Raw genomic sequence first — 262184 nt, 5'->3', positions numbered from 1 at the left:
AGAGGTGAATCAGACAGTACCATAGCTTTTGGAAGGACCATTCAGAATCCTGATAACAGAGGGGACGATGGATTGATAGAGTAGTTTAGCAAGCTTACACAAGACCAAACTAAAAGCGAGAAAAAGTTTAAGGCACAGAAGAAATTATAGTGGAAAATAAGGAAACTACATTGACAGAATCATTTGTATCTGCATCAATTAAAGGAAATGACATTTGAGAAATAATGTTTTTAAGAAAGAACTGCAGATTCTGGAAAAATCAAAGGTAGACAAAAATGCTGGAGAAACTCAGCGGATGAGGCAGCGTCTCTGGAGCGAAGGAATAGGTGATGTTTCGGGTCGAGACCCTCCTTCAGGCTGATGTGGAGGTGGCGGGAAGAAAGAGGCGGAGACAGTAGGCTGTGGGAGAGCTGGGAAGGGGAGGGGAAGGAGGGAGAAAGCAAGGACTACTTGAAATTGGAGGTCAATGTTCATACCGCTGGGGTGTAAACTGCCCAAGCGAAATACGAGATGCTGCTCCTTAAATTTGCAGTGGGACTCACTCTGGCCATGGAGGAGGCCCAGGACAGAAAGGTCAGATTCGGAATGGGAGGGGGAGTTGAAGTGCTGGGCCACCGGGAGATCAGGTTGGTTAATGCGAACATCAGGGCATAAAAGCTAAAACAAAATCCACAATTCAGTCCAGATGCTTTTACATTGCTGCACTACAAATGCTTTTCCAGATATAATTTTAAAATGAAGGTTTCTGCATCCTTTCTGTTTAGTTTATTGTTTTTCTTCCCTCAAATGTCTTTTCATCTCATAACCACCCCTCCCTGCCACCAAATTATTTGATTGATTGATTGATTGATCAAGACCGTATTATGTGACATGCCAGTGAAATTCTGTTTTGCATACCATATACAAAGTATGCAGTCATCACGTGTCGGGCGCCAATAAAGTGACAAAAGTATTCAATACAGTCCCCAGCGCATCCCCCTCGCAGGATCCACCTTTGTTCCATCAGTCCCCTTCCCACCTCCAATGCCTGGTCCCCCGCCATGCGACGTCCCTCTGTTCTCTTGACAACCCCCTACGCTGGGTCCAACGCACGTAGTTATTGACCCTTTGGTTAAGTTAATTATCTTTTTCCAATTGACTTGATTCATACAAGTCTATCAGCGAAGAACATCAGTGTCCAGCCCGGGATGAATCCAGAATGTGGTTGGTTCAGAGCTGCCGTCTAATGCATGCCCTGCCAGTGGTTGCATATCACATGAACGCAAGTGAAAAGAATCACAAATCAGCTCTCAATTACCCATCTCTACTCTGACAAATCTATCCTCCAAATTAAACATTTCCACTCTTGTATGTCTTATCCACTTTGATGCTCTAAGTGGTGTTGTACACAGAAGTAGATCACCTCCTTGTATCTAGGACAGTAAACTAACCCAAATGCTGCACCTTCCTAACCATCGTGCTTAACTACCCAGCTACCTCTAGGGATCTCACAGCATAAAACTTCCCACGTTAACCTTATCCAGATTAATGGTGACTGTTATATTCAGAACTGGTTTACTGATGGAAGGACGATATTCAGGTAGAGGTCTTCGACCAGTGGAATTCCACAGGGATCTGGTATTTGTGATATGTGACTTGAACAATAGCTGCAGACGAGTATAAGTGATAATGGAAAGTTTAAAGTCAGGAAGTGATAATGCTAGTTTATAGGACTGGTTAGGTTGCATTTGGGGTATTGCATGTAGTTATGACTTCCCCCGTACAAGGAGAATGTAGAAGCTTTGGAAGGATACAGAGGTGATTAACCGGGATTTTGCCTGGATTACGGGGTCCACACAGCGATACGGGCTTTAAACATAACGCTATGGGCTTTAAGCAACGCTATAGGTCAGACTGTTCGGACAAAACTCTCGTATAACTGGCACAGGTAGACAGTTAGAACCTTTTTTGCAGTATGGAGATATCAAATACAAGGTGGCCTGACAATAAGGTGATAGGGGCAAAATTTAAAGAGATGTACAGGGTAAGTTTTGTTTAACAAAAGGTTGGCAAATGCCTTTTGTTTTTACAACAGGGTGGTCGAAATGGATATGAAAGTGGCATGAGACTCTTGGATGTCCACGCAGATAAGAATTGGTATTAGCATCATTTTCAGCACAAAGGGCCTGATCCAGGGTCTATGTTTTATGTTCTATCCCATGAAACATCTATGTTTTATGTACTATCCCATTCAATCATTTCCTGTTTGCCTCCAAAGACATCAGCTTTCTCTGGATTGAATTCCATTTGCCTCCTCTTTCAACCTGACGAACAGTCAGGGACAGAACTTCAGTGGACTGATCAGTTTTTAAATTATTGTAAGTTTTCCCAATTAATATCCCAAGTGCATTTAATTCCTAATCTTCACTGGTGCAAAGTTCAATGGATTGTTGATTCTTGGATTATACCTATTGCCCTTTTAGAATATGGCCCTTTGCTCCCGTCTTATGGTGCCTAAATTGAAATGAATGTAAATGTTTTGGTCACAGTGCATATGGCAATTTAACACTCTCATTCTTGGCCTGTGGCTAAAGGAGATGCAGACATTTTCAGAGCTCCAACCATCCTGGCTTCCTGTAGCATCTTGGGATAGATCAAGTCAGGCCCAGTAGATTTATCCACCATAATGTGCTTGAATACTTTTAACATTCCCTTCTTGATACATACATGTTCCAATATATGAAAGTACCCCTCCCTTAAGTCTCCAGCTTCGATATCCTCTCTGGTTAATATTCACAGCCTTTTATAGCTATTATTTTTATTTCTATAAACTTCAAAGGAATCATTCTATACCAATTTCTTCTAGCTAGCGCGCACTTCTTTTTCCTTGGTCAAAGCTCAGTTAGTCAAGGATCCTTAATCTACCATTTTTTGCTTTTTGCCCTTCTGGGACTGAACTCCAACCTCTTTCTGTAGCCGAAACCCTCTGATCCAGGCAGCTTTCTGCACGTTCTCCAAAGCCTGCACATCTTTCCTGTAATGACCAGAACTGCTAACAATACTCCAAATATGACTTAACCAAAGTTTAATAAAATGGCATCATGACTAATAGCAGGAGTTAAAATTGGCATGTAACAACGGTAATGCCACAGTGGTTATGTGAGATTTCAATACTTCAAATTCCTGGGCGTGCACATCTCTGAAGATCTTTCCTGGTCTGAGAACACGAACGCAATTATCAAAAAAAAGCTCATCAGCGCCTCTACTTCCTGAGAAGATTACGGAGAGTCGGTTTGTCAAGGAAGACTCTCTCTAACTTCTACAGGTGCACAGTCGAGAGCATACTGACCGGTTGCATCGTGGCTTGGTTCGGCAATTTGAGCGCCCTGGAGAGGAAAAGACTACAAAAAGTAGTAAACACTGCCCAGTCCATCATCGGTTCTGACCTTCCTTCCATCGAGGGGATTTATCGCAGTCACTGCCTCAAAAAGGCTGGCAGTATCATCAAAGACCCACACCATCCTGGCCACACACTCATCTCCCTGCTACCTTCAGGTAGAAGGTACAGGAGCCTGAAGACTGCAACAACCAGGTTCAGGAATAGCTACTTCCCCACAGCCATCAGGCTATTAAACCTGGTTCGGAAAAAACTCTGATTAATAATAACCACTTTCTGTTATTTGCATTTTACCAGTTTATTTATTCATGTGTGTATATATTTATATCATGGTATATGGACACATTTATCTGTTTTGTAGTAAATGCCTACTATTTTCTGTGTGCTTAAGCAAAGCAAGAATTTCATTGTCCTATAGTGCAGTATAATGTGGACAATGTGAGGTTATCCATTTTGGTGGCAAAAACAGGAAAGCAGACTATTATCTAAATGGTGGCCGATTGGGAAAGGGGGAGATGCAGCGAGACCTGGGTGTCATGGTACACCAGTCATTGAAGGTAGGCATGCAGGTGCAGCAGGCAGTAAAGAAAGCAAATGGTATGTTAGCTTTCATTGAAAAAGGATTTGAGTATAGGAGCAGAGGTTCTACTGCAGTTGTACAGGGCCTTGGTGAGACCACACCTGGAGTATTGCGTACAGTTTTGGTCTCCAAATCTGAGGAAGGACATTATTGCCATAGAGGGAGTGCAGAGACGGTTCACCAGACTGATTCCTGGGATGTCAGGACTGTCTTATGAAAAAGACTGGATAGACTTGGTTTATACGCTCTAGAATTTAGAAGATTGAGAGGGGATCTTATAGAAACTTACAAAATTCTTAAGGGGTTGGACAGGCTAGATGCAGGAAGATTGTTCCCGATGTTAGGGAAGTCCAGGACAAGGGGTCACAGCTCAAGGATAAAGGGGAAATCTTTTAAAACCGAGATGAGAAGAACTTTTTTCACGCAGAGTGGTGAGTCTCTGGAACTCTCTGCCAGAGGGTAGTTGAGGCCAGTTCATTGGCTATATTTAAGAGGGAGTTAGATGTGGCCCTTGTGGCTAAGGGGATCAGGGGGTATGGAGAGAAGGCAGGTACGGGATACTGAGTTGGATGATCAGCCATGATCATATTGAATGGCGGTGCAGGCTCGAAGGGCCGAATGGCCTACTCCTGCACCTAATTTCTATGTTTCTATACAGGGACACATGACAATAAACTCACTTGAACTTGATATGCAGGTAGTCTGGGAAAACCAGGTTGCTTCTGTACCCCAAGAAAGGGAGTTTGTAGAGTGCCTCCAAGATGAATTCTTAGAGCAGCTTACACTAGAGCCTACCAGAGAGAAGGCAATTCTGGATTTAGTGTTGTCTAATGAACCAGATTTAATGATGGAACTCAAGGTAAAGGAACCGCTAGGAGGTAGTGACCTTAATACAATAAGTTTTAATCTGCAATTTGAGAGGGAGGTTAAATAAGAACAAAGGAGACTATGAAGGCATGAGAGAGTAGGCCAAGGTTGACTGGAAAAGGATCACAGCAGGAATGACAGTGGAACAGCAGTGGCAGGAATTTCTGGGCATAATCCAGAACATGCAGGATCATTTCCTTCCAAAGAGGAATAAAGATTCTTAGAGGCAACCATGGCTGACATGGGAAGTTAGGGATGGAATAAAACTAAAAGAAAAAGTGTATAATATAGCAAAGAGTAGCAAGAAGCAAGAGGATTGGGAAACTTTCAAAGGACAACAGAATGTAACAAAAAGGGCAATACAGGGTGAAAAGTTGATGTACAAGGGTAAGCTGGCCAAGAATATAAGGACAGTAAAAGCTTCTTCAGGTATGTTAAGAGAAAAAGATTAAAAACAAATGTGGGTCCCTCGAAGGCAAAAACAGGTGAAATCATTATTAGGAACAAGGAAATGGCAGAGGAGTTGAACAGGTACTTTGGTTCTGTCTTCACTAAGGAAGACAATCTCCCAGATGTACTAGAGGACAGAGGATCTATGGAGACAGAGTAACTGAAATAAATTTGCATTAGGCAAGAAATAGTATTGGGTAGACTGATGGGACTGAAGGTTGATAAATCCCCAGGGCCTGACGGTCTGTATCAATATCTCCAAAGGCCATGGAAGATTTCCCCATTCTCAGAGCACAAGCTTTAAACATCGGAACTTCTTGTAGAAACCAAATTTATCAGGACATACAAACCATCTGTCCCGGGGTTTCTGAAAAAACTCCATGCTAATTCGATCATAAAAACCCTCCCCCCTCCCAACTGCTGGATATGCAGGAAACTCCCATCCACCCAGCCATGATGCAAAATCACATGACCAACCTTCCCCTTGACAGTTGCTTAACCCATTGATTTCTTCTTGTTTACTTCATTCTCCAGATTTCACCATTTGCAGTCCCTCACCTAGTTGCTACATTTACATACCATTCAACAACTTGGCCCTTTTATTTTCCAGCCCACTTTCAATATTCTAATGTAACCCCACCCCCCCATGTTTTGGCTGAGAACCCAACTAAATATAGGTAATTTAAACAAAACTGCACCGGCTATTTTCAGCTACTCGTTATATTTTATAAGGCTATAACAAATGTACAAATTGGCTACAACAAATATTCGACAAAATCTTTATTATCTACAATGCTTCATATACTCAAGGAGAGTTTGCTCATTAAAGCATATAGAATGCATTAAAAATTACAGTGCAGTCCAAAATGATTAGGACCAGATCAAACTTAAAGCCCACCACGCAGTCTCAGGACCAAGTGCAGGGTAGATTCTTTTTGAATGTTGTAGTCAGATAGAGTACGGCCTTCCTCCAGCTGTTTCCCAGCAAAGATCAGACGTTGTTGGTCTGGAGGAATACCTTCTTTGTCCTGAATCTTGGCTTTGACATTCTCTATGGTGTCACTTGGCTCCACCTCAAGGGTTATGGTCTTCCCAGTGAGCGTCTTCACAAAGATCTGCATTCCACCACGGAGTCTCAGGACAAGGTGAAGAGTAGATTCTTTTTGAATGTTGTAGTCAGACAGGGTTCGTCCATCTTCCAGCTGTTTTCCTGCAAAGATCAGACGTTGTTGGTCTGGAGGTATACCTTCTTTGTCCTGAATCTTGGCCTTGACATTCTCTATGGTGTCACTTGGCTCCACCTCAAGGGTTATGGTCTTCCCAGTAAGAGTTTTCACAAAGATCTGCATACCACCACGGAGTCGCAGAACAAGATGCAGGGTAGATTCCTTCTGAATGTTGTAGTCAGACAGGGTTCGTCCATCTTCCAGCTGCTTCCCAGCAAAGATCAGACGCTGCTGGTCTGGAGGAATACCTTCTTTGTCCTGAATCTTGGCCTTAACATTCTCTATGGTGTCACTTGGCTCCACCTCAAGGGTTATGGTCTTCCCAGTAAGAGTCTTCACAAAGATCTGCATTCCACCACGGAGTCTCAAGACAAGATGCAGGGTGGATTCCTTCTGAATGTTGTAGTCAGACAGGGTCCGACCATCTTCCAGCTGTTTTCCTGCAAAGATCAGACGTTGTTGATCAGGAGGTATACCTTCCTTGTCCTGAATCTTGGCTTTGACATTCTCTATGGTGTCACTTGGCTCCACCTCAAGAGTTATGGTCTTCCCCGTAAGGGTCTTCACAAAGATCTGCATCCCACCACGGAGTCTCAGAACAAGATGCAGGGTAGATTCCTTCTGAATGTTGTAGTCAGATAGAGTACGGCCTTCCTCCAGTTGCTTCCCAGCAAAGATCAAGCGCTGTTGGTCTGGAGGAATACCTTCCTTGTCCTGAATTTTGGCCTTAACATTCTCTATGGTGTCACTTGGCTCCACCTCAAGGGTTATGGTCTTCCCAGTAAGAGTTTTCACAAAGATCTGCATTCCACCACGGAGTCTCAAGACGAGATGCAGGGTAGATTCCTTTTGAATGTTGTAGTCAGACAGGGTCCGACCATCTTCCAGCTGTTTCCCAGCAAAGATCAGACGCTGCTGGTCTGGAGGAATACCTTCCTTGTCCTGAATCTTGGCTTTGACATTCTCTATAGTGTCACTTGGCTCCACCTCAAGGGTTATAGTCTTACCAGTGAGCGTCTTCACAAAGATCTGCATCCCACCACGGAGTCTCAAGACAAGGTGAAGAGTGGATTCCTTCTGAATGTTGTAGTCAGATAGAGTACGGCCTTCCTCCAGCTGTTTCCCAGCAAAGATCAGACGTTGTTGGTCTGGAGGTATACCTTCTTTGTCCTGAATCTTGGCTTTGACATTCTCTATGGTGTCACTTGGCTCCACTTCCAGGGTTATGGTCTTCCCCGTAAGGGTCTTCACAAAGATCTGCATCCCACCACGGAGTCTCAGGACAAGGTGAAGGGTAGATTCTTTCTGAATGTTGTAGTCAGACAGGGTTCGTCCATCTTCCAGCTGTTTCCCAGCAAAGATCAGACGCTGCTGGTCAGGAGGAATACCTTCTTTATCTTGAATCTTGGCTTTCACATTCTCTATGGTGTCACTTGGCTCCACCTCAAGGGTTATGGTCTTCCCCGTAAGGGTCTTCACAAAGATCTGCATTCCACCACGGAGTCTCAAGACGAGATGCAGGGTAGATTCTTTCTGAATGTTGTAGTCAGATAGAGTACGGCCTTCCTCCAGCTGCTTCCCAGCAAAGATCAGACGCTGCTGGTCAGGAGGTATACCTTCTTTATCTTGAATCTTGGCCTTGACATTCTCAATGGTGTCACTTGGCTCCACCTCAAGGGTTATGGTCTTCCCAGTAAGGGTCTTCACAAAGATCTGCATTTTGAACTGGCAAATAACAAAGACAATTTTAGTGCAACCAACCCATCAGTCATAAAAAACGGCCTTTGAAGATACACCAACAATTCCCATCCCAAAACATCTGTTAACCTATGCAGTAGAATATATAATTGGAGAGTACTGGAACAATCCCTCCAGCCCACCCTGCCTGTGCCAACCACAGGCTCATTCGATTCACCGCCTCTGCTATTTTTTTTTACCTCAACATGACTAGCGAATCTGTGCTGCTGGTTGTTTGTTCATCAATGCCGCCAGCCCCGCCCGTCCTCCTCCTCCTGTCGACACTGAGAACCGCTCCTCCCCCTTGGACGCTATCCTGTCGCTCAGCCGCGCCTTCTCTTCGCCCCCTCCCCCTCCCCGTCCCGGCTGGTCCGCCAACCGTCATAGCGCCACCCGTCATCACCTCACCAGTCCCCCGCCCGCACTCCCTCCAGCCCCGCCCGCCAACCATCACTGCGTCATCTCGCCTGAAAATCCGCTGTGCTGCCGCCGCCGCCCCAGCCGCTTACACCCGCAGCCGTGCGCTTCGCCCCACCAACTCGCCCCGTTTTCCCGGCCCCTCACACCGCTAATCTCTCGCCCGCTGTGTCCCTGCCGGCTCGCCCGCCGGCCAACCGTCACGGCGCCATTTGGCCCTCTCGCCTCAAAACCCGAATCGTCAACCCTCCCTGCCTCCCCCCGGGAACATTACTACACTAACAATCGCTCGTTTCGCCCCACCACCGCTTCGCTTCACCCAGCTTCCCCGGGACCCTCGCAGCTCCGGCCGCCGCTCACCTCGTTCGTTCCTTCGTTCGTTCGCTCGACAACTTCGGTACGATATGCTCACTTCCGGCTGCGATTCTGGTTTCCGGCAGCCGCTGCGCTCCCTTTTATAACGAGCGCCGCCTCACCCCCTCGTCCGCTCCCTCCGCGCGGGAAGTAGTGCCAGAAACTATCGTCGTAACGGTCGCTGTCGATTTGGGATGTACAAGCCTGTGCGGTAGGGTGCGAGTATTGCGAGTGATGTTTGCTGTGCGTGAGCGAGTGTGCGGGCTGGTGCTGCCAAAGCTGCTCTCTGCCAACTGGCGGCTCCGCGCAGCGGTTTATTTTCTGCGAGCTGTGCGGTGGCACGAGCGGCCTCGACGCTGATTGGCGGGCGGCCGCTGACGTCGACAATGGTCGTTGTCCCTGGCGACGGGCGGCCAGTCGGCGGCCGCCACGTGATGGGCGCGTCACCCCGCGTGATGGCCGCGTGTCCAGAGCGTGAGTCAGCAGCTGCGGGGAATGATCAGGGGGGGGATGATCCAGAACACAGGGGGGGGGGGGGGGGGAGAATGATCCAGAACACTGAGGAATGATCCAGAGCACTGGGGGGGGGGATGATCCAGAGCACTGGGGGGGGGGGGGGGGGGGGGGTAGAATGATCCAGAACACTGAGGAATGATCCAGAGCACTGGGGGGGGGGGGGGGAGGGGGGAGAATGATCCAGAACACTGAGGAATGATCCAGACTGGGGGGTGGGGGGGGGGGGGAATGATCCAGAGCACGGGGGGGGGGGGGGGGGGTGGGGATGATCCAGAACACGGAGTAATGATCGAGAACACGGGGGGGGGGGGGGGGTGTAGAATGATCCGGAACACTGGAGGAGGGGGGGGGAGAATTATCCATAACACGGGAGAATGATTTAGAGCACCAGGGAATGATCCGGGGTGGGGGGTGGGTCTAGAACACATGGGGTGGGGCTCCAGAACAGGGGGGAATGACACAGAATACTAGAGAATGATCCAGAACGGGGGAGGGGTAGCATCATCCAGAACATGGGGGCAGGAATGATGGGGAGAATGATCGAGAACACAGGGGAGAATAGTCAAGATGACGGGGTGGGGGGGGGGGGGACGGGGTCAAGAACAGCGAGGGCATGATTGAGAACGGGGTGGAGGGGAGAAAGATCGATGTCATGAGGAATCGGTGTTGAGAAAGATCCAGAAAGGGGGTAAGGGAATGAGAGCAGATAAAGATGGAGAATGTGGGGACAGGAGTTGCAGAGAAAGATCTAGAACATTGGGTGAGTGCAGAGGAAAATCCCAGAACGTGGTGAGGGGTAGAGTAAGATGTAGAATGTAGGGCGAGGGGAAGGAGCAGGCGATGACCAGGGTGCCGAGAGGGTCTCTGGCAGTCGCTGCTGTGCTTTGGGCAACTCCCTCCTCTCCCTTTTTTATTTAAAAATAGACTTTATTCAGGTAATAAATATATACAATGCACGAGCCTTGCAACAAATTCATCCGACATTTTCGGAGGCTATACAAATTATTTAATACAGTCTACATACATTGCTCAAATTTCACAAGTTGATCCTCCACCCTTGCCACTCATGTGGCCTACTGGCCTGGGATCCCTTCCCTTATTTTGAGGGGCGTCTCCACCACACCCTCCCCCCCATGTGCAGCAGCGGAAGGACCCTAGACTGTGGTGCTCCCCCACGAGCCTTGGCATTAGCTGCACCGAGCTTCAGTGCGTCCCTCAGCACATACTCCTGCAGTCTGCAGTGGGCCAGTCAGCCACATTCCCTGACGGACATCTCACTGCGCTGGGTGGTGAACAGCGCTCAGTCAGACCAAAGGGTATCTTTCACCGAGTTGATGACCTTCCAGCAGCACTCGATGTCAGTCTATGAATGCGTCCCTGGGAACAGTCCGTAAATCAGAGTCCTCTGTGATGGAGCTGTTCGGAATAAAACGTGACAGGGACCCTTGCAGACCTCTCCAGACTCTCTTTGCAAATCCACACTCTGCAAAGAGGTGGGCAATCGTCTCCTCTCCATAACAGCCGTCCCTAGGGCAGTGTGCGCTGGTAGTGAGGTTCCGACCGTGCAGGAAGGATCTGACTGGGAGGGCTCCCCTCACCGCCAGCCAAGCCAGGTCTTTGTGCTTGTTGGTGAGTTCTGGCGATGAGACATTTTGCCAGACAAGCTGGGCAGTCTGGGAACCACGCCACCGGATCCATCGAGTCCTTTCCCTGCAGTGCCTGCAGGACGCTCATTGCTGACCACTGCCCGATGGACTTGTGGTCAAAGGTGTTTGTCCAGAAGAACCTTTCCACAAACGACAGATGGCACGGCAATGTCCAGCTGACTGGCACATTGCGTGGCATCTGCGCCAGGCCCATCCTTCGCAACACCAGGGACAGGTAGAACCTCAGCAGGTAGTGACACTTGGTGCCAACGTGCCTTGGTTTTACACTCCGCCTGATGCAGCCACACACGAAAGTGGCCACCAGGATGAGGGCAACGTTGGGCACGCTTTTACCCCCTTTGTCTGCCGACTTGTGCATTGTGGCCCGTCGCACCTGGTCTATCCTCGACCCCCAGATGAACTAGAAGATGGCCCGGGTGATCCCTGTGGTGTAGGAGGGAGGGACTTGCGCCAAGTACAGCAGCCCCGAGAGCACTTCACACCTGATGACGTCTCTCACTTGCAACCAAACAATGACTTCCTTGTTTGTACTCAGTTTCTATAAACAAATCCTTAGTCTCTGTTCGTCTACAGTATGTGTCTCCTATTGGCTTTAATTTTATTTAATACTCAGAATGGCATTCAGATAATCCAAGTGCACCACATCTCTCAATTATTTTTTATGATAAATTCTGGTATATCTTGCTAGTTGCAATCTCACATTAAAATAAATGGCTGTGTGGTGAACAGGATTGTCTGGTCTGTTTGGGGGGTGGCAATTGGAATTTAATTGAGCATGATAATGTGTTAGGTAAGGTACACAAAATATACAATAAATAGAAAACTATTGAGTGATGTTAAGGAGAAAGGTCCGATCCGGAAGTGGCTCTTTTTTGTCTCTTCCTTCGGGGGAATGCGACTTTTTCTTGTCGTATTCCCCCTTCTCTGCCTCCGTCTGCGCTGAGGCCTAATGGCGGAGTTGGCGGCCTCCAACTGGGACCGACCTCGAGACTCCGGAGGCAGAGCTATCCAGTACTTACCAACGCGAGGTTGGCCGAATTCGGAGCTGTGGCGGTGGCCCAGTTTCGGGGCTGAGGCGGCGTTGACCTGAATTCAGGGCTCGGCCGCGGGCCCAGTGGACGACATCGTCAGGAGCTCGCAGGTCACAGGTTGGTGACCTGTTTTTCCAGAGCTCCCGCAACTACAGCTGCGTCCGCAGGACTGGAACGTGGCAGGTTCAGCAGCTTCTACCACCCCGGGGCCACGGAGCTCGAACCGGCCTGTTCGCGGAGCTCGGTTGAGCCGTGGGACTTACCATCATCCGGCGGGGTCACAACAATGGATGCCTGGATCACCTCAGCGCAGAGGGAGAACAAGGAGGGAAGAGACAGAGACTTTAAGACTTTTGCCTCCATCACAGTGAGGAGGTGCCTGGTGAACTCACTGTGGTGGATTTGTGTTTATTGTATGTTTTGTTATTTATTATTATATGTATGACTGCAGGCAATAACATTTCATTCAGACCGAAAGGTCTGAATGACAATAAAGGAATCTAATCTAATCCATTCACAGCATCTTAGAGGTAACGAGATGGATGAGTAAGGTGGTCAAGTACCTGTTTAATTTTTTATTATTTATCTGCTGAGGCAATAAAAATAAGAATGGTGACATTGAAAATGTTCATAATGTTAAAATGATCAGTGTGAAGACTGCATCACATTGTGGCAAAGATGTGAGTGACAGAGTGAGGATGCAGTGGACTTTTGCAAGGATGTTGCCATAACTAGAAAATTGTATATATGAGAAAAGGTTGGGAAAAGTAATACAGGTCCACCACTGATTTTTTGGCAACTGTTGGCTATTATTAGTAAAGGCCCCTCCTTTAGACTTACTTTAGACTTTAGAGATACAACGTGTTAACAGGTTTTTAGACCCACAGTCCACGGCAACGTGATCACCCTGTGTACCAGCACTATCCTACACACTAGAGACAATTTACGGAAGCCAATTAACCTGCAATCCTGCACGTCCTTTAATTCGGACAAAATAGACATTAGGTGCAGGAGTAGGCCATTCGGCCCTTCGAGCTAGCACCGTCATTCACCATGATCATGGCTGATCTTCCACAATCAGTACCCCATCCTGCCTTCTCCCATATCCCTTGACACCGCTATCTTTAAGAGCTCTCTCTTGAAAGCATCTAGAGAATTGACCTCCACTGCTTTCTGAGGCACAGAATTCCACAGATTCACAACTCTTGGTGAAAATGTTTTCCTCATTTCCGTTCTAAATGGCCTTCTCTTATTCTTAAACTGTGGCCCCTGGTTCTGGACTCCACCAACATCGGGAACATGTTTCCTGCCTCTCCCTTAATAATCATATGTTTCAATAAGATACCCTCTCATCCTCCTAAATTCCAGTGTATACAAGCATCAGTCGCTCAATTTTTTCAATATATGACAGTCCCGCCACCCCGGGAATTAACCTCGTGAACCTACGCTGCACTCCCTCAATAGCGAGAATGTCTTTCCTCAAATTAGGAGACCAAAACTGCACACAATACTCCAGGTGTGGTCTCACTAGGGCCTTGTACAACTACAGAAGGCCTCTTTGCTCCTATACTCAACTCCTCTTGTTAGGAAGGCCAACATGCTTTCTTCACTACCTGCTGTACCTACTTGCTTACTTTCAGTAACTGATGAACAAGGACACCCAGATCTTGTTGTACTTCCCCTTTTCCTAACTTGACACCATTCAGACAATACCCTCCAGTCAATAACCTGACTGATTAAGGCATGTGTGCCAACTGTCAGCTTCACCATCTTCTCTACATGTGTCACCATTTCAAGAAACTATATGCCTGCACCTCAGGTCTCTGTTCTACGCACTTGTCAGTTCCTGCACACTTGAGGAACTGTGGTTGGAATGGCTCCTTATCTGATGCTGGAAAGTGTGATTAGATTTTGCAGCTCTTTATATCTAGCATAGAGAATGGGCAGAATGGTCTTGTCCCATGCCATCATTCCTAGGTGTTGTGCCCAGTCTGTGCACAATTCTCTAGTATTTGTTAATCAGAGACTTGCAAAGATAGAACAATACTTTGCTTTTATACTTCATATAGTCTCAAGGATTTAATATGATTTAACAGTATTAAAACCTTGTCTTGCTACGATCAAGATTTTATCGGTGTGATTGTCCGAATGTCTCTCGTGTACTCCATTAAATATTATAGACAATAGGTGCAGAGTAGGCCATTCGGCCCTTCGAGCCAGCCTTCTCCCCTGACTCCGCTATTTTTAAGAGCCCTACCTAGCTCTCTCTTGAAAGCATCCAGAGAACTGGCCTCCACCGCCCTCTGAGGCAGAGAATTCCACAGACTCACCACTCTCTATAGCATTCAGTCTTTATGCCTCTTGCTCTGTGCTGTTGAGGAGAGAATGCTACAGCGTGGAACTTTGGCAATTAGCAGCATACCCACCCACGAACTGTGAAGTAGTTCAATTAAAAACAATCACCAGGCCAAAATTGTGGGGCCACAGGACAGGACCACAAGAAATTGGAAAGTAAGAATAGTTCGGGTGAATTGGGTGAATGTCTTTTGATGCGAGTTAAGACAACATTATATTGTATAAACATGTGATCATGGTACTTGAGCTTTTCAACTTGATCCAGGCATAATTTAGCATGGATTACAATATCATTCACTGTCTTGGTCAGTGAAAACTGACTAAAGCTTAAACTTAATATAGGAACATCATAAAGTTGGTTCACAACAAAGGGTGGTTTTTCCAAGGCCTTACTTTATTCTAGAATCCAAGGGCCAACAGCAAACATTTATAACTAATCTGACTTCCTTGACTTTGTGGCAAACTCTCCGGTGCTTTTTCCTTAAGGAATTTAGGATAGCATGGAGCCAGTGTGTAGATGATTGATTGAGACAGCAAAAGTTTGATTAGCTGTGTGGAACACACAGTGTAAAATGTAGAGTTGTTCAACAAATTATGAACAACTACTAAATGATAAGGCCAGGTTTTCATTCAGTATCTTGCGGCAGGATTTCTCAGAAGGTTTGGAAAATTATTGAGTTAAAATATAATGCAGCTATGACACAACGGAAAAGCAGTTACTCTTGTTTTATTTGCATACTTTGTCTTCGTGAATAAGCATATTATTTTAAGATTGCTTTGATAGATTATAGTGAAAATGGCATAGAGACTAACTAATGTTTCAGCAATGAAGAGAGAGCGGATAGGCCAGGTTTGCTTTGCCCTAAGAGCAGATAGGACTGTTCAGGGGGTTGGGGAAACCTGATAGAGTTGCAACAAAAACATCAGAGGCATTGGTAGGGTAGATTGTAGGAAAGATGTGTAGGAAGGAACTGCAGATGCTGGTTTAAACCAAAGATAGACACAAAAAGCTGGAGTAACTCAACGGGTCAGACAGCATTTCTGATGAGATACGGCGGTGGGGCCTCGCGATCGACCCACAATCTGCACACACTGGCAGCCAGCTATTCCCTGGCGATTCTTAACTCGAACGAACAAACCCTCCCCATTATTCCGGCGGGCAACGGATCCCCATGATTCCCCTCCCCCCCCCTCACCTCAACACACCGTCCTAGGGCCCCATGCCAATGAGGCTCAGTTGCCACCGAAACTAGGCTCCTGTTGCTGCCGAGACAAATATCCCTCCAAACCTGTCCTATCCATAAATGAGGCTCAGTTTAAACTAAGGAGCATCTCATCTAGCATGAGAATACTTTGTCAACTACTTGTTTGAATCTTGAATTTCCAGCTAGGTAAACTGCTTTCCCATTGTATCCCATAATTATGCTAATGTCCCTTTCTCATCACATTTGTATAAAATACCTCCACATGATCAGTACTCATTCTCCCTATTATTTGATCAGATTCCTCACTCGTCCACTTCAGCTCTTCCACTCTTACCCATAGTTCAGAGGAACAATCCCTGATCTGATGCATTAATTACACAAAAATCAAGCTGCTGGAGGAACTCAGTGGGCCAGGCAGCATCTGTCGAGGGGAATGAACAGACGTTTCGGGTCGTGACACTACTTTGGACCCAAACTGAAATGACGCTGTGCGTTTCCCCCCACGGATGCTGCCTGGCCTGCTTACTTCCTCCAGCACTTTGTTTTTTCCCTCAAGTTTCCAGCATCTACGGTCTCTTGTGACTCTTGTGAATTAATTGGTTTCATTTCTACAGAAACTGCTTGACTGCCTAAGATCTGTTTCGGTGAGTCAATTAGCCTGGAGGGAATGCTTCCAATGTTTCTGCTTGTTACACAAGAGTAAGGGAGGTACCAAAGAAATGGAGGACGTGATTCTTTTGTTCAAAAAGTAGTGCAAGGAAAATGCCAGAAACCGACAACAGTCGGAGTTGGAGAAAAATCTAATTGGGAAAAAGTAAAAGCCAGTTAATTAAGCAAAGCAAGAATAAATTTTGTTAAAGTCTGGTCATATCCGACCAACCTGTTTGAATAGACAATAAGTGCAGGAGTAGGCCATTCGGCCCTTCGAGCCAGCACCACCACCATTCAATGTGACCATGGCTGATCATCCACATTCAGTACCCCATTCCTGCCTTCTCCCCATATCCCCTGACTCCGCTATCATTAAGAGCCCTATCTAGCTCTCTCTTGAAAGTATCCAGAGAACCGGTCTCCACCGCCCTCTGAGGCAGAGAATTCCACAGACTCACAACTCTGTGTGAAAAAGTGTTTCCTCATCTCCATTCTAAATGGGTTACCCCTTATTCTTAAACTGTGGCTCCTGGTTCTGGACTCCCCCAATATCTTGACGTGATCACAGCACTGTATTTTTACAAGAAATCCAGTAGTTGTAATCCGCTGGGATTTTTGCAGATGCCTGTTGAAAATAGCAAGTAAAGATCTGGTTGGCAAAACTGAAGCCTATGATATGAAAGGGTCAACAGCAGCATAGATAGGAAATGGGCTCAAAAGTTAGAAAGCAGGAAACAACAGTGCGATGTGATTATTTTCAGACTTGGTCTGGTGGACAGTGTCAGAGTTGAGACCACTGAGCTTTTGATATTTAGGCATGACGTAGACTTGGGTGACTGGCACAACGTTTTGGAAGTGTGGCAAACTTTGAGGACAGTCACAGATTTGAAGTGATACACATAGTTTGGCAGAATGAAACAAATGGCAAAAGAAATCTTAATACGGAGATATATGAAATTATACATTTAAACAGAACAAGCCTGTGCAGATTAAATGGTGCCATCTAAAGGATATTATACTTGTGCACAAATCAACACAAAGATTTTTCAAAGATTTACAGGCACAGCATGGAAACAGGCTATCCGGTCTACCAAGTCCACGCTGACCCATACACACTATTTCAGTATTATCCCATTTTCTCATCCACTCCCCACACAATCGAAGCAATTTACAGAGTTCAATTAACTTATAAACCTGCACATCTCTGGAGAAAGCCCACATGGTCACAGGGAGAGTGGTGCAGAGCAATTATAAACTGGAACTCACCATTTGAGGAGCTGATGAAAATGGTCATTAGGGTTTTGAAAAATAAATTGGATATGAACTTGAGATGGAGCCATTTGCTCAACTATAGGGAAAGTTGATGGAATGGAATTAATTACATTGTTTTACAGGGACCTGGCATAGAAATAGTAACATAGAAAAAAACATAGAAAAATAGGTGCAGGAGTGGGCCATTCAGCCCTTCGAGCCAGCACCGCCAATCGATATGATCATGGCTGATCATCTAAAATCAGTACCCCGTTACTGCTTGTTCCCCATATCCCTTGATTCCTTTAACCCTAAGAGCTAAATCTAACTCTCTTGAAACCCAGTGAATTGGCCTACAATGCCTTCTGCGGCAGAGAATTCCACAGATTCACAACTCACTGAAGATTTTCCTCATCTCAGTCCTAAATGGCATACCCCTTATTCTTAAACTGTAACCCCTGGTTCTGGACTCCCCCAACATGGTGAACATTTTTCCTGCATCTAGCCTGTCCAATCCCTTAAGAAATGTATATGTTTCTATAAGAACCCCTCTCATCTAAATTCCAGTGAATACAAGCCCCTTCATAACACTTTCATCATATTGCAGCCCCACCATTCCGGGAATTAACCTGGTGAACATTTGCTGCACTCCATCAATAGCAATAATGTCCTTCCTCAAATTAGGAGATCAAATTTGCACACAATACTCCAGGTGCGGTCTCACCAAGGTAGGACCTCCTTGCTCCTAAACTCAAATCCACTCGCAATGAAGGCCAACATGTCATTAGCTTTCTTCACTGCCTGCTGTACCTGCATGCTTACTTTCAGTGACTGACGTACAAAGACACCCAGGTCTTATTGCGCCTTCCCTTTTCCTAATCTGACACCATTCAAAAATTGCCTTCCTGTTCCTGCCACCAAAGTGGACAACCTCACATTTATCCACATTATCCTGCATCTGCCATGCATCTGCCCACTCACCCAACCTATCCAAGTCACCCTACAGCCTCATAGCATCCTCCTCGCAGCTCACACTGCCACCCAGCTTCATGTCATCCGCAAACTTGGAGATTTAATTCCCTCATCTAAATCATTTATATATATTGTAAATAACTGGGGTCTCAGCACCAAACCTTGAGGCACCCCACTCGTGACTGCCTGCCATTTCTGAAAAGGACCCGTTAATTCCTACTCTTTGCTTTCTGTCTGCCAACCAGTTCTCTATCCATGTCAATACCCTACCTTCAAAACTATGTCCTCTAATTTTGCCTACTAATCTCTTCTGTGGGACCTTGTCAAAGGCTTTATGAATTTCCAGATACACCACATTCAATTCAATTCAACTTTATTGTCATTGCACAAATACAAGTATAGGTACAACAAAATGCAGTTTAGCGTCTGGTCGTAGTCATAGTGCAAGATAGTAGAAGTAATAATAAAAATACAAAATAAGCATACAATAAAAAAAAAAATACTGGTTAACAATGTGTGGATTGTAGATGAATTAAAACTGGTACATAGGCAAATAACTGTATACAAATGGGAGAGTCTAAAGATAGCTAGCGACAGGACTCTGAGTTCAGCAGTGTAATGGTGTTGTTGAAAAAGCTGATGGGAGGAGGGCAAACAGTCCATGGTTAGGGTGAGAGGGGTCCTTGATGATTTTCCCGGCCCGTCTCAGACACCGTTTTCGGTGGAGGGCATCCATGGCAGGGAGCGGGGCACCGATGATGTGCTGAGCGGTTTTCACCACCCGTTGCAGTGCCTTCCTGTCAGCTGCGGTGCAGCTGCTGTACCATACCGTGAAGCAGGTGGTCAGGATGCTTTTGATGGTACAGCAGTAGAAATTGCACAGGATCTGGGGGGGACAGGTGAGCTTTCTTGAGCTGCGCCTTTTTGATCAGTTTGGTGGTATTGAGGGACCAGGACAAACCCTCTGAGATGTGTACCCCGAGGAATTTGTAGTTGGAGACGTGCTCCACCTCAGTCCCCAACTGGCTCTCTCTTATCCATTCTACTTGTTACATCCTTAATTTATTCCGGGAGATTAGCCAAGCATGATTTCTCTTTCATAAATCCATGCTAACTTTGATCGATCCTGTCACTGCTTTCCAAATGCGCTGCTATAACACCTTTAACAATCGATTCAAGCATCTTCACGACTACCAATATAAGGCTAACTGGTCTATAATTCCCCGTTTTCTCTCTCCCACCTTTCTTAAAAAGTGGGGTTACATTAGCTACCCTCCAGTCCACAGGAATTGATCCAGAGTCGAGAGAACATTGGGAAATGGTCACCAATGCATCCACGATTTCTAGGGCCACCTCCTTTGAACTCTGGAATGCAGACCATCAGGCCCTGGGGTTCAGTCTCTGCATTCAGTCTCAACAGTTTACCTAGCACCATTTCCTGACTAATGTGGATTCCCTTCAGTTCCTACCTCCCACTAAATCCTCATTCCCCTTGTATTTCTGGGAGATTGTTTGTGTCTTCTTTAGTGAAGATTAACCAAAGTACTCGTTTATTTGTTCTGCCATTTCTTTGTTCCCCATTATAAATTCACCTTCCTCTGATTGTAAGGACCTACATTTGTCTTCATTAATCTTTTCCTTTTTACATATCTAAAGAAACCTTTAGAGTCATGTTTGTATATTTCCTGCAAGTTTTCTTTCATGCTTTTTCCACCACTCCTTTGTTCTCTGTTGAGTTCTAAATTTCTCCGTCCTCCAGTTTGCTGCTTCCTCTTTATATGCCTTTTCCTTGGGTTTAACACTATTCTTGATTTCCCTTGTTCTTCACGGTTGAGCCGCCTTCCCTGTTTTATTTTTGCGCCAGACAGGGATGAACAATATGCAAAAACAAAAGAAAATTCCGGAAATACTCGGGTCAGATTGGATCTGTGGAAAGAAAAACAAAATTAATGAGACAGGGCTCAATTATTTGGCTTTTTAATTTTCTCGCATAAAACTGAACATAAGGCTTGCATAATTTGTCTGAATTTCTGCAACAAATGGGCAATTTTAATATTAGGTAGTACACTGAAAATAAATTCCATGCACATCCAGTACTTTTATAGAACTGCTAGTGTTATTGTGAGAAGGTACACATTCCTGGATCTGCTACACAGTGTTTAAACTGCACTGTTCCCTTTGTATCTGTGGCTCCCTTCACTCTCTTGTATGAGTCCATTTAATGGAAGGGCCTATTCTCATGCTGTATCTCTAAACTAAACGACAGATCCTTTTTAAAATCTTTCACCTCTCCCTTTAAACTTATGCCCTCTAGTTTTTCACTTCATACCTTGGGGAAAAGTGTGTACAGTGCCCCTCGTGATTTTATATATCTCAATAAGGCCCAGCTTATACAGCCTCTTGTTGTAGCTCAAATCCTCCAATGCCCTGCGTGCTGAGGGGAAGCCTGGTACAAGTATATACAATTATGAGAAACACCATCATAAATCTTTCCAGTTTAATGACATCCTTCCTGGAACAGGGAGACGCGAGCAGTACACAGTTCTCCACGTGGCCTTATCAACATCTTGTACAGCTGTAGCATTACATTCCAACACCTGTAAATACCCTGACATGAAAGCAGGGATGCTGACATCACTTTCTTCATCCTGTCCATCAGTGTCATCATCTTTGTGGATCTATGTACCTGCTCCCCTCGGTCTCTACAACACGCCAGGCCCCTACCATTTGTGCGTTTATAGTCTGCTATCAATTAGCCCGGTAAATTAAGTTTCCACTGTGATGGTAGAGAACCTGTCTACTTCAATAAGGCCCATAACCAATTCTAGTGTCATCCGCAAACTTACTAACCATGCCACCGACTTTCCCGTCTAAATTGTTGATATAAATAAAACCAGTGGACCCAGACCCAGAAACCTCACGCGATCACGGGGAGAACATACAAACTCCATACAGACAGCATCCGTGGTCAGGATCAAACCGAGGTCTCCGGAGCTGCAAGCGCTGTAAGGCAGCAACTCTGCCGCTGCGCCACTGTGCCGCACAATCCTCTTGCATAACATAACATTTCCTTAATAGACACAAAGTGTTAGAGTAAGTCAGAGGGTCAGGCAGCATCGCTGAAGAAAAACGATGGATGACGTTTGGGGTCAAAACCCTTCTTCAGATTGAAAGTAGGGGGTGGGGGAGTGGAGCTGGAGGTGAGAAGAGATTAGGACCATTGAGGGACAGACACAAGTGACTTCAGGCAGGCCAGTGCCTGGTAGGTCCATCGTTGGCCAGGGGAGGTGTGATCTCAAGAGAAACAACATGGAGAACTGTGGAACTGGTAAAATTACTATGTAGATAGGGGAGGGACGTGCAAGATGAAGTTACTTAAAATTAGAGAATTCAATGTTCTTACCGTTTGGTTGAAAGCTGCCCAGGCGAAATATGAGGTGTTGTTCCTCCAATTTGCATTTGGCCTCATGCTGACAGTGGAGGAGGTCCAGGACAAAAAGGGCAGTGCGGGAATGGGAAGGAGAGTTGAAAAAGTTGGCAGCTGGGAGATCCCATAGGCCTAGGTGGATCGAGGAAAAGTGTTCAGCGAAACGGTCGCTGAGACTACATTTGGATTCACCAAGCATTTCCTTTCCTAATTGTCTGTTACATCTGCTGGTTAGTTTCAAGTGACTTGTATACAAACACACTCAGGCCCCTTTAAACATCAATACTTATAGACCGATTGCCAGATACAGCTTGGACGCAGGTCCCTAGTCCATGCTGACCATCAATCACCATTCCCACTAGTTCTATGTATCCCACTTTCACATCCACTTCCTACATATTAGGGGCATTTTAACAGAGGGAAATTAATCTGCAATTCTGAATGTCATTGGGATGTGGGAGGAAAGAGGAAATCTGAGCACCCAGAGGAAACCAACGTGTTCACATGGAGAACATGCAAACACCACACAGACAGCACCCGAGGTCAGGATCGAATCCAGGCCTCTGGCGCTGTGAGGCAGAAGCTCTGCTAGCTGTACCACTGTGCCGTCCTTCATAGAGTCATAGAGTGATACAGTGTGGAAACAGGCCCTTCAGCCCAACTTGCCCACACCGGCCAACATGTCTCAGCTACACTAGTCCCACCTGCCTGCGTTTGGTCCATATCCCTCTAAACCTGTCCTATCCATGTACCTGTCTAATTGCTTCTTTAACTTTGGGATAGTCCCAGCCTCAACTACCTCCTCTGGGAACTTGTTCCATACACCCATCACTTTTTGTGTGCAAATATTACCCCTCAGATTCCTATTAAATCTTTCCCGCTTCACCTTAAACCTATGTCCTCTGGTCCTCGATTCACCTACTCTGGGCAAGAGACTCTGTGCATCTACCTGATCCATTCCTCTCCTGATTTTATACACCTCTACACGATCACCCCTCAGCCTACTCAACCTGTGCTCCAGGGAATAGAGTCCCAGCCTACTCATCCTTCTTAATTTCTTACCATTTAAAACAAAAAAAAGGTATTTTGTTTTGAGAGGGGAACCTCATTTTTCAATACAAATCTCACTTGCATCGTTTCAAATGGTTAAAATTCCGAAGTCTGATGGCCAGCACTTTTCTCGGTACTTCTGTTGATTTAGTGTTCTAGAGAATGTTGTTTGCCTTGTATGAAGCTATAAAAGCAAGGATCATATGACGCAAATCCCTGTGAGTCATTCCTATCAATACATTCCAAATGCTGCCACAGATCTGTGTTATGCTTCAGACTTTCTATCGAAATTCTGTCTGTCGGTCACTGCTTAATTCAATGTTCCATATGATTGTAGATTTACTGGTTAATCTTTGTGTCCTTACTTCACTCGTTGGAGGCAAAAAAAACAAGGCCTGATTTCTGAATCCAGTAACAATGTTTGTTACAGACCTCAGTGTACTGTACAACTCAGTGTCCACTAATCCTTCACAGCTGACATTTCCGTACAGGACATCCAAGTTTGCATCACTATAATTACTTTTCAGGGTTATATTTTTAGTGCCTGTTTTTCCGCAGTAGTCGTTCATAACAGAAACAGATTTTACTTCTGCAAACTATGAGTGCCATAAATATATTTTGTAGAAAACAATCTCAGCAATGGAAGTCATTTGGCTCATCAGGTCATTTGCAGCTCATTGTGGAGCATTGACATCAGCCCACACTCTTACTTTTCCCATATAGTCGTGTAAATTAATTTCCTATTAGGCTCAATACCCTTTGAAAGATCCCGATTGATGAATTCACTACCAGTACAGGTAATAATCCACATCATAAATGCTCTCTGAAACAAAAATGGTGTTCTTCACTTCTCCCTGAATTTTGTTACTTTTGTTTTAAACTATCCTGCCTTATTCCGAGTGATTCATTGTCGTCAATAGTGATACTGCTTTCTTTGAGGCTACAAAAACAAGCATATGACCCAAGTCCTCGTGAGTGATTCTAATCAACACATTGCGACTGTTGCACCAGACTTGTGGACGCTTCAGACTCCCTATCGAATGTTGTGCTGTAAACATGGACTCATTGCTTAATTCAATGTTTTGTCTCATTTCAGATTTGCTGATTAAGCCTCGACTCTCCTCTTTACTCCTTGGTGGAGAAAAACAAGAGTTAATTCTGAATTTGGCAACAGTGTCACAGACCCCAGTGCACGATAGGACACACAGTGTTGTCCTGATGTAATTGGCAAACTTCAATCTGAACATATGGGGGGTGGAGTTCTTTAACACAGGAACACAGGCGCTTGGGCCCACCGTGCCTGCATTGACCATAATGCCAATCTAGATAATTACTTCAAGTAACCCTTGCATCACCTCTCTGTCCCTCCCCCTCGATTGTACTAGTTTACATGTCGTCCTGGTGAGTTCCATTGTCTGTGACTCATTTTAACCTAGCCCACAGCTAACAGTGGCCTGTTTCCTTTATCATCGTTACTTTTTTCTATATCTTTCATTCATTTATTCTATATCTTTCCATATCACCATCTATATATCTTCTTCCCCCTTTCCCCTGACCCTCGGTCTGAAGAAGGGTTTCGACCTGAAATGTCATGTATTTCTTTTCTCCAGAGATGCTGCCTGACCCATTGAGTTACTCCAGCTTTTTGTGTCTATCTTCATTTTAGATAATCCCTCTATTCCCTACCTGTACATGTGTCTGCCTAAACATATCTAAAATATTGCTATTGTATTTTTATGACCTTCTCCGGCAGAGTGTTTCAAACAGAATACTACAGGCTACTGAGTCTGACATCAATGGTGGGAAAGTTGTTGGAGACTATTTTTAAAGGACAGGATGTACCAGCATTTGATAGATACAGAGTGATTCGGGATAGTCAGTATGGCTTTGTGCTTGAGAAATAGTGTCTGACAAACATGAAAAGGATACCGAGAGGACTGAGGAAGGCAGGACAGTGGATGCTGTCTATATGGTCTTTAGCAAGGCCTTTGATAACATCCCGCATGGTAGGCTAGTTTGGAAGGATAGATTGCATAGATATGGATGTAAAGAAAGGAGTCAATGGGTAGTTATGGAGTGTTGTCTTTCGATGGGAGACCTTTGACCAGTGGAGTGCTGCTGCGGTCAGTGCTGGGCCCATTGTTGTTTGTTATCCACATTAACGATTTGGATGACAATGTAATCAACACTGTTGGTGAAGAAGGATATCAAAGTCTACAAAAGGATCTTGATCAGTTGGGAAAGTGGGCCGAAGAATGGTAAGTCAAATTTAACGTGCAAGGTGTTTACACTTTGGTAGGTCAAACCAGAACAAGGTTTGGAGGGATATGGACCTAACGCAGGCAGGTGGGACTAGTGTAGCTGGGACATGTTGGCTGGTGTGGGCAAGTTGGGCCGAAGGGCCTGTTTCCACACTGTATCACTCTACGACTTACACAGTACCTGTATGTGATAGAGCTCTGAAGGATGTTGCAGAATAGAGAGATCAGGGAGTACAGATGCATAGTAGCGAGTCAGGTGGCCAGTGCCATGAGGAAATGTGTTTGGCATGCTTGCCACTAGCAAAGGATATTGATTGCAAAAGTTGCGACATCATGTTACAATTCCACAAGTTGTTGGTAAGATCACACTTGAAATACTACATGCAGTTCCCGTCACCGAGCAACAGGAAGCATTTATTTTGTGTTTGCCTTCTTTATTACTGTGTTGCATTGGTAACGCAAAACTGGTTGGTTGGGCTAAGGGGCTGTTGCAGAACAGAGACTGGGAGGTGCAATGAAGATGGAGACACAGGTGTACTGGACGATGAATGCAGCATTACCTTCATCCTGTGTAGGAAAGAACTGCAGATGCTGGTTTAAATCAAAGGTAGACACAAAATGCTGGAGTAACTCAGCGGGACAGGCAGCATCTCTGGAGAGAAGGAATGGGTGATGTTTCGGGTCGAGACCCTTCTTCAGACTGGTTTTCTGCATTTTATTAAAATTAGTTGGAAAGAGATTCAGCAGGATGTTACCTGTACCTGCGGACGTGTAAGAGGGAGAGGCTGGAAAGGCTGCGACTGTTTTCTTTGGGACTCTATGAGGCGTGGCATGATTGAAGTGTATAAAAACTGTACGCTCACTGTATTTTTTCCAGGGTAGAGGATTCTAGAACTGGAGGGCATAGTTTAAAGTGAGAGAGGAGAAATTTAAGAGGGAGCTCAGCTGCAACTTTTTCACTCCGAGTGAAAAAGGAGCTGCCAGAGGAAGCAAAAGAAGCAGATACAATTATGACTTTTAAAATACATTTGGACAGATATATAGATGGGAAGGATGAAGAAGTCCATGGACCAAATGCAGACAAATGGGTCCAGTCCAGAATCCAGCACGGATAAGGTTGTCTAAAGGCCTTGTTTCCATGCTCACTAGCTCTATGAATCTATGCCTCCTAGTGTTAGTGACCCCTGCCATGGAAAACAGACACTGTATTATTTTATCTCTGCCTCACATGACTTTCTATACCTTCATCATTCCAGGGAAAATAGCCTCAGGCCGGCCAAAGGTTTATGAGTTGCACCATGGTGAAGAAGGTATTTGTCATTCTTGCTTTAATTGGTCAGGGCATTGAATACAATAGTTAGCATGTCATGTTATAGCTGATGAAGACATCAGTGACACAGTACTTGGGTTCAGTGTGCAGCTCCAGTTGCCTGCTTAAAAGAAGGGTGTCATTAAACTAGGAAAAAGAGCAGAAAAGATTCACAAGGGCGTTGCTGGTCGTGGAGGGCTTGAGTTATTTGGAAGACTGCTTAGGCTGGTCATCACCTCCCCGATCTTTGTCTCCGATGCTGCCAACCCTCACCATCATCACGGCAGCTCCCAGGCCCGGCCCACCAACATTAACATCACCAAGAAGCCATTACCTGCGCCCTCACCTTACCACGGGCTAGGTTCATTCACTCCGCGGGTCCTCAAATCTCCCCTTGGCCACCGGTTGTGGCTTCCAGGCCCAGCACTAGGATGGCAATCTCCATGCTGCCTGCTCCAACACCACCACTTGGTCAGACTCTCCTGGGTCCTACTGCTCCCTCCCTTCCGATAGGAAACCGCTATAATGGTACCACTGGGAACTGCTGCCCTTCCCCCTCCTCAAACCATGCTACTTCACCCCTCCCCCACCCGTACAATGCCCCTCACACCCCCTCCTCTCTGAACCTCCATCATCCCCCAACACCTTGCAACAGCCTTCCTCCGCCAGCCTCATCCCTGATCTATTCTCCACCCCACTGATACCCAGCCCTCCCCACCCCTGTTGTGCAAGGATCTATTTTCCATTGACCATGCAATTTTCAAAAGTGATAAAGACATTCCTCCCATTTGCCAGTGATGAGGACCCGATTAAGGCCATTCATCCCCATCAAGTAACCTCCCCCACCTCCCTCCACATCATTCATTGAATTCTAGGCCGTGGTAGATCTATCACCTCTGGGCCTCTATTCCCCCATACTCCTGCCTTCTCACCAACGTTCCCATAACCCCTGAAACCTGCACTAATCAAGGATCTATCAATCTCCACCTTAAAAATATCCATTGACTTGGCCTCCACAGCCATCTGTGGCAATGAATTCCACATTCACCACCCTCTGACTAAAGAAATTCCTCCTCATCTCCTTCCTAAAGAACGTCCTTTAATTCTGAGGCTGATGCGCTTGTGGAAACATCCTCTCCACATCCACTCTATCAAGGCTAACCTCCCCCTTGACCTCCCTCTTTCCAACAGAGGCCATCATCTCATTGAATTCTAGGCCTATCATGACGTAGAGCTTTTCTTCCATCACCTCTGGGCCTTTATCTATTCCAAGCAGTCCTCACCACCCAGCGATGACCTCTTCTCTCATCACCAACGTTCCTCCTCCTCTTGCCAGCCATCTGTTTCCAACTGTTGGCACAACATCAACCGTCTTGACTTCCCCACTCCTCTTTTCCCACTCCAATCTCACCCCGTCTGAACGCACAGCCCTCTGCTCACATAGCAACAATCCCAACATTGTTGTTAAACCCGCCGACAGGAGGTTGTAGTCTGGCAAGCTGACCTCTACCATACGGAGACCAGTCACCAGCTCTCGGACATCTCCACATACCTACCCCTTGACCATGACCTCACAGGCGAACACCAGGCATCATCTCCCAGACTATTTTTCATCTCATCACCTCTGCCAATCTACTCTCCACAGAATCCAACCTTTTCATTCCCCAGCCCCACGCTGCCACCTCCTCCCTCAAATCCACAAACAGGACTGCTCTGGCAGACCCATTGTTGCTGCCTACCCCGCCCCACTTAACCCTCTCTCCACATTCCTGGATTCTATCCTAACCCCCCCCCCTCAAGGAAGGTTGGTTAAGAAGGTCCAATTGTTCCCACCTACATCCAAGACAACTCTATGCCCCCATTCACTCATCTTTACCATGGACGTCCAGTCCCTCTACCCCTCCAGCCTCCACAGGAAAGTCTCAAGGTCCTCCATTTCTTCGTTGAACAGAGGCCCAACCAATTCCCCTCTCCTCTGCCTGGCGGAACTCGTCCTCACTCTCAAAAACTTCTCTTTTCACTAATTCTCACTTTCTCCAATGGTTACAAGGTGTAGCCCAATTATAGGGGCACTCACAGACGAGATTTACTAGAATGTTCCCTGGGCTCAACAACTGCCTGATACGTTGAATTTGTTGGTTCCTGGAGGCGAAGGTTAGGGGGGCCCCAGGTCCCCCAATGATTTTCAGTTGATTGGACAAGCTTCACCACTAACTTCAAACAAGAGGACATTTCTGAATTAAGGGACAGAAGTTTGAAATTCACCTAGAGTGGTAGCGGTGTGGAATGAGCTCCAAAACCTCTATCATTCAAAATAAATTGGATAGGCATATTCTGAGTGCAGGCTCTCTGTCTCCGGACTTGTAACAGATGGCCTGTTTCCGTGCTGTAATTGTTATATGGGACAGACTATCAACTGACTCCCACAGTGGGGTGGGCTACACTTCTTCCCACCCTGCCTCTTGCAAAGATGCTATCCCCTACTCTCACTCCCTCTGTATCTGCTCTCAAGATAAGGCTTTCCATTTGAGGACACCCAAGTTGTTCTCATTCTTTAGTGAACGTGGATGCCCCCCTTCTTCAAAGGTGAATCCCTCTCACGTCTCCTGTGTCTCATAGTTCTGCACTTGCTCCCCCTCACCCCAGACACAACAGGGACAGAGATCCTTGATCCTCCTCTTTCCCCCCACTGAGCTCTGCATCCAACACATCACCCTCTGACATTTCCATCACCTCTATCTGCCCACCACTGGTCACATGTCCCATCCACTTTCCACCTTCTGCAGAGATCGCTCTCTCCCCAATTCCTTGGTTCCCTCACCCCTTCCCACCCAAAGCATCCCTTCCCCAGGTACTTTTCCCAGCAACTGCAGGAGATGTAACACCTGGCCCTTTACCTCCTCCCTCTCGTTCATCCAGGGACCCCAGCAATCCGGGTGAGTAGAGATTCACGTGCACCTCCTCCAACTTCATCTTCATCTGATGTTTCCAATGTGACCTCCTGTACACCTGTGAGACCAAGCGTAGACTCGACAACTACTTTGCTGAACACTTACACTCGGTCCACCAGGGACTGCTGGAAGTCCCGGTTGCTAACCACTTGAACTGCTCGGCCCATTCCCATATTGAAATCTCTATCCTAGGCCTCCCCATTGCCAGAGTAAGTCCACATGCAAACTGGAGGAACAACACCTTATATACCACTTGGGTAGCTTACAATGCAATAGCATCAACTTTGATTTCTCTAATTTTGATAACTAACCCACACACTGACCCCCCTTTCCCGGGAAGGCGGGACTGACATATGATGAAAGAATGGATTGACTGGCCTTATATTCACTGGAATTTAGGATGAGAGGGGATCTACAGGCTAGATGCAGGAAAAATGTTCCTCATGTTAGGAGAGTCTAGAACCAAAGGTCACAGTTTATGAATAAGGCAGTAGGCCATTTAGGACTGAGATGAGGACATTTATTTACAGCCAGAGTTGTGAATCTGTGGAATTCTCTGCCACAGAAGGCGGTGGAGGCTAATTCACTGGATGTATTCATGAGAGAGTTAGATATATGTCTTGGGGCTAACGGAATCAAGGGATGTGGAGAAAAATCAGGAACGGGGTACTGATTCTGGATGATCAGCCATGATCATATTGAATGGCAGTGCAGGCTCGAAGGGCTGAATGCCTGCACCTATTTTCTATGTTTCTACGTTTCCGCCGTTTCCCAAAAGACCCCCACCTCCCCTTTTCTTCTCCCCTGAACCCCGGCTGAGTTTGCATCGGTTTCTCCCCCTCCATCTGTATTGTTTCCGATGGCTACATAATTTCAACACCTTTCTATCCCAAGCTTACAATTCACAACCCTTCATCCTTTTCAAGCTCACATCTGTCTTCTCATCCCTGGCCTTTGTTCAACAATTTGCCGATCAAAAGAAAACCCTTGCCTGTGTTCACCTATTATCAGGTTTCTTTCCTGCCTATCTATGTTCTCCAGAGATGCTGCCTGACTTGCTGAGTTACTCCAGCATTTTGTGTCTAACGTTAGAAGGCACTGGTTAGGCCACACTTGGAGTATTGTATGTCATTCTGGGTACAGTCAAATGGAGGATATGGTGTAGAAAGTGTAGAACTGATTCATAGAATCATACGGTATTGAAGCATGCATTGCCCAGCATCTCCAAACTGACCAGTGGACACCCTTTCATATTAATCCGATCCAGTACTTGGTCCATAGCCCTGTTTGTCAAAGTAATTTAAGTGCTTGTTTAGGCATTTCTTAAACGTTGTCGGTTACCCAGATCAACCATTCTCTTGGGCATTACAGGGACCCACCACTCAACCCCTCATATCCTCTCTGAATCTCTCCTCCTGGCATGGGGAAGTGTTTCAGAGAGTCTATGAGGGGTAGACTCTGGGAAACCTTTCCCTATAGCAGTGGAGTTTTAACCTCAATCATGTCTCCTCATAACTTCATTCATTCCAGCAAGAGCAGCCGCTTCAGTCTTTCCTCATAATTAAACTGCTCCACCCTATGCATCCTTTCCAGCACCATCATATCCTTCCCACAGAGTGGTGACCACAACCACACTGCACTCCAGTTAAGGTCTGAATGATTTTATCAACTGGAGCATGACCTCCCTGCTTCTGTCTTCAGTACCCTGACCAGTGAAGGCCAGTATCGAATATGCTTTCCTGACCACATTATCTACCTGCGTTGCCACCCTCAAGGAGGTATAAAGTTGTAATCCAAGGTTCCTCTATTAATCAATATCCCTAAGATCCGTTCTTTCATGCTGAATATCTTAGTTTAGTTTATTGTCACGTGTACCGAGGTACAGTGAAAATCCTTTGCTACATGCTATCCAGTCAGTCTGGCGAAGGGTCTCAACCTGAAACATCACCCATTCCTTCTCTCCAGAGGTGTTGCCTGTCCAGCTGAGTAGCTCTAGCTTTTTGTGTCTATCTTCAGCGGAACTACCTAGCCTCATTAGTGCTGACAAAATGCATGGCAAGACTTTTGTCTGGATTAAACCATCGTACAGCTAAATCCACCACAGCATCAATATCCCTCTGCATTATAAGATTAACTTCCACTATCAACAACTCCACCAATCTCCATGTCATCCACAAACGTACTGATCTTGCCTCCCATATTCACATCCAAGTCACACAGACAGCAAGGGTCCCAGCACCGATCCCTGTGGGCACAGGGGTGGGAGATTGCAACTTTCACGTGGTCCACCCTGTTTCGACGAATACAATCACCCTGCCGTGCACAAACAGAAGATCAAACAGATCAAGTTGTCTTACCACTTTAGGCTGTACACACCACATGCAAGAAGACCACTAGTCACAGACTTCCAATTGCATAACAAACCTCCAATCTCACCCACATTTTACATTGCCAATTATGGTCCAGTTTGTCAACTTGCCCCATGGGCCCTTTTGAACCAGTCTCCCAAGTGAGACCTTATCAAAGGCCTTCCTGAAGTCCATTAAACCTCATCTATTCACCAACATCATCAATACACTGTGTTACCACTTCAAACATTTTCATTAGATTAGTCAAAGAAGATTGCCCTTGAAAAAGTCCCTGGCTTTCCAAGTATATATTATTTATGTTGCATGAAATATTTTCCAATAACTCCCTATGATCAATGTTAGACTCAATGGGAGATAGTTATCAGGCTGCTCCCTGCTGCCCTTGGTCAGTGGAAATTAAAATATCTCAGCCAAATTCCCAGCAATCATTTCCCTTACCTCCCATAACAACTGGAATAAATCTCAATTGACCCTGTGGATTTATCTATCTTTAAGCCCACTGAGGCATTGAGTATATCAGAGTGTGGGGAATCTGTGGAATTCTTTGCCACAGAAGGCTGTGGAGGCCAAGGCAGTGGATATATTTAAGGCAGATATAGATAGATTCTTAATTGGGACGGGTGTCAGATGTTATGGGGAGAAGGCAGGAGAATGGGGTTAGGAGGGAAAGATAGATCAGCTATGATTGAATGGCGGAGTAGACTTGATGGGCCGAATGCCCTAATTCCGCTCCTATCGCGTGATCTAATAATCTATATCCTCTTTATTTGTAGAGACCTGCATTAAACTTTGACCTTCCCCTTTCCCCAACCAAAGAGTTTCCTTTGAGATTAGAGATGAAAAATATTCATTTATGACGTATTAGCTCCATGAACACATTGCCAGTTGTCTCTATTAGACCTGACTCTTTCTTGTTGTGCTCTCAATATACATTGTAAAGAACACCTTCAGATTTACCTTAATCCTGCCTGGTGGAGTGGCGATCCATTTCATAGGCACATAAGGAATAGGAGTAGAATTAGGCCATTTGACCCATCAATCATGGCTGATCTATCTCTCCCTCCTAACCCCATTCTCCTGCCTTCTCCCCATTACCTCTGACACCTGTACAATCAAGAATCTATCTATCTCTGCCTTAAAAGTATCCACTGACATCCTCCACAGCTTTCTGTGGCAAATAATTCCACAGATTCACCACACTCTGACTAAAGAAAACGCTCAACTCCTTCCTAAAAGAACGTCCTTCAATTCTGAGGCTATGACTTCTAGTCCTAGACTCTCCCACAAGTGGAAACATCCTCTCCACATCCACTCTATCCAAGCCTTTCCTATTCTGCATGTTTCAATTAGGTCCCCCCTCATTCTTCTAAACTCAAGCGAGTACAGGCCCAGTGCCGACAAACGCTCATCATAGGTTAACCCACTCATTCCTGGGATCATTCTTGGAAACCTCCTCTGGACCCTCTCCAGAGCCAGCACATACTTCCTCAGATATGGTGCCCAAAATTGCTCACAATATTCCAAATGCGGCCTGACCAGCGCCTTATAGAGCCTCAGCATAACATCCCTGTTTTTGTATACAAGCCCTCTTGAAATAAATGCTAGCATTGAGTTTTATTTCTTTACTTACCGATTTCGTAAGAAAAAGAAAAAGGCCAAATGGTTTTCTCCAAAGGGTGTGCAGGAACCAAAATACCCGGTGAACTTGCGTATAAATATTTGAAAGGGGTACCGCATGTGGAGAGGGTTATTAGTAAAAAATACGATTCGTAGAATGTATTTTAACATAAAAGCATCGCTTGCCAAAGCAAAAACAAACTGCTGGAGGAACTCAGCCAGTCAGGCGGCATCGGTAGAGTGAATGGACAGATTGGGACCACTGCGGAAAACACTCAAAAATAATCTCCATTAGAACATAGAACTGTACAGAAACAGGCCCTTCAGCCCACAATGTCTGCCAAACATGATGCCAAGGCCAACTCTAAACTGCCTATAATCAATTTCCTTCGATTTCCACAGTCCTACATGCCTATCCAAAAGTCTCTTAAATGCCGCAATTGTATCTGCCTCCACCACCACCCCTGGCAGCGCATTCTAGGAAATCACCATCCTCTTTGTAAAACAAAAAGTTGCTTCGCAGATCTCCCCTGAACTTAGCCCCTCTCACCTTAAAGCTTAACCCTCTTGTATTTAACATTTCCACCTTGCATAAAAGTTCTAACTGTCGATCCTATCCGTGCCTCTCATCATTTGATATACTTCTGTCAGATGTCCTCTCAACCTCTAGCATGTGTTGGACATCATATTTTAGAAATGATGTGAAGATCCTAAAAAAATTGCAAAACGAGAATGTAAGGTAGACAAGCTGAAAGCTGAAGTGGAACGCATCTCTGGCTTGGTATCAAAATTAACAGAAAAATGCCTAGATCTGGAGGTGTGGAGGTGAAGCGTCAGAAGTTGATAGTCAGAGTGAAAGACGGTAAAGAACACGGTCAAAATGTCTGCGACTTTACAGCTCAATTACTTAAAGACTCTGGATGGAAAAACCCGTGCTCGAGCGGGCGCACAGAGCTCTGAGAACCAGGCCGGCCGACAATGCCCCACCGCAACATCTGATCCTGCGGGTGCATCACTGCCATGTCCTGGAGGTAATACTTCGTAAAGTGGCCAAGGACAGGAATTTAACATACCAAGGACAACAGATACAAATTTTCAGACAAAGAGCACTCTTTTCCAAGTCAAGAGACATTCTGAGGGACTTATCAGTAGTTCGATTCGGATTATTACACCCTGCCAAGCTCCGTGTCACACATAAAGGTGTCTAATCCTTTTTCGCCGGCCCGAACAAGGCATTATTGTTTGCCCTGAAGATTGCCGGAGCCAACAGGGGATAAGTACTAGTCCGTAGAGTCTATAAATCACAGGCTGTTACGGACTTGGACTTTGTAATATGGCAGAAACAGTATCGATTGAAAGATAACTATTACGTGACGCATGTCGGTTAAACCTATATTCAACTACTTACTCATACCTTAGAGGGGAATGCTGAGCCTCTCAAAGATCTTCATGTTTTGTTCTGTTTAGTTCCTTAACGTGTTAAAGGTGCGGGACTGTCGTATAATAATGATAGTATTTAAAGTGTATTGTAAGGAAGGTTACTTGAATTCAACCACAGTGGTGCTTGTTAGCAACGTTTTCATATGTTGTTTCTGTTTCCTCTTCTCTTTTCTTTGTAATAAGTATCTTAATATCTTGCACTAAGGTACACTCTTCTTGGAGATATCTCTGGGGGGCAGGGGAAAAATGGCAAGGGGTTTCTCACTCAGCCTACATTTGAAAGAAAATACTTTTAATTACTGTGTCGGACCATTTAATTCAGCAGTGATCGCATAACCTTAGATATGCAAGATGATGTAGCAAGCAAAACTGGTGGAGAAAGGAATCACATTTTGTAGTTGGAACGTCAGGGGCGCAAATGAACCAATAAAAAGGGGTAAAATACTAGCCCACTTAAAATCTCAACACTGACATAATATTCCTTCATGAGACTCACCTCAAGAACGAATCACATAACAGGCTGAGGGGCAGGTGGATTGGACAGTTGTATCACTACACCTTTTCCTCTAAAGCCAGGGGAACTGCAATTCTAATCTGTAATGGTATCCCGTTCAAACATAAATCCACAATAGCTGATAAGGAGGGTAGGTATATTATAGTATCCAGAGAAATGTACTCAACCTCATTGACTTTGGTGAACATATACGCTCCAAATTTTGATAACCCCCAATTCTTCAATAAAATATTTTATTTAATCCCAGATGTCCCAGTCCAATTTGATAATGGGGGGGGGGGGAATCTAAACTGCGTTTTAGACCAATACCTAGATAGATCTTCATTTCAAAGAATAATCACATATAAGTCCAGTGAACTTCTAACATATAAACAACACATATATAAAGGAAGTATGGAGGATCGCCATTCCTTCAGGAAGAGAATATTCCTTCTACTCAGGTGTCCATAAAGTGTATACAAGAATAGATTATTTCCTGGTTGACTCCAAACTTCTGCCATACACCTACAACCCAAAATATCATAATATCATTATTTCAGATCATTGCCCTCTTGCATTTTCTGAGAAACAGGAAGGAATGGCAAATAGACAGCCGTGCTGGAGATTTAACCCACAAATACTCGCAGAGGCTGGGTTTTGTGATTACCTGAAGTCACAGATGGAAATCTTCTTTGAGACAAATGACACTCCTGGTATCTCTCCATCTTTGCTTTGGGAAACCTTTAAAGCCGACCTTAGAGGCTGCATCATTTCATACCAAGCATCACAGAATAAGAGAAATAGGGCAGAACAATTGGAGTTAGAAAAACAAATAAAACAATTAGACTTAGAAAATGCGGCTGACCCGGCCACAAGAAAACACAACCAGATAGCTGCACTCCAATTCAAACTAAACCTGATACTCTCGGCAAGAATCAGTAGGGCATTTCAATACACCAAACAAAAACATTTTGAATTCAGCGATAAACCCCATAAACTTTTAGCATGACAACTTTGTAAATTAGGGAATGACTGTTCCATACATAAAATCAGATCAGAAAAAGGTGAACTGCTCTCACTGCCCAAAGATATCAACGAAAGATTTCTACAATTTTATCAAACCCTATGCTCGTCACAAACATCAGCCGATTCAGTGATGATGAAGACCTTTCTGGATAAGTGCAACCTCCCATCTCTCAGTGAGACTGAACGTGAGGAGTTAGGTGCAGAGATAACAATAAAGGACATTTCAGAGACCATTAAATCACTGAAAAATTGAAAAACTCCTGGCCCAGATGGGCTCAATAATAAATTGTACAAAAAATTTAACGACATAATGTCCCCATGTCTACAAAGCCTCTATACCAAAGCGTTCAAGGAGCAGACCTTACCGCAGACTCTAGCGGAATCAATTATCACGTTACTTCCTAAAAAAGATAAGAACCTGGAAGAGCCGGGAATTTATAGAGCAATTGCCCTTTTAAATACTGACCAGAAGATTCTAGCCAAGACTCTGCCTCGTAGACTCAGCCGTCATTGGCAAACATGTACACGCAGATCATGAGTGTTGTTTACTCATTTTTTAATCTGAGAAGCCTGTTTAATATAATTTATTCGCATAGAATACCAAACAAAGACCTTGCAATCATCTCGTTGGATGCGGAAAAATCTTTCGATCAAGTTAAATAGTCTTATCTTTTCACAGCTTTGGAAAAATTCCAATTGGGCGAAAACTTCATCTCATGGGTGAAGCTTCTATATACTAATCCGACTGCCAGAATACTAACCAATCAAGTATTTATCTAAATTTTACCTATTTAGGGGCAATAGACAAGGATGCGTTCTCTCCCCGATTTGCATTAGTCATAGAACCTCTTGCCGAGAGTATTAGGTCCCACCCAGGCATATATGGATACAATACTAAACACACTATGAACAAAATTTCCCTGGATGCAGACGATGTACTTTTATACATTACTAACCCCCGAACCAGTATCCCAAATTTACTAGCCACTATAGATCAATTCGGCTCCTTCTCTGGCTACAGAATTAATTGGAATAAAAGCAAAATTATGCCAATAAACTGGATGAGTGTTTGAATAGACATGCAGATAAAGAGAAGTTGATATCCTACATTTACAATGCCCTCCAAAATATCGACACCCCATCATCTGAGGTTTATAGGCGTGCATGGGAGGATGAGATGGGTCAACAAATCTCCAATGATATATGGGACGAAAGCTTACAATACATCCACTATTGCTCCTTAAATGCCAGACACTGCCTGATACAGTTCAAAGTGCTGCACAGGTTATACTACTCAAAGACCAAATTGAGCAAGATTTTCCCCAGTGTTTCCCCTCTTTGCGATAAATGTCAGTCTCAAGAAGCCACCTGAACCCACAGTTTTGTACTGTGTACAAAAATATAAGTTTTTGGATGGAAGTATTCAGCGTCACCTCCAAAACACTGAAAGCTCCATTAGAGCCAGACCCAAAACTGATAATACTGGGAATATCAGAGGCATGTAGCAATCTAACAGTCTCTCAACAACACTTTCTCGATTATGGTCTAATATCAGCAAAAAAACTTATACTTAAATTCTGGAAAAAGACATCAGTCCCTTCAGTGAAGATGTGGATTACAGAAATTACGGATACACTACATGTAGAGAGAATTAGGTTTGTCTTGAATGATAAACCAGAACAATTAAAAAAATATGGTCTCCTTTTATTGAATTTCTTGAGCAACACAATGGTTGAACACAAATTCGAAACTGATTGTAGGTCTGGGTGAGTGGGCGCATGGGTGGGTCGACAGATATATCTCCTCTTTTTTCTTCTTTCTTTCCTTTTTCTCTTTCTTCTCTTTTTAATTTAATGTTCTGTGTGAAAAATGTTAAAAATGGAGCTGTGCCAGAGCTGTAAAATTGTCACACCTTTTGTACAATTGCTTCCAATAATATATATTAAAAAAAAGTCAATTTACCTACAAACATGTATACCTTTCGAGTGTGGGAACACTCGGAGAAAACCCACGCGGTCACGGGGAGAACATACAAACTCCGTACAGACAGCACCCGTAGTCAGTATTGAACCCGGGTCTCTGGCGCCACAAGGCAGCAACTTTACCGCTGCGCCACCGTGCAGAATGAAGAACACAACTGCAGATGATGCTGCTCAATTCTCTGTTGTCATCTTCTATTTTTTACGTAATTCCATCAAAAGGTTATTTGTATATTTTGACAATTCCTTTAACCAGATTTTGAGAAAATGTTATCCTTGAAAATGCGATGTCTGCAGTTGGAAGAATGAATGGATCCTCAGTCAGACAGTAGGTGGAAAGTGTTTATAACCATGTAGCGAGAGAGGTACAGGTAGAGGTGCCGGAACCACAGCAGCTGGCTCTGATGACAGTACATTGCTGCCTGCAGAAAGTGGAAACAAAAACAATAGTCATGCAACTTGATATCAGCATTAAAATGCTGCTACCTGTATTCAAAACCAACAAGCTGACTACCGCTTTCTTATGGAAACTGAGGCAAGGCAATGTTGTTGGCAGGTTGAGAGTCCAGCTCCCTTTGCACTAGCCCATCACACACTCCCAGGACAGGGCAGGAAGGTTTGCTGCATGGGAAATTACATCATTGTATCAACTGTGCCATCTACAGCAGAGTGGGGTATAACCATTGCTGAGAAACCAGGAACACCTCGTGTCCTGGTGTCGAGACAACAACCACTCTCTCAATGTCAGCAAGACAAAGGAGATAGTGATGGACTTCAGGAAGTGAAGCGGTCCACATACCCCAGTTTGCATTGACGGTGCTGAAGTGGAGATGGTTGAAAACTTCAAATTCCTAGGAGTCAATATCACCAACGACTTCTCCTGGACCACCCGTATCGAAGCAACGACCAAGAAAGTACACCAACGCCTCTACCTCCTTAGAAGGCTGAGGAAGTTCGGCATGTCCCCGACAATTCTCACCAACTTCTACAGATGCACCATAGGAAGCATTTTAACAGGATGCATCACAGCTTGGTTTGGGAACAGCTCCATCCAAGACGGCAAGAAATTGCAGCGAATTGTGGATGCAGCCCAGACCATCACACAAACCGACTTCCTCCCTTCTATTGACTCCATTTATACCTCTCGCTGCCTCGGCAAGGCCAGCAGCATAATCAAGGACAAGTCACACCCTGGCCACTCCCTCTTCTCCCCTCTCCCATCAGGCAAAAGTGTAAAAAGGCACACCTCTAGTTTCAGCGTCAGTTTCTTCCCAGCTGCCATCAGGCAACTGAATCATCCTGCCACAACCAGAGAGCAGTGCTGAACTATTATCTACCTCATTGGCGACCTTCGGACTATCCTTGATCAAACTTTGCTGGCTTTACATTGCACTAAACGCAATTCCCTTCTCATGTACCTACATACTGTAAATGACTCGAATGACTCGATGATGTGGGGGGCGCTGCTCTGGCAGCAGCCATGTCTGCAGCGCGTTAGTTTTTTTCAACTGTTTTAATTTTTTTATTATGTTTTAAAGTGTGTTTTTGGTGTTTCTCGGTGTGTTTGTGGGGGAGGGGGGGTGGGGGGGGGTGGTGGTGGGTGTGTGTGGGGGGGAAAGGGCAAGGGGGAAACCGCTTTTAAATCTCGACCGCTGGCCTGCGGCCTACACCAACTTAAAGCCGCGGTCTCCGGTGAGGAAGAGCCGATCCTGGACTGACTCTGGACTCTGGTCCTGTCCACGGGGGGGAAATGGAGGAGGACTGGCCAAATTTTGTGCCTTCCACCACAGTGATGAATGCTGTGGTGGATGTTTGTGTTACAGTTTTATTGTGGTTGTGTGTTCTTTATTATTGTATCGCTGCTGACAACCCAAATTCCACCGACCCTGGTTGTGTGGCAAATAAATTCTATCAATCAATTATAATCATAATAATAATAATAATAATAATAACTTTATTTGTTAAGCACCTTAAAAACAACCAAAGCTGACCAAAGTGCTGTACAGAAAAAGAAAACAAGCAAGACATCATAAAACAGGCAGAACAACAGAACATACAACTAACACAAGGCGCATAAACTACATACGAAAATCCAAACAATAAATTAAAAAAAAACAAAAAACATAAAACACGAGTACGAACAACGCAGCAAAACCAATCAAATAAAAAAAACAATCATGTATTGTCTTACTGACTGGATAGCACACAACAAAAGCTTTTTCACTGTACCTCGGTACATGTGACAATAAACTAAACTGAACAGCTGGCTCTGTGCACCAGTCTGGTGCTAACACCTCATGCACACCTTCTCCCAATGAGGGCAAATAGTAGCACAACCTCTCATGTGGTTTGAAATCATAAACATATTAGACTTCTGGAGCAAAAAACTTGCAAGGCACAGTTGAAAGCTTCCTCCAAATTCTCAGGTCACACACTCCCAGCGGACGAGTAGGCTACAGACTAAAACTCCACTCTATACTGCCCCAACTTGCACTCCCAGCTCAGGGACACCACTAGGCTGATCGGAAGGCTGGGGGCACCTATTACAATCAGTGTGCAGAGCTGCTCTCGGCTGGAGCTGAGAGGCATTGGATGAAGGGAAGACTGACTTCTAACAACATCTGATGGGGAAGAAGTGGAACAGTTTTTTAGAGTCATACTGCACATAAACAGGCGTTTTGGTCCAACATGCCCATGTGTGACCAAGATGCCCCATCTTCACTAATCCCACCTGCCTGTGTTTGACCCACATCCCTCTAAACTTCCCTGTAGCTCTCCTTCCTCTCCACATTATGTGTGGTCTCTGGATTTGCATGGTTTGCGGAGAAAATTCTACTGTGCTGGAAACCTTGGGTGTCCTGCAGAATGGAATATCAGAGCATGGGCTTCAGTTGGCAAGTGTAGTGTAAAGGAACACAACAGCAAGTCAAGAATTTCTGTGCACCTTCCTTTGGCATTCAGTTCTGCAATATCTCATCAATATTTCCCAGACTAGCAATCACATTGTAGAATTGCAGGAGGTGATTAACATAGCAATGTTCTTCCCCACTGTGCTAACTAAAACACATCTTTTTCAGAAAATCTGAGGGGTTTTAGTCTATTTTAGTCCATTCAGTGCAAAAGTCTGATTGTGAATGAGGCTTCCTGAGGGAATCCAATGTCAGAATATGTATGGAACCTCCCCTGGACATCCTCCATTACCCACCACATGCGATATTGTGAGTAAAAAATGTTGGTGCTTTTAACACCTAGTCTAACAACAGAACCCGTTTGTGAGCTGAAGAAGGGTGCTGACCCAAAACGTTACCTATCCGTGTCCTCCAGAGATGCTGCCTCCAGCACCTTGTGTTCTACACCTGTTAGTAAGCGTTGTAGATTTGAATATGTTCCCCTTTGTAAATACTCAACAAGAAGTAGTTAGTAAAGCAAGGTATGCCCTTGTTTCTATTTACCTTGGCCTGTTGATACTCGTGATTTTGCAATATATACATTACGTGGTGGGGCCTCAGCCAGCTAATAGGAAGATCCAAGATGGAGATATACTTCCGGAGAACGTTTGTAGATTCAAGTACAAGAGCCTGGCAGTCTGGAAAAGAACAGAAATATCGTCAATGAATGCATGCCTCGATGATTATACTACTTCGTTAGAGACTGCTAACTGGACATTCTCCGCTAAAGCCCAGAACATCTTTGGTGGAATAGTAACTTTTCAGGATATTATAGAGAGGTGTAAAATCAAACCAGTTTAAATAATGGGTGATCATAGCAATCCAAAAATAGAGTGACATTATGGGAAAACCAGGAAGAATTCAGAGGTCGGACAATGTTTTTCCATCAGTGTCCATGCCAAGATGGAGGCATTGCTGGACCCAGCTTATGCAAATCAGTTTAATTGGGGGAGCATTTAAGACACAGTAATCATACAATATTGATTGACCATTAAGTGGTCAAAGAGTAAATAGAACTTAATTGAAATGCTACACTTGTCACCTCCCCCCTCGACTCCATTCAAGGACCCAAGCCGTCTTTCCAGGTGCGGCAGAGGTTCACCTGCACCTCCTCCAACCTCATCTATTACATCCGCTGCTCTAGGTGTCAGCTGCTCTACATCGGTGAGACCAAGTGTAGGCTTGATGATCGCTTCGCCCAACACCTCTGCGTGATTCGCAATAATCAACCTGATCTCCCGGTGGCTCAGCACTTCAACTCCCCCTCCCATTCCGAATCTGACCTTTCTGTCCTGGGCCTCCTCCATGGCCAGAGTGAGGCCCACTGTAAATTGGAGGAGCAGCACCTCATATTTCACTTGGGCAGTTTACACCCCAGCGGTATGAACATTGACCTCCAATTTCAGGTAGTCCCTTCATTCTCCTCCCCTTACCAGCTCTCCCTCGCCCACTGTCTCCGCATCTTCCTTTCTTCTTCCCGCCCCCCCACCCTCTCATCAGTCTGAAGAAGGGTCTCGACCCAAAACGTCACCTATTTCCTTCGCTCCATAGATGCTGCCTCACCCGCTGAGTTTCTCCAGCATTTTTGTTGACCTAAAACTTAACTGACAGTCATTTTAAAGCAGCAATCAGCATGAGCAGTGTCAGAGCAGCCATTTTGAGAAGAGTTGCTTTGGGGTGTAAGTACTGCTGGTGGTCAAAGTATGGGCTTCGGTGATCCTGAGCTTTGGTGAACCTGAGCTTTGGTGAACCTGGGGTATGGTGAGGAGACTGAGCAGCAATCAGACAAGGACAAGACAGGACCCTCACCTATATCCCCCCCCTCTTCCCCAACCCCATTATTTTCCTCGCTCTGATTTCTCAATCTGCAACTTTTCACATCTATCTCCATCTACTATTCTTATCATAGAGTCATAGAGTGATACAGTGTGCATACAGGCACTTGGGCCCAACTTGCCCACACCAGCCAACATGTTCCAGCCACATTAGTCCCACTTGCCTGCGTTTGGTCCATATCCCCCCAAACCTGTCCTATCCATGTACCCAACTAACTGTTTCTTAAACGTTGGGATAATCCCAGCCTCAACTACCTCCTCTTGCAGCTTGTTCCATACACCCATCACCCTTTGTGTGAAAAAGTTACCCTTCAGATTCTTATTAAATCTTTTCCCCTTCACTTTGAACCTATGTCCTCTGGTCCTCAATTCCCCTTCTCTGAGCAGGAGACTCTGTGCATCTACCCAATCTATTCCTCTCAAGTTCTTATACACCTCTATGAGGTCACCCCTCATGCTCCTGCGCTCCAAGGAATAGAGACCCAGCCTACTCAACCTCTCCCTATAGCTCAGACCCTCTAGTCCTGGCAACATCCTTGTAAATCTTCTCTGAACCCTTTCAAGCTTTACAATATCTTTTCTATAACATGGTGCCCAGAACTAAACACAATACTCTAAATGAGGTCTCACCAACGTCCTATACAACTGCAACATGACCTCCTAACTTCTATGCTTAATACTCTGACTGACGAAGGAAGGCAAGTTTCCATCCTGGGAAAAGGGTTCTGACACTCTACCCTATCCATACCTCTCATTATTTTATATATTTGTCAGCTTTCCCTGCAACTTCCAGCATTCCAGATAAAACAATCCAAGTCTGTTCAACTTCTCATTGTAACTAATACCTCAGTAATCCAGCATCTTTCTGGTAAACCTTTTCTGTACCCTTTCCAGATCCTCCACATCCTTCCTGTAATGGGGTGACCAGAGCATCATTCAATTCTGCAAATGCAGCCTAACCAAAGTCCTGTAAAGATGCATCATGACTTTGATTCTTATACTTAATTCCCCCGACCAATGAAAGCAAGCACACTCTATGCCTTCTTTACCACCTATCTACTTGTGTTGCCATTTTCAGAGATATATGGATATGGACTCCAAGATCCCTATGCTCATCAAAGCTGCTGAGGGCCTTGTCATTAATTCCCCTTACATTCGACCTCCCGAAGTGTAACAACTACACTTGCTCGGATTATTGGCGACACGACTCCCTGTTGCAGCGGCCCCTACAGCCGGTCTGTCTTTTTTTAAATGTTTTGGCTAGTTAATGTAGCTGTTTTGGGTTTTTTTTAATAGTGTTGTTAACTGTGTATGGGTGGGGGGGGGGGGGGGGGGGGGGGGGGGGGAAGGGGGAAACATTTTTAAAATCTCTTCCCTGTACGGGAGACCCGACCTTTTTCCTGTCGGGTCTCCGTTGTCGTTGGGGCCTAGCGCCGTGGAGCGGTCTCCAGCCTGAACGACCTGGAGGCTCCAGTCACGGAGCTTTTGGAGCTGCGGACTTACCATCGTGGGGCTGGCCGGTATCGGAGCGTGGGGAGCAGTGTTGACTCGCTGCTGCGGCTCGACCACGTAGCCCAGAGGTTCCAGCTGCAGCCGCAGGTCCTGTGGACTGACGGGACATCGGGAGCGCGTGGGTCCGGGTGGAGAGACCGCTTTCCGGAGCTCCCGCAACGCGTCTTCTCTAGCCCGAGTCACGGGGTTTGAACGACCTGGAGCGGGGCCCTACATCGCCCTGCGTGGCCTAAAGTGGCCGTGGGACTTATCATCGCCCGCCTGGGGCTTGGACATCGGGAGAGAAATGGAAAACAGGGAGAGAAAAGACTTTGCCTTCCATCACAGTGGGTTCACTGTGATGGATGTTTTTGTAAATTGAATTGTGTGCATGTCTGTAGGAAATTGTCTTTGTATGGCTGTGGAAACGGAGTTTCGTTTGAGCCTCACTGAGGTTCAAATGACATGTAATAAATATTGATTGATATTGATTGATTAAACTTCATCTGCCATTTCCCCATATTTCTTTAGCTGATCTATATCCCGATGTCTACGTTGACAGCCTTTCTCACAGTCTGTGCACTCAGCAATCTTGGTGTCCTCTGCAAATTCACAACCCATCTACGTTTAGGCTCAAGTAATTTGTATATATCACGAACGCAAACAGCAGTGGTCCCAGCACAAATTCCTGCGGAACTCCACTGGTCACAGACGTCCAGCCTGAACATTTTCCTTCCACTACAACCCCAGAGGGTTTTCAATCAGTAAACCATTTCTAAATCCATACGACCAAGTCGCTGTTAATCCCATGCATCTTCCGGATCAGCCTACCTTGGTGGGATTTATCAAATGCCTTACTAAAATCCATGTAGACAACATCCACTGCCCTCTACTCATTGATCACCTTTGTCACCTCCTCAAAAAACTTGATCAAATTAGTTGGATACAACCGGCCACTTACCAACACATGCTGACTGTCCCCAATTAACCCATTCTCTTCCAAATGGGAGTATATCCTATCCCGAAGAATCCTCTCCAATAGTTTCCCTACCACTTACGGAGGGTCAGTTGCCTAGAATTCCCTGGATTCTTACTTCCCTTCATAAACAAATCTTTGTATACTCAAATATACAGTAGAATATAGATCAGCTACCAAAATGGGTGGAGAAATGGCAGATGGAGTTTAATCCAATCAAGTGTATGGTGTTGAATTTTGGGAGGTCTAATGTACCGGGAAAATATGCAATTAATGGCATTACGTTTAACAGCATTGATGCAGAGCGGGATCTTGGGGCCCAAAGTCCATAACTCCATGAAAGTGGCAATGTAAGTTGAATGTTTAAAGGAGATGGCCATAGCATGGTGGTCCAGTGGTTCTTAACCTGGGGGTCGTTTAGGGCTTTGCCGTGGGTCATGAAGGGGACACAAATAACATATCAATTTGTTGAGCCCATGTTTAGGAACCTAACAAAGGTACATACCACACACAGTGTTTTGTTCCAGTATGCGTGTACTGGTGCCAAAAAGGTTAAGAACCACTGAGGATGGTGCATACCTGGAACACATTGTCAATGATGGTGGTGGAGGCAGATACAATGATGGCGTTTTTAAGAGGCTTTTGGATAGGCACATGAATATGGAGGGATATGGATGTGTAAGCAAATTTGGTTAGTTTAACTTGGCATGTTTGCTACATAAATTTGGGTTGAAGGGCCTGTTTGTGTGCTGAACTTTTCTATGTTCTAACACTCAGTTTTTATTTCCTAGGATAAAAGATTCTAAGATTAGTAGGCTCAAGATGAGGTCCAGGTGGCTCAACAAAGCTGCAAGTATAAATGAACACTAAATAAACGACCCCAATCCAATGCCCTGTATTAGAGTGACTGCACCAATGCAGTGCTGATGCAGGGATTTTTGCAGTTGGGCTGAGGTTATAAAGTCAAGTGCATCGTGGATTGGCTCGGATATGTTATATTTGACCTCAGAATCCTGTTATGTTGAACAAACTATTTAGAATTTAAATCAATCTGATTTGGTATTAAGTCCTCAGGAAAAAATAGATCGCTGATTACTAACTGAATTACAGCTTCAATGGCAAATGTCCAAGAATGACGAGGTTACCCAGGGTTATCAGCAGAGGTTTACTAATGTGCCACATTTTTAGATGTACAAGCCAAAAATTCTTACCATTGGGCAGTTTCCTTTCTGACCAAAGTTTCCTGTGAACATGTAGACACAATGCAATTAGAATTTTACAGCCCAGAAATAGAATAGTTGGTCGTTCATTTGCGTACGAGTTCCATGAAACAAATGCTCCCTTCCTTGTACTGCTTATCCATCAGACCACACCACAACAAAACTTGAGGGACATACCTATCTGCATTTGGAATGGTAAGGACCGATTTAAGGATAGTCAGCGTGACTTTGTGCATACGAAAACGTGACCAACAAATTTCTGAAGAGTTGGCCAAGAAGATTGCTGAAGGTGTTGTGGTTGACAATGTCCACATGGACTTTGACAAGTCCGGTCTGTTTGTCTAGTCTGGGCGGTTATATCACATGTGACCCAGTGAGAGGTAGCTAGTTTGTATCATGGACTGAGCAGCGTTCACAACTCTCTATATTTTCTTATGTTCTTGGGCAGAGCAGTTTCCATACCAAGCTAAGATGCATTTGTGAAAGATGTTTTCTGTGGTGCATCTGTAATGGGGCAACCAGATTGGCGAAGTACATGACAGAAGGTGGTGTAGGGAGTTGTTTTTCAGATTTCTGACCTATGATGAGTGGGTGTCACAGGGTAGGTCCACCGTTGATCATAAATAATTTGTATTACGTTGTATGAGGCACGGTTTAGTAAATTTGCGATGATATTAAAATCAGTGGCAGAGTGACAGTGAAGAAGGTAATAACAGATTACAAAAGGACTTTAATCAGCTGAGCTAATGGGCCGAGGAATGCAAATGAAATTTAAACATAAAACAGTACAGCAAAGGAACAGGCCCATTGGTATACAATCCCGAACATCATGCCTAATCGTTTGTGCTCCATATCCCTCCATTTTATGTATATCCATGTGCCTATCCAAAAGCCTCTTCAATGCCCCCATCGTATGTGCCTCCACCACCAGCCCCCGACATCGAGTTCCAAGCACTCACACTCGCTGTGTAAAAACCTTGCCCCTCCTTTAACTTTGCCCCTCTCACCTCAAAGCTATGCCCCCAAGTATTTCACATTCCACCCAGGGAAAAGTTCTGCCTACACAATTTATGTCTCATAATTTTATATATTTCTATCAGGTCTCCCCCTCAACCTTCGAAGCTTCAGAGAAAACAATCTAAACTTTTCCAAAAAAACCCAAAGTGCTTGAAGAACTCAGTAGCAGGATATCCACAAAGTAAACAATGTCTGTCCATTCCTTCCATAGACGCTGCCTGACCCGCTGAGTTCCTCCAGGACATTATGTCTTGCTCAAGCTTCCAGCATCTGCACTCTCTTGTGTCTCCTAGCTTGTCTAACCTTTCCTTACAGCTACTACCACTCCAATTCAGTCAGAATTATAGTAAACATTGTCTGCACCCTCTCCAAACCCTCCACATCTTTCCTACATTGGTATTGGTTTATTGTTGTCATGTGTACTGAGATACAGTGAAAACCCCCTTTGTGCTGTCTAGGCAAATCTTTAGACTTTAGAGAGATACAGCGCAGAAACAGGCCCTTTAGCCCATCGAGTCTACATCGACTGACAATAAAGTCAAGTCAAGTCAAGTTTATTTGTCACATACACATACGAGATGTGCAGTGAAATGAAAGTGGCAATGCTCGCGGACTTTTGTGCAAAAGAGAAACAACAAAACAACCAAACAAATTATAAACACAATCATAACACACATATTCTTTTACATAATAAATAATGGAAGGAAAAACGTTCAGTAGAGTTAGTCCCTGGTCTACACCGCCTTACATTAGCACTATCCTACACACTAGGGACAATTTACAATTGTACCAAAGGCAATTAGCCTACAAAGCTGCACACCTTTGGTGTGTGGGAGCATACAAACTCCGTACAGACAGCACCCGTAGTCAGAATCGAACCTGGGTCTGAGGTGACAATTCTACCGCTGCACCACTGTGCTGCCCCTGACTTTGTCCACAAATCATACCATAAAAGATCAGGTTGTGCAAAAAAACAAAAAAAAAAACAAGAGTGTGCACTAAAATGTTACATCTATAGAAAAGGTGCAGATTTTAAAAAGTGCGAGGGCCTGAAATGAGGTCGAATCGGAATTGAAAGGTACGAAGCTGTTCTTGAATCTAGTGGTACATGCTGTCAAGCTTTTGTATCATCTACCCAACAGGAGAGGGAAGAAGAGAGAATAACCAATATTTGAGTGGTCCTTCATTATGTTTTCCTAAGGCAGTGGAAGTATAGATGGAGTAATGGGGGAGGGGGTGGGGGGCGCTCGTTTCTGTCATGGAATGAGCAGCGTTCACAACTCTCTACATTTTCTTATGTTCTTGGGCAGAGCACTTTCCATACCAAGCTAAGATGCATTTGTGAAAGATGTTTTCTGTGGTGCATCTGTAATGGGGCAACCAGACTACATTGAAACTTACAGAGTAATGAAAGGCATAGATAGAGTGGATGTGGTGAGGATGTTTCCACTGGTAGGAGAGTCTAGGACCAGAGGTCATTGCCTCAGAATTAAAGGGCGCTCTTTTAGAAAGGAGGTGAGGAGGAACTTGTTTAGTCAGAGGATAGTTAATCTGTGGAACTCATTGCCACAGAAGGCTCTGGAGGCTGTCAGTGGATATTTATAAGGCAGAGATAGGCAAATTCTTGGTTAGAACGGGTGTCAAGGGTTATGTGGAGAAGGCAGGAAAATGGGATTAGGAGGCAGAGATCAGCCATGATAGAATGGCTGAGTAGACTCCATGGGCCGAATGGCCTCATTCTACATCCTATAAGTTGTAAACTTGTGCCTCATCAATTAGATAGAACTTTTTGAAGAAGAAGATTAAGGGGAGTGCAGCAAACATGGTCTACAGCAGTTGTCTGTCTTTTCACCGTTTTATTTTTATTTTTAGTTAGTTAAAGTGTTTTGTTTGGAGGTCTAGACTTTTTTTTATGTGGGGAATGGGGGGGGGGGGGGGGGGGGGGGGGGGAGGGGGAAACTGCCTTTCAGGGTCCCTACCTGGTCGGAGAGGCAGCTTTTCTCCGGGCTGCAGCTTCGACCTGTCCTCGAGGCCTTCCAGTGGGCCTGGAGCGGCGTTTCCTGTCGGGGACCGCCCAGAACCACGGCTTCGGCGGCGGCACAGCGCTAGAGCGCTATCGCGGAGCGGGCGATGCCTTGCCTGGGTCGCCGCGCTGGAGCTCCAGTGAGGTGAAGAAAGCCAGGAACAACATCGCGGAGCTGCGGGACTATGGAGCGACCAGCTGCGGGCGGATGAGATCGCCAGTTGTGGAGCTCCAACCGGTGCGGCCTTGTCGGCTTCGGAAGCCGCGGCCTCCAGTAAGGAGGCGGCCGTTCCAGGGTTCCTATGCTGCTGTGAGGACTCTCCCGACGCCGGAGCAACATCACCCGGCGAGAACGGCCTGGAACATCGGGCCTCCGTAGAGGCAACTGTGGAGGCCTCAATAGGCCCGACTATAGGTGAACTGGGGTTGGGGACTGGACTTTGTGCCTTCCCTCATGGTGGGAGCCATTGTGGGGGGATGTTCTATATGTTTAAGACTCTCATTGGTGTTATGTCTGTATTCTTTCTTTGTGTGCTGCAAAATGGCAAAAAGCATTTCACTTCATTGCACCTCGGTGTATGTGAATGTGACCAATAAAATACCTTTGACCTTTGATACCTTTGATACTTTGATACATGGATTTTAGAAAGACTTTTGACAAGGCACCACGCAATAGGCTGGTCTGGAAGGTTAAATTGAATGCCGGAGTAGACTCGATGGGCCGAATGGCCTAATACTATTCATATAACTTGTGAACTTGTAATTAATCTATACTCTTCCAAATGGGAGTATATCCTATCCCGAAGAATCCTCTCCAATCGTTTCCCTACCACTGACATGAGGCTAACTAGCCTAAAATTCCCTGAATTCTCTCTACCTCCCTCAAAGTATTTTACCTCAAAAATCTCCCCTTAAATCAATCATGATTTATGTCAGATGAAGGTGAGATGTTCATGAAGTCATTAATAGGAAGAGAATTAGGCCATTAGGTCCATCAACTCTGACATTCAATCATGGCTGATCTATCTCTCCCTCCTCACCCCCATTCTCCTGCCTTCTCCCCATAACCCCTGACACCCGTACTAATCAAGAATCTATCTATCTCTGCTTTAAAAATATCCATTGACTTGGCTTCCACAGCCTTTCGTGCAAAGAATTCCACAGATTCACCTCTGACTAAATCTATTCCTGCTCATCTACTTCCTAAAGGAGCGTCCTTTAATTCTGAGGCTGTGACCTCTAGTCCTAAACTCCCCCACTAGTGGAAACATCCTCTCCACATCCACTCCATCCAAACCTTTCACTATTCGGTACGTTTCAATGAGGTCCCCTGTCATTCTTCAAAACTCCAGCGACTACAGGCCCAGTGCCGTCAAATGCTCATCATAAGATAACCCACTCAATCCTGGGATCATTTCTTGTAAACCTCCTCTGGACCTTCTCCAGGGCCAGCACATCCTTCCTCAGATATGCTGCCCAAAAATATTCTCACAATAATCAAAATGCGGCCTGACCAGCGCCTTATAGAGCCTCAGCATTACATCCCTGTTTTTGTACTCCAGTACCCCTTGAAATAAATGCTAGCATCACGTTTGCCTTCTTTATTACTGTGTTGCATTGGTAACGCAAAACTGGACGTGCACAGCAATTGGTTGGGCTAAGGGGCGTGTTGCAGAACAGAGACCGAGAGGTGCAATGAAGATGGAGACACAGGTGGACTGGATGATGAATGCAGCATTACCTTCATCCTGTGTAGGAAAGAACTGCAGATGCTGGTTTAAATCGAAGGTAGACACAAAATGCTGGAGTAACTCAGTGGGCCAGGCAGCATCTCTGGAAAGAAGGAATGGGTGACGTTTCTGGTCGAGACCCTTCTTCAGACCCGCAACGTCACCCATTCCTTCTCTCCGGAGATGCTGCCTGTCCCGCTTACAGGAACGATTTTGCAATCTTTTCCTTTTCACTTTCCTGTAGTATGTAAGTGTAACTTAAACATAATTGATGTTTTTGTGCATTGTCTATGTGCCTGAGGTGCTGCTGCAAGCAAGATTTTCATTGTACCTGTACCACACCATACTTGCCCAGGCGACAACAAACCCGACTTGAAAATGGTGACACAGATAGACGGGGTGGTCAGGACAGCCTATGGCACAGCTGACTACAGTGACCAAGGCAATGAGTATAAGAGTTAGGACATCATGTTATAACATGTTGGTTGGCAACAAGGTATACTAAATAATGAGAGGCATTGATAGGGTAGATAGTTAGTGTTTGTTTTCAATGGTAGAGGTGTTTAAAATTAGAGGGCATAGGTTTAAGGTGAGAGAGCGGAGATTTACAAGGGGATCTGAGGGGTAAATGTTTCACACAGAATAGCTAATATCTGGAATGGGCTATATTCCACTTGCACATGATGTACATGAATAATTTAAACTTTAGAATCAAGAATTGACAATCAGAATCTTTCTCACAGGATGAAAAAATCAAACATTCGAGGGCATAGCTTTAAGGCGAGAGGGGCAAGTTTTTATAGATGTGCGGGACATGATTTCTTTTATACAGAGTGGTAAGTGCCTGGAATACGTTGCCGGGAGTGGTGGTTATAGCAAATATATTGGTGACATTTAAGAGACTTTTGAATAGACATATGGATGTGCATGGAATGGAGGGATTTGGGTTTTGTGCAGGTACATAAGTGATGGTCTTCGCATCATGTTCGGCACATAAATTGTGGGCTGAAGGGCCTATTCACGTGCTGCACTATTCTATGTTCTACAAGAACACACTTTTTAAATTGACAAATGAATGCTGAGGAAATGGCAACAGATTACAAGAGGAGTACAATTGAGTTAAGATGTTTGGGAAGAATGGTGTCGAGGCCAAGACTGTATCAGCACCATCTCATTGAATGGCAGAGCAGGGGTAACACGCTCATTGTTCCACTCCTACCTTTGTTTCTTATGTTCTAGGTTATTCAACAAATTGTAGAATAGACAGATAATTGTCACGAGATTCAACATAAGTAAAGGTGAGGAAGTCCACTTTGTTCAGGAGAATAGGGAGGTGGCTATTTCTTGGAGTTTAGTTGGCTCTGTCGGAATGAAGGAACCTTGCACTGCATCACTGAAAATTTCACTACAGTTTGGCAAGGGACACAAAGATCAAAAATCAAGCATTAGGATTTATCTCTAGAGTATATAATTGAAACGTTGGAAACCGTTTCTAAATCTGATTTCATACGTACTAAATCTGGGGCTAGTGGAATCAAGGGATATGGGGAGAAGGTAGGCACGGGTTATTGATTGGGGACGATTGGCCATGATCACAATGAATGGCGGTGCTGGCTCGAAGGGCCGAATAGCCTCCTCCTGCACGTATTTTCTATGTTTCTATGTAGGCCTTGGTTAAACCACACTTGGGAGTATTGTGTACAGTTCTGGTAACCATAATGCATCATGGGTAAGCAATTGAGAGGATGCAGAGAACATTTTATGATGTTCCAACCAACCAACCAACATGTTATAACATGATGTCATAACTCTTATACTCATTGCCTTAGCCACTATATAAATGAGACTATACTTGTCAGGAAAGGATTATTTTTAAGAAAGAACTGCAGATGCTGGAAAAATCGAAGGTAAACAAAAATGCTGGAGAAACTCAGTGGGTGAGGCAGCATCTATGGAGCGAAGGAATAGGTGACGTTTCAGGTCGAGACCCTTTGTCAGACTGTCAGGAAAGGATGAACATATTCAGTTTAAAAAGAATGACAGATTACCTCAAGGTCAACTAAAATAGAAAGGTTTTGATGAAATGTATGTAGAGAAATTGTTTCCACCAGTGGCTAAAAACATAACTAGGGTTAAGAATATATTGTACTGTGTTATTTATTTTGTCACATATACCAAGGTACAGTGAAACATTTTGTTTGCATGCTATCCAGTCAAATCATAAAATACTATACACAAGTGCAACCAAGCCACACATAGGTACACAGATAGTGCAGAGAGAAAAATACCAGAGTGTGAAATTTAGTGTTACAGCATTATATGTGCTAGTCACAGAGAAAGTGCAGATTTTTTAAACGTGCAAGTTCCACAATAAGGTAGGTTGGAAAATTGGGGCTACAGCCTTTGTTTATGGGAGTATTATTCAGTTGTCTGATAAACAGTTGGTGAAGAAGCTGTTCCTGAAACTGATGGTACTTGCTTTCAAGCTTTTGTATATTCTGCCCGACAGGACAGGTTGCAAGAGTGAATGACTGGTGTAAAAATGGACCTCGATTATGTTGATTATATGACATTGCAACCAAGAAATACTGGAATCACTATCAAATATCTTTAGCTTGATCTTTAAGAGTGGCAAGAATGTGGAAAGGGGATGGGTGAAGCAAATGGTGTAGATGCCATTGAGAGGAGGCGCTGACACATACAAGGGAGGGGCGAGTCACTGTTTTCTCTGAAGATAGACACAAAAAGCTGGAGTAACTCATCGGGAAACGCAGCATCTCAGGAGAGAAGGAATGGGCGATGTTTTGGGTCGAGACCCTTCTTCAGACTGTTTTATTTGTTCCTTACGTGGATAGATTGAGGTAAGGAAGGGTAGTAGGTGGCTTGAATGGAGCATAGACATCTGCATAGACTGATGGGCTGAATGGCCTTCTGTGTCACACAGCCTCTATAAGATTCATAACTCTCAATATGACACCAAAATCCATAGGGGTTCAAAGGGAAATGCTGTTTGCTTCAGAATTTAGGCAAAAATTCAAAGTTACTGGTTGTTTTTAGCAGGTGGAGGGGCAAAATGCAGAGTGACTCCTCTCAACTATTATGGCACATTCCCTTTACTTTCCAACTAAAAGTAATTTAATTCCAGCATCTGCAGTTCCTTGTGCCTCTAATTAAAGTAACACTTGGACAGAATAATACAACATAGCGTTGAGCAGTTTTACCATGGACAAGTCTGACATGCTGGCACTGACCTGTTGGCCTTCTTCCTGCTATAGATTGACGGGACTGTTTGGTTACACAGTTATTGCTACTCTGTCTTTCTCAGCTGCTGAATATTATTGTTGACTGTTGCAGTCACACAGGTGATAACTGGAATTGGTCCTTCATCTTTCAAATGTATTTGACTGTCAGTATTATCATTTCTCTCTTATTATCTCACAGTTAAGAGTTTTAAGGCTGTTTATGAAACAAATGCGTGATCTGAGAGGGGAGGAACGGCTAAGGAAGAATGACTTACCTGACAGCATAGTAAACAGCAGCATGGTTGGCATGACCACTCACTCCATTTTTATCAAACGTCATTACCTGCAAGAGGATAAAGCATAACACACATCACAGTCTGACACCAAGTTTGTTGAAGATAGACACAAAGTGCTGGAGTAACTCAGCATCTTCCGTCAGAAGAAGGGTCGCAACCCAAAACATCACCATCCTTTTTCTCCAGAAAGGCTGCCTTGCCCGATGAGTTACTCAAACACTTTGTGTCTATCTTTGATATAAACCAAGATCACCAATTCCTTTCTATCCACTTTATTGATTAAGATTGAGACCTCTTAAAATTCCAAAGATCCACACAAAATGTTGGAGTAACTCAGCAGTTCAGGCAACATCTTTGAAGAACATGGATAGGTGACGGTTTGGGTCAGGACCCTTCTTCAGACGGATTGTAGTGGGGGTAGGGAGGAGGGGGAAATGGAAGTAAGAAAATGAAACAGGACAAATCGGGGCTGGCAACAGATGACCTCAGGCAAGGTGCTTTTCTGATAGGTCGATTATTGGCTGGGGGTGGTATCCCGTGAGGGATACATCATGTGAACTGTGGAACTAGCTAACCAACTTTTAATGGAGGAAGGGGGAGCGTGGGAGTGGATGAAGATGAAGAGGAGGGTGAGAGAGGTATATGTAAAAGTTACCTGAAATTGGAGAATTCAATGCTCATACCGCTGGGTTTTAAGGTACCCAAGCAAAATATGAGCTTCTGTTCTTCCAGTTTGTGTGTGGCCTCACTCCGACAGTGGAAGAGGCCCAGGACAGGAAGGTCAGTATGGGAGATGACACAAAAAGCTGGAGTAACTCAGCAGAACAGGCAGCATCTCTGGAGAGAAGGAATGGGTGGCGTTTCGGTTTGAGACCCATCTCTGACGAAGGGTCTCGACGTGTAACGTCACCCATTCCTTCTCGCCAGAGATGCTGCCTGTCCCGCTGAGTAACTACAGCTTTTTGTGTCTATCTTTGGTTGAAACCAGCATAGCAGTTCCTTCCTACACACAAGGTCAGTATGAGAATGGGAGTTAAAGGGGGCACCGTCCAGTTGGGTATGGCTGCCCTGCCCTGCCCTGCCCTGCCCTGCCCTGCCCTGCCTGCAGCTCTCCGTCCTTTCACGCTGTTTTTATTTTTAGTATGTTAAAAAATGTTTTGTTTGGAGGTGTATTCTTTTTTTTGTTGGGGGTGAGGGGGAAACTGTATTTCTCGGTCCCTACCTGGTCGGAGAGGCGGCTTTCCTCAGAGCCGCATTTTTGCCCCGTCCATCGGGACTGGAGCAGCGTTTCCTGTCGGGACCGGCCAGAACCGCGGCTTTGGCGGCGGCACAGCGCTGGAGCACTATCGCGGAGCGGGCGATGCCTTGCCCGGGTTGCTGTGCTGGAGCTCCGGTGTGCTGAGTCCACCGATGGAACATCGCGGAGCTGCGGGTCTGTGGAGCGGCCAGCTGCAGCGCTGACTTTAACACCGCAGAGCCTGGGATCTCTGACCAGCTTCGGGAGCCGCGGTGTAAGGAAGCGGCCGTTCCATATATTCCAAGCCGCTGTGAGGGTTCTGCCGACGCCGGAGAACCATCATCTAGCGAGAGGGCTTGAAACATCGGGCCGCCGTAGCGGCGACTGCAAAGGCCTCAATAGGCCCGACTATGGGTGAACAAGAGGACGAGGACTGGACTTTGTGCCTTCCCTCACAGTGGGAACCATTGTGGGGGGATGTTTTTATGTTTAATTTTAAATTCTTCTTTAATGTTGTGTTGTATTCTTATTAGTGTGCTGCAATGGCAACTCGAATTTCACTACACCAATTGGTGTATGTGACAATAAATTAACCTTTGAACCTTTAAAGTAGTTGGCAACTGAGAGATCCAGTCGGCCTTGGCAGACCAAGCGTAAGTGATTAACGAAACAGTTGCTGAGCCTACGCTTTGTTTTGCCAATGTACTGTACCCCGCATCAGGAACACTGGATGCAGTAGCTGAGGTTATGGGAGGTGCATGTGAAACTCTGTCTCACCTGGAAGGATTGTCAGGGTCCCTGGATGGAGTTGAGAGAGGAGGTACAAGGACAAGGTGTTATATCTCTGTGATTGTGGGGAAAGTACCTGGGGAGAGGATGGCTTGGGAGGGATGAGTGAACCAATGAGATGCAGAGGGAGCACAATGCTGGAGGAGAAAGGGGTGGGGATGGGAGGATGTGATTAGTTTAGAGGAACAGGTCCTTCCACCCACTGAGTCCGCGGTGACCATCCATCACCATTCCCACTATTCTATGTTATCCCGCTCGCATCCACTCCCTACACGCTCCAGCATACAAGGAGCAATTTACAGAGGTCAATTAATCTACAAACTCGCACGTCTTTGGGACGTGGGAATTGCCACCTTGCAGCACCAGAGGCCCAGGTTTGATCCAGACTACGGGTGCCGTCTGTACGGAGTTTATACGTTCTCCCCGTGACCGTGTGGGTTTTCTCCTGGTGCTCCAGTTTCCTCCCACATTCCAAACACATACAGGTTTGTAGGTTAATTGGCTTCAATAAAATTTGGCAGTAGTGTGTAGGATAGTGCTGGTGTGCGGGGATTGCTGATCAGCACGGACTTGGTGGGCCGAAGGGCCTATTTCTGCACGGTATCTCTAAACGAAACGAAACATCATTGGGGTTGCCTTACACTGAAGGTGGAGAGAAATACTCTTCCTGGAAATAAAGATAATGTGCGACTGGATCGATGAAATGCGCAACATAAAATACTTACTGTCAAAGGGAGTTAAAAATAACCTAGCCAAAGACAAAGGTCAAAAATCATTGACATTGTCGAGCATTTGTGCTGAGGAGGAAATGATCAACTAAAACCAGTGAGATCAGAAAGCAAGGCAGTACTTGGACTCACCAGGTTGATATGATGCATTGTCATGTAGTCGAGGATAAGCAGAGCAATAAGATCTGGGTCCCATCGTACTCTGGGATGGTCTGGAAGATCTCTACAAAACATAACATTTTAATAAACTCAAATGTGAACAGAAAAGGAAATCTTGGAACTGCTTGTTCCATCAACTTCATGATAATGCTTCCACAGCTTTATCATGTGGCAACTGGTCTGACTGCATGCCACCCTGGTCTCTGTGTGGCCCTGCAATAAACAGTGCTTGTGAAATAGCCCAACCTATTGAACTTCCACATGGTCTTAACCTGGCAATGGAGAAGGCTGAGCACAGACAGGGTTGTGGAATGGAAAGGGGAATCAAAATTGCTGCTTGCAGAAATGGCAAAGGATGATGTGCTGGCTGCAGGGCTAGTTGGATGAAAGGCGAGGACTCGGGGCAACTCTACTACTGATCTGGTCTGGGAGTTGTTGAGAGCAAAAGTCTTGGAAATGGTGGACATGGAAGAGAGGGCTCCATCAAATAGAAGAACAGACACCACCCTCAAAAGGAAGACATTTCAACTATCCTGGAATACAAGGCTTCATCATGAGAACAGATGCAGAAATATAACTGCAAATGACAAAAAGCTAAGTCAATGTGATAAGAACAAAACACAATTTGTGTGCTGTATTGTTTTAAATAGATCCAGAAGTAATCTATTCAGCTTTTTACACCCGTACTACCATTCATGCAAATCAAGGCAGATCTATTACCTCTGCACCACTTTTCCATACTACTCCTATCTTCCTCAGTTCCAACGATATTCAAAAATGTTTCACCTGTATTTTGAATTTATCCAGCAACGGAGCCATCTAGAGAATTTCCCACAGCCATCTAGAAAATTTCAGATTCACACCCACTAGAAGAAATGTATTTTCATCTCAGTCTCTTTACTTTGAGATGTGACCTCTTGTATGGGAAACATTTAGATTAATCCTGTAACAATCTCATTCATCCAACTGTAGGTTTCAATGGCATTTTTCTGAATTCTGTTCCTGGCAAAAACCCCCTTCAGATGAGTATAATAGGGAGGTTCTAGGCATGGATGGGTGTAATGTCCATTGAGTTTGAGAGCTTCTGGTTTGTCTTGTTCCTGGTACTGACTTTATTTATTTCTCATCTTCTCAACAAGACTCTCGTAAATCGATGTCTGATCTAAGTTTACTAAGTTTACTTTGAGTGAGATGGATAGAAACATAGTCCCTAGAATTAGGTGCAGGAGAGCATTTGGCCCTTCGAGCCTGCACCGCCATTCAATATGATCATGGCTGATCATCCAACTCAGTACCGTACTTTTCTCTCCATTTCTGATCCCCTTAGCCACAAGGGCCACATCTAACTCGTAAATCGATGCCAATGACTGGCCTCAACTACCCTCTGTGGTTTACTAGAGTTCACCACTCTTGTGTGAAACTGTATGCTGTATCAATGGATATTTGGCTTTTTATCCACCACCATTACAAATATGGAAGAAGCCAACTAGTACTTAGTTTGGGCCTGGTTGCTATGTAGCACAGTAGATTGTCAACACACTCATGTTATAGTATGCTCATTCTGGGCAAAGTCCATTGCCTGCCCCTTTATCAATGCAGGTGAAACTGTGTGTATGCAAATAATACAAGAAGCTGACAGCAATAGGCTATTTTCATTCCTTGTGCCTTCTCTATCATTCAATAATATTGTGGTTAATCTTTTACCTCTGCTCACTTTCCAGCACCCATATCACTTAATGTTGATCTGGTAGATTGGTCGGCCAGTTCAATATAAGAGCAGGGTGCCAATATACTGTGCAGTAGAGTATTTTATTTTTTTTAATTCATAAGATCATAATAGATAGGAGTAGAATTAGATCATTCAGTCCATCAAATCAACTCTGCCATTCAATCATGGCTGATCTATCTCTCCCTCCTACTCTGATGTAAGATGGCGGCGCCTCGCAGCAGCGGCCTCTGCAGTCCATCTGTCTTTTTTTGTGACCCGACTTCGGAGCTTCGGAGGCTCCGGCTGCAGGCCTTGTGGACGGTAACATCGGGAGCTCGCGGGTCCCTGGTGGGAGACCGCTTTTCGGAGCTCCCGCAACGGCATCTTCTCCCGTCCGAATCGAGGGGTTTAAAGCGACCCGGAGCAGGGACCTTACATCGCCCGGCGCGGCTTAAACGGCCGGGGGACTTACCATCGCCCGCCGGGGGCTTTAACATCTAACATCATGAGCCTCGATCAGCTCGATGCAGCAGTTTGACTGCGGGAGAAGAATAAGAACAGAAAACAGGGAAGAGATAAGACTTTTGCCTTCCATCACGGTGAGGAGATGTTTGGGTATTCACTGTGATGGATGTTTGTGTGGAATTGTGTAATTGTGTGTTTTGTTTTTTTTTTTGTTTATTGTTATGACTGCAGAAACGTAATTTTGTTTGAACTAATGTTCAAATGACAGTAAACGGCATTCTGAACCCCATTCTCCTGCCTTCTCCCCATAACTTCTGACACGAACCTCTCATACTAATCAAAAATCTATCTATCTCTACCTTAAATATATTCACTGACGGCCTCCACAGCCTTCTGCGGGAAGGAATTCCAGATTCACCCTCTTACTAAAGAAATTCCTTCCTAAAACGTCACCTATTTCCTTTGCTCCATAGATGCTGCCTCACCCGCTGAGTTTCTCCAGCATATTTATCTACCTTCGATTTTCCAGCATCTGCAGTTCCTTCTTAAACATTATCTACCTTCCTAAAATAATGTTCTTTAATTCTGAGGTTATGACCTCTAGTCCTAGACTCTCCCACAAGTGGAAGCATCCTCTCCGCATCCACTCTATCCAAGCCTTTCTCTATTCTGTATGTTTCACTTCCCCTCATTCTTCAAAACTCCAGCGAGTACAGGCCCAGTGCCGACAAACGCTCATCATAGGTTAACTTACTCATTCCTGGGATCATTCTTGTAAATCTCCTCTGGACCCTCTAGAGCCAGCACATCCTCAGATATGGTGTTTAAAATTGCTCACAATATTCTAAATGCGGCCTGACCAGCGCCTTATAGAGCCTCAGCATTACATCCCTGTTTTTGTATACAAGCCCCCTTGAAATAAATGATAGCATTGCGTTTGCTTTCTTTACTACTGATTCGACTTGCAGATTAACTTTTTGGGAATCCTGCACCAGCTCCCAAGTCCCTTTGCACCACAGATTTCTGGATTCTCTCCCCATTTAGAAAATAATCTACGCCTTTCTTCCTACTACTAAAATGTACGACTCCACACTTTGCTGCATTATATTCCATCTGCCAGTTCTCTGCCCACTCTCCCAACCTGTCCAAGACCTTCTGCAGAGTCCCTGCTGTCTCTACACTACCTGCCCCTCCACCTATTTTCATATCATCCACAAAGTTAGCCACAAAGCCTTCAATCCCCTCATCCAAATCATTAATATACAAGATGAAGAGCAGCGGCCACAGCACCGAGCCCTGCGGAACTCCACTAGCCAACCAGAAAAAGCCCCCATTATAGTCACTGCCTTCCAGCCAACCTGCTATCCATTCTTTGATACCGTGGGCTCGCATCTTCTGTCGCAACCTCCCATGTGGCACATTATCAAAGGCTTTCTGAAAATCAATATAATAACAGTTCAATGTAATGAGTATTTTCACACGTAATTAGAACATACAAAACATCTTATGACCCCGTGTCATTTTGTGGTTCTAACAAAGTAATGGCTGGTGACTGACAACGCTGCAGAAAGGGGGATTAAAAAGGTAACCAAGAGTACATTTAAAGAGGAACATTTTTACATGTTCACAAGGTGTGTGTCTCACACCTTCTGTCTTTTCATCTCCAAACATCTACCTATCAAATAACCCCCCTCACCTGTGTCAACCTGCCAAGCTTTGTCCTGCACCTCCTCCCGTCCAGCTTTCTGTCCCCATCCCCACAATCAGCCTGAAGAAGGGTCCCGACTCAAAATGTCACCTATCCATGTTCTCCAGAGATGCTGCCTGAGCCGCTCAGTGACTCCAGCATTCTGTCTTCTTTTGTAAACCAGCATTTGCAATTCCTTGTTTCTACAGAAGTAGGGTCGACTTTGGTGGGCAAGGGAGTGACTTGCTTTTCATTTTATAAATGTGCTGGTTAAAATCACATTCGCAATTAAAGTATTTGAAGCTTGTTATTTTAAATAGTTGTGAATAAGTAAACTTCAACTGCATAAGTGAGTGCCAGCTAGAGCAGCTTAATTGGGGACAGGTAACATAATGAGACTGACACCTCGGAACTTTGTAGAGCTTGCTACTAACAAGGTGACCTTGGGGCACTGCGACACACAATGTGATCTTTGAATGCTTACCTTCATTTCTAAATCAGTGTGCTATGAAATCAATAAAGGAAGATGCTAATTTGTACCCTGCAATGAGAAAGATAAAGGAACTGCAGATGCTGGAAAATCGAAGGTAGACAAAAGTGCTGGAGAAACTCAGCGGGTGCGGCAGCATCTATGGAGCGAAGGAAATAGGCAACGTTTCGTCCCGAAACGTTGCCCATTTCCTTCGCTCCATAGATGCTGCCGCACCCGCTGAGTTTCTCCAGCACTTTTGTCTACCGAAGGTAATTGATGGTCTTGGATATAAAGGGCAGCACGGTGGCGCAGCAGTGGAATTGCTGCCTTATAGCGCCAGGGACTCGGGTTCGATCCCGGCTACGAGTGCTCTCTGTACGGAGTTTGTACGATCTCCCCGTGACTGCGTTGGTTTTCTCCGAGATCATCTGTTTTCTCCCACACTCCAAAGGCAGTGTGTGTAGGGTAATGTCAATGTGCAGGGATCGCTCGTCAGTGCAGGCTCGGCAGGCCAAAGGTGCCTGTTTCCACGCTGTATCTCTAAACTAAACTTCACAGAAGAGTAATCACAATATGGAATGCAGAATCAAGATTGAAAAACATTTAATTGAATCTGAGAGCAGAGTCTTAAACCTTAAGAACACCAACGATGAAGGTGTGATTGGCAAACTTAAACGTTATAACAGTAAAACTGTAATGGCTAAAGAAATAGTGTATAATATCAAAGTAATATATATATATATTCCTTCAGCAGAGAGCCGTCATTAATAAAACGTTAAAACAGACCGTGAGAGTAGATTGGCAAGAAATGTGAAAACAGACTGTAGGAGCATCTACAAATATATAGTACAACCAGGAAAAGATTAAGTTAAGTTAATGTGGGCACGTTACAGTTTGAGATACAAGGAATTATATTGGAAAATAGTGAAAAAAATCAGGCAAATTAAACAAATATTTTGTTCGCATTGTGGGAAAACCACATAACACCTCCTGGAAATAATGGACGATTGGTTGCAGACTTCCAGTCAGAGAAACACCCCTCGATGACAACCCTTTTCCTCCGATCAGCGTCAATTTTAGATTCCGTTTCCAAACACACCTTGGATCCCAAACCTTCGGCAAGAGAATATGATGCAGGACTTGGTCAAAGGCCTTGCTAAACTGCACCTTAACCTCATCTGCAACCCCACCATCAATTTTCCCAGTTGTCTCCTCAAAAAAGCTCAGATTTGTGAAACACAATTTCCCCTGCACGAAAATCACATTGTCTCCTCCTAATCAATCCCTGGCTACACAAGTCAGCTTACTCTGATTGGATGTGATTACACAGCATTACAGATCATTTATATTATTGATTTTTTTGTTTCACTGCAGTAATGGGCCTATAAAGATGCAGCAAATATGGATGCAATTGTTCCATTCCCAGCGCATATGACAATTAAATATTCTCGACTCCTTTCTAAGTGAATATAAAGGTTGGGTAGGTTGGAATGTTAGTCTTTGGAGCGTAGGAGACTGAAGGGTGATCTTAAAGAGGTTTATAACATCATAAGGGGCATAGATGGGGTGAGTGCACAAAGGTTTTTCCCCCCAGAGTTAGGGAATCAAGAACAAAAGGGTACAGGTTGAGTGAATCCACATCTGATATTTGAGAGAATTTTAAAGGCCAGTTGACTGGTGTTCAGGACGTGAGGATGAAAGATAAGGTTAACAAAATTTGGTAACTTTGGATGACAAGAGGGATTGTAACTTTAGACTAAAAAAAAACAGAAGGTTCAGGAAGCTGATATCAGACTAGGCCCGTAAAAAATAGAAAGAAAGTAAGAAAGTCCTTAATCAAGAAATTTGTTAAGACTAAGCAAGCAAGGGAAAAGATTGAGGGGGTACACACAAAATACTGGAGTAACTCAGTGGGACAAGCAGCATCTTTGGAGAGAAGGAATGGATGACGTTTTGGGTCGATCAGATCAGTCAGAAGAAGTCTTGATCCGAAACGTCACCCATTCCTTCTCTCCAGCTGCGTTACTCCAGCATTTTGTGTCTATCTTTGATTTAAACCAGCATCTGCAGTTCTTTCCTACACATGGAAGATTGCAGGGCATTGATAGCGATTATAGGACCCTCTTTAGCCATGGGCAAGAGACTGGACTGGAAGATGTCCAAATGTTGCCCCATGGGTTCCTAATAAATCTTTGCCCCCTTACCTTAAACCAATGTCCTCTTGTTTTTGGTGGTTATTTTACTGTTGGTTACTTGCTTTGGATTACTGCATGTGCAAGTCCAGTGTTGTCTCGGGTTCTGCTTGCTCTGTTTCTCAAAGATTCAGGCAGGCATACATGACCAAGTTCTCCCCCATTCTGCAATTACCATAACCCAATTCCACAAGCTGCCTCCGTTCTTAACTGGAGCAGTAGATGGGAGGGATCCATGCCACTAGTTCAGTATGGGGATGAGATTTGGTTTTGCACAGTTGGTTTGAGGCGGCACGGTGGCACAGTGGTAGTTACTGCTTCACAGCGCCGGAGACCCAGGTTTGATCCCGACTACGAGTGCTGTCTGTACGGAGCTTGTACGTTCTCCCCGTGACCTGCATGGGTTTTCTCAGAGTGCTCCGGTTTCCTCACATACTACAAAGATTTGTAAGTCCACATGCTTATTGGGTAAATGGATTTGGTAAAATTATGAATTGTCCAAAGTGATAGAGTTAGTGTGTGGGGATCACTGGTCAGCATGGACTTGGTGAGCTGAAGAGTCAGTTTCCACGCAGTATCTCTAAACTAAACTAAAAACTAATACAGGGCAGAGAGAATAGGATAATGGGGTTAGTTTGATATTGATGCAGGACGTGCAGAAAGCAGGACAGTGGGATTAACTGTGGATCGAAAAAGGGCATTGAAGAACAGGATGAGTAGTCAGTGAGAATAGTTCGGATTAACACAAGGTTTGAAGAACCAGGATCTTGCCTTCCGCGCCCTCAAGGTGCGGGAGATGCCCCCAGGGGCACAAAGGCTGAAGATGGCCGGGCGAGGAGAGGGACGATGGTTCACGGGACGATCTGGACAGAGGCGACGGCTGCAACGGGCTTTTATAACCATCTGCAGCTGTGGCTGTGAGACGGTGCTAAACCCGGCGACTCTTGCATACCGTCTCAGTGGGTTGGTTCTATACACTTTGTACAATCTGGGATTGTATTTATGTATGGCAATAATTTTACTGAACTGTATGCAAAAAATAAATTCACTGTACCTTGCTAATATTAAATATTGCTAATATTGCTGATATTAAAAAAACATTGAGGCTGCTGGCAGAGTGTTGGCAGTGGGATTGGTTTAGGGTTTTTACAAGAAAGCTGTCATAGATAAAATGAATCAGACTAATTTTCTCATGAATTTATTGATGCATTTTGTATCTGCTAAGTACTGCCCTTCAGTTCCATTTCCTGCATTGTGACTGCAAAGTGGGTTCAGAGAATTGCTACTGCATTGTGTTAACCAGTCTCCAACCTCATCGAAGCATGAAGGTCTGGCTGCCTCAATGAATACTAATGTGTGCAGGATCAGGCTTTTATCGGAAAAAAAGTGCCGACCTAGTGTTGGGCAATTAAACAGCAGAGCCGACAGTCTGAGCACACTCCCATCCTCACAGTAGGCAGGACTCTGTAAATGACTGCACAGGAAAGGATGAAGTATTTGAGACCATTTTAAACAGATCTAGACACAATGTGCTAGAGTAACTCAGGGGGTCCGGCAGCATTTCTGGAGAACATGGATAGGTGATGTTTCAGGCAGGGATCCCTCTTCAGTTCAAGTGTGGCGAGAGTGGAAAGAAAGCTGGAAGAGAGGAGGGGCAGGACCAAAGATCCCATAGCAAGCAAGATAGCCCACTCGACGATAAAGATGTAGTACGGTCATGGGCAGATTCATGGGTAATTTTCAGCCCCAGTTCCTAGGAGCAAAGATACTAGTGCGGAGACGGCAGCCGGTTACGGAAACATCCTCGTAAAAATAAAAGTTATTTGCTATAAATCGTCTCATTTTCAGAATTATAATTTATTAACACAAAACTGTTCCCCCGCAATGTTGATTACACGAGTCGGATCGGGTTACTGAAATGGATGGAAAAAAGGCCCACGTTCTGCTCCGTTGCGTACTACACGTCAGCCCATTGCATTTAGAAGGAGTGGTCTATCTTGTTCCGCTATAGGATCTTTAGGCAGGACAAAGCCTGGCAAGTGCTGGGTGCAGGGGCGGAAATCGCCGTTAAAACATGGGGGGAGGGGGGGCATAATTTCTTGGTGGCCGCATGCGTGCGCCGCACACACACACACACGTGCACGCGCGAGGCTTCAGCTGTGGGCACTGTGGACGGAACATCGGGAGTTGACCTGGTTGGTGACAGACTCCGATCTCCAGCAACAGCAGCTTTGTCCGTCCCGAATCCTGGGGCTTGAATCGGCGTGGCTTAAAATCAGCCAGTGGGGGCTTCAACATCTTGAGCCTCGATCGTCTCAACACAGCAGTTTGACCGCGGGGCAGTGGAAGATCCCGCGGCCGATTTTAAGCCACGCCGGCTGATGAAAAGCCCCGCGAACGGGCCGATTCAAGCTCCGCTCTATGATCTTTGCTCCACCAGGATATCACCCTCCTCCAATCACCTCGCTCTATCCGCAGTCCCACCCCCCTACTTCCGCCTCTGACCGACACCTCCCTCCTCCAATCGTCATGCTGAATCATCATGTCCCACCTCCCCCCCACTGCCTGCTGACCGCCGTCTCTCGTCCAATCGGCGCCCTCGATCATCAGTCCCAGCCCCACTGTCTCGCGGAAAGCGGAGTTTTTAATAATTTTTTTCCCTCCGAATTAAATCAGGATTACAAAACATGGTGGGGGGGGGATTGTCCCCCACCTCTCAAAACATGAAGGGAACGGGCCCCCCTGTCCGTTGCCCCCGGGATTTTCATCCATGGCTGGGTGGATACAGGCGAGTGTGTATCCACCTATCACTTGCCAGGTAAACAAATCTACTGAGTGGGTGATAGAACAGAGTAATACAACACTGGAATAGGCCCCTCGACTCAATTCCTGTGCCTAACATGATGCCAAGACCAACTCTTATCTGCCTGAACATAATCCAAGGTAGACACAAAATGCTGGAGAAACTCAGCGGATGAGGCAGCAGAGAAGAAATTGGCGACGTTTCATGTCGAGACCCTTCTTCAGACTCCATATACCTCCATATCCACGTGCCTAACCCAAAATCTCTTAAACAGCCACTATCATATTGGCTTCAACCACCACATCCGGCAGCATGTTCCTGGCACTCACCACTCACGGTGTAAAAAAACCCAAAAGAACTTGCCCCACACATTTCCTTTAAACTCTGCTCCTCTCACCTTAAAGCTGTGCCCTCTAGCATTTGATATTTCCATCCTGGGAAAAAGGTTCCTACTGCCAGCCCTATCTATGCCTTTCATAATTTTATAGTGTAAATGCAAATTGTTCCTGAGATCTTCATCGCAGAGGCCAATCTTCGGAAAAATGTAATTCTTAACTGGTTACAAGCAAAGGACAGAGGCACGTATTCCACAGCATGTGACTTGTCTACTGACACTGCAAAGCCTTGCGCATCTGTCAGGCCCTTGTTATTTGTACGATGGAATCTTAGCATGAGTAGTTTCGATGAAGCCAACATCATCCAGCCTACAATTCCCCAGGTGATTATCAGCCCATCCACTATACCAAACATTCTTTCTCTCCACACCAGTGCACACAAATACATCCACTTATTTTGCTAACATTACTCTAATAGCACGTTCCAAATGCTAAGTCTCCACCACCAAGAAAAAGGGAACATTGCCACCTGCAGGTTTCCTTCTGACCCGACTTGGAATTATTTCACTGTTCCTTCACTGTCACAGGATCTAAATCTGCAAATTCAATACTCACTGAACACTGCGTTTTACAAGAGACATGTATGTGGGTCACAAAATGTGGTTTAACACCCTCTTCTCAAGGACAACAAATGGAGACACGAGAGAAATGAACCACAAATGTTGGCATTGCCAATTGCAATTAGAAAGTGAATAATTAAAAAAAGTATGCAAAATGTTTTTCAGCTTCATTGATCTAAAAAAACAGCAATTCCCACATTGTCTCACAGCCGGGCCCCATTCCCAACTGCCCACTAACACTGTGGGCCCCATTCCCATATGCCCACTAACACTGTGGGCCCCATTCCCATATGCCCACTAACACTGTGGGCCCATTCCCACATGCCCACTAACACTGTAGGCCCCATTCCCAACTGCCCACTAACACTGTGGGCCCCATTCCCACCTGCCCACTAACACTGTGGGCCCATTCCCACATGCCCACTAACACTGTAGGCCCCATTCCCAACTGCCCACTAACACTGTGGGGCCCATTCCCACATGCCCAATAACACTGTAGGCTCCATTCCCATCTGCCCACTAACACTGTGGGGTCCATTCCCACATGCCCACTAACACTGTGGGCCCCATTCCCAACTGCCCACTAACACTGTGGGGTCCATTCCCACATCAGGGCTGCCAACATTGGGTGAGAGTTGGGAGTGAGAAATTGCGGGAGACCAAGCCTGAGGGAGTATAGCGGGATAGGGGGGGGGGGGGGGGGGGGGGGGGGGGGGGGGGGGGGGGGGGGGGTGGGGAGTGTCGTACCAATGGGAGGGGGGACGCCCTCCAAAACCCCCCCTTTGGTACGGAACATTTGCATTTTTCAGCTTGAAATTGTGCAATGTGGCGCATACTGTAGCAAGTCTTTTAACTTACACTTGAATGCAATATATATGCTTTACATTGGATTGGAGCGTTTTTGAAAGGGGGGAGGCTGTGCGATCACTGATCTTGGGGGTACCCAGTGAGGGAGTGGAGCAACTGAGTGGGGAGAGGGTGTGGAAGAAGGGTGTCGTCCCAGGGTAGGAACTTTTTGAAATTTGATGTATTAAAATCATGTTTTAGTGCACTGTAGAAGTACGATTTCAATGTTTTTTGTATAAAGTATTTTTAAGAGGTAACTTTTTAAGGGGTAACTTTATCCACACAAAGGGTGATGGGTGTATGGAACAAGCTGCCAGAGGAGGTAGTCGAGGCAGGGACCATCCCAACATTTAAGAAAAAGTTAGACTGATACATGGATAGGACAGGTTTGGAGGTATGGACCAAAAGCAGGTGGCGTAGCTGGGACATGTTGGCGGGTGTGGGCAAGTTGCACCGAAGGGCCTGTTTTCACACTGTATCACTCTATGACTACATTATGCCTCCACCATGCATGAATGCTTCAAAATCAAGTGATCGAGTTTTATTGCCACATACTCAAGCAGAGAAACATAGAAAACAGGTGCAGAAATAGGCCATCGGCCCTTCGAGCCAACACTGCCATTCAATATGATCATGGCTATTCATCAGTACCTCTTTCCTGTTTTTTCCCCATATCCCTTGATGTCGTTAGCCCCAAGAACTAAATGTAACTCTTGAAAACATCCAGTGAATTGGCCTACACTGCCTTCTGTGGCAGAGAATTCCACAGATTCACAACTCTCTGCATGAAGAAAGTTTGTCCTCATCTCAGTCCTAACTGGCCCACCCCTTTATTCTTAAACTGTGACCCATGGTTCTGAACGTCCCCAACATCGGGAACATTTTTCCTGCAGTTACAGTAAGTGAAAATCTAGCAGGCAAGCAGGATGCTTTCACCAACCACCCACATTTGAAGTCCACTACCTTCCACCGTATCTACCCAGTGCTTGGTACTTACTTCCAGCAGCCACTGGTTGTCCTCCAGGATGCACCAAGCCGCAGCCTGATCCATGCCGGTCACCTGGGCGAATTCGGCACAGAGACTCTCACGGCAGCGGCGCAACACTTTGACGCCTCCGATGGCGCGGGACTCTTGCACTGAGGCTGCTCCATGGCCGGTGCTGCAGTGAGCGACTCGCCAGCCCAGCAAACACTCTCCATCCCAACAAACACTCGCCAGCCCAGCAAACACTCTCCAGCCCAACAAACACTCGCCAGCCCAGCAAACACTCGCCAGACCCGCTTCCCTTCCGCATCTGTCCCTGCCATTGCTTCCGCTTCCAACACCCGCGGCCCATGCAGTTGATACGAGTTTTGACATTTTCGTTGATCACAGAATTTCTCACAACAGAGCGAGAGAAATTTGTGATCAGCGTGGGAATTTAGTGAAATGCGTGATTCTCACGCTCAATGCGTGGGAGTTGGCAGCCCTGCCTCTCTCTCCCCCTCTCTCCCCTCTCTTTCCTATTCACGCTTTCTTTACCTCTCTATCTTTTCCCTTCCTACTTCGCTCTAGTCTAACCCTCTCTCCCCCCTCTCTCTCCCCCTCTCTCTCCTCTCCTCTACTTCCTCTCTCCTTCTCTATCTTTCCCCCTATCTCTCTCTCCCTCTCTTCCCTCTCTCTCTCCCCTCTCTCTCTCTCCCTCTCCCCCTCTCTCCCTCCCCCTCTCTCTCCCCCTCTCTCTCTCTCTCTCTCTCTCCTCTCCCTCTCCCTCTCTCTCTCCCCCCTCCTCTCCCCTCCTCCCCTCCTCTCTCCCCCTCTCTCCCCTCCCCCTCTCTCTCCTCTCCCCATCCCCCTCCCTCTCCCCCCCTCTCTCCCTCCCCCTCTTCTCTCTCTCTCTCTCTCCCCCCCCCCCCCCCTCCCCCGCTCCCTCTCTCTCCACTCCTCCCCCCCCCTCCCCCCCCCCCCCCCTCTCTCTCCCCCCCTCCCCCCCCCCCCCTCTCCCCCCCCCCCCCCCCCTCTCTCCCCCACCCCACACCCCTCTCTCTCCCCCCCACTGTCTCCATGTCTCCTTCCCCCCTCTCTCTTTCTCTCTCTCTACCTCCCTTTGAGAGTCTGTCCCTTTGGCACAGAGACTCGCGGCAGCGACGCGACGCTTCTGACGGCTCCACGGCCCGGGACTCTTGCACTGTCCGGAGTGCTCCATGGCTGGAGCTGCAGCGTCAGCCCTGCAAACACTCGACAGCGCTGCAAACACGCACAAGTCCCGGCTCCCCGCATCTGTTCCCGCCGCTGGTTCTGCTCCCATCCCTCCCGCAGCCCCGGCTCTCCAACACCCGCGGACCATGCAATTTATCCGAGTTTTGAAATTTTCCATGATCACAAAGTTTCTTACCACTGAGCGTGAGAAACTTCTGATCAGCGTGAGGGCGTGAGAGTTTGCTTGAGGGCGTGAGTCTCGTGCTCAAAGCGTGAGAGTTGTCAGCCCTGCCACATGCCCATTAACACTGTGGGCCCCATTCCCACTGTAACTCTGTGGGGCCCATTCCCATTCACAGGGCCCTGGTTCCCACATTCCCTTTCACACAGTGGGACTCCAGTTTAAACAAACCTGATACTATTTTGGAAGCATGCTCTTCATCTTGAAGTCTCTGGTTATTATGAACTAGGCCTTGGGGTACTTTGTTTCAAGGCTGTTGGTTACAGTGTGTAGTTCCTCAAATACAAGCTAAGCATCAGCCTGGGGTGGGATGTAGACTGCTGCCAGGATAACCAAAGTGAATTCCTGCAGCAGGTAGTAGGGACGACATTTCACTGTAAGATATTCCAGTTCTTGGAGGAGGAAGCTCGGCAGAACATTCGGACATGCTTTGGCTATGCCTCTTGTAATTTTGTATACCTCAATCAGGTTACCCCCAGCCTTTCCTGTAAGAAGGAAAACCCCAGTGTACCTAGCCTCACCTCATAGCTGAAACACTTATTCCAGCAACATAGTCTGCACCCTTATCAGGCACGCACATAATGTCTTCATGAGTGAACAATCTGCTGGCACTACGTCTAAAGACTCAAATTTCAGGAGAACTGGTTTATAGAAAACTTAAAATAAAAGTAATATACTTAAAAAAAAAAAATGATATAAGCACTTTTTAAAATGATACGGCACGGTGGCACAGTGGTAGAATTGCTGCCTTGCAGTGCCAGAGACCCGGGTTCGATCGTGACTACGGGTGCTGTGTGTGTGGAGTTTGCACATGCTCCCTATGACTATGTAGGTTTTCTCTGGGTGTCCCGGTTTCCACCCACGTCCCAAAGATGTGCAGGTTTGTAGGTTAATTGGCTTCTGTAAATGGTCCGAGAGTAGGATAGAACTAGTGTACCGGTAATCATTGGTCGGCATAGGCTTGGTGGGCTGAAGAGCCTGTTTCCACGATGTATCTCAAAAATCACATTAGCAGACACAACAAATCCCTCTTTGTTGATGAAGATCTTAAGCGAATGAATAGATGCAGAGTGCAGGTGTTACAGCAAGTATATACCTGTGATCCAAGATGGTTACGTAGGAAGATGGGATCCCCAGGACAGCACAGCTCTGCACCAGTTCCTTCTTACGAACCTCTCCTTGATTGTAGAAGTTCCCTGAAAATATGAGATACGATCAGATCATAACAGTAATTCCAGTGCTAGTAATCAAAAGTGATTTTCCTGTTGACAGTGCTGGAAAATAAAGAAGTTAAGTACATCAAGCTTCTTTTCACCATTCAATGAGATTATGTCTGATCCATCATCTACGACCTAACATCAGGACATAACTTAAAAGGCACCTTTCTCTTTATTCCCTTCTCTCAAATAGTGACATAACATTTACCACCCTCCAATCCAGAGTCATAGTTGTAGTGTCATACAGCACCGAAACAGGGCCCTACGACCAAACTCATCCATGTCAACCAAAGTAGTAAGTAAGTACGTTTATTGGCCAAGTATTCACATACAAGGAATTTGCCTTGGTGCTCTGCCCACGCGTAACAACATGACATATAGTGACAGTTACGAATGACTCAGAAAACACTAAACATTAATAATAATAAAACATTAATGATAAAACACCATTGATCAAGCATGTGAATCAACAAAATACCAGATCAAAGGGAGGCTACAGATTTTTGGCTGTTGAGTAGAGCAACTGCTCGTGGATAAAAACTGTTTTTATGTCTGGCTGTGGCAGCTTTGACAATCCGGAGTCGCCTTCCAGAGGGAAGTGATTCAGAGTTTGTGGCCAGGGTGAGAGGGGTCAGAGATGATCTTGCCCACTTGCTTCCTGGCCCTTGCAGTGTACAGTTCATCAATGGAGGGAAGGCTGCACCAATAACCTTCTCTGCTGATCGGACGATTCGCTGCAGTCGCCAGGTGTCGTGCTTGGTGGCCGAGCCAAACCAGACCATGATGGAGAAGGTGAGAACAGACTCTACGATGGCAGTGTAGAATTGGACCATCATTGCCTGTGGCAGATTGTGAACAAAATGTCCCAACTAAGTCCTATTTGCCCGCATCTGGCCCATATCCCTCAAAATCTAAGTAGTGTTGGAAACAACCCCCATTTCTTATTTATGACTGCAGGAGAGAACAATTTATTTTTAGTTTAGTTTAGAGATACAGCGTGGAAATAGGCACTTCGTCCCACCGAGTCCACGCCGACCAGCAACTACTGCACACTAACACTATCCTACACACACTAGGGACAATTTACATTTTTACCAAGCCAATTAGCCTACAAACCTGTCATCTTTGGAGTGGGGGAGGAATCCGGAACACCCACACGGTCACAGGGAGAACGTACAAACTCCGTACAGACAGCGCCCATCGTCAGGATCAAACCCAGGTCCCTGGGGCTATAAAGCAGCAACTCTACCGCTGCGCCATCGTGACACTTCATTTTCACTTCACCTATCTATGGAAAGGTTTACACTCGGTTTTAGTCTACATAGTCCCTGCAAGTTGATGCACATTCTCTCTTTTCCCCTTGTTAGCCACTGTTGACCGCACCTTCCTGTATTATTTTTGTGGGAGAAACAGAAATAAACAGTTGTTATTATTATAGGGGGGTTGCACGTAAGGTCATCGGGTCAAAGTGTGTGACGCACAGGTCAGCTTCATCCTTCTGGAGGACATGGCAGCCTCCAACATACACTGTTAACACACGAAACGCGTACTTTCTTACCTGTTAAAAAATGGCGAAATGGTCAATTTTTGTGCTGTAAATAATTGTGGAAATAGGGGTAACCGTGAGAGACATTTATCCTACTTCAGAATTCCAAATGTGAGGAGAAATGATGATAGAGAGAAGCGAGAGCTGAAGGGACAACAACAGCTAAAGTGGTTGCCGAACATTGGCTTTGCAGATATCATGATTGAAAATATTGGGAATTATCGCGTTTGCTCACTGCATTTCATCAAGGCGTTCTTTGTGTTTTTTCTCGATTCCTTTGGCATCTAAAAAGTTTCAGAAGTGATAAATCTGGCTGTAAATTTTTTAAATCGCCCATGGTTCTCAAGTGGATTTTTATATGCAAAAAGAAAACGCTTCTGAAGCTAAATTTAGCATTATAAAAAAAAAAATTGCAAACCATACCTGGGTTTTGAATTACATTTTACTCAGTTGCAAGTCAAGGAATGGCATAATTGTTAGTTGTTAATTGGACATAATCCAGCTCAGCAAATTGACAATATCTTTGAAAGGCAGTGGGTGTTTAAGCTGTCAGGACATTTTATTATTTGCCAAAATATACATCTCAAAATATTTAAAAAAAAAATATATATATATACAAAATATACATATTTTTGGACCTATTGTTCGTACTTCTCAGTTGCTAGATTTGAGGCACACTGCGACAATTGAACGGATACGAGGACAGAAGGGGCCCGCTGCACTGGAAGCCATCTAAGTGTTTACCTGCGGTTCACCGTGTGTACTCCAGAAAGCGTTGCGTGGCAATAGTACGGGCCTCGACTGCCATACAGCCTCCCTATTCCTCCCTCCTCTCCTTATGTGTGAGCCATTGCCAATCTACCACCAACTGCATAAATAACATTCCCCAATCTATTTTAGCCAACATTTTGCATTCCGGTTTCCTTCATTTACATTCAAGACCATAGTCTCAAAATCAACAGCAATGTTCTCCATGTGAATGAAGAATTCTACCATTTTATGATCACTTCATGTCAGCTGTCTTGCACAAGATTGCTAATTAACCCTTTCTCACAGTAATACAGGTTGAACACCTCCTTAGAATAGAATAGTTAGAATAGTTTCTTTATTGTCATTGTAACATGGGCCATGTACAACGAAATTTAAAATGTCAGCCAGTCAGTGCAGCATTCAAACATTTCTAAAGCTAACGAAACATCCACGGTAAAACATCCATGGCAATCCTTGGATCGCCATCTCCTCTCCTACAGCACCGCTGCCTCCTCCTTCTACCCCAGAGTCGCCAGCATACTACACCTTCAAAGTGGCACCAGGTGAGAGGGGAGAGAGCCCCACAGTGACCAAAGGGGGCACACTGAAACACAAAGTGCTGGAATAACTCAGCCAACTGAATCAGTCTGAAGAATGTTCCCAATTCCGCCTATCCATGATCTCCGGAGATCCTGATCGGCTGAGTTACTCCAAAACTTTGTGTCCTTTCGGTGGGTGAAGAAGGGCCCGTTGGTGCACCTTGCAAGTCGGGAGTGGCTTCGGCAGCCGGTGCTCTAAACAACCAGGGAGACGGTGCGAGCCGGGGATGGATCGGCAGGTCCGTCCGCTATATCCGACATCTCTTTTAAACAGGTCCTTAAAATGAGGGTTTACTGTATGGTGTTTGCAAAAGTTAAGAGAAAAGATTGAGAGCATAGTTCATTATTTCACGACGTAGGGACACGATCGGAAAGAGCACTCGCCATGCCACCTGTGGTCACTCACGGAATTTCAACTGAGCTCTCAGATTCTTGTCTGGATTATAGGGGTGGATGGACCATCAGTTGCCGGATAATCAAGGTTCAACCTGTACCTGGTTTGTGATAGCCTGTTCTCCATTTGGTTGCTTGACATATTAGTCCAGAAAACCATGCTGAATGCCATTGTACCAAGTACTTGAATGGGGTGGAATATGCTAGTGTGTTCGGGAAAATGATCTAAATCGATATGTGGATAGCCCTACAAAACCCTCCCTTCTCCTGGGACAGGTGCAAGGGCAGGGGACTGAAGAGTTAATGGGGGAGAACTTTGTGACCCGTGACAAAAATTCTATTAAGTTCAAAATAATTATGGAAAACAAAAGGAATAGTCCACGTTGAAGTTTGAAATTGGAAAATTGGAAAAAGACTTATTTTTTGGTATTAGATAGGAACTTACAAAAGGTGATTGCTTGCAGGGTGCTGTTTGCAGGTAAAGGCACCTCCGGCAAGTGGGAAGCTTTTAAACAAGAGATAGGGAGAGTTCTGGGCCAGCATGTTCCTGTCGGATTAAAAGGCAAGGGTGGCAGGAGCAGGATGACAAGAGATATTGGGGCTCTAGTCAAGAAAAAGGAGGCAAGCAGAATTAGCTGGGATCAAGTGAATCAAAAGTATAGGAAGTGTAATTTAGTTTTAGTTTAGAGATACAGTGCGGAAACAGCCCCTTTGGCCCACCGGGTCTGCACCGACCAGCGATCCCCGCACATTAACACTATCCTACACCTACTAGGGACAATTTTTACATTTACCAAGCCAATTAACCTACAAACCTGTACGTCTTTGGAGTGTGGGTGGAAACCGAAGATCTCGGAGAAAACCCACGGGGAGAACATACAAACTCCGGTCAGACAGCACCCGTAGTCAGGATCGAACCCGAGTCTCCGGCGCTGCATGCGCTGTAAGGCAGCCATGACCACATTGAATGGCGGTGCTGGCTCAGGGCCAAATGGCCTACTCCTGCACCTATTGTTTATTGTCTATAACTCTACCGCTGCACCACCCTGACCGCCCATGTGTAGAAATACACCAGGAAATCAGGACAAAAAAGGGGACATGAGAGAGAACTTTAACAGATAAGGTAGAGGAGAATCCCAGGAGATTCCTCAACTTGGATGGGGCATCTTTGAACATAGAACATTACAACTAAAGAATAGGCCTTTCGGCCCACAATGACTGTGCCAAGACCAGCTCTTATCTATTTACATATAATCCATATCCCTCCATCCCCTACATATCCATGTGTCGATCCAAAAGTCTCTTAAATGCCACTCTCCTATCTGCCTCAAGTTACACCCCCAACACCGCTTTCTAACCACTCACCACCCTCCGGGTAAATCTGCACATCTGCTATACTCTTTTCCCCTCTCTCACTTTAAAGCAAAGCCCTCTAGCATTTGATTTTTCCATCCAGGGAAAAAGGTTCTGTTTACCCTCTCTATGCTTCTAGTAATGGTATCTACTTCCATCAGGTCTCCACAACCTCTGGCATTCCAGAGAAAAAGAGTCTGTCCAACCTCTTCTTGTAGCTGATACCACCTAATCCAGGCATCGTTCGGGTAAACCTCCTCTGCACCCTTTCCAATGCCTCTACATCCTTACTGTAATGGGGAAATTTATAACAACACACAATATTCCAAATGCAGCGGAACCAATGTCCTATAAATCTGCATTATCATTTCTTGACTTATTCTTAACGCCCCGACCTATGAAAACACGCATACGATATGCCTGCTATATTGCTCTATCTATGTGTTGCAATTTTCAGGGAATTATCGACTCGGACCCAAGATCCCTCTGTATAACAGGTTCAGGGGCGTGGAACGTTTTTGAAAGTGGGGGAGCTGAGCGATCATTGATCACCAGCCTCGGGAGTACCCGGTGAGGGAGCGGAGCGACCAAGCGGGGGGGGGTGTGGGAAGGTGGCACAATTATTATTTGTTGTTGTTGTTCGACCTCCAAAAACTGGGGGATAATACAGGCCATCCCCCAACTCAAAAAGTGGGGGGATATACCCCCCCCCCCCACCCCAGGATTAACGCCAGTGCCTTCCACGGTATAGAAAATGTAACACATTTTTTAATTGTGTTATAATCTCTCTCTCTCTCTCCCTCCCACTCGGCGGCTAATCACTTTGCTTTCGTTCACTGCCCCATATCGCGACTGTGAACAGAGCTGTGCTTGGCCGATAAGCGGAGGGGAGGGAGGGTTTTGGGAGGGGGGCAGTCGATTTCCCCCACGGCAAGTCGTGGTTTTGCCACGCTCATTGTGCGCTTGTTCTGAGATTCTGGATGGCGGAGGTCCTCAGAGGAAGAGAAAAATACACGAGGGCCGGATAATTTCGGGTTATGAAGCAGGTCTCATCAAAAAAAGTGGAGGGGCTGCAGCCCCCCCAGCTCCACGATGGTGTTAAGAGTCATGCCATTCATTGTATATTTTCCCCTTACATTCAACCTACTAAAGTGCAAGACCACACAATTGTTAGGATTAAACCCCATCAACCATTTCTACACCCATTCTGTAGCTGACCCATGTCCGGCCTTCTTCACAGTCTGCAACCCCAGCAATCTTGGCGTCGTGTCAATTACTAACCAACTGTCCATCTACGTTTACATCCAAGTCATTTATATAAATCGGAAACAGCCGAGGTCACGGCACCGCCCTCTGTAGAACTTCACTGGTCACAGACCCCAGCCTTAATATTGCCCTTCCACCATAGCCCTCTGACTGTCAGTTCTGAATCCATAGACTGCAGTACTGCTTTCAATACCATGATCCACATCTCCAAACTCGTGGAGTTAGCACTCATCGCTGCAACTTCTGGCCAACAGACCACAGATCAGTGAGGATAAGGGACAAATCATCCTCCACAATAATCCTCACCACTTGTGCTCCACAAGGATGATTTCTCAGCCCCCCCCTACTATACTCCTTATATGGAAATGCTAATCCAACTCATACATTGATGGCGCTGAAGTAGAGATGGTTGATAGGTTCAATTTCTTAGGAATTAATATCACCTGCAATTTGTTCTGGATCAGTCACATCGAAGCAATGGCCAAGAAAGAACACCAATGTCTCTCCTTCCTTAAAAGGCTCACAAATTCCAGTATCTTCCCAACAACCATCACCAACTTCTGCAGATGCACATCAGAAAGCATTTTCTTGGGATACATCACATCATGGTTTGTAAACAGCTCCACCCAAGACCACAAGAAATTCCAGAGAGTTGTGGACACAGCCCAGTCCATCACGCAAACCAACCTCCCTTCTATTGACTCCATCTATACTTCACACTGCCTTGGCAAGGCCACCAGCATAAGAAATAAAGTGGATGAGCTTGAGGCTCAGTTATAAATTGGCAAGTATGATGTTGTGGGAATTACAGAGACATGGTTGCAAGAGGGCCAGGGCTGGGAACTGAATATTCAAGGGTATACGTCCTATCGAAAAGACGGACAGGTAGGCAGAGGGGGTGGTGTAGCTCTGTTGGTGAGGAATTAAATTCAGTCCCTTGCTAGGGGTACCATTGAAAAAGGGGATGTGGAGTCAGTATGGCTAGAACTAAGGAATTGTAAGGGTAAAAATACCCTAATGGGACTTATCTACAGGTCCCCAAAACAGTAGCCTGGATATAGGGTGCAAGTTGAATCAAGAATTGTTATGGGAGATTTCAACATGCAGGTAGACTGGAAAAATCAGGTTGGTACTGAACCCCAAGAAAGAGAGTTTGTGGAGTGGCTCTGTGATGGATTCTTAGAGCAGCTTGTACTGGAGCCTACCAGGGAGAAGGCAATTCTGGATTTTGTGTTGTGTAATGAACCGGATTTGATAAGGGAACTCGAGGTAAAGGAGCCATTAGGAGGGAGCGACCATAATATGATATATTTTAATCTACAATTTGAGACGGAGAAGGGTAAATTGGACAAAGGGGACTATGGAGCCATGAAGGAGGAGCTGGCCAAAGTTGACTGGAAAGATAACCTGGCACGGATGACAGTGGAACAACAATGGCAGGTATTTCTAGGAATAATACAGAAGGCGCAGGATCAGTTCATTCCAAAGAGGAAGTAAGATTCCAAGGGGAGTAAGGGGTGACCGTGGCTGATGAGGGAAGTCAGGGACAGTATAAAAATAAACGAGAAGTATAACATAGCAAAGATGAGCAGGAAGCCAGAGGATTGGGCAACTCTTAAAGAGCAACAGACGATAACTAAAAATACAATACGTGGAGAAAAGATGAGGTATGAAGATGAGCTAGTCAAGAATATAAAGGAGGATAGTAAAAGCTTTTTTAGGTATGTGAAGAGGAAAAAATTAGTTAAGACCAAAGTTGGACCCTTGAAGACGTAAAAAGGTGAATTTATTATGGGGAACAAGGAAATGGCAGACGAGTTGAACAGGTACTTTGGATCCGTCTTCAATAAGGAGGACACAAACAATCTCCCTGATGTGACCAGAGGATCTAGAGTGACGGAGGAACTGAAAGAAATTCACATTAGACAGGAAATTATGTTGGGTAGACTGATGGGACTGAAGGCTGATAAATCCCAAGGGCCTGATGGTCTGCATCCCAGGGTACTTAAGGAGGTGGCTCTAGAAATTGTAGATGCATTGGTGATAATTTTCCAATGTTCTATAGATTTAGGATCAGTTCCTGTGGATTAGAAGGTAGCTAATGTTAATCTCACTTTTTAAGAAAGGCAGGAGAGAGAAAACAGGGAATTATAGACCAGTTAGCCTGACATCGGTGGTGGGGAAGATGCTGGAGTCAATTATAAAAGACGAAATAGCGGCACATTTGGATAGCAGTTGCAGGAGCGGTCCGAATTAGCACAAATTTACGAAAGGGAAATCATGCTTGACTAATCTTCTGGAATTTTTTGAGGATGTAACTAGGAAAATGGACAAGGGGGAGGCAGTAGATGTAGTGTACCTGGACTTTCAGAAAGCATTTGATAAGGTCCCACATAGGCGATTAGTGGGCAAAATTAGAGCACATGGTATTGGGGGTAGAGTGCTGACATGGATAGAAAATTGGTTGGCAGACAGGAAACAACGAGTATGGATTAACGGGTCCCTTTCAGAATGGCAGGCAGTGACTAGTGGGGTACTGCAAGGCTCGGTGCTGGGACCACAGCTATATATTAATGATTTAAATGAAGGGATTAAAAGTAACATCAGAAAATTTCTAAATGACGCAAAGCTGGGTGGCAGTGTGAACTGTGAAGAGAATGCTATGAAGATACAGGGTGACTTGGACAGGTTGGGCGAGTGGGCAGATGCAGTTTAATGTGGATAAGTGTGGGGTTATCCACTTGTGGCAAAAACAGCAAGGCAGATTATTATCTAAATGGAGTCAAGTTGGGAATAGGGGAAGTACAACGGGATCTGGGGGTCCTTGTTTATCAGTCAATTAAAGTAAGCATGCAGGTACTGCAGGCAGTGAAGAAAGCAAATGGCATGTTGGCCTTCATAACAAGAGTTGAGTATAGGACCAAAGAGGTCCTTCTGCAGTTGTACATGGCCCAAGTGAGACCCCACCTGGAGTATTTTGTGCAGTTTTGGTCTCCCAATTTGAGGACAGACATTCTTGCTATTGAGGGAGTGCAGCTATTGAGGTAGGTTCACCAGGTTTATTCCCAGGATGGCGGGACTGTCATATGTTGATAGAATGGAGCGGCTGGGCTTGTATACTCTGGAATTTAGAAGGATTAGAGGGAATCTTATTGTAACATATAAGATTATTAAGGTTTGGACACGCTAGAGGCAGGAAACATATTCCCGATGTTGGGGGAGTCCAGAACCAGGGGCCACAGTTTAAAAATAAGGGGTAAGCCATTTAGAACGGAGATCAGGAAAAACTTTCTCACACAGAGTGTTGTGAGTCTGTGGAATTCTCTGCCTCAGAGTGGAGCCTGGTGGAGCCTGGTTCTCTGGATGCTTTCAAGAGAGAGCTAGACAGACCTCGTAAAGATAGCAGAGTCAAGGGATATGGGGAGAAGGCAGGAATGGGGTACTGGTTGTGGATGATCAGCCATGATCACATTGAATGGCAGTGCTGGCTTGAAGGGCCAAATGGCCTACTACTGCACCTATTGACTATTATCTATAATCAAGGACCAGTCTCACCCCAGTCACTTCCTCTTCTCCCATCAGGCAAGAGGTACAGATGTGTGAAAATGCATACCTCCAGTTTCAGGGACAGTTTCTTCTCAGATTATCATGTATCAGGCAACTGAACCATCCTCCCACTAACTAGAGAATGGTCCTGATTTAATATCTACCATAGATGAACCGCGGGCGAGGTACATTCACAGGTTAAGGCCAGGTCTGTTGCATACTAGTCAAACGGTCCCGAGCGGTACAAGGCCTGCTATGATCTCCGCAAAGCCATCAAGGATGCCAAGAAATGATACCGGGACAAACTTGAGTCCTAGTATAATCACTCAGACACACGGAGAGTGTGGCAAGGTCTGAATAAAATAACTGGCTGCAATAACTGTCCTGAAGAAAGTCCATATTGCAGAAGAGGAAGTGCTGGGTGTCAAACGTATAAAGGTAGAATAATCCCCAGAACTTGATTGTGTATCCTAGGACATTGTGGAAAGCTGCAGGCTACTGGCAGAGATGTTTGTATCATTCATAACCATGGGCGAGATGCCGAGGAGACTACAGGGTAGCTAATGTCAAAGGTTTCAAAGATTTTTTTTGTCACATGTACCAATTAAGGTACAGTGATTTGCAAATTACCATATAGCCATACGATAAAAAAGCAACAAGACACACAACCATAAAAGTTAACAATAAACATCCACCACAGCGGACTCCCCACATTCCACACTGTGATGGAAGGCAATAAAGTCCAATCTTCTTACTCTTTATTCTCCCGTGGTCAGGGCAGTCGAACCATCCATCGGGACGGTCGAAGCTACCACAGCCAGCGGTCGATGCTCCCGCATCGGGCCGATCGAAGCTCCCATGTCGGTGCGGTCGAAGCTCCTGCGGCTTGGCGTTCCCGAAGTCGGTCTCTAATCAGAGACTGCGAGCTCCATAATGTTAAGTCCGCAAGCACTCACGGTTGGAGTTCCAAGGTCGAGCCCTGGTAAAGGGATCGCGGGCTCCGCGATGTTAAGTCCGTAGGTGGAGCTCTCAAAAGTCGGTCTCCAGCAAAGGTCGCCAACTGCTCGATGTTAGGCCGCAGTGCGGGCGGAAATAAGATATGAAAAAAAAATTGTATCTCCGCCGAGGTAAGAGATTAGAAAACGTTTCCTCAACCCCCCCTCCCCACACGCACCCCCCCCCCCCCCCACATAAAACAGGCCAAAGAACACTAAAAAACGTACATTTAACACAGACTATTTAAACACAAAAGGGACAGACAGACTGTTCGCTAGGCAGCCATGTGCAGGGAGAAGTCAAGGATCTATAGGTTGGTGAGACTAATACCTGTGAGGGGCGAGATATTGGAAGGGATTATGAGAGACAGGATCAACATGTTCCATGTACAGTAAACCCTCGTTTTAACGGACCAGTTTATTGTGGATTTTGGTTATAGCAGACACACCTGCAATTCATCCCCAACCTTGCACCATCTCCCCAGTCACATAGAGCTACGGCTTCCAACATCACTCGGCATGGACCGGCAAGCACCTTCTTCACCCACCGCATGTTTTGGTTGACGTGGCTGTTGTTGTGGCTCACAATGTAGTCTCTGGGAACAGCACAGGACGCGCTCAGTCACCGTGGGGCTCCCTTCTCGCCTACCTTCTGCTGCTTCTTCCTATCGGCTGTCGCTTTATCCGCTCCTTGCTCAGCCCATGTCACCTTCTCTTTCTCCTGTTGCATTGTCCATCCGACCTCCGACTACCCCTCCCCACCCCCCACCCCACCCCACTGCCTCTTTAGTCACTGACATATTCAACCTAGGTAGTGGAAGCAGGGAGCGGGGAGGGAGCCCAATGGCGACCCAGTGATGGCAGCAGCCTGAAGAAAGCGTTGTCCCCAGGGGCAATGTGAGCTGGAACAACAGCTACGTCAATGGACCATGCAGTAATTGGTGAAGAAGTGCTCGCTGGTGCAGACCAGTGGCACAGGCACCAAGATTTAAGGTGAAAGGACACAAAGTGTTGGAATAACTCAGCAGATTATATCAGTCCCGAGAAGTGTCATCTATCCATGTTCTCCAGTAATGCTGCCTGACCCGTTCAGTTACTTCAGCACTTTGTGGCCTTTTGTGCATTAACCAGTATCTGTAGTTCTTTATTTCAACTACATAAAATGATAATATACTCGGTTATAACACAGTTGGCAAAACAGACACCATTCTCCCCCATATGGTCCATTATTAGGTGTCCTTGAGACTCTTGAAAGGCGCCCATAAATAAAATGTATTATTATTATTATTATAACGAGGGTTTACTGTATACGCATTTGGAAAGACAAGGATTGCTTAGGGGTAGTCAGTACGATTTTGTGCTCTGAAATAGTGTCTCACCAATGTGATATATAGTTTTTCGAAGTGGTGAACAAGAACACTGATGAAAGCATTGTGGTAGATTTTTTCTGCATGGAGTTGAACAATCCCTTTGGCAAGGTACTGCAGGATAGGAGATTAGAATCTCCAGGGCAAGCTAGCCAATACATAAATAATGAGCTTGAAGGTAGGAGTTGGGGATGTTGGTAGTGCTGCTTTTCAGACTGGAACCTGTATCAATTATTGCTACACGAATCATTATTAGGTCCACTGTTTGTTATTTATATTAATGATTAGGATGTGAATGTTGGTGGCATAGTTAGTAAATTTGCAGATAGGCTGGTGGCATAATGGATAGTACAGTGGTGAATCTCTGGAACTCTCTGCCACACAAGGTAGTTGAGGCCAGTTCATTGGCTATATTTAAGAGGGAGTTAGATGTGGCCCTTGTGGCTAAAGGGATCAGGGGGTATGGAGAGAAGGCAGGTACAGGATATTGAGTTGGATGATCAGCCATGATCATATTGAATGGCGGTGCAGGCTCGAAGGGCCGAATGGCCTACTCCTGCACCTATTTTCTATGTTACAGGTTAGATAAAAGTTACAGCGGGATCTTGATCAACTGGACCAATAGGCTGAGGCATGGCAGATGGAGTTTACTTCAGATGAATGTGACGTGGTGCATTTTGGTAAACTAAAGTAGGGCAGGAAATAGCCATTAAAGGATAGGGCCCTGGGGAATGTTGTAGAACAGAGTTCCAAGGGTGCAGGTATAAAGTAATATAAAACAGTGTGACGAAGAAGCCGTTTGGCATGCTTGTCTTCATCTGTCGGTGTATTGAGTGCAGGAGTTGGGCTGTCACTTTTAGTTTCTTATTGCTTTCTTAAACATCATGCATCTAAACCTCTCTCTTGTATTTCCAACTTAGCTCAAGCCCCCAAATCCTGGGTTCAGCCTTAAGGAGCAAAGAATTTAATACATTTACAACCAAATAAAAGGACCCAAGATAGACACAAAATGCTGGAGTAACTCAGCCGAACAGGCTGCATCTCTGGAGAAAAGTTTCGGGTCAAGACCCTTCTTCAGATTGAGGGTCAGGGAAGAGGGAAACTGGAGAAATGGAAAGGTAAGGTGTGAAAACCAGAGATCAAAGCAGACGGTAATCAAGAAAATGTAGAATGTTGGCGGAGGGGAAGCTGACGAGGCATACAAACAGTAAAATTACTCAGGACAGTGAAACTAGTCAGAGAACTAGGTGGGAGGGATGGAGAGAGTGGGAAGGCAATGGTTACTTGAAGATAGAGAAAACAATATTCAAACCGCTGGGTTGCAAGCTACCAATGCGAAATATGAGGTACTATTTCTCCAATTTGCGTTTGGCCTCAAGTGACCTACAATTTATTCTGAAAATAATGCCTCGGTACCACCCTTCCCAGATCCTCAGCCGGTAAACTGCCCTGCAGCCAGCCGGCCGGGTACGAGCCGGTGTGAAGCATAATGCTCACAGCACTGCTAGAGGCCGATCAGCCCTTCAAGCACTACTGACCTGTGGAGAGGCAGAGCAGACGCACGGGCAGGCGGCGGGCCCCCAGGCGCAGCAAGGCCGGCGCGAAGAACATGCATTCGTCGTCCGGGTGAGCGATGACCAGCAGCGCCGAGGTGCCCGGGCCCGGCTCCACGCGGCTACGGCTGCGCTGCTGCCGGTAAATGTAGCGGATCCAGAGAGAATAAAGTAAACTCAGAGCCAACAGGCAACATAGGCCCACCATCTCCATAGCAACCGGTCCGGCCGGCCGCTAGTCCGGCTTGCCGCATCGACCTGAAGAACAGTTCCGCACAGCAGAGGCGGCGCCTAAACCCACTCACACTTCACCCAGCTTCCATTTTCTCCCACCTAGACCTTTTTGTTTGGGTTTCTTCTCCCCCCAATATCACCCAACTTCCATCTTCTTCCCACCTACACCTATTTGTTTGGGTTTCTTCTCCCCACCCACAAGACTTCCCCTCTTTCCCCTCTTTCCCCTCCTCCTATTTATTCATTATCTATTTATTATCTCCCTCATATGCAACCGATTGCACCCTTTTCTACTAATCATTTCCTGTTTACTTTCTCCACCCGACCGCTAACAACCCCTCCTCCCCTGGATCCACACAGCACCTACCACAAACCTTCCCTCGCCTCTTTCTGCCAGCGTACCCCTCCTCCTCCTCCCCTCCATCAGTCTGAAGAAGAGTTTCAACTTTTAAGAAGCATTTCTATGGACAATTAAATCAGCGTGGTATTGAAGGATATGGTATATATGCTGCCGAAAGGGATTTGTGTCGATGGGAAAGAAAGTTGACATTGATGTGATAGGCCAAATAACCTGTTTCTGTGCTGTATGACTATATAACTCCTCCAGATCACATTGTTCCTCCACTATCATTCCTCCCTCTCACAAACCCTCTCCTTTGGCACATACCTTCCTCCAACAACATAACACCTACCCCTCATTTGCACCATCTCTCCCCTCCCTTACATCTTGCTGTCCCCTCCCAACAAAGTCCATCTTCTCCCATCAGCCCACACACACATTACCATACCCACATCGTAAAGTCAGACAGCACAGAAATTATGCCATTTGGTCCATTATACCAATCATGATGAATGCTTACTAATCCAATTTGCCTGAATTAGGCCTATATCCTTTCTTACCCTAACACCCCATCCCCCTTCATTTCCCCCAACCACATATCTCTCATATCCTGATCACCTTACGATTAAGCCACACCACCCCCAATTCCACATTGCTGCACCTCACAGCCCCTTGCCCTCATTTCCACATTCCTGTATCTCCCAGCCCCTTGCCCCCATTTCCACATCCCTGCAAGTCCTAGCCCCTCAATCACATTTCCCATCCCTGCATCTCCCAGCCTCTTTCCCCATCGCTGTAAATCCCAGCCCCAATTTCTCCAGTCCCCTTTCCCCACGCAACTAGACCACCACACCAGTCCCCTTCCTATATCCTATTCCCCCCCCCCCCCCAAATCTTCTACTACCACCAATCTCCTACTCCTCCCCCAATATCCTATTTCCCAATCAACTACCCCCCGAGGCCCCAAGAAATCTCCTATGCCCCAATCATCTCCCACATTCCGACACATTTACGTACTTTTCGGTGACTGCCAATCACCACCCCCCCCCCCCCCCCCCCCGGACACTTCATTATTTTTTTTTTTAATTCAAATCTTTTGCTATGTCGCTCTTCAAGGGAGATGCTAAACTACCACCATTTCGTTGTCTCCTGTACTGTACACTTCCCAATGACAATTAAAATTGAATCTGAATCTGAATCATCTCCTCCTCTCCGTCCATCTCTCCCCCTCCCTATCTTTCTCTGCCCGCTCCCCTCCATCCTCCCCTCCTCTCATCCTCCTCATCCTCCCCCTCCTATCCTCATCCTCATCCCCATCCCCGCTCCCGTCCACCTGCCCCAAGCTCCGGGTTTTGTTGCGGCCACGGGCCAGCGGGGGAGCTGGGCCGCGCAGTCGCAGTTCGCGGTTGCAGCGTTTTTGCGGGCAGGCGGGGAAGGGGCGATGGGGGGAGGGTGGGTGCGGTTGCAGGGTCGGAGCGGATCGGAGAGGAGCTCGGACCGGGCCGGGTCAGGACAGAACAGAGACGCGGGGAGGCAGGCAGGCGGGCGGACGGCGGAGTGAGCGGCAGCGGAGTGAGCGGGAGCGGCCCGAGGCTGAGCGGAGCGGAGCGCAAGATGGCGGCCCTCTCACAAACCCTCTCCTTTGGCACATACCTTCCTCCAACAACATAACACCTACCCCTCATTTGCACCATCTCTCCCCTCCCTTACATCTTGCTGTCCCCTCCCAACAAAGTCCATCTTCTCCCATCAGCCCACACACACATTACCATACCCACATCGTAAAGTCAGACAGCACAGAAATTATGCCATTTGGTCCATTATACCAATCATGATGAATGCTTACTAATCCAATTTGCCTGAATTAGGCCTATATCCTTTCTTACCCTAACACCCCATCCCCCTTCATTTCCCCCAACCACATATCTCTCATATCCTGATCACCTTACGATTAAGCCACACCACCCCCAATTCCACATTGCTGCACCTCACAGCCCCTTGCCCTCATTTCCACATTCCTGTATCTCCCAGCCCCTTGCCCCCATTTCCACATCCCTGCAAGTCCTAGCCCCTCAATCGCATTTCCCATCCCTGCATCTCCCAGCCTCTTTCCCCATCGCTGTAAATCCCAGCCCCAATTTCTCCAGTCCCCTTTCCCCACGAAACTAGACCACCACACCAGTCCCCTTCCTATATCCTTCTTCTTCTTCTTCTTCTTCTTTGGAGTTTTACGGCAGCCGGCATCCACAATGTTGCATTGCTGCCACCTTCTGGCTTCACTCCACAGTCCTCATGTCTTTATATCCTTTTTATAAGGCCAGAGGCCCTCAAGAAATTAAACAACAAATTTACTCCTTTTCCTTCCCCTCCATACTTTAGAATGTTCTTTTCTGATATATCTGTCATTCCAATTTTCTTCATTTCATTGATCAAAACTCTTCTTTCTGTTGCATATCTTCTACATGTAACTTCCTATATCCTATCCCCCCCCCCCCCAATCTTCTACTACCACCAATCTCCTACTCCTCCCCCAATATCCTATTTCCCAATCACCTAAATTGAATCTCCTAAATCCCCAATCATCTCCCACGTTCTCAACCCCATCTCTCCTCTCCCGTCCATCTCCTCTCCCCCTCCCTATCTTTCTCTGCCCCCCTCCCCTCATCCCTCTCCTCCTCTCCCCATCCTCATCCTCCCCATCCCATCCCCATCCCCATCCCCATCCCCATCCCCATCCCCATCCCCATCCCCGCTCCCGTCCACCTGCCCCAAGCTCCGGGTTTTGTTGCGGCCGCGGGCCAGCGGGGGAGCTGGGCCGCGCAGTCGCAGTTCGCGGTTGCAGCGTTTTTGCGGGCAGGCGGGGAGGGAGCGTCGGTGGGTGGGTGGGTGCGGGTGAAGGATCGGATCGGTGAGGAGCTCGGACCGAGCCGGGACAGGACAGAACAGAGACGCGGGGAGGCAGGCGGGCGGACGGCGGAGTGAGCGGCAGCGGAGTGAGCGGGAGCGGCCCGAGGCTGAGCGGAGCGGAGCGCAAGATGGCGGCCCGGGGGTCGAGCCCCTGCCCGTCGGGCTGACGGCGGTGAGTGCGGACAGCCGAGCCCCGGGCCACACGCCCCCGCTTCCACTCGCCTGTTGGCGGGGCGTCCGGGCTCCTATCACTGCATCTCGGGGATCTGTCGCTGCGTAAGGTCACAAACCTGGGCCTAGGCTCAGGCCCAGGCCCCAGGCGGCTATGGTAACGGGCAGGCCCGGGGAGAGGGGGAAGGGATGGAAGGGAGCGAGCGAGTCCATCCGAGGGGGGAAGAGTTTGCCGGATGGCTGGGCGCCTTTGCCAGGGGGAAATATGTTCCAATTATGCGATCCAACCCCCTGTTACGTGAGCCCTAGTTTACAGATGTTTCCAGGGCCTGTTGTTTATGTTCAGTTACTCTCACGCCACCTCATTCTTTTTTTCTTCATATGTTGGGGGCGGGGGGGAGGAAGCGATTTCTAACACAATTAAAATGGGCCATGCCCTTCCTCATTATCCTCTCGTCTCCGAATTTCCATCATGTCAGCCCGAGAAATAAGCATCCTTGTATCTATTTTCATGCTACTTATTCTGTTGGAGCTCATCTCCCATTTTTCATTATATTCTGATTTTTAATTTCTCTACGACATAGATTGAGCCATGATTAACCCCTTTGTAGTCTCTTAGCTGGTGGATTGCCTGCAAGACACTTTTAGTCCGTGGGCCAGAGGGGCCTACTATGCACACTCCCTATGATCCTACTTCTTGGGTGTCATTTTGTTCATTGGTATCTCTTCTGTCGGAAAAATGATGTTCCCAAGAAAAAAACGAATTTGGACTATGTTTTTTTTTTAACCCTTATTTCAATATATGTCAAAATTGTGTTTTTTCACACTTTGCCTTATTTCTTGGGTTCTGTGAATTTGGTACTTGCAATTGAGTCTTTCTTAGTAAAGATACACAAAAAATCTACTAAATTAGGACCATATCATCTTCAACTCTATGAAAATCACCAAGCTGCCAGAGGTTTCACAAATTTGTTACGCTGTTGCATCAGATTGATTGGCTTGACTTTGCCGATTCCTTTGAAGGCACTTGTTGAGTCGCAGCCTGAGAACGCATGCAGTCCAAGTAATGCTGAGCAGTATTCTGAGGAGAACTGCTTTGTAAAATGGGTGACATCTATTAGCCTTTGCCTGTTGCCTCTCCCTGTGTCATAGAACACTGTGTCGCCTTGAATGCCATTTGCATAGTGAAATAGTATGAAAAATATATCATTGTCTGGGCTTTTGACTTGTACGTGGTCATATCCTTGCTTTTTGCCATAGTTGCAGTATAGGACTCGCAAGTCTGTTTCTTCTTGGTTTGATTTCAGGGATTGAATCTCAGACTGCAGTGTCTCTTTCCCATTCTGAGAAGTAAGAAGTGTGGCCTCTCCTTCCTTAATGAAGATCACCTTCCTGCCATGTCATGCTCAATCCACACATCAAGAAGAAGTTCAATGAGCTGTTTCTTGTTCCCATCATTGGTCAAGAACTGACTCCAATCTCTTGGTTTTTTGGTCTTTTCTCCTTTGATTATTCTCTTCTCCGCACACCCATGCCGTGTCCATTTACTTGACTTCACTGAATCTGGTTTGTACATATCGATACTGAAGACTACATCATTAGATGACAATGCATTGAAGATTTTGATGCCAATCTCTTTGAGGTTTGCAGGAATCTCTTTGAGAGTAGAATGCAGCATTGCCATCATCCACTATCAATGTGTTGTTACTGGCAGGAGGTTGTGTGGTCTATATCTTTCAATAGGTAGTGTAGGCCCTTGGATTTATCAGTCTTTGTAAATAAGTTGTCTGATGTACCAACGGAGTGGGGTACAGGGGTCAGAGAGTACTTCATAATCTCCCCTAGATTGAGTTGACTGCCAGAACTTTGTGCTTTGACCATCAGTTGAAAAGCAATATCTCCTTGTTGCTTGTACTCTATAACCTTTTTGTTCAGATGTTTTCAGCTTCACTCTTTTCTTTGTTTCTGCCATGGTTTTGAGCTTCAGATTCTTGATGGGTTCGGAGAATGCTGTCTTTTTCTCAAGTCGTTCTCTGGTGAACTTCTCTTTCTGTTCTTTCCCTGTGGTAAGGACCTTTATGACATCTTTCTCAACTTCAGCTGGAACACGTTCACCAGAAGAGAGTACATCCAACCCAGTCTTGTCATCGACATCAAAATGATTCAGGAAGCTCTTTATAGCATCAATGGCTTTCTTTACACATGCCTCACTTTTCCTTATCTCAGTTGGTTGTTGATCTCTGTGTTTGCTTCCACGATTGGTACCAGAAGTCATGTCTGCGAGGCTGAGAGTTGCAGAGAGAAAGTGTGCCCTTTCTGTTGAAGTTCGAACCCATCTCTGATAAGCACTGTGATTCTCCAAGATGCCAGAGAGCCCAACAACACTACCACCACCTCGAGATTTGCCATGCTTCGTGATCGTCTCCATCGTTTTGTCAACAACACATCGGTTTCCTGGTATGAACGACCTAGCGACACTGATGGCCCCTCTTTCAAGGAAAGACCGGGATGTGATTCTTCGATGTTTGCCAAGAACACAGCAAGATAGGTCAGATAGCGGGAGTAATTGTGACCACCAAAGGTGAAGAGATCAGGCATAAGAAACAGACAGTGCAAGTACAACGGAAAGTTGTTCTCTTTCACAGACCTAATCAATGAGAGAGCAATCCGCACAGAATCCATGTACGACAACCAAAATTGTGCAGTCTTCCCGAGAGATCCCTTTTCGAACATCAGCTTTGAAGCTCTCATACGACTCCATCAATGTGTTGAGATCTGCATTGGCCATGACTTCAGCAAGTTCCTGCTTTGTTGACGATCGGATTAGCTCTTGAAAGATGCCCTTTGATTCCTCTGGTATACCGGACAGCACCGCATCTTTTTCAGCCATAGACAGGAATTCATCAAGAAGTAGCCTCTCCAAGCACTCCACCATCGTCTTGTGGCAGTGCAGGCTTCTGTCATAGTTCTTTCCTGTCATAACACCTTTCATAGAACCAGCAGACATCAGTCCCGATTCCATGAGGATATCCTGAAGTCCGGATCCTTCCATTTTCTTTCCAAGCATTTTGAAGTTTGCACAAATGACATGAAATGTGCCAATCAACACAATGTGTTTCTTGTACTTTGCAGGATGACTCCACATGAGAGGATATGCCTTCATGCAGACACTCAAGTCGAATGTTGTAATGACATATTCTTGGCCAACCTCATGACTTGCTTCTTCAGAAGCTCGTAAACACTCTTGAACTGTACTAAATTCCGTGATGGGATGTTTGATCACAGGATAGTAGTCAATTGTGGTCACATTTTAAGGCACATCACCTGTTGCTGAGACAAATCCAGCCCAAGCTGGAAGCTCTTGATCTTTCTCACTACTCGCTTTCCGGGAAAGCATCCATGCCAGATCTTTTCTTGTACACTGTTTGAATGCTTCATCCCCATCATCACGCTTCCAGTGCTGCACACGAAAATCTGGATTTGCTTTCCAGTTAATATAGGGTGATGGAAGAGGGCCTCAAGAAAGAGGGCAAAATGTGAAATAACACAATTTTATCATATATTGAAATAAGGGGTTAAAAAACATAGTTCAAATGAGGTTTTTTTCTTGGGAACATCATTTTTCCGACAGAAGAGATACCAATGAACAAAATGGCACCCAAGAAGTAGGAGCATGTGGGGGGGTGCACGGTAGGCCCCTCTGGCCCACAGACTATTTGTTTTGTTCCACCACAACGCCATTAACTTTTATCCCATTCTATTCAATGGTTCTTTAACAAGTCAATTAACTACAGGAATGGATCAGTGATTCTTTTGAACTCTTTGAATTATTTTGATAAGGAAATGAACATTTTGCTCATTATTCTAGGTTTGAACCACCAGGGCAGTCATAGTCATACAGCTTGTAAACAGGTCCTTCGACCTAACTTGCTCACACCGACTAATGTGTCCCATCTACATGTAGTCCCACCAGCCTGGGTTTGGTCCATACCACTCCAAATCTGTCCTATCCATGTGCCTTTCCATTTTTTTCTTAAACAGTGCTTTAGTCAGTGGAATGTCAGTGAAACTAACTCAGTGGAAGCTCGTTCCATACAGTAGTAAATTGCAGTACAATATTTTACTTCGATCTTTTTGTAACAACGGTTGATTCACATTTGTTGTTTTTGCATATTAAATATTAATGTCTTACCGGGAAAAAAACAATGTTTGTCTGTGACCATCTGTGGAGAGTTAATGTTTTAGATTGTTGACATTACGTCGGAACTGTGAGAATTGTTTACAAGGGTTCCTCGACCACACTGAATCATATATTGCCCATTTTACATATAAAAAATGTATTTCAAAATTAAAGTAATACTTTTCTGTCTTTTTATTTGAATAGAATAGGTTTATATGTCCTTGCATTAACATTCATCTTTGCTAGTTGCAAGACCTCCAAGGTTGTTATTTCAAGATTACTCCTTGTGCCACTTAAGGCGGATAAGTCTCTACGACGTGAGAGGATCTAAGCCAGGTTATTGAGACAGGCAAGAGAGGAGATTGCTGGGGCCTTGACAGAGATCTTTGTATCCTCCAGCCACAGGCAAAGTCCCAGGGAACTGGAGAAGAGCCAATGTTGTTCCTCTGTTTAAGAAGGGGAGGGCGACATGGTGGCGCAGCGGTAGACTTACTGCCTTGCAGCGGCAGAGACCCGGGTTCAAACCTGACTTTGGGTGCTATCTGTACGGAGTTTGTACATTCTCCCCGTGACCACGTGGGTTTTCCCCAGATGCTCTGGTTTTCTCCCTCACTCCAAAAACGTACAGGCTTCGGTAAAGATTGTAAATTGTCCCTAGTGTGTAGGACGGTGTAAGGGGATCTCTGATTGGCACTGACTTGGTGGGCCGAAGGGCCTGTTTCCGTGCTGTATTTTTAAAAACTAAAACTAAAACAAGCCATAGGGACGAGCCAAGACATTATAGGCTGGTGAGCCTTGTATTAGTGGTGGGAAATTATTGGAAAAAATTGTTAGGGACAGGATCTATTCATATCTGGAAAAGCATAGACATGACTTACAGCTTTGTGCAGGGAAGACCATGTTTACAAAATTGACGTTTTAAGGTGGTAACAAAGATAATTGAAGATAGGGCAGTGGATGTTGCATTCATGCCATGATCCCTCAGAGCCATCTAGAGTGTCCAAACAGGCAATTTGCTCCAACTGGACTATCTGAAGTAGGGTTATGAACTGAAACGCCATCTGTCCATTCCCTCCACAGATGCTGTCTGACCTGCTGAGTTTCTCCTGCACTTTGTATCTGTGTACATATATGTTACCTGAATTAGAGTGTATAAAATTAGCTATGTGGAGAGGTTGGGCATACTTGGAAAGAATGACTGCGGTGGGACAAATCTTTTATTATGTTAGTTGCTTTTCTGAGGCAACTTGAGTGTAGATGGAGTCAATGGTGCGGTCTGTGTGATGGACTGGGCTACATTTACAACTACATGTAATTTCTAGTGGGCCTGGGCAGAGGTGTTTCCAAACTAAACAGATGCAACTCAACATTATGCATACTATGGTGCATCTATAGAAGTTTGTTAGTCACTGGAAACATGCCTAATTTGCCCAATCTCTCAGGAAGTAGAGGTGTTGGTGTGCCTTCCTGGATGTCGCATCAATGTGCCTTTCTATGTTCTAAGTTATGATGAATCTTTCTAAAACACATGTTTGGTCACAAGTGGAGTATTCTGTCCAATTTCAATCAAGTCCCATTTGCCTGCGTTTTCACAATATTCCTGCAAATCTTTCTTATGCATGTACTTGTTCGTGTATTTTAAATGTTATTGTGCCTGCCTTAAGTGGAAGTAGAGTTGCTGTCGGTACTTGAGAAGTGTCTTGATGGGCACTAAATTCGCTTGCTCTGCACATCTCCTTTGAACTTCGCCCATCTCATGTTAAAACTATGCCGTCTAATATTTGATATTTCCATCCTGAAAAAAGTTTCTGTGCTGTACCCTATCCATGCCTCTCTAAATTTTACATATAGATATTCCCCGACTTACATAATGGCTATGTTCCGTAAACCCTTATGCAAGTCAGATTTTGGGCAAATCTGAATCATCTTAAAACTAGGTAGAAACAAAGAACTGCGGGTGCTGGTTAATACACAAAGTGCTGTAATAACTCAGCGGGTAGGGGCGCATTTCTGGAGAACATTGAGTTTTGGATCGGGACTCTTCTTCAGACTGATTCAGTCTGTTGAGTTACTCCAGCACTTTGTGTCCTTTCAACACCACCGACACCTAAGGGATGCACTCGGTCACCGCAGGGCTTCCTCTGATCAACTGCTGCATATTCCAGTCGGCCTTTGCTTTGTCCATCCATGCTCAGTTGCTGCCTTCTTCCCTGGAGTCACCAACATCTTCCGCTGTGAAGCATTATCCAATCAATGAGGGTGAGGAGGGAGGGGGAGTGCACAAGGCAAAGGGAGAAGCGGCAGCTGGTGAGAGGGGGGACCCCCACGGTAACCGAGCGCATTCTTTCAGTGGGAGCTGCCAGAAGAAAGTGCTGTCGGCCAGGGGCTACAACGTGAGCCGCAACAACAGCTCCATCAACCGGATGGTACGATAGCTGGTAAAGCAGGGCTCGCTGGTGCACCGTGTGGGATATGTCGGCGACTCGGCCGGGAGATAATATTCTCCACACTGATCTTACTGTCCTCCGTGTCCTTTTTCATATAAAAAGATGCAAAGTGCTCATTTAGTATCTGGCCTACATCTCCAGACTCCAAGCACAAATTCCCTCCTTTATCCGTAAGCAGTTCTACCTTCTCCCTAGTTCTCCCTCTAGGTTTTAATCTAGGTATAAAAAGATCTTAGATTTTCTTTAATCCGACTCACCAAAGCCATTTTGTGGCCCCGTTTGACCCTTCTAATCATCTACTTGAGTTCTTTCCTCCTTTATATATCTCAAATCCCTGTCTGATTCCATCTTCAAACCTTGCCTGCGTTTCTTTTTGACCAAGTTTACAAGGTCTTTTGTCACCCAAGGTTCCCTTACCATGCCATCCTTATTTCTGCATTATCAAATATTCTGAATTCTGTTCAACTGGCCTTTAAATGACTCCCACATGTCAGACAGGGACTTGCCCAATAACAACTATTCCCAGTGTACCGTCCCGAGTTTCTGCCTAAAAACAATGTATTTTGCCGTGCTCCAAATTAGTACCTTTTTACAAGGTACATTCTCCTTCCTATTCAGATCAATTTCACTATTCACTGTCCTGACAAAAGGTCCCAGGTCAGAATCGTTTCTTCCACAGATACTGCCTGCCCTGCAGATTATTTTCCCCCCTGTTTTCTTTTTTCCGCTATCGAGCAATTGCAATTTTTTTATTTTCATCCTACACACGGTTTTCACCAAACCCGTGAATACCTTTCAATTCAAACTGCAGCTGTTGCTTTGAAAGAGAACCTTTAAAAGGTGTGTTATGCTTTCAAGACTGCAGTGGATGAAAATAGCAAAATTAGACATTGATCATGGTAAAAAATACCGTCTGCTGCAAAAATCATCAATTTGTTGCAATTGAAAAATCCAAACATGGGCAAACTATAAATGTATGGACAACTGAATTAATGAAAATAAAACAAAACTGCAAATACTAGAAATCTGAAAGAAAACCCAAACATGCTAGAAACACTCAACACAAGGCAGTATGTAACAGTTAAAATTTAATTCTGAAGAGACTTCAGTAGAACTGGGACTGTGGGAAGTTGGCTTGAAATTGCTGAGTGGTGCTGCTTCTCTTGAAGAGGGTTAAGGTGGAGCCTGATGGGATCTACCATTGAGAGAGGCAAGAGAGAAAATTGCAGAGGCCTTGACGAAGATCTTTGTGTCTTCACTAGTCATAGGTAATGTCCCAGAGGACTGGCAAGCATTGTTCCTTTAAAAATGGATGTCTAAATAAGTTATATACCAGCGAGCCTCAAGTGAGTGGTAGGGAAGCTATTTAAGATGATTCTTTGTGATAAAAGGTACTTACTTTTGAAAGAGAAAGGGCTAATTAGGGTCAGTCAGCCTGGCCTTGTGCAGGACAAGTCATGTCTTACAGACTTGATTGTCTTTCGAAATGACGATGAAGGTGAATGAGTATCTATACTTTTAGTAAGACATCCTTTTGTAAATCCAAAGGGTTTCTACAGCTATATTAATAGCAAAAGGATAACGAGGGATAAAATTGGTCCATTGGAGAGACAGAGTGGACAGTTATCTGCAGAGCCAAAAGAGATGGGGGAGATATTGAATAAATTTTTTTCTTCGGTATTCACCAAGGAGAAGGATATTGAATTATGTGAGGTAAGGGAAACTAGTAGAGTAGCTATGGATACTATGAGGTTCAAAGTAAAAGAAATACTGACACTTTTGAAAAATATAAAAGTGGATAAGTCTCCAGGTCCTGACAGGATATTCCCTAGGACATTGAGGGAAGTTAGTGTAGAAATAGCCGGGGCTATGACAGAAATATTTCAAATGTCATTAGAAACAGGAATAGTCCCCGAGGATTGGCGTACTGCGCATGTTGTTCCATTGTTTAAAAAGGGTTCTAAGAGTAAACCTAGCAATTATAGACCTGTTAGTTTGACTTCAGTGGTGGGCAAATTAATGGAAAAGATACTTAGAGATAATATATATAAGCATCTAGATAAACAGGGTCTGATTAGGAACAGTCAACATGGATTTGTGCCTGGAAGGTCATGTTTGACTAATCTTCTTGAATTTTTTTGAAGAGGTTACTAGGGAAATTGACGAGGGTAAGGCAGTGGATGTTGTCTATATGGACTTTAGTAAGGCCTTTGACAAGGTTCCTCATGGAAGGTTGGTTAAGAAGGTTCAACTGTTGGGTATAAATGCAGGAATAGCAAGATGGATTCAACAGTGGCTGAATGGGAGAAGCCAGAGGGTAATGGTGGATGGCTGTTTATCGGGTTGGAGGCAGGTGACTAGTGGGGTGCCTCAGGGATGTGTGTTGGGTCCTTTGTTGTTTGTCATGTACATCAATGATCTGGATGAAGGTGTGGTAAATTGGATTAGTAAGTATGCAGATGATACTAAGATACTAGTGTTGTGGATAATGAAGAGGATTTCCAAAGTCTACAGAGTGATTTAGGCCATTTGGAAAAAATGGGCTGAAAGATGGCAGATGGAGTTTAATGCTGATAAATGTGAGGTGCTACACCTTGGCAGGACAAATCAAAATAGGACGTACATGGTAAATGGTAGGGAATTGAAGAATACAGTTGAACAGAGGGATCTGGGTATAACCGTGCATAGTTCCTTGAAGGTGGAATCTCATATAGATAGGGTGGTAAAGAAAGCTTTTGGTATGCTAGCCTTTATAAATCAGAGCATTGAGTATAGAAGCTGGGATGTAATGTTAAAATTGTACAAGGCATTGGTGAGACCAAATCTGGAGTATGGTGTACAATTTTGGTCGCCCAATTATAGGAAGGATGTCAACAAAATAGAGAGAGTACAGAGGAGATTTACTAGAATGTTGCCTGGGTTTCAACAACTAAGTTACAGAGATAGGTTGAATAAGTTAGGTCTTTATTCTCTGGAGCGCAGAAGGTTAAGGGGGGACTTGATAGAGGTCTTTAAAATGATGAGAGGGATAGACAGAGTTGATGTGGCCAAGCTTTTCCATTTGAGAATAGGGAAGATTCAAACAAGAGGACATGACTTCAGAATTAAGGGACAGAAGTTTAAGGGTAATATGAGGGGGAACTTCTTTACTCAGAGAGTGGTAGCGGTGTGGAATGAGCTTCCAGTGGAAGTGGTGGAGGCAGGTTCATTGGTATCATTTAAAAATTAATTGGATAGGCATATGGATGAGAAGGGAATGGAGGGTTATGGTATGAGTGCAGGCAGGTGGGACTAAGGGGAAAAAAATTTGTTCGGCACGGACTTGTAGGACCGAGATGGCCTGTTTCCGTGCTGTAATTGTTATATGGTTATATGGTTGTTACATGGTTACATCTGACAAGGTCCCTCATGATCTAGAAGATTAAGATGCATAGGATCCATGGTGACTTGACAATTTGGATTAAGAACTGACTTACCTATAGAAGACAGTGTCGTGGTAGAAGGGTGTTATTGTGACTGGAGGTCTGTGCCAGGACCTCGGTTGTTTGTGATAGATATAAACGACTTGAACAAAAATTGGTTAGTTAGTATGTTTGTTGAAAACACATAAATAGTTGAGTTGCAGACAGTGAGGAAAGCTGTCAAAGGATACAGCAGGATGTAGATCGGCCACAGAAATGGATGGAGAAATGTCGGATGGATTTTAAGGCATTGTTAAGACTTTAAGCCAAGTGTGAAGCATTGAGCTTGGGAGGTAAAATGTGAGGGGAAAGTATGCAGTTAATGGCAAGGTCCCAAGATATGGGATCCATGTCCATATCTCCCTAAAAGCAACAATATAGGTAGATAGTGGTAAAGAAGGTATATAGTATGCCTGCCTGCATTGGTCAGGACATTGAGATAAGAGCCAGGAAGTTAGGTTGTAGCTTTACAAAACTTTGAGTAGGCTGAATTTGCAGTACATGAAATCCTTGTTATAAATGGACGTGGGAGGGGAGGGGGGGGGGCGGGGGGGGGGGGGGGGGATGGTGTCCGTTATTGTCGATTGTCTGAGTAATAGAGTATCATTGTATAGATGGTGGTTAATACACAAAAGGACACAGAGTGCTCGGCAGGTCCAGCAACATCTCTGGAGAACATGGATAGGTGACATAGGTTGAGACCCTTCTTCAGGCTCGCAGTCTGGGCCTGATGAGTTGACTGCCCTGGCTTGCTGGTAGCCAAGGGAGAGGTGAGGATCAGCAGAGTTATTGACCCGCGGGTGGCGAGAGTGCGGGTAAGGGGTGGTGGCAGGTGCTGTCTATGATCGGCTGAGCAAGGGTTTGACCTTGAAGCAGCTGGCGAGGCGGTGCAAGCCTGGTTTGGAGGCGAAGGTCGGCAGGTCTGGCCTGGAAGCGGCTGGGGATGGCATCATTAGCCCGGCCTGACTGAGAGTCAGTTGGACTGGTCTGAAAGCAGTCAGGGTGGTGGCGCGGGTCGGCGGCAGCTTCAGTGGTCATTGACACTGCATCTCCAGGTGCTGCTGCGGGTCTTGGTCTCGTTGCCGTCGGGTGTGCGGAGTGATCCAGTGGTGGGTCTCGACCAAAAACATCACATACCAATGCTCTCCAGAGATTCTGAGTTACTCCATCGCTTTGTATCCTTCATCATTGCACAGGTGTCGGTCATTGCATGTCGATTTCAATTCCCTCCACAGTATAACTAGCAGCATGTGTTCTTAAAGAGACACATGTGTCTGATTATGGTGGGGACTCCGTCCGCTATAACCAAAATTGTTATAAAAAGGTCTGTAATAATGATGGTTTACTGTATTGTGTGCAGTTCTAGTTGTCCCATTTCAAGGAGGTAGTAGATACCTTGAAGAAGGTACAGAAGAGGTTTGGTATTGGTTTATTATTGTCACATGTACCAAGATACATAGAAACATTTTGTATGCATGCTATCCAGTCAAATCATACCATACTTGAGCATAATCAAGCCATACCCAAGGTTTACTAGGATGCTGTCTGGATTAATGGGTATTAGTTATAAGGAATGGTTGGACAGACTTGGATTGTTTTCGTTGGAGGCTGAGGGGTGACCTTGATAGTTCATAAAATGATGAGAGGAATCGATAGGGCGGACAATCAGAACCTTTTTCCCAGGGTGGAAATGTCAAAGACTAGAAGGCATAGCTTTAAGGTGTGACGGGGAACATTTTAATGGAGATATGTGAGGCAGGATATTTTACACAGAAGGTGCTTGGTACCCAGAACACGCTGCCAATAGTGGTGGTAGAAGCAGATATAATAGTGGCGTTTAAGAGGCTTTTGGATAGGCTCATGAAGATGGGTGGATATGGATCATGTGTAGGCAAAGATTAGTTTAACATGGCACAAACATTGTGGGCTGAAGGGCTTGTTTTTGTGCTGTAATGTTCTATGTCCTTTGCTATCTATGACTCCCAATTTGAATATCATCTGAAAATCTACTAATCAGGCTACCTACATTTTTGTATATTGTAAACAACAATCGTTCCAGCATTGATTTCAGCGATGCATCCATGGTTATAGATTACAGTCAGAAAAATGCACATCCCTCTTTTGTCTCCCATCACCAAATTGCATTTGGATCCAGATTGCCAACACATCTCAGATCCCTTGTGCCTTAACCCCCTAGACCAGGGGTGTCAAGCTCGTGTCCCGCGGACCGGATGGGGCCGCGAAGGGGTCCGATCCGGCCCACGGGATTTCCCCGATGCCAGAGCGGGCTGCAGCTGTCCGCGATGCCAGATCAGACTGCATTGGCACGATCCGGCGCGCATAAAGACGCATTTTGCCCATGTCCTAAAATGAGTTAAAATGCGTTTGACGCCCCTGACCTAGACTAACATACCATTTGAGTTAATCTTGTTAAAAACTTTGCTGAAATCGATATGTCACCGTTTTTTCCCTTCATTGATTTTCTTAGTTACATTCTCCAAAAAACACCAGATGTGTGAATATGATCTCCCATGTACTAAACCATGCTAACTCCTAATCTGTCTCAACCTTGCCAAGTGAACACAAATTTTGCTCCTCAGAATCAGTAACAGCTTAACTACTCAATGCACTGGCCTGTAGTTTCCAGGCTTATTTTACTACTCTTTTTGAGCAAGATCCAAAATTATCTTTCCTCCAATTATCTTCAAATTCACCTGTGGCTAATGGAGATATAAACCTCAACAGACTTTTATGCCATGTACATCCCTCGTGCACCTGACATGTGCTTCCTATTTCCTGACCAAAGAGCATTTTTAATGTTTGCCTTCATTGGCTAGGGCATTGAATACAAAAGCATGGAGCTCTTGGCACAACTTTATAAAACATTGAAGATAGACACAAAAAGCTGGCGTAACCCAGTATGTCAGTCAGCATCTCTGGAGAAAAGGATCCCAATGGTGGAAGTTTCGATCGAGACCTTCTTCACCACACATTCATCTGTCCTATCTTCCTTTATCTGTTCATGTGGCAAAGGGATGTGCTCAGATAGAGAAGGTAAATTCAACAAATTAACTCCCTAAATTCCTTTTGCAAAAACATCACCCTTCTTAATGTTTCGTTATACAAGGAAAGGTCTGAACTGCTCAATGGTCACATTCATTAGCACTGTGGGTAGGTGCCCCACGAGTTCCCTGCTGATCAGACAGACCTTTCTAATACGATGACTAGGGTGGTTCTAGGCATGGATGAGAGGGTTTCTGTTGTGATCATTAATTATTACATGAGTACCTCCCCCGATGCGGACTGACACAGGTGATTCAGCAAAACGATGAAAAATCCCAGGTCTGCCTCTAAGATTTTTAGGTGTATCATTGCTGATATGTAATTAATGCATTGGAGTTTAATGGACTACAGCATAAACATGTTTGCACATATGTGGAAACACCAGGTTGTTTCCTGGGGATTTCATGTTGAAATGTCCGTAAGGAGAGACTGGATGTCCTACCTTGTTTAGGCTGGCGGTTCGAGGATTTGGGGGGAGGGGTGGGTCAAATAAATTAAAGTTTATTATAATTAGCAGCGCTCTTGTGAGTATTACGGTAGATCATCAGTGTTTGGCCCCAAAGTCGATGTATCTGGTGACTGAGGCTTGCAAAAGAGCATTTTTAATGTTTGCTTCTCGGCAAACATTTGAATCAAAAGCATGGAGCTCTTGGCACAACTGTATAAAACAAGTGCTAGACACAAAAAGCTAGGATTAGTACAGTCAGCATCTTGGCATAGACATGGTGCGTTTCAATCGACTTTCCCATCTTCAGACTGAGAGTATTTGACTCAAGAGATATAGAAGGTCTATAGAATAATTGAATGAAAGATATGAAAACAGCAACGATGAATGATCAAGGAAATTAGTTCCTCATGGTAAAAGATAGTGTGGGGTAAGATAACGAGTTAGCACGGAGATGTGGACGATGACCAGGCTAATGGAGAGAGAGAGGGGCTGCAGGTGGGAGAGCAAAGGACTGCATGGTGTTCAGCAAAACGATAATCCCAGTCTTTTTTTAGATTGGTTTTGATGGAATAGAAAATGACATGGTGGCTTGATACAGGGCATGATGCACATATTGGAAAATGACTGACACTCCAAAAAATGTAAGGAGAGTTCAGGATGTCCCCTCCGGGCAAGGTTCCAGGATTTGGGGGCGGAGGGCGACATACTGATTAGTCAACCCTAGCAGCGGTGTGCGATTCAGATCATACCTTCCCCCAGTGGTATGTATCAGGACTGGTAATTGCAAAACATTTAAGATACATCTCGGCAAACATTTGAATCACCAAGGCATGGTAGTCTACGGACCAAGTGCTAGAAAATAGGATTAGTACTGATAGTTGGCATAGACACGGTGCCCTGAAAGGACTTTTCCTGTTGTATTTGACTCTGACTCTATGTGTATTTGCTGGTCAGAACAACAGTTAATCGGTGAGATTAGTTCCTCATGGTAAAAGATAGTTGGGAAAAGATGATTAGCACGGAGATGTGGACAAAGCTAATGCAAGCTGAGGTGGGACATATGGCTGATGGTTCTGGTTTTTTTTTTAGGTGTTTTTCTGGAAAGATGATGACATGGTGGCTTGATTCGCAGGATGCACTTGAATGACTGACACTCCAAAAAATGTCAAGTTCAGGTTACCCCTCCGGGCAAGGCCCCTTTGGTGCGGATGCGACCCGTTACCCTGCTCATGCGATTCAGTATACCTTCTCCAGTGGTAGGCATCAACAGGTAGGTAAAAGATTTTATCTGAAATAGCAGGTGCTACAGCCTGGATTGTTTTTTCTGTTGCAGGTTTTCATATTGAATTAATTAAGTAGAATATACACTCTGTTATCTGGCACACATTGAACTTGATAGATGCTCGTTAATCCAATTTGCGATTACCCCAATGTGAGAGCCTGCCACTGCCTGACAGTCGTTTGGCTGCTGCTTCGGAAGTGCTGATTAGTGGAGAAAACTGCTTAGTGTTGTGTTGCAAGACTGAGATTTTACTGTCATGGTAGACCTGCGGGAGTTTTCTTCAGGTGCTCCAGTTTCCTCCCACACTCTAAAGACTTACAAGTTTGTAGGCAAATTAGAAACATAGAAAATAGGTGCAGGAGGAGGTCATTCGGCCCTTCGAGCCAGCACCGCCATTCATTGTGATCATGGCTGATCACATTGGCTTGGTAAAATTGTAATCTGAGCCTAGTGTATTTAGGATAGTGTTAGTGTGCGGGGATCGTAGGTCCGTAGCCTTGCCAGGTCATCTGGTTTCCCGGAACAACAGAAGACACATGATAATGATACAACAATACACCTCTGATCCATTAACTATACCTCTCCAGTCTTTCTGAAGCTCCATGTACTGCTAGATATTTAAATTAAAAAAACATTAAATGTAAATTAAATTTACCGAAAATGTGTATCTTCTGCCCAACTGGAGTGGGGAAAGAGGGAATAACTGGAGAGGAAATGGTCCTTTGATTATGTCGGCTGCATTTCTGAGGCAGCATGAAGTCTGGATGGAGGAGGAAGGCCGATGTGTGTGATGGACTGGGCTACATCCACACAACCCTGCAATTTCTTACAGTCTTGAGGACGGCTATTAATAGGTAGAGAGTTCCAAACCAAGCTGTGATGCTTCCAATGGGATGGTTTCTAGGTTGCATTTGGAAAAAGCTGGTAAGTGTCATTGGAGAGCTGCCTTGGACTTCTGAGGAAGCTGAGGTGGTGTGCCATCTTAGCCATAGCTTCATCGCGGATGTCCAGGACAAATTGTTCATGATATTTACACCTCTGAATGCATCTTTTAGTGTGCATAAAAATTAAATGTGAAATTTGTTGTATTATAGGATTAAATAAAAGCCAACAAAGGGTAGGGAGGGGTCATACAGCTTTGAAACTGGCCTTTTGACGTATTGAGTCAGCACCCACCTTTGACCATCCATTTTACATGAATCCTATTTTTTATTCTCTGCATATCCTCAAACTCTCTTCTCCCTACCCCTGCTACCCAAGATTCTGCACACGTACCAATTTACAGAGGCCAGTTAACCTACCAGCTCACACATGGGAAAACCCACATTGTACCAAAGACATTGTGAGACCCCGACAGACCCCAGGACCCAGGTCTCTGCCACTGTGAGGCATTTGTTCTAATATCTGCAGCACTGTGCTGCTCCAGGAAGTCTCGGGAGCACAAGTCTGTGAAAACAGTAACACATAAAGGTCACACAGTGCTGAAATAACTCAGTGAAATAACCCTTAGGGTTTCGGCCCGAAACATTGACTATTTCCTTTGCTCCATAGGTGCTGCGTTTCTCCGCACTTTTGTCTACCTTCCTGCAAAAGTTAATGCTTTGGGCAACTTTCCCACAAAGTTAAGGGTTAAACTCGTTTTTTTCACATAACGATGGGTGCTTTAGGAACATAACATCTTTTTCAACCAGTGGAGACCTCTACCTTCAGGAGCTGGCAGAACACAATGGGCAGGGTGTCAGTGTTTGACAGCATCGTGAAAGTGGTTCCTCAGAGTGCTCTGGTTTCTTCCCACATCCCCAACATGTAGTGCAGTGCAGGCTAATTGGCAACTATAAATTATATGACCGTGGTGGTTAATCAGAATTAAGGGCAATTAACAGGCAATTAAGGGTCAAGGTTGCAGGGAAATACATGAGGGCTGGAATGAATAGGATTGCTCATAGCCAGCATCAGCTCCTGGACCAAATAACTGTCGCAAATAAAAAATAAAATAGTATCTTTATGGATCTAGTACGATGTAGCTTCTCTATCCGTTAGGTTAATGGGAAATGTGGTCCTCATCACGTTACCTGCTGTTTTGGCTGCATGCAGCATTACAAGTGTTTCATTATTCAGTTGCATGCCATGCTGATTAACACAAAATCTGATTGCGGGCTGTTATTTTGCAGGAGTTTGCAGTTCCAGATTATCGTTCTCACCTTCAGGATTCGCAACTCTTGCAGCAACAGCAGCATCAGCAACTCCGAAGACGACCTTCCCTGCTTTCAGAGTTCCATCCAGCCTCTGACAGGTTAGTGATTTTTAACTTGCATTTAAAGAATCAGGAATCGTCCTTTTTATGGTTCATTTTTCTTCTTGCTGAAAGGAAAATTGTTTAATAATTAAAAAAAGTACTAGGAATAGGTGATGTGGCCTATTGCTGCTGCTCTGAGAATGTGCTGGGCTGAGGACAGATTATCAAAATGTAGGCCCAGGATTATGACTAGACTGCCATCCTGCCAATGATGCACCCTTGACTTTCTCTTCCTGCACTCAACAATCATCTCCTTGGTCTAGTTAATGACAAAAGCAGGATTTTTGTTCTAGATTATATAATAGAAACATAGAAAATAGGTGCAGGATGAGGCCATTTGGCCCTTCGAGCCTGCACCGCCATTCAATATGATCATAGCTGATCATCCACAATCACTAATCCTTGCCTGGCTTCTACCCATTTCCCTTGATTCCGCTAGCCCCTAGAGCTCTATCTAACTCTCTTTTAAATTCATCCCGTGAATTGGCCTCCACTACCTTCTGCAGCAGAGAATTCCACAAATTCACAACTCTCAGGGTGAAAAAGTTTTTTCTCATCTCAGTTTTAAATAATTAGATTATTGATCTTCCTTCTGTACTCTGTACTCATACCATGTGAACTTTCTCAGCACTGCCTCCAATGTTGGCAAGTCCATCCTTAATAAGCTGACCAAAACTCCATGCGATATATCCACACGTGATCTCGCCAAACTTGTGTAAGGAGTAAGACTTACTGTACACGTGACAATAAACTAAATTAAACTTTGGTACTGCATTCCCAAGCAATGAAGATTTACCGGCTTCTGACTTTATCAACAAAATAACCTTGTTTCATATTATATTCTTTTGCCAATTTTTTTCCGCTCTCTTAACCTGCTACATCCCTTTGTAGACTTTGTGTCCTTTTCGTAATCTCCATACTGACTCTTATGATTGGACAAAATTATGTCCTCGAGGGTTGTAATTCCCAGATTATTCCCGGTGACTCTTGCTAGTGAGGGTTGGAATAGAAAGATGGCGATGGGTGAGTTCTGGCAGGATTTTTGATTTTTGTACCATCTCTTCAGGGGCAGTGGGTGGATGACCTGTACAAGGAGACGGGTTACGCCTGAACTGCAGGGGAACCAATATCCTGGTGGGCAGTTTTTCCAGTGTTACTCGGGAAGATAGAGATTGACAGGGACCAGGAATCTTCCAGGGACCAGGTGGCGTGAGGCAGGTGGAAGGCTGGAAGTTGATACAGAAGTCAATAACAGCAAGTTCAGTAGGCAGGAGGACGTCAGGGAGTCAGGATGCTATGTCACCAGGCTAATAAAGATGAAGACATTTCCATCAGAGCCTCAGCAATTTCCTCCCTTCTCATAGCGCCCCTGGATAGATCCCATCAGGCCCTGGGCTTTCTCCACCTTAATCTTTAACTCTTCCTTCTTCCTGATACAAATGTTTCAGAGTATTAGCGCACACCTCCACTAACTGTACGGAATCAAGGAATATAGGGAAAAAGCAGGAACAGGGTACTGATTTTGGATGTTACACAAAAAAGCTGGAGAACCTCAGCGGGTGCAGCAGCATCTATGGAGCGAAGGAAATAGGCAACGTTTCGGGCCGAAACCCTTCAGACTGATCAACAAAATAACCTTGGGGACAAGAAAGGGAAAAGGAGGAGTAGCTTTTGCCAAATTTTTTTCAGGGGGGCTCGCTCTCTTAAACCTGCTACATCCCTTTGGAGACTTTGGGAGACAGCAAGGACTCCATACAAAACTGGGAGAATTCGATGTTCATGCCCCCGGGATGCAGACTCCCCAAACGGAATATGAGGTGCTGTTCCTCCAGTTTCCGGTGCTGCTCGCTCTAGCCATGATGCAGACCCAGGACAGACAGTTCGGAGCGGAGTGGGCGGGGGAGTTGAAGTGCTGAGCCACCGGGAGGTCAGCTTGGTTATTGCGGACCGAGCGGAGGTCAGGGGCGAAACGTCGCCCAACCTCCGCTTGGTCTCACCGATATAGATCTGCTGACATCTAGAGCAGCGGACGCAATAGATGAGGTTGGAAGAGATGCAGGTAAACCTCTGTCGCACCTGGAACGATTGCTTGGGTCCTTGAACGGAGTCGAGGGGGAGGTAAAGGGACAAGTGTTGCATCTCTTGCGGTTGCAAGGGAAAGTGCCCGGGGAGGGGGTGGACCGAGAGGGAAGGGAAGAATTGACAAGGGAGGTATGGAGGGAGCGGTCTTTGCGGAAGGCAGATATGGGGGGAGATGGGAAGATGTGGCGAGTAGTGGGGTCACGTTGGAGGTGGCGAAACTGACGGAGGATTACTTTTTGTATGTGACGGCTGGTGGGGTGAAAGGTGAGGACTAGGGGGACTCGGCCCTTGTTGCGAGTGCGGGGATGGGGAGAGAGAGCAGTGTTGCGGGGTATGGAAGAGACCCTGGTGCGAGCCTCATTTATGGTGGAGGAGGGGAACCCCCGTTCCCTGAATAGTGAGGACATTTCAGATGTCCTGGTGTGGAACGCCTCATCCGTGGAGCAGATGCGGCGTAGACGGAGGAATTGGGAGTAGGGGATGGAGTCCTTACAGGAAGCAGGATTTAAATACTGATTTTGGATGGTCAGTCATGATCATATTGAATGGCGGTGCTGGCTCGAAGGGTCGAATGGCCTACTCTTGCACCTATTTTCTATGTTTCTATCCTCCACATCCTTCTCCCTGGTGATTACTGACAAGAAGTGTTTCTTATCCATGGCTCCACGCTTACAATTTCCGTTGGTCATTAAGGGGACTTGCTCTTTTCCTTGCTACCCTTTTGCTTCTAATATGTGTAGAAGATTTGGGGATTTTCCTGAATTCTGCTTGTCAAGCCTTCATGACTTTTTTAACCCTCCTAACCAGTTCTCTCCTATATGCTCTCTCTCTCAAATTCCAAGGATACCAATTGTCTATATTGAAATATGGCTCCCTCTTTTTCCGATTAATTTCAATTACTTTTCTTCAATTTCCTTTGTCAAACAAGATTCCTTAATCTTGCCCTTACAGGGACATGCTGACTCTAAACTCTGACTATTTGGCTTTTCAACTAGTTTTTTGCATTCTCTCCAACAACTGCTCCAAAGGCCAGGTTTTACCAGGTTCTGTATTGTAGAATTGGAATCAGCCCTCTCCCAACATAAGATCCTGACTCTAGTTCTTTTCCATGACTACATTAAAATTCTACACGGGCTTGAGATTATTGATTTGTCTACTCAGTTCTTCATTGAAGAGACTAATTCATTTGGGAAAATGATTTGTTTTTCAGGCCTCAAGAGAGGAGAAGTGGCTATGATCAGTCATACCATAGCGTGGCTGGCCAGCCTGATCACGATTCACTGGAAACCAAACGTCCACGACTTGAACAGGTACCTGAACCCCACTTTCAGCGTGCTACAGTACTGCCCCTAGTGCACCCTGTCCCAGAGGGGCTTCGAGCACCCACAGAGGTGAAGAAGGTAAGTGCTGGTTGATAGAGTAGGCAGCACTATAGATGGTGTATTCATTTAAAATATATAATCTTCGAGCCTATATGTATGCAACTCGGTGAAATAAGCTAAAACGTGGAATTACGCAGTTGTTATTTCGTTAGCACCTGGGAAAAATTACCCTTTTAAGTAGAAAAGCATTCAACAAAATATTTGGGTCCAAGCTTGGTGAGCTAACTTGCATTGTACGTTTGAGTGGATCTGAAAGACTTTTAAAATATTTTCAGCTTTCAAGTGCTTGTGTTTTTCCGTTTTAACTGAGTGAGAGTAAGCTTGGATTGTATAGATTTCACAGATTGTTTCAAATAATTTATTCTGTTGGTTGTTGGCAGTAAATGATTATACTAAAAAACTAAGCGTCATTCTTTGTAATGCTCTGAGTATTTCTTGGCATCCATACAGGTGTAGATTGGCAAATTCCCCTTTTCTTTTAATAGATGCATAGTACTGAATCTTTTCCGGCTTTTCCTTGAATAATTCTCATGGCTTTTGTATTGATTTGCCTTAATTTTCTGTTTCGTTCATTTTATTAAATCATAATCTCAGCCTCGTAAAATTGGCTTTTTCCCAGTTTGGAACATTTTACCCCAATCTATCGTCATCCGTTTCCTGTGGCAAACTTATGGTAATTATATCTTTTAACTGCACTTCCCTTTGCCCTGGGTCTCAGCATTAAGTCCAATGCTGCCCTCTCCCTTGCTGGTCTTGCAAGGTACTAATTAAAATTGGTCTAAAGCCTATACTTTTAAGGTGTTCAGCTCCTTGTATAATTTACCCTGTAGATTGGAACTGTTCCAATTCATGTTAAGAAAGTTAAAATCTTTAGCTATCCCTTTGTCCTGCCATTTTCTGCAAGCATGTTGGTCTTGCCCCTGTTGAGGTGCAACCTATCTGGCATATAGAGCTCCAGCCTTCCCCATGAATGATAATATAAATCTCCCCCCTTGCTCTAAGGGCTCCTGTTTTTAAAACTTAATAGTGCTAAATATCATAGGATAATACATAATTCTCATTGAGTGCGAGTGTTAGCTGAATCCAGGGAGGCCTTTTGTCCTGAAGCTTTGTTACTAAACCTCCGTGATAGCACTTGTAGATAGAATAGAGCTAGACATTTCAGTTCAGAACCAGCTCAAAATTTTAATCCATGTCTGTTTTCTCGCTATTTGAATTTTTATAGCTATACTAGTAAGGGTCCAATACCAAGGTAGAGACTCAGGAGACTGTAGATGCTGGAGACTGGAACAAAAAACAAACTGCTGGAGGACCTTAGTGGGACAAGTAACACTTTATTGAGTGAAATGGGCAGTTGGCATCTCAGGTCAAGAGCTTTCATCTGAAGAAGAGTCTCGACTGGAGATGTTACCTACCTATGTTCTCCAGGGATGCAGCCTGACCTGCTGAGTTACTCCAACACTTGTTGTCTGTTTTTGTAAACCAACATCTGCAGTTCCTAGTTTCTACCCTTCATCTGGACTGGATAGGGAGGGAGAGGTAGCCAGTATAACGAGGTGAGCGGGCGGGACAAGAGATGGCAGGAGACTGAGATGTGATAGATGGTAACATAGGATTGCAGATGATGGATATTTCCATCCTCTCCTTCACCCGAATCCATCAACAACCCACCTCTCCTCACCTGGGTGCACCTTTCCCTTGTCAGCTCTTGCCCCAGCGCCCTCGCCTCTATTCAGGCCATCTCCTCTCCATTCTTTCAGTCCAGGTAGATGATCTTGACCTGAAACATCGACAAATGCTGCTGACCTACTGAGTTCCTTCAGCAGTTTGTTGTTTACTCTGAAGGCAATCTGGTCTGGCAGGTATAGTTTCCCCAGCTATGCAACACATAAACAGGACCCTCAGCTCAACTTGTCGATGTTGACCAAGTTGTTCACCGAGCTAGTCCCGTTTGCCTGAATTTGCTCCATCTTCCTCCAAATCTTTCCTCTCATGTTTTTAAACATTGTAATTGTACTCTCCTCCATAGTTGCCTCTGGCAGCACGTTCCATATATGCACCACCCTCTGATCCCATTCAAATCTTTCCCCTCTCTTAAACCTGTGTCCTCTCGTTTGAGACTCTCCCACACTGGGGGAAAGACTGGACATTCACCTTATCTATGTCCCTCATGATATTATGAAGCTTTGAGGTCACCTCCTGTGCTCCAGGGAAACAAAACCCTAGCCTATCCACACCATCCATCTTGTTGCTCAAATCCTCCAGTCCCAGTAACATCCCCACAGGTACCCCCACTTTCCAGTTTAATAACGTAAAAGTTTAAAATTTCCAGATTAAAAATACAGTCGGTGCAACTTTCTATATACAATCTTATAAACGTGATTGAGTATCTCAAAGTTAAAGTTTTTTGACATAACAGATTGAGGGTAGGGCAGTGGGGGTTGTCTAAATGGACTTTAGTAAAGCAATTGACACGATCTCTCTGGTAGGCCGATCCAGATTTGTGAGAAAGTCTAGGCCCAGAGGCCATAGCCTCAGAATAGAGGACATACCTTTAGAAAGTAGATGAGAAGGAATATCTTTAGTCAGAGGGTGGTGATTCTGTGGAATTCATTGCCACAGACGGTGATGGAGGCCAAGTTATTGGGTGTTTTTAAGGTGGAGAATGACAGATTATTGATTAGTACGCATGTCAGGATTTATGGGGTGAAGAGGGGTTGAGAGGGAAAGATAGATCAGCCATGATTGAACTGGGGAGCAGACTTGATGGGCTGAAATGGCCTTATTCTGCTCCCAAAATTTATGTATTTATTAAGTCACTGTATTCATGATAAATTGATAGGTCAGATCCAAAACTGACTTGAATCTTAGGGTAATGGTGGAATTCAGCATCTGAATGAGAGGTTACATTTGTGTTTCATGATTCTGCTCATTTTGAACAAATTTACTTCAAGGTCAGTGTGACCACTTGCGGTAAGCATCTGACCAGAACGGGCTTCTTGTGTACCTTATCTGATGGTTAAGCATCAGAAGATAGTAAAGGTACAGTTTCCATGGATCATTGGGCATGATTATGTGGAATGGTGAGAAGGGTTACTGTGATGATTGTTGCAGTGTTGGTGGTGTGACTATCTTACGATCTTTAATTCTTAAGTTTTGCACATCAAGGTATCATGGAATCTGCCATGATGTCTCACTGTCCAGACCTGACCGCAGAGTGCAATCTGTTGCATGGGAATAGACCAATATTGAACCTAGGTTTAATTCTGATCTCCTGAGTGATGTGGATATATGATGGTTTCAGATTCCTTACAGTGAGGAGCATTTCAGGTGGGTAAGGCCATTAAGAAAGCTATCGAAATACTGGGTTTATTGGTAAAAATTATGGAAATGGGAAATACAATGGTGTATCTGTATGATTCTTTATTAAAGCCACCATTGTATGTATTCAATGTTAAACTCAACTATGTAAAGATTATTGATGGTATAACACGATAACTCTGGCCTGGTATGAGGATGTGAAAGTGGAACGTTCCCATTAAATGGGTTGACGAGATCATTTGATAAGAGAGGCTTAAAATTGAATTGGGATATGGAGAGGGAATAGAAATTTACATTCTGGTTGAGAGTGTGAAGCTGAATGGGAAGGTGGTATAGATAGACAGTAAAATCTGAGGGGTTTAGAATGCAGACCTGGGGAAATATCCACTTGTATGAAATGACATTGAATTTGCAGCACCGAGACAGCACTTGACCCAGTGAGTCCATAATATATTTTATGCTTCACAGAAACCATCTTTTCTGCCAAAGTCTATGGATTCTGCTAATTCCTCTGTTTTCACAGCTTCCCATCAAATGTGTCTCAGCAGTTCAACTCCGCTTACTCTGCGTGAGTGAGTTTCACATTCTCACCACTTTGGTAACGATGCTCTTCCTGAATTTTCCGTTCGATTTATCAGAGACCCTCATAGATTTGACCAGCATTTTGCCTATCTTCAAATCAAAACTTTAATAATTTTAAAAGAGCTAGCATGTCGCTCCTCAGCCAAATCAGTTTCTTGATGGGTAGAATTCTTGATTAACATAGAACAATGCAGCCCAGGAACCGGCCCTTCATCCCACAATGTCTGTGCCAAACATGATGCCCAGTTCACTAATCTTTCCATCCTGCACATAATCCATATCCTTCTAATTTCTGCATTTCATATCTGCCTCCACCACCGACCCTGGCAGCACGTTTCTGCCATCCACCATTCCTTATAGTAAAAAAAAAACTTGCCCCGCACATCTCCTTTAAACGTTGCCCCTCTCACCTTAATACTTTGACCTGGGGAGGGGGGGGAGAGAGATTCTGACTGAATCCAATCTATGCCTTCTATCAGGTCTCCCTTCAACTTCTGAAGTTCCAGAGAACACAATCCAAGGCTGTCCAAACTCTTATATCCAATACCCTCTAATTCAGGCCGCGTTCTGGTAAATATTTCTTGCACCCTCTCCAAAGCCTCCACATCCTTTTTGTAATGGGGCAATCAGATCTACACATAATGCTCCATATGAGACCAAACCAAAGCCCTATAAATCTTTAACATGAGTACCTGATTCTTGTACTCAATACCCTGATCTATGATGGAAAGTATACCATATACCTTCTTTACCACTCTACCGGTGTTGCACCTATCAGGGAGCTATGGACATAGACCATAGTGATTCTGGTATTATCTTCCGTAATTTTTTTTTCTGCATTTCCAGATCTACATTTTTAGTTGTTTACCGTAATCCTAAGGCTATTTACATTTAAAATCACTGCTTTTCAATTCAATTCCCCAGAAATGTACAAACACTTATTTATGGCCTTCATAATCTGTGTTATTAATTTCGGGTATTTCTATCTATGACTTAAATTCTTTCTTTCAAATTTATCTGAACAAGTTCTCTTGTTCCGAGGAGTAATGCAAAAGTCTAATAATGCAGATACTGGAATTTCAAAATCAAGACAAAAATGGCTTCTCTGCACAAGTTGCTTGACCCGTATAATATTTCCAGAATTTTATAGACTTTTTTTCATTTTCATTATCCCAAAGAGTATTTGGGTTTCTCATTATTCCTACCCAATCCACTAGTGTATACTTACCTACATTAAACTTGGTCTGCCAGTTATATTGCCAGTTTTATAATTATTTTAATATCTTCCCAAGTAAGAACTACATATCCTGAAAACACAACTAAAATTCGAAACTAGGCATCCAATTTCTGACTTCACACTGTTTCTATAAATTGTGGGCAACAATCCAAACGTTGATCTAGTTTATATCAGTTGACGCAAGAAACTGCAGAAACTGCATCTTTTGTAAAATATAAATTGCTGGCGGAACTCAGCAGCTCGTGCAGCATCTGGAGGGAATGGACAGACAGCGTTTCAGGCAAGGCCCTTCTGTAGATCTATACCGGTTGATAGTCTGACAACCTTCACCCCGACTCTGCCCTCAGCCAGCCTAACTACCCTTTTGAAGGTAGACACAAAATGCTGGAGTAACTCAGCGGGGCAGGCAGCATCTCTGGAGGGAAGGAATGGGTGATGTTTCGGGTCGAGACCCTTCTTCAGACTTTTGTGTCTACCTTCGACTTCAACCAGCATCTGCAATTCTTTTCTACTAACTACCTTTTCCATCTTTTTAAAAACCCAAAGATATTGATTTTAAACATTACTTGTCTGATGTTTGTTACCTCATCAAAGAATTCCTTGAGATTGATCAGTGGATTATTAGACTGGAAACCTCTATGTTACAATTGTACAAGACGTTGGTGAAGCTGTATTTTGAGTATTGTGTTCAGTTTGGTCGCCCTTCCATAGGAAGGGCGTTGTTAAGCTGCAAAGAGTGCAGATTTACAGGGATGTTACCAGTATTTGAGAGTCTGAGCTATAGGGAGAGGTTGGGCTTGCTAGAGCGCAGGAGGCTGAGGAGTGATCTTATAGGGGTACATAATATAATTGTGGGAATAGATAGGGTGAATGTACAGTCTTTTACCCACAGTAGGGAAATCAAGAACCAGAGGACATGGGTTTAACGTGAAAGGGGAAATATTTTCACTCAGAGGACTATAACAGCCTTTAAAAGACATTTGAACAGGTATATGTTTGGGGAATGTTTAGATGGATATGAGCCAAACGCAGACGGGGTCTAGTGTAGATGGGTCTGCGTGGGCAAGGTGGGCCAAAGGGCCTGTTTCCGTGTGGTATGACTCTCTGACTCTACAGCAGAAACTGTCATGTCATGAGCCTAATAAATGATTGAATGATAGAGCAGGAATTGGAATTAGGGTATTTTGTGGTAACTATTGGGTTAAATTACCATTTTATAAATTCAAAGTGCACTCTTATTTATTTGCTTCATTTGAAGTAGTTAAAAACTGTTATCAAAACATTCAACAATTTTTAGCAGTATAGTCTATTACATTTTTAAAGGAAGGTATGTGTGAAGTTCTCTGTCATGACCGAAATGTAGCCTGATTTGCTGATCTGACTAAATGAAGTGTGCAAATCAGTTTGGAGAAGAGGCAGGAGTGTTTGCAAAACAATGGAGATGCCTTTAGTTAATGAGCATGAAGATGGCAAATGTGAGATTGTTCACTTGGAAGAAAACTTAGTAAATGGTGTTCTGAGGAAACCTGCTTTTGTTGATTCAAGGCGTTTTATGGCCGTGGGCATGCAAGTTTGATGACTTGCAGTTAATGTGGTTTGACATTTTACTATATTCCAACTTAAGGAAAAACTGAGTAAAAGGGAGGGCATTTTTATTTGCTGTATGTGTTGAGGCGCATTCACATATTGATACTCTCTGGAGTATGTGCCAATATGTGCAGTAAGGAGCTGATAGAAGTAAGGAGATAATGCGTCTTGAGTTGAAAGTAATCTGTTTAGATTTTAATGAATACACCACCTTAAAATGTGTCCAGCAAATTTGCTTCCATCAAAGCTGCATTCTTAAACATCAACCCTTTATTCATGAACATTTTGAAAACAGAAATGTTTACCCATGAGTTATCATTACATCCCCTTCAGTTTAATTTTGTGGAACGATTTCCACACAGGTTGGCATTAAACCATGGTTTGTGAGATCAATGAACTTCAGACTGATATGATAAACTGCTTAAAATACTTGTGTAACTCTCAATTTTTTTTTGCATGTCAAGGTGATGTTATTGATCCATGTATCTCTATAAATTGAAATTTTGAAAATGATTCATCGGATGTCATCGGTGTACTTGGGAGAAGCCTGCTTCTCCGTTGAATCTTGGTCGTTTTTTCACCTGGAAGGATTGCTGATGTATTGCGTGACTTGGTATTCTGTGTTCTTGCTGTGTTCCAGTGTTTGCCTTCAGTGTCATCACAGCATTAACGTCACATTGATAACAATTGTTGTGACTGGTTTCAGTTCTATCCTACTCATTTTATTTCCATTTCCTTAAATGCTGTCCCAAACCACCTGGCTCAGGCTTCCTGCAAAGAAATTCTTTGTTTGAAACTTGCTCACCGCGTCCTTCCTCTCCTGATGTGTTTTATTTTTAAGGAGTCCTTTTCAATGAAAGTTGATGTTCCATCATCCCCATCTACCAACCAGCAGGGTGGTGATGAACAGGATTCGTCTCCTTCCAAGCTATCCAAAGAGGAGCTCATCCAGAGCATGGACCGTGTCGATCGGGAAATAGCCAAAGTGGAGCAACAAATCCTCAAACTGAAGAAAAAGCAGGTATTGAGAGTTTGTGCAATGGGTACAGTGCTCGGTTGTGTGAATGTCTACATGTAGACGTGTTTACTCCTGTTTTCATAAATGGCATAAGAAGTTTAATCTGCATTTTGAATTTTGTTTGGGTTGATCTTGATTGAACTAGGTGTGTGTCATGAAAGTTGTTGCTCAGCATGAGAAGCTGGTGGAAGTGGAGGTGACAGCATCTTGAAAATGGGCAGCCCAGAGTGTGGTCCAACGGAACCGAGATGTGCACTGGTGGTGGGTGAGGAGTGAAGGATGGAGAAGTTATTGGAAAGGGGGCCATTGCAGAACAAAGTATGAAATGTAGCTCTAGAGTTAGTTATGCGTTACAGAAGCAGGCCCTTCTGCCTCTGCCAACCAAGTTGCCTAAACGAGCTGGACCAAGCCTCCACACCTTTCTTATTCACGTGTCCTCAAAATGTTGCAAGTGTATCCATCTTTACTACCCTCTCCAGGCCTTTCGCTTAACTTTTTTTCCCTGTTGCCAGCCGGGCAACCATGGCATCTTTTAGGTTGCCAAATGACAGTTTAGGTGGTAATTTAGATGGCTTGCATGACGCGCGCGATAATGTGCTTGGACGAAGTTCGTAGCTACCAGTCGGAATTGTACTCAAAGAAGCATTCAAATATTATTTCTGCTTCAAATAAAGTCACAAACTAAACATTCACCAATCAAGACATGATATATCCCACTAGGACATGGAACAAAATTATAAGACAGTCTCTCAACTTTTTTTACACATTGCAATTAATGCAATTTCTATTCGTTCTTTCCACTTCCAAACAAAAATGTGGTTGGATTATTCAGAGTATGATCAACCTGTGTCAATAAGTTCTGGACCATGGTAACATATATGCGTACGTATAGTTGTGAATGTTGCTCATTAAATAACTACAGTACTGATACTCCATATTAAGAGCATTGAATTTCCGTTAAAATGAATTCTGTAATAACGTGTCAACGGTAGCAGTGACAATCGAACACTGCTGTTTTAATGTTTCACGTGTTCACAATATAATTAATCCATCTTTATAGATTAAAACAAATATTAACATTGGGAATTAAAACATTTGATTGCATTCCGTTATCAAACATAGTCAGTGTTCGCTCTGAAGACATTTCCAGGAAAATAGGGTCAGGGAGGGGGTGTGTGTGTGTGTGTGTGTGTGAATCAGTGCGGGGTGAATATATGTGGGGGGGGGGGGGGGGGGTGGTTAGAAGGCAGTCTGTGCAGACTGGATGGATTGAGGCAGGTGAATTACTACGTGTTGGTTGGAGTAAGTAAAATTGTGAGGGGAGAGCACGGGGGATGTCAGTGGTATTGAATGGGGGGGTTCAGTACGGGATGGATGGGGGTAGACAAAAGTGCTGGAGAAACTCAGCGGGTGAGGCAGCATCTATGGAGCGAAGGAAATAGGCAACGTTTCGGGTCGAGACCCTTCTTCAGACTGTTCCCCCCATTCTTCTTGAATGGGAGGATCAGTACAGGATGGATGGGAGGGTAGGGGAGGAGATCAGCGCAGGATGAATGGGGGGGGGGTCAGTACAGTGTGGATCGGAGGGTCTGTGCAGGATGAATGGAGGATCACTACAGGATGAATGAGGGGAAGGTGCAGGGTAAATGGAGGGTGGGTCAGTACGGGATGAATGCGTGGATTAGTACAGGATGGATGGAGGAGAAGTGCAGGATGGATGGGAAAGGGGTAAGTACAGGATGAATTGGGGAACCAGTGCAGGATGGATGATGGGGGGGGGGGGGGGGGGGGGGCAGGAGAATTAATGCAAGGTGGATAGGGTGATCAGTGCAGGATGAATAGATGGGGGGGGGGAGGGGGGGGAGATGGGGAGGGGAGCACAGCACAGAGGATGTCAGTGAGGACTGAATAGAGGTGGGAATGGGGATCAGTGCAGGATGGAGAGGAGGGGGTCCCAGGATAAGGGGGTGGGATGGTGGACGGGGCGTACGCAAGGTGAGGAGGAAGGAGGGTCAGCTCTCCTCGGACAACATCGCCGTCTTGGCCGTTGGGAACTCCTCGCCACCGCCTCCCTCCTCCACCAGCCAACGGGGCCGAGCGGTGCAGCTCAAAGATCCTATAGCTATAGTATCTTTGGTGCAGCTGCTTCAGAAGTGTCGGAGCTAATGACGGGTCCTGCACAGCAGCCGCGATAGTGGCTCCATCTCCTCCTCCTCCCCGATAGCAGCCGCTGCTTGCAAACCCGCTAACGGCGCTTTAAAAAAAAACCCTCCCGCACGCTGATGCCTCCCCCTCCCCCTCCCTCCCTCGGCGTGCGGGAAGGGTCTTTTTTTATAGCGCCGTTAGCGGGTTTGCAAGCAGCGGCCCTTATCAGGGCGGGCTGGGTGCGGTAGGAGGAGGAAGAGATGAAGGTGCTGTCGGAGTCGCTGTGCGAGACCCGTCATTCGCTGCGACACTTCCTCACCCCGCACCTAGTATCTTTCCCATGCATTACAGCCGTCACCGCCGACACAAACGTTGCATTCCCTTTCTCCATAGATGCTGCCTGACCCGCGGAGTTACTCTAGTTTTTTTTGTCTATCTTCGGTACAAACCAGTATCTGGTTGCCAAGCCGGGCAAAATGACTGTGTTTAGGTTGCTCGGCGGCGCTTTGAGTGGTCAATCTCACCCGGGCAACCGTTAATTTCGAGCCCTGCCCTCTATCAGCCTATTGCATATGTGCACCACCCTCTGGAGAAAAAAATGCTCAATGGGACTTTAAAAAAAAAAAAAAGTTCCTCTCTCACTTTAAACCTTTGCCCTCTAGAATTAGACTTTCCTAACATGGTGAAAAGACTGTGGCGATGCACCTTATCTATGCCTCTCATGGATTAGATAAACTGTGGTGGTGGTGGAGGCAGATACAATGGCATCATGTTTGACACAGACATTGTGGGTCAAAGAGCCTATTCCTGTGCTGTAGTGTTATATTTGAACAGGCAGGAAATCAAGGGATACAGACCATGTGCAGGTAAATGTGCAGTTAAACTTGGCATCATAGTCAGCCCATATATCGTTGGCTGAAAAACCTGTTCTGTGCTGCACTGTTCTATGTTCTATGAATCAACTTTCATTGATGGTATATTGCTGGGGAGAGAGAGAATGGCTTTGGGAGCTCAGGTGCAGAATTTAGAATTAAGAAGCATGAGGAAGCTTTCACTTTCCATAATATGCAGAGATGAGAATGAGATGGAGCAAAAATCTGGGGGAAATCACAGACATATATGATTATTGAACGGTGACATTCAAAGTTTCAAGTGATTCCAATATGGAATAGAATATGGTTAATGCAAAAGAGTTGAAACGTGTTCAGAAGAAGCTACATTGATTGTAATTTTTCCAGTCCATCCAGGAGCGTGAACATGTGGAATAGAAGCAGACTTAAGACTGTTTGTCCCATAGTGCCTGCTCAGCTTTTCAATGAAATCCCATCTGAATTTCACCTTGTTTCAATATCTTAAAAGATTCTGTACTTGGATTTGAATATACTCAATATTTGAGCCTCCACAATCCACTGCAGTCATGAATTCCAAAGATTCATCACCCTTTGAATGAAGACCTGTTGTTCCATATGTACTCAGAATAGCTAAACCCTTCTCTTGAGATTATTAGCCCTGTTTCTGAACATGCTAGCCAAAGAAAACAAATCCCGTATCTATTTGTGTTCAAAGAGAGTACCTCTCAACCCTCTAATCCTCCAATACCTTGAATACCTCCAACCCTCAACCCTCTAATCTAAATGTTGAATATTTGTCCATTTTAGAAAGGTTTTCTGTTTTGCAATTATTCCAGTTCCTGGTTGGGGAGAACAGACCTGTGTGTAATACATTCTAGGTTTGGTGCCACAATGGCCCCAAATCACTCTCTTCTTGTACTCAAATCCTCTTGTAGTACAGGTCAATGAACTGTTTGCCTTACTGATTGCTTACTGAATTTGCAATTTCTTCCATTTTTTTTGTGCCGTAATCCTTGGGTTCCTATGAACACAAAATATTTTCAATCTCTCATCATTTAAAATATACTCTGCTTTTCTACCTTTTGTACCATAGGGATAACCTTGCTTCTCACCATCCATATTACCCGTGTCATTTACTTGGGTCTATTGCATGCGTCTTTTGCCGAATAAAATTGACTTTGAAGCCCCTCTGCGTCCTTCTGGGAAACCATGTTGCCATCTAGTCTTATACCTGAGCAAACAAATATGTAAACATCCTGATCTCGTCATTCAAATTATTGATATAGATGATGAACAAGGGGCCCTCAGTATTGAATCCTGCTATACTCCACTGGTTGCAATTTGCATCGTGAGAAAATGGTTTATTCATAAATTTCTGCAAATGAAAGCGGTTTTTAAGGATGCATCACAGCTTGTTTTAGGAACAGCTCCTTCTAACGCCACATAAAATTGCAGCGAATTGTGGACGTAGCCCAGACCATCACACAAACCAAGGACAAGTTGCACCCTGGTCACTCCCTCTTCTCTCGTCGGGCTGAAGGTGTGTGAAAACGCACACCTCCAGATTCGGGGACAGTTTCTTTCCAGCTGTTACCAGGCAACTGAACCATTCTACCACAATTCTACCCTCGGACTATCCTTGATCAAACTGTACTGGCTTTATCTTGCATGAAACGTCAGTCCCTTATCATGTATCTACACTGTGAATGAATCTGTTGTAATCATGTCTTTCCACTGTGGTTAACACGCAACAAAAGCTTTTCACTGTACCTCGGTACACATGACAATAAACTGAACTGAGATGAACCACTTTAACTTCAAGTAACCCTAACTTTCCCTCTCTCCATCCCCTCCCCTCCCCTCCGACCAGTCTCCGATTATATTTTATCGCTACCGCCCACTCCCCTGATATCAGTCTGAAGAAGTGTCTCGACCCGAAACGTCACCCATTCCTTCTCTCCAGAGATGCTGCCTGCCCCGCTGAGTTACTCCAGCATTTTGTATCTATCTTCGATTTAAACCAGCGTCTGCAGTTCTTTCCTGAACCACTCTATAATAATAATAATAATAATAATAATTTTATTTATAGAGCACTTTAAAAACAAACATAGCTGCAACAAAGTGCTGTACATCACTAATCATTGACAAAAAGTTAATACACACCAAAAAGAACAATCAAAAGAAATAATAGGAAAAGACAAGTAAAATAAAGAAACATCAAAAACACCACAAACAGAAGCAAAGCCTCAGGCATGGTCAAAAGCCAGGGAGTACAAATGTGTTTTAACACTGGATTTGAAGATGGACAGTGAGGGGGCCTGTCTGATGTGCAACGGCAGGGTGTTCCAGAGTGCCGGAGCAGCAACAGAGAAGGCTCTATCCCCTCTGAGCCTCCGACTAGACCTCGGTACCTCCAGGAGCAGCTGACCAGCTGACCTGAGGGACCGGGCAGGAGCGTATGGGTGGAGCAGCTCAGAGAGGTAAGGCGGGGCGAGCCCATTCAGAGATTTAAAAACAAATAACAGTATCTTAAAATGAACTCGAAAGTGCACCGGGAGCCAGTGTAGGGAGGCCAGAATTGGCGATATGTGCTCCCTCTTTCGAGTCCCTGTTAAAAGGCGAGCAGCAGCATTCTGAACCAACTGGAGACGAGCCAGTGAAGAACGAGCAACACCAAAATAGAGCGCGTTACAGTAATCCAGCCTAGATGTAATAAAGGCATGGATTACTGTCTCAAAATGCTGCCGCTCGAGAATGGGCTTCACCTTCGCCAGCTTCCTTAGGTGAAAGAAGCTGGACTTAACCACCGCGCATATTTGGCGATCTAATTTAAAGTCACTGTCCATCCTAAAACGCAGGTTTACAACTGTTGGCATTGAACGTTTGTCCCAACAATGTGCACTGTAATCTTATTCAATTAATTTATTTTGTGGCATCTATCAACTGAAAGACCAAATGCACCACAAACTGCTTTGCCTATTCTGCATGCTACAACCTCAAAACATATATTGTATGGAGTAGGATGTAGATTGGGGGAATGAGATGCACCAGGTTTTAATGGAAGAACGCTTGGGGGGGTCAATAATGGATTGAGTCTTGAAAAATTTGTATATGGATCTATGTAATGAGACGAACACTCTTTAACACTCCTGTGCTGGCCTCCTCCATTGTGGAGGGCAAGGATATTTTTGGAGCCAACTTGAAATTAAAGAACTCTAGAGCTTTTAACTCGCTAGCGGGAAAACCTATCATCGCATATTATTTTTACGCTTTAGCACACACAATCCTGTGTTGCAGATTGCATCTTTTCTAAGGATGAGACTCAATAGTCATACATGTGTAACAACCCATTCGGTCCACTTTTCCATGCTAATCATTGTACTTACTTACCCTAGTTCTATTTGCATGCATTTGCTCTATTTACGGGCAGCATTGTGGCACAGCTAGTAGTACCCCTGCCTCAGAGCACCAGAGACTCGGGTTCATTCCTGACCTTGGGTGCCGTCTGTGTGGAGTTTCCACATTCTTTCTGTGACCGTGTGGGTTTCCTCCCACATTCTAAAAACATCCGGGTTTGTAGGTTAATTGCCCTCTGTAAATTGCCCCTATTGTGTAGGAAATGGATGAGAAACTGGGATAACAGAATTAGTGTGAACGATGGTTGGCGGTTGAATCGAATGTCCTTTTTCAGAATCACACTTTATTCGCCAGGTATGTTTTGCAACATACGAGGAATTTCATTGGCCTGGTCAGTCGTACAATAAAAAGCAACAGATCACTCAAAAACACATTTTAACATGAACATCCACCACAGTGATTCCTACACATTCCTCACTGTGATGGAAGGCAAAATAAAGTTCAAGTCTCTTCCTTCTGTTCTTCCTCGGTTGTGGGCCTCGAGCCCCCGTTGACGAGACAATCTTGACTCCCGTAGCCGGCGGCGTTCGGGGCCTCCGCGTCGAGGCGATCAAGCTCCCGCATCGGGAGGGATGTCAGCTCCCCCGCGCCGGGCGATCGAACCTCGCGTCGGGGCTGGTCGAACCTTCCGCGACGTTGGAGCTCCCGACTCGGCCTCACCCGAGACTACGAGGCCTTGATGTTGATTCGCAGTCAAGGGATAAGCTCCGATGTTAAGTCCACGCCCACGGTGGGGCTCACGACAGTCTGAGGAGTGCCTCTAGCTCCATCGATGGAAGGCCACAGAGCGCCCAGAGAATGATCCGAAAATGAATCACATCTCGGTTTAAGAGCTTGAAAAAAAAGTTTCCCCTGATCCGCTTTCCCCTCCCCCCTCCCCCACATAAAACAAACCGAAGAACATTAAAACAAACTTTTAACACTAAAAAATAACAAAAAAGAATGAAAAAACGCACAGACTGCTATCGCCCAGGCACCACTGATGGAATAGTACTCTATACTCTACCTGTAAATTAAACCTATGCTTTGGTGATTGAAATGCCTGTCCAGATGTGCCTTATATGTAGTCAGAGTACGTGTAACAGTACCTGCATTGCATATTCTCTAGGGAAAATGCCCCCTCAGATCATGAAGGCAAATATCCCACATGTAGCCTCCATCCTATTTATCTGTGCTACTACTTTCATGGATGTGAACTTGTATCGCAAGGTCCCTCTGTTCATCAACACTCGTTAGGGTTCTGCTATTTACATTTGCCCTACTTTTTATATGACTTTACAAAATGCATTGCTTCTCACTTGCCAGGTTTAAATTCTACACGCCTAACTTTCCAGTCGATGCTGTTGCCCAAGGCAATCCTCCTTGCTATCTACAACACCACAGATTTTCAAATAATCTCTAAATTTACTAATCATTCCACCAATATTTGCATCCAAGTGATTCATCTGTAACATAATCATCAAAGTTTCCTACACTAATCCTTGTGGTACAACTGGTCACAGACTTCCAATCAGAAAAGCAACCCTGCGCCACTACCATCTGGCTCCTATTACCGAGCATCCAATTTTCCAGCTTGCATTGGATCCCATGTGGTCTAAATATTTGAACCATCTTAGCATGCGAGATCTTGACAAATGCCTCATTAAAGTCCATATAGAGGATATGGGGATCAGACTAGAAAATCGCTACTTCAGACGTGTCCTTCATTGAGGACTGATCCCCCGGCATAGTACTAATGGTTGACTGATGGAAATCATAGACATGAAGTTATAGATTGCAATGGCGTATGTTTCTGCTGCTTTTGTTGGCTACTGTTCCTCATCTTGTGGTCTGTCTGCCTGAGCTCCTGGTTGCCAGCCATCTTAATTCCCCTTCCCACTCCTCCCTTCAACTGCCAGAGTGAAGTCCCATGCATAAACTAGAAGTACAACATTTAATATTTCTCCTGTGTAGCTAACAACCATGAACGTTCAATTCTCCAATTCTGTGTAAATCCTTCACCCTTTTTCATCTGCCCACCCTCCCCTGCACACGCCTTTCTTACCTACCTGTCACCCAGTTCTCTCACCCTCTTCCATCCGCTCATCACCCATCCCTTTCTACTCCAGGGTTCCCTTCTTTCTTCTCCCTATTCCTCCTTGCCACCATCTCTCCCCTGGTTTTGCATTTCACTGTCCTGTGCACCCCTTCTTATCAGATTTCACCAGTTGTACTCTTTTGTCTTCTCCACTTAACCCTGTCTTCTCCACTTACCGCCCCAGTCTTTGACTATCTCCACACTTTTCTCCCTCATTTGCCAATCAATCCCCCCTTACCTGGCTCCACCTGTCACTCTCCAGTTCGTCCAACCCCTTCCCTTCATCTCTTACTAAGAGCTTTCTCTCCTCCATTAGTCTGAAGAAGGGTCTAACCCAAAATGGCCACAGACGCTGCCTGATTCGCTGAATTCCTCCAGCAGTTTAGGTTTTATTTGTTGGTTCAAGATTGCAGTATGGTCTCCACCTAAAATGTGGCCCATTCCTTCTATCCAGAGTTGCTCCCTGTCCTGCTGAGTTATTCCAGCATTTTGTGTCTATTTCCAGTGTCTCCATCTCTTGTGCCTCAGGGGCTTGCATTTTCACTTGCCCAATCTTTTTTCTTTTGCGTTATATTTTAGTGCCACACTGAATGATTGTGCACATTGTGTGAAGATAGAATTCTGCTTAAGGACTATGAAAGGAATTCCATAGACACTCAACTTCAAAAAGAAATTCTACTCGGTCTTAAATGAGAGCCCCTTTATTCTAAGATTGAGCCCCTCATCCTAACTTTACCCATGAAGGGAAACGGATTTCAGGTGCTTACCCTGTCTAGCCCCCAAAAGAGCCATCAATGTTTCGATAAAATTGCTTGTCATTCTTCTAAATCAACTTTTCACTGATGCCCAATTTGGGTTTAACCAAAAGATGAGGTTCTGGAGAAACTCAGGCAGCATCTGTGAAAAGAATGGACAGACAATGTTTCCTGACCTGAAGCATAATTTATCGATCTCCCCCCCCCACACACACACACACACACACACACACAGATGCTGCCTGAACCACTGGGTTCATTCAGCACTTTGTTTTTTGCTTACGATTCAAGCATCTGCGGTTCCTTGTATCTCTCTCCTGTTTAACCAAGATTGCTTCGCTCAAGCCCTCAAGGAGAGAGTAACTGCCTTTTTCTACAACATGCCATTTGACTGAGGCATCACAACACTCAGGGCAATAGACGTTAAGAGTAGAAATCTCAACTATTGTAATCCATACAAAGGTACACAGTCGGGATTGTTTGAGATTAGCCCGAGTTAGAAGGGTTTCTCAATAGTATCTTAAACTCAACCAGCTGCTTCATCTTATAACCATATAACAATTACAGCACGGAAACAGGCCATCTCGACCCATCTAGTCCGTGCCGAACACGTATTCTCCCCTAGTCCCATATACCTGCGCTCAGACCATAACCCTCCATTCCTTTCCTGTCCATATAACTATCCAATTTATTTTTAAATGATAAAAACGAACCTGCCCCCACCACCTTCATTGGAAGCTCATTCCACACAGCCACCACTCTCTGAGTAAAGAAGTTCCCCCTCATGTTACCCCTAAACTTCTGTCCCTTAATTCTCAAGTCATGTCCCCTTTGACTGACCTTCCTCTGTGTTAGAAGTGGGGATGTTCACTTTTTATTGCACAATATATAATTGTTTGCGGTTCCTTGGAAAATAAAGATGCTTATATAACCAGCTGCAAGACCTGTTCTGCTTTCTGGTATGGATTGATACATGTCTGATAATTATTGCACTATACCAGTGTTAGGCAACGAATACCAGGCAATAAGTCTCTCACTGGGGAAAGCCTGATAATATATGGTGGACATTCAATAACAGTGCCATAGCTGAGACCCGCAGAATCAACATTCTCGAAGAAATGAGTTAGGGCAGAGAGAAAAGGCATGACCATTGATTAGATTTTTTTCATTGAACCAGCCATTGAAATTCTGTGGCAACTAGAGCACTTCAGAGTTTGGGTATCTCGAGGCAAGTAATTGACCTTCTGATTCTCCAAAACCTTTTAATCATCAACCAGCCAGAAATCAAGAATGTGATGCTATTGCTCTTGTGTTTTTAAATGTGATTAAAAATATCACTATCTGATTACATGTGGCAAAAATAAAATACTTTTCTCATGAGTAGTCCTGAAAAGTGTCTTGGACTTCTGCTATTTTTCTGCACAAAAAAAGTATTTGATGTCAAAATGCATTGTTTAGTGAAAATGACATCCATGTCATGTGTACCAGTACAGTGAAAAGCTTTGTTTTGCATGCTATCCAATCCAATCAGATAATCAGTCAAATAGCACTAAAATGGGCCTTTTGACCTAACTTACCCATGCCGTCCGATATGCTCCATTTTCGCTAGTCCTTATTAGTAATTTTGCAGATGACACAAAAAATGGGTGGCATCATATATAGCAAAGGTGGTTATCAAAAATTACAGTGGTATCTTGATCATTTGGGCAGATGGGCTGAGAAACGGTAAATAGAGTATAATGCAGATAAGTGCAAGGTGTTGCATTTGGGGAAGTCAAACTAGGGCAGGACCTACACTGAATGTCAGGGTTCAGGGAGTCTGGCAGATCCAAGGGATCTTGGAGCTGAGATGCATATTCCTGGAAAGTAGATAATGTGGTCAAGAAGGATTTTGATACATTGGCCTTTGTCATTCAGGGTATTAAGGTCTGAAGAAGGGTCTGGACCCGAAACGTCACCTATTCCTTCTCTCATGAGTTGCTGCATGTCCTGCTGAGTTACTCCAGCATTTTATGTCTTACCTATTGAGTATAGAAGTTGAGATGTGTAAGAAGGAACTGTAGATGCTGGTTGAAATCAAAGGTAGATGTTATGTTACAGTTGAGTATAGAAGTTGAGATGTTATGTTACAGTTGAACAAGGCATTGTTGGAGCCGCATTTGGTGTATTGTGTTCAGTTTTGGTCACCTTGCCATAGTAAGATGTTGTTAATTTGGAAAGAGTGCAGAGAACATTTACAAGGATGTTGCCAGGACTTGAGGGGCTGAACTGCAGGGAGTGGTTGGGTAGGCTTGGACTTTATTTATTGGAATGAAGAAGACTGAGGGATGATCAATCTTATAGTGGTGTATAAGATCATGAAGGGAACAGATAGGGTGAATGCACAGTCTTTTATCAGAGTATGGGAATTAAGAACCAGAGGACATAGGTTTAGGATGAGAGGAGAATAAATTAATAGGAACCCTGGAGGCAACTATTTCCACACATATGGAACAAGCTGTCAGCAAAGGTAGTTGAGACAGGTACTATAACAACATTTAAAATGAATTTGGACAGTTACATGCATAAGAAAGGTTTAGACGATATGGGCCAAATGCAGGTAGGTGGGACTAGTGTAGATGGGGCACCTTGATTGTCATGGACCAGTTGGGGCGAAGGGCCCATTTCTGTTCAGCCTGACTTTAATTGTAGTGCACCAGTTTTACCAACATAGTCTAATATAGATGAGATAGATAGGGATAGAGATGAATTGGACAGTACCCTAAGCTTATGGACAGACTGTTCAGAAACCTGATAAGAGGGGACAGCTATTCCTGAGTCTGTAAGCTTTCATGCCTCTATATCTTCTGCCCAGTGGGGCATGAAAAAGAAAGAAACATTTAAGATATTTTAGTCCAACAGCACCCATTCCCTATTCTACCCTATCCCAGGGGGCAGAAAATACAAAAGCTTGAAAACATATCGCATCAGCTTCAGGAACGGCTCCTTCCCTGCTGTTAACAGGCTACAGAACGGTCCTCCCATAAGCTAGAAGATTGGGCAGAAAATATAGAAGCAAGGAAGCATACACCATCAGCTCTTGCACTGTTTCTCCAGAGCTGTAATGCTGCAACACTATGTGCCGCACTCTGGCATTTTTCTCTTTCTGCTCACTGTTATAATTATGTATGACCTATTATACTTTTGTATGGTTAATTATGCTTGTGTATAACGTGATTTGGTAGGATAGCACGCAAGCAAAGTTTTTCGATTTATCTAAGTACACATGACAATAATAAACCAGCACCAATACCTCTGAACAAAGGCAGCAGGCACATCAAAGCAAACATAGAAACATAGAAAATAGGTGCAGGAGTAGGCCATTCGTCCCTTCGAGCCATTCAATATGATCATGGCTGATCATCCAACTCAGTATCCTGTACCTGCCTTCTCTCCATACCCCCTGATCCCTTTAGCCATAAGGGCCACATCTAACTCCCTCTTAAATATAGCCAACGAACTGGCCTCAACTACCTTCTGTGGCAGAGAATTCCAGAGATTCACCACTCTCTGTGTGAAAAACGTTTTCCTCATCTCGGTCCTAAAAGATTTCCCCCTTATCCTTAAACTGTGACCCCTTGTTCTGGACTTCCCCAACATCGGAAACAATCTTCCTGCATCTAGCCTGTCCAACCCCTTAAGAATTTTGTAAGTTTCTATAAGATCCCCCCCTCAATCTTCTAAATTCTAGTGAGTACAAACCGAGTCTATCCAGTCTTTCTTCATATGAAAGTCCTGACATCCCAGGAATCAGTCTGGTGAACCTTCTCTGTACTCCCTCTATGGCAAGAATGTCTTTCCTCAGATTAGGAGACCAAAACTGTACGCAATACTTCAGGTGTGATTTCACCAAGACCCTGTACAACTGCAGTAGAACCTCCCTGCTCCTATACTCAAATACTAGCAGGTCTCCATCAATTTGCACATGATCCTACTTTGGATCAAGGTAACCATATCCTCATTGATTCTGGGTCAAATATCATCATGTTCACTTAGTGAATTAGGGATGCACATAAAAACTGGCCTTGATTATGATCACCACATCTGTAAGTGAGTAAATTAAAAACCCAACAGCTACACAAACTTGCTCGTTAGGATCATGGGCTAGCGATTAGAGGCAGCAATCCTAGTTAGAGCGGGTCGCAGTCGCAGGGAGGAAGAAATATATAAATATATAACAAAATAGAATACTTGGATGTCCCCTGTGTTTCTCGGTAATAAAACAATCTTCAAAGCTGAAGTTTTGCATGCAAGCTAGATTTAGCACAAATATGTGCACTGCACCTACTTAAAAAAAAAAACCTTGGAGGACCTCCTTTGCCCAAAGAGGGCCCAATTTACATTTTTGCCATTGAATATTGATGATATTTCTTCAGATGAGTTATATTGATTGGACCTGAGCAAAGTATTTTGGGATCACCTGAACCACAAAGAGAAGCGCTGAATATCTGAAGGATATTAAAATTCACACATTTTAAATCAGTTTACTGAGATTCCAAAGAAATGCTTCCAATGCTATTACCATATAACCATATAACAATTACAGCACGGAAACAGGCCATCTCGACCCTTCTAGTCCGTGCCGAACACATAATCTCCCCTAGTCCCATACACCTGCGCTCAGACCATAACCCTCCATTCCCTTCCCATCCATATAACTATTACAGAACAAAATCAGCAATGCATTTTATATAGGTGCTTTTGGTGGAACAGGAAATTCTTTCCTCCTTAATCTACGCTGCTAAAATGTGAAGACAAAACATGATCTTGGACTTATCATTTCTTTCCACTGTTATGCAGATGACACACAGTTCTATCTCCCCCTGAAACCCAACAACCGGTCAAATTTAATCAGCCATGCACTGCCTCGAGGACATAAAATGTTGGATGGCACAGAACTTCCTCCAACTAAACGAGAGCAAGTCTGTGGGCATCCTACTCGGCCTCTCCGACTCCATTCAAACGATAACAGGCAGCCTTGGAAGCCTAACCTCCTTAGTCAAACCGCACGTCAAAAACCTTGCTGTGATATTTGACTCCGCATTAAAGTTTGACAAGCAAGTCAACTCCGTGGTAAAAGCTATTTCTTCCAGCTTCGTACCATAGTTCCAATTCGACGACCTTGAAAATATCATCCACGCATTCATCTCCTCTTGCCTTGACTACTGCAACTTCCTATACACTGGCATCAGCAAATCATCCCTGTCCCGCCTGCAAATGGTTCAAAACGCCGCAGCAAGACTTCTGACAGGTACCCGTAAAAGGGACCACATCACCTCGATTCTGGCCTCTCTCCACTGGCTCCCAGTACGGTACAGAATCAACTTGAAGCTCCTCTTATTCGTATACAAAGCCCTTAAGAGCCCCCCCCCCCCCCCCCCCCCCCCCCATATCAAAACTCTTCTGACCCACCATTCTATCTCCAGATCCCTCAGGTCACCCGACTTGGGGGTACTGACTATCCCGCGGTCTAGGATTAGGCTCAGGGGTGCCTGCGCTTTTGCGGTTGCAGCACTTAGACTGTGGAACAGCATCCCTCTGCTCATCAGAACTGCCCCCTCCATCGACTCCTTTAAGTCGACGCTCAAAACCTATTTCTACTCCCTAGCGTTTTTGAGTCCCTCTGAGGAGGCGCTGTAAACAGTTTATGTATGTATTGTTAGGTCTGTGTAACATTGTATGTAGCACATTAGTACCTGAACTGGTGTACAGCACTTTGGTCAACGTGAGGTGTTTTTCAATGTGCTATACAAATAAAATTGATTGGTACACAAAAATGCTGGAGAAACTCAGCGGGTGCAGCAGCATCTATGGAGCGAAGGAAATAGGCAACGTTTCGGGCCGAAACCCTTCTTCATGCTCCATAGATGCTGCTGCACCCGCTGAATTTCTTCAGCATTTTTGTGTACCTTTGATTTTCCAGCATCTGCAGTTCCTTCTTAAACAAATAAAATTGATTGATTCTCAGGCACTGCTTTAACACTTGATAGGGGAAATCTGCACAATCAGCTTTTAAACTACCTTTAAATTTGGCACGGGGAACTGCAATGGATAACATTCTGAAAGACTGCAAATCTGTAATTAATGTGCAATGGCTTGCAAGATAGCCGTTGAAGCATTAAATTGAACTTTGGAAAATCTTAGACGCGATAAATGGGAGATATTATTCTGGTGCTCACTGGAGATTTTCTTCAAATGCAACCAGTAATTGTACGAGATACTAAAACAGATGAACTGAAAGCCTGCATAAAATCATTATATATTTGAGAAAATGTTAAACAGTTACAGTTAAAAAAACAATATGCAAGAGCATCTGACAGGTGATCTGTCTGTGAGAGTGTTTGCTTTGAATTTCCCCCCAAAAATGAAATTGGTAAATTGAACACAAAAAATTAACAAGAATGATTGAAAGTTTAAACCTGGGCTGAATTGTTACAACATTTCACTATCTGATGGCAGTTGTTTCCCAAAATTGAACTCAGCACTATTTGAATTATTTCTATTTGTGTGAAAGAATGATTTTAGCACCAAAAAATAGTTCTGGACATGTGCTAAATAACAACCTTTCTGTACAATATACATTTATTGGCCGACATTGAGACTGTACATTGTCTGCACTATTGTCAGTCTTATTACCTAGTGTACCATCACATAATCCTGAACTGAAAGGAGTTCTAATCCTGCTATACAGGAATTTGTACCCATGAATACTATGGAATAGCGCAAAATCATCAGTCCAAAAATTACTGCCACATGTAACTTAGGCAATTGTAGTGCTGTGGTGAAATGTTTTCATTCCCTGGATACCAATTATCCCATCTAAGCTACATTTACAATTCCGTTTCCTTGTAATAAAAAGGAACAGATGCTGGCTTATTACCAAAGATAGACAAAAACTTTTTCTCACAGAGTTGTGAATTTGTGGAATTCTTTGCCTCAGAAGGCAGTGGAGGCCGGTTCACTGGATCCATCCAAAAGATAGTTAGATAGAGCTCTTAAGGTTAGCGGAATCAAGGGGTTTGGGAAAAGGCAGGAATGGTGGGGTACTGATTGTAGATGATCAGCCATGATCACATTGAATGGCAATGCTGGCTCAAAGGGTCGAATGACCTACCCCTGCACCTATTGTCTATGTATCTATAAATGTTTGACGGCACTGGGTCTATATATGCTGGAGTTTAGAAGAATGAGGGTGGGGGGGGCTCATTGAAATGTACAGAATAATGAAAGGCTTGGATAGCGTGGATGTGGAGAGCATGTTTCCACTAGTGGGAAAATCTAGGACTAGAGGTTTAGAATTAAAGGATGTTCTTTTAGGAAGGAGATGAGAAATTTCTTTAGTCAGAGGGTGGTGAATCTGTGGAATTCTTTGCCATAGAAGGCAGTGGAGGCCAAGTCAATGGCAGAGATAGATAGATTCTTGATTAGTACAGGTGTCATGGGTTATGGGGAGAAGGCAGGAGAATAGGGTTAGAAGGGAGCGATAGATCAGCCATGATTGAATGACGGAGTAGACTTGATGGGCTGAATGGCCTAATTCTACTCCTATCTCATGATGTTATGATGATTCCGAAGCACATCAACAATGAAATCAAGTGAATTTACACCTTGTATATAAATACACACCTAATACATAAGATAAATAAATAAAATGTCATTTTCATATACATATTTATCTTCACTATCTTCACCATTATCAACTTATTGGTAATTTCAGTTATGCCACAAAATTTTGAACTCCTCCTCTCCCCCCCCCCCCATTTTATATAATTTATGGAATAATTTTATATTTTAAGTTTTTATATTTTATTTACATGGAGTACTATACAATCCAATAGCACAGAAATAAATGCAAAGATCTGGGGTTGTCAACACAATATCGCAAGTTGGATATGGCAGCTGAAACATTCATAAAGTTTAAGCTTCAGTTGGTGAAGTTGCAGAGCCAGCGTGGCCAGCAAGAGGCAGCTGGACTGGATGTTTGAGAGAAAGTTTCAGATGAATCTAAGCTTGTCAGGGGGAGATTGTTGGAGAAACTGATTTGTTCATTGTTTTATTTGTTTGACCTCCACTTTGTGTAAAAAAACATATTAAAGGGATTTGTGTTTTGATGTGGTGTGGTGCAAGACAGTGAGAAGAGCCAGAGAATGATGTATTTTAAGATGTGTTTTTCATTTAAAAAAAGCATTTGTATAGTTTAGAATGCAACGCTTGTGTATGTTGGCAAGAAATATTGACTCTCTTATGTTACCTCTTAGCAACAACTTGAAGAGGAAGCAGCCAAGCCTCCAGAGCCAGAGAAGCCCGTCTCCCCTCCTCCAGTGGAAGCAAAGCATCGCAGTATTGTCCAGATCATCTATGATGAAAACAGGGTAAGGACAAAAACAAGAGTTTCTATTTGTAGTTTCACTCGCAAGCAAATTGTGAGAAACGTACTATTGGCCTCCACTGCCTTCTGTGGCAGAGAATTACACAGATCTGTGGGTGAAGAAGATCCGCTATATTATCGACATTGTTGCCCAAGGGGCTTTGCACATCAAGATTGCTAACTAATACTTCCTCATTACACAATACCCAGTCTAGGATGGCCTGTCCTCTAGTCGGATCTTCTACATATTGGTCTAAAAAAAATCCCATGAATGGCTTTGTGCTGTACAAAAATGGCAGAATGTGAACAAACTAGATCTTAATTTCTTTGAATAGTTTATTGCAAAAATAATAACAAGGTATCTGAGTGTTTGGAATTTATAATCATGTGAAAAGTGAAGTCTGAAAATATGCAACAACAAAAGAAAATTCCTGAAATACTCGGGTCAGATGGGATCTGTGGAAAGAAAAACAAAATTAACGAGACAGGGCTCAATTATTTGGCTTTTTAATTTTCTCGCCTAAAACTGAAATTATGGCTTGCATAATTTGTCTGAATTTCTGCAACGAATGGGCAATTTTAATATAAGGTAGTACACTGAAAATAAATTCCATGCACATCCAGTACTTTTACAGAACTGCTAGTGTTACTGTGAGGACGTACACATTCCTTGATCTGCTACACAGTGTTTAAACTGCACTGTTCCCTTTGTAACTGTGGCTCCCTTCACTCTCTTGTACGAGAGTCCATTTAATAGAAGGGTCTTTAGCTTATGCTTGTTTTGGGGGCTAGTACCCTTCAGTTTTCTCTTCAGCATATAAAAGGCATGCTCAATTGGGTTCAGATCGGGTGATTGACTTGGCCACTCAAGAATTGACCATTTTTTAGCTTTGAAAAACTCCTTTGATGCTTTAGCAGTATGTTTGGTATCATTGTCTTGCTGTAGAATGAACTGCCGGCCAATGAGATTTGAGACATTTGTTTGAACTTGAGCAGATAGGATGTGTCTATACACTTCAGAATTCATTATGCTACTACCATCAGCAGTTGTATCATCAATGAAGATAAGTGAGCCAGTACCTTCAGCAGCCAAACATGCCCAGGCCATAACACCCCCACCACCGTGTTTCACAGATGAGATGCTTTGGATCTTGGGCAGTACCTTCTCTCCTCCATACTTTGCTCTTGCCATCACTCTGATATAAGTTAATCTTCATCTCATCTGTCCACATGACCTTTTTCCAGAACTGTGGTTGCTCTTTTAAGTACTTCTTGGCAAACTGTAACCTGCCCATCCTATTTTTGCGGCTAACCAATGGTTTGCATCTTGCAGTGTAGCCTCTGTATTTCTGTTCATGAAGTCTTCTGTGGACAGTGGTCATTGACAAATCCACACCTGACTCCTGAAGAGTGTTTCTGATCTGTCGGACAGGTGTTTGGGGATTTTTCTTTATTATAGAGAGAATTCTTCTGTCATCAGGTGTGGAGGTCTTCCTTGGCCTGCCAGTCCCTTTGCGATTAGTAAACTCACCAGTGCTCTCTTTCTTCTTAATGATGTTCCAAACAGTTGCTTTTGGTAAGCCTAAGGTTTGGCTGATATCTCTATAACAGTTTTATTCTTGCTTCTCAGTCTCATAATGGCTTCTTTGACTTTCATTGGCACAACTTTGGTCCTCATGTTGATCAACAGCAATAAAAGTTTCCAAAGGTGGAAAGACTGGAGGAAAGACTGGGTGCCGAGCACTCTCTTATACCTGCATTAAGGAGGCAATTAAACACACCTGAGCAATTACACCTGCAACGCCATCTGTCCCATATATTATGGTGCCCTGAAATGGGGGAATTATGTATAAACACAGTTGTAATTTCTACATGGTGAAACCAAAATGTATAAAAATGGCCTTTATTAAAATCTGACAATGTGCACATTAACCACATGTGATTTTGTTATATTACAAATCTCAAATTGTGGAGTGCAGAGGCAAATAAATAAATGATGGGTCTTTGTCACAAAAATTATGGAGGGCACTGTATGTGTGCTGAGAGCTTTGAGAGAAAGGCTTTAGTTTGCACAGGCTGAATTGCACTCAGAAACCGGGCTGCCTGGTGGTTCAGTTGTATAAACAAATGGCTGCCTTTGATAAAAATCAATCTGAGTATTGTTGGTGACTGGGCTCACTTTTACGAATGAGTGAGAGATGTGTTGAGGCGTCGTTACTTCCACATCCACTGAGATAATAATTTTGAAGCCTTTCGAACTTGACACCTCATCATCCATGGATAGGTTTCTGAGTTCAATCTGTGAAAAGGGTAGTCTGGTTCCAACAAAATCTCCATGGGGTTAAAGCCGAGTAACAGTGAAGTATACATGCATCTGGGACGTGCGATTCAATTGGCAGCTACAGTAAGACTCTGTGCCAATATATCCAAGCAGACTTCACAGCTGAAAAGAGTTATCAGGTAAATAATGGCTCTATACATGTAGATATTTATTGGCACCTCTAGCCAAATCTTTTCTCTGACCTGAAGGGACCTTTGCCTCTCGGGCTACTGCATTCTTCCATGTCAACCAGTACCCAATCCCCATTCCATTGCATTTCCTTGTGTTGCACTGTTTAGTTTAGTTTAGAGATACAACGCAGAAAAGGCCCTTAGGCCCACTGAGTCCATGCCGACCAGCGATCCCCACACATTAACACCACCCTACACACACTAGGGACAATTTTACACTATACCAAGCCAATTAACCTACAAACCTGTACATCTTTGGAGTGCGGGAGGAAACCGATCGTCTCGGAATAAACCCACGGGGAGTACGTACAAACTCCGTACAGACAGCAGCCGTAGTCGGGATCGAACACGGATCTCCGGCGCTGTAAGGCAGCAACTCTACAGCTGCGCCACCGCGCTGCCCTGTTTCACCTGGAAACAGGTGAAACAGCAACATAATCAGATTTTAAATGTAGCGTTTTATTCTCTGCTCCTAATGTGGTCCCTTCTACATTGGTGAGGTAAAGCATGAATTGAGTTGCCAGTTTGAAGAAAACTTAAGCCCAGACCTAAAGATTGTTCCCCTTCATCTCTAACCTCACTGATCTTAGGTTTCTCCACTGTTTCAAAGAAGCGAAATGCAGAAATTGTACCCGTCTTTGACTCTGCATATTCTAGAAACACCATTGAGCCCGACCTTATCAGATAATGAGATTTTTGCAATTTCATTATGAATTTTATGTATTCACAATTTTTCTTCTGGAAATTTCAGCTGATGGCTGCTTCCCCTCTCCACTTGCAGGCTATCTTTTGTCTCCTTGTCTTGTCTTAAAATTGCATTATTTCACCATACAGTTTCCACCCTTCCATTGTTTTAATCCATCTACCGCCCATCATAGCCTATTTTCTCTATCCGCACCTCCCCCCAACCAGCCGCAAAGAACATCTTTCAAAAACTTCAAAGTTCAGTTTAAAGGTCAGGACTCTCAACAAATGCTGCAGATTTTTTTCCTTTATCATCTGCTTTTATTTCAGTTTTCCAAAATGATTTGTGTTTGTCTGGTCATGTTTTGGTCTCCAAAGCCAACAGATACAGAGATTTAACCTTAGTGGGTGGTATTTGTTCCATTTTGCAGAGCGGCTTTGTACCTGAACTCCTATGTTTATATTGTTTTGGTTCACATTAATAGTCACTGTGACCTGTACAGGCTCTGAATCTCACAGCCCGTATGACTTCAAAGTTGGTGATGTGGTAAATGTAGTTCATCCGTGCAAAGCAGGAATCTGAAGGAAACGGATCACGGAAAGGCCACATATTGACTTTTTCATTCTTCAGGTTAATCACGAGGTGCCTGAACTGAAGCTTGTGCTAAAGTTGCCGTAGGAATGGCAAATTCTTTACACCTAAACGTTTCGTAAATTTCTTGGTATTTTTTATCAGGTTATCATATCTGGTTTCAAGGCAATTCTGTAGCCTGCTTATAGCTGTCAGGATCGTAGTACTTAAAAAGCTAATTTAAAAAGGGCACAATGTGCTGGAGTAACTCAGCAGGTCAGGAGGCATCTATGGAGGACATTAATAGGTGATAACGTGGATCGGGACTCTTTAATCTACAATTTAAAAGCTGTTTGATGTGCTGACTTTCATAGATAATTGAATCAGTGGTACAGAGTTCATAGCTGGTGAATGTGATGCTTTAACAGTTAATGTTTACTTTTGTTAACAGAAAAAAGCAGAGGAAGCTCACAAAATACTTGAAGGTCTGGGCCCAAGAGTGGAGCTGGTAAGTGTAAATTTGAGCTTCATATTCACTGTAACTGTTGCATTCTCCCATATATCACCATATGTAATCTTCTTCTTTCCGTGTTCAACTTGTTACAAATGTTGACCTTGCTGTCATCGTCCGTCCTGAAAAGGACGCAAGCTTCAGGTGACAATCAGTGGAAGCCATCACTTGTCGCAATAGTTGACGGTTGTAGCAGAATTCTGCTATAGGGCCAGTTTATATAGTGAAAGGCTATCCAGTAGTTCCGGGCGCATTGAGCATTGTAGAAGGATTATAGTTGGTTATCATTGCTTGCTTTCTGTTGCCGCTGCTAAAATCAACTGAAGGTGAAAGAGTGGGAATAGCTCCATGCCAGCAAGCAAATATAATGTCTTGCCGTTATTCACCATCCACTCCTCACTTTTTCTGATGATAAAATAAAATTCTGGATGTCAGTAAATCGTGATTACAAATTTGTATAATTAGATTTTGAAAATTCATACCAAAATCACGGGTTAGAGTTTGGGCAATGTCTGCATGGAACAGTTGGTGATGAAATACTGGGGTTTTGTACTACGATATAGGTTTATTGCTGTATGACACATTGGTACAGTACTGGCAGGGACACTTGTCACAACATGACATTAGAGTTTGGTATCATCATATTAGAGATACGGTGCGGCACACATGGCGCACCGATACAGTTGCTGCCTTACAGCGCAGAGACCCGGGTTTGATTCTGACTGTAGGTGCTGACTGTACGGAGTTTGTACATTCTGCCTGTGACCACGTGGGTTTTCTCCGGTAGCTCTGGTTTCCTCCCATTGGCTTCTGTAATTGTCCCTAGTGTGTAGGAGGGAGCAGGGAAAGCAAAGGCAGGAGAATGGGGTTGAGAGGGCAAGATAGATCAGCCATGATTGAATGGCAGAGTAGACTTGATGGGTCGAATGGCCTTATTCTGCTCCTAGAACTGATGAACTTATGAAGCCAGGCCACCATGTGCTACAAAAGTGGTAAGGAAACCATTAGAAAACATTGTGAGAGACAAATGATCGAGCATTTATTAGATGTGTTTATTAATGAGAAATCCTGTCACGCAAATGTGATAGATTTTTGTTGGAGATAACCAAGTAAATTGCAGTATATGTTGTGTACATGGACTTCAATGAGACCTTTGACAAGGTGCCACACGGTAGGTTGGTCCAAGGTGCCACACCTGGTTGGCAAAATTGATCCAAAATTTGCCTTGGTAACGAGGGGAGATATGGAGCATTTTTTCTGAATGTGATTCGGTGACCCACGTGTACCCCAAGGATCAGTGCTGGGACCACTGATGTTTGTGATGTAGGAGATAAGTTTGTAGCTACTACGAAAACAGCTGAAGGTGGAGATATAGAGGAATTTTGGAGCTTGATATAGATCAGTTTGAAGTTGATGGGACAATGGCAAATGGAACATAAGCTTGACAAGTGCGAGGTGATGCATTTTGAAAGGCATACAGGGGTAGGACATACTCAGTAAATTAGGACCATTAGAAGTGCTGATGACAAGAGGAGCCTTGGCATACAAGAACATAGATCCCTGAAAGTGACAGCTTGCCTTTATTTGTTGGCGACATGGAATATAAGAGCTAGGATATCATTTTGCAACTTCATAAAAAGTTAAGTAGGCCACACCTTGTTGCAGTTCTGGTCACCAGACGATAGGACGCATGTGATTGCACCAGAGAAGGTGCAGGAGAGATTCACCGAGATGCTGCCTGAATTGAATCATTTTAGTTGAAAGGAAAGACTGGCTTGGCTGGTGTTGCTTTCCCTGCAGCAAAGTATGTTGAGGGCTCGATGGCTGGGAGAGGATCTGTAAAGGATTGTTTCCATAGAGTTTGAAATTGAGCTGCTTGCAGAGGTGGTGAAGACGGATACCTGCACTACATTTTAAGTATCTGGACAAGAACTTAAATTGCCACAGCATAGAAGGCTAGAGACCAAATGGGATGGTTGTAGATGGGTCCAATGGTTGGCATGGACACTGTGACCTGAAGGGCCTGTGTGATTAATGACACAAATCACTCTGATGGTTTTCCCCGGGTGCTCCGGTTTCCTCCCACACTCCAAAAACGGACAGGTTTGTAGGTTAATTGTCTTTGTTTATGATTGTAAATTGTTATTAATGTGTAGGATAGAGTTAGTGTACAGGGATTGCTGGTCGACGTGGACTTGGTGTGCCGATGGGCCTGTTTCCACCCTGTATTTCTAAGTTCAATTAAACTAAACAAAATTGAATTTTTGACACAGTTTCATGGACTGCTCAGGGAGTTTCTCAAATGAATGTTGCTCTCTTTGGTGAGTGGAACAGTCTTGAGCTTTCCTGATTATTATTTTGGAATTGTAATACATTTGATTTTAAACATTCAATGATGTACTTCTGATATTACTTGGTTTTTCCCCTTTCAGCCACTGTATAACCAGCCATCTGATACGAAGATTTATCATGAAAACATCAAAACGTAAGTGATATCAAGTAATCACAGTGCTTAATCATCTCAAAAGGGTGAGATGATGTGTATGGAGAGCTGTTTCCCTGAGTAGGTGGTACTGTTAATTACATTATAAGTAGCTGTTAATACACCATTATTCCAGCCTAATTCATGAGATGGTGCTTGACTGTCTGTTCCCAGTACTTTCATTGGTTTGTATAATGTAACAAAATTCATCCATTTAAAATAAACTAAATTGAATGGCTAGCTTTCCCCAGTGATACTTGTATTGGAACATATCATGGGGTATGCCTGTGCTTGTTTGTAAAAGGCCAGGGCACAAGGTGGCTTCATCTTTATACCCATTTGAAAAACAAAATGAAAATTCGAGAAAGAAGACTTATAGGTGAGATAGGTATAGCCTCAAGATGTGCATCTTGATGATGGAATGGTAAAGAAGGCATAACTGGGACGACAGATGGCGCAATGGGCTAAGTGTTCGGCTGGCGACCGGAAGGTAGCCGGTTCGAATCCCGCTTGGCGTGCATACTGTCGTTGTGTCCTTGGGCAAGACACTTCACCCACCTTTGCATGCATGTGTGTGAGTGATTGGTGGTGGTCGGAGGGGCCGTAGGCGCAGATTAGTAGCCACGCTTCCGTCAGTCTGCCCCAGGGCAGCTGTGGCTACAGAAGTAGCTCACCACCACCGAGTGTGACTGAGGAGTGAATGAATAATGCGATGTAAAGCGCCTTGAGTATCTAGAAAGGCGCTATATAAATCCCATCCATTATTATTATTATTATTATAACGTTCATAATTCCAGAAGCAGAATTCTGTAAACCAGCATCTGCAGTTGTGTCTATCTATTTGAAATGTGTCAATACCCTCATTATGAAGAGGTGAATATAGTAGTTAGGAGGTATACTGCTAGATTGATGGTGCCAGCTCTGGCAAGGTGTGATGATGATGGTTAGATTGCTTAGATTTTTTTTTTAATTTCAAAATAAACTTTATTCAGGTAATAAATATATACAACACACGAGCCCCGTGCAACAAATTCATCCGACATTTTCGGAGGCTATGCAAATTATTCAATACAGTCTACATACATTGCTCAAATTTCGCAAATTTATCCCCCACCCTTGCCACTCATGTGGCCTACTGGCGTGGGATCTCTTCCCGTATTTTGAGGGCGTCTCCACCACACCCTGCCCCCCATGTTCAGCAGCGGAAGGACCCTAGACTGTGGTCCTCCCCCACGAACCTTGGCATTGGCTGCACCGAGCTACAGTGCGTCCCTCAGCACGTACTCCTGCAGTCTGCAGCGGGCCAGTTGGCAACATTCTCTGACGGACATCTCGCTCCGCTGGGTGGTGAACAACGCTCGGGCAGACCAAAGAGCGTCTTTCACCGAGTTGATGACCTTCCAGCAGCACTTGATTGCTTAGTTGTTGATCACATTTAAGTAATTTAAAAGGCATAAAGGACCATGGATCAAGTGCTCATTGGTGAGATTAGTTAGGAGGCCCTTCTAAACCAGCATGAACAAAAATGGAGGGGATGGCTTCCCATGTCATAAATGTTCTGTAACTCAGGCTTTGTTGGATCTGTGCAGAAACCAAGCCTCCGGCCCACATAGAATAAAGGCTGATCTTATCTTTGATTTTTTTTTGGTTTAAAGGAAATGGCGCAGTATACACCATCGATCCTTATCAATACATATTTGCAAGGTGCAAAGGAAGTGCTGGGAGGTGGTGTTAAATGTCAGCATAGCTACAAAGAATGATGAGGCCATGTGTCCCAGTGTTGCATTTATGAGTCCAGTCTATGAAGGTTTGTCTGGGGAATATGCAGACCACTTAACCAATGTTGGGATTGAAGACACAAGGAACTGCAGGTGCTGGTTTACAAAGTGCTGGAGTAACAGCAGGTCAGACAGCAAGTTTAGAGAACATGAATAGGCATAGTTTTGGGAACGGGACCTTGCTTCAGACTGACTGAAAGAGAGGTGGGGCTGGGACAAAACCTGACAAGTGATGGGTGGATACAGATGATTGATTGACAGACAGAACATAGCATAGTAGAGCACAAGAGCAGCCCCTTCACCCCACAATGTACTCAACATGATGACCAAACCATTACTTATCTACTTGCGCATAACCCATATCCCTCCAATCCCTGCAAATACATATGCCTATCCAAAAGTATTTTAAATGTCACAAGTGTATCTGCTTCATCATAATCATACTTTATTAGCCAAGTGTGTTTTGCAACATAGAAGGAATTTGACTTGTCATACAGTCATACCAATAAAATGTAACCAAACACACAAAATAAATTTTAACATAAACATCCACCACAGTGACTCCTCCACATCCCTCACTGTGATGGAAGGCGAAAAAAAGTTCAGTCTCTTCCCTTCTTTGCCCTCGAACCTTCCATTACACCGCACAAAAAATCACTGGCTGCCCACTGCCCTCCCTGAAGGACATCTTCAGCTCTCGCTGCCTTGGCAGGGCAACCAACATCCTGAAGGACCCTTCCCACCCTGGACACAACCTGTTCCACCCGCTGCCCTCTGGCAGACGGTACAGGTCTTTCAAAACTCGCACAAACAGACTCAGAGACAGCTTCTACCCAATAGCCATACGTGAACTTAACAATGCAAAATAAGAAATAACACTCACATTCAACTGAATGGTTCTACCTCAGCTGCTATTGTTATTTATCTGTAATTTTTTAAATATGTATATATTTTTACATTTTCCTATATATTTAAAATTGCTCTTGTAAATCGCCCCGTGGGATTGACTTTTAAATTTTGTTGTACCATGTGCAATGACAATAAAGAGATTCATTCATTCATTGTAGGGGCGATCTTGGCTCCCGCAGCTGGCAGTCGGGCCCGCCGCATCGCGGAGCTCAAGCTCTAGCATGAGAGGGGGGGGGGGGGGTGTCTCGGCCTGCTGGTGGCTGGGTTAGTAGTGAGGAGGGAGCACGGGCCAAGGACAGTTACAGGTGATGTCTGCATTGAGAGTAATAGTGTGAGAGCAGAGCATGCAGAAGGACTGGGTTGCTGCTCTGGGCAAGGTTAGACAAAATCTGCTCAAACAGTATATATTGTCCATTGTTGTGTTGGCTGGCACTGATAGTAATATTAATTGTGACTCAAATAGATACTGAACAGAAAAGAAATTGTTTAGAACAAAAAAATCAAACAAATTCTCGAAGGCAGCCTCAGAGTTTCAGTCCTTGTATCACACAGGGAACAAACCCCATTCGAATACAAAAAATAACAAGACTATAATCATGCTATAACTAGGGCTGTACAGTCCACATAATTTTGCTGTGGGTTTGAACCTCAAACATACACTGATAATCAGTGAGCTCAAATGAATTTCCATGTTTTTCTAGCTGGTAATTATTACTTGTAATTTGGAAAGAGCAACGCCTTGTTTTTGGATGCTGGTTGTACAACATGTGCAATAATTCATGCCAAAATTGTGTTATATTTATTATTTTTGTTCATTGATTAGTGCAAAAAATTCATCGAGCACTAAATTGTGGAATCCGCAGGAAAATCTATTTCCCTTACATTGTCCAAACAGCCGTTTACACTTTTTTCCCTCCCAAGATTTTAACAGCCCAACTATTTAAGAGCAGTCACTCCACTGAGATGACTGTATTCCCGGCAATGAAGACACACCTGCGTCAAAGACGCATCCCCTTTTTGAGTTGCTAAATTTTGAAAAACAGCTGGCGGGACAAGATGAAGGGTTTGGTTTAGTCGGTAGAAAGGAAGATGTGAAACTCCTTCATGGAGGCAATGAGGACCGGTGAGCAGCCAGTCTTTGCCCCATTAGCGACCCGCCAACCACCACCTCCACCGGTTGCGCCTGTGCCGAAGGACACCATGGCTGGTTGGCAGGCGGGCGGCCGGCAGAAGGCGCTGAGGTGGTGGCTGGTTCCGCTGTCCGGTCCTGGTCCGCAGCCACCCGAGCTACTTCCCTCCCCGGCCACAATGCGGTAGCTCCGCGTCCAGAGCGCTGTGGCAGTGGTTAGTGAATGAGTTGCTGGCATGATCCCCGACCCCCTCCTTCTCAACGCTTTTGCTCTCCCCGCAACTTTACACCTGGCGGCCCAGCCAAGTAAGTTTACTACTTAGCGCAGCCCAGGCTGTGCTGACCCTGGCCAGACTCCCCACGCGTTGCGAAAGGAACTCTTCCCCCCCGCCCCTCAGCGGTGATATCCTTTTACACCCGCTTCCCATCAGCTGCCAGTAATGAGGGATAGACTTGGCTGTCCCTCAGTACAGCAACATCGTACTTGATGTTGCTGTACTGATGGGATAGCCAAGTCTATCTTTCTTGGCTAACAACCTAACCTTCGGCCTCCAAGAGGCAGGTAAATTTTCATGCCTTATTTTTGGGTAAAAAATAGCGTCTTCATTGCTGGGAAATACGGTAATCCCGGATTTACAACTTGTATCTTGCAGAAACCAAGTAATGCGGAAAAAACTGATCCTTTTCTTCAAACGGAGGAACCATGCTCGTAAACAGAGGGTATGTTCTACTACGTAACTTTTCTATATTCAAATGTAAATGGTGAAATTTGACGACTGCACCCGTGCAGAACTCACTGACTTCATTAACTTTACTACTAATTTCCATCCTGCACTCAAATCTACTTGGACCATCTCCGACATCTCCCTACCGTTTCTTGATCTCACCGTCTCCATCACACGAGATAGATTATCGATTGACATTTATTATAAACTTACTGACTCCCACAGCTATCTAGACTACACTTCTTCCCACACTGCTTCCTGTAAAGACTATCTCCTACTCGTAATTCCTCCCGTCTACACCGCATCTGCGCCCAAGATGAGGTGTTCCATACCAGGCTCATTCTTTAGGGAACAGGGGTTCCCCTCTTCCATCATAGATAAGGCCCTCACTTGGGTCTCCCCAATATCCCACAGCTCCGCTCTTGCTCCCCCTCCCCCACTCGCAACAGGGACAGAGTCCCCCTAATCCTCGCCTTTCACCCTATCAGCCATCGCAAACAGTACATAATCCTCCAACATCTTCGGCACCTCCAACGGGATCCCACCACAAGCCACATCTTCCCATCACCTCCCATTTCCACAGAGACTGTTCCCTCCGCAACTCCCTGGTCAACTCGTCCCATCCCACCCAAACTACCCCCTCTCCAGGTAGCTTCCCCTGCATCAGCAGGAGATGCAACACCTGTCCCTATACCTCCCCCCTCGACTCCGTCCAAGGACCCCGACAGTCTTTTCAGGTGAGGCAGAGGTTCACTTGCACCTCCTCCAACCTCATCCACTGTAACTGGTGTTCCAGGTTTGGACTCGTATATATCGATGAGACCAAGCGCAGGCTCGGCAATCGTTACACTGAACAGCTCCGCGCAGTCCGCCTAAACCTACCTGATCTCCCGGTTGCCAAACACTTTAACTCCCCCTCCCATTCCCATACTGACCTTTCTGTCCTGGACTCCTCCATTGTCATAGTGAGGCCCAGAACAAATTGCAGTAACAACCCCCAACACCTCATATTTTGCTTGGGTAGCTTACACCCCAGCAGTATGAACTTTGATAGACACAAAATGCTGGAGTAACTCAGCGGGACAAGCAGCATCTCTGGAGAGAAGGAATGTGTTACATTTCGGGTCGAGACCCTTCTTCAGACTGATGTCAGGGGAGTGGGCAGGACAGAGATAGAATGTAGTTGGAGATAGAAAAACTGGTGGGAGAACTGGGAAGGGGGAAGGGGATGGAGAGAGGGAAAGCTGTGCTCTTTGAAGTTAGAGAAGTCAGTGTTCTTACCGTTGGTGTGTAAACTACCCGAGCGAAATATGGGGTGCTGTTCCTCCAATTTGCGCTGGACCTCACTCTGACAATGGAGGAGGCCCAGGACAGAAAGGTCAGATTGGGAATGCAAGGGGGAGTTAAAGTGCTGAGCAACCGGGCGATCAGGTAGGTTAAAGTGGATTGACGGGATGTGTTCAGCGAAACGATCGCCGAGCCTGCGCTTGTAGTCGCCGATATACAGGAGGACGAGACCCGAAACGTCACCTTCTATCTAGAGATTCTGCCTGTTCCACTGAGTAACTCCAGCATTTTGCGTCTATCTTTATATCCATACATCTTGTTTCCCGACACATATAATATTTCTTAAATCCCTTAAAATGCTGAATGTTTTACAGGAGCAAAAGATCTGTCAGCGCTACGACCAGCTCATGGAGGTGTGGGAAAAAAAGGTTGACAGGATAGAAAATAACCCTCGACGGAAGGCCAAGGAGGGCAAGACTAGGGAATATTATGAGAAACAGTTTCCAGAAATTCGCAAGCAGCGGGAACAACAGGAACGTTTTCAAAGGTATTTGTTAAAACCAAATTCCATTCATTACTTAAACTCTTACAAATTGAAACATCTAAATAACACACACTTTCTCACCAATCTTTAAACCAAATGCTAAATAAAGCGAGTCTTCCGTGGGTGTAGGAACGTCCAACTGATTGGTGGGGAAACAAATTTGAATGGGTTACGGGTGGCAGAGTGGCACCGAGGTAGAGCCGCCGCCTCACAGCGCAGGAGACCCGGGTTTAATCCTGACCTCGGATGCTGTCTGTGTGGAGTTCGTGCGTTTTTCCTGTGACCGCATGGGTTTGCTCCGGGTGCTCCGCTTTCCTCCCACATCCCAAAGGTTTGCAGATCAATTGGCTTCTGTAAATTGCCCCTAGTGTGCAGGATGCGAAAGTGGGATGTGTGATCAGTGGTCGGCATTGACTCGGTGGGTTGAAGGGCCTAAATGCTTTATCTCTAAACTAAGACAGCTGTGTAAGAGTAGTTCTGATTTTGTTGCCTGCATTGTAACTGCTGCAACACTAAAATATATTTGAGAAATTAATTAATATAGTCACAGAATCATCCATCATAGAAACAGGCCATTTGGCCTACCACATCCCTGCTGATCATGACTGTTGCCCTCCAGTCATCTGGTACCTCACAGTGTGCACCCATCTGTACTAATCCCAGCATCTAGCACTTGGCCCATAGCCGTCAATGCATGTGTCATTCATGCTCATCTAGACAGTTCTGACAATTTCTGTACTGCTCACAGATCTGTCGTCACCAAGTAATTCCTTTCTGTACTGCCTGTAAAAGCAGACTGCACTTGTTGCCCTCCAGTCATCTGGTACCTCACTGTGTCTAGCGAAGATTTAAAATTGTTAGCCAGAACCCCAGTGACATTTTCCCTTGCCTCCCAACCTGTGATAAATCTCAATGACCCTGTGGCTTTATCCACCTTTAGCTCCGCCAAAGCATCAAGCATCTTCTCATATAGTGGGAGTTATACAGCAGGGAAATAGGCCCTTCGGCCAAACTCGTCCATGCTAACCAAAATGCCCATCTACACTAAATCTGAATGCCCGTGCCCAGCCCACATCCCTCTAAACCTCTCCTGCCATGTACTTATCCAATTGTCTTTTAAATATTGTTTTAGTACCTGCCTCCTCTGGCACCACATTCCATATACCCACTACATTCTGTGTGAAAAAGTGGATCCCTAGGTCCCTATTAAATCTTTCCGTTTTCACCATAAACCAATTCTTGTTTCCCTGACCCTGGTAAAAAAAAGACTATGTGCATTCAACCGATTATACTCCTCCTGGTGGCATGGTGGCGCAGCGATAGAGTTACTGCCTTACAGCACCAGGCACCTGGGTTCAATCCTGACCATGGGTGCTGTCTGTATGGAATTTGTACGTTCACCCCGTCACACGGGTTTTCTCTAGGAGATCCAGTTTCCTCCCGCACCCCAAAAGCATAGAAGTTTGTAGGTTAACTGGCTTCGGTAAGAATTGTAAATCGTCCCTAGTGTAAGGTAGGATAGTCCTAGTGTACAGGGATCGCTGGTTGGCATTGGGCACGGTGGCCCATTGTTTTGCGATGTATCTCTAAACTAATCTGAACGTCAATAAGATCACCCCTCAGTCTTTATGTTCCAAGGAATAAAGTCTTAGCATGCCTATGCTCTCACTATAATTTAGTCTCAAACCCTGCCAAGAATCCTCTAAAATCTTCTCTTTCCAGCTTAATGGCATATTTGCTATGACTAGGTGGCCAAAACTGAAGACAATACTCCAAGTACTGCCACACCAACTTGTCTTGACCCAACCTCTAAGTGCCGAAAGCCAATGTACCAAATGTCTGGTTCACAACCTTGTTCACTTGTTCTGTCACTTTCAGGCCTCCCAGTTGCTGCACCTCCCTTTGCCCACTGGTCCCAAAGTACTCCCCTGCTGACACTGTAGTCACTTGCCTAGCCCTATTTCCCAAGAGAAGGTCAACCGTTGTCCTCTCTCCATGGTAGGTCATAGACATTTGGACAGATGCATGGATAGGAAAGGTTTAGAGGGATATGAACCAAACAGGGCATCTTGGTCGGCATGAGCAAATTGGGCAGAAGGGCCTGTTTTCGTGTGTAGGATTCTTGCATTGAAATTAATGCAATTGAATCTAGCCCTCTCTCGCTCCTTGCAGTGCTCCTGTTTGGAGTAACTCAGCAGGTTAGGCAACATCTCCGGGGAACATCTCTACTGAATTTGCAGTCACTGATCTTTAAATCAACTTCCAACCTGTTCCACAACTTTACTACTACTATGGATCCTGTCCTTCTGCCAATCTAGCTTAAACCCTCCCGGGTAGCACTTACAAATCTGCCCACAAGCATATTGGTCCCTGTTCAGTTCAGATGGAACCCATACCTTTAGTATAGATTGTTCATACTCCAGCAGAAATCCAGCGGTCTACTCCCATTACCCTTCGGGTAGTCACGCAGCCACTCTTTGCCTGTACTCCGCGTGTGACCACCTCGCTATCACTTCTATCTATCTATGATGCTCATGGCATCTTGGATAATCCAAAGTGTGTCCAGCTCCAGTTTCAGTTTCTTCCTGTGGTCAAACAGGAGCTGCAGCTGGACACATATCCCTCAGGTGTAGTCACCAGGGACCGAATCGCCCACAGCCTGCAAGAGGAGCATGCCACTCCCATAACTGTCATCCTGACTGCACTAAGGCAATAAAGGAAAGTTGAAGAGACTTTACCACACCTTACCTCACCACTGCTTAGCCTGCTTACCAAAGCCCCGTGAGCCCAAGCCTCATCACTTATTTCTCAAACGCAACACTTGGAACTCGATCACGATCGCAGGCGCCGGCATGGGGGGACCGCCGTGGGGGAGGGGGATGATCAATGAACAATGGAGGACCCGGCGTGGGGGCCCTGCCGTGTGGGGGAGGGGAGAACAAAGGGGATCTTGCACCGGGGTAATTTGTAACTTTGTAAGCGCCCTATATGGGTGACCATTACATTCCTTGGGTATGCAAGCAAAGAATTTCACTGTGACTTGTCACATGACAATAAAGTATTCATTCATTCACACATTCATCATTCATTCATCCATACAATCATTCATTCATTCAGTCATCCATTCAGTCATTCATTCATTCATTCATACATTCATTCATTCATTCAATCATAATGTTTGCTCCGCCATACCTTGCCGTCTTATTGCCTGATATGCCTCACCATTAGCTAAACAGAGACGCTTCCTTGGCCCTGCCACGGTTAGCCATAGAAAAATGCTTCCTAAGCCCTGCTCCAAATCCACGCTGCTACCACCTGGTATAAACTCTAGTTTTAAACTCCCTTACCCTGAGATAAAGACTGACCATTAACCTATCCCTATCTTCAAAAGATGCTGCTTGACCCGCTGAGTTACTCAAGCCCTTGTGATCTACGCAAGATTCCAGCATCTTCAGCCGTTTGTGTCGACAACTTATACCTGTCTGAATTAAATTGTATCTGCCATTCCTTGGCCCATTTTCCCAATTGATCTTGTTGTAATTTACAAAAACCCTTTTCACTCCACTCTATCACCAATGTTGGTGTTATCCACAATGTTATTAACCATGCCAACGACATTCTTATCAATATCGTTAACATAGATGACTAACAACAGTGAACCCAGCACCAACCCCCTGTGGCAGACCACTGGTCACAGGTCTCCAATCTGATCAACAACTCTCCACCAAGCCAATGTTTTTATCCAATTGACTAACTCACTTTGGATACCATGTAATCTGTCAAATGCCTTGCTAAAGTCCATCTTTATTTAAATCCGTCTATATTTATGGCAAGGTAGACAAAAGTGCTGGAGAAACTCAGCGGGTGCAGCAGCATCTATGGAGCGAAGGAAATAGGCAATGTTTCGTCCCGAAACCCTTCTTCAGCAAATTGCTTTCAAATTTCACAAACTCCTTCACTAAATTCTCCATTTCCCTTTGTGCCTTTTTCTCCATTTACAAACTAGTTTCCTTTTTGAATACTGATGAAAAGTATTTATTTCGGATCTTATCTGTATCTGCATAAATTATCCCTTGTCCGACTTTTACTCTTTTTTTCTTTTGTCCTTAAAATAGCTAGAAAACGCCTTCTAATTTGCCTTAATCTTGTCCACCAGTGATATTTTGTGACCCCTCTATGCTATCCCAATTGATTTTATGCATGCTTCTCTACATATTTTATACTCTTCACGGCCCTCCCTCACATAGGTCTCTACACCTGTCATGTTGTTACTATATCTCTTATCCGACCCTCAATATCCCTCGACATCCGGGGTTCCCTGTATTTGTTGCCTTAACGCTCGCCCTCAAGGGAAAATATTGGCCCCAAACTATTTCTCTTTTGAATGCTTCCTATTGTGCATATGTACCATGTATTGTTTTTCATGTTTTGAAATGATTAAAAATTTCAGTGACAATCTTTCCAGGGTTGGACAAAGAGGAGCGGGGCTTCCAGCAACTATAGCCAGGAGTGAGCATGAGATTTCTGAGATCATCGACGGACTTTCTGAGCAGGAGGTCAGATATTGCTCAAAATTATTGTTCGCTCAAGCCGACAACCTCACCTTGTACAACATTTACCTCATTAATTGACACGGGCGGCTGTTTACTGATGGTATTGTTGCTGCTGAGGCATGAGACAGGAACTCAAGAATGGTTTTGTTACTATTACTATGATTCCACACTTCAGTTATTGCATCCACTTGCCCAATAATGATTTTTATGCTACTATTGGGCTTTGGAATCCGTCAATGACCAAGGTATTCCAGATAGGTTGAGACTCCCGATCCTCTGCTCTGGACATCTCATCTGATTCAGAGTTTATTGTTTGATCATTTTATCGGCGGTGATTCATAAAATCCTGATGCCTCATTTGGGTTCCCCTCTCCCTGAATTCTAACGAAAAAGAGCTATTGTTTGAATTGGACTCAATTCCTCATCACCAGACAATGGCTAGCAAAACCACTGGCCAGAAAGCAGTTCAACTAGAATCCATGCAAAGACCAATTAGACCCCCTTTTAGTGGGCTGGTTCCAGAGGTCTGGGCTGTTGACCTGGAATTCAGATGCCATCACACAGCTGGGAAATTTAAATCCAAGTCAGTAAATAAAATCTGGATTTAAAAAAAAAGTGGTGTGTAAGGTGCCCATAAAACTGCTGGAGTGTTGAGAATATCTGTCCCTAACTGACATTTAGGGAAGGAAATCTGTGCCCATTTGTTGGCAGCCAACTCCCCTCCAAAATGATTATTGCCCCACTAGTTTAGGGACATTTGGAACAGGAAATAAATTCTGGTATCACCATCAATGTTCACACCCCAGGAGTAAATAAATAATATAAAATCACAGTATTCCAAACTTGTGTGAGGAAATATAAATTACACTGATGTCTATGGCTTTGAAGTTAAGTTGTACAGTTATGAAGCAGTTAGTGATTTAGCCGGAATTGTCTGTCTACCTGAGATCGGACAGAAGGTTGATAGTTCATGAGTCATAGGAGCAGAATGAGGCCATTCAGCCTATCAAATCTACTCCGTCATTCAATCATGGCTGATCTATCTTTCCCTCTCAACCCCATTCTCCTACCTTCTCACCACCTTTGACACCTTTACTAATCAAATAGTAGTGAGTTCTTCTCAGATCCTGTTGAGCAACAGGCAGTTTGAGGTTTTTCTTTAGTTTGTTCTCCTCTCCATCACCATGTACTGAGAAGTGCAGTAGGCCAGCAGTGACTGCCAAAGCAGAGTCGCTGGATCACTTTTCAGTCCGAAGGATGTAAAACTAGTTGACTAACCTATCAAGAGAAGGCTGTGGACTCTTTATTGCAGTGAATTAAATCTAATGGACTGTTATTTGCAGAACAATGAGAAGCAAATGAGACAGCTTTCTGTGATTCCTCCAATGATGTTTGACGTGGAACAGCAACGGGTAAAGTTCTTGAACCTGAATGGAGTAATGGATGATCCCATGAGGGTATACAAGGAGAGACAATTTATTAACGTCTGGTCCGAGCACGAGAAAGAAATCTTCAAAGAGAAGTAATTACATTTTTGTGCCATACATTGATGAACAAATTTGTTTTGTTTTTTAAATTCATGATTTCTTTCCCAATCTGCTCGTGAGTTCCCACACTTTCAGACTCGTGTACTACATCAGAGCTTTCCATGTAAGAACTTGTAGATGGTCAAGTCAAGCAGGCGTAGAGTCGCTCAATGTAGCAGCTCTGTGTTTCCTCTTGTTTGGGTATGGAAATGCACAGATAAACCTTGTCTTTTCAAAGCTGGAATTTTCAGAGTCGGTTTGATTCTCAATATAAATCCCCTGAAAATTGACTTCACTGCAACCGTGGGAAGCTCTTGTGGCTCTTTTGTAAATATATTAACAAACCAGGCACGCCTTTGCAGTTAGCGTCAAGCAGCATCGAAATAGGCCCTTCAGCCCCACTCGTCCATGCAGACCAAGATGCCCCATTTGCCCGCATTTGGCTCCATATCCCTCTGAACCTTTCTATCCTTGTACATGTCCAAGTGTCTTTTAAATGTTGTTATTGTTGATAGTGTTTTGCTTTTGGCTTCAATCAGTTTTGATGTTGCACATGGTTTAATATAACTTGACTACCTTTACTGTTGATGCAATACAATAGTGACATTAAATGAATGAATTATTTTATTCTGCTTTCTGTTAACGCTTGCTCACAAGGAAAACAAGTGCTTTTGTTAAGCTTCCGCTCATTAATTGATTATTTGATTTATTGATGAGACATTTCTGCTTTCAACAGATTTGTTCAACACCCTAAAAACTTTGGTTTGATAGCATCTTACCTTGAACGGAAGGTGAGTAGCTTATTCGCACATTTGGCTCTGGGAAAGTACCTGGTAACTACTCTTTGCCATTTACTCTCTTTGATTAATTTGCTTGGAATACATTAAGACTGCTTATTGTGATAATGAACTAAATCCCCCTGAATAATTCTTTATGTAAACTTTTATTTATTTTTATATATATATATATATATATATATATATATATATATATATATATATCGCATGTTTATAAAAACATTTTCTAATGGTATAAATTTCCTCTTCAGAACATGGTGGGGGGGGGGGGGGGGGACACTGTGAAGTTAGGTAAACGTGGCAGACCACAATTTCATTCACTTCTGGGCCTTTTGGTGCCTGGAAATGTGATCATGACTTTATGGCAGAATTATGATTAGTGCAGAAACATAGTTTACACAGAAAGTTTGAACAATTGGCATCAACAAAAATGCACCATCTAGTATTTTTGATCTTCACCCTGATATACTAAAAACAACAGTTCGAGTTTGCTCGCACAAAAATTCTAGAACATTGAATGGTACAGTTGACCCCCATGTTACGTAAGGATTGTATTCCTGCAAAACGGTCTGTATCGCGGTTTTTTGGAACACAAAGCCGCATCATCTGTGCATGTGTCAAGAAATGTTAGGGTGGCACGATGGCGCAGCGGCAAAGTGCTGCCTTACAGCGCCAGAGACCCGGGTTTGATCCTGACTGCGGGTGAAGTCTGTATGGAGTTTGTATGTTCTCCCAGTGACCTGCATGGGTTTTCTCCGGCTGCTCCAGCTTCCTCCCACACTCCAAAGATGTTCAGGTTAATTGGCTTGGTAAAATTGTAAATTGTCCCTAGTGTGTGTAGGATAGTGTTAGTGTGTGGGGGTCGCAGGTCAGCGCAGACTCTGGGCCTAGATGGAAAAATAAATTTGGGTTGATTTATTTGTTATTTTTCACACAAAATGAATTCACATAAATTCTTTACTCAGGCTGTTTCCTCTGGAACTGGAATGTAAAACACTTTAACTTTTATCAGGCTGTTCCATGGCATTCTGCAGCATCACTGTCACACTTCACACCGAACGTTCCTTGCATCCGATTACTTTTCTGCATTCCAAATTAACTTCCAATTTTGATTTGCCGACACCTATCATTTTTCTTACTGCTTGCATCGTGTTGGAACCACAGGCATCAGTTATCCCCAAGGATTATATCCACCCAGGGTTGGCAAGAAACTATGTTCATAGCTTATCATCTTTGAAATGCAGTCAGTGCAGATTATGCTTTACCAAGGCAGCATCACTGCCTTGGTAACCCTGAACCCAAATACAGTATCAGACACATAGGTGTGGATTATGTTGCCCATAAAAATCTCGTAATTTTATCCTTATTAAAGGAGGTGCCAGAACACCATTTGCCAGAAAATTGGTGGTGGGCCTGTAATTAAAAGGGTGCTGCTTGCTTCGAACATGTATCTCTTTTAAGGACTGGCCCCCGAGTTGCAACTGTGAAATCTGAAGTTGATACAGTGTGTTGTTACCTAACAATATTATTTTGGAAACCTTTATTTGAAAGCACATGGTCTTTGTGTGGCTTTCTTGTTAATGGCAACTGGTTGGGAAGGAGGCACTGAAGGATTCATTACCTAATGGCCTTATCCACCAAGCATTTGCAGGAAGGTATTGTCATACTGGAAGGGAGAACTAAGGCAGATCTCTGAATCCTTGATTGTGAGGGTAAAAATGCACATCCAATAATTTAACTGGACTATCCATATTACTACTGATGATAAAAGAACTGGTCAGAGCTGGAAACACATCTCCATTTTTCCCCCAGACGCTCTATCATCTAAAAGGACAGTGGTAGATTGCACTTAGTTGTTGGATGACCAGTTCCCAGCACAATCAGAAGCATGGTATTTTCCAAAGCAGACAGCCATTTTGATTTGCACTCCGTCCTCCACTATGAACAGTAGCCCCCTGATCCAATGTACACTGTCTACAGGCTGCTCTGCAACAACTCCACATAGTTTCTTCAACATCTTCAAACCCATGACACCCCAAACCAAACTGACACATCAATTTATTGCCCATTCTAATTTTCCTTGAAGATGATTGTGATTCACCTTAAATCAAGAATAGGGAAGGAAGGTGGGGGGGGGGGGACTTGGGCTGTCGTGGCTGGTAGAGCAACAGAGATCCAGGTTCAGTCCTGACCTTGGCTGCTGTTTGTGTGGAGTTTGCACATTCTCTAGAGCAGGGGTCAGCAACCTTGTTCTGCATAGGGGCCAGGACGCATGTCTGTGAGCGGATGGCGGGCCACATCTATCACGTGTACACATGGATCCCGCCTCCAACCGGCTCCAGATGGCAGGCATCGGATCACGTGTTCACAGAAGGTGCGTCGCCGTGCCGGCAGTTTTCCGCAGTATGCGGTACAGCTCGGAGCTTGGTTGCGCTCGGGGCTTGGCCGCACTCAGGGCCCGGCTGTGCTCAGGGCTCGGCGGCTCCACCACTGCGGCCGTCAGCGCGGGCCTCCTTGTGTCACCGTGCCGCGGCTTCCGGCCCGGGAGGTACCGGAGATGACGGAAGTCTGCGGGCCGGATGAATACGGGAAAAAAAAATACGCCCGCGGGCCGGATGATTTTGGGTTACGGGCCGTAGGTTGCCGACCCCTGCTCTAGAGCAACAGAGTGAGATCAGGGAGATCTTCATGGCATAAAATGCTCTGCTTAAGGTGTCATATAAAGTTAATTCAGTAATGATTTACTGAGGAGTTAGGATTTGGAAAGAGTAGATTTGTAGGGATGCAGGGAAAGAATGGGGGGGAATAATTGGAACAGATGTTCAAGGAGCCAGTAAATGCTACACAGCTCAGATGGTTTAGGGCACAGAGTCAAGCCCAAGGATAATGGCATCTAGAGCGTAAGGATAAAAACAACACTGATGTGTTTGGTGAATTGAGATGATTGTTGAAAGCATGTAAGGCTTCATAAGTACAGGATATGTGGGAAATACCGTGAGGTCCATGATGTATTAAATGTATTGAGATTTCAAATCAAATGAAGCAGTAAATTGAAAAAGCAAATGTTTTATTGAGACACAACTTTGTTCTAATGAACTGTGTTTTGTTTCCACAGTGTGTAGCAGATTGTGTTCTCTACTATTACTTGACCAAGAAAAACGAGAACTATAAGAACCTTGTGCGGAGGAATTATGGTCGTCGCAGAGGGAGGAATACGGTAAGACAGCATAGTTCAGCGCTTCAAACTGCAGAGCAAGAGTAGGAGAATTGGGACACTTTATACACTGAATGGATGGACAGTAAGCAACTACAGGGGGAATGGTCAGCATTAGATCATTTCTGGCGTGTTGATCATTATAATGCCCAAGATAGACACAAAATGCTGGAATATATCAGCAGGACGGGCAGCATCTCTGGTTAGAGGGAATGGGTTACGTTTCAGGTCGAGACCCTGAAGGTCTGAAGAAGGGTCTCGACCCGAACTGTCACCCATTCCTTCTATCCAGAAATGCTGCCTGTCCTGCTGAAATATTCCAGCATTTTGTGTCTATATTTGGTGTAAACCAGCATCTACAGTTCCTTCCTTTGCATTATAATACCTAATGCCAGTTTTGTAACTGCCGTAGTCACTGCCATTATCAGTAGCTTAATTTTCACCATCACTGCCAAAAGCAAACAGTGTAAGCATCCGTGTCACTGGAAAGTGTCCATCGTGTCATTGGCATTTTATAAATAAATTAAAAACAAGAGGGGAACTCGGAACAGATTGGTGCCACTCAGGAATAAAGGAGGGAATTTAGACGTCTGAGGATACAGGGAAGATACTAAACGAGTACTTTGCAACTGTACTCACCAAGAAAGGGACATGGAGGACAGTGAGATCAGTGTGGGATATACACTAAACCTCCGCAATTTTGGATCTGTACAATAGTGAACCGAGGTGTTGGCGGGCGCCGTCAACGTTGGGTAGTGGAAAGGCAACGGCGGGGAGAGAGTGAGCAGTAAAACACTCTTGAAGAACGTTGCATTCGTCACGGGTTTGCAGTGGCTGCCACAAGGCGAGATACCGGGGTGTTGGATGCAGGCGCAGCACGCACCACTGTACCTGCACTGTTACCACCCTGGCAACACGCGCCTCGTTCACCGGGTAACGGTAACGGCACAGGCCCCCAATTCCGCCAGGTTACTCTATGAGTGGCTCCATTGGGCATGCCTCTGGTTGCGGGAGTGGTAAATTCGAGCAGCATGAAGGTGGCGTGAGTGCCGGGCAAGTTCTGTACACAGAGAGTGGTCTTGAGAGCAGGTGCGATAGTGGCATTTTTGAAAGGAAGGGACGTGTGCAGGCAGAAGGAATTAGTTGAATTTGGTGTCATGTTCAGCACAGGCCTCGTAGGTTTTGCTGTGCGGTTCCATGTTCTGTGTAACTGCACACCGTACTCCGCAAGTGCAGTCGTGGCACATGGAGACGGGGGCCACATGTGCCCTGAAGGATCGTTCTGCCAGACAGAGTATTTGGTAGCGAGTAAACTGTTGAGGAGGATAAAACCACCAACCCTCTTATAGGCTGAGGGTTGGCCTTATTAAGGTTTATAAAATCATGAGGGGCATGACTGAGATGGATGGTCACAGTCTTTATCCCAGGATGGGTATGTCTAACATTAGAGGGCTTAGTTTTAAGATGAGAGGAGAAAGATTTAGAGAGCTGAGTGGAATGTGAACCAAACTGCCAGAAAAAACTGTAAGGGTGGATAAGTTGCAAAATTTAAAAGACATTTGAACAATTAGATGGATAGGAAAGTTGTGAAGAGATTGAGGCTAAACGCAGGCAAATGAAACCAGCTCAGGAGGACAACTTTACCGGCATGGATATGTTGGGCCGAACGTCCTGCTTCCCTACTGTATAACTCCATGACTCTAAAACGTTTGCATCTGCCCATAGCAGCATTGATGGAAACAAAGCCTATTAAGAACACTATTCCTCCTAAAGCGAAACATTATCTGTCCATTCCTTCCACATGTTGCTATATTTAAGAGGGAGTTAGATGTGGCCCTTGTGGCCAAGGGGATCAGAGGGTATGGAGAGAAGGCAGGTACGGGATACTGAGTTGGATGATCAGCCATGATCATATTGAATGGCGGTGCAGGCTCGAATGGCCTACTCCTGCACCTAATTTCTATGTTTCTATGTTTCTATATGCTGCTTGACCAAAGCTTTTCGATGTACCTCAGTACGCCTGACAAAAACCTAAACATTAAGACCCACTGTGTTCCTCCAACACTATTAGTTTTGCTCAAGATTTCAGCAGATTTGTGTGTCTTCAAAGATGGAAACAAAATAACTGAAAAGTCTAAAACTTCCTGGTTAACAACCATGAAAAAAAAAGTTCATATTCTGCTCAAAGAACTTTCTTCAGAATTGGGTCGAGTTGGAGATAAGACAAGGGGGAAGGGAAGACAAAGCGAGTACAGGGTGAAGGAAGATAACAGGAAATTAGATGTCAGTCTAGAGGAGGCATTAATGGAAATGGATATCAAAACAGACGCAACTAAATATAAAAAACACCCACACATACAACGCATTTGGTCCTCATCTCCTCTCCCATCAGCCCATCAATACTCACATATCTGTTTCCACTTTATTTATCAGATTGGAGAATCAGCAGCCCTGTGTTGTCTCATCGTATCAACTCCCAGCCTCTCTCTATCCCCACCTTCCCCCCCCACCCCCCCCTCCCACCTGCCTATTAACCCCCCTCACCTGGAAACCTGCCAGATTCTGCCTCACTCCTTTTCCTCACCCCGTTACATGGGCTTTCTCCCCTCTACTGTCAGTCCTGTCACAGGGTGCTGACCTGAAACGTCAGCTGTCCCTTTCCATCCACAAATGCTACCTGACCCATTGCGTTCCTCCAGCTGGACATGCAACATTATTTTATGCCTTTAGTTGGTACTAGACTAAGTGGGACCCGTGGGGTCCCAGTCACACGGGAGGCCTGGTCCCCCAACACAAACCCATTCCCCAACGCAATATTCCCCCACTCACTGTTCCCCCATAGCCCCTATCTGTGCAGGAGTGGCTCATTTCCCCTCATCCATGAGCACTCCCTCCCCCTCCTCTTCATGTGTGTGGGGGTGGGGGGAAGTGGGGTGTGTGGCGAGTGGGGTAGGAGGAGAGGAGGGATGTGTGGACAATGAGGTGTAGTAGGGGGAGGAGATGGTGGTGTGGGGCGTGTGTGGGGGAGGGGGGCATGTGGCGGGGGGGTGTGTGTTGCGGGGAGGGGGTGTGTATGTGGGCAGGAAGGGTGGAAGGAGGGATGTGTGGGGGAGGGTATGTGTGGGAGGGGCTGTGTGTGGGTGGGGGGAGGGATATGTGGGCGGGGGGGTTGTGGGGGGAGGGGGTGTATGGGGGGGGGGGGTAAGCTCGGAGAAAAAAACGGGGAAGAGACATGTGCGAGAGACGGGGAGGGGAGGAGGAACCAGCGAGTGGGGACCAGAGGGGTAGTGGCTGGAATTGGCGATGCGATGGGGACTCACAGCGGGCGCTGGTCGCTGGTCGTTCTCATCCGCCGGGATCAGAGTCTCCGCTTTCCGTTTGGCGACATCTCCGACTCCAGGCTGGGCTGGGTCTCCCACGCTGGGCTGGACTGGGTCTCCGGGCTGGGCTGGGTCTCCCACGCTGGGCTGGACTGGGTCTCCGGCGCTGGGCTGCTTGGGGTCCCTCCGAAAATTGTGTCCGGTTGGAGACCTCCGCTGGCCATCCTCCGCTCCAGTGAAGACGCGATGGCGCAGGAAGGGGCAGACCATACCGGTGAGTGATAAGGGAAGAGACTAATCTGCGCGGCGCTGAACGGCAGGAGCAGAGATCGATCTGCGCACGCGCGGTTTTTAAGATTTTTAAAACCTCGCTAACATTTACGGCATTCAACCGATTGGAACGAAACTTGGTGCAATCGCAGCATAGGAGAATGGTGAGTTAACTGGTGAAAAATCGTAGCGCTATCGTGAACCGTTTTTGAGCAAATAAAAAGACCGCACAAACCGGAAGATAACAAGATCAGAGTTTTAGTTATGTATAGATAGAAGATAGATTTGGATCTACCTTGAGTTTCAGAGCATTTGCTCCTTTTGTGGGATGCTTGAGGATGCTGCTGATACTCCTCTGGCAATGGGTTTTAACGTCTCGACTTTGGTACTGTGAAGGCAATTTATGGAGAATATTGCAAAAAATTATCTGAAAAGGCTAGAAACAGAAGCAGTATCTCTGGAAAATAAATAGGTTGTTGTGTCTATCTTTGGTGTAAACCAGCATCTGCAGTTCCTTCACATAGGTTCACGCTCATTTCTATGCAATCTCTGCATTTTTAATCAAAGGTCCCTTTTTTGCAGCAACAGATTTCTCGTCCTTCACAGGAAGAAAAAGAAGCTGAAAAAGAAGAGGAGAAAGTTGAAAAAATTGAAAAGGAAGAGAAAGATGAGAAGAAGGAAGAAGAAAAGGATGAAAAAGAGGAACCCCAAAGGTAAGGAAACTAGGCAGAGCGCAAAACAGGAACATATAAAACTAAGGTGCATTGAAACATCTTCTCACAGAGAGTGTTGTGGAACTGTGCTCCTGAAGGTGCTCGAGGTCAGACCGTTGGATATATTCATGGTGGGAATAGAGAAATATTAAAAAGATCAAAGAAATATGGGTATGGAGAATAGGCAGGGAAGGGGAGTTGAGGCCAGCAGAGATCAGCCATGATCATAATGACTGGTGGGACGGAAGCCAACTATTCCCCTATGTCCTGTGTTTAACAGTTGTGTCTATATCGCACAAATACTTCCTGCTGAGTACTTCTTTGTTACATTTTTACACAAAGGCAATAGATGAACGAGCAAGGCAATGTTCCTTACGGGTGCTTTGCTAATGCTACAGGATGATGTTGATTGTATTCCACATTTTAAGGAAAGGTTTAATAAATATTTGAAGCCAACGAGTGTTAAGACGTAGTTTCACTCTTATTTTCCTGACTGGTCCAATGCCTTTTGATTCCTCTAATCCCAAAACTTACCTACCTGAGCCTTGGAAGCTCCATCACCAAGGTTCCCCAGGGCAAAGAATTGTAAAAATTCACAATGCCTGAAATCCTTAGTTGTAAATGGGCATTTAAGACGATACCTCCCAATTCTAGACAACCATACCAAAGGAAAGGTCCTTTCCATATCTACTTTATCAAGCCTTCTCAGGATCTGTATCAATAGAAACACCTTTCTTGTTTTAAATTTCCCCTTAAAATAGCTTAATAGCTGGAATTAACCATGAACCATCTGAGACAAGTGTGCTCTTCCTTAAATAAGATCTTAATTGTACAAAGTGCTCCATATGTGAAGTGAAACTTTACTTCTTTGTTCTTTACCTTGCTTGCAATAAAAGCTAACTTTTCATTAATCTTTCCAGTACCTGCATGTTAACTTTGCGCTTTTTGTTCATGAACATCTCTCTGAACACCTCTAAAATAACATTTTGGTTTTCTATTCTTCCTGCCAAACCAATAACCTTGTGTTTCCACATTCTATTTCTGCCATTGTTTGCTGATTTAATCTGTTTTTCTCACCTTAGATTCTGTAACCCCCTCCCAACTTTCCCACTGAAGTTTGTGTCATCAGTACGATGAAATCAGTCTCATTGCCTAAATCTTAAATATGAATGATAAATCAACAGCAGGAGATGCAACACCTGTCCCTAGACCTCCTCCCTCGACTTTGTCCAGCGACCCTGACAGTCCTTTCAGATTATGCAGATTATGCACCTCCTCCAACCTCATCTACTTTAGCCGTTGTTCAAGGTGCGGACTCTTATACATTGGCGGGACCAAATGTAGCCTGGGCGCTCATTTCGCCGAACACCTTTGTTCAGTACGCCTGGACCTATTGATGTCCCGGTTGCCAAACACTTGAATTCCCCTTCCCATTCCCACACTGACCTTTCTGTCCGAGGGCTCCTCCATTGTCAGAGTGAGGCCAAATGTAAATTGGAGTAAACAGCACCTCATATTTCGCTTGGGCGGCTTACAACCCAGTGGTATGAATATTGATTTCTCTAACTTCAAGTAACCCTTGCATCCCCTCTCTCCCTATTCCTCTCCCACCCAAGTCGTACTAGCTTCAAAGTCGTCTTGAGTCCCATTGTCTGTAAATCATTTTCACCTAGCCCATGGTTAACAAAGGCCTGTTTCCTTTATCATCATTAATTTTTTGCATATCTTCAACTCATTTGTTCTATATCTCTCTATATCACCGTCTATATCTCTCATTTCCCCTTCCCCTGACTCTCAATCTGAAGAAGGGTCTTGACCCGAAACGTCACCTCCTCTTTTCTCCAGAGATGCTGTCTGACCCACTGAGTTACTCCTGTTTCTTGTGTTTATCTTTGGTTTAAACCAGCATCTGCAGTTCCTTCCTACACCTAAATCTTTGAAGTTCTAGCATGTCACGTGCAATGGTATGTCCAACTAAAAATAGAGCTGGAAAAGACTACATTTGACAGGTTGCAGACTGATAACACGTGAAAACCTGATTAAAGAACGCTCAGAAGGAAAGTTCTTCGAGTTCAGGCCACCATGTCCACGTCAACAACTACGTGTCCATCTCTATTAATCATATTTACCGGCCATCTAAGCCTCAGTGATTTAAGTGATTGTCCAGATATTTACTAAATGTGAGAGTGTATAGGCCTCCCCCCACTTATCAAGCATTGGATTCCAAATTGCAACTATCCTCTCTGGGTGAAGAAAATTATCCTTGGATCCCTCAAAACATTCTTATTCCTCACCTTAAACCAATGTCCTCTGCTTTTAGATAGGGGGAAAGGTTTCTCACTATCCACATCATATCACTTTTTATCAGTTCATCATCTGCTCGAAAGAATACAAATCCAGCCAACTTTCACCCAGGCAATATCCTGATAAATCTCTGCACCACCATCTTCAGTGCAATGATTTCCTTCTTAAAATCTACCAATCCCACAATACTCCAACTATGGCCAGATCAAGGCTTCTCTTATGTCCTCTTCACCGTCTGTTCTACCTGTGCTGCCACCTTTAACGATCCATGAATTGTAAATCAAGTTCCCTATGTTCTTTGATATACCCTGGCCCCTCGCCGTTCATTGTGTGTGACCTACCCTTATTAGTTCATCAAAAAATGCATAACCTTGCACTTAATTTCCATCTGCCATTGCTCTGCCCAATTTACCAACTGATTAATATTGTAAAACTACCTTCTTCGCTATCAACAAAGCCACCAATTTTCATGTCATCTGCAAACTTAATAATCATATTTCCTATATTCCTATATCACATCTACTAATTCACTAGTTTTTATTATCAACAGTGAAGGTCCCAGTACCGATACCTGGGGTGCTCCACAGGTCACACACTGCCGATCACAAAATCACGATCCCCATCACCATTTATCTCCAGTTACCAAGCCGTCTTTGGTTGCAATTCACCAACTCGATTCAATTCGTAGAGAGAATAATAGAGGAATGACAAAAAAATGTTTAAGGGAATCTAAAGAATCTAAAAAAATACACCTACAAGTAATTGAATGGGAAATGGTTTGAAGGGGAGATGAATATAAGAATTAAAGCAGGAATCTGCCATTTGGCCCAATTCCCTTACACCACCACTCAGTTAGATTATGACAGATCATTTTACCTCAGCAACATTTTGTGATGCAAATCCCATATCCTTTGATTTCTCTTGTTCAAAAATCTAAGATTGTCCATCTTGAGTTCACTTGGCATAAGCACTTGCGTGGCCTCCTCGGGAAGATAGTTCCAAAGAGTGATCAGGTTCATGTAAATAAATCTCCTTTTGTTTCTGTCCTGAATGGTTGATGCCTTACTTTGAGACTCACAACTCCAGTCAGGGAGTTTTGTGCATTTCAGAGATATCATGTCTCATTCTTAAAATCTCAAGAGTATAGGCTAAATCTTCTTAATGCTACATGGCAAATCCCCACCCCAAGTGAACCTGCGCTGGCTGCACTGTGTCTATTGCATATAGTCACACTGCACCCAAACAGGCCTTTGACCACAAAAACGATGCCAATCTTTTTGCCCTTCTACGCTAGGACTGTTTCCTTCTATGCCATGCCTATTTAGGTATCTGTCTAAATGGTTCTTCGAAAGTATCTTCCAGATACCAACCATTCTCTGTGTCAAAAATAACATACCCTTCCAATCCTCTTTAAAATTCCTTCCTCTCTCCTTGACCTATGCTTCTTGATTTTTGACTATTTTTGACTGCCTACCCTTCAGCCTCTTTCACTCTAAGGAAAACAAGCCAAGCCTATCCAGTCTTTCTCCATAACTAAAGTCTTCCAGCCCAGGCAATGTCCTGATGAATCTTCTCTGCACTCTCTGCAGTGCCACAACAAGAACTGCACACATTTCCTGAAGTCGGGCAACGGATGTTTTGTAAATTTGCAGCTTAAAGTCCCAAGTTATATATTCTGTATGCCTTCTTCACCATCTTGCCCACCTGCGCTGTGCTTTCAGAGAATTGTAGACTTGACCCCCCAAATGTACCTCTGTTCATCCACCTTTCTTTGTGCCCTAACATTAGACTCAAACAACACGGAAAAAGTCCCTTCGACTCAATTTGTCCGTGCCGATGTATATCTGAATCAGGCTCATTTGCCAGCGAGAACGAGACCACACGCACACTGGAAGAACAACACCTTATATTCCGCTTGGGTAGCTTACAACCCAACGGTACGAACATTGAACTCTCCAATTTTAGGTAACTACAAAACCCATACCTTCTCTTCCCTTCTTTCCTCTAACCCTCCCACCCCACCTGGATTTGCATTTATTTCTTCCCTCCCCCTCCCACCTACATTCCTTCTTCTAGCTTCACAATTTGCAACTCTTCAAACCTTTTGTCTCACGCCTCCTGTCTTTTCATCTCTGGTCTTTGTCCACCATCTGCCTATCCCCCCCCCTCACCCTCATCTGTAATAGCCTATTACCTGCCAGGTTTTGTTCCCCCCCGTTTCCCCCCCCCCACCTCTCCCAGCTTTCTTTACCCCCTCTACAGTCAGTTTGTATAAGACCCCCGACCCAAAACATCACTCACCCTTTTCTCCAGAGATGCTGCCTGAACCTTACTACAGCACTTTGTGTCTATATTTGGTATAAGACAGCATCTGCAGTTCCTATCTGTACAAAATGTCACCTATTCATGTTCTCCAGAGCTGCTGCCTGGCCCACTGAATTACTCCAGTACTCTGTGTCTTGTTTTGTAAATCAGCGTCTGCAGTTCCTTGTATCCTCATTTACCTGCATTTGGTCTGTATTCCTCTCAGTCTTTTTCATCCATGTACCTTTCCAAATGTCTTTTAAACATCAAGAGTCAAGTGTGTTTAATTGTCATATGAACCAATTGAATTCTGTTAGCATAACATAATGAATTTAGCATAACAGGTCTGTAACTACAATACTCATAACATATAATAACTAAAACAAACAATAAATTAATAACCCCAACACTAGTGCAAATAAATGACCTTAGTGAAACTAATAACAATCCATAGTTCATAGTTTAGTTAGTGCTTTGTAGCGTTCAAGAGTTTGATGGTTGTTGGGAAGAAGCTATTTTTGAACTAAGATGTCACGTTTTATAGACTCCGAAACCTTCCCAATGGTAGGAGTGAAATGAGAGCATGGCCAGGGTATAATTGTAATTATATTCACATCTACAGCTTTCTCTGGCAGCTCATTTTACATACTTGCTACCCTCTGTGTGAGAAAGTTCCCCTTAAGGTCCCTTTTAAATCTATCCACTTTCACCTTTAGTCTATGCCCTCTAGTTCTTGACTCCCCTACCCTGGGAAATAGACCGCGACCATTGACTTTATTTATGCCCCATGCTTTTACATACCTCTGAAAAGTCATCCCTCAGCATCCAACTTTCCAAGGGAAAAAATCCCCAACCTATTCAATCCCTCCTTCTCACTCAAGCCCTCGAATGCAGGTGAGTCTTTCCAGCATCCTTTCCCACTCCTTCCTAGCAGCTGAACTGCATACAATTCCAAGTACGCCTCACCAGTTACTTGTAGTTGCAACATAACGTCTCATCTCCTGTAACCAAACACCTGACCGATGAAGGTGAGTGTGCTCAGCATCTTTTTCACCACCCTGTATTGCCACTTTCAGCAACTATGTACTTGTTCCCCAAGATCTCCCTATTCTATATGTAATCTGGTTCTGTTATAATATGGTTTATGTTCAATACATCACCATTCAGTTCCCTTATTTCCTTCGCCTCCATGACCTTCTCCACACAAAAACTTTGCCCATCTTCTGTGGCTCCACGTGTAGAAGGCCATATCGATCCTTAAGGGATCGTGTTTTGTCCCCAGTAGATAAAGAAGCTTTAGTTGTACTTTTTTCACTAGCACTGTTACACTATTTCCTGCTGCACCCATTCCGTGAACACGCCATTCCTTCCAATTTTACTCTGGTTGTTGTTCTCAACACCATCCACCATCATCTTCTTAACTTTCTAAATTTCACCTCATACACACCCAACGTCAGCTATGCACCTCCACGAGACGCACACAATAAAATGACCAAATGCACTGTCGCTTCCAGCTCCCTGCCCCTTTTGTGCTTTGAAGTTCTAAATTATGTGCCACAAATCTGAAATCAGAAATTGCAGATGGAAATGCAGGTCAGACAGTATCTGTAAGAGCAGTGACACGTGAGGTTGATGACCTTTCATGATTCAAAGTTAAGCGGTTCTGTATAAAGCATGTTAACTCTGTAACTGTCCATGGGGCAGAGCTTGTTTCTGGTTGTGAGGCTTATTTTAAAAAGTTGTCACCGTCCTCAGGAACTCTTAAGTAAGGGAGAAAATATGGTGGCAGCCAATCTGCTCTGTCTGTTCAGAGATACAGCGTAGAAACAGGCCCTTTGGCCCACCGAATCCGTGCTGACCTGCGATCCCTGTACACTAGCACTATCCTACACACTAGGGACAATTTATCATTTTTACCAAAGCCAATTAACCTACAAACCTGTACGGCTTTGGAGTGTGGGAGGAAACTGGAGCACCCAGAGAAAAGTCACGGGGAGAATGTACAAATTCCGTACAGACAGCAGCCATAGTCAAGACCGAACCCAGGACTCTGGCGCTATAATGCAGCAACTCTACTGCTGCGCCGCCGTGCCGCCTCTAAGCTTGGAGGGATGGAAACAGTAATTGATGTTAACAGTAATTGTCTTGTTTTTTCATCTCCTTAGGGAAGCTGTAAAAGAGAAAGAGAAATCGGATACTGCTGGCGAGGAGCCTGAAGAAAAGGAGCAGTCTGTGCTCCGAGGGCGCAAAACTGCAAACAGTCAGGGGCGGCGCAAGGGCCGGATACTGAGGTCCATGGCTAAAGAAGCTATTGCAGAGGAGCCACCCAACCCCCCACCTCCACCTGAGCTTGGTGAGTTCCCTCACGTTGTGAACACGAGTGCCTTCATATTCTTCCAACTTTTGGATTCCTTTTATAGTGTTAGATATTTGACAATAAATAAAAGCTACTTGAAACCCCAGTGAGAGATGATCTGGCCGTGCTTAACACATTTTAATGATTTCAGACATTTGGAATATAGCTGTGAGCACGTTAGGAAATATTTTACTTTCCCTGTGGATGCATAGGCTGTGAAGTCAAAGATTGATTTATCTACTACTAAACAGGTTCTGTGTAGGAAGGAACTGCAGGCGCTGGTTTAAATCGAAGCTAGACACAAAATGCTGGAGTAACTCAGCGGGACAGGCAGCATCTCTAGAGAGAAGGAATAGGCGACGTTTCGGGTCGAGACCCTTCTTCAGACTGAAGAAGTCTGATGCTGCCTGTCCCGCTGAGTTACTCCAGCATTTTGTGTCTATAAACAAGTTCTGTCATTGGCTGAGGGCACACAGCAGCAGGCAGTTCTGGAGCACAGAACATAGAACAGTACAGCACAGTACAGTATAGGCCTTCGCCCCACCATGCCTGGTGCCGAACATGATGACAAGATTATCTAATCTCACCTGTTTGCACATAATCCGTATCCCTCCATCCCTCTATTTTAGCGAAGGAAATGGGCAACGTTTCGGGTCGAAACCCTTCTTCAGACTGTGAGGGTGGGGGAGGAAAAAAGGAAGAGGTGGACCCATAGGGCTGAGGGAGAGCTGAGAAGGGGAGGAGAAAGTAAGGACTACCTGAAATTAGAGGTCAATGTTCATACCACTGGGGTGCAAACTGCCCAAGCGAAATACGAGGTGCTGCTCCTCCAATGGTCCTCTGACAATGGTGGAGGCCCAGGACAGAAAGGTCGGATCCGTAATGGGAGGGGGAGCTGATGTGCTGAGCAACCGGGAGATCAGGTTGGTTATTGCGAACCGAGCAGAGTAGTTACCGCTGTAGAGCTGTTGACTTCTAGAGCAGCGGGTGCAATAGATGAGGTTTTGAGGAGGTGCAGGTGAACCTCTGCCACACCTGGAAAGACTGCTTGGGTCCTTGAATGGAGTCAATGGGGGAGGTAAAGTGACAAGTGTAGCATTTCTTTCGGTTGCAATGGAAAGTGCCCGGAGAGGGGGTGGTTCTGGTGGGAAGGGCCGAATTGACCAGGGAGTTACGGAGGGAATGGTCTCTGTGGAAAGCAGACAGGGGAGGAGATGGGAAGATGTGGCCAGTGGTGGGATCCCGTTGGAGGTGGCGAAAATGTTGGAGGATTATTTGTTGTATGTGATGGCTGGTAGGGTGTAAGGTGAGGACAACTCTACCCTTGTTATGAGTGGGGGGATGGGGAGTGAGAGCAGTCACGGGGTATAGAAGAGACCCTGGTGAGAGCCTCATCTATAGTAGAAGATGGGAACCCCCGTTCCCTGAAGAATTAGGACATCTCCGATGCCCTGGTGTGGAACACCCCATCCTGGGTGCAGATGCGGCGTAGACGGAGGAATTGAGAATAGGGGATGGAGTCCTTACAGGAAGCAGGGTGGGAAGAAGTGTAGTCCAAGTGTAGCCATGGGAGTCAGTGGGTTTATAGTGGATGTCGGTCAGTAGTAATAGACATACACACTAACAGGAACACCCCTGCCTTGAACTCTCGTTATCACACTTATAAAATAATTCCACTTTCATGCACCCTTGCCCGCAAACATCCATCAACATTGGCACGTTCCTGCCTAATATCATCAAAGTGGTTCTTGCCCCAATTCAGAATTATAACCGATGTCCTTCCCCAGTCCTTATCCATTACTATTTTAAAGCTAATAGAACTGTGGTCACTGATCCCAAATAGCTCACCCACACCCACTATCACTTTGGTCACTTGCATTTCCCAAGAGTAGTTCAAGCTTTGCTCTCTCTCTCTTGAAGGGCCCTGGTCATATTATGTAAGGATACTTCCCTGAATACATTTGACAACTTCCACCCCACCTAAGCCCGTGGCACCACGGCATTCCCAGTCTGTATTTGGAAAGTTAAATCCCCTACTGGTTTAAACCCTCCTGAGTAGCATTGGCAAACCTGCCTGCCAAAATACTGGTTCCCCTTCAGATCAGGTGCAACCCTCCCCACTTGTGCAAGTCACTACCCCAGAAGAGATCCCAATGGTCTGAAGATCTGAATTTCTGCCAGCTCCACCAACGACCACAAATTTACCTGTCCTATCTTCGTGATCTTATCCTCACTGGCACATGGTTCCAAGATTAATCTGGAGGTCTTTAGCTCCGAGGTTCTGTTTTCAAATATTTTGCCTAGCTCCCTGTGTTCACTCTGCAAGACTTCATGCCATTTCCTACTTAAGTCATTTGTGCCAACGTGCACAATGATTTCCGGCTGCTCTCCTTCCCCCATTGAAAATGTTCTGCACTACTCTGAGCTATCTTGAATCTTGGCTGCAGAGAGGTAACATAACATCCTTGGGTCTCATTTGTATTAAGTTCTCATTCTGGGCCAGTCCCATTTGTCTGCATTTGGCCCATGTCCCTCTAAACCCTTATATCCGTCCAAATGTGTCTAGAATGTCGTAATTGTATCCACTTCTCTAGCTTTCTCTGGCAGTTTTTTTCCAGCTACGGACTATCCTCTGAGTGAAAATGTTGCCCGAGGTCCCTCTTAAATCTCTCACCTCACTACAAATCTATACCTTCTAGTTTTTAGAATCCTCTATTCTGGGAAAAAGACTGGATTAATTTTATCCATTGTTGCAATGGTTGCAATGGTACTTTATTTGCCATTTGTACTGAGGTACAGTGAAATTCATTTTTGTATACAGTCCAGTACAAACATAACTATATAAGCGCTCAGATGGATACAATACAAGTGTATCGCAGTTGAACACTGAGACAGTTTGCAGAGTCGCCAGATTTGGCGCTATTTTCAAATCCCAATTATTGTAAGTGCCGGGTTCTTGACCTGAACATGAAGGCCCGTTGTCCTGACGGCATCGTAGGGTCGGCGGGGTCAAGCCTAGCCGTGGTGTCCTCCGCTGCAGTTCTATCGCTGCAGGCCGCATCCGGTCCACCACTCACCCTCCTGATTTTAAGAAAAAAAGCCCCAGCCTGTCTAACCTCTCCTTGTAACCCCAGCCCACATGTCCAGGTAACATCCTGGTAAATCTCTTCTTTATAACGTAGTGACATCCTTTCTATAGCTGGATACCAGAACTGCACAGTACTCCAAGTGTGATCTCATCAACAAACTGTACAGCTACACCATGATATGCCAGTCTTTGTACTCATTACCCTTCCCAATGAAGGCAAGCATGCCAAATACTTTCTTCACCATGCTGTCTGCCTGACTCACCGCTTTCAGGGTACCATGCACCTGTAATCACAATCACAATCAGAATCTATTAGCCAAGTATGTTTTGCAACATACGAGGAATTTAATTTGCCATACAGTCATACCAATAAAAAGCACACACAAAATACATTTTAACATAAACATCCACCACAGTGACTCCTCCACATTCCTCACTGGGATGGAAGGCTAAAATAAAGTTCAACTCTTCCCATATCTCTCCGTTTCACACCTCTCCAGGGCACTGCTATTTACCGTGTAAGTCATGCCCTGGTTATCATACCAACGTGCAACATCTGACACTTGTCAGAATTTAATTCCATTTGCCATACTTTGGCCCACCTTACCAACTGATTGAATGAATGAATGAATGAAAACTTTATTGTCATTCAGATATACACCTAGACACAGTGCACCTTGAACAAAATCCAGTTCACTATATCACAAACATTGGTGCCAACTAAAATTTTACTGATGTTGTTAACCACATTGACATCTAAATCATTAATGTATATAATCAATCAACAGTGGACCAGGTATTCCACTGGCCAGGGGCCTCTAATCAGAAATCAACCCTCTACAGCTACCATATGATTCCTTCCTCCAAGCCAATTTTAAATAAATTAATGTGATAGGAGCAGAATTAGGCCATTTGGCCCATCAAGTCTACTCCACCAATCAATCATAGCTGATCTATCCCTCCCTCCTAAACCCATTCTCCTGCCTTCACCCCATAACCGCTGACACCTATACTAATCAAGAATCTATCTATCTCTGCCTTGAATATATCCATTGACTTTGACTCCATAGCCTTCTGTGGCAATGAATTCCACAGATTCACCACCCTCACACTAAATAAATTCCTTCTCATCTCCTCCCTAAAGGTACTTCCTTTAATTCTGAGGCTATAATCTCTGGTCCTAGACTCCTACTAGTGGAAACAACCTTTTCACATCCGCTCTATCCAAGCCTTTCACAATTCTGTAAGTTTCAATGAGGTCCCCCTCATCTTTCTAAACTCAGTGAGTAGGGGCCTAATGCCTTCAAACACTCACCATATGTTAACCCACCCATTCCATGGAATCTAGTTGGCTCGCTCACCTTGGATGCAGTAAAGGGAAAAAAAGTGATACAAATCAGCAAAAGTTGTTATATACTCATAGTCATACAGTGACCAGGGTGCACAAGCTACACTGTCCAATATTTACATACAATGTTAATACAACTGTTCATGCAATTGAATATTGTTTCTGTATGTCAATGCAGCATGATAATAAAACTCTTAATCTTGTCACTGTTGCAGTTAAAATATAACCTTAAAAAAAAAATCAAGATTTTATTCAATTTCTTCCAGACAGTGAAACGTTTAGACAGGCATGTATATAGGATAGGTTTAGAGACATATGGGCCAAATGCAGGCAAGTGAGACTAGTATAGATGGAACATGTTGATCGGCGTGGGCAAGTTGGATCGAAAGGCTTGTTTCCACATTGTATGACTATAACTTGCTATTACATGTCGTGTGATTATATTAATTAAAAATGTGTAGCTATCTTTTATTTATTGATTTAATGCCTATTGGTGGGAAGGAACTGCAGATGCTTGTTTAAACCGAAGATAGATGCAAAAAGCTGGAATAACTCAGTGGGTCAGACAGCATCTCTGGAGGAAAGGAATAGGGATCGTTTCGGGTCGAGACCCTTCTTCAGATGGGTCTCAACCCGAAGCGTCACCTATTCCTTTTCTCCAGAGATGCTTCCTGACCCGCTGAGTCACTACAGCTATTTATGCGTATCAGTGGCTTTGCTCAATGCCCAATTGGTAACTGAATCAAGATTTCATTCAATTTTTTCCAGACATCAAGAAACAGGACGTGTCTATAGAGTGTTCAGTGTGACTGTGTCTGTACAGGCTCCAGCCGCTTACAAAGATGGGCTTTGGCCTGGCTGCTATCAAAAGATGGACCGCTTTGAATATGTTGGTGTTTGTGTGGATGGGGATATTGTGCTCATAGATCTTTCTGCTTTTCAGCTGTAGCTGAGCCTGTAGAGACCTCCCGGTGGACAGAGGAAGAAATGGAAGTGGCTAAAAAAGGTCAGTGATGGCGGAAAGACTCCTGTGTCCTTACTCAAGATAATCATGGGCTGTGCTCAAGCTGATTTCTAATCATAAGTAATGCTTCCTGCTTTTGCTAATGTTAATTTGTGGTTATAACTTTTCCACATAAAACAGCCATTCGATCTCTGATGCCAGCTGTGGTTTGTGTTCTTCGTATGTTCCTCCCACTCTCATTAGTTCCATCCAAGCATCATAGAAGCCTCATAGACTACAATGTTAAGCACTAGTTCTCCATGTTAATGATATCTGCAGTGCAAGCTTTACTCTTGTTTCTCCATGCCATGGCCTTAGGACTCGTTGAACATGGACGCAACTGGGCAGCCATTGCCAAGATGGTGGGCACCAAAAGCGAAGCACAGTGCAAGAATTTCTACTTTAACTATAAGAGGCGGCACAATCTGGATATGTTACTTCAGCAGCACAAGCTTAGAGTGGTGAGTCACTCTCCCCACCCTCACCCACATCCCCTTATCAGTGGAAAAGGTACGGGCAGGAGGGTCTCTTGCTTAATACAAGAAAGCAAAGGTCAAATCTCAAAGTACTGCACCATTCTGTTTACCTGATCACCAAATTCAGCTGACATTTATCTTGTTAGTAAGAATAGTAATGGAAGTAATCTTATAAAGACTGGCAAAAATCTGATGATTTACAACCCACCTTGCAGACACATTTATTACAATCACTTGATTTGGGAACAGTCATTTATTAAAACATTGCTCATTACATCCTTAGGTGTCAAACAGGGAATTATTGAGCATTTATCCCAAAATCTGTTTTCAGCACAACATAAATTTGCAAGAACTATTTGCCGGCTCCCAAGACACATTATACCAACAATCCCCCACCACATTTTGTCTGTAGAACGGCCCCGACCCAAAACATCGCATATCTTCATTCTGCGGAGATGCTGCCTGACCCATCGAGTTACTTCAGCATGGGGGGTTTTGTACGTACATGGAGTTAGGTTAAATTAGTCTGTTCTCATACAAGTTCTTATTCATACACCTGACATGAAAATCATTCGTGCAGAGTCATTGAGCTAATGGGCATACAGTGCCCTCCATAATGTTTGGGACAAAGACCCGTCATTTATTTATTTGCCTCTGTACTCCACAATTTGGGATTTGTGATAGAAAAAAAATTACATGTGCTTAAAGTGCACATTGTCAGATTTTAATAAAGGGTGTTTTTATACATTTTGGTTTCACCATGTAGAAATTACAACTGTGTGTATACATAGTCCCCCCATTTCAGGGCACCCATAATGTTTGGGACACATGGCTTCACATGCATTCGTAATTGCTCAGGTGTGTTTAATTGCCTCCTTAATGCAGGTATAAGAGAGCTCTCAGCACCTAGTCTTTCCTCCAGTCTTTCCATCACCTTTGGAAACTGTTATAACTGTTTATCAATATGAGGACCAAAGTTGTACCAATGAAAGTCAAAGAAGCCATTATGAGACTGAGAAACAAGAATAAAACTGTTAGAGACATCAGCCAAATCTTACCAAAATCAACTGTATGGAACATCATTAAGAAGAAAGAGAGCACTGGTGAGCTTACTAATCGCAAAGGGACTGGCAGGCCAAGGAAGACCTCCACAGCTGATGACAGAAGAATTCTCTCTATAATAAAGAAAAATCCCCAAACATCTGTCCGACAGATCGGAAACACTCTTCATGAGTCAGGTGTGGATTTGTCAATTACCACTGTCCGCAGAAGACTTCATGAACAGAAATACAGAGGCTACACTGCAAGATGCAAACCACTGGTTAGCCGCAAAAATAGGATGGGCAGGTTACAGTTTGCCAAGAACTACTTAAAAGGGCAACCACAGTTCTGGAAAAAAGGTCTTGTGAACAGATGAGACGAAGATTAACATATCAGAGTGATGGCAAGAGCAAAGTATGGAGAGAAGGAACTGCCCAAGATCCAAAGCATACCACCTCATCTGTGAAACACGGTGGTGGGGTGTTATGGCCTGGGCATGTATGGCTGCTGAAGGTACTGGCTCACTTATCTTCATTGAATACACAACTGCTGATGGTAGTAGCATAATGAATTCTGAAGTGTATAGACACATCCTATCTGCTCAAGTTCAAACAAATGCCTCAAAACTCATTGGCCGGTGATTCATTCTACAGCAAGATATCAAGGACCCACATCATCCTGGCCACGCACTCATTTCTCCGCTGCCTTCAGGTAGAAGGTACAGGTGCCTGAAATCTGCAACATCCAGGTTCAGGAACAGCTACTTCCCCTCAGCCATCAGACTACTAAACTCAACTCAAACAAAAATCTGAACTTTAATAGCTTATTGCACTTTATATGCTTATTTATGTGTGTGTGTATATATATATATATATTCAACGGTATATGATCACACTGATCTGTATTTATGCCTACAGTATTCTGTTGTGTCTGAAGCAAAGCAAGAATTTCATTGTCCTATCTGGGACACATGACAATAAACTCTCTTGATCTTGATCTTGAAGACAATGATCCCAAACATACTGCTAAAGCAACAAAGGAGTTTTTCAAAGCAAAATGTTTTTTAATTCTTCAGTGGCCAACGATCTGAACCCAATTCAGCATGCCTTTTATATGCTGACGAGAAAACTGAAAGGGACAAGCCCCCAAAACAAGCATAAGCTAAAGATGGCTGCAATACAGGCCTGGCAGAGCATCACCAGATGATGTCAACTGGTGATGTCCATGGATGGCAGACTTCAAGCAGTCATTGCATGCAAAGGATATGCAACAAAATACTAAACATGGCTACTTTCATTTACATGACATTGCTGTGTCTCAAACATTATGGTGCCCTGAAATGGGGGGACTATGTATAAACACTGCTGTAATTTCTACATGGTGAAACCAAAATGAATAAAAATGGCCTTTATTAAAATCTGACAATGTACACTTTAACCACATGTGATTTTTTCTATTACAAATATCAAATTGTGGGGTACAGTGGCAAATAAATAAATGATGGCTCTTTGTCCCAAACATTATGGCATATATTATGGTGGGCACTGTAAAGGTGCACGGCAGGTTTCTCACTTCTCCTCTGTCTCCTCAGCAACAGATGTCACGGAGATCACGGGAAGATCGTGAAGTTTCTCTGTGTGAAAGCATTGCTTCGACTGTATCTGTACAAGAAGATGAGGACAACGAGGTATCCAATGAGGAGGAGAATGCAGAAGACAGCGAAGGTATTGAGGAATTTGGGTCACTGTGAGCTTGAATCACTGCACTGCCTGCTTGGATAGGAAGCAGTAGTGCAGAGATTAGAAACTGGAAGCCTAAGTATTAAATATCACACTTTGCCTGCTGTGCAAAATTCACTTGGAAGCGATCCTGCAGAATTTTGCTCAGCTGCGGCTGATGATTTGCCCATTTAAGCTCATCTTCTGATACTCTCTCCGCTCAGTTTTGCTTTGCTTCTGCTGGTGGCTGCTCCATTTATTTCTGCTGTTTTTTGCACTTCCCAGTTACATTACCAGTCCTTTTGGGTACTGCTGGGGAGGATGGATTGCATTTAAGAGGAAAGCAGCAGCCAGGTCTGTTGCATCAGGCACAAGATGGAAGGATGAAGTCAGACAGGGAGAAATTATTTTGGGTTATAAGGAAATAGCCATAAAGTCAAACAAATATTTTGTCGGTGACACAATTGACATGTAGCAAATCTCCCTTCCATGGATGTGGTAGACCCAAAGAGCCATTTCTGTGCTTTACAACTCTACGACTGTATGATGTGCTCGAGCCCTCTAGGTTTTCATTTCTCAAGTCTATTTAAGAAGAGGAATTTACTATACTGTGAATCGAGAGAATATCCGGCACATCGATGATTTAAGAATTTAGATGGGTTCAAAGAATGCTGCAGGATTTAGATCAGTTACAGATATGGGCGGGTAAATAGCAGATAGAGTTTAATCTGAGCAAGTGTGAGGTGTTGCACTTTGTGAGGTCGAATGTAAGACAATGTACACTGTTAATGGCAAGACATTTACTGGCATTAGTGCAGGATGAGTTAGGGTACGTGATGGTTGCTACCTGTGGGCCAGTGCCAGTTTCCAATTTTATGAGATAGGAACAGAATTAGGCCATTCGGCCCTTCAAATCTACTCCGTCGTTCAATCTCGGCTGATCTATCTTTTCTTCTCAGCCCCATTCATCTGCCTTCTCCCCATAACCCTGACGCCTGTACTAATCAAGAACCCCCCTTAAATATATCCATTGACATGGCCTCCGAGGCCTTCTGTGGATGTACATTTCTTGATGTACAGAGGCATCCTGGGGTCTAAGTCGATAGCTCCAAGAAAGTGGCAAAAGCTTAAAGGAAATATCCAGTCACTTTGTTTACATGGTGAGTGGTGGGTGCCTGGAACACGCTGCCGGATGTGCGGATGGAAGAAGTGGCATTTGAGAGGCATTTAGATCGGCCTATGGATATGCAGGGAATGGAAGGATAGGGATCTTCAAAGAAGATTAACTTGGCATCATGTTTGACACAGACATTATAGGCCGAAGGATCCATTCAGGTGCTGTACTATTCTAAGAAGCTTTTTAACTAGGTTTAACAACCTTCAGAACCTGGCTGACTGACTGTTGTGTGTTTATTTCTATTATTCTCCATGGTTAGTTCATATTTACTTTATTTGTGTGTTACCGTTAACACCTGCACACATCTTCGCTGTGCTGGATTTTTTTACTCTCATAGATGAATTAAATTATTTATTCCCAGCAGCCGAGAACAGCTCAGATACTGAAAGTGCGCCTTCACCGTCACCGATGCTAAACAAGCCAAGTAAAGAAAACACAGAGGCTAACAGGGTAATGGGAGAGGAGCTCAACCACTCCACACAGAATATCCCAGATGTACCACCAGCATCAGCAACACCAGCCGCTGCCTCGCCTGAACTTCACATCAAGCAAGAGATGAATCTGGGCTTTGAGGAGTCAATGGAGGAGCAGAGGGACTCTGATGCTGAGGCAAAGCCTCTGTTTGATCCTCTGGTAAAGACCAAATCAGAACCTGTGGATGCTTATGTGAAGCCGGAAGAAAGCGTGCAGGTTAAAGTGGAGGTGGATGCTAAAGACAGGGAGTTTGAAAAAGCAAGGCAGCAGGAAGCAATGCGGCCTGAGATCTTGGACCTGCCGCAGACTGGAGCACAGATGGAAGCTCAGTCAGACAATGACTCTAGTGCCACCTGCAGTGCAGATGAAGTGGAGGATGGGGAGAGCGAGAGACAAAGGTGGGACCACACACTTTACTTCATGAGTATGGCTGCTGACTTGTGATTTTTATTGAATAGGAATATAACCCTACAGCAGTAAAACTGAATGAATGATTGAATACTTTATTGTCATATGTGACGTCACAGTGAAGTACTTTGCTTACATATCCAAGGTATGCAAATAGTCACCACATAAGTGTGCTGACAGTCACAAAGTTTACATAGTATCCGCGCCAGGCTCCTCTTTGTTCCTCCTCTCCCCTACCTCCCCTCACGGAGGTCCCCCCACGCCGGGTCCTCCATTGTTGTTACCCCTCCCTCACAGAGGTTTTTTAGGTGAAGAAAATTAGGATTTTGAACGCACTGCCTAATCATTAGAGTGACATAAAATGCTGGAATAACTCAGCGGGACAGGCAACATCTCTGGAGAGAAGGAATGGGTAACGTTTTTGGTCGAGACCCTTCTCCAGACTCTACAATGAACAATCAAGAGAGTGGTTGGCCATTCAATACTAGAGTTTAAAAGGAATTAAATTACAAGTTTAGACTTTAGATATACAGCGCAGAAACAGGCCCTTCGGCCCACCGAATCCTCGCTGACCAGTGATTCCCATGCACTTGCACTATCTATCCTACACACTAGGGACAATTTTACAATTTCTACCAAAGCCAATTAACCTACAAAACTGTATGTCTGACGTGTGGGAAGAAACCGGAGCAGCCAGAGAAAACCCACGGGATCCCAGGAGGAACGTATAAAGTCCGTACAGACACGGGTTCAAACAGGGGTCTCTGGCGCTGTAAGGCAACAATTCTACTGCTGCGCCACTATGCCGCCCCGAGTTGAAGGGGGAGGATTTGCAGGGAAATGGGAAAAGATTAGTGGGGCGAAGTAAGTGAATTATTTTTCAGTAGAACTGTTGCAGATCGAATTATTTGAAATTGTCCGTCTCCTGCAATTTGAGATTGATGTAACAGTACGTGGAAGAGGTCCAAGTTCTTAGTACTTATGTGTGCATCTTTTTTGAGACATATCACTTAACTGGCCTGCCTCTAGTTTCTACTATATCCCCAAATCATAGGTTTCCCACCAAATGCTGTTTGCTTAATATCATAAGGACATAAGTGATAGGAACAGAATTAGGCCATTTGGCTCATCAAGTCTACACCGCCATTCAATCATGGCCGATCTATATGTCCCTCCTAACCCCATTCTCCTGCCTTCTCCCCATAACCCCTGACACCCGTACTAATCAAGAATCTATCTATCTCTGGCTTAAAAATATTCATTGACTTGGCCTCCACAACCTTCTGTGGCATTGGTTCACCACCCCTTGACCCTCCTCATCTTCCTAAGGGAACATCCTTTAACTCTGAGGCAATGATCTCTCATCCTAGACTCTCCCACTAGTGGAAACGTCCTTTCCACATCCACTATATTCAAGCCTTTAATCATGTCACACTGTAACTTCTCAAATTCAGGCTAACACAAGACTATAAACTAGAGAAAAAAGACGCAAAGTGCTGGAGTATTTCAGCGAGTCCGGCAGCATTCCTGATGATGAGCAACCTGCTGAGTTACTCCAGCATTCATGTCTTTTGTTTTGAAAAGCAGCATTTGCAGTTCCTTATTTCTACACAATAAACTAGAAATTGGATGAGAACTAAATTAAGTTGTGACTTTGATTTAATGCTTAAATTCAGTGGGATCTCGGGGTCAAAGTCCACTGAACACATTATTAGTTTTTGTGCTCATTTCTTCGCTGCAGAAGTCCTGCTCAGAGGGAAGTTGGACAAGGCGGTTGCTTTTTGCTTGCATACTCCCTCATAAAACAAACAAGAGGATGGCGCATGGTGTTAGTGACTGATCTGCTGAGCTGTTCCAACACTTCCTGCATTAGTCACAGAGTCATACTGGGTGGAAACAGGCCCTTTGGTCCAACTTGCCCAAACCAGCCAACATGTCCCAGCTACACTAGTCTCACCTGCCTGTGTTTGGCCCGTATCCCTCCAAACCTGCCCTATGCATGTTCCTGTCTAACTGTTTCTTAAACGTTGGGATAGTCCCTGCCTCAACTACTTCCTCTGGCAGCTCATTCCATGCACCCACCACCCTGTGTGGAAATGTTACCCCTCAGATTCCTATTAAATCTTTTCCCCTTCACCTTAAATCTATGTCCTCTGGTCTACGATTCACTGACTGGGCAAGAGGCTGTGCATACTCTTTGATTTCAGGTTTCCAATGTCTGCACTTACCTCATTTGCAATGTTACTGTATGTGGTATCATTTCCCTGACATTTGTGACCCCAGGCAGACACAAAGTGCTGGAATAACCCAGCGCGACAGGCAGCATCTCTGGAGAGAAGGAATGGGTGACGTTTCGGGTCGAGACTTCTAAAGAAGGGTCTTGACCCGAAACGTCACCCATTCCCTCAATCCAGAGATACTGCCTGTCCCGCTGAGTTATTCCAGCTTTTTGTGTCTATCTTCGGTTTAAACCAGCATCTCCAGTTCCTTCCTGCACATTTGTGACCCCTGTATTGATTCCAGCAGCACCACGTTCATTAGCCTCCCAGTGTTAAGTAAACTATTTATTTCTGTTTTCTAACTATAAACCAAACCTTCAGCCATGCCAGTATTTAACCCACAGCCCCTATGCCCAATTTTGTTAAATACCACTTAAGTGGCACCTCATCAAAAGTTTTCTGTAACCTCACATGCACCACACTTACTGGTTCAGCTCTATCCTTTCTGCAGTCTGCAACTTCAATAAAGTAACAGATTTATTAAATATGATTGTGCTTCCATAAAATCCATGTTGACCATGTGTGTTGTTTTAAAATGCCATCACACATAGAGTCAGACAATTGTATATCACAAAACCAGGTCCTCCCCACCACATCCATTCCGCCTTTGTAGCCCTTCTACACAGCTACTATTTGCCCTGATCAGGATCGTGTCTTTAGATGCCTTGCCTATTTAAGTGTCTGTCTAAATGTCTCTAAAACATATTAATTGTGTTTGATTCCACCACCTCTCCTGGTTACATAAGCCACCTGTCAATCTGGCAGCACGGTGGGGCAGCGGTAGAGTTGCTGCGTTACAGCGCTAGAGACCTAGGTTCGATCCTGACGACAGGTGCTGTCTGTCCAGAATTTGTACGTTCTCCCCGTGACCTACCTGGGCTTGTTCCGGCATCTTCTGGTTTCCTCCCACAAAAATGGATTGGTTTGTAAGCTAATTGGCTTGGTAAGATTGTAAATTGTCCCTAGTGTGTGTAGGGTAGTGTTAGTGTGCGGCGCAGACTCAATGGTAGAATGGCTTGTTTACGCGCTCTACCTCATAACTAAACTAAACTGTTCTAGAATCAACGGACTTTTGCATGATAAGAACCAGCATGCTTCAAATCCTTAGGTTCTTGTGATTTATTGGATATCAGTCTCATTGATTTCTATCTGCTTTTCCTTCACTTTCGGTCTGTTCTTCACTCTTCCCAGCTTTTTAGGTCTTCGTGTATGTTAGACTCATTATAAGCATTTATACCATTCTTGAAATTCACTTCAAAAGTAAAGAAAATTCTTTGTCCGTATTATTTTGGTTCAGATCATCAGATGAAATAGAATTAGGCAGTCTAAAGAAGGGTCCCAACCCGAAACGACACCTATCCATGTTTGCCAGAGATGCTGCCTGACCCACTGAGTTATGTCAGTACTCTGTGTCTTGTTTTGTCAACCGGCATCTGAAAGTTCCTTATTTCTAATTAGAGTTATATGTTGGAATTGTTTAAAACCTCTGAAGATTTGTAATTTCTCAAAGCTGCATATTTCCTTTCTTTTGTGCCAGGATGTTTCCTTCAGAATCAAAGCCCTCGTTGCTGAAGCCTCTCAGCACCATGCTGATGGCTTCAACCATGAAGCCGATGGTTCAGATGGATATCCAGCAACTGCAGCAGCGTGCAGCCATGATCCCCAGTATGGTAAGTGCTTCTGCGCACACCTTCACTCATACACTTTGTATTCTGCATTCATTGCCTCTGTCTCTTCAGATGAAGTCAAACACAGGGTGTTGGAAGTACTCCACAAGTCGGGTAGCATCTGCAGCATGAGAAACAGTTAACATTGCGGGTTGCTGATCTGTCTTTGGAGCTTACTCACCAAGAATTTCATTTGTAACTAGCTCCGAGTAGATTACTTTGACATTATGTTTTACTTCAATGAATCACTGATGGATGGAAGGTTTTGGACCAAGCTCTGGTAAATAGGCAGTTGATGGTCAGCACAGGCACGATGGGCCAAAGGGCCTATTTCTAAACTATGACTATATTATGTACGATTTATGTGTGTTCCTGTATCTTCCAGCTCTACGTTCTGAGAAGCACACAGAATCATTTATATTTTACTAGGCATTTGCATTTTCTTGCACATGGTATGCTTCCTTAAAACTACAGTTGCTCTCCATTGCTCTTGAATGCAAGTGAGATGGGCAATAAATGCTGCCCTTTGAAAAATTGTATCTTGAGCAGTGAATACAGTTTTATAAATTGAAGGGTGCATATGTTTCTGGAGCAAACATGTCTTGGCCAGTTTTCAGCAATGTTTTCTCTCCGTCAGATGGGGACTCCCTACATGCCCTCTGGTGCTCCTGTGAGTGGCCTCGCAATGCTTCAGCGGCACATCAAAGCCGCCCATGACTGTGCGCTACAGGAGGAACAGGCGCGTCAACATTTGGACAATGAGCGCAGGAATTCTGCCAGCCCTAACATCAGCAGCAAGGGCTGTCCCATCCCAGGCAGAGAAGGTAGGCGTGGTACACTTAATGCAAACAAATGGCATTGATGCATTCTTTGTGTTTTAGAAACTTACGCTGAAGCTTTCAAAATTAGGCAGTGCCAAGGTTGACGTGGAAATTTCCAACTTTGTTTAACAAACACCAGGCGAATAAAATATTGAAATGCACGGTTAGTCCGTTGGCATTCAAAAGGCTACATACTGCCCCGGTCCTTCCTGTAATCTGTTTACACTATCGATGTCCTTTGTGTGAGTTGTAAAAATTCATTCAGTGTTAAGGGCCTGTCGCACTTGACAATTTTTTTTGGCGACTGCCGGCGTCATATCGGGGTCGCCAAAATATTTTGAACACTTCAAAATCCAGCAGCGCCAAAAAAGAATGTTGTGACACTTGAAAAAACATCGCGCATCATACGTCATCGCCCGCGTCACTGCTGGGTCATGCGTCATCGCGCCGCGTCATACATTGTCACGTCGCATCACGCTACGTATTTTTCGGTGACCTGATTCGTCAGTCAATGATGCCGGCAGTCGCCGAAAAAATCGGCAAGTGAGACAGGCTCTTTACAGTGGCTCCTAGTGAGGGAGCCGCACGCGTGGTGAGTGTCTCAGGGAGGCGTGCGGGCCCGATCCACCCGCCGAACAACCGCGCCGCTGACTACCAGAACGAAGACTGGAACGCACCCCGTTTGGCCCTACTCGCCCCACAGGCCTCCCAGGGGACTGAGGTGAAGCCGGGCGGCGAGGCATGTCTGGGCCAAATACGCAGCGGTGGTGATGGTGGGACCCGCGGCAGCGGCAGCGGGAGTCTCGGCGGCAGCAGGAGTCACAATGGCGGCAGCGGGAGACTTGGCGGGAGCAGAGTGGGCCTCCGTAGCAACGGGGTCCTCGGTGGCGGGGGCCTCGCGGTCGATGAGCGTGAGGTTGGTGGAGGGAAAGACAATGGGGACCTGGTGTGGGGGGACCACCATGAAGGGCAATGGGGGCCGCTGTGAGGGACGGTGGGAGAACAAAGGGGGACCCGGCGTGGGGGAAGTGAGGGGGCACTTTAGTTTAGAATTCTCTGCCCAGGGGATAAGTGTGTGTGTGTTTGTTCATTGGTTCCAGTGAAGGCGCTGTGCGATGAAGAAAGTTTTATCGTATTATAGGGTGATGGATTCGCCAAATACTTATGTCTGGAATCAGCATTGGGGACTTGCACATTTAATTTATGTTCATGTCATAGGAGTAGATTTAGGCTTTTGGCCCAACAAGCCTACTCCGACATTGAATCGTGGCTGATCTATCTTTACATCTCAACCCCATTCCTCCTGCCTTCTCCCCATTACCCTTGTCATCTGTGCTAATCATAACCTGTTAATCTCCGTCTTGGATGACGGCCTCCACAGCCATCTGTGTTAATTAATTTCACATATTCACCACCCTCTGACTAAAAACATTTCTCCTCTGTATGGGTACTTTATTTTATTCTGAGGCTGTGCCCTCTGGTCCTAGACTCTCCCACGAGTGGAGACATCCTCTCCACATCCACTCTATCCAGACCTTTCACTATTCGGTAAGTCTCAATGAAGTGTCCCCTCATCCTTCTAAACACCAGCGAGTACAGGCCCAGTGTCGTAAAATGCTCATCATATGTTAACCCACTCATCCCCAGGATCATTCTCGTAGATCTCTTCTGGATCCTCTCCAACAGCAGCACATCCTTCCTCAGAAATGGAGCCCATAACTGTTCACAATACTGCAAATGTGGTCTGACCAGTACCTTATAAGGCCTCAGAATTAAATCCCTTTTTTATATTCTAGCCCTCTCTAAATAAATGCTAACATTGCATTTGCTTTCCTTACCACCGATTTAACTTGCAAAATTACCTTTTTGGGAATCTTGCACCAGCTCTCCCAAGTCGTTTTGAACCTCCGATATCTGAATCCTCTCTCCAATTAGAAAATAGTCTACGCCTTTATTACTATTTGAGAAGGATTGTGGCAATCAGTTTTCACGCAGTGCTAATATACCATGCACTAGCCTGCGGAAAGTTCATCAAAACTGAGGCCACAGTATTACATTGCTCAGGTTCATGTTAGTGCTGCTGATATTATAATGGTGCTCGTATCCATGTTAGGTACTGCACCTGGTTTGTTGAGGTGATTGTGGGCCTAATGCTAGAGCAAATAATTAACTAATTTTCACTTAAATGCCAGATTGTCGGGGAGATGATGAGAAACTTCCATTATACAATCCTTGTGTGTCCCAGAACTAGCTATCTGTTTAATTTGCAACTTTTCCCTTTTGTCAGCCACCAGTGGTCAGAGCTGGGAAAGATGTTTGAACCATTGACTTGGCCTCCACAGCCCTCTGTGGCACTGAATTCTACAGATTCACCACCCTCTGTTTGGGCGGCATGGTGGCGTAACGGTAGCATTAGTTATCACCTTGTGTGGGTTTTCTCCAATATCTTTGGTTTCCTCCCAAACTCCAATGACATACAGGTTTGTAGGTAACTTGGCATGGTGTGAGTATAAAATTGTCCCTAGAGTGTGTAGGGTAGTGTTCGGTGCGAGGAATCCTGGTCGGTCTGTACTTGGTGGGCCGAAGGGCATGTTTCCGCGCTGTATCTAAACATTCTCAGCTGAGTCGCACATTCCCATTAAGGACCAGCTCACTTGCGTCTCTTCTATTCGCTCCTCATGCTAATAAATTAAAAATCATATTTTGTATGTGATTAATAGCTCAGTGTCAGATATAATAATTGAGGTACATCTGCCTTCTGTCTCCACTAGGTAAATCATACGCCTTCATTCCGTTTCATGATAATCGGCGCGGAATGGAGCAAGAATCTCAGGCGGCAGGGGCCAGATCGGCATCACCTTACAGATTGTCACCCAGAGAATCCTGTAAGCTTTCACCACAACCAGAGATGAGCACCTTGCGGTACAGTGTACCACCAGGTACTGAACCTACAGTTATCCACCGTTTTGTGCGGTGCCTCTGATCACTCGTCTGATCTATCTAGAAGTGAGAAGTGGATTAGGCAGGTCCCATACTTTGTCCATTCTGTAACTTGCAGCATATCTGTAGGCATTGATGCCAATTGTTAATCAGACAGAGCAGAATGGTCAAAATACATTGAAGAGGTGGACCAGTGGTGCTGCAAATAGTGCAGTCTCTTGGAGTTTATTTGTTCTGTCTGTGTCCTTCTCGCAGGTGCTTCATTTTATACAATACAATACAATTTATTTGTTATCATTTGAACCTCTTGAGGTTCAAACGAAATTTGGTTTCTGCAGTCATACACATAAGAAAAAGAATCAAGACACAACACAATTTACACAAACATCCATCACAGTGAATCTCTTCCTCACTGTGATGGAAGGCAAAGTCTTATCTCTCCCCTGCACTCCTCCTGATGTCAGAGTCAAAGCCCCCGGCGGGCGATGGTAAGTGTCCCGCGGCCATTAAGGCCGCGCCGGGTGATGCAAGGCTGCGCTCCGGGTCTTGGTGTTGGAGCCCCCGGCGGGCGCTAGCAAGTCCCACGGCCGTTAACGCCGTGCCGGGCGATGTAAGGCCCTGCTCCAGGTACTTTTCAAACCCGCAACTCTGGCGGGAAAAGTCGCCGTTGCGGAACCCTCGAAATGCTCCCGGTGTCACTGTCCACCAGACCTGCAGTTGGACTCTCCGAATCTCCAGGGTCGGGCTGCAGCAGCTCGCCAGCACAGCTCCTCCCGCTCCGAACTCAGCCAGCTCTGCGATGGTGGGTAAGTCCGCGACTGGAGCCCCAGGTCGTTCCGGTTGGAGGCCGCTCCACGGTGCTAGGCCCCAACGACAACGGAGACCCGACAAAGAAAAAGTCGGGTTCTCCATACAGGGAAAATATTTAAAAGTTTCCCCCACCACCCCCCACACACATACTCAATTAAAAAAAAAACCCCACTATAACTACATTTAAACAAGACAAAAAAGACAGACGGACTGCTGAGGCCGCTGCGACATGAGTCGCGCCACCCACCCGGATTTTCTTCCCACATCCCAAAGAAATGTTCACTGTTAGACTAAATGGCCATTGTAACTTGCCCCTATGTAGGAAAATTGGGGATGGGGGGAGGGGGGTTATTGGGTAGGTGAGAGATACAGTTATGGGAAATGTAGGGGCATGCAATTCATGGGATCACGTTGAAATACAGCAAAGGCATTGAACCAAAACCTTTATGTCATACCATTCCGAAGAAAATTATTTATGTTATCTGAGAAACCTTGCTGTGCAGAAATTGGTTGTGATGTTTCCCCTATTGCATCTGTCACTATATTGAAGATGGATCTCAGTATTCAGAATCAAGCTAAGAGTATAAACTGTTATTGTATAAATATCTCGTTATATGTGACAAATTCCAATGTCATTTTGGTCGCAAAGGTAAGACAGCAGGTAGAGTTCAGATAAAGCAGCTGATGGAAGAGTCGAGAAAGAGACATGACTAAAACAGAAGAAGACATGAATCTGGGTTACATGTGGGGTCTCCAACACTGGCTGCAGTTTATGGATATAGTCGCTGCACAGAATAGCTTACTTCTGAACAATTGCATTTGTGGCTTCACCTTGCAGTTCTCCAGCCTGCTCCACATCAAGTGATGCAAACATCTGAGGGAGGAAAGATAGTGATTACCCGACCAACAAGACCATCCAACATTCCCTCCCCTCCTCCACTCATCCCTTCCACAAAGCCACAGCTGCCCTGTGAGAAACCATCATACATCATGGGAACCTCCATCTCGCAGGTAAGGAGACATCTCACACAGCACCACTTTGCCATGGAAAAAACAACTCAAATGATAACTCAGTTATATTACATTTGTAATTACATTACATCATATTTGGGGCGGCACAGTTGCTTACAGCGCCTGAGACCCAGCTCGATCCTGACTGCGGGTGCTGTCCGTGTGGAGTTAGGGCGTTCTCCCGGTAACTTTGTGGGTTTTCTCCAGGTACTCCAGTTTCCTCCCACACTCAGGTTTGCAAGGTTAATTGGCTTTGGTAAAATTACAAATTATCTCAAATGTGTAGGAGAGTGTTAGTGTGCAGGGATCGCTGCTCGGCACAGACTCGGTGGGCCCAAGGGCCTGATTCCGTGCTGTATCTCTAAAGTTTTAAGTCTACATTTCTGATAAAAAGCAGATGAATTGAACTTTAGTTTAAAAAAAACACCTGAAGTGGGCGGTTGCATTTTATTCAGGGCTGTGGGTGTCCCCCATATTTCATGATGGTTTTGTCTACTCACTTCAAATCTATAGATGTGAGTTAAACTCAGGCACTTGCACAATTCTGACTTTAGCCTTTCCTGTTAACCAACCGATCTTGAGCTCATGTTTCAAGTTGATAAACTTTCATCAGAAAAAGTTAAATGTAACCAAACCTGGTAAATGTAACTAAAACCTTAGGGCACAGAATAAGGTGGAGAGGTGTTCAAGAAATAGGTGAAGTATTGCCAATGTGACTCGGTAGGTTAAACCCTAGACCAAGGATAAACCAACAGGTTCAGCAGGCAGAGCAGACGGGGACATGATAAGGCACATGGAAGGACTAGTGGGCTAAACTGTATCCTTTAAGGAGACTGGTGGACTTAGATCAGCATGTGGAAATACTATATAACAATGGCAGGGCGCTATGCAGTGTTGTAGAGCAGGGAGATTGAAGAGTGCAGGTATATAATTCCTTGAATGTGATGTCACAGGAAGATAGGGTGGTCAAGAAGGTTTTCGGTACATTGGCCCTTCATCCGAACCTGACCAGAAACGGCGGCCAATCTTTTTCTCCATAAATGCTGTCTGACTCACCAGTACTTTATCTCTATCTTTGATATAAACTAGCAACTGCAGTGCCTTCCTACACGTATACTTGGTCCCAACTGCCTACACCTGATCCTTGCCTCAATATCTCTAGTCATCCAGGGGTCCTTACCTCTGCCTCCCTTGCCCTTCACCCTAACTGGGAACATGCAAGTCTTGAATGACTTGGAATTCATGGAGTGTGGTGGGATGGAAGGCGAGAAGATGGGAATCGTGCTGGGAAGGGATGGTTGAATGCAGGGGTGGGAAATGGAATGGGATACATTCGGGGACCAGTCAATCGCCATTATGGAGGGGTGCCCTGAATTCCACTTTTTGTTTTGAGCCTTATGCAACATGTTGTATTCAACTGCCAATCATTTAGTATTATAAAGAAACTATTTGAATGCAATGGCATGAATAAATGGGCAATGAATGCAGCCACGTGAGAATGTCTTTAAACTCGTTACAGCAGTACATGGATGCAGCAGTCTGCCAGAGTCGGTTACAGGTATGGACATTTCAACTACTTGCTTCAAATTCTGTAAATATTGATCTTTGCATTTGTTATATGACAGTGAGGTAGCTAAGGGTGAGAGAGAACAGCCCCTGTAAAAATATATGTGGTATGGAAAGCATGTTGAGGCTGCTAATATTTATACAGCAAGCCTGGTCACTCCCAACATAGTACTGATAGTTAAAGCCGATGTACACAATATGCATTAATAAACTAGCCAGAATTGACTGGGCAGGAAGTGCTCTTCTGAGGTTGAAAGCAAAGTCAAGACCTGGAAGTCTGCAGAGATGCACAGCTGAAGAAGAAACACATGCATGCCACCCACCATCACTCCTTTGCAAAGATGCCCATCAATGGGAATGTGAGGACTCTATTAATGCAATGTAACTATTTCAGTCCATTACAAAACTGAGCTGTCCCTCGAGAAATATGGGTGTTTGAAACTGCAATAAATCTTGGGCACTAGAACTAATATTTAGATTTTGAAAGATACATTAAATTATGTACGGTACAAAAGTGCTGGAGAAAATCAGCGGGTGCAGCAGCATCTATGGAGCGAAGGAAATAGGCAACGTTTCGGGCCGAAACCCTTTGGGTTTCGGCCCGAAACGTTGCCTATTTCCTTCACTCCATAGATGCTGCTGCACCCTCTGAGTTTCTCCAGCACTTTTGTACCTTCGATTTTCCAACATCTGCAGTTCCTTCTTAAAAACATTAAATTATGTAGCCTAACATTTGAACTTCCACTGAACCGATGCCTTAATTTTGAGTAGATACCTTTGAAAAATGTAATAACCAACTTATGTCATCTTGCGGTAAGTTATGTTTTCGCTAGCCCTTCAGCTAATGTTGAACTATTAAATGGAATATGTGTTTTAGCAAATATGGCCGATTGAAACTAATGTTTCTTTTCCATTTCAGATAGCCCCAGGCGTGTATCTACCACCTCACAGCCAGGTGTCTTATAGCCAAGAAGCTGTGAAAAATGCCGTGGGTTCCATCTCCCTGGGTCTCCCGAGGCAACAGGAACCCGTGAAACCTGGTGAGCTCCACTTGATATCCATTTCGGGCACTGTCACTGGCTAGATAGACATAAAAAGCTGGAGTAACTCAGCAGGTCAAACAGGATCTCTGGAGAAAAGGAATAGGTGACGTTTCAGGTCGAGACCCTTCTTCAGACAGAGAGTCAGGGGATAGGGAACATATAGAGAGATATAGACGGTGATGTAGAGAGATATTGAAAGTTATACAAAAAAATGGCGATGATGACGGAAACAGGCCATTGCCAGCTATGTGAGAATGAGTACAGACAATGAGAACAAGATGACTTTGAAGCTGGTATGACATGGGTGGGGAGGGATAAAGAAAGAGGGAATGCAAGGGTTACTTGAGGTTAGAGAAATCAATATTCATACGCGGGATTGTCAGCTGTCCAAGCAAAATATGAGATGTTGTTCCTCCAATTTGTGTCTGGCCTCATTATGACAATGCCTAGGACAGAAAGGTCAGTATGAGAATGGGAAATATCTCAACGATCAAGGGACAACAGTTGCTTAGCAAAGCTACATGGCATTCTTGTGAAATAATAAGCCATTTTCAAAATGTTCTTCACTCACAAATGAATAAGCAAGTGGGGCATGTGGAAGGAGCTGCAGCTGCTGGTTTACACTGAAGATAGGCACAGAATGGTGGAGTAACTCAGCAGGACAGGCAGCATCTCTGGAGAGAGAGAATGGGTGATGTTTTGGAAACATCACCCATTCCTTTTCTGCAGAGATGCTGCCAGTCCCATTGAGTTACTCCATCATTTTGTGTCAATCAGCAAGTGAAGCATGCTTCGTGGGAAGATTGAGATGAATAGTATTTAAGGGAACGTTGGTTAAGAAAAAAGGACAAAGAAGCAGCAGTAAGCCCCTCTCCCCTTGCTCCTGTATTTTGCAAGATACCGGCTGGTATTTTACCTCAGCTGCACTGTCCTGCACTAACCTCTTATCTCTTTATGTGGTTAATATTGTAAAAATCTAGTACTCTCCCTCCTCTCTCCTTCTTTCTGTCTCCGTCTGCCTCTCTCCGTCTCTCTCTCTCCGTCTCTCTCTCTCTCTCTCTCTCTCTCTCTGGCTCTCTCTCTCTGTCTCTCTCTCTCTCTCTCTCTCTCTCTCTCTCTCTCTCTCTCTCTCTCTCTCTCGCTGTCTCTCTGTCCCTCTCTGTCTCTTTCTCTCTCTTTCTCTCTATCTCTATCTCTATATCTGTCTCGATGTAAACTACCGAGGAAAACATACCCGTGGATGTCGGGTCCCTGATGGGGGAAAAAAGATTGTGATGGCAACCAATCAGACGGGAGGGGCGGGGCAAGTGGCGACACTGTTTTATCTCGCTAGCACAGAACTCGCTAAATAGCCCGCTGCATGGAATGCTGCGGGCCGGATAAAATCTAGTGGCAGGCCGGATGTGACCCGCGGGCCATAGTTTGGAGACCCCTGCTCTAAATCTATGTTCTTTTTCCTTATCTGTCTCTGATATGGCGAACTGATTCCTGCAGTCTACTCCAATACAGGTTAACCACCGATTTTTTAACAACTGGTGGTTTGGCCCACCCACCCCCTTTAATCCAGACACAATCTCCCCCAGAAAATGCAACGCCTAGGCCGGGTGAGGTGGCTGATCACAACCTAATCAGGACTTCTGGTCGAATATACCGCTTGCAGCCAGTGCTGTGGAACTCCGCCCGGCCGGAGCCGGCTGATCTATATCCTTGGCTGACTTCCGTGGCCTACTTTGCGGGCTGACATTTGTGCGCCCCGAGGCGGTGACCTTCGTTGGTCCAGCAAAGCAGATAATCCAGAAAGGCTCTAGAACCAAGATTGTCTGAAAATCAGTGGTGGACCTGTAATATCCCTCGTTTTGTAACCCTCAATAATTTCCCCTCGTAACCTTCTCCACTCCAGAGAACAGATCTAGCCTTTCCAGCTTCTCCTCATAGCTGAGCTACTCTTATTGCTGCCAACATCCCAGTGGGTCTCCTCTGCAGCCTCAGCAGTGCTGTCACACCCTTCCAAGTGATGACCAGGACACCACGCAGTTCTGCAGCTGGGGCCTGATCAAAGCTTTATAAAGTTGGAGTCAAATCTCCTGCGCTTGTATTCACATAATGTTTTTTAAATAGTTAGCTTAAAACGGTTTTCTGCTTGTTTCCAGGTTCGTTACAGTATATTAAACAAGAAGAGCTCTCTCCCAGGAGCCATAACCCTCAGCCTGAGGGCCTGCTGTCCAGGGCAGCCTATGAGGCAAACATGGTGAGAGGTAAGGGGACAGTGAATTCAGGGTCTCTCTTCTGAAAGCATTGGTTACAATCACAACATGCGCAATCCTGCCCCTCCACATGCTGAAACCACAAGTACCTACAAGTACCCCATGGCTCCGATCAAATTCCAGGTTTCTGCTGCAACGAGCCTGCAAGATGGAGTGGTCCTCTTGCATCCCAGGTCCCAACCTTGTAGACATTCACTGCATTCTCTCTGTAGCAGACAAAAAGTGGCAATCACTTTGTTCAGGGTGAACTACACACATTCCAACAACCGGCGAGAGATAGAAGGGCAGGTTTGTAGACAATCGTCAAAGTCTAACGAATTTTGAGTGGTAGATTCATAAAGCACGGAAACATGCCCTTCTGCCAGCTTGCCCTTGCTGATAAGATGCTCCATCTACACTAGTCCCATCTGCCCACCTTTGTACCATATCCCTCTAACCTTTCCTTTCTATATATCTGTCCCAATGTCTTAAATGTTGTTGGCTTATACTAATGTTTTAAATATTATTAGAGTACCTGCCTCAACTATCTCCTCTGGCAGCTCGTTCCATATGCCCACCACCCTCTGCGTGAAGAAGATGCCCCTCAGGTTCCTTTTAAATATTCTACCACTCACCTTAAAACTATGTCTCCTGGTTCTTGATTCTTCAGCTCTGGATAAAAGACTTTGCATTTACCCTATCTATTCCCTTCATGGTCTTATATACATGTCTATCAGATCATCCCTCATCCTTCAAGGATAAAGTCCAAGACTGCCTAACCTTTTCCTATGTCAGGCCCTTAAGCTCTGATGACATCCGTGTAAATCTTCTCTGCACTCTTTCCAGCTTAAATTTGCAGGAGTTCTGTGAAGATGTAACAAACATGATGGACAAAGGGAACCAGGAGACATTGTGCATTTGGATTTCCAGAACGCATTTGATAAGATAGCACACAAAAGGCAGAAGAGGAGAGCATGCAGGGTTGGTAGGAATATATTAGGAGGACAGGAGATTAGCTGACCAACAGAAGACAACCAGGATAACAATTAGTGGTGGTAGAGCCTCAACAATTTGCAGTCTTCATTAAGACTTGGATTTTGTGCTAAAACTGTGTGTTGGCAAGTTGTGAGAACACCAGGGCAACAGGCCCTTTGGCCCACCATGTCTGTGCCAACCATGATGCCAGTTTAAACAAATACAATTTGCCTCTGTGGTCTATATCCCTCCATTCACTAGGTGTGTTTATGTACCTTTCTAAATGCCCCTTAAATGTTGCTATCTTATCTGCTTCCACCACCTCCCCTGGGTGCATGTCTCAGACACATTACACTCTCTGTGTAAAAAATAATGCCTCGTAAATCTCCTTTAAACTTTCCTCCTCCCATCTTTGAACTCAATTATTCAAATATTCGGCAATTGCACCTTGGGAGGGGGAAAGTTATGACAGTCTACCCACTTCTCATCATTTTATATAAGTCTATCACTCCCCTCAGCCTCTGATGCTAAACTATCCAAGTCTGTCCAACCTCTCCTTGTGGCTATTGCCCTCAAATCCAGGCAGCATCCTTGTTAACCTCCTCTGCACCCTCTTCAAAGCCTCCACATCCTTACTGTAATGGGGTGCCCAGAACTGCCTAAATAGCCAAAATGTTATAAAGCTGCAACATGACTTCCTCACTTTTATCAGAACAAGCCTACAGAGGAATTTAGATGAACATGAATGAGTAATAAATTGGCAGGTGGAGTGTAGTAACCATAACCATATAACAATTACAGCACGGAAACAGGCCATCTCGGCCCTTCTAGTCCGTGCCGAACACTTACTCTCACTTAGTCCCATCTACCTGCACTCAGACCATAACCCTCCATTCCTTTCCCGTCCATAACCCTCCATCCCGATGGGATGTTGTCCATAATAAATGAGTGAAAAAAGCGAATTAAATGGGAAGAGCCTGCAAAATGTTTGTATGAAAGGATCTGGAGGTCCCAGTGCATGAAGCAAAGTGCTGGCATGAAAGCATAATCAGTAATTAGGAAGGCTAAAGTAATGTTGGCCTTTGTTGCAAATGGGTATGGGGAATAAAAGTAATAATGTCTTGATGTAACTTAGCAGGGTGCTGGTGAGACCACACATGGAGTATTGAGTATGGTTATGGTGTAAGGAACAATGTACTTGCAGTCAAGGCAGTGCAGGGAAGGTTCACGGGTTTACTCCAGGGATGAAGGGGATGACGTGTGATCTGTTTGGTTTGGCTGTCACTGGGAGCTCTCTGCACGTAGCCTCAGGTCAGCAGAGGGCAGCACGTTTAGCTGCCGTGACTCAAGCCAGCATCAGTGAGTGGAAACCCGGGGAAGTGGTTGTGATCAATACTTGTTTCGACACATCCTGATTTCAACAGTAATTTCAAGGTTCTTTCATTGAAGCAGCTTCCTGGCAATACATTGCCTCCTTTGGGCCTTAGCGAGCTGCATGATGGATTGGATTTGGAAATAGTTAAGTAGACATTGCAGTGCCGGTAATGCTATAAAGGATGGCACAGTGGTGCAGCGGTAGAGTAGCTACCTTACAGCGCCAGAGACCCAGGTTCGATCCTGACGACGGGTGCTGTATGTACAGAGTTTGTACGTTCTCCCCGTGACCTGCGTGCGTTTTCTCCTGGTGTTCCAGTTTCTTCCCGCACTCTGAAGACGTACAGGTTTGTAGGTCCATTGGATTCTGTAAAATTGTTAATTGTTCGTAATGTGTAGGATAGCGCTATTGTATGGGATGATTGCTGGTTGGCGCGGACTCGGTGGACCAAAGTGTCTGTTTCCACGCTGTGTCGCTAAAACTAAAGAAGGCTTGTGCTTGGAACCAGGCTTACTGTTCACTCCTCATGAGGACCAGTGGTCACCAGCTGACAGCTGAGCCATGCTGCTAAACTGTCTAATAGACTTCAATTGAGCTCAACTTCCCATCGGGATGCCTGAAAATCACTTCCAAACTCATGGTAACAGGTTTATATTGCGCTGGGAACGTGGATGACATGGTAGATTATCTGCAAAGACCTTTGACAAATCGCAGTTGTTGCAGAGAAGAGCATGACCATCCTCTTGTTTCCCACAGGTGGGCAAATAGCAACCATCCAGGACACAGGTATGACAAGATGCAGCCCAATAAGCAAGGTCTCTGCGGAACCCCCTTCGTACCGCGGCTCCATCACTCAGGTATGTCCTATTGTCTTCCCACTTGACCGCCTACAACCCACCCACACTCCAGGGACCCTCCTCATTGCAGGGACCCTCTGTGGTGGTCGACCCCCCGTCTCCCTCTGACTTGACCCTCCCCCATCCCAGAGTCTCCCTGTGAGGGCAATGAATAATTAATTCTGTGGCGACTTTTTTAAATTAATATACAGGAACTTATATGTTGCATATTAAGTGACTAAAAGCAACATGCAAACTGGACGATTGTGAGCGCTGGTGTGACCATGGAGAGGCTGAGCCCAGGAATCTAACGGCAGTACCTGGAGACCGATCAAAGCCATGACCAGAGATCAATTTGAAGTCTATTGAATGAATGTACAGTGGGTTTGGTAACCTCAGGCCCCACACCAGTTAAAGAACAGGCAGACTTGCTGATTTCAGCAACAGAAATGCAGGCAAAGCCAAGAGCCGACTTTAGGTTTCTGTCAGCGGAGAAGATTTATCGATTTGTAGGTTGTGCACTTTATGGAGCATCAGAATTGCAGCAGTGGGAACCCTGCTCTGCTCTTAATGCTTCCCCTGTGAAGAATGTTGATTCCACTCTGGTGGATGTTCATGTTATATTCTATTTGTACTGTACTCTTTTTGTTTGTATGGCTGCATGGTAAGTCAAATTCCGCTGTACCTTAATTGGTGCATGTGGCAATAAATGTGAACTTGCACTTGCTTCCCCCTTGGCAGCGAGAGTTGCTCCTGAATATTCCGTGTTTCAGTCAAATATGCCGTGAAATATTTGAAAATTATCTCTCTGCTCGATACCTGCCTGAAACGACAGCGCTGGGCCGGCAGAGAGGAGCTGAAAGGGTGGCACAATGGCGCAGCTGTAGAGTTGCTGCCTTACAGCGCCAGAGACCCAGGTTTGATCCTGTCTTCGGGTGCTATCTGTATGGAGTTTGTACATTTTCCCTGTGGCCACGTGGGTTTTCGCCAGGTCCTTCGCTTTTCCACCCACATCCCAAAGATGTACAGGTTTGTTGGTTAATTGGCTTCGGTAAAATTGTAAATTGTCCCTAGTATGTAGGACACAGCATGAGTGTACGGGGTGATCGCTGGTCTGTGCGGACTCTGTGGGTCAAATGACCTGTTCCCGCACTGTATACAGGCCCTTTGGCCCAACTTGCCAACATCGGGCAACATGTCCCAGCAACACAAATGCTACCAGCATTTGGTCCATATCCCTCCATGTACCTGCATAACTGCTTCTTAAATGTTGGGATAATCCCAGCCTCAACTACCTCCTCTGGCAGCTTGTTCCATACACACACCACCCTCTAAAGTCTAAAGGAGGTGGTGATTCAAATTCACAGCAAAGAAAATGATGAGAATGAGATGGGAATGCATTTTGTTTGCAGGGCACCCCGGGCTTGTCACAGCAGGGCATCGCTGCAGATGCGCTGCTAAAGGGAGCAATCAACAAACTGGCGAGTGAAGATCTGGGCAGCCCCGAGCAGTCCCGGGAAGAGGCAATGTCCAAAGGTCACGTCATCTATGAAAGTAAGAGTGGCCACATATTGTCATACGACAGTAAGTTCATATTTTTTAATTCTTCTTCATGGTTTGTCTTTGTAGAAACATCAGCACAGTTTCATGACTCCTCCAAATCTTCCTCCTTTAGACTGCAATCTCATTTATTTGCACATACAACATGTCAAGGGGGAATGGATCAATGTGCAGGAAACAACTTGCAATCATCCCTTCGAACCTTCTCTGCCATTCAGTGAGATCATGGCTGAACCAATCTTGGCCTCAACAGCAGTCTTCTAGTTTCTCCCCATACCTCTTGACTCCCTTGACGTTCAAATATCTATCAGTCATCATCTAGAATAGTAGTCGAAGGGGGAGAATGGCCTCCAGTTTTTATATTACTGCAGGTTCTAGTGAGAGGTAGAAACTAATGTTCCTCTGAGAAGCTTAAATGCTAAAATATTGTGCATGTGTTCACTGATGACTCCAATTTTGATTGAGTATTTTGAAGAGATAGCAAAAAGGATTGACGAGGACAGGATAGTAGACATTGTCCACATGGACTTAACCTAGGCATTTGTTAGCGTATTGCATGGTACGCTGGTCCAGAAGGTTAGATCACAGCTAGACAATTGAATACAAAATTCTCTGCGTGGAAGGAGACAGAGGGTGTAGTGAATGGTTATCATTCCGTTGGAGGTTTATGACCAGTGGTGTGACAGGTATCGGTGCAGGATCTACTGTTGTTTGTCATTTATGTTATCTACTCCATAACCAATCTTCAGTCCGTGCCAATGTATTACCCCCAATGCCATGCACTATTATTTTACTTAATAATTTATTGAGTTGCTCTCTATTGACAGCCCAATGGAATTCCAAGTTCACCGCACAATCTGGTTTGCCTTTGCTTCCAATTTTGTCGTGGCTCAAGTAGGGATCTAGAGGTCATTACGCTTATCATTCTGCTCTTCAGACCCTTGGTATTTACACTCAAGCTCATACAGCACTGAAGCAGGCCATGACACTGATACCATTTCCCCCCCCCCTCATATCCTGCCCACCCCTCATCAATTTCCCTGCCCCCCCCACTATCAGTCCCCTACACCAGATGCAATGTATATCAGACAATTAACCTACTAACCAGCACCGCTGGCACTCCGGACTGGCATGAACACCAGCGGTTGCTCCTGCTGAGTGGATTCTGCCACCACACTGACAATCCATGCTGGCACCAGACAGTGGCTGCATGCCCACTGGCTAACATTCCTTGCCCATAGTGTATTCACTCATCCAGAACAGCCGTCTGATATAATCAATGCTCACTCATCACCTGTTAGATACGTCCTCAGTCCTGCCTGAATCGTCATGCCCATTGAATATCTACCCTCATTCCAGGCTGGCACTGTATACCTCTGTCACCTCACTAATACCTGATAGCACAAGACTGCTGCCCATGCCTATCGGATGCTCACTCAGACACTGACATTCCATGCTCATTCCATCCCATTGGATAGCCAGACCCCAGACTGAATCTTCATGCCCATTGGAATCTCACTCGAACTGACAATCTGTGCCAGGGGATACTCACTCCAGACCGATGCTGTCTGCAATTGGATTATTCAGAGCACATCGCATAGTTATTGAGTAAAAACAAACTCCGGATTGATAATTTGTTTGCATTAGTAAACACTAAAGCATTCCAACTGGATGTTCCCTGAGCCCAGCCTGATACTCCAGCTCCACATCTATCTTCTATATTACTAAAAGTCTGATCTTGACCGCTTTTGGCCCACTGTGCTGTGATTTCCGAGAGAATGCCGCCACCTACGGCCGTCATTTTTGGCCACCTCGCTCAGATCCCCCCTTCGCCTTCCGGGACCAAAGGATTTTTCCCATCGATGAAAAATCAGAGAGATATTAATGTTTTTTAAAAATTGACCATTCTCTCTGCTGCCCCTGCTGGGGGGAGGGGGTGGGACTATAAAACCAGGAAGTGGTGTGCCTCACTCAGTCTCTGCAAGATGGAGGAAGCCAGAGGGTCATGTCTCTCTGAGTTCTGAATAAGACTGAACACATATCTACTCAACTGTCAGTGCCCTTAATGCGGTTTGAAAATGAAAATATGGTTGGTTTGAAGTAAAAATGCACTGCAAATGGTTGTTTGGGTTGAAGTAAAAATGCACTGCAAATGGTTGTTTGGGTTGAGGTTGAGGTAATTGGTGGAGAGGTGGAATATTGCGTCGGGGGACCAGCCCTCCCATGTGAACATGGGACCCAACGGGTCCCACTTAGTCTAGTATATATATCTAATGCCAGATTGACACTCCAGATGCAAGATACAACCCAGCCATATCAATACTGATGAGCAACTCTTGCATGCCCTCTCTCTCTGTCCCTCCCCCACCCTAGTTGTTCTGCTAGTTTCACTGTTCATATCCCTTTGTTATCACCTCTTCCACAGCCAACAATGCACCATTGTGGGCTCCACCTTTCCTTGGTCATCGGTGTAGGCTCTGATTTGTTCTTTTCATACCTTTCATTCCTTTGTTCTTTGCACATTTTCATACCTCTACTTTCCCCTGACTCTCAGTCTGAAGAAGCGTCACCTATTCCTTTTCTCCAGCGATGCAGCCTGGCCCGCTGAGTTACTCCAGCATTTAGTGTCTGTATCCAGATGCCCCTCTGGGTACTGCATGATCACTCACCTGCAAACACAAGGTCTTGTCCATCTATTCTAGCATTAGCTATAACTGCTTAAAACTCTCTTTCAAGACCACCAGCATAATCAAGGATGAATCCCACCACAGACACTACCTCTTCCCCCCTCCTATGAGGCAATAGGTATGGAAGTATGAAATCACACACCTCCAGATTCAGGGACACTTTTTCCCAGCTGTTATCAGGTAACAACCATCCTATCACCAACTGGTAGGTCCTGACCTACCATCTACCTTATTGGAGACCCTTGGACTATCTTTAATCGGATCTTACTTGATTTTATCTTGCTCTAAAGGTTATTCCCTTTATCCTGTATCTATACACAGTACATGGCGTGATTGTAATCACATATAGTCTTTATGCTGACTGGATCGCACACAACAAAAGAACTTTTCACTGTACCTCAGTATATGTGACAATAAACTAAACTGGGTAGCTCACAACAATAAAGCTCTTCACTGCACCTCAGTACACATGATGATAAACAAAATAAGCAAAACAGTTATATCATGATGGTTCAAAACATGCGTGTAGTTGCACAGTCATTTCTGGCATTGATAAGAAGCTGTGGTACAATGTTCCAATTCATCTGACATTGTTCTTCATCCCAACAGCTGCAAAGAATGTACGGGAGGGTACGAGAAGTCCCAGGACAGGCCTAGAGCTCCACGGCGTCAAGCGGAGCTACGATCTCATGGAGGCTGGGATGAATCGAGGACTCTCAATGCGCGATTCTCCAGTGCCTACACCATACGAGGGTACGACTGGGGAGATGCCACAAACACTCGGCTGTATTTTGTTTCAAGTTTAATTGTTAAATTACATACGGATCTTGCCACTGGCGTTTCCGACTTATGGCTCCATGTAGATACAAGCAACTGCAGATGCTGGTTTACAAAAAAAGACACAAAGTGTTGGATCAGGCAGCATCTCTGGTGAAAATGGATGGGTGACATTTAAGTTTGGGACCCTTCTTCAGACTGAAAGAAGAGTCGCCTGTTCATGTACTCTAGAGATGCTGCCTGACCCGCAGAGTTACTCCACACTTTGTTTTTTTTTTTGTATTATGGCTCCAGCTTAAAAGAGTCCTCTTGACGAGCAAGTCTCCAAGCAGACTCGGTCTCGTACATGTTGCTTATGTGGTTTAAGCTTTGGGATGAGGTCCTGCTCTATTTCTCCGGTGTCCTCCCAAAATTGTTTCTGTTTAGTCAATTACAGTGCCCTCCATAATGTTTGGGACAAAGACCCATCGTTTATTTATTTCCCTCTGTACTACATAATTTGAGATTTGTAATAGAAAAATCACATGCGGTTAAAGTGCACATTGTCATATTTTATTAAAGGCCATTTTTATACATTTGGTTTCACCATGTAGAAATTACAGCTGTGTTTATACATCCCCCCCCCCCCCCCCCCCCCCCCCCCCCCCCCCCCCCCCCCCCCCCCCCCCCCCCCCCCCCCATTTCAGGGCACCATAATGTTTGGGACACATGGCTTCACAGGCGTTTGTAATTGCTCAGGTGTGTTTAATTGCCTCCTTAATGCAGGTATAAGAGAGCTCTCAGCACCTAGTCTTTCCTCCAGTCTTTCCATCACCTTTGGAAACTTTTATTGCTGTTTATCAACATGAGGACCAAAGTTGTGCCAATGAAAGTCAAAGAAGCCATTATGAGACTGAGAAACAAGAATAAAACTGTTGGAGACATCAGCCAAACCTTAGGCTTACCAAAATCAACTGTTTGGAACATCATGAAGAAGAAAGAGAGCACTGGTGAGTTTACTAATCGCAAAGGGACTGGCAGGCCAAGGAAGACCTCCACAGCTGATGACAGAAGAATTCTCTCTATAATAATGAAAAATCCCCAAACACCTGTCCGACAGATCAGAAACACTCTTCAGGAGTCAGGTGTGGATTTGTCAATGACCACTGTCTGCAGAAGACTTCATGAACAGAAATACAGAGACTACACTGCAAGATGCAAACCACTGGTTAGCTGCAAAAATAGGATGGCCAGGTTACAGTTTGCTAAGAAGTACTTAAAAGGGCAACCACAGTTCTGGAAAAAGTTTTTGTTGACAGATGAGATGAAGATTAACTTATATCAGAGTAATGGCAAGAACAAAGTATGGAGGAGAGAAGGAACTGCCCAAGATCCAAAGCATACCACCTCATCTGTGAAACACGGTGGTGGGGGTGTTATGGCCTGGGCATGTATGGCTGCTGAAGGTACTGGCTCACTTATCTTCATTGATGATACAACTGCTGATGGTAGTAGCATAATGAATTCAAGTGTACAGACACATCCTATCTGCTCAAGTTCCAATAAATGCCTCAAAACACATTGGCCGGCAGTTCATTCTACAGTAAGACAATGATCCCAAACATACTGCTCAAGCAACAAAGGAGTTTTTCAAAAGTAAAAAATTGTCAATTCTTCAAGTCAATCACCCGATCTGAACCCAATTGAGCTTGCCTTTTATATGCTGAAGAGAAAACTGAAGGGGACTAGCCCCCAAAACAAGCATAAACTAAAGATGGCTGCAATGTAGGCCTGGCAGAGCAGCACCAGAGAAGACACACAGCAACTGGTGATGTCCATGAATCACAGACTTCAAGCAGTCATTGCATGCAAAGGATATGCAACAAAATACTAAACATGACTACTTTCATTTACATGACATTGCTGTGTCCCAAACATTATGGTGCCCTGAAATGGGGGGGGGACTATGTATAAACACTGCTGTAATTTCTAAGTGGTGAAACCAAAATGTATAAAAATGGCCTTTATTAAAATCTGACAACGTGCACTTTAACCACATGTGATTTTTTTTTCTATTACAAATCTCAAATTGTGGAGTACAGAGGCAAATAAATAAATGATGGGTCTTTGTCCCAAACATTAAGGAGGGCACTGTATGTCAACTTTTATCCATCAGGGAAGAATGTGTTAGAGTACTATTGTGCCTGAATAGAATTCCTTTGTGCTGTTAGCTCCTCCTAGCATTTGATGGATTGAAACAATAATGAATCAAAGGGGTATTGGTAGGAGGATGTGGAGAGGATGTTTCCTCTTGTAGTTGAATCTATCACGAGGAATCGGTGTTTACAAATGTTTAAAACAGATTGGATTTTTTTTGCTCTCAATTTCATGATAATGGTATTTAAGAGGCTTTATAGTCTTACCATTGACTGGTTAGCATGCGACAGCTTTTCACTCACTGTACCTTGGTACGTGGCAATAAACGTAATTATCTAATATGCAGGAAAGGGAGAGATACTGCATGGAAGTAGAAGCGATGAGTTTAGCTTGGCTTCATATTTAGCGTAATCTGTGGGCGGAAGGGCCTGCCCTGTGTTGCAATGTCCAATGTTCTATGAATCTTTAAAACAATTCTTCTTATAAGGCAGTGTCTTTGAATATTCTCAAAGAGAGGGGGTTTTCACAAGATAAGCAAAGAGGTGAAAGGTTATCACATGAAAGCAGGATTGAGATTACAGGCAGTGATCATATTAAATGTTGGAACTGGCCTGAGGGGCTGAGCGATCTCATTCTTTTATTAATTCAGATGTTCATGTGTGCTCCAAGATCTGGTCAACTGTAATGGAGAAATCAATGCTTCTCATTTCTATGAATGGAAGTGTTGGTGATAATTTAGGAGCAGAAAATATACTAGTACTATACTCGTACTATTTCATATACCAGTATATGAAATATACTAAAGATACTGAAAATAATCGTCCAATTTCACCAATTTCAGGTCTGATCAGTCGTGCAAGGGAGAGCCCTCATTTACCAGAGTCTAAGGACAGAACTGTTCCATCAGGGTCAATAATGCAAGGTATGGCCTCTTTTATTCTTGATTCCTGCAAAGCTGGTTTCAGCCAGAGCAGGACATCTTGGAATATTTGCCTTTTGGGTTTTGGGAGTTGGACTCTTTTAATTTATTCATTTTTCAGGATGTAGCTAGCAGGCAAGATTGGCATTGATTTCCCATTCCCAATTACACATTTCCTGCAAGTATAGTCTTTTCTGACCTGAAATGTTGATTCCATCTCTCATTCCACAGAAGCTGCCTGACCTGCGAAGTATTTCCAAAATGTTCTAATGTAGAAACCAGGAACTGCATATGCTGGTTTATACCAAATATAGACAGAAGGTGTTGGTTAACTCAGCGGGTCAGGCAGTATTTCTGGAGAAAAAAGATGGGTGAAGTTTTGGGTTGGGTCTGAAGATGGGTCCCGACCCAAAACGTCACCCGTCCTTTTTCTCCAGAGATGCTGCCCGACCGTCTGAGTTATTCCAGCACCTTGTGTCTATCCAAAATGTTCTGCTTTGTTTTCAGCTTCCCAGCATCTGCAGTGTATTTGATTATCAGTTGACCTTATGGACTGGCAGCTTTGTGTGAGGTAGTAGCTTTATTTCACTTCATGCTTCATGGGATTTAAATGTTCATTGTCTGACATTGGGTTAGGTACACCCAGAGCTTCGAGCGATTCCTTTGACGAAGGCATAAAGTACAGCAAGCAGATTAAGCGGGAGAGCTCTCCGCTGCGAACCTTCGAGGGGTCTATTACCAAAGGCAAACCATACGAGGGAGTCACCACCATTAAAGAGATGGGTCGCTCCATCCACGAGATTCCGAGGCAAGAGTGTCGCAAAACCCCGGAAATGGTGCAGAGCAACAGGCCAATTGTGGAAGGTTCAATATCACAGGTATGAGTTCACATCAGGGGGTACTTTGTATCTTTATTAGATGTTTTAATTAAATCATTCCGTTTTTATTACAACTATTAAGTATCTGAAGACCTGAAAGTGGCAGCACGGTGATGCAGCGGTGGAGTTACTGCCTTAGCCACTCAGACCGAGGTTCGATCCTGACAACGGGTTTTATCTGTACGGGGTCTACACTTTCCCTTGTGACCATGTGGGATTTCTCCAGGTGTTCAGGTTTCCTCCTCCACCTCAAAGACGTACAGGTTTATAGACTAATTGACTTCGGTAAAAATTGTACATTGTTTCCAGTGAGCAGGATAGTGTTAGTGAACGGGAGTCACTGGTCAATGATGACTTGGTGGGCTGACGGACCTGTTTCCGCACTGTAACTCTAAACTACATTAAAACTAGGCTAATTTGTAACTCCCTTTTACAAATACAATTCGTAATACAGTTTAGTTAAGCCACAAAACAAAGCGCTGGAGGAACTGAACAGGTCAGGCAACATCTGTGGAGAAAATGGACAATCAACGTTTAGGTTGGGATCCTTCTTCCGACAGATGCTGCATGACTCGCCAAGTTCCTCCAGCACTTTGTTTTGTGCTCAAGAGTTTAATTGTACTCTCTGCAGCCATGTGTGTTGTTACTAATCAGCAACCCTGGACCTTTGCATTTCAAAGCAGTTGCTTTGAATTTGTGCAGAGGTACACAGAGCAGTAGGTTGAATTTGGAGCTGTATTTGTCTCTGACTATAGAATAGAATAGAATAGTTTCTTTATTGTCATTGTAACATGAACCATGTACAACGAAATTTAAAAATGTCAGCCAGTCAGTGCATCATTCAACATTTCTAAAAGCTAACGATACATACAAGATAAAATATTAAAAGATAAACAACTAAAATAAACATCAAGAAAATAGCACGCATAAACACCCAACCCTCCATCCTTCTGTCGATTTCACAGTGTACCACAGTCCCTTAGTCTGTATCGCCCCTGCGCCCCTAAACTACATTTAGTGCTTTTATAGCAGTGGGGTAAAAACTTTTTTAGTCTGTTCGGCCTTGTCCTTGTAGATCTGTACCGTCTGCCTGACGGCAACAGTTCAAACAGGGAGTGTCCGGGGTGGGAAATGTCCTTTATGATACTCTGGGATTTTTTGATGCAGCGGGAACTGTGTAAGTCCTCCAAGGTAAGGAGAGGGCAGCCGACAATCCTCTGGGCGTTGTCAATGGCCCTCTGGAGCGCTTTCCTCTGAGCCGCTGTGCAGCTGGTGTACCACACGCATACACAGTATGTTAGTATGCTCTCAATGGAGCACCGATAAAAGGACAGCAGCAGTCTCTGAGTGATGTTATTCTTCCTGAGCACCCTCAGGAAGTGCAGTCTCTGCTGGACCTTTTTCAGCAGCGCAGAGGTGTTCACGCTCCACGTCAGGTCCTCCTCAATATGGATTCCCAGGAAGCGGAAATCCGCCACCCTCTCCACACAGTCCCCTCTGATAATCAATGGTACCATGTCCGTTTTATTCTTCCTAAAGTCTATTATTAATTCCTTTGTCTTTAAGGTGTTGAGGAGCAGGTTATTTTCTTCACACCACACTGTCAGCTGCTCCGCCTCATCCCGGTAGGCGTACTCGTCCCCCCCGGAGATGAGTCCCACCACCGTAGTGTCATCCGCAAATTTGACAATGCTATCCCACTGCCTTGACAAAGGAGACCAACTATTGGGAAATAATTGAGGAAATATCAAAATGAGCTGAAATGTAAAAGACCTGCATCACAATAGCAGGGAAATGACACTGGAATTCGAGAGTTGCTGATGGACAAACTGGATATGATTGATACCTCACAGTAACTCATCGCTTCTCATCAAGCTGAGCTCAATTGATATAAGTCATACAGCGTGGAACAGGCACTTTGGCCCAAATTTCCCACACTGACCAACATGTCCCATCTGCACTAGTCCCACCTGCTTGCGTTTGGCCCATATCCCTCTAAACTTGTCCTATCTATGTACCTGTCCAAATGTTTCTTAAGCATTGCAATACCACCTGCCACAACTACCTCATCTGGCAGCATGTTTCATCGATATCTGGCCTCTTGGATATATTTTTGGTGAATTCACTGAGATTGATTACATGAATGAGTTAATAACTTTATATCAAAGTAACATGCAACTACCTACATAACGGAATGTGAGTTAGACTAGAGCCTTTATTCAGCAACTCGTCCGCACAGACTTGGTCACAAAATGTATTCACTTTTAGAGATTTAATTATTAATTTAAGCTCATATTCCGAATATTTTAAATCATAACTGATTCTGGATACCCAATTAAACGCTATTGTACCAATCAGAGAATGAGCAGGGTCTCAGGCCAGAGACAATTCGAAGTTGCGTAAAGTGGATGGGATTAAATGGTTTAATTTTGTATCATTGAGTTTGTAAACTGATTTCTGGAAAAGTGAGGGATTGGTGTCCAGTTTAAGAACCTTGTATCTGAGATAATTGAATCTGTGTTACAGGGAACTCCGGTAAAGCACGAGAGCCAGTCTGCCATTAAACATGATGTTAAGTCTCTGATCACAATGACAAGCAAGCACCCACACCCCATGCACCAGTTGGAGAAGATCTCGGAGGGAGTGAAGGTCATGGAAAGGAAGTATGAAGAGATGAAACCCTCTGACCAGTTAAGGGTTCGCCACAGTGCAGTGACCAGTTCTGGGACTTCTGTTCTCAGGTCAACCATGCACGAAGCTGCCAAATCTCAGCTGAGTCCAGGCCTCTACGAGGATCCCAATGCAAGGCGGACTCCAGTGGGATATCCTGGCTACATTACCAGGGGGCCACCAATGGTCAGCAGATCACAAGAAGGTAAACTTATACAATTAGCACTGGCTGTTCAATAATAGAAACCACAGGATGTGTGTTGTGCCTGGTTATTACTGAGGCAAATGCTCTCCAAACGGAGGCACGGTGGCGCAGCGATAGAGTTGCTGCATTACAGCGCCAGAGAGGTGCTGTCTGTACGGTCTGCACCTGGGCTGGAATGGAACCAATGTCCTTGGGGGAGTGTTTGCTAGTGCTGTTGGGGAGGATTTAAACTAATGTGGCAGGGGGATGGGTGCAAGAGCAGAGAGACAGAGGGGTGTAAAATGAGGGTAGAAGCAATAGGTAGCAAGGTGAAAAGTAAAAGTGGCAGGCAGACAAATCCAGGGCAAAAATCAAAAAGGGCCACTTTTCAACTTAATTGTATAAGTGGTAAGAATGTTGTAAAAACAAACCTGAAGGCTTTGTGTCTCAATGCAAGGAGCATTTGTAATAAGGTGGATGAGTTGAATGTGCAGATAGTTATTAATGAATTTGATATAGTTGGGATCACGGAGACATGGCTCCAGGGTGACCAAGGCTGGGAGCAGAACATCCAGGGATATTCAATATTCAGGAGGGATAGAGAGAAAGGAAAAGGAGGTGGGGTAACGTTGCTGGTTAGAGAGGAGATTAACGCAATAGAAAGGAAGGACATTAGCTTGGAGGATGTGGAATCGATATGGGTAGAGCTGCGAAACACTAAGGGGCAGAAAACGCTAGTGGGAGTTGTGCACAGGCCACCTAACAGTAATAGTGGAGTTGGGGATGGTATCAAACAGGAAATTAGAAATGCGTGCAACAAAGGGTAAAACAGTTATAATGGGTGACTTCAATCTACATATAGATTGGGTGAGTCAAATTGGCAGGGGTGCTGAGGAAGAGGATTTATTGGAATGTATGCGGGATAGTTTTCTAAACCAACATGTAGAGGAACCAATGAGAGAGCAGGCTATTCTAGACTGGGTATTGAGTAATGAGGAAGGGTTAGTTAGCAGTCTTGTTGTGCGTGGCCCCTTGGGCAAGAGTGACCATAATATGGTTGAATTCTTCATTAGGATGGAGAGTGACATTGTTAATTCAGAAACAAGGGTTCTGAACTTAAAGAAAGGTAACTGAGGGTATGAGACGTGAATTGGCCAAGACAGACTGGAAAATAGATTATGAAAGAAAACTGGCAGGGTACATAAAAACTGACTGCAAACGTTTTTATATATATGTGAAGAGAAAAAGATTAGTTAAAACAAATGTAGGTCCCTTGCAGTCAGAAACAGGTGATTTGATCATGGGGAACAAGGACGTGGCAGACCAATTGAATAACTACTTTGGTTCTGTCTTCACTAAGGAAGACATAAATATTCTGCCGGAAATAGCAGGGGACCGGGGGTCAAATGAGATGGAGGAACTGAGTGAAATCCAGGTTAGCCGGGAAGTGGTGTTAGGTAAATAGAATGGATTAAAGGCCGATAAATCCCCAGGGCCAGATAGGCTGCATCCCAGAGTACTTAAGGAAGTAGCCCCAGAAATAGTGGATGCATTAGTGATAATTTTTCAAAACTCTTTAGATTCTGGAGTAGTTCCTGCGGTTTTCTAAGGATTGGAGGGTAGCTAATGTAACCCCACTTTTTAAAAAGGGTGGGAGAGAGAAAACGGGGAATTACAGACCAGTTAGTCTAACATCGGTAGTGGGGAAAATGCTAGAGTCAGTTATTAAAGATGGGATAGCAGCACATTTGGAAAGTGGTGAAATCATTGGACAAAGTCAGCATGGATTTACGAAAGGTAAATCATGTCTGACGAATCTTATGGAATTTTTCGAGGGTGTAACTAGTAGAGTGGATAAGGGAGAACCAGTGGATGTGTTATATCTGGACTTTCAGAAGGCTTTCGACAAGGTCCCACATAAGAGATTAGTGTACAAACTTAAAGCACATGATATTGGGCGTTCAGTATTGATGTGGATAGAGAATTGGCTGGCAGACAGGAAGCAAAGAGTAGGAGTAAAGGGGTCCTTTTCAGAATGGCAGGCAGTGACTAGTGGGGTACCGCAAGGTTCAGTGCTGGGACCCCAGCTATTTACAATATATATTAATGATCTGGATGAGGAAATTGAATGCAACATCTCCAAGTTTGCGGATGACACGAAGCTGGGGGGCAGAGTTAGCTGTGAGGAGGCTGCAAGGTGACTTGGATAGGTTGGGTGAGTGGGCAAATGCATGGCAGATGCAGTATAATGTGGATAAATGTGAGGTTATCCACTTTGGTGGCAAAAACAGGAAAGTAGACTATTATCTGAATGGTGGCCGATTAGGAAAAGGGGAGATGCAACGAGACCTGGGTGTCATGGTACACCAGTCATTGAAAGTAGGCATGCAGGTGCAGCAGGCAGTGAAGAAAGCGAATGGTATGTTAGCATTCATAGCAAAAGGATTTGAGTATAAGAGCAGGGAGGTTCTACTGCAGTTGTACAGGGTCTTGGTGAGACCACACCTGGAGTATTGCGTACAGTTTTGGTCTCCTAATCTGAGGAAGGACATTCCATAGAGGGAGTACAGAGAAGGTTCACCAGACTGATTCCTGGGATGTCAGGACTTTCATATGAAGAAAGACTGGATACACTTGGCTTGTACTCGCTAGAATTTAGGAGATTGAGGGGGGGTCTTATAGAAACTTACAAAATTCTTAAGGGGTTGGACAGGCTAGTTGCAGGAAGATTGTTTCCGATGTTGGGGAAGTCCAGAAAAAGGGGTCACAGCTTAAGGATAATGGGGAAGTCTTTTAGGACCGAGATGAGAAAAACATTTTTCACACAGAGAGTGGTGAGTCTCTGGAATTCTCTGCCACAGAAGGTAGTTGAGGCCAGTTCATTTGCTATATTTAAGAGGGAGTTAGATGTGGCCCTTGTGGCTAAAGGGATCAGGGGGTATGGAGAGAAGGCAGGTACAGGATGCTGAGTTGGATGATCAGCCATGTTCATATTGAATGGCGGTGCAGGCTCGAAGAACCTATTTTCTATGTTTCTTTGTACAGAGATTGTACTATCTCCCTGTGACCTGCATGGCGTTTCTCCGGGAGCTCCGGTTTCTTCCCACATTCCAAAGATGTACAGGTTTGTAGGTTAATTGGATTGGTAAAATTGTAAATTGTCCCAAGTGTGTAGGATAATGTTAGTGTACGGGATGATCGCCGGCCGGCGCAAACTCGGTGGGCCGAAGGGCCAGTTTTCCCACTGTATCCACAAAACTAAACTAAGATATAGAAAGATTTGGAAATTCATCTAGTTGAATATTAGTGATGGTATGGTAGGCACGGAGGAAGGATATCTAAGTGACAATATCTCGACTAGTTGGGAAGGTGGGTCAAGGAATGGCAAGTGGAGTTTAACTCTGCCAATTGTGAGAGGTTGCACCTCGATATGTCAAACCAGGGCAGAACTTGCAGAGTAAATGGCAGAGCCTTGCAAACTGTTGTAGAATAGAGAGATCTTGGAGTACAGGAGAATGATTCCCTGAAAGAGGCGAGTTGGGCGGACGGTGTGATGAAGAAGACATTTGGCATCATTGCCATCATTGAGAAAGGTTTTGAGTACAGAAGTTGGGACATCATGATGTAACTGTGTAAGTTGTTGGTTGCACACTTGATGGCACATTTGTGTAATGTGTGCAGTCCAATCACCCAGCTATGGCAAAGATGTTATTTAGAAGAAATTCAATAGTCAAGAGTGTTTAACTCACATCAAAAATGGAACAATGAAATTTTTACTTGCAGCATCATAACAGGTCTATAAAAACTGTACTCTTAGATAACATAATAAACAAAAGAAAGTTCACTAAATTGAAATATGTATATTTTAGTGTAAAACAAAAGCCAAAAGTCCTTAGTGCAACAGTTCATAGTTGGTAGGTTAGATGCTGTTTGTAGTGTTCAAGAGCCTGATGGTCGTTAGGAAGATATCCCTGAATCTGGAGTTTAGAGTTTTCAGATTCCTATCCCTTCTTTCCGACGGCAGGTGTGCAATGAGAGCTGGCCAGGGTGGCGAGGGACTTCATGATGCAGCACCTCTTGTAGAACCCTTTAATGGTGGCGAGCTCAGTATGGCAGTGTCCATCACTTTTGGTAACCTCCTTCACTCCTGGGCATTCAAGTTGCTGAACCAAGCCATGATGCAACCAGGCAACTAAAGTATTCGTCGATATATCGAATCTCCACAATCTTCTAAGGAATTAGAGACATTGATAGGCTTTCTTTATGATTTGATCATTGTGCTGGGCCCAGGACAGATCTTCAGAGATATATGCATCTAGGAACTTTTATGTTATCGTTTCACTCCACCACTGAACTATCAATGAAGACAGGTTTGATGGATAACTTGGCCTTCCTCTTCTAAAGTCAACAATCAGCTTTTTGGTTTTACTGATGTTGAGAATAAGGTTGTTCTTCTGGCACCATTCAATCAGACGATCGATCCCTCTCCTATACTCTAACTCATCATTACCCACAATTCGTCTATCAAGGGTGGTGTCTTTGGAGAATATAATGATGTAGTTGGAACTGTGTCTGATACACAGTCATTGGTATGGAATGAGTAGATCCGGGGCTGAGCACAGTCTTGAGGTGCTGATGGTTATCGAGAAGGAAGTGTTGTTGCCAATTCATACTGATTGTGGTCTGCTCATGAGGAAGTCAAGGATTCAGTTGCAAAGGAATGTGCAGAGACCCAATTCCCGAAGTGTAGTAACAGGTTTGGGGAGGATGATGGTGTTGAACACTGAGCTGTGGTGGTGGCCCGTCAGTGACGACGACTATGTGTTTTTATTGTCCAAGTGGTCCAGTGCAGAGTGGAGAGCCAGTGAGATTGCATCACCCTTTGATACATTTTGGCAATATGTAAATTGTAGTGGTCCAGGTTCTTGCTAAGGTGGGAGTTCACTCGGATGTCAAGAGTGTTTTATTGTTATATGTCCCAGATAGAACAATGAAATTCTTACTTGCAGCAGTACAGTAACTCAGGCAGCATCAAGGAATGGGTGATGTTTCGGGCCGAGATCCTTTTTCAGCCTATATATATATATATATATAGGCTGAAGAAGATATATATATATCCTGATGGCAGGGGTGCACTGTGCGTGTGGCCAGGGTGGTGTGGGTTTCTGATGCTGGCTGCCTTTGTGAGGCAGCGACTCCTGTAAATCCTTTTGATGATGGGGAGGTCAGAGCCCCTGATGGACTGGGCAATATTCACTACTTTTTGCAAGCTTGAGTTCTAGGCAGAGGTTGTACATGCTGGACCTTTATCTTTGGAATGTAGGAGACTGAAGGGTAAACTTATTGAGGTGTACAAGACCATGAGGGGCATGGATAAAGTGAGCACTCAGCCTTTTCCACAGAGCAAAGGATTCTAAAACTATAGGGCAGAGGCTTAATGTAAGAGGGAAGAGATTTAAGAGGGACCTCAGTGGCAACATTTACATTCAAGAATAATCTATATCTGGAATGAGCTGCCAGATAAATTCCTTGAAGCTGATACAACCACAACTTTAAAAGACATTTGCACAGGTGGATAAGAAGGGCTTCATGGGCTATGGGCCAAATGCAAGCAAGTAAACTATCCCAGTACACTAACTGGGCCAGCATGTACACCCTGGGCCGAAGGGCCTGCTTCTGTGCTGTACGGCTCTATGACTTATAACTGTTGATTCACAAGTCCTTGTCTTCTCTCCTTGCAGTTGTTACGACATCAGGGAAGTCTTGCCCCGATAGGAAAGCTACCATGGTGTCAGCACAAAGGGAGAATATATCTGTTAAGTCTCCAGTCTCTGTCGTGGACCCATCTGCAAATCTCGGTCCTTACGAATCTCTCCATGGGCGAGGGAACCCTGAATTCAGAGGTCATGTTCCACTCCCCTTCGACCAGACAATGGCTTTCCACCGAGCATTAGACCCAGGTAAGGCTGTCTGTAAATGGGATCTGAAAGGCAATATTTCATGATATGACCCTATCTTTCCTTGATACGCAGTCCTTATAAACTCTGCATTCTATTTTTTTTTAAGGGTTAGCCATTGCTGATTTACTGTGAAGGAAAGAACTGCAAATGCTGGTTTAAATCAAAGGTAGACACAAAATGCTGGAGTAACTCAGCGGGACAGGCAGCATCTCTGGAGAGACCCTTCTTCAGATTTACTGTTGTAGTTACCCGAGTCAGCTCACTCCTTTGTTGTCTGGGTTATTCAGATTTGAAATTCTCATCCTGGTTTCAAGTTTAACTAAATCACGCTCTGTCTTTAATATAAAGTTCTATCCCTAAAGCCCCTTAACTATCAGATCATCAGATGAAGGGTGGTCACGGTGGCGCAGCAGTAGAGTTGCTGCCTTACGGCGAATGCAGTGCCAGAGACCCGGGTTTCATCCCGACTAAGGGCGCTGTCTGTACGGAGTTTGTACGTTCTCCCCGTGACCTGTGTGGGTTTTCTCCGAGATCTTCGGTTTCCTTCTACACTCCGAAGACGTTCATGTTTTTAGGTTAATTGGCTTGGTAAATGTAAAAATTGTCCCTCGTGGGTGTAGGATAGTGTTAATGTGCGGGGATCGCTGGTCGGCGCGGACCCGGTGGGCGGAAGGGCGTGTTTCCGCGCTGTATCTCTAAACTAAAAACTAATCATTGCACAAGACGCGATGTAAAATAGCTTGTTCCCTGGGTCTTTTCCACTCAATGTTTAAGAGGTGGCAGACAGCAATAAAGAATGTAGACAAGCCATTTGAATCTCCTGGTGAAGATTCATTTTGGGTTACTGATTGATGTATTTTCCCACGTATTTAGAATTGCAGTTTTATCTGCATGTTTTGCATTACACGATTTAGAGCTTGGACCTCTTCACTTCATGAACTAAATGCTCACTCTTAACTCGTAAATTAAATATTCACTAGCCTCTCCAAATCTTGATCGTTCTTGGACTAAATGCCTACCCTGACTAAAATTATAAAAAGGTAATTATTAAATATAAATACTAAAGATTCATTTACTAAATGCAGTATTTATTATTAACGGTTTTTGTTTTAATAATCGATCTTAGATAGGCATAATTCTCCCGTGCCTTTTATCCGCAGTACGTGTAAAACGTGTAACTATGTTCAACTCACGTGCCGTGGACACTGCTTCAAGCCTTCACTTACAACGGGCAATAAAGGCAGCTGAAATTCTGCCTTTGCACATAAGGTGCTGCGCATGCCCACAGGAGAGGAGACCTATCTGTACATGCGCGTTTTAAAAGATTTTTTCAAAGTCGACTCTGTCTACAGGACTGATCTGCGCAAGCATGGTTTTACGATTTTTCTGCGCATGTGTTGTTTTTCTGATTTTTAAAGGTCGGCTGACTGCATAGTGCCTACCCTGTGTAATTAATCACGGGAGGTGCCGTCGCAGGCTCACTGAAAAGACCCTGAACTGAACCCAAAAGTTAAAAAAAATAGACACCTGGAACCGTGAGAAACCCTGCTGATAAGTTGTTCTCAAATACACTGTGAATCAAGGGACTGAGAGCGTATACATGGATTTTGACTTTCATGTGCAGTATCTCTGCCCCAGACAGATCAGGATCCATGTCCAAATTAATGGAACCAAAGCATATTAATTGCTGCATGCCTTTTTGTTATTGAATGCAGACTGACGGTGTGATCTTCATTCTAATCTTCTTGTTACTTTTCCTCTAATCTGCAGCATACCTGTTTCCCCGGCAACTGTCCCCAAACCCCACTTATTCAAATCACTATCAGCTGTACGCAATGGAGAACACGCGGCAGACCATTCTCAACGACTACATCACTTCCCAACAGATGCAAGTCATTACCAAACCAGATGGTACGAGGGGAATGTCACCACGGGAAACGTTAGGTGTCCCCTACGCTGCTGGAGCCAGAGGTGAGATCCCCTTTTCTAGCTGCCTCTGCGCCGCTGACTGTTCACTGAATATGGCTTCTGTTTCAAACACTGGATTATTGAAAGTGTGTTCATTTGCAGGAATCATTGACTTGGCACAGATGCCACACACGATACTTGTACCAGGTGGGAGCAGTACTCCTCCCATGGACAGGATTACCTATATTCCTGGAAACCAAGCCCCTTACCCTGGCAGGTACAACCACTCCCCTATATCACCAGGTAAGAATAGCTTCATGTTATTTAAAATAAGATTTTTTTATCAGATTGAGGCTTTGTTTAATACAAATTGAAAGAGTAAAGAGAACAGCTGGTGCTGAGAAACTCTAGACACTGGGTATTCTGTAGTGGGATCGATGGAGAGGGAAATTCTGCTGAAGATTGAAAGTAGTTTAGTTGTTTATTATTGTCACGTGTACCAAGGTACAGTGAACAGACTTTAGTGATACAGTGCAGAAACAGGCCCTTTTGCCCACGGAGTCAGTGCTGACCAGCGATCACCCCGTACTCCAGCACTATCCTACACACTAGGGACAATTTACAATTTTACAGAAACCAATTAACCTACAAACCTGTACATCTTTGGAGTGTGGGAGGAAACCGGAGCACCCGGAGAAGACCCTCGCAGTCACAGGGAGAACATACAAACCCAGTACAGACAGCACCCGTAGTCAGCATCAAACCCGGGTCCCCAGAGCTTTAAGGCAACAACTCTGCTGCTGCGCCACTTTGCTGCCCTAACTATACACGATTACAATCAAGCCGTCCACAGAAGACACAAGAGATACCAGATGCTGCGATCTTGACCAAAACACAGAGGGCAGGTGGAACTCAGTGGGTCAGGCACCATCTGTGGAGAGAAATAGACAGACGATGTTTCAAGTCAGGGCCCTTCTTCATACTTGAGCCTGAAGACGTGTTCTGATCCAAAATGTCGATTGTCCATTTCCTTCCTCCGCCTGACCTGCTGAGTTCTGAGCAATTTGTTTTTTTGCTGGAAGTTATATCTCTTATTTAAACTGGGAGAGCTAAACTGTGGGAACTAGTCAACGACTTCAGGACTATTTATTTATTTATTAGTTATTTATTTCGGACAGAATAAAATAATAAAAAGCAAATGTGAAACAGCATACAAAAAACAAAACACAAATATTTATAAAGTGTCATAAACAATATCTATAAATAAATAAATGAAATCATATGTGTCCGAAAAGGAGCAGGAAGAGTACAACGAGTACACACACGGTTGTGTCAATGATACTGAAGTGGAAATGGTCAAGAGCTTTGGGTTCCTGGCTATAAATATCCCCGGCAATATGGCCTGGTGCAACTACATTAGCACCACGACCAAGAATGCCACAGAACACTAAGGATATTCGGCATGTCTCCAATGACTTACCAATTTCCACAGATGCACCATAGAAGGCATCCTATCTGGATGAATCTCAACTTGGTATGGCAACTGCTCTCTCAAGACCTCAAGAAATTGCAGAGACTAGTGAACATAGAAACATAGAAAATAGGTGCAGTAGGCCATTCGGCCCTTTGAGCCTGCACCGCCATTCAATATGATCATGGCTGAACATCCAACTCAGTATCCTGTACCTGCCATCTCCCCATACCCCCTGATCCCTTTAGCCACAAGGGCCACATCTAACTCCCTCTTAAATATAGCCAATGAACTGGCCTCAACTACCTTCTGTGGCAGAGAATTCCACAGATTCACCACTCTCTGTGTGAAAAATGTTTTTCTCATCTCGGTCCTAAAAGACTTCCCCCTTATCCTTAAACTGTGACCCCTTGTTCTGGACTTCCCCAACATCGAGAACAATCTTCCTGCATCTAGCCTGTCCAACCCCTTAAGAATTTTGTAAGTTTCAATAAGATCCCCCTTCAATCTTCTAAATTCTAGCGAGTATAAGCTGAGTCTATCCAGTCTTTCTTCATATGAAAGTCCTGACATCCCAGGAATCAGTCTGGTGAACCTTCTCTGTACTCCCTCTATGGCAAGAATGTATTTCCTCAGATTAGGAGACCAAAACTGTACGCAATACTCCAGGTGTGGTTTCACCAAGGCCCTGTACAACTGGCCTGTACAACACAGCTTAATTCATCACAGAAACTAGCCTCCTCCACACACCCCCCATCACTCCATTTATACTTCACATTGCCTTGAGAAAGTAGCCAACATAATCAAGGACAACTCGCAGCCCCACTCTTTCCCACTTTCCTATCAGGCAAAAGATACAAAACATTGAAAGCACGTACTACCAGATTCACAAACAACTTGTTTGATTGCAGGATGTTGAGGGTGATATAGAGATGTATAAAGCTATGAGGTGGGGTAAGGTGAATGCACAGAGTCTTTTTGCCAGGGTAGGAGTAGGGCATCAAGAACTAGGGCATAGGTTTAAGATGAGAGGGGAAAGAGGGCAACTTCTTCACATAGAAGGTGGTGGCATATGGAATGACCTTCCCTGAGAAAATAGTTGAGGCAGATGCAATAACAACATTTAAAAGATATTTGAACAGGTACCTAGACAGGAAACGTTTCGAATGATGAAAGCCAAACATGGGCAAATGGGACTAGTGTAGATGGGGCATCTGGGCTGGGGTGGATAAGTTGGGCCCAAGGACCTGTTTCCATGCTGTATGTCTCTATGATTCTATTTAAAAGACATTTGGATAAGTACATGAGCAGGAAAGGTTTTGAGGGATATGGGCCAAGTGGCAGTAAATGAGGCTGGTTTAGACATGCATCTTGGTCAGCATGGATATTTGGGTGGGAATGTTCATGGTGTATGATTATGACTGACGATAGGACCCAATGCGTACATACTGGTTGGAGGAGTGGACCAGGCAGCTTCACTGTCCTGCACTTACAGTGTACCTACAGTGATAACCTTCTCAAAAGTAAAGGACACCTTTCACCAAAACATTGAGTCGTGTCCATCTGCTGCTAATTTTCAAAAAGGCAGGAAAACATTGCATTCTTTTTCTTGTCTTTCTCCCCAGGTCATCCTGCACATATATCTGCATCTGCGGCAAATGCAGAACGTGAGAGAGAAAAGGAGAGGGAGCGAGAGAGAGAACGGGAGCAGAGAGAAAGAGAAAGGATGGCCGTGACCACCTGTGACCTATCTTACCTCAGGGCAGGTAAGTAATTGTGTACGAGCAATGGGCACACTGTGTGGGTGCCGCTGTTGGTATTGGGGCTTGGACAACAAGACATCCGCAACTGCCCCCATGCTGTGGGGTTTCCACAGTCGCCCCTTGGCGGTGGTTCATGTCTGAAAGATGACCCAGTGGCGCAGCTGGTAGAGTGGCTACCTCACAGTGCCAGAGAGCCAGGGTCGATCCTAGGCTTGGGTGCTGTCTGTGTGGAGTTTAGACGTTCTTCCTGGGGTTTTCTCTGGGTGCTCCCACATACCAATAACGTGCAGGTTTGTAGACCAATTGGCCTCTGTAAATTGCTGCTAGTGTGCAGGGAATGGATGAGAAAGTTAAAGTGGAACTGGTGTGAACGGGTGGTCACTCAGTGAGTTGAAGGGCCTGCATCCATTTTGTAAACTCAATTGAGCTAAACTAAATTTTGCCCATGTTTTTATTTTTCCCATAGGTCCTGAGCAGACCAGTCGACCAAACAGCCATGGTTATGTCCGTTCCCCATCACCATCAATACGACCACAAGAGACCATCTTACAGCAGCGACCAAGTATATTCCAAGGAGCTAATGGCAAGGGTGTTATAACCTCGCTGGATGCAGCTACGCAACCTCGGATAATGTATGTACTTGAACAAAAGTGTTGAATGAAACAAATGTATTGCTTCTATTGAGGGTATATATGAAGTAAAGTGACTGTCATCAGTTTGCTTTGCCTTTTCACTTCCTTATTACAGTTCATTTCATCATATTCCCATATTTGGCCTCGTGCATCCCTCACTTGTCATCTTGTGGCCTTCTGAACCTCTGCTGGCTGTGGCCAAACTCTGATTCTTCCATTTACCCACCAGCCATGTATTTTGGTCACCCCCCCACTCCTCCCTGAAGCCAAGTCTCACCATTCTTTGAGATCCTCACCATTCATTTAAATCACTCCATTAATCCCTTTCTCTGTAATCTTGCCCAGCCCTACATTGCCTCCTAAATACCTGAACTCCAATTCTGACCTCTTGCATTTAATTTGAATCCCCTGAATTTAATTGTTTCATCAAAGGCAACCATGTCTTAAACCATAGAGGCTCTAAAGTCTGGAAATTTCTCCCGAAGCCTCTGTACCACGCTTTTCATCTTTAAGATTGTCCTTACACTCTGTCTCCTTGAAATCATTTTCTTGGCTACCTGCTCTGTTATCTCCTCATTGTTGTTCATTTGTCATGTCATGATCTATTTGATAAAAGTCCTGTGAAGCAGGACGTTCTGCGATGTTTTTATAAATCAAAGTTACATGTTGTTCATTCTGTTTGGTGAGGTTTTCCCAAGATATGATGGTGCCTCACCGATCCAGCAGCCCCGATCCAATCTTGACCTCCAATGCTGTCTGTGTGGATTTTGCACGTTCTCCCGGGGTGCTCTGGTTTCCTCCCACATCCCAAAGACTTGCGGGCTGGTAGGTTAATTGGTTACTGTAAATTGTCCTGAATGCAGGTGGGTCGTAGAAGAATGAGGAGGGGGTTGATGGGCATGTGAGAGATAATAGGCTACAGGGAAATGAGTGGGACTGGGATTGTTCTGAGAGCCAGCCTACACTTGAAGGGCTGAATGTTATTCTATACTGAAAAGAGAAATGGGATTACTTCTCCTTTTCTGAATAATCCTTTCAAATGCAGTGTGACAGATTGAAGTGACCAATTCCCGTTTGTTAGTAGGCTCGCCGATCGTTTTGCTGTATACATCCACTTAGTCTGCCTCGGCCCACATCATCTCCCAGTTTCCAAACACTTTAACTCCCCCTCCCATTCCCATAATTACCTTTCTGTACTGGGCCTCCACCGCTGTGAGAGTGAGGCCCAACCTAAATTGGAGGAACAGCACCTCATATTTTGCTTGGGCAGCTTACAACCTAGAGGTATGAATATTGACTTCCCTAACTTCAAGTAGCCCTTGCATTCCCTCTCTCTCCATCCCTCCCCCATCCTAGTTCTCCGACTAGTTTCACTGTCCTCCTGATTACATTTTCCTGATTGCATGCCTCGTTGTCACCTTCCCCTCAGCTAACTGATCCATTCCACATTTTCTTTGACATTTGCCCCGTTTGATCTCTCGTATTCACACCTTACCCTTCCATATCTCTGTCTCCCTCTCCCCTGACTCTGTCTGAAGAAAGATCACAACCCAAAACGTCACCCATTCCTTCTCGCCAGTGGTGCTGCCTGTCCCACTGAGTTACTGCAGCAGTGTACTGTTTGTTACAAGTTGTATGCATGCACACCTCTCTCAGGAATGTGTTCAGGTGCAACATCTGACACAGCAACGCTCCTGAGACATCGTTTTGGCATTACATTAAAATACGCTGATATTTCTGCTGACAGGCAAGTCCCACAGGGAGCCCTCTCCATCGCACAAGGAATATCCGCCTCTCGCTTCAGCACGGCAGCCGATGCCCTGGCAGCGCTGGTCGATGCTGCAGCCTCAGCGCCGCAGATGGAGATGGGGAAGGGGAAGGAGAGCAAGCACGAAGGCCCACGAGTGGAAGAAGTAACAGGTCGCAGAGCCTCGGAGCAGCAACAGCAGCAACAGCAGCAGCAACAACAACAACAACAACATCAACAACAACAACAGCAGCAGCACCATCATCAGCAGCAGCCCATAGAACACGAGCGACGGCCGGTGCAGTCACCGTACTCGTCCTCGGCCAAGGCCCAGGCACAGGCTGGTTACCCGGACAAAGCACCGCCCCCCAAATCCCGGTACGAGGAGGAGCTGCGGACGCGTGGGAAGACCACCATAACGGCCGCAAGCTTTATAGACGTGATCATCACAAAACAGATTGCTTCTGACAAAGACGGCCGAGAGCGAGGGTCTCACAGCTCGGATTCCTCAAGCAGCGGTAAGCCCCTTCATATCACTTTATTGCCACATGTACCTTGGTACAGTGTAGTGCTTTCTATTGCCCACAACCCGGTAAAATCATGTAGCTCACCCAGAGAGTCCATAAGTGTCGCATTGTTCTTGCGCCGGCAAAGTTACAAAAGTTCACCGTACAATCCTATCTATTGCTTGCCGCCGCATTTGGCAGAAGGCCCCCCCCCCCCCCCCCCCCCCCCCCCCCCCCCAGGTCCCCCCTTCTTTCTCGGTTCCCCTCTCTGCCGGTGTCGTTGTTACCCCTCCCACCCCCCCCCCCCCCTTCCTTTTTGGCAATCCCCTGCCGGGTAGCTCTCCGACAGCTCTCACCAACGGCCCTCCTCACTCACCGATGGCCCTCCTCAACGTCAGTGACTCAGAGTGAATGGCGTATTTAAGTGTTCTGTCCTTTTCCCGTTATGTTACAGCTGTACAAGGCGTTGGTGAGACCGCACTTGCAGCATTGTGTTCAGTTTTGGTCACCCTGCTATAGGAAGGATGCCATGAAGCTGGGAAGGGGGCAGAGTTTTAGACGAGGATGTTGCGAGGACTCCCGGGGGCCTCAGCTACAAGGAGAGGTTGGGCAGGCTTTATTCCTTGAAGTGCTGGGCAGTGAAGGGTGATCTTATAGAGGTGTATAAAATCCCTAGGAGAATAGATAAGGTCAAGGAGAATAGATGGGGTGAATGCACAGTTTTTTCCAGGAAAAGGAATCAAGAACTAGAGGGTTGTTTAAGAAGGAACTGCAGATGCTGGAAAATCGAAGAAAGACAAAAATGCTGGAGAAACTCAGCTGGTGAGGCAGCATCTATGGAGTGAAGGAAATACGCAACGTTTCGGGTCCTGAAACGTTGCCTATTTCCTTTGCTCCATAGATGCTGCCTCATCCGCTGAGTTTCTCCAGCATTTTTGTCTACCCAAGAACTAGAGGGAATAGTTTCAGGGAGCAACTTTTTCCACACAGAGTGTGGTGCGTATATGGAACCAGTTGTCAGAGGAGGTAGTTGAGGCAGATACTACAACAGCATTTAAAAGATCATTTGGATTGATACGTGGAAAGGAAAGATTTAGAGGGATATGGCCCAAGCATGGGTCTAGCTCTGATGGACATCTTGGTTAGCATGGATGAGTTGGGTCGAATGGCCTATTTCCGTGCTGTATATGACGCAGGGTCATACTAGAATAGATCCCTTTCTGCTGCATTGATTCCTACAGCACTTTAAAAGTACAATGGCAAATTTTGAAATTATTGTAGAATCCTGGTCAACTTGCCCCTCCCCCTCAAATATCACCAGAAATAAACTAATATCATTGATCTCAGGATTGGTGAGATTTTGCATAAAATTGCTGTTGCATTTTTGCATCTAATGGACATTGTGACAAATTGCCTCAAAAACCTGTGCTTTTAAGATCATTCTTTTAAATGTGCTCACTGAATCAGGAAGCCCATGGGAAAGAATATTTAGCAATATTCAAATTATTTACATGTTTTGGCCATCTTCAACTGCATGCATCATAATCAGCTATAGAAGGGTTCCATTGTATAAAGACCCACACTGTTCATCAGAGGAACCTCAGATGATGGGCTCTATCTGACCTCAGATGGCGATCAAGGAGCTAGTCGCCCTCCTCTTCCTATTGTAAAGTTGCTGTACTTTAGCAGGGGGGGGTTTCCCTGATGATATTATCATCAAGCCCTTGACAAGGGAGGAGCCATTGTAGTCTGGCAGAATGACTATCCTGCGGAGGCCCGGCGCCAGCACCTCATATTTCACTTGGGCAGTTTGCACACCAGCGGTATGAACATTTGACCTCTAATTTCAGGTATTCCTTACTTTCTCCTCCCCTTTTCAGCTCTCGTCCCCTCAGCCCTCTGGCTCCAACGCTTCCTTTCTTCCTTCCCCCCTCCCCCCACCCTCACATCAGTCTGAAGAAGGGGTTCGACCCGAAATGTTGCCTATTTCCTTCGCTCCATAGATGCTGCCTCACCTGCTGAGTTTCTCCAGCACTTTTGTCTACCATCATTCTAGTAAACCTCCTCTGGTAATGTTTCCAAAGCCTCCACACCCTTCTTGTAATGAGGCGATCAGACTGCACGCAATACTCCAAATGCGGTCCAACCAAAGTTCTATAAAGCTGTATCATGACTTCCTCGTTCCAAACATACCCTGACACCGTTCCCTAACTCTGGCTCTCTGATATCGATGACTGCATCGTGCAGAATTAATTGATTTAATCAATTTTACTACTAAAAATGGGGTTGTTGGTAGTGACTTACAATTTGGAGAATTCAGTATTCATACTGTTGAGTTGTAAGTGGATTATGAGGTGTTTTAGTTTAGAGATACAGCGCGGAAACAGGTCCTTCGACCCACCAAGTCCTCACTGACCAGCGATCCCCGCACATTAACACTATCCTATACACACTAGAGACAATTTTACAATTATACCAAGCCAATGCACCTACAAACCTCTACATCTTTGGGTGCGGGAGGAAACCGAAGATCTCTGGGGAAACCCACGCGGTCACAGGGAGAACATACAAATTCATTACATACAACAAGTGCTGTCAGGATGGAACGCGGGTCTAGTGCTGTAAGGCAGCAACTTTCCCGCAGCGCCACCATGCCGCCCTTAAGGGGATGGGGTGCTGTTCCTCCAGTTTGCATGAGAGGTTAGCAGCCCTGATACAGAAATGGCACAATGGCGTGACTGGTAGAGCTGCTGCCTCAGTAAATTGTCCCTGTGGTAGGAGTGGATGAACGGGTGATCGACGGACAACGTGAACACGGTGGACCAAAGATCTGTTTCCATCTGTATCTCTAAACTAAACAGAGATTCACGTACATCTCCTCTAACCTCGCCTACTGCATTCGGTGCTCCCGGTGTGGCGTCCTTTGCCTGGGTGAGACCAAGTGTAACCGCGGCTATGCTTTACCAAGCAATCTACACTCAGCCTGCCACGGCCTCCTGGAGCTCTCCGCTGCAGCAGCTTCCAACTCCCTATGTTTTTATTTAAATATATAGCTGGGTGACTGCATTTACAAATTGTGAACTACTGGGGTTCCAAAAAACAGGAATGGAACCCTGTCATAACCGAGGGGAGGACGTGCATAGCAAAATGACATATGTTGTTCCCTGTGGGTCAAGAACAAGCTAGCTGCCCAGTAGCCAGCAGTTTAATGACAGCTGTTATTGAAACAAGCTTTCTTTAACTTCCAATTTCTTTGTTTAATGTCTCAAATTTAACTTCCGCGGCTGTGGTGATGGAATCCAAAGTATATTCCTTGATCAGTGTTCAATGGTGAGAGTTCAATTCCAAACTTCCCCGCATCAACTTATAGAGGTGTACAAAATCATGAGAGGACTAGATCGGGTAAACGCACAGTCTCTTGCCCAGAGAAGGGAAATTGAGAACCAGAGGACATGTGAGGGGTGAAAGATTTGCTAGGAAACTGAAGGGTATCTTTTTCACACAAAGAGTGGTGGGTGCATGGAATGAACTGCCGGAGGGGATAGTCGAGACAGGTAATATTGCAACATTTAAGAAACATTTAGACAGGTACATGGATAGGATAGGTTGAGAGGGATACAGGCCAAACACAGGCAGGTGAGACTAGTGTAGATGGGACGTGTTGGCTGGCATGGACAAGTTGGGCCGAAGGGCTTGGTTCCACACTGTAAGACTCGCTATGACTCCTAACAGGTCTTGATGCAGGTGTAGGAGTTTTGATCAGCTCCCAATGAAGGAGCTGAGAATGAGGGAGGCAACAGGAGAGGATTAGAGCTGCAGTTCCGCAGCAGCTAGCCAGTCCATCTGCCCCTTTCCCAAATGCTCGTTCATATGTCCAGACCACTCACTGGTTAAAGCAGAAGAAAGTTCGGCAAGAGTCTTTGCACGTTCATTCTCATTAATCACACAGTCACCCAGCCAAGGAGGGATGTTGGCAGGGAAGATCGAGATGTGGTGAGGACAGAAAGGCAGTGGATGCAATAGACAAGGTGAAGGTCAATGAGATCAGTGTAGACAGGCACTTGATGTGGCATTGAGGCGATGAGATGAAAGGCCTGTTTCTGGGCTGTACCACTCAGATCAGAATAACACATTTATACTCGCATTTGATTTCTCCAAGTTTCTTCTCATCGCTATGACATGCCGAATGTGGATGCAATTGAAGTGATTAGTCCTGCAAACTCCCCGGTACAATCACAGGAGAAGCCTGACTCTTTCCAGCAGGAGATCCACAAGCCTTCCCAGGGAGAAGGTAAATTGTAATCTATCAAAATATTCTCACTTTCCCATATCCATTCTCCTCTCACCTTAAACCTATGTTCTCTGTTTATTGATTTCCCTACTCTGGGTAAAACACTCTGCTTTCACCCTACATATTCCCCTCATGATTTTATACACCTCCACAAGATCACGCCGCGGCCTCCTGCGTTGCAAGGAATAAAGTCCTAGCCTGCCCAACCGCGCCATATACTTGCCTGACCTGCTGAGTTACTCCAGGATTTTGTGTCGTTTCTACAACACTTTCAATGATGGCTTAGCCGAGCTTCTCATGTCCACCTTCCTGCAGTATATGTGCTTGGCCTGCTCTTCCTGTTTTTTTGCTCCACACAAATTATTTCCCCTTGAATAAAATTTGCCCACAATCTCAATAGGGATTATTTTACACTGTATGTGCCTGGGATTAGACCTGGAGCAATACCTTGCCCAGACATAGACAAAATGTCCCCATCGACAAAAACTGTCACTCTTACCTCAAATGCAACATAGACGCTTCTTAAGTGCTGTCAGCTTCAACTATTCTCTTGAGCAGTATATTTCTGCGTGGGTCTCCCTCACATCCCTTGTGTTTTAGTTTAGTTTAGAGATACAGCGCAGAAACAGACCCTTCGGCCCACCGCGTCTGCACCGACCAGCAATCCCCGCACATTAACACTATTCTACACGTAATAGGGACAATTTACCAATCCAATTTATCTACACACCTGTACGTCTTTGGAGTGTGGGAGGAAACCAAACATCTCTGAGAAAACCCATGCGGTCACGGGGGAGAACTTGCAAACTCGGTACAGACAGCACCGTAGTCGGGATCGAACCCGGGTTTCTGGTGCTGTTTGTAAGTCAACAACTCTACTGCTGCACCACCGTGCTGCCAACTGTGTATCTCTCCCCCTTTAGTTTAAATCTCTGTCTTTTAGTTTTATCTGCATCTGATGTAAGGAAACATTTCTCACAGTCCCTCATACCCCTCAGGGTGTTGTATCCCTCAGTCATGCCCCCCCTCTTAACCTCCTCCACTCCAGGGAGATTATCCCAGACACTCCAGTCTCTCCTCATAACTGAGCTGCTCTATCCCAGGCAACATCCCGGACGGAGAATCTCCTCTGCATCCTCTCCAACGCTATCATAGCTTTCCAATAGTGTGATGTTACTTAACACTGAGCTTGAGTATTTGTTTATTTTAAAGGTGAACCAAACACTCGGATGTTTGATGCAGCCATGGGTCGATACCGAATGATGCAAAAATCTCCATCGCCACAGCAACAGCAACAGCAACAGCCACCATCCTCACAGGCTGACAGCGGGTATCCTTCTGTTTCCAACCCTCAGGTTACCAAAACACACAAATTGATCACTCTTGCTGACCACATCCATGTAAGTAAGGCTGACTGCCTTCTGTCAGTGTGCAATCCTCTCTCTCCCCCCATCCCCCTCTCCCCCCCCCTCTCCCCCATCCCCTCTCTCCCCCATCCCCTCTCTCCCCCCATCCCCTCTCCTCCCCCCATCCCCTCTCCCCCCCCCTCCCCCCCCATCCCCTCCCCTCTCTCCCCCCATCCCCTCTCTCCCCATCCCCTCTCTCCCCCATCCCCTCTCTCCCCCCTCCCTCTCCCCCATCCCCTCTCTCCCCCATCCCCTCTCTCCCCCATCCCCCTCTCTCCCCCATCCCTCTCCCCCCCATCCCCTCTCCCCCCATCCCCATCCCCCTTCCCCCCATCCCCTCTTTCCCCATCCCCTCTCCCCCCCATCCCCTCTTCCCTCCCCATCCCCTCCCCTCCCCCCCCCATCCCCCCATCCCCCTTCCCCCCCATCCCCCTCTTCCCCCCATCCCCTCTTCCCCCCATCCCCTCTCCCCCCATCCCCTCTTCCCCCCATCCCCTCTTCCCCCCATCCCCTCTTCCCCCCATCCCCTCTTTTACCCCTCCCCCCCCCCCCCCCCATTCCCTCCCCCCCATCCCCATCCCCTCCCCCCCCAGATAAACACATTTACCTACCTGCTCATTTGTTGCTGTTTTTAAACTTGTTAGCCATGTACATTTACTCAAGGTTTGGTTCTAAAGTACTTTTGATCTTTTTTTTGAAGCACATTATCACACAGGACTTTGCCCGAAACCAAGCCAGCAGCCCGTTGTCACAGCAGCCTCCAGTGTCCACTTACCAAACTGCATCTACAGTGGCATCGAACCGAGGAAAGGCTTCCACCCATTACAGTGCAGACTCTCAGCCACAGAACAGTCAGAGCACCCTCCACCAGAGGCCACCCTCCAGGGTCTCCCCCGAGAACCCAGCAGAGAAAGGCAGAGGGAGGTAAGCATGCGGTTTGGGTAATAAATCATGATAAGCTTTGTTTTGTGGTTCATTCTGCACACCAGATTAAAAATGCACATCCGTTAGCACAAGTGAAACGGGGATGTAATCTTGCGTGTATGAGGCTGCCATTGTCAGAAGCAAGACAAATAATGCTGGAGTAACTCAGTGGGACAGGCAGCATCTCTGGAGAGAGAAGGAATTGGTGACGTTTTCGGGACGAGACCCTTCTTCTGACTCCGACCCGAAATGGCACCCATCCTTCTCTCCAGAGATGCTGTCTGTCCTGCTGAGTTACTCCAGCATTTTGTATCTATCTTCGGTGTAAACCAGCATCTGCAGTTCCTTCCTACACATTTGTCAGAATCAATCTACTGATCCAGTGCCTGTAGGATCATTTGGCATGTGCTTTTGTTGTTGTATTACTCCTGACTCTTCTGTTTTCTGCGTTGGAGACTCTACAAACTGCACCGCTCATTGCTGCACCTTGACTGCAGCTTCTTTCCGTCTCTGGAGATTACTGTCTTTAATTCTTGTGTCCAGCCACCTCCATAACTTCAGGTTCTTGCGCAGGCATCGTTATCAAATGATGCACACAAAGTTAGAGTACTTATTGGATGCTTGTCTTGATGACCTTGCCTCGTTATCTATACGGACAGTATGAAGCAAGAGAAATTGGAGCTCTATCTGTAGAATGATAATGAAGTGGACCGCCAATTAAGCACGAGTGTCAGGGATGGTCTGTGCCTCCGTTGTGCAGAACCTTGCTGCTAGGGTCAGGCTTCCACTTTGCTTCTGTGTTGTTAGGTCTGAGATACCACTGAGTCTGTTGAGACTAATGGGGATCTTTTCCTTATCACACACAGGCCTGGGAAATCCCCAGAACAAAGCCACGTTGCATCAGAATCTTATGAGCCTATCTCTCCACCCCAGGCCCCTGCCACCCTAGAGAAGCAGGAGAGTGTAGTGCAGCTTCCTCAGCGAAGGGACAGGGAAGCAGAGCCCACTGAACAGAGGTAGGTGAGTGTGTGGAGCGTAGGCCTTCTGGGCTTCCTGATCCTATCCCGTGCACATCTGTTCCAGCTGCTGCTTGTTGTGGGATGTGAATGTGAATTGCATTTGGCAGCCATTCTACTATTAATGAACTGACCACATTTAGATTGTGACATTGAATGGCAAACTTACATTTTTAGTAAGAATGCTTTGATAATTTTTAATTTGTCGCATTTTCATGGAATCATGGAATTTTCATGGAATTTCTTGGAATCGCTATACTTGCACTTGTTTCTTTCTTTTGTGCGTCTGTCCGACTAACGTTGCTTATTGAAGTTGTGGAATTCCTACCATTGTTTTGCTGGTATTTTCTGCACATTGTGTTTCTTTCCGTCTGGGCATGCTCTTCCCACTGGTAGTTTCTGCCGTGGTCCTTCTTGCTGCCACAACTCAGTCCTTGTCTCTCTGCGTTTTCCAGTGTTGTGCGTAATGCATCCGTATCTGCAGGGTGTTTTTTTCTGCTGATGTAGGCATTAAGCAACACCCTTTGTTAGTGAGAGCAGGGTACGTTCAGGGGAACAGTGGTGATGGAGGAGAAGCAATCCTGAGAGTTTGAGCTATAGTTGGTCCTGTAGTTGCACCTCTGGTACAGATGCAAACCAGATGTGGCAGAAACTACTCCAATCATTCAAGAGTAATACAGTGTCCTCCATAATGTTTGGGACAAAGACCCATCATTTATTTATTTGTCTCTGTACTCCACAATTTGAGATTTGTGACAGAAAAAAATCACATGTGGTTAAAGTGCACATTGTCAGATTTTAATAAAGGCCATTTTTATACATTTTGGTTTCACCATGTAGAAATTACAGCAGTGTTTATACACAGTCCCCCCATTTCAGGGCACCATAATGTTTGGGACACAGCAATGTCATGTAAATGAAAGTAGTCATGTTTAGTATTTTGTTGCATATCCTTTGCATACAATGACTGCTTGAAGTCTGCCATTCATGGACATCACCAGTTGCTGGGTGTCTTCTCTGGTGATGCTCTGCCAGGCCTGTATTGCAGCCATCTTTAGCTTATGCTTGTTTTGGGGGCTAGTCCCCTTCAGTTTTCTCTTCAGCATATAAAGGGCATGCTCAATTGGGTTCAGATCGGGTGATTGACTTGGCCACTTAAGAATTGACAATTTTTTACTTTTGAAAAACTCCTTTGTTGCTTTAGCAGTTTGTTTGTGATCATTGTCTTGCTGTAGAATAAACCGCCGGCCAATGTGTTTTGAGACATTCGTTTCAACTTGAGCAGATAGGATGTGTCTATACACTTCAGAATTCATTATGCTACTACCATCAGCAGTTGTATCATCAATGAAGATAAGTGAGCCAGTACCTTCAACAGCCAAACATGCCCAGGCCATAACACCCCCACCACCGTGTTTCACAGATGAGGTGGTATGCTTTGGATCTTGGGCAGTTCCTTCTCTCCTCCATACTTTGCTCTTGCCATCACTCTGATATAGTTAATCTTCATCTCATCTGCCCAACCAACCTTTTTCCAGAACTGTGGTTGCTCTTTTAAGTACTTCTTGGCAAACTGTAACCCGGCCATCCTATTTTTGCGGCTTACCAGTAGTTTGCATCTTGCAGTGTAGTCTCTGTATTTCTGTTCATGAAGTCTTTCTTAATGATGTTCCAAACAGTTGATTTTGGTAAGCCTAAGGTTTGGCTGATGTCTCCAACAGTTTTATTCTTATTTCTCAGTTTGATAATGGCTTCTTTGACTTTCATTGGCACAACATTGGTCCTCATGTTGATAAACAGCAATAAAAGTTTCCAAATGTGATGGAAAGACTGGAGGAAAGACTAGGTGCTGAGAGCTCTCTTATACCTGCATTAAGGAGGCAATTAAACACACCTGAGCAATTACAAACACCTGTGAAGCCATTTTTCCCCAAACATTATGGTGCCCTGAAATGGGGGGACTATGTATAAACACAGCTGTAATTTCTACATGGTGAAACCAAAATGTGTATACTGACAATGTGCACTTTAACCACATGTGATCTTTTCTATTCCAAATCTCAAGTCTCAAGTGGAGTACAGAGGCAAATAAATAAATGACGGGTCTTTGTCCCAAACATTATGGAGGGCACTGTAGGTCAAAGCAGTATACAAAATTGTAATCTTTTGAGAAAAGCAAACTTGACTTTGAAGCCTTTTGAATGTTGCTGGTGTCCACTTCCCCACAGTTACTCCTGTGTATCAGTTTGACCTCTCACCTTTGCCATCCTGCAGGCTACCCCCAAGTAATGAATGGCTTCCGATGCCGTTGCTTGTGCGAAGAGGTCGTGCCCCAGATTCTGCTGCAAGGTACTGACTGCTTAAACCTCCCGGCTGTGAACTAACATTGAATGCAGTCAGACGTTGATGTGCTGCCAGGGTGATAGGACTCCCATCCTCTGGGTTTCCTCACAGAGACAAGCAGACTGGACAACCACAGCATGTGCTCCCTCATTCGTTCTGACTCTCCAGTTTCTGGAAACAACAGTGGCTGTAACAAATACCCATTGCGTGATGGTTTCTGTAGCCTTTGCAAGTCAGCCACAGGAGGAATTTAGATCCACAGCTGACAGAATCACATTCCAGGCAGCTGAACGTCTGCAATGTTTGAGCTCCCTTGATGCCACAAAGCTGAGAAGCAAATCATCAGACACAGGATGGGCTGCAGTAACCCATTCCTGTCACTAGAAAGCACTGTTATCCAGTGGTTTAGTTTAGTTTAGAGATACCAGGCCCTTCGGCCCACCGAGTCAGCGCCGACCAACGATCACCACACATTAGCACTACCCTCCACTTATAGGGATAATTTTTTACAATTTTATCAGAATTTGGAATGTTTGAGGAAACCAGAGGATCCGGAGAAAATGTTCGGGGAGAACGTACAAACTCCATACTGACAGCATCCGTAGTCAGGTTTCTGGCGCTGTAATACAACAACTCTACCGCTGTGCTACTGTGCCGTCCCCAGAACAAACTAAAACGTCAGGCAGTGCCTTCCAAACCCCATTGCTGGCTCCGTTAAGATTTGTACCCTCAATCCCTGAAATTCAAAAGAATACATGCCATGCGTATGGAACTTGTCTCCTCGAGTTAACACTTGATGCCCAGTTTCTATCCGAAAAAGCATCACCACACCTTGCCTCCAGTACATCTTGTTAGTGCGGCTCAGCCCTTGATTTTTCCTTGTGATTTTTGTGATGTCATTAACTTGTTTCCTTTTGTTAGGTAACTTGCCTTTTCCTGCAGAAGCAGTGCAGAGAAGGGTGACTCCTGGGGTGAATGAGTAGATGTATGAAGAGAGCTTAGTCCCTAATAACTACTGGGGTTGCAAAGTGCTCTCATTGAAACAAATGATCCTGAAGGAGACTGGTGCTGAGAGGATGTTTACCCTAGTGAAGATATCTCAAACCAATGGGAAGGTTGGACAATAAGAAGATGTCTACCTGAAGTGGAAGGTAGTACCTCTTTGGAGTTCGCTACCCCAGAGGGTTCTAGTATTTGAGTCACTGACTATATTGAGAGCAGAGTATTTGAACTCAGAAGGAGTTAAGGAGTGTGGGAAGAGCAAGAATATCTTGCAGTGGCCAAGAATGAATCAACCCCAATCTTGGTGAATGGCGGAACAGTTTTGATTGGCTAATTGACCTAATCCTGTTTTCTGTGTCCTCCTTTATTTTCAGTATATTTGATTTGATATTTGAGTATGGGTTTTGTTTTGACATCTGCTACACAAAAGGTTACTGCACAAGGTAATGCATACATGTTCAGTGAGGGAAAGGCTCAAGTCTTTAGTCATAAGCAAATTTGCAGATGACACAAAGCTGGGTGGCATTGTGAACTGTGAGGAGGATGCTATGAGAATGCAGGGTGACTTGGACAGGTTGGGGGAGTGGGCAGATGCATGGCAGATGAAGTTTAATGCGGATAAATGTGAGGTTATCCACTTTGGTAGCAAAAACAGGAAGGCAGATTACTATCTAAATGGCGTCAAGTTGGGAAAAGGGGAAGTACAACGGGATCTGGGGGTCCTTGTACATCAGTCTATGAAAGTAAGCATGCAGGTACAGCAGGCAGTGAAGAAAGCGAATGGCATGTTGGCCTTTATAACAAGAGGAATCGAATATAGGAGCAAAGAGGTCCTTCTGCAGTTGTACAGAGCCCTAGTGAGACCACACCTGGAGTATTGTGTGCAGTTTTGGTCCCCTAATTTGAGGAAGGACATTCTTGCTATTGAGGGAGTGCAGCGTAGGTTTACAAGGTTAATTCCCGGGATGGCGGGACTGTCTAATGCTGAGAGAATGGAGCAGCTGGACTTGTACACTCTGGAGTTTGGAAGGATTAGAGGGGATCTCATTGAAACATATAAGATTGTTAAGGGTTTGGACACGCTAGAGGCAGGAAACATGTTCCCGATATTGGGGGAGTCCAGAACCAGGGCCCACAGTTTAAGAATAAGGAGTAAGCCATTTAGAACGGAGACGAGGAAACACTTATTCTCACAGAGAGTGGTGAGTCTGTTGAATTCTCTGCCTCAGAGGCTGGTGGAGGCTGGTTCTCTGGATGCTTTCAAGAGAGAGCCAGATAGGGCTCTTAAAAATAGTGGAGTCCGCGGATATGGGGAGAATGTTCAAGAAGGAACTGCAGATGCTGGAAAATCGAAGGTAGACAAAAATGCTGGAGAAACTCAGCGTCTATGGAGCGAAGGAAATAGGCAAATACGGGGAAAACGTTTCAGACGTGCAGGGTGGACGGGGGGGGGGGGGGGGGGGGGGGAGGGGCGAGAAGAAAAAAGGACGAGGAAGAGCCAGAGGGCTGAGGGAGTTGGAGCCAAGGGTGAATCACAGAGAGGGGCAGTCAGAGAGGAGGTTGTGAAACTGTCTTCGGAGGGAGGAGGAGAACTATGGGGAGAAGGCAGGAACAGGGTACTGGTTGGGGATGATCAGCCATGATCACATTGAATGGCGGTGCTGGCTCGAAGGGCTGAATGGCCGACTCCTGCACCTATTGTCTATTGTCATGATTGCAAGGGCTAGTGGTGCAGACACAAAGTGCAATTGCCCAACTTCTCTCTGTGTTTCTACCGCCGTGGATGGGGAATTAGCTGACGGATAGAAACCAGAGTGAAGTAGACGGGCCATTCACAAGCTGGCAATTAACCGTGAAGTCCCACAGGAGTCAGTGCTGGGGATTCACTTGTTCAGGATCTATTTCAAGGACCTAGATGATTTAGTTGGAAGTACAGAAACTGATTATGAAGGATAATGGAGCATTGGCCTTCATTGTGAGGGATACTTCGCATAAACGCAGTGACGTTTTAATGCAGCTGTACATGCAGCTGGTGAGACTTTTGGAGCGGCTGTTTTGGGAGTGGCTGTGTTTGAGAAATACGTGCTGAAGCTTTGACCAGTGAGGCTCTTGCCAGGGGACTGAGCAGAGGTATTGGTAAGAACTATAGGGTCTGTTAACTTCAGATCGTGGCAGATAGAGCAGTGGAATGCTCATCCTGTAGGATGTGGGAGGTGAGGGAAACTTCCCGGGTCCCTGTTGACCACACCTGTGGGAGATATGTCCTTACTGACCGCGTCAGGGAACCGAAGCTGGAGTTGGATGCAACCAGTAGTTGGGAGACCTGCAGGAAAAGTAAAGGGAGTGGACGGATGGTGCAGGGTTCTCTCCGGTCACTGAATATATTGAGAACAGAGAGCATTTGAACTCGGAGACAGTTAAGGGTTGTGGGGAGAGCAGGAACGTCTTGCTGAAACCAAGATTGGATCCACCACAATCTTGGTGAATGGCGGGACAGTTGTAAGTGGCTGATTGACCTAATCCTGTGTCCTCCATTTCCCTTTTTTTCCACATATTTGATTTGATATTTGAGTATGTTTTTTGTTTTGAAATCTGCTACACAAAAGATTGCTGCAAGACCTAATGCATACATGTTGAGAGAGAGAGAGAGAGCGAGAGAGAGAAAGAGAGAGAGAGCGAGGCTCAGTCATGATTGTATGGCAGGTGTAAAATGTCAATGGCCCAATATTGCCATGGAGGGGAGATGGGCCATTGCCCTCAATAACAAGCAAACCACTTTGGATACTTTGGAGGATGACCTTTCAATGCGGGTGGGGTGGGGGGGGCAGCAGCAGCAGCAGCAGCTGGATCTGTGGCACCTCTGATGGGTCAGCAGGGAAGGGTGGAGTTAAGACAGAGCCATCGTGATAGGAGACTCGGGATGACAGACAGGATGAGACACCAGGATGGAGTGTTGCCTCCCTGGTATCAGGTTGAAGGTGTCTTGAGAACTAGACTTACCAAAAGGACAGTGAGATACAGACAAATCTTTAATTCGTTTTCTACCTTATACCCATCAATGTTAGAGCGCTTTTTACATGGAACATAAAACAGTACAGACAGAAACAGGCCCTACATCCCTCAATGTCTGTACCGGACATGATGCCAAGACCATCATGTATCTACATGCAATAGAACATAATTCTTACCTCAATAAATAGTCATCATACGTTAAGGACTAAATGATTTGTGCTTCTTTGACGATTGGAGAAGGGGTTTGGGGAGAGGATTGTGGAGGATGAGGGTGAAACTGGAGGTGCTAGTTCACCAGTTTATTGGCCACTTCTGCTTCCTCGACGAGATGCCCAGGGCATCCTGGTTGTGGCTTGTCGGTGGTAACTGCAGTCACATTGTTTTATTCTTGAATTTGTCTTGTCTTCTTGTGCAGTTTTGCTCTCAATAGTTCTTGGTGGCAAGCCGTAGAACCCCACCTGCTCCTGGCTAACTTTGCAGTGGTCACAAAGATCGGCATGTCTTTGCATTATTTGATTGATCAACTATCTCCTGAAGATTTGGAACTGTAAAGACAATTTGCAATTCTGAATCCTCTCCATCACTATCTGCTGTAACTTCCTCCTGGAATGTTTGCTTGCTCATCAATGAAAGGCTTACCATGGTACTCTAACTATTCATGATTATTTTATTCAACTTCATTGAAGCCTGCTTCCCTTAGCAGTTGTATGGTACATTCCCAAAGTCACCTGAATGAGAATTGGCTTTGTCAAAGCCAGTAAAAGAATGCACTGCATGAGCATAAACCTTCTTCCTGCAACCATTTGTTAGCTGACAAGATTATCCCAGGAATATCCAGACAATGTGACAGCATTGTAAGTGTTGATAGACAAAAATGCTGACACAAAATGCTGAAGTACTCAGTGGGACAGGCAGAGAGAAGAAATGGGTTACGTTTCGGGTCGGGATCCTTCTTCTGAAGAAGGATGTCGACCCAATACGTCACCCATTCCTTCTCTCCAGAGATGCTGCATGTTCCACTGAATTACCCCAGCATTTTGTGTCTACCCTCAATTTAAACCAGCATCTGCAGTTTCTTCCTACACACTAAGGTTGCGCTGGATCAGTGTCCATAATTAACTTATGTAATATCCTTCTCAAGTATTGCCTTGAATGTGGCAATGACACCCTAGTCCATAGGCTGCGGAAGAGATGTTACCTGTGGTGCCATAAAACAGATTTCACTTTAGGGCACCGAGTTTCAAAATGAACATCCGGGGCAACAGCATTATCCAAAATGGAATGTCTTTCTCCTTTTTTGCTCTTTCCTCTCCTAATTCCTTTAAGAGGTATGCATGTGGACTTGAGGCTTTCTCCTGAATGAAGCTGAGCAGTGTGTTTTCCGTGTTGAGATCCATTTTATCCATACTCGCACCTCTTGTTGATATCACTTCAGAATGTTTTACAACAACTATCACACACTCAAGTAACTTTTCAGCCTTACTACAGCAGGCACTGTCACGGGGGGGGGGGCATATTCAACGCAGGGCTCATCATACATTTCTCACATGGTGATTTATCATTTACATTTTAATATCCTACCACCAACTCACACACTGCTTTTATGGGTTTATCTGAACCATCCTACCAACAACTAGAGAACGGTCCTAAGCTACGATCTACCTCATTGAAGACCCTCGGACTATCTTGAATCAGACTTTACTGGACTTTATCTTGCACTAAAAGTTATTTCCTTTATTACGTATCTGTACACCGTGGATGGTTCGATTGTAATCATGTGTAGTCTTTCTGCTGACTGGTTAGCACACAACAAAAAAGCTTTTCACTGTACCTCAGTACACATGACAATAAACTAAACTAAAAGATACTATCACTTTGTTTATGCGTGTCAGCCACTCGCCGTGCAGGGATTGCACTTGTATGTTGTGATTGAAGCACACAATAAGCCAATGTGTGTAAATGCTGCAGTAGTCAGCAGGCGAGAAGGATTAGGCTGGGACAGAGCATCACCCCACATTTTGCTAAGTGCAAGGTAGAGGGATTTCAATTAGTTATCAGGCAAGCGCAGAGGTTTGACTAACTCGCAGCGAAGCTCAGAAATAACACGGTGATGTAAGTGCACAGGGACGTTTCCTGAATATCTCTTCTCTTTGTCTGCGGTGTAAGTACTAAACTACGTGCTGCAGGGCGCCGTTGAACCAATGAAACAACCTGCGCTCAAGCTTTCAGATAGGGACAGAAAGCAGAGCACCCACGTTAGCAGAAAGGGAATCTGGTAACTCCACACAGACAGCACAAGACGTCAGTTCCCAGAAAATGGCATCACAGGTAGAAAGGGGGGTGAAGAAGACTTTTGGCATGTTGCCCTTCCTTGGTCAGGGAATTGAATATAGAAGTTGAGACGTTATGTTACATTTGTACAAAACGCTGTTGAGGCTTCACTCGGTATTGTTCATTTTGGTCACCCTGCCATAGGAAAATTGCCATTAAGCTGAAAATAGGGGAAACAATAGGAACCAGAGGGGCAACCTTTTCACACCTTAGGTGTATGGAACAAGCTGCCAGAGGAGGTAGTTGTGGCTGATATGATAACAACATTTAAAAGATCATCTGGACAGGTATGTGGATAGGAACGGTTTAGAGAGAAATAGGCCAAACACAGATAAAATGGGACCAGCTTAGATGGGGCAACTTAGAGTTGGTGTGTAGGACCTATTTCTGTGCTGTGTTACTCTGCCCTTCAATATCGTTCTATCTATTAACATTGTGGTGACTGTTCCTTGAACCCCCTTCTTTTTCACTTCATGGTTGCCTCAAACTTACTGCTACTCTAAATATTGACCCCAAATTTGGAATCCTTCCTCTCTTTTGTAGCTTGCTTTACTCTCCTATCAAAAGTGCCGAATTCTTCATCAGTTTCCTACCTATTTTCTCTTAAGGGCCTGTCCCACTTACCTGATTTTTCACGGCGACTTGCCGGCACCCGTCAAAATGTTGAAAATCCAGCGGAGACCAGAAAAATGTACAACTGCTCACGACCATACAGGCGTCACGTGTCGACATGTCGCAGGATGTCGCCAGTTTGGTCGTGAGTAGTCACCCAAAGAGTCGTACCTTTTTCTGGTCGCCGCTGGATTTTCAACTTTTGAACATTTTCGGCGACCTGCTGCGACTATGAAGTGTGCTGGCAAGTCGCCGAAAAAATTGGGTAAGTGGGACAGGCCCTTTGCTACTTTCCATCATATATTACCTATGGAGTAAATGCAGCCAAACAGATTTGTATTTGCCCTGTTCTTTTGCAGTGTTCTAGTGTATCATGCAATATTTTATTTGCATTCCCGTTCCATTCTTGCTTTTTCTAACTCTTCACTCTTCTGAATATCGTTAACTAGAAATATGCTTTCAGTTACAACCCTAACCTCAGTCGAATCTGCAAATGCATCTCGCTCACTTACTTATTCTCCATGATCTGTGCTTAAGTGTGCATGAAATGCAAGCTAACCTTTGTTACGAAGCCTTGATTTCACGTCCTCATAAAGCAGCAGATTCTGCAAATCAGAACCAAAAAAGGAATACATGAGAGAAATGCTCAGCCGGTCAGGCAGCATCTGTGGTGGAGAAACGCAGTCAATGTTGCCATTCATCGTATACTCCTCATGGAAATGTGTGTAAACCATTTCATCTGTTCAAAGGCATCCCTGTGTTCTGCACTATTCCATCTTCCTGTGGGCCTATGTATATTTTGCACAAGAACAACTGAAATCTGGCCCCTGGCTGTAAACCTGCTTCCATTACATTAATAGCATGTAGCATTAAACAAATCAAACTGAATCATTATAATCTTAATAACTCGCGGCCTTGTCGAGCGTTGACCCTGACCGAGTCAGTTTATTGCGTGGATAATTGTGTCCTGGTGTTCTTCCTTTCTCCAGGAGTGACTCGCGGTCCCCAGGGAACATGGGTTATTTACCAGCGTTTTTCACCAAACTGGAAAATACTTCACCAATGGTGAAGTCAAAGAAACAGGAGATATTTCGTAAGTTGAACTCCTCTGGTGGCGGGGATTCTGACATTGGTAAGTCAGCCAGTTCAACTTCCTTTATTCACTGATATGTGTTTTTAAAGCCCTATTTATCTATTCTTCTAACTCACAAGACCCTTACAAACAACATGTGTACAGTGCCCACTTTTGCTTGGATGTGTCTAGGGTGTGTTCTCTGCCTTTGTGTAGTTCTCCATGGAGAGCAGAATGATCAGGGAGCCAAGGGTCCCATGGGTACAACATGACATGTCTTCAACACTAACACTGGCCACACATCTACACTAGTCCCACATGCGTGCTTTTGGCCCTTATCCCTCTAAATCTGTCCTATCCATGTACCTGTCTAAATGTTTCTTAAACGTTGCGATAGTCCGTGCCTCAACTACCTCCTCCAGCAGCTTGGTCCATACACACTCCACCCATTGTGTAAACAAGCTACCCGTTAGGTTCCCATTAATCTTTCCCCCCCTCACCTTAAATCTATGTCCTGAACAATGGGTTCTTGACTCCACCTACTCTCGATACACACTGTATGTGCTCGCAGAAATCTGTGCTGTATGACCGCTTATCAGTACATTGTCCTGTCTGTATGTTGAGCCACGTCAAAGAAGATTTTCTGTTACGACAGACAATAAAGTTTTCTGAATCTGAATCTGACATGTCTTCAGCACTAACACTGGCCACACATCTATCTTACGCAACGCAATCTATTCCTCTCATGGCTTTGTACATCTCTATAAGATTATCCCTCATCCTGCACTCCACGGAATAAAGCCATAGCCTGCTCAACCTCTCACTGCATGTGAACCCTGGAGCTCTGCAGCCAACAACACCATGGGAGCACCTTCACTGAGGCACTGCAGCAGCTTACCAACACTTCTTCAGGGCAGTCAGGGGTGGGAAATAAATGCTGGTCTTGTGCAGAAAGATAAGTGCACTCATTTAATTTAGGGATTTTGTGCAATTGAATGTTGCCCATTTGTACCTGCAAGGGCCCAAATGAGGAATAGTAACTAGCTGCCCAGTAGCCTCTCGCCAGCTGTCACAAGCTCCACTGACACATTTCCTTCCCATGCTAGCGGGAGATAGTTGGGAGTGAAAACAGTCAGACAAATGTTCACCGAGTTGTGAAGCTGCAGTGGAGATTTATTGTTGAACCTTGTACAATGATTCAGTGATACTTTCAATAGTACTGAAATGCTTGGTTTTTCACATAAGCCGGTAAAATCAAACTATAGATAAGCACAATCATAGATAAATATAAAAGTGCACCGATTGTAGTGTAAGAATAGTACATTTCACCGAGGCAGTACACAAAGTCGGCACGTTTCTGGCGTCAATATATCCAACTCAAGTTTCAAGATTCTTTATAGTACAGAGTCTTGTCTTTGCCTTAAAGGCCCATTGTCTGGGTGTCGGCACTGGGGCAGTGTTGCAGGGGTTGACCTGCCCATGTCCTTGTGTGTATTAACCGGCGTACACAGACGGAGATGGAGAATATCCCAAAAGGTGTTGCTGGGGAAGTGGGAGACCCGCAGTCACAGATACATTGCACTGTGGAGTGATGAGATAACTAAACATTAATGGCCCCTGGATAATTCATCCTGTTGCCAGGCCATTACAGGAGCCTGGCTGGAGGGCACTGCCATTCATTCTGTGGAAGAGCCTCTTTTCATTGGATTCCTTTTCAAAACAATTAAACCACTCATCAATAATCCACAGAAAATATTTCTACCACATTTATGCAGCAAAAAACTCAAGCAAAAACATTGATTCCAGAGAATATAAATCCTTATCTATATAAACTATTAAATTAAAGTATTTTACAAGAAAACTGCTGAGAACGGTTTCTTACCCAGCTCCAAGCTAAAACATAGAACAGTACAGCACAAGAACAGGCCCTTCAGCCCAAAAGCTTTGTGCAGAACATGATGCCATGACCATCACTTATCTACCCGCACATGATCCCATATCCCTGCATATCCATGTGCCTATCCAAAAGCCTCTTAAATGCCACTTTCATATCTGCCTCCACCACCACCCCTGGACCAGCGTTCTAGACACTCACCACTATCTGTATTAAAAAATCTGCCCCACACATCTCCGATAAACTTTGCCTCTCCTGTAGGTGATATTTCCACCCTGGAAAATAGGTTCTGATTGTTTACCACATCTGTGCCTCCCATAATTTTAAATCAATCTCCACCGTTTCAGAGCAAAACAATCTACGTTGTCCAACCTCTACTTGTAGCTCATCCCACCCCACGCCTGTCCCTCCTCTGCATCTTTCACCACCCCATGGCTGTGCCCACCCCATATCTGTCTACAAACTAGGTCTGTCGCCACTTAGCCCAGGCCTGGCCTTACCTGTCCCTGCACCATTCCCAGCCTGGTTCCACCCCTGTCAGACTCTGCCTCTGGGTTTTGTGCTACACTCAGAGTCAGTTGCACGTCATTCGGTAATTGGCTTGCGCCAAGCTTGATTCAGTCGTGGCTTCGTGCTGTGCCCCAATAACATGTGCGCCACCCACCAAGTCACATTCCCTCGATTTGCTTCCACTCCTGCTTCAATCTGGTTCCATAGCATGCCACAGCATGGTCTGGCTCCGCACCGCTCCAGGGCTCCCTTCCGCAACATACTCTGATCAGACCACACCTTGGCTCCACCTTGTCTTCCGTGTCTGTCCTCACCACCTGGACTCCACCTTGGATCCAGTCTGGTTCTGATTTCATGCCATACGCTGCCCAGATTCCCCGACCGAGCTGCCCACAGCTCCCCAATCCATTACAATGCCATTAGCTGCAATGTTGTACCAAACTGAGCAACATGCTGTGTATTACACACAACACCCAGGTGTGAGGTCTAACCACCCCTTCCCAAATATCAGCATTCTGGAGGAATAAGAACGTCTGAGGCAACATACACACAAAAAAGTACGGACTCAAGGTCAAAATCTAACATGTTGAACTAAACAAAATAATGCAGGAAACTCAATGGGTCAGGCAATACCTGATAAGTGGTCATCAACTTCAAATGTTTCTCTCCACAAATGCTAACTAGCCTATATTTGTAACATGTTATGTGTTGATTTTATTGTGTTTGTGGTAAAATAATGTGAGTAGTTATGTTAGCAATGCTGCTTTTGTTCTGATACACTTATACTAATGTTTACACATGGGAGATTTAACATTTACAAATAAATCAATCATACAGGTGTGGAAAACAATGATGATAAGGGTAATAAATACCAAGAGGTGCAGGCTGGCAAGTCAGGCAGCAACATTACCTATAGACGTGTGATACATTTTAACAAAAGTAGTGAGAAAGACAAAGGCACAGCCCTGAATGGCACCGGGATCAGTGAAAACTGGGTGTAGATGTACATAAATTAATTGAAGTGGCAAAGTACGTGGTATTCAAAAACAGGTAGATCGAGACCCTTCCAGTGAAGTAACCTTGTAGTCCCCCTCCCCCACCCTAGTCATCTTGCTAGTTTCACTGTTTAAGAAAGAACTGCAGATGCTGGTTTAAATCGAAGGTAGACACAAAATGCTGGAGTAACTCAGGGGGTGAGGCAGCATCTCTGGAGAGAAGGAATGGGCGACGTTTTTGGTTGAGACCCTTCTTCAGACCCTCTCCATCCCCTTCCCCTTTCCAGTTCTCCCACTACTGCCTCCGACTACATTCTATTTTTGTCCCACCCCCTCCCATGACATCAGTCTGAAGAAAGGTCTCGACCAGAAACGTCACCCATTCCTTCTCCAGAGATGCTGCCTCACTCGCTGAGTTACTCCAGCATTTTGTGTCTACCTGCTGGTTTTACTGTTTGTAACCCTTCAATATCACCTTTTCCTCAGCCAACAATGGACTGCTGTGGGCTTCACCTTTCCTTGGATATCGGTGCCAGCTCTGTTTTGTTCTCTACCTTTTCATGCCCCTAATCTCCCTCTCCCTCGACTAAGTCTGAAGAAGGGTCTTGAACTGAAACATCACCTATTCCTTTTTTCCAGAGATGCTGCCTGACCCTCTGAGTTACTCCAGCATTTCATGACTAAGATCGAGAACAAAGTCAGGGAATCTTTATAAAACGTTGATTCGGCCAAGATTGGAGCATTGCGTTCAGCCCTGGTTCTCCAAGCTGTGAATGCCCTGCAGGGATTCAGTAGAAATTCCCCAGAATTATTGCAGGGAGGAGAGCTTGAGGTTGGACAAAGTGCAATGAGGGTCCCACTTGGCCCATGTCTCTCGAAATCACAGTGAGGGGCAAAGAGTGCAAGGGCGATTCTGGGGAATGTTTTGTACTGAGCGGCTGTGACCTGGAACTCACTGGCAGGAAGGGTGAGAGTGTTTGGCAGGAATATGGGTCACAGCTCAACAAAGAGACTGATTGGACTGCCTTATAATGAGCCAGCATAATTCAGTGGGCCTATGGGCAGCCTCCTGCTTAACAATGCTGGGTGGTGGTTTTGACAGAATGTGGGTGCTAAGCTGCCTGAGCTGGGTGTGTGACCAGACGCTGATCAGTTCCTCTTTAATTTGCAGCCAATGCTCAACCTGGGACTGAGATATTTAACCTGCCAGCAGTCACGACATCAGGTAAGCAGAGCTGGGTGCAGCCCCCGTGTGGTAGGGTGTGTGGGGAGGGAGGCTCCTTTAACCATCGCACCGCTCAGTGAGATCGTGGCTGGCCTTCCGCCTACGAGCTGTGGTTCCATTCAGTAAAGCAAGTCCCAGCAAGATGCTTTACCTCTACTCCAGCTGCATTCCTTGTGTCATTCTGCCATGTTCCCTGCAGAATATGAACTAACTGCAGCGGTTTCCAGGCATACTGACATCCTTCCTGAATTAGCTCAAGGAGTGTTGCCATACCCAGTCCAAAGTCTTTATATTTAAAAAGTACCAATACAATAAACCCATGTAATAACAGACCATATGGGGGGGAAATGGTGACCGTTGCAGCTGATGGTCTGCTCTAACAGAGGAAGGGATTCACTCCTTTTTTGGGGGGAGACACAATGGCACAGTGGTGGAGTGCTGCCTTCCAGCGCCAGTGACCTGGGTTCGATCCGGACTATGGGTGCTGTCTGTATGGCTGTCTACATTTTTCCCGTGACCCTGGTGCTCCGGTTTGCTCACACACTCCATAGATGTACAGGTTTGTAGGTTAATTGGCTTCGGTAAAAAATTGTAAATTGTCCCTAGCGTGTAGGATAGTGCTAGTGTACGGGGTGATCGCTGGTGGGCCTAGACTGAAGGGCCTGTTTCTGTGCTGTATCTCTAGACATTCCACCTAGTCATCTCTCCATGAAATGAATTGTTTTCAAATACAAATGTTCTTTTTAATTTAATTCTTGAATTTTGATACTTTATTGTCACGTGTATCTGGGTACAGTGAAATGTTTTCTTTTGCATACAACCCGGTAAAATCATACAGCAGACCTCACAGAGGCAGTACACAAGAGTCACCATGTATCTGCTGCCAACAAAGTTACAAAAGTTCACCGAACAGCCCTTTCTTCTGCTTGTAGCAGCAAACCAGGTCTGCCGCCACATGTGGCAGCATGCGACCCCCCCCCCCCCTCCAAGTCCCCCCTCCGTTCTCGGCAGCCCGTCGCTGGGTCCTTTGTTCTCGGCGGCCCCTTCCCCCTGCCGGGTCCCCTCCGTTCTCAGCAGTCTCAGGTAACAATTTATATTTGTTACAAAAAATACTAAAGGCTGTTTGTTACATTGTTTAATAGAGTTAAGTGTCCAAGAAAACAATTGCTTGTCAATTTTAATGGCCTCCACAGTGTAACTAGCAGCCTGTATTATTAAAGAGACAGTCCTCTATAACCAAAATCCCTTATAAAGAGGTCTGTAATAATGAGGGTTTGCTATTCCAGTAAAGAAAATTTGCATCCTTTCTGTATTTTAAATGATTTCTTGTGACTGTTTAATATCTACTGATACGGAATGGGTTTTTGAGGATTGGTTAACCAACTGCTCACACCAACTAGTCAGGCAATGCTCAGCCCAGCCTTTGGTCACCATGAAGCCACTGTTATGGCCTAACTCGGGCAGCTGCAGAGAGGAGGCAGATAACTCCTCAGTACCACCAGCCCATACCCTGAACACACCCAAAAGACTGGACGTTGTGGTTCACGGTCTGATGCTTGTGTTGTCCTCCAGAAGGATGCCGGATGTCTGAAGATTCACTCCACACATAGCTGCCTTCCTAAGAGTCTGCAGCGGGTGTATAAACCATCTCTGAGTGTGCTTAAACCCAGTTCTACTGATTTATAAAAATGTGCTGATTTTATACATTAAAAGATTATGGGTGCATCTTGTGAAGGGATATTAATATTCAGTTCAGCTACTAAATACAAATCTTTCTTTTCTCCATTCCAGGTGTGGTTTCGTACAAAAAAGGTGCGTCAGCTTATTTAACAATCTCGTCGCAGTTTTCAGATAAATCTGATTATACCTGTATTTTCTGAACCACTTTTTCTAATTTCTGATGATCTCCAAGGATCCTTCAAGCCTGCAGCACAGCTGGATCTGGTGGTGAAGTAGGCATCACACACTTGCCTTCATTAGCCAGGGTATTGGATATAAGTGCAGGGAGGTCTTAGTACAACTTTATATGTTGAGCCACAGCTGAGTGCGTACAGTTCTGGGCACTACACCATAGTGAAGAGGTGATTGCACTGGAGAGGATGCAGAGGAGATTGAGCTAATTCTGAATGTTGCAGGAGTAAACAGGGATAAGGGTCATCCTCGGGAAAGCAGGTCACTCTCAGGGGTAAGGGTTGTTCTCATGGGTAACGGGAGGTTCCCGGATAAGCGGATTGTTCTCGGGAGTAAAAGTCGTTCTCAGGGGTACGGGTTGTTCTCGGGTAAGCGGGGCCTTCTCAGGGGAAGCAGGCCTTCTCGGGTCATGGGCAATGATCATTTTGGTACCTCGGGGATCAATGCTTGGCCTCCACCTCTTTATTATTTATATTCACTATTGACATTTGCTGTTGAAATGAAACTCAATGAGAAAGTGACTAATGATGACCTGCAGAGAGGAAGCTGTGGCGCTGCTGCCACACAATTGTAAATCTTTGTACTTCTCTACCTGTGCAGGCAATGATTGTGTGTAAAACTGAGATTGATATTTTTTTGGGATATGACTGAGAGGAATTGATGGATGCAGGGGGAGAGTTGGTAAATGGAGTTGAGATAGAGAATCGGCTGTGGTCTTGTGGGAGGGACACAGGAGGTTGGTCTGAATGGCCCGTTCCTCTTCCTGTGAAATTTTAATGAGATGATAAAGTTGTTTAATCCAGGGCAGAAGTAGTGGAACAAAGCTCTCCACAGCAACCACACCTTCCCATCATGTAACCAGAACTGTGCACTCTTCCCCAGATATAGCCTGACCGATGTTTTAGGTATCCAGCTTGTCTACCTGTGCTGGATACCTTCAGGGATACTTTGACATGTGTACCATCACCCTCTGTTCCTCAGGGTCCCCGCATTCATTGTGCATGCAATGCCCTCCATAATGTTTGAGACAAAGGCCTTTATTTATTTGCCTCTGTACTCCATAATTTGAGATTTGTAATAGAAAAAATCACATATGGTAAAAGTGCACATAGTCAGATTTTATTAAAGGGTGTTTTTTACACATTTTGGTTTCACCATGTAGAAATTACAGCTGTGTTTATACATAGTCCCCCCATTTCAGGGCACCATAATGTTTGCGACACATGGCTTCACAGGCGTGTGTAAATGCTCAGGTGTGTTTAATTGCCTCCTTAACACAGTTTTAAGAGAGCTCTCAGCACCTAGTCTTTCCTCCAGTTTTTCCATCACCTTTGGAAACTGTTATTGCTGTTTATCAATATGAGGACCAAAGTTGTGCCAATGAAAGTCAAAGAAGCCATTATAAGACTGAGAAACAAGAATAAAACTGTTTAGAGACATCAGTCAAACCTTAGGCTTACCAAAAGCAACTGTTTGGAACATCATTAAGCAGAAAGAGAGCACTGGTGAGCTTACTAATCACAAAGGGTCAAGGAAGATCTCCACAGCTGATAGAAGGATTCTCTCTATAATAAAGAAAAATCCCCAAACACCTGTCCGACAGATCAGAAACACTCTTCAGGAATCAGGTGTGGATTTGTTAATGACCACTGTCCGCAGAAGACTTCATGAACAGAAATACAGAGGCTACACTGCAAGATGCAAACCCCTGGTTAGCTGCTTGCAGCCACCCGAGCTACTTCCCTTCCTGGCCACAATGCGGTGGCCAGGATCCCCAACCCCATCCTTCTCAACGCTCCTGCCCTCCCCACAACTTTACCCCTGGCGACCCAATCAATTTGTGTAGCCCTCGCCATGCTGACCCAGGCCAGACTCCCCACATGTTTTGAAAGGAACTCTTCCCCCCCTGCCCTTTCACAGCCTCTTCCCATCAGCTGCCAGCAATAAGGGATAGACTTGCCTTATTTTTGGGTAAAAAAATAGCATCTTCATTGCCGGGGAATATGGTAACATATCAGAGTGATGGCAAGGGCAAAGTATGGAGGAGAGAAGGAACTACCCAAGATCCAAAGCATACCACCTCATCTGTGAAACACAGTGGTGGGGGTGTTATGACCTGGGCATGTTTGGCTGCTAAAGGTACTGGCTCACTTGTCTTCATTGATGTTACAACTGATGTTGGTAGTAGCATAATGAATGAAGTGTATAGGCACATTCTATCTGCTCAAGTTCAAACAAATGCCTCAAAACTCATTGACTGGCAGTTCATTCTACAGCAAAACAATGATCCCAAACATACTGCTAAAGCAACAAAGGAGTTTTTCAAAGCTAAAAAAATGTCAATTCTTGAGTGGCCAAGTCAATCACCCAATCTGAACACAATTGAACATGCTTTTTATATGCTGCAGAGAAAACTGAAGGGGACTAGCCCCCAAAACAAAATCTGACAATGTGCACTTTAACCACATGTGATTTTTTTTCTATTACAAATCTCAAATTGTGGAATATAGAGGCAAATAAATAAATGATGGGTCTTTGTCCCAAAAATTATGGAGGGCACTGTATACTTATAAATACACCACAAATGGAACATCTCACACTTTTAGCAGGATGAAATCCCAACCGCCATTTTTCTGCCTACCTTACCAATTGATCAATATTGTTGTGTAACCAAAGACTATCCTCCTCACTATCAACAACACCAACAATCTTTGTTACATACAAACTTACTGATGCACCCGTGGCACATTTGGGTGGCACAGTGGCACAGCAGTAGAGTTACTGCCCTAAGGTGCCAGTGTCCCTGGTTTCATTCTGACTATGGATGCTGTCTTTATGGAGTTTGTACGTTGTTCCTGTGACCATGTGGGTTTTCTCCAGGTGCTCTGGTTTCCTCACATATACCAAAGACTTGTAGGTTAATTGGCTTCTGTATATAGTCCCTAGTGTGTAGGATAGAACTAGTACTTGTCTTTCAATTTACCTATGTCATTTACACCATTGCAAAACATGACTTGTGACTTCCTCCTTTGAAATGCCCAATCTATTACTCGTATTATCTGCAAGGCACGGCACCATCCTGGGTCCATATCAGGCCCGTGCCATCCAGGTAGGCAAGGTAGGCAGTGCCTACCCTGATTAAATTTATAAAAAGGTAATTATTAAATATAAATAGTAAAGATTTTCAATTAATTTACTAAATTCAGTATTTATTATTAAATGGGTATTATTTTAATAATCGATATTAGGTAGGCATAATTCTCCCGTGCCCTTCATCCGCAGTACATGTAGTACGCGTAACTATGTTCAACTCACGAGCTGTGGACGCTGCTTCAAACCTTCACTTACAATGGGCAATAAAGGCAGCTGAAATCCTGCCTTTGCACCGTGGACTGGGTGCTGCGCATGCGCGGTTTTTAAGAGTTTTAAAATTCGACTGACTGCCTACAGGACCGATCTGCGCAGGCGCGTTTTTTTTTTAATGCATTTCTGTGCATGCGCTGTTTTACGCTTTTTCTGTGCATGTGTGGAATTTACGATTTTTTATGTCGACTGACTGCCTAGTGCCTACCCTGAGTAATTACTCACGGCATGTGCCTGGTCCACATGTACAGCCGAGAGTGGCCTATCTTTTCCCCATCCCATTGAATCACCAACCACTATTGCCCTGAACCCTCTGCTGCCCCTTGCCTGCGCAGTTGATCCACCCATCATGCTTTGAACTTGCCCCAGAGGACATTCCACCCTCCTCAAAAAAGATGTGTGCTGAGGCTTCATTATCTGCTCCTTTACAAAGTGGCCCAACTTTCCTCTCCTTTACCGTGGCACACAACTTTCCTCTCTGATTGCAAGTCTCGCCTCACTCAGTCACCAGTTGGCATAGCGCCATAACTGATTGCCCAAACCCCCCAAAGCGATGAGCCTTCTTGCAGGTGTGGTACAAGTTGTACAACACAAAGGACTGAGCTCACCTGCTGTACGTTCGACGACAAAAAACTTACCTCGTCAAACTAATCCAAGTAGAAAAGAGCCACCTATGAACGAAGCACCTTCTTATACACCATAATTGAAGAATGCCGGTCGATACCAAGTGGCACACAAGTTTCCTCTCTGATTGTAAGTCTCGCCTCACTCAGTCACACAGAGATAGGTTGAATAAGTTAGGTCTTTATTCTCTGGAGCGCAGAAGGTTAAGGGGGGACTTTATAGAGGTCTTTAAAATGATGAGAGGGATAGACAGAGTTGATGTGGACAAGCTTTTCCCTTTGAGAATAAGGAAGATTCAAACAAGAGGACATGACTTCAGAATTAAGGGACAGAAGTTTAGGGGTAATATGAGGGGGAACTTCTTTACTCAGAGAGTGGTAGCGGTGCGGAATGAGCTTCCAGTGGAAGTGGTGGAGGCAGGTTCATTGGTATCATTTAAAAATAAATTGGATAGGCATATGGATGAGAAGGGAATGGAGGGTTATGGTATGAGTGCAGGCAGGTGGGACTAAGGGGAAAAAAAAATTTGTTCGGCACGGACTTGTAGGGCCGAGATGGCCTGTTTCCGTGCTGTAATTGTTATATGGTTATTGTTATATGGTTACCAATCGCCCTGTCTTTATTTTGGCAGTCTAAAGCACTGTACCAAAAACAGGCATGCTCACTGAGTCCTCTGTGTTATCATCTGCCTCTCCTGCCACACCTCACCTTCTAAACCATGGCCTTGCCTCCAGCTCTTGCTGGCCTCATTAAGGTTGGAAACTCTCACTGGTGGAGACTGTTTTCCACACTCCTGTAAAACTCCAGGACCCCATTTCCCACGCTCATTTAAAATACACTCAATGAAAAGTTTAATATAATACTGCGTAATATCTAAAAACAAAATATCGGTTCTGGGCACCATCAGCTGATTACCAGAGCCATGAATTATGTCTCACTATTTTAACCAGGGTAGAATATAGCACTGAAAAGCAGTTTGGGTTGCAGTAAAATGCTATGATATTGTTTGGAATACATGATCTCTGTACAGTTAAAAGGATATGGAAGGACTGGAACTTTTCAAGAAACTTAACAAGATGACTGTAATTGTGAGATTTTATCCATTAGGAAGAATTTTTAAAAAAAAATTCCAGAAAATAATAGAAATCATTGAATGGTTTTGATAAGGAAAACAGGGCCGTTTCCTCGGTGTATCAGCACTGAGAGAATGAATATGAAGTTATCATTGATTAAACATAACAAATTCAAAAGGAACTTCTTTCTCCCGAGAATAGTGAAAATGTGTAACTCTTTAGTTACTTAACTTTAGTGATACTGTACCAAAACAGGCCCTTCAGCCCACCAAGTCTACGCCGTCCAGCAATCTGGCACACTACGACAATTTACTATTTTACTGAAGTCAATTAACATATAAACCTGTACATCTTTGGAGTGTAGGAGGAAACCGGAGCACCCGGAGAAAACCCACACGGTCACGGGGAGAACGTACAAACTCCGTACAGGCAGCACCCGTAGATAGGATTGAAACCAGGTCTCTAACGCTGTGAGGCAGCAACTCGACCGCTGCATCACTGTGCCGCCTCAATAGCATGGGTCTAGTTATGGGAACAGAGGAACAAGAGGAAGCCAGATAAACACATAAATGTAACAGAGAACGATGTTGGTGGGTTTCAGATGCAGGAGATGGGACAGGGCACTGGCGTACGAAGGCCAGGTGGGATGAAGCCCCATTTCTGAACTGGCAAAATTAAATATGAACTGTTAAAATGTAGAGTTGCTCCAGAAAATCTGATGATTAAACTATTGTATTTATTGATTACAAAGATGTTATATTAGATAAGGGAATTCGAGGTAAAGGAACCACTAGGAGGTAGCGACCACAATATGATACATTTTAACCTGCAATTTGAGAGGGAGAAGGTGAAATCGGATGTGTCGGTCCAAAGGGGATTACAGAGGCATGAGGCGAGGAGCTTGACTGGAAAGGGACTCTAGCAGGGGTGACGGTGGAACAGCGATAGCAGAAATTTCTGGGAATAATTTGGAAGATGCAGGATCTTTTTATTCCAAAGAGGAAGAAAGATTCTAAGGGGAGAAAGAAGTGGCTGACAAGAAAAGTCAAGGTCCATATAAAACTAAAAGAGAATGCATATAACATTGCAAAGATTAGTGGGAAGTCAGAGGATTGGGAAGCTTTTAAAGAACAACAAAAGACGGCAAATGACGGCTAAGTGGGACAGGCCCTTTAGGCTGCTTAGGAAGATGATAACCCACGGTATCAAAGGGCAGCTGCTAGCATCGATAGCAGGTTGGCTGAATAGCAGAAGGCAAAGAGTGGCAATAAAGGGGGCTTTTTCCAAGTTGGCTGCCAGTGACAAACGGAATTCCGCAGGGCTTGGTGCTGGGGCCGCTGCTCTTCACGTTGTATTTTAATGGTCTGGATGAGGGGATTGAGGCATTGTGGCCAAGTTTGCGGATGATACGAAAGTAGGTGGGGCAGGTAGAGAAAGCAGGGACTCTGCAGAAGGACATGGATAGGTTGAGGGATTGAGCAGAGAAGTTTCAGATGGAATATAGTGCAGCAAAGTGTGGAGTCATGCATTTTGGTGGTTGGAATAAAGGCGTAGATTCATTTCTAAATGAGGAGTGAATCCAGAAATCGGAGATGCAAAGGGACTTGTGCTTGATTCCCAAAAGGTTAATCTGCAAGTCGAATCAGTAGTAAAGAGAGCAAACATTTATTTCGACACGGCTTGTATACAAAAACAGGGATGTAATGTTGAGGCTCTATAAGGCGCTGGGCAGGCCGTATTTGGAATATTATGAGCAAATTTGGGCACCATATCTGAGGAAGCATTTACTGGCTCTGGAGAGGGTCCAGAGGAGATTTACAAGAATGATCCCAGGAATTAGTAGGTTAACGGCACTTAGCCTGTACTCTCTGGAACATTAAAGTTTAGAACATTAAAGTTTAGACTTCATTAAAACATGCAGAATAGTGAGGCTTGGATAGAGTGAATGTGGAGAGGATGTTTCCACTAAAGAAGGACGTTTTTTTAGGAAGGAGATGAGGAGAAATTTCTTTAGTCAGAGGGTCAGTAGTCAATTTCTTTAGTCAGTAAATCTGTGGAATCTTTGCCACGGAAGGCTGTGGAGGCCGTCAGTAGATATTTTAAGGCAGAGATAGATAGATTCTTGATTCTGTCAGGTGTTGGGGGTTACGGGGAGAAGGCAGGAGAATGGGGTTAGGAGGGAGAGAGAGATCAGCCATGATATCACTCTATGATCTTATAATAAGAATGGGCTGCATGTGAAGCAGTGATCGTCTATGCTGAATTGTTAGCTTCATTGTTCTGCTGTGTGGAACCTGGGGTCACTGGATCTGCTCATTGCTATTGCTGTGCTGTTGCAGCTTGCAAAACAAATGCTGACCTATTTTTCCTGTTCTTTCTCTACCTGCCTTTGCCTTGCCTCTCCCTCCCCACACCCCTTTCCCCTACTTGACTGCACTTCCCTCTTTCCCCCTCCCCTCCTCTCCGACCGTTTCCTCCCACCTCCCAGGTGGAGTCAGTTCTCGGAGCAATTCCTTTGCGGATCCGGCCAGTAACCTGGGCCTGGAGGACATTATCAGGAAAGCGTTAATGGGGAAATACGATGACAAAGGAGAAGACCACCAAGGGGTTCTGTCCCATCCTGTGAGCGCTGCGCAGGAGAACATGGCCACCAACCTCCCGGTGTCCGCTGATGCTCGGAGTGAGGAGGCTAATCCGTCACCTCCATCAGGTTAGTACCATAGTCAGCTGCTAGGGAACCGTGCAATGTGATGTGGCCTGCTGACTGGCACCTCCAGGGGCTCCTGTTGCCAATCTCAGCATTGCCACCGGGCAAATGAGAGGGTATTTCACACCAGAGGAACCACAAGTCTATTTCATCGCCAACCACAGTAACCACTGCCTCAGCCCAACCGCTGAAGCCTTCATCCAAGCTTTTGTTCCCTCACCCAACGCACTCTGTATACATTTAACGGTCATCTGAAACTTAGCTGAAACTTGTGCAAAGTGTTATTCATGTTCATAAGTAGTATGAGCAGGATTATGCCATTTGGCCCATCAACTCTACTCCGCCATTCAATCATGGCTAATCTATCTTTCCCTCTCAACTACATTCTTTTCCGCATAACCCACCCATACTAATCAAGAATCTATCAATCTCCACCTTAAAAATATCCATTGGCCTCCACAGCCATCTGTGGCAATGAATTCCACAGATTCACCACCCTCTGACTAAAGAAATCCCTCCTCATCTCCTTTCTAAATGTACGTCCTTTTATTCTGTGGCTGTGGCCTCTAGTCCTAGACTCTCCTAGTGGAAACATCCTCTCCACATTCGCTCTATCCAGGCCTTTTACTGTTCAGTAAGTTTTTTTAAATATTTTTATTAGAAGCAATGTACAGTCGTATAAACCGTGGCATATAACATAATACATTTTATGTACAACGTCTTGTTTTAAGTTTAACAATAGAGAAATAACAGAAGCAAGAATAAGAGAGAAAAGGAAAGATTAAGGAAAGTAGTGATGTGTAAGCCCCAGGAGTTAACAATTGACAGTTTGTGGAAAGATAGCTTGAAAGAGCCCATAAAGATGAGAAAAAAAAGAAAACAAGAAAGGAAAAACAAAAACAAAAAAAATAGAAATAAATTAATTAATAAATAAATAAATAAAGTTCAATGATTATTCACCCATTTCTTCTTTTCCCACTGATCCATACTGGTTCCCGGTTAAGTTGTTAAAATATTCCTGTCTCCATGGCCCCAATCTTTAATCTCCCCCAGTCCCATACCTGTTCTGAGGTCTCTGCCCCCTTTCAATTCTGGCCTCATGAACAACCCTAAATGCAATCACTTCACCAGTGGCAGGCAGGTGCCAAAACCCTAAGCACTGGACTTCCTTCCCTCGTACTCTCTGCCTCTCTCTCTTCTTGTAAGGCACTCCGTAAATCCTAGCTCCGACCAAGCTTTTTGTCATCTTCCCTAATAAGTGTCTTGGTGTTAAATTCTGTTGATAACCATTCCGGCAAATCACCTTAAAATGCTCTATAAACATGTTGACAGCAAAGTTGTGTGCACATTCCTTTGAGAAAAGGCTTTGGCCTGTTTGTCTACACTAATAATTTATTATCTCAATTTTCCCTGGTCACTAAGATCTTGCATCAGCTGGTGGTCACCGTTTCATAAAAACATAGAAAAATAGAAATTAGGTGCAGGAGTAGGCCATTCGGCCCTTCGAGCCTGCACCGCCATTCAATATGATCATGGCTGATCATCCAACTCAGTATCCCGTACCTGCCTTCTCTCCATACCCCCTGATCCCCTTAGCCACAAGGGCAACATCTAACTCCCTCTTAAATATAACCAATGAACTGGCCTCGACTACCCTCTGTGGCAGAGAGTTCCAGAGATTCACCACTCTCTGTGTGAAAAAGTTCTTCTCATCTCGGTTTTAAAGGATTTCCCCCTTATCCTTAAGCTGTGACCCCTTGTCCTGGACTTCCCAAACATCGGGAACAATCTTCCTGCATCTAGCCTGTCCAACCCCTTAAGAATTTGGTATGTTTCTATAAGAGCCCCTCTCAATCTCCTAAATTCTAGAGAGTATTAACCAAGTCTATCCAGTCTTTCTTCGTAAGACAGTCCTGACATCCCAGGAATCAGTCTGGTGAACCTTCTCTGCACTCCCTCTATGGCAATAATATCCTTCCCTACCCTAACACTGCCCTTCTTTCCTTTCTGATGTTTTTAATCAAAATTCAGTGAAAGCATTTTGTGTCCTTTATCTACAATTTGCTTTTAAAAAGCAGAATCTGTTTGCACATGTGTGTGGTTGACATCTACATCTCTACGCACCTCAGCCCTGTGCCATGTCTGACATGTTAGTTCCTTCGGATGAGTGAACTCTGCCCCATCTCTCCCGCTGAACAAATTCACACTTGCCCTCACTACGACTGTGCCATCGTCCTGCATACCTGTCCTCACCACGACTGCCATCGTCCTCCATACCTGTCCTTCCTGGCTTTCATTGCATACTTCAGTCCTATGCGAATCATGTTGGAGCTAACTTGGGCACTGAAGTTGCTTTGTTAGTGGACATAGTGTTTTTTGCAGTGCAGATAAACTGACCAGCAGGGCAGTAAATAATGTGAATTAACTGCCTTGTATCTTGTTGCACAGGTTCAACGGCGTTCCCCTACAATCCACTGACAATACGTATGATGAATGTAGCACCGACGTCCATCGCATGTGCTCCACCGACCATGGGCCAAGCGAGTTCACACCCTCCGCCCAGGACGTGGGAGCGTGAGCCCGCTCCCCTACTCTCCTCGCAGTACGAGACGCTGTCAGACAGCGATGACTGAACTCAGGGGTCTGGCTGAGCGTGCCGTCAGCGAGTATTTCAGGACTGCCCACCACAGACGAGAGACTCTCCTCAAGAGCCTAAGTCACTGACTAAAGAAGTAAAAGCATTTGTTCACAGGCAAATGCAAAGCAGTATCCAGTTCTTTTGAGCAGATGTAGGTTGGAAAGTCTGATCGGAAGCTTTGTGTAGAGTTCACAGTGAAAGACTTTATCTGCTTTCCATTTGTTTGTTTAAAAAAAACTCTTGAAATCATTCTAGTGTATTATAGAATTCTTTCCCAAAGTATCATGCTTCAATCTTACATTTTAAAGATTCTTAAAACAGCGAATTGAGTGCAGAATGTGCATCAGTGAGGTGAACCCAAAGGACTGGTGTTCTATATTCAATGTAAATTAAGTTTCATTTTGTCTTTAATTATTTAGCGGCACTGCTGAGATATTAATGCATGGATGTATTATGATTCATTGTGAACTGAGATGTGAAGGGAGTATGTACCCTGGTGTCAGCGGGCTCAGGAAGCAGCCTGACCCTGTAACTACACAATGTTAACCCAAAGGGAACATCTTGTATCTCCACCTCATAATTGGCACCTCTTTTCTGCCCCACCCCTTGCGAAACAGAATAGTTTTAAAGTCCGAGAAATACAAACAGGTCTTAAAGAAGTTCCAGAAGTTAAGCTTTTGTTTTTCTTGCGGGGAATGGGAGAGGGCAGGCGGTTTCCTCGAGAAGTTCAATGTTTGGCCTGAAGCTGGATATTCAACAGTCAGTCTTGTGTTGTCCCGCCTGACGGAGCCCTATGACACCCCGCGTCTGTGGAAGCCGGATGCTTGGGTCACGCTTCAAATACAGCTCCTGGTCTGCAGTCTCTTTCCGTCAGGATCTCGAACGATTGTGGCAATTGTCTGCACGTATTTGATTCCCACACTTGGAGAAGCTGCAGAGTTGGAGGGAGACTCAGCATGGACAGCTCAGAATGGTGGTGAAGAATCCTAAACATTGCGTGACTGTGCTGCCTGGCGGGTGATTGCTGGGCGCAAGTGTTAAAGTGGCGGGCGATTGCTGGGCGCAAGTGTTAAAGTGGCGGGCTTCAGCTTTACCCTTTGAGCGTTGGATGAGAAGTTTGCAACTTTGGAAATGCATGTTTTTCTCCTGACGGGGTACCCCGCAAATGTTTTTAATGCTGACTACACGATTGACATCGAAACAACTCCACTAATGAGTTCTTTATCTGGATTTGGTCACATTATTTTCTGTGTTCAGGACTGTCACAACTTTCAAAGCACGACACCTGACTTGGGTTGAATTCTGATCATTATTTTAACCACACTGTTGCGACTGAAGCCTCCCTCCCCTGCCGCTCCAGGCTAACCTCTGCCTTTTAAAGTAACTCACCATTACAAACCCGGTCACATCCATGTAAATGTTTATTTCCCAAATAAAGACGACATCTGATTTCAGTCTTTTCATTTGGATTTTTTATTGTCACGCCAAAAAAATATATATATTCCTTTACAGAAGTTGGGGGATGTTCGGGTCTCCGGGACGCGTTGCAACGAGGTGCCCCGGGCCAGTGGTGGCGTAAAGGCTCCTGGCAAATGTAGTTCCATACAGTCCCAACGGCGGGGTCTGGGCATGTGGCGCAAAGGCCACAGGGAAATGTAGTTCCATAATCCCAGCCTGCGGCAGGTCTGGAGATGGCGCAAAGGTCGCTGGAGATGGCGCGAAGGTCGCTGGGAGATGTAGTTATAAGCGGCCTGGGCAGATGCTGCACGGAGATGTGATTCGTGGAGGCGGCGCATAGGCCTCAGGCTGATGTATTGTCCGCTCCCCCCCCCGTCTCAGCGTACGGTGAGTGGCGGCGGGGTGGCCCTCTCCCCCTGCTCCCCGCTGCCGCCAGTCCCGGGCGAACCCTAAGGCCCTCGCGGAGGCGGAGGCGACGCCGGGTCACAGGCCAGACGTGGTTATGTAGGAAGGAACTGCAGATGCTGGTTTACACCGAAGGTAGACAAAATGCTGGAGTAACTCGGCGGGAAGGCAGCATCTGTGGAGCGAATCTGCGGAATTGTTTGTCACATAAGGCTGTGGAGGCCAATTCGATGGAAATATTTAAAGCAGAGATAGATTCTGGATTAGTGTGGATGTCACGGGTTATGGAGAGAAGGCAAGAGAAGGGTTAGGAGGGAGAGATAGATCAGCCATGGTGTAGACTTGATGGGCAGAATGGCCAAATTCTACTGTCACTTATGACCCGAAACATCACCTATCTCCTCCCTCTAAAGATGCCGCCTGTCCCGCTGAGTTACTCCAGCATTTTGTGTTGTCTCCCTTCTCAGTTGGATTGCCCTAAGGATCCTGCCAGCTCAGACAACCATCCAAACTGTGGCAACCGTGAACATAGGTGGCTACCAGGGTCAGCTCAGCATTGACGTATTGTAAAATAATCCTGGCACCTCAAGCTTGCTCCACTATTTAGTAATGTCAAAGTATGGAGTTGTACAGCATAGAAGCAGGCTATGTCCATTCATACATTCATAACTAGGAACAGAATAAGGCCATTCGGCC

At 44.8% G+C, this 262184-nt stretch overlaps 4 protein-coding genes across 25 annotated transcripts; 2 read left to right on the top strand and 2 right to left on the bottom strand.

Annotated features, from left to right (window-relative positions):
- Nucleotides 1-6036: 6036 nt before the first annotated feature.
- ubb (ubiquitin B) lies at nucleotides 6037-9233 on the bottom strand. Its single transcript, XM_055657502.1, has 2 exons — nucleotides 9014-9233; nucleotides 6037-8224 (listed from the first exon to the last, which is right to left on the bottom strand). Exon 2 carries the CDS (start codon nucleotides 8216-8218, stop codon nucleotides 6161-6163), a length of 2058 nt encoding a protein of 685 aa, XP_055513477.1. The 5' UTR covers nucleotides 8219-8224; nucleotides 9014-9233; the 3' UTR covers nucleotides 6037-6160.
- LOC129710444 (uncharacterized) lies at nucleotides 8443-8808 on the top strand. The gene has a single exon (XM_055657398.1). It carries the CDS (start codon nucleotides 8443-8445, stop codon nucleotides 8806-8808), a length of 366 nt encoding a protein of 121 aa, XP_055513373.1.
- A 29043-nt stretch (nucleotides 9234-38276) lies between the features above and the next one.
- On the bottom strand, nucleotides 38277-86741 carry pigl (phosphatidylinositol glycan anchor biosynthesis, class L). Its single transcript, XM_055657501.1, has 7 exons — nucleotides 86387-86741; nucleotides 72913-73012; nucleotides 58242-58332; nucleotides 55335-55402; nucleotides 47039-47070; nucleotides 42030-42163; nucleotides 38277-38999 (listed from the first exon to the last, which is right to left on the bottom strand). Exons 1-7 carry the CDS (start codon nucleotides 86613-86615, stop codon nucleotides 38895-38897), a joined length of 759 nt encoding a protein of 252 aa, XP_055513476.1. The 5' UTR covers nucleotides 86616-86741; the 3' UTR covers nucleotides 38277-38894.
- A 3112-nt stretch (nucleotides 86742-89853) lies between these two features.
- ncor1 (nuclear receptor corepressor 1) lies at nucleotides 89854-261079 on the top strand. 22 transcript variants are annotated; one of them, XM_055657492.1, is made up of 51 exons: nucleotides 89854-90054; nucleotides 104742-104922; nucleotides 107106-107227; nucleotides 110523-110622; nucleotides 118317-118442; nucleotides 135982-136095; nucleotides 140309-140365; nucleotides 142801-142853; nucleotides 147320-147386; nucleotides 149053-149225; nucleotides 153673-153778; nucleotides 155119-155297; nucleotides 156038-156092; nucleotides 159214-159315; nucleotides 163485-163615; nucleotides 167708-167884; nucleotides 170389-170576; nucleotides 175959-176021; nucleotides 176337-176479; nucleotides 179127-179259; nucleotides 180792-181302; nucleotides 185129-185261; nucleotides 185896-186082; nucleotides 188851-189018; nucleotides 190668-190840; nucleotides 192360-192398; nucleotides 193326-193446; nucleotides 195600-195704; nucleotides 198799-198899; nucleotides 200291-200462; nucleotides 203735-203878; nucleotides 206880-206960; nucleotides 207594-207835; nucleotides 210362-210710; nucleotides 216431-216649; nucleotides 218420-218620; nucleotides 218705-218860; nucleotides 221654-221794; nucleotides 222258-222423; nucleotides 223111-223248; nucleotides 224171-224688; nucleotides 228836-228967; nucleotides 230180-230367; nucleotides 231074-231297; nucleotides 232164-232313; nucleotides 234588-234662; nucleotides 242603-242745; nucleotides 247256-247309; nucleotides 249101-249121; nucleotides 256769-256990; nucleotides 259436-261079. In XM_055657492.1, the coding sequence occupies exons 2-51, from the start codon at nucleotides 104815-104817 to the stop codon at nucleotides 259618-259620; spliced, it is 7656 nt and encodes a 2551-aa protein (XP_055513467.1). In that variant the 5' UTR covers nucleotides 89854-90054; nucleotides 104742-104814; the 3' UTR covers nucleotides 259621-261079. The 22 variants fall into 22 exon arrangements, with proteins under 22 accessions (XP_055513467.1, XP_055513466.1, XP_055513464.1 ...); XM_055657491.1 differs by having other exon boundaries at nucleotides 118314-118442; XM_055657489.1 differs by having other exon boundaries at nucleotides 118263-118442.
- The last annotated feature ends 1105 nt before the right edge of the window (nucleotides 261080-262184 follow it).

The sequence above is a fragment of the Leucoraja erinacea genome, chromosome 28 (assembly GCF_028641065.1).
Source record: "Leucoraja erinacea ecotype New England chromosome 28, Leri_hhj_1, whole genome shotgun sequence".
Classification (NCBI taxonomy): Eukaryota; Metazoa; Chordata; class Chondrichthyes; order Rajiformes; family Rajidae; genus Leucoraja; species Leucoraja erinaceus.
Note: the sequence above shows the minus strand (reverse complement) of the source record. Positions and strands in the feature narration are given on the sequence as shown.

Coding starts and splice junctions, on each gene's coding strand:
- ubb (XM_055657502.1), bottom strand. CDS start 8,218: ATGCAGATCTTTGTGAAGACCCTTACTGGGAAGACCATAACCCTTGAG.
- LOC129710444 (XM_055657398.1), top strand. CDS start 8,443: ATGACTAGCGAATCTGTGCTGCTGGTTGTTTGTTCATCAATGCCGCCA.
- pigl (XM_055657501.1), bottom strand. CDS start 86,615: ATGGAGATGGTGGGCCTATGTTGCCTGTTGGCTCTGAGTTTACTTTAT. Junction 73,013..86,386: donor TCTGCTCTGCCTCTCCACAG/GTCAGTAGTGCT, acceptor TCATATTTTCAG/GGAACTTCTACAATCAAGGA. Junction 42,164..47,038: donor AGAAAGGAAACTGCCCAATG/GTAAGAATTTTT, acceptor GTTCTTTTCCAG/ACTGCCAGGCTCTTGTACTT.
- ncor1 (XM_055657477.1), top strand. CDS start 104,815: ATGTCAAGTTCAGGTTACCCCTCCGGGCAAGGCCCCTTTGGTGCGGAT. Junction 189,019..190,667: donor GCGGTACAGTGTACCACCAG/GTACTGAACCTA, acceptor TTCACCTTGCAG/TTCTCCAGCCTGCTCCACAT. Junction 222,424..223,110: donor GCTACGCAACCTCGGATAAT/GTATGTACTTGA, acceptor CTGTTTGGTGAG/GTTTTCCCAAGATATGATGG.